This window comes from Lagenorhynchus albirostris, chromosome 3 (assembly GCF_949774975.1).
Source record: "Lagenorhynchus albirostris chromosome 3, mLagAlb1.1, whole genome shotgun sequence".
NCBI classification, from domain to species: Eukaryota; Metazoa; Chordata; class Mammalia; order Artiodactyla; family Delphinidae; genus Lagenorhynchus; species Lagenorhynchus albirostris.
Genome location: NC_083097.1, coordinates 52,733,817 through 52,977,609, shown reverse-complemented (window position 1 = coordinate 52,977,609; position 243,793 = coordinate 52,733,817). Strand labels below are relative to the sequence as shown.

At 40.8% G+C, this 243,793-nt stretch overlaps 1 protein-coding gene across 1 annotated transcript; it reads right to left on the bottom strand.

Annotated features, from left to right (window-relative positions):
• Positions 1–480: 480 nt before the first annotated feature.
• Positions 481–208,031, bottom strand: LOC132518318 (microtubule-associated serine/threonine-protein kinase 4-like). Its single transcript, XM_060146311.1, has 4 exons — positions 207,681–208,031; positions 35,552–35,705; positions 1,392–1,542; positions 481–541 (listed from the first exon to the last, which is right to left on the bottom strand). Exons 1-4 carry the CDS (start codon positions 208,029–208,031, stop codon positions 481–483), a joined length of 717 nt encoding a protein of 238 aa, XP_060002294.1.
• Between the last annotated feature and the right edge of the window lie 35,762 nt (positions 208,032–243,793).

Genomic DNA, 243,793 nt, shown 5'->3' with positions numbered 1-243,793 from the left:
AAATTTATTTAAAAAAAACAAAAAAGTAACCTGTATAGGCTTCTAGGCTCTGCCAAAGGTTAAAGCTGAAAAGTAATGGGCCCAGTGGAAAACAAAATTCTAGTAAGCATCATGGTTAAAAATAAAAGTCTACGTTACTTCTTTTAAAAAAAGGAATGTAGGAGTCCATGCTGCTAATAAATGCACAAATATTTATGCCATGTGCCAACGTGTAGATGTGGAGAGAGTGCTAGAGATGGAATAATGACCATTTTCAATGATTCTAGAAAAGAAGGACCCAGGCAATAATCACCAATGAATATGAAATCTAAAGGAGATTTTTGATGAGGAGAAACATGTTTGCATGGCTTCAAAGTATCTCCCCCACCCCCAAAGGCTTATCGATTTAAGAGAAAAGTTCTAACTACAGTGGAGAAACCGGCCAACCCCTTGACTGGGTGGAAAAAATTCGCATCATAATGAGGGGCAGATGGACATACATCATGCACCTGCCCATGGCATGACCTGAAGGGACACGACATCACCAATGTCACATTCTGGCCTGGAATGCAAAACCCGCAGCCCACCATGAGAAAACATTAGACATACCAGACACTGTAATATGAGAAATATTCCATTAAAAAATGAGGTGGCAGTGTTGCATAGTCTTCGAAAACGACGATGTCATAAAAGGCAAAGAAACGCTGTGGAGTGGTTCCAGAGTGGAGGATAATTAAATGGCGTCCATGACCCTAGACTGGATCCTCTACTGGAGGAGGAAAAATACTATAAGGGACATTACTGGGCCAAATGATAGAAATAAAATACAGATGGCAGAGTAGATAAAAGACTTCTTTCATGCATAAATTTAATGAAGTTGATAACTGTGATAACAAAAGGCCATGATATAGATAACCTACGCTCAAAGAGTTCAAAAAAATTACATGTGTGTATACGTGTGTGTGTATACATATACATATATATATACGCGCGCACACACACACACACACACACACACACACACACACACACCCCCAGAAAGCAAACAGTACAGCAAATAGGGCAGGAGGTTAATACTTGAACCCAGGCAAAGGATCAACTGGAGTTGTATGTATTTATCTTATTCTTGCAAATTCCTATAAGTTTGAAATTATTTTGAAATAAGAAGTTAAAAAAAAAAAGCTTAGAAACATTTCCATTTCTTTTGAGGGAAAAGTTGAGACAGCATTAAGTTTACAGAAATATTCCAACTTAGGTTGGGGGGACTTGGAAAAAATTACCAAGCTGAAAGCAAGGAATTTCACGTTGCCAAATCTGTGCTTAACGTTAATGGTAGCTTTAACTTCCTATCTAGAACAATAAACTCAGAACAGTCCCTAGGTTGGTGGTGAGATGGAGCAAACCCAACCCACCGCAGACGGAGTCCGAGGACACTCACCAGGCTGGCCGTGAGCAAGGGCGCCGACTGGCCCAGGACCTGGCTGCGCATGCGCACGAGGTTGGACGTCTCTGCAGAGGTTGCCCAGGCCTGCCCCGCCACCGGGTTTGGAAGGAGGTACCTCCCTGTTGGAGTTAAAGAGAAGACAGTATGAGTAGCAGGCAGAATGGCAGTGCTTCCCTAGAAATGGCATCCTTCTTCTATACCACTTCTGCCATACGTTGCAATTACACTGATATATACAAACCGGAAGCAAATTGTTTTAATTAAGTTGGGAGATCTAGTTGCAAGTTCTGACCCCTATTTTCCACATAAACCCAGGTAAACCTCTTCACCTCCAGCATCTGTAGCTTCTTGTTACTGTGCTGAGGATATATATAAGTATACAAAGCATTCTTACCATCGTAGATACAAACATGTGCATTTACAAATGTACTTTTAAAATATCTAATATGGAAAGTGATCTAGCAATCAACTAGAAAAGTGTCTACAAAGATCATGACCAACAAAAGGAAGAGCTGTAAGTCTTTCAAGTTGAAATGGGGCTGGTGCCCCTTTCTCCCAGCTTCTCTCTCTGAAGAACTGGTGTATATCCAACCATGTCCACAGGACATGTGATGGTACCCATTTGCATAAATCAGGACATTAATGTTAGTGTAGGTTCACTGAGCAATTTCCATCAACCTTGAACTCTCATATATATGTGTATATCTTTAAAAGTCAAACAGCTGAACCAACTCACACTGTATTACTTCTTTAGTACATGGATTAGACTAGTTATCCACACATAAGCCTTTAAGTTAGGAGGGACATGAATATTCACATAGTAATGAAGCTCAGTAAAAGCAGAGACCATGTTTGATTTTTATCTGTAGCACAATGACTGGTCATAGTAGGTGCTCATTAAATATTTGTTGACTGATGAAAGAACAAATGGGTACGTCTCTCCCCAAAAACACGTGAAGACAATGAAAAGACGGCAGGCCACCCGTAGAATCTCATCTACGGGCTGCACGTGTGGGGACTCCGGCTTTGTACCTCCCGGAATCGTGAGGGACTGCAGCACGTGTGGCTGGTGGCCCTGCAGCAGAAGTCACATTCGTGCCCTGGATTCTCCCCAGCAGATCCGTTCCTTGTAAAAGAACCCCCCTCTCTTTCCTCAGGCATGCACTTAACTAGCACCCACTGGTTAATAACTGCTGAAATACATTAACTAGTGTGAAAATTCATATTTTATGGCAAGAAAAGAAAAACATAAACATAAAAAATTTTCTCTGCCCTTTGGCCTCCTCTGCCCCCTCTGCTGTGCACTGTATATCTGCATTACGCATCAACCAAACCTCTCCATCAGCAGGAATACCTGCTCAACCATAAACAGCAACATTTTCCTAGCACCAACAAGACAACTCCTTAAAAGATAACATTCCTTCTGAATCTTGTAAGGGGCTGCAATGACCCATGACCCACTACTCACCTTGTCCTTGCTGATCTGGATTATGCAAACTATCTATATCATTTAATGTACAGACCTCTGTCTCTAGAAATCTACATAACTGTGCTTTGACCGCTAATGGGTAGAACAGTTCTCAGAGCTTTCTGAGAGGCTGTTCCTGGGTTATAGTCCTTAATTTGGCTTGAATAAAGTTTTCCATTTCTTTCTTAGATCAACTGATTAATTTTTTCATTGACACTAGTTTGCTATTAGTCCACAGTCTAACTGGCAGTACAGGAGCTAGGGTCAGCTCCCATCAACTGTCCACGTTAAGAGGTCTAATGCTGGGACTTCCCTGGTGGCACAGTGGTTAAGACTCCATGCTCCCAGTGCAGGGGGCCCAGGTTCCATCCCTGGTCAGGGAACTAGATCTCACATGCAACTAAGAGTTCGCATGCCACAACTAAGGAGCCTGAGTGCCACAACTAAGGAGCCCACAAGCTGCAACTAAGACCTGGCACAACCAAATAAATAAATACTTTTTTAAAAAAAAAGAGGTCTAACACTCTAAGTGCTTTCAAAAATTTGTATTTTATTTTGCCAAAATTGTTCTTTTACCCTTATTATATAGTAAAAGCACAGACTCTAGAGAAAACTAGATCTACTTTTGAGATCTTGACCTGTAGCTCAGTGCTATGGGGAACGAAGTGAGTCAACCTCTCTTGGCCTTGGTTTTTCCATCTCTAAAATGGAGACCATACGATTGACTATGTCAAGCTGTTGAGGAGATTAGCGGGTTTTTTAAGTGAAGCACTCAGTACATGTTAGCTATTTAGCCATAACAGCAGTAAAAATGACAAGTATCTTTTTTTTTTGCTTGGTTTTGGTTTCTCTTCACTCTCAAGTAGTAAATGTAAATATATATATATTTAAAGATCACCTATAATCATACCAGGGAAAACCACTATCAACATTTCAGTAATTTTTCTGCCAGACTTTCTTTCTGTAACCTGTATTTTCTTGCAAAAATGGGATCACACTTACTTTTGTCACCTGCCCACCACAACCCCACATAATAGATTGTGATATTTTCCTAGCAAATAAATACAGCAAATACCAATTAATTGAAGCATAAATGCTATCACTGAAAATTCAAATATAATGACCCTCTGTGGTTCCAGTCACCACCTTGAACCACTCATATATATTTTTATGTGCAGGATGTATTACATTTAAAGTCTAGAATTTTAAAAATTCTTTTCTTTGCCTTATTTTGAAATATTAACTAAAAGCTGGACTAACAGGTGTTTTGGTAAATCGGCCCCCTTTAGACCCCAAAGCAGGACATTAATAAAGAAGGACAGGAAAACCACAGACTGCATTTAGGAATGCCAACATCAGTAGTACATGAATAAATGATTTCTTTAACATAGAAATAACTCCCACTATTTGAAAAACATTACTTGTTAAAAATATACCAAACTCCAGTCATCAGAATCAATAGGGTTTTCCCCACCTCCACCCCGGTCCCTCCTGTGTCTTTCCCTATATTTTATATTTTATATAATTTTTGGTTCATGTTTCAGAAAAGGCCTGATAGGAGGTATAGAAGCTACATGATGTCAAGATTTACATGATGGAATGAATCTACTCTGGCCTGACCAATGCTCTGTCTGAAAAAAAAAAATTCTGTAAGTCACTTTTTTTATTCTTTTAGTAGAAAATAATTATTAGACTATAACCCTATAATCCCCCAGAGCTGAAAAAATAGGTATTTATTTCTGTATCCCTAGGACATGGCATAGTGCCTGTAACTTAGTAAGTGCTCAAAAAATGTTTGTTGACTGACATGCAGTTAAAGTACACTATTTGATTAATATCTGATCAAGTCTAAACAGGAACAATAAAACTGAACAGATGATTTTCTTAAATTTCATTTGTAGTATACTATAATAGCTAAAATACATCGAGGACTTACTATATGCCAGGCACTGCAACATCTTAACCACGCTTTTGGGTGCTAAGTAATATTACCTCCACGTTAAAGTCCAGAGAGGTTACATAATTAGACAAGGGCACACAGCTAATAAGTGGGTAAAACCAGGATTCTTACTCTGAAACCCAGATCCCACCACAGGAAAATATTCATCACATATGCTTAGGTGAAAAAACAAGTTATAAGACAGGATAATTCTATATTTTAAAGTAAATAATATGTATTTTGCATACTATTTGAAAAATAATTTTTCAAATAAAAATTATTTTCAGAAAACTGTCTGAAAAGATAGGAAATGGTAGCAGATAGGATTAAATGATATAATGCACTTAAGGCACTCAACCTGGGACATGGAAAGCAGTCAATACACTATGACTCTTCACGTTATCCTGAGAACTTTACAGTTCCATCGATGCAACCCGACCACCACCACCACCACAGTAACGATATAAAACATGGTAATGGGTTCTTAGACCAGATCACAAAAGAAAGAAAGAAAAAAATAATGACTAGGAATAAAATAAAGACTAGTATTTCTCTGTGGGAAGGAAATAGCAAATTCAGAATTGTCGTTATCTCTAGCAGGGAAAATGGGGAATAGGTCCAGGGAGGAGTATTGATGTAATATTTTATTGTTTAAAAAGTTATCTACAGGAAATAATGGGATCTATTAGTTGAACATACAAGTTTATAGTATTACGTTTTCACTTGTAGTTTTTTTTAATTTTTATTTATTTATTTTTGGCTGCGTTGGGTCTTTGTTGCTTTCTCTAGTTGCAGCGAGCGGGGGCTACTCTTCATTGCGGTGGGCGGGCTTCTCATTGCGGTGGCTTCTCTTGTTGCAGAGCACGGGCGCTAGGAGTGCGGGCTTCAGTAGTTGTGGCTCGTGGGCTCTAGAGCGCAGGCTCAGTAGATGTGGCACACAGGCTTAGTTGCTCCACAGCATGTGGGATCTTCCCGGACCAGGGATTGAACCCATGTCCCCTACATTGGCAGGTGGATTCTTAACTACTGTGCCAACAGGGAAGTCCCTTCACTTGTAGTTTTAATAAATTCAGTATTAATTTTTTAATATATCTGAAGGGTGTGGCAAATATTAAGCTTTGATAAAGCTGGCTGGCAGGTATTTGAGGTTGGGACTAAATTATTCTGCATTAATTTCTGTATGTGATATTATATAATATTGCTTTCAATGATTCCTATCAAAAAAATGTGCTGCATAATCTAACATGGCAAACTAGCCAGGAGCACGTTCCCTCCACTCCTCAAAATGGTAGCTCCTCAGGCCGCATCAGGGAGGGGTCTGGGCTGGGGAAGCACGGAACCAGGGAAGAGGTTCCACGGAGAATGGGAGCAAAAGGGAACCACGAGAATCCTCATCCTGGTCCCAAGATAAAAGTCACAACAGCTGGGACTGGTAGATGCCCCCTTTCTGAAGCCAGTGGGAGGGCAGAACAAAAGCAGGGACAGCCCTGAATAAATCCTCAGTGCAGGCGATCCCTGTGTATGCTAGCATCGTTGCTCGATAAGCCAGGGCATGCTTCAAGTAGGAAGCCAGACACTGGACAGATCCAGAACAAGCACTGGGGGAGGGGACTCAAGGAACCAGAGACACGTCCCTTCTCCTCTCTCCATAAGCGCCAAACCACACTTTGAACCTTTCAGTTTTGTTAGATCTCACAGAGGACTTTCAAGCAAGCCGAGACCATGGCCAATGGGAAAAGTATGCTGTCTTCTCTGAACTCACTCAGTCTAACTCGGCCACATACATTTCTGGTTTTTTTTAAACATCTTTACTGGAGTATAATTGCTTTACAATGTTGTGTTAGTTTCTGTTGTATAACAAAGTGAATCAGCATATATCCCCATATCCCCTCCCTCTTGCGTCTCTCTCCCACCCTCCCTATCCCACCCCTCTAGGTGGTCACAGAGCACCGAGCTGATCTCCCTGGGCTATGGGGCTGTTTCCCACTAGCTATCTATTTTACATTCGGTAGTGTATGTATGTCAATGCTACTCTCTCAAGGCCACATACGTTTTATTTGTTGCTATCTCATGTGTAAGTCTAATCTCCGTAACAAGACCATAGGTGTGCCTGGTCGAAGATAAACAAAGTCAGACACTACTTAAAGCAGTAAGGACGGATTTTAATCAGTAAGAACCACTGCAATAGGGAGAAAGAGTCCAGCATGGACTCTGTTCGTCTTCGATTGGTACAGAAGTAACTGGGTGTTTTAACAGGAGAATGAGGGAGTAGGGCAGGCAGCAAGCGAGGGCTGGGTCGAGCCAGGGAAGTGAAAAACAGGAAGGGTTAGTCAGTGTAACTGCGATCAGGCCAGCTCTGTCTGCTAGCTGGCAAGGACCGAAGTTTGGATTCTACCTTTCCACAGAGACTGGGAGACAGAGGCCCTATCTGTTGGCATGAACAAATAGTAAAATTTTTTGGTAGCCTGGAGTTTTCTGAGGCAGGCACTTTAAGGCATTAGGGTCATCCTAAGGATGTGGCCTTGAGCTGTTAGAGACTGTTAGTGTTCTTCGAGTCTCTGTAGGCCAAGGTTGGGGGGCCTAATTGAGAGAGAGGGCTCTGAGGAGCCTGGCGAGGGTTTGGTCAAGGTGAGACTTGGTCAGCCTTCCATTTTTTTGTTACTTCAATAGACCCTAACTCATGTTCATTAACAGATCAGTTTTTGAACTAAGTCTGAACTAACTGTTGAACTTAGCCCATATACTTATATGTCTTCAAACCTTCATACAAGACATAAAGCTCCTTGCCAATAATGGTAAAAGTAATTGCTCTAGTTAGGGGTGACACAGAGTCATATTGCTGAGTGCCTATTCTGACCCCCCCCAAACTGATTCCATCACTTATTCATGAACTTCAAGCCTCGTGTTCCTCAGCTGTAGAGTAGGGGTAAACTTACGGAGAGGTTCTAAGATTAAAAAAGAAAATACATCATACAATGGGCATTCAATACATATAAACTTAAACAAATAAGAAACACAAAGAGATATGCAACACATGAGAGATGACAAGGTGAGCAAGAAATAAAATTCTGTTATTTGGAACAAATAATAAAATTAGGAAGCGTTTATATACATATGTAATGAAATGTTTATCGTCCTGTCCTGGGTTAGATTTTAGATGTCGTTATTCTTGCACAAGTCTCGTCTGTAGGAATCATGAATGTTACAAATTAGAGGGTCTGTCAGCACAACACATGGGATGTTTTATTCCTGCCTGGACCCCCATTAGTGTTAACAGGGAAAAGAGGACAACAGATGGATTTAAGGCAGTCATTAGAAGGCATTAGCATTGTGCCATAGTTGGTAGTGATTACATCAAACTTTACACAAATTCACTTTCTGATGACTACCAAGAGCCTCTAAAAAGTGTGTTGCTGCTATATTCATGCATCATTTGCTGCCTACAATTTGAGAAAATTAGCATCTGTCAACTGCATTATTCAGCTGCACAGGGTGGAAATTAATGGACAATACCATTCCCTCTTTGTTGTAGGAGAGGTGAGCTTGCCTAGCAATCTGGCTGCTCTATTTTAATACCACATCGAGCTTTTTGTTACAACTGGAACTTTGATCAGCTCTGTGTTCTTCGGAAACACATTGCTAAAATTCCAATATGCCTATTAAAACATTTATTAGATACTGTCTACTGACATAACTAGAAATTTAAAGGCAATAAATAGAGGTCCATATGAAAGCTGAAATCTGTTGGCCAGAGTGAAACAAGAATTTGTCAAGCTTCAACCACAGAGCTATGGGTTATTGGAATGGGCTTTTTATAGTGGTTATTGTTTCTCCTCTGGTCACAGGGCCTCTACTTAACAGAATAAGTAGAAATATCTCCAGCCATTTATATATGACAATAAGTAGATTACTAAGACTCAGACTGTGACTAGGTCTACCTAGGGTACATATGGTCTTTTTCCTGGAATGGGTTTTCCTTTGTTTTCATCCTGAATTTCAAAATAACAAGAAGCAAGACCTCCATAAAGAGGTCTTCAAATGTGAGATACATGCTTTCAAAGCCCCCGGAAGCTTAAAGTATCCCTCTGAAGTACGAAAATATCAGGTCAGAAATAGTTTCAGCAGAAATTAAATACAGCCTCTGGAGACCTACTTTGTCATTGAAGAGTAATGGTTCCTGCCTAGATTTAAAAGCTTCTAGTAAAAAAGTTCCATATCACCTGAAATGCAATATAGATTGAGCAGTCAGTCCATGGTCTCACATTTTGGGCTACCTCACTTTTTTTTTTTTTTTTTTTTTTTTTACTGTTTTTCCACTTAACATTTTTATTTCTTTATTTATTTTATTATTTATGGCTGTGTTGGGTCTTCAGTTTCTGTGCAAGGGCTTTCTCTAGTTGTGGCAAGCGGGGGCCACTCTTCATCACGGTGCATGGGCCTTTCACTAGCGCGGCCCCTCTTGTTGTGGAGCACAGGCTCCAGACGTGCAGGCTCATTAGTTGTGGCTCAAGGCCCAGTTGCTCCACGGCATGTGGGATCCTCCCAGACCAGGGCTCGAACCCATGTCCCCTGCATTGGCAGGCAGATTCTCAACCACTGGGCCACCAGGGAAGCCCTGGGTTACCTCTCTTGACTACAAACAGGACATCAAAGACAACAGAAGACTCAGGAACTACATAACAAAGCAGTCTTGAGAAAGGGTTTCTGGTGCTCAGTTATACATAAGAACTCTGGGAAAGCTTGTTTATCCCTCTAAGGTCGCCACCAGGAAGAAAGGGTAGCTGAGGTGGTCCACGTGTTGCCCTCAAGGGTTTTGGTGAGCGAGGGGGGCCCACAGGAGGGAGGGAAATAGAAGGTGCCGGCATCACAGAGGCAAGGGGCTAGGGACAGAAAGAACAATGGGCAGCTGGTACTGTGCTGGTGCCACGAGCAAGCAGACGGGGCCGCATGCTCACGTCTCTCATCTGTTAGCTTTACCTTTGGGCTACCAGGCTGCTGCTGACCTGAGCATCTACTGAAGCTCTCACAGCAGCCCCCAGAAAGTTCACATCCACCACTAAAGTGGGAGGAGGGCCATTCCCACCACTTTACCTTCCCCACTGCCTACTAAAACCTCCCTTGCTTAATTCCACTTCGGGGTATATACACAAAAAAAGTGGAAGCAGGGACTCGAACAGGTATTTGTACACCCGTGTTCATAGCAGCATTATTCACAATAGTCCAAAGGTGAAAACAACCCTACTGTCCACTGATGAATACATAAACAAAATGCGGCGTATACAAACCAATGGAATATGATTCAGCCTTTGAAAGGAAGGAAATTGACACACAGACGAACCCTGAAGAAGTACTAAGTGAAATAAGCCAGACACAAAAGAACACATGTCATATGATTCCACTTATATGAGGTTCCTGGAATAGTCAAATTCATTGAGATAGAAAGTTTAACAGTGGTTACTGGAGGGCTGGGGAGAGGGGGGAATGAGGCGTTATTGTTTAATGGGTACAGAGCTTCAGTTTGAGATGATGAAAAAGTTCTGGAGGTGGATAATGGTGATGGTTGCACAACAATACGAACGTACTTAATGCCACTGAATTGTATACTTAAAATACAATAAAGTACAAATGGTTAAAATAGTAAATTTTGTCATGTATATTTTCATACACACACACACACACATATCCTCCCTTGCTTAGCCCAAACCACCATACCTTCTATAGGAAAAAATGAGGGAGCCCTTTTTGTTGTCCAAAGGAGGTATCCACAGTGAACTACCCAGCACCTGCTTTCACAAATTATACTCAAATCATACTCAAGCCCTCCAAATCATTCACAAGTCAGAGAAACTGAGTTTTTCAAGACCCCTCCAAACTTTCAAAATGGAGAAAGCTTAAAGACCGTGATAAGTCACTGGCAGAATCCAGGCAGAATCCATGAGTCAGCAGCCTTCACCCTACAGTGTACTCCATCATCATGAAGATATTCCTCTTTCATGCCCCATCGCTCAACTCTAAACATCGGTTCCCTCATCATAGGGACTGTCGTGCTCACAGGCAATTACAGCCTCCCTTTATTCATCTTCAACTGTGCTACTGCAACACAGAGACACGGTCCCTTTCATCTTCCCTCTCACATGGGTGACTGACTTCCAATTTCTTGTCCCCACTGCAAAAGAATAACTATACCTAGACAGCATCGACAATGCTGCTAGATCATTCTTCTTAATGGCATAAGTAAATATAATTTGAGAAACCAACAGATTTGTGACCAGGGAGAGCTGAAGTTCACTGACTCTTATATTGAGCTGCTATTCTAGCCTTAAAAGAAAACGTGGTGTGTGTTGACTCACACAAAAAAAGTCCAAAGCGTAGGCTTGACCCCATGTCCTTGAAGGCATCACTGCCTACTAGCCAGGGATCTCCAACTGACAAGGAAACTGAAAGATGAATGGAGAGAGGACACATGCCTTTAGGGAGGCTGGCTGTCAGAGCACAGTGACACCAATGGGGTATCAAGGTCTGAATCAAATTAATCGCCCAGTGCAGCAGTCTCTAAACTGTTTTGCTGCTAGACTCAACTCCACCAGAGATACCCAATTTCACTTCTTAGAATATTAGCAGCAGCATTCTATATTTAACATAGAATGGCAAGGCAATATTACTAACCACAAGGGCCTGAGGACAAAGTTAGGAAGATGCTTGAAAGGGTGGGACAAAGTTAGGGGGATGCTTCAAAAGGAAGCTTGTAGCAAGCAGAGCAAACAGCAGACGCTAACAGTTTAGGGCAATCCCAGACTGACTGGGTCCATGACAATTATTTCACGAAGTCTCTAAAGCCCAATTCCATACCGTGAGAGAGCTAGGGACTGCGGAAAAATACCAGAACAAACATGTCTACCACGCAGAAATCAAAGCCGCTGGACAGACCGCAAGGCCATGGAGTGGCATCTCAAGCTGCCGCTGCCACTGTCAACTGCAGCTTTAAATCAAAAGTAACATTCAGGGCTTCCCTGGTGGCGCAGTGGTTGAGAGTTCGCCTGCCGATGCAGGGGACGCGGGTTCGTGCCCCGGTCCGGGAAGATCCCACATGCCGTGGAGCGGCTACGCCCGTGAGCCATGGCCGCTGAGCCTGCGCGTCCAGAGCCTGTGCTCCTCAACTGGAGCGGCTGCAACAGTGAGACGACCGCGTACCGCAAAAAAAAAAAAAAAAAAAAAAAAGTAACATTCAGAGTGAAATGCGCCAAGATGATTCAACGGGATAGTGGTCTCTTTACCCTCAATTACAGAGAACCACCCTGTTGCCCTTGCCATAGAATGACAAAAGGGCAAGAAATGCCAACACGCTATTTTTAAATGGAAACAATTCAAATCTACACTTACAGAGAAATATATTTGGCCTCTCTTTTCTTTTCCCTTAACTTGTTCTTAAAGAAGAAGTATTTCTTCTCACCTACCAAGATTACCAAATTCTAATAAGGGAAGATAATAGGATCATATGAGTTAATACACGAAACAGAGCTTAGTAAGCTTCAGTGTTCCTATTATTTTCAGTACATGCTCTGCTGCCTTTTGGTATACCTACACCCAGCAACTTCTCCCATTCTGCTATGAGACCCAGCCCTCGCCAGCAAGTCCCTCTTGCACCTAGACCACCAAGGTAGTCTCCCTTCAAGGGGTGATTGTATGGATTTAAAATTCTTATCAAAACGTACAGAATGGTTTGGCTCTAAGCTCTAGCTGTACAGACCAAAGGCTAATGTGACAACTTAAAATTGATTTTTAAGGAAGTATTAAGTAGAGCTACTCTAATGAGAACATGGTAACAAGAATCTGACACCAAGCAGGATGTGTGAGTGAGGGCACCAGGGAGCTGGGTGGGGACGGTGTCTAAGCGACGCCAGGCACAGGTCAGAGCGAACATGTGCATCCTTGTATTGAAATATAATTCAGCAGAAAGAATTGCTAGACATGTCTAAAGCCCCCGGGAAATGACAGATATTGATGAATGCTGTTGGGAAGATATATGGAAGGAAATGGCAGATAAATAGAACCATTTTTTCTCAGTCATTTTGCGGATATGAGGAGCAGCTGTTAAACAACCTGTCAGTGCCCTGTGCTCTCTTCCTCTGTCTCCTTCCTCACCCCCATCTGCATTCTCTACCCGTTTCTAAACCCTCCCGGAGGACCAGTATCTTGCTCTCTTCAAAATAATCATCAAGCGAGCAGGAGTCATCTCCTCCTCCCCTGTCATAATCTGGCTGCTCAACCCAGTTAGTCCAACCCTTTCCAAAATGTCATTCTTTTTTGTTTGTTTGTTTTGGTTTTATTTATTTATTTATTTATTTATTTATTCCCAAAACGTCATTCTATCCTAACATGTTGGCTGCCCCCTGGGGATCCTGGAAACACAGCTGACCCTTGAACAACACAGGCTTGAACTGCGCAGGTCCACTTATTTGTGGATTTTTTCAACGGTCAACACGCCAGTACTACACGATGCGGAAGGGTTGAATCCACAGATATGGGACCACGGATGTGGAGGAACCATGGGTAGGGAGGGTAGGCTTTAAGTTGTTTGCAGATTTTTGACTTCACAGAGGGTTGGCCTCCCCAACCACCTTGTTCAAGGGTTGTTCAAGGGTCAACCGTACGTTCAGTTTTTAAACTCCTGAAGTGAAACTGCTGAATTCAAATCCATTACCATTTGGCCCCAGTCACGAGACTCAAATCTAAAATTCAAAGCCTGACAACTACCATGTAGTGGCTCTGTGACCTTGTTAACCTCTTAAGTCTCAGTTTCCCATAAATGCTCTGTAAAAATGGACATGATTGGGCTTCCCTGGTGGTGCAGTGGTTGAGAGTCCGCCTGCTGACGCAGGGGACACGGGTTCGTGCCCCAGTCCGGGAAGATCCCACATGCCGCGGAGCGGCTGGGCCCGTGAGCCATGGCCGCTGAGCCTGCGCGTCCAGAGACTGTGCTCCGCAACGGGAGAGGCCACAACAATAAGAGGCCCGCGTACCGCAAAAAAAAAAAAAAAAATGGACATGATTGATCAACCTCCTGGGGCGACGGTGAGGACAATTTAGGATGTACACAGAGAGCTTGTCATACCATCTGGCAAATAGAAGGCCCACAATAAACAATGACTTATTATCCCCTCTACTTTCCATTGCTGAACAACTCTTCCTGGCAACAGCACTCCTCCTCGATATCATTCTCAGGCTGGATCAAATACTCTCCAGCTCAGGGCCCTTCGGAGTAAGAGGCTCTCATTCCATTCACCAAGTGGACTCAAGAGCACAGAGTGGGAACCCAGTCAGACAGGGATTTGCACCCTGGTTTCACCATCTATTAGCTGCGAAACCCTTGATAAATTATTTTCCCTCCCTGAGCTTCTATGTCTAGACCTCCAGTGATGATGATCATAGGTAACACATACCAAGTGCCCAGCACCGCGTTGAACACAAGTGTGTGTTCCGTGGTGGCTCAGGTCCCTTCCAGGATGCTTTACCCATTTTGGCATCATTGGCATTGAATCTACAACCAGGGGCGTTACTAGCCTTACCTTCCCCCCCATTAATCACCTGCTTCTATGGGGCTGCCTGCGTCTAGGGTGCCATCTGTTTCTGTACATAACATGCTTTTCTACATTGCAAACTCAGTGTCAGCTGGGACCGTATCTCATCTGTCTTTGTAGCCCCACAACACAGCCCGCACACAGAAGCTACTGACAGTTTACAGGATCATATACTTATGCCTGTGCCTATTAACTCTCCACTCTGTCTCTCATTTATATTTCTCCCAGAGTTCGGATGTTTTCATTTTTGTTTAGTTCCCCATTGCCTAGAATGTTCAAATGTGGTTCAGTTGTTTGTTTTGTAACCATAGCAATAGTGAAAAAAGGCTCAGCGGCCTTAAACTTGATACAAGAACATCGTATCACTTCTCCTGGCTTTGATTTTCTCTTCTAAAACCCATCTCCAAAAGAGTCTGACACTGCCACAAAACACTGTGTACATCCAAGGCCAACTGTTTAACCTGAGTACATGTGAGGACAATTTGCACTTAGTACCTTACTTTTTGAAGAAATTATGAATCCTACTCAGTAACATTCTTTTGCCCACTAAGATGCTTTGATTGACACACCCAAATGTCACTGGCATCCTGAGATGCTAAACATTTCTGACAACTGCCCTACATCTAAACAGTTAGGACAGAGGCCAAGGAAGAACTGGAGATCAGGAGCTTTCCAAGAGAAACAAAAAGAACAAAGGCAGCCACAGGGGCATAAAATAGACTCCATATGACAGTCGAAGCAGAAATTTCCAGACAAGTCCAAATTTCCTAACAAGTTCTCTAGCTTTATTACAAGGAAACGTCTATGTACAATCTAATTCACTTAACGGTGTATTTCCATATATATCTCTTTGGAATAGTTCCTAGTTTCATGTAAGCTTTTGTTCCAAACAGATTCCAAATTCTTCTTCCGTAATGTCTATGTGTGCCCCCTGAAGAACATATTATTTTTGTCTTAAGAAATCTTTGTTGATACTGATTAATGAATAAACAGGAAATCTAGAACAAAACTATACAATTTTTTTCCCCAAAATACTGCATAGTAGATCTCCTCCAGCATCTCCAAATGGCAATCTATTAAAATGCCCTATTTCTGGGGTGGGAGATCTCAATCAAGGACTGTATAACCCTTACTAGGAAAGTTAATGTCCACTCTACCTGGTTTAAAAGCAAGAGGATCTAGGAACCACTGTTATCCGAACTATAACCCTGTGCCTTGAATTAAGTTCTAACAAATCACTAAGTGCCTTGCAAAACATAACATTGCCCTTGTTTTTAAGAAGAGAAAATTTTAAGCCAAGATTAGCATCATGATTGCCTCAAGCACTGCTTGGAAATTAATGACCAGTGTAGGGTTGGAATTCAACCTTGCCATTTCTGGTCTCTTATGTAGCCCCTGACTTCTGAAAGTTCAGACGACATTAGGTAGCCTTGAACTCCAGGATCAGCGCCTCATGTCTTAAAGTAACAGTATCAGTAGGCTACTTAACATTCCTTTTTAGGGCTTCAGTCATGCTTATGAGGAGATCAGTGTGCTCTGGCACTCAGCTAGGGGGCAGGTAGCTATTGGGTTGTTCCAATCATCCTCCAAACAGTCATCTCTCAAGATCGAGAGCCTGATCATTTTCTTCTAGCCATTCATTAAATGCATTTAATCTCCTACTATTTAAATCCACCGAGAGCACTATAACCGTTGAAAGAATGGCAGTGGGCATACACACACAGACTTAACACACATCAAAGAGTATCATACGTCAGATCTGCTTATGGTTGTCCACAAAGCTGGTCCTGTCTCCAAGGTGACTGCAGGTAAAGGCGCGGAGGGCGGGGAGCATGAGAAAGGATAGTGTACTAATGTCTGTGTGTAAGACCCCTAGCATCTTGCCCCTCGTGCCATGCATGTACTTATGAGACGACATGTCTGATAAAGCCTCAGTTCAGAACCCTTCCTGTAGTTACTGATAGAGTTGCCAGATTTCATAGAACTACAGGATGCCTAAATAAACTGGAATGCAAATAAACTGGATTATGTATACCACAAATACTACATTCTACACATCAATGCTACAAATATTATTACCAGTCTCTCTGGAATTAACATTGAACTTAGTGCCATGTATGTTATCTGGCGACCCAATTCACTGAGCACTTAGGATTGGCAATGCAGGAGGCTTTGCTTTGAGGGTTCAAGGAAAAGGTCCTCAAGGAATTGATAAAGTAGTAAAAGGGATTATAAGTCCACAAATAATAGGAAGTTAAAAGTGATCCATCCTGGAAGAAGAGGACAATGTAAGATGGTAGCAGGAAGGAGAGAGTGAACGTATAGCTGTGGAAGTGATGTGAAGGGGTTTGAGATGGAATGTGAATGTAGCAAAGAACCACGAGCTTCATCTCGTTGTTCTGTACACCGAACATGGGGGCCTCATTGCTCTGGGTTTGCGCATGTATCACCTACCATCATTTTTATATTATTTATATATACCAGTGCAGCCAAAAGCTAGTAAAATGGAGTAAAAACAAAACAACAACAAAAATGCTTTGCACTGAGACTCCTAGCAAACAAAGCAAAGACAGAAACACAGTGGGATACCCAGCTCTCATTACTTAATAAAAGAAAGAATTCAAATTTGTCAGACCACACAACCTCTTTTTCCTCATTTTGAGCTCAGAGAAATTTCTTTTGGAGGTTTTAATAAAAGGGCAATGACATATCTAATTCTCACTGTCGTCTAGAGTCATTTAGGGCAAAAATGCGGGCACCTCCTACATTACGGAACACTAAATAAAAACTGAGGGTGCAAGGCTGTGTGTGCACGCATACATGTGAACACATAATCAAAGTCCATGTATACACTTTACATACATACATGCCTCTCCTTTACAGAGACTTGGAAACTGGGAACTAAGGTACCTTAAGCAAAATTCTTACTCAAGTCTAACTTGGTGCAGTGTTAATAATTTACACAGTAGTCATGACTCCACCTGTATTCTTATTCAGAAAAAGGGAAACAGATGTTTAAATGGTACCATTCTCTCTTTTCAAAGGTTTTACCCACCAGGGATCAAGTCAACAAGGAGTTAAAAAGCAAGGAGTGGGGGGCTTCCCTGGTGGCGCAGTGGTTGAGGGTCCGCCTGCCAATGCAGGGGACACGGGTTCGTGCCCCGGTCCGGGAAGATCCCACATGCCACGGAGCGGCTGGGCCCGTGAGCCATGGCCACTGAGTCTGCGTGTCTGGAGCCTGTGCTCCGCAACGAAGGAAAAAAAAAAAAAAAAAAAGCAAGGAGGGGACTTACTTTCAGCTCTCCCTTCAGGCCCTGTTGGGATGCAGGGGACTGAGACAGTACTGTCAAAAAACAGAGAAATGATCTGGCTAGGCAGACACAAGAAAATAAATTTAGCCCTGACAATATGCATTGATTAAGTACTTGAATGACAATGGAACATGACAATGACAAATGCAGGCTACCACGACCAGAGTCATTAATACATCAGAAACACTAATTTTTACCAATCTTTAAACATCCCGGTTGGTGGCATTTGCATTTCTTTGCCTACTCCTTTTTCCTGCGGAGATGACAAAAAGTCAGCTTCATTTTCAGTTTCCATCCAGGAAGCTAAAAAAAAAAAAAGTCTACATTCCTGATCTTTGAAATTAGCCCCTGAAAATGAGTTTTATTTTTTTTTAATGTATGCTTTTTTTTTTAAATTTTATTTATTTTTGGCTGCGTTGGGTCCTCGTTGCTGCTTGTGGACTTTTCTCTAGTTGCTGTTGTCTTCGTTGTGATGCTCGGGCTTCTCACTGCGGTGGCCTCTCTTGTAGTGGAGCACGGGCTCCAGGCACGCGGGCCTCAGCAGTTGTGCACACGGGCTCAGCTGCTCCACGGCATGTGGGATCCTCCCAGACCAGGGCTCGAACCCATGTACCCTGCACTGGCAGATGGACTCTCAACCACCACGCCACCAGGGAAGCCCTGAAAATGAGTTTTAAACAAGAGATGGATGGCCTGGTGTGCTCAGTTTCAGAGGACAGGACGTCACTACCAGGCTCCTCCAAGGGAGAAGGTGGGCTTCCTTGCTCAACAGTGGAGAAAGGATATAAGTGTAAAGGGAGAAAAGGAAGGAAAACCAGCCTCTGCAAAGACTCCCCCATCCCTCATCTTGGTAGCTAGAAGTATTCACTATGCAAGGTCAAAGGGACCTTGAGAGTATCCGGTCCAACTCACTCATTTTACAAATGAGGAAACTGAGAACCAGAAATGAAGGCATAGCTACTTAGCGGTTGACTTGGGACAAGAATCTGGGCCTCAGATCCCCACTTCAGGCCCTTCTCATTACACCTCGAAAACTCAGTACAGGAGTTGTCGCGACGCTATGCCCACCCAGACAAGTTACTTGCTTTCCCATCTTTAAACCCCATTCAGTGTAACTCAGGTATTCCATTCGCCTTCGGATCTGCATCCCCCCCATCACTGTTTTCCGGAGGACTTATGTGTGGTCCAATGTACTGATTCCAGTACATGCGCAGTTAGCACCCACATGCACCTCTGTGCAGCTGCACTGCAGCTGGATTGTATATAAGAAAATGTCACCACGAGAGCCGGCTACCTATGTCCAACTTCCTACATGGGTTCCAGTGTGGCAGGAAATGGCAGCCACCATCTTCCTTGCCTTCCCCGATCTTACCTCCCCTTCCCCAATAACTCAAAGAGCACTATAGGTGGGATTTAATAAATAGTTGATACTGATTTCCAATTATTTAAACTCATGTTTAAACTCATGTTTCATATTCTTAACTGTAATACAATCAATTCAACTTTCGTGGCTTTCTCGTTTATGCTGAAGAGTCACAGGGATCTAAAACCACGTCTCTCTTAAAGACGATACATATACAAAACTGAGAAGACAAGCTTGGAATCAGCATGCTTTTCAGAACCTACAAGTACACAACGCATGAAGGAGAGGAAAACCACACCCTGCCATACCCAGGCCTCAGTCTATCCTATCAGCATTAAACAGATCTTCAGGGAAGTACTAGGAAAAAACTGGGGAGAAAAGAAGGAAAATGATTATGTTCCTTAAAAAAATTTAACCCCTTGATAAAATGTTTAAAAAAAAAACCTGCCATCAGTTTTCTATTCTAAATAAAATTTTAAGAACAAATTTTTGAGATATGGATTCAATAAACTCATTTTTTTTCAATCAGGAATAACAGAAGTCCATTATTTATAGAATCACCCTAGAACACAAGAAGTAAGGGGGAGAGACAGAGAAAAAGAGGAACGGAGAGAGAAAACTGGGAGAGAGAAAAACTGTTTGTTTTTTTGTCGGTACGCAGGCATCTCACTGCCGTGGCCTCTCCCGTTGCGGAGCACAGGCTCCGGACGCGCAGGCTCAGCGCCCACGGCTCACGGGCCCAGCCGCTCCGCGGCACGCGGGATCCTCCCGAACCGGGGCACGAACCCGTGTCCCCCGCACCAGCAGGCGGACCTTGAACCACTGCGCCACCAGGGAAGCCCCGAGAAAAACTGTTTTGGGGATCCTAATATTCATACATCTTTGGTTTGTTTCTATTAAGTTTCTTCTTTAGCCTAATCGGTATAGAGAACTTCCTTATATATTTGGACACATACAACCTTTAAAATAATGCCAGCAAAAACTTTAAATGACCACTAGACACTCTCTTCTTTGGGGTACTTGGAAGAATTTCAGTCACTGGGTTTGATCACATCCAACATAACCCAGCCTAAGGTCAAGAAGCCAACTTATTTTGTAGGTGATAACGGTTTAGCTGTATCTCAGTATGCAACTGATGTTCCTACCCTAGCGATCTTGATATTCTGTATCACAATGATTTAAGTCCCAAGTAACCTTTTACCTCGCAGAAGGTGCTTCAAGAAACTTAAATCAGGTCTTCCAGCAACAACATCTTCTTAATGAACGCTCAGGACTAATTTTAAATCCTTCAAATTCTATCTGGTACAGAACTGAAAAACGGATTTCTGAAGAGCCGTTCTCGCTGATGTAGCACGGCTCCCAGCACTCTCTGGAGCTCATGCACACATCAAAGCAAACAGCCCAGTCTCTCATCTGACTCACAATATAAGAGCAGCACATTCCAGTCCTCATGTTTTCATTTAGACTCTTTCCTTGATTCTCCTCTCATGCCTGACATCACCTCCTGGGATGCTTTCATGGGTGCCAAATGTCTGAAGGAGAGATTTGAGCTTCAAATAGGACTCTGCAGCCCGGCTCTGAACAAGGTGGCCACTTGACAATTCCCAAGCAGCAGGTGACCAGGGGCCTGGGAACCACCAAGTGATGCTCCCCCATCAGTGGGAGCAATGACTTATGGGTAAGCCATCTGCATGGGCCATGAGCTACAGCAGAGGGCCCCCGGACAGACAGCCACTGGGAGGCAGCATCTGCCAAAGAAGCTGGCTAGCAGCTGCATGCCCCATTAAGGCGGAGTCTCAGGACATCTTCCCACCCTGACAAGGAGCTACTACAAACGCCAACAAAATACATCTACATTGCCATCTTCTAATTAGAACACCTAGATAGCAAACAAAATATCCAGACTTAAGCTGACATAGGAACAGTGAGGACAGCAAGTGGGTTTAAAGGCTACTTAAAATCATGTACCTTCACCAGAAAGAAGATGCTCATGGATTTGCCTCTTGATCGCTTGGTGACTCAGAAAAAATAGGTAGAGACACTCTCCAGACTCATAAACCACTGTGGAGGAAGTACACGATGTTACAAGTTCTAAAACAACACTAAAGCCACGTAAAAGAATTCCTGCCCCCAGTTATATGCCCTCAGCATAGAAAATTTGTAAGTATTGAGAAACAGTAAAACAAATAGAAGCCGGATGTTTTTAAGCCAGTAAAACCCTAAGTGCGAATTATCTAGGTTCTTTTTCCTGTTGGCCAAAAGCCAAGAATCCAAACTGACAGCATCATTGTCTTTACGACAACTGTAAAGACCTTTACCTTTTAAAAGTTTTAAAACTTGCCAGATTTCAAAATATGAACATATCGGTCATCCTTCATGGGCTGGTTAAGTCGAACAGCCCACCCACTGCTCGGTCCACAGTCCCACCACACTTCCAAGCTCCCATGGGCTTTGGCTCTACCCCTGGAGAATCCCACGCTGGGCACCAAAACCCCCTGACTCTTACACAGCTCAGCTCCACCCTCCCCATGGCTCTCCTGAGTGACCCTGGACCAGGTCCCTCTGCTATATTCTGTGGAACTGATGTTCCCAGTTCACAAATTTCCCTGGTGTCTTAACATTTCCCTCAAACATGTACACTGACTTCACTTTCAATTCATGATCACAGACCTTGAATGGGCTGTCAGTGCTTCCAAGAAACCCTACTACATTTATAGTCTGCCTTCCTATTCCCTAAGAACATTTCAGACTTCCTTCTCTAGTCAATTCCCATAGAACCCTCCCGAAGCCCACACAGATATCTCATACTGCAGAGAAGTGAAGCCACTAAATCAATTAAACCACCTGCTTTTTTATGAAAAGAAAATTTATTAAAATCACTGATCTGGAAAGGGAATACTTTAAAATTAAACTTATTTTGAAGTAACTGTGGGTTCGCATGCAGTTGTAAGAAATAATGCAGAGAGATCCAGGTATCCTTTACCCAGTGTCCCTCAATGCCAACATCTTACAAAACTATGGTGTACAATCACAACCCTGATAATGACATTGCTACAGTCAAGATACAGAACATTTCCACCATTGCAGAATCCCTCATGTTGCCCGCTCATAGCCACACCTACTTCCTTCCCAGGTCCTCCTCCTGAAGTCCTGACAACCACTAATCAGTTCTCTACTTCTATAATTTTGTCATTTCAAGAATATGATATAGAAATGGAATTACACAGCATGTAACCTCTTGGGGGTTTTGTTTTGTTTTGTTTTTGCTTTCTAACTCAGCCTAATTCTTTGGAGATTCACCCAGGTTGTCACGTGCATCACCTGCCGTATCAGTAAACAAAGGATGGTGCAGCCACCAAGCCAGCAGCCACTGCAGCTGCCTCCCAACTGTGTACCCTGAGGGAATTCAGGGTGGAGAAAAGCAGGATTCTGGCCCTAGATAGTGAAGGTGCATATCAAAGGAATGATTTCAGAGTCCAGACTCTTGCATCTTCCCATACACCGAAAAGAAAAGCGCTAAATTCATTAACTTGAGATGTGTGCTTTTCTTTAACTAACAGTAATCTTTGGATGTCCCTTTTTTGTTGTTGTTGTTTCCTGTGTGCTTTTCTTTAACTAACAGTAATCTTTGGATGTCCCTTTTTTGTTGTTGTTGTTTCCGAAAACTGTTAAATATCCTGGCTTCTTCCTTACCTCCTCCCAGCAGTTCCTCAGAGCCATCTGACAGGCTGCCTCCCAGGTTTAAGTCCTCAGCAAGTCCACCGAATAAAACATAGTTCTCAACTTCTAGGTTGTGCTTTTTTTTTTTTCAGTAGACAATTGGTAGTTTGTTCCTTTTTATTGCTGAGTAGTATTTCATGGTATAGATGTACCTAAACTACCTGCTTTTGCATCCATTTTCTCCTCCTTCCTCCTGTTACAATGAAGGAAGTACCTCTCTCCCTACAAAGGCCAACCATTTGACATGTGCTCCGGATACCCTGCCAGGTGCTTCCACAGCACTTGACTTCTCTGGTTATCATCTCTTTCTTCTGAACCATCCTCAACACCTTACAAACATGCTTGCCTGGTTCCCACATTACAGTGGTCCCCTCTGACCCCTCATGCCCTTCCAGCTCACACTTGTTTTCTCGAGTCTCTTATAACTGTACAACTTCTCAGAAGAGCTATCCACACTCTCATCAACACATCAGCTACCTCAAAGTCCTTCATTACTGTTTGCTCCTAAGCCAGTTCACTCTAGCTGCCATCCACACTTCAGCACCTTCCTCCTCAAGGTTTCCAGTGACTTACACTGTTGAATCCAATGGCAACTTCTTAAGATGTCCTCATCTTATTCTCTTAGATGAAGCCAATCCTTTCCTTCTCAAAATATGCCTCTTGCTTCTGTTACTGCACAGTCCTCCCTGGACATTCTGATTTAACATGCCCCACAGGCATTTCAGACCTAACATACTGAAAACTAATCACACCCAATTTCTTTATTAAAACCTATTTCTCAGTCTTCCCTGATTTTGTAAATGCCATATTTCCCTTGCCTCTTGTGTAGCTGGACTCAGAGGCCACAGTCCAGCAGGAACCTAGCACTCCCCCAGCAGTAGCACCAGCCTTGAATTTGGCTTTGACCATGTGAGAGGATCGTGCCAAACAAATGCGAATGGAAATAAAGTGTGTCTCTTCCAGGATGGGACTTTCAGGAAGTTTTTCTTCTCTGTCCACTTCTACCAGCTGGAAGCAGAGTGTGGAGGCCGTAAATAAGAGCCAGAGCAGAAGGTGGAAGGAATGCGGGTCCCTAACTCACCAGGAGGGAGAGAGCTGCCTCATAACCCAAAACACTTACATGAGCTAGAAGTATGTGACAACTGTGTTAAGCCCCAGAAATTTTTTGGTTTGCTCGCTCTAGCACGTGGTATTATCCTAATACACACCATTTTTACATAGGCATTCTTTTGATGGTATTACAAACATGAAGAAATCCAGAGCATATACAAGAGTATTCAGGTGCAATATTTACTGAATACCAAGGCTACCTATAACATAGTTATGTTTCACGTAAATTTGCTTTAATCTAAATTCTGTCAGACTTGCCTACTAAGCTAAGGAGGCCTTTAGGATGAGAAACCCATTAAACTCTACACAGCACTTAAACAGAAGAGCCTTCAAGTTAATTTTAAAGAAAAGAATGTTTTCTGGCATTGTGTGGTTTGTTTTTCCTTTCCCTCTTGAAGTAAAATTCATTCTGGGCTCTCCTCCGCGGCTCCGAAGCTTTCCCCTTCCGCCACCCACAGTCTCCGCTCGCGAAGGGTGAAGAAGTTCACATAAGCCACCTGGCTGGTCAAGACTTCTTCCACACTGAGATATTTCAAACAGCCTGTGGATGAAAAGCTTTTGGTGCTCCAGCCAGGAAGCAGGGCTCTGCCTCTGAGGTAGGACAGCCAACTTCAGGACACTGATCAACAAGAGACCTCCCAGCTCCACATAATATCAAACGGCGAAAATCTCCCAGAGAGCTCCATCTTAACACCAGCACCCAGCTTCACTCAACGACCAGCAAGCCACAGTGCTGGAAAACCTATGCCAAACAACTAGCAAAACAGGAACACAACCCCACCCATTAGCAGAGAGGCTGCCTAAAATCATAATAAGGCCACAGACACCCCCAAACACACCACCAGACGTGAACCTGCCCACTAGAGAGACAAGATCCAGCCTCATCCACCACAACACAGGCACTAGCCCCCTCCACCAGGAAGCCTACACAACCCACTGAACCAACCTTAGCCACTGGAGACAGACATCAAAAACAGGAGGAACTACAAACCTGCAGCCTGCAAAAAGGAGACCCCAAACACAGTAAGATAAGCAAAATGAGAAGACAGAAAAACACACAGCAGATAAAGGAGCAAGATAAAAATGCACCAGACCTAACAAATGAAGAGGAAATAGGCAGTCTACCTGAAAGAGAATTCAGAATAATGATAGTAAGGTTGATCCGAAATCTTGGAGATAGAATGGACAATAGATTGGACAAAATGCAAGAATCAGTTAACAAGGACCTAGAAGAACTAAAGATGAAACAAGCAACGATGAACAACACAATAAATGAAATTAAAAGTACTCTAGATGGGATCAATAGCAGAATAACTGAGGCAGAAGAACGGATAAGTGACCTGGAAGATAAAATAGTGGAAATAACTACTGCAGAGCAGAATAAAGAAAAAAGAATGAAAAGAACTGAGGACAGTCTCAGAGACCTCTGGGACAACATTAAACGCACCAACATTCGAATTATAGGGGTTCCAGAAGAAGAAGAGAAAAAGAAAGGGACTGAGAAAATATTTGAAGAGATTATAGTTGAAAACTTCCCTAATATGGGAAAGGAAATAGTTAATCAAGTCCAGGAAGCACAGAGAGTCCCATACAAGATAAATACAAGGAGAAATACGCCAAGACACATATTAATCAAACTGTCAAAAATTAAATACAAAGAAAGCATATTAAAAGCAGCAAGGGAAAAACAACAAATAACACATAAGGGAATCCCCATAAGGTTAACAGCTGATCTCTCAGCAGAAACCCTACAAGCCAGAAGGGAGTGGCAGGACATACTGAAAGTGATGAAGGAGAAAAACATGCAGCCAAGACTACTCTACCCAGCAAGGATCTCATTCAGATTTGATGGAGAAATTAAAACCTTTACAGACAAGCAAAAGCTGAGAGAGTTCAGCACCACCAAACCAGCTTTACAACAAATGCTAAAGGATCTTCTCTAGGCAAGAAACACAAGAGAAGGAAAAGACCTATAATAACGAACCCAAAACAATTTAGAAAATGGGAATAGGAACATACATATCGATAATTACCTTAAATGTAAATGGACTAAATGCTCCCACCAAAAGACACAGATTAGCTGAATGGATACAAAAACAAGACCCTTATATATGCTGTCTACAAGAGACCCACTTCAGACCTAGAGACACATACAGACTGAAAGTAAGGGGATGGAAAAAGATATTCCATGCAAATGGAAGCCAAAAGAAAGCTGGAGTAGCAATTCTCATATCAGACAAAATAGACTTTAAAATAAGGACTATTAAAAGAGACAAAGAAGGACACTACATAATGATCAAGGGATCGATCCAAGAAGAAGATATAACAATTGTAAATATTTATGCACCCAACATAGGAGCACCTCAATACATAAGGCAAATACTAACAGCCATAAAAGGGGAAATCGACAGTAACACATTGATAGTAGGGGACTTAAACACCCCACTTTCACCCATGGACAGATCATCCAAAATGAAAATAAATAAGGAAACACAAGCTTTAAATGATACATTAAACAAGATGGACTTAATTGATATTTATAGGACACTCCATCCAAAAACAACAGAATACACATTGTTCTCAAGTGCTCATGGAACATTCTCCAGGATAGATCATATCTTAGGTCACAAATCAAGCCTTGGTAAATTTAAGAAAATTGAAATTGTATCAAGTATCTTTTCTGACCACAACGCCATGAGACTAGATATCAATTACAGGAAAAGATCTGTAAAAAATACAAACACATGGAGGCTAAACAATACACTACTTAATAATGAAGAGATCACTGAAGAAATCAAAGAGGAAATCAAAAAATACCTAGAAACAAATGACAGTGGAGACACAACGACCCAAAACCTGTGGGATGCAGCAAAAGCAGTTCTAAGGGGGAAGTTTATAGCAATACAAGCCCACCTTAAGAAGCAGGAAACATCTCGAATAAACAACCTAACCTTGCACCTCAAGCAATTAGAGAAAGAAGAACAAAAAAACCCCAAAGCTAGCAGAAGGAAAGAAATCATAAAAATCAGATCAGAAATAAATGAAAAAGAAATGAAGGAAACAATAGCAAAGATCAATAAAACTAAAAGCTGGTTCTTTGAGAAGATAAACAAAATAGATAAACCACTAGCCAGACTCATCAAGAAAAAAAGGGAGAAGACTCAAATCAATAGAATTAGAAATGAAAAAGGAGAGGTAACAACTGACACTGCAGAGATAAAAGAGATCATGAGAGATTACTACAAGCAACTCTATGCCAATAAAATGGACAATCTGGAAGAAATGGACAAATTCTTAGAAATGCACAACCTGCCAAGAATGAATCAGGAAGAAATAGAAAATATGAACAGACCAATCACAAGCACTGAAATTGAAACTGTGATTAAAAATCTTCCAACAAACAAAAGCCCAGGACCAGATGGCTTCACAGGCGAATTCTATCAAACATTTAGAGAAGAGCTAACACCTATCCTTCTCAAACTCTTCCAAAATATAGCAGAGGGAGGACCACTCCCAAACTCATTCTACGAGGCCACCATCACCTTGATACCAAAACCAGACAAGGATGTCACAAAGAAAGAAAACTACAGGCCAATATCACTGATGAACATAGATGCAAAAATCCTCAACAAAATACTAGCAAACAGAATCCAACAGCACATTAAAAGGATCATACACCATGATCAAGTGGGGTTTATTCCAGGAATGCAAGGATTCTTCAATATACGCAAATCAATCAATGTGATAAACCATATTAACAAATTGAAGGAGAAAAACCATATGATCATCTCAATAGATGCAGAGAAAGCTTTTGACAAAATTCAACACCCATTTATGATAAAAACCCTCCAGAAAGTAGGCATAGAGGGAACTTTCCTCAACATAATAAAGGCCATATATGACAAGCCCACAGCAAACATCATCCTCAATGGTGAAAAACTGAAAGCATTTCCACTAAGATCAGGAACAAGACAAGGTTGTCCACTCTCACCACTATTATTCAACATTGTTTTGGAAGTTTTAGCCACAGCAATCAGAGAAGAAAAGGAAATAAAAGGAATCCAAATTGGAAAAGAAGAAGTAAAGCTGTCACTGTTTGCAGATGACATGATCCTATACATAGAGAACCCTAAAGATGCTGCCAGAAAACTACTAGAGCTAATCAATGAATTTGGTAAAGTGGCAGGATACAAAATTAATGCACAGAAATCTCTGGCATTCCTATATACTAATGATGAAAAATCTGAAAGTGAAATCAAGAAAACACTCCCATTTACCATTGCAACAAAAAGAATAAAATATCTAGGAATAAACCTACCTAAGGAGACAAAAGACCTGTATGCAGAAAATTATAAGACACTGATGAAAGAAATTAAAGATGATATAAATAGATGGAGAGATATACCATGTTCTTGGATTGGAAGAATCAACATTGTGAAAATGACTCTACTACCCAAAGCAATCTACAGATTCAATGCAATCCCTATCAAACTACCAATGGCATTTTTCACAGAATTAGAACAAAGAATCTTAAAATTTGTTTGGAGACACAAAAGACCCCAAATAGCCAAAGCAATCTTGAGAACGAAAGAAGGAACTGGAGGAATCAGGCTCCCTGACTTCAGACTATACTACAAAGCTACAGTAATCAAGACGGTATGGTACTGTCACAAAAACAGAAAGATAGATCAATGGAACAGGATACAAAGCCCAGAGATAAACCCATGCACATATGGACACCTTATCTTTGATAAAGGTGGCAGTAATGTACAATGGAGAAAGGACAGCCTCTTCAATAAGTGGTGCTGGGAAAACTGGACAGGTACATGTAAAAGTATGAGATTAGATCACTCCCTAACACCATACACAAAAATAAGCTCAAAATGGATTAAAGACCTAAATGTAAGGCCAGAAACTATCAAACTCTTAGAGGAAAACATAGGCAGAACACTCTATGACATAAATCAAAGCAAGATCCTTTCTGACCCACCTCCTAGAGTAATGGAAATAAAAACAAAAATAAACAAATGGGACCTAATGAAACTTCAAAGCTTTTGCACAGCAAAGGAAACCATAAACAAGACCAAAAGACAACCCTCAGAATGGGAGGAAATATTTGCAAATGAAGCAACCGACAAAGGATTAACCTCCAAAATTTACAAGCAGCTCATGCAGCTCAATAACAAGAAAACAAACAACCCAATCCAAAAATGGGCAGAAGACCTAAATAGACATTTCTCCAAAGAAGATATACAGAGTGCCAACAAACACATGAAAGAATGCTCAACATCACTAATCATTAGAGAAATGCAAATCAAAACTACAATGAGATATCATCTCACACCAGTCAGAATGGCCATCATCAAAAAATCTAGAAACAATAAATGCTGGAGAGGGTGTGGAGAAAAGGGAACCCTCTTACACTGTTGGTGGGAATGTAAATTGATACAGCCACTGTGGAGAACAGTATGGAGGTTCCTTAAAAAGCTACAAATAGAACTACCATATGACCCAGCAATCCCACTACTGGGCATATACCCTGAGAAAACCATAATTCAAAAAGAGTCATGTACCAAAATGTTCATTGCAGCTCTATTTACAATAGCCCAGAGATGGAAACAACCTAAGTGTCCATCATCGGATGAATGGATAAAGAAGATGTGGCACATATATACAATGGAATATTACTCAGCCATAAAAAGAGACGAAATTGAGCTATTTGTAATGAGGTGGATAGACCTAGAGTTTGTCATACAGAGTGAAGTAAGTCAGAAAGAGAGAGACAAATACCGTATGCTAACACATATATATGGAATTTAAAAAAAAAATGTCATGAAAAACCTAGGGGTGAAACAGGAATAAAGACACAGACTTACTAGAGAATGGACTTGAGGCTATGGGGAGGGGGAAGGGTAAACGGTGACAAAGCGATAAAGAGGCATGGACATATATACACTACCAAAAGTAAGGTAGTTAGCTAGTGGGAAGCAGCCGCATAGCACAGGGAGATCAGCTCGGTGCTTTGTGACCGCCTGGAGGGGTGGGATAGGGAGGGTGGGAGGGAGGGAGACGCAAGCGGGAAGAGATATGGGAATATATGTATATATATAACTGATTCATTTTGTTGTGAAGCTGAAACTAACATACCATTGTAAAGCAATTATACTCCAATAAAGATGTTAAAAAAAAATCCTTAAAAAAAAAAAAATTCATTCTGAAATGTGTTTTTTTGAATTTTCAGATGTTATCCCCAACAAGTAGGAAAAATCTCTCAAGTTTTTCCCCCAGATAGAATACAGCGATGCTAACAGTTTTAGAAGTTCTAATTTATACTGTCTACAAAGTTGATTTCCTATTATTGTGTGCAAGTGACACACATACAAAGATTCCTCTTTGTTTTACATTCCAAACAACCCAAATATGTTTTGAAAAACACAATTCTCTGCATAAGAAAAAGAAGTCTTCCTTCATTTTCTGCATGTTAGGACTACAACACACAAACATCACAGCTGTGGAATGCAGGAGTAGGATTCAGCGCAATCATTTTTTTTTTAACATCTTTATTGGAGTATAATTGCTTTACAATGGTGTGTTAGTTTCTGCTTTATAGCAAAGTGAATCAGCTATACATATACATATATCCCCATATCTCCTAGGGCAATCATTTGCATATCAAGAAGCCAGGAGTCAAGATCCTGAGGTTCTGCCCTTCATTCTGCAGCTTCCTTGCTGTGAACTGTCAGGCACATTACCACTTAGGCCCAGATTTAAGAATCCGTATGATTTGAATAATGCTTCTGTTTCTCATCAGGGGGCTCCAAACCTCAGTCAATGTTTACACGATGCTTCTGGGAGCCTATTTAGCAAACTGCAGGCCATGAAGATATAAAACATCATCAGCTTCAAAAAAGAAAAAAAAAAAATCCAGGCAGGGATGGACATGGTGAACACTAGATCTGTTGTTTAAATGCCAGCCCTGCGTAAAAGGTACTGGTTGTTTTTTCCTCTGATCTAATCCTCTTAGTCATTCACAATTTTAGTTGAGGAAGAAAATGTCAAAAGTTCCATCAAGGGTTTCTGCATGGTAGAATTATGGGCTTACAGCTTTTTCCTTTATGGTGCTCTGTATTTTCTGAACTGTCCACATTGAACACATATTATTTTCTTTTCTTTTTTTTTTTTTTGTGGTACACGGGCCTCTCACTGTTGTGGCCTCTCTGCTGCGGAGCACAGGCTCCGGACGCGCAGGCCCAGCGGCCATGGCTCACGGGCCCAGCCGCTCCGCGGCATGTGGGATCTTCCCGGGCCGGGGCACGAACCCGTGTCCCCTGCATCGGCAGGCGGACTCTCAACCACTGCGTCACCAGGGAAGCTCCATATTACTTTCTTAATTGAAAAATTGGTAAATGTAAATATTTTCACTCTGTAAGACTGTTTGTAAAGAGAGACGAAAGCTAACTATGTCAGACTGAATTATTGGTGCCAATTCTTTGCTTCCCCCCGGGAGTGTTATAGATCTGCATCTTTGCCAAGGTATTATGGTGGGTGGAGCATGCCTCTGCCCGTTGATGCTGGGCTTGGCCATGTGACTTGCTTTGGCCAATGGAAAATTAGCAGACATGGGGCCAGCAGAGGCTTGAAACCTGCCTGTGCAGGTGGACGTGCACACGCTTGCTCCTGTCTCTTACCAGGAGAACATAATACCTTGGGTAGCTTCTGGCTCAAGAAGAGGAGAGACACATGGAGCAGATCTAGACCCAGACTGCATCCTAGAACCAATCACAGAAGAGCCCAGGCTAAATAACCCAAAACCCAGGTGACCTGCAGCCACAGGAGAAAAAAGGGAATATGTATTGTTGTCTGAAAGTGAAACTTTGTGGTTATGTAGTATTATTGTTGTCAACTGGTACACCACCTAATACCACAAAAAAACTCAGGGGCAAAAGTAACTCATGGATTGAATTGCAGGGTATAAAAAGGGCCATGTAGCAACCTTCACTTGCCCAATTATAAAGGGGACCAAGTCAACCATAATCCCAGTTTGAGAAAACTCTTTAGTAGACAGGAATTGTTTTCCTTCCTCTCATTAAATATATAATTATTTAATTACAATTATATTAAGTCCTATGAAAAGATGAGTCCATTCAACAATGAGATTTCACATTAAAAATATATTGTGAGTTTTCAATGTTAAAATGTATTTTTTCACAACATGATTTAATGTTTATAATTGTTTTCCACTTTATGTGTATAATATCTAGATTTTAGATAATATGTGATTTTAATTATTATAAGTGGTGCTGCTCTAAACATAACTAAAGTTAATTCTCTACACATATTCACGACTATTTCCTTGTGATGAAATCTGAGGAACAGAATGGCTGGATTAAGGAATATGTAAATTTTAAAGTTTTTACTATGTCTTAATTGTCTAGTTTTAATTTACTTTTGTAATTAATGGACCAGGATCCATACAGATTGAGTCAGCCCCAGATATTAACTGAGCACAAATTTTCCAATTAATTGGAAAAAAAAAATTACTCGAACTAATCCTGCTGGAATATATTGAAAACCTATTGGGTACCAGCTGTGCTAGGCACAGTGTAGTGGCCACAAGTACAGACTGTGGAGCCACAACACCTGGGTTCAAATCTTGGCTCTGCTGTTTCTGAGCATCGTGATCTTGTGCAATTTACTCAACCTGTCTGTGCCTCAGTGTTCTCATCTGTAAAATGGGTATAAGAGTGCCTCCCTCCTAAGTGCACAGAGATGTTGTAAGGATTAAATAAGTCAATAAATGTAATTCCCTAAAAGCTGTGCCTGCCACATAGTAAAGTTTTCGTGTCGGCTGTCATTAGGGATGAATAGATGAAAAGGTCACAAACCTTCCTCTCAAAGACCTAAGAGTTTAGTGAAACTTATAAAGGCTAATTGGGTGGCAAAATTTTCAAAATATAAATTAAGCCTTCACATAGTCTTTGTTTCAAAGAAAACAGTAGAAAACTGCTAAAGGAAAACAAACCTTGGAATAAAACAAAGTTAAACAATAGGAAGGCGGCTGGTCTTTAAGTTACAGAAACTATCAGGCACAAACTTATGATGTCAAAACCAGTTTGACATAAGTTTAGCAACAAGGTCTATTCCAAGGGAAGATCATATGTGATTATTTACAGTTGCCTAAAACTAGTGGAAACCATGTTTCTTAATGATCAGAAATGATGCTTTCTTCTCTCTGCTCTAATACCTGATACTAGCACAGTGCCTGACACAAAGCAGAAACTCAATTGATAAGGGTTTCAAATTGATGTTCACAAGACCAAGTTACCCATAAACTGCAAATATCCTAAATTCAATTTGTTATGCACCAATACTAATAGCCACCATTACTGGGCTAACTGCTTTGTATGTGTTACTTCATTAAATCCTCAGCTAAGCTATGTAGAAGACCAACTAAGATTGTTTTCTTCATATTCCAAAATCACTTTCAAGCTACTGTTTTTTAAAACAGGCTGATGTTCAAGAGATTTTTTTAAAAAGCTCTCCTAAGGACTATTAAACATTTTTGAAAATTATCTGACCAAAAATTAATTAACTAAAATAATTTTATATCAAGCTAAATTGCAAAAGGTTAGCTAGAATTGCTAGAGCTGTTGAGATTTTGAAATGGGAATCAAGTTCAGCTTTTTTTTTTTTTTTTAAAGGTAAAGGCCAAATTTCATGTTTCTGGTCATATATCTGCATCAAGAGCTATACCTTTGCATTATTTTAAAGTTTTAAGTAAACTGATTTAGCAAAAATTGGAGCAACCATTACTCCCCGCCACCTGTTGGTCAAAAATAGTTTAACCAAAGTAAGTAAATTCCCTAAGTGAAATTAGTAAGTAAGGGGTGAGCCTTTTAACCGTTAAGATTTAATCTCCCCTGCTAAAAAACTAAAGGTTAGGCTAAATCTTTAGGATCTCCTACTTAAAAATGCAAATATTCTGCATTTATAGAAATGAAAGCAAAGAAAAACGTCCTAACAAGCATTAAAAGAACATCAGTAAAACTCAAGTGTGAACATTTGCCCTAATTTTAATGAAGTGCAGCAATTTTTTGATGAATTTTTTCCCCTTGGCCTAAAGTCAGCTTCACCCTACACCTCAGCAGTGTGCCACAGTGGGTCACATGTTCTAGACTCTGTGCTGATCATGGTACAGAAGCAGTTCTGCTCCCAGAAATTTCATCTCCAAAAAGTCAAAATCCATAATTCTCAAAAAAATGAAGAACTCAACTTGTTTTCCAGGTCATTTATGAACTGGCAGACAAGAGAAAACTTTATTGTTAAAAAACAATAAAGTTTCTTTAAAATATTTAGAGGGAAAAGCTCTTAGAATGAAAAAATAGAAATCTAACCTTTAGTGATTTACAATTAAGTTTAATAACATGAAAATTTATATGGGAAATTATTTTTTTAAAAAACATGCTTTAAGTTATTTTAATTTGGCTATCTTTCAAGCCAATAAAAGTTATCTGTAGATTTTCTAGATTTTAATTTTTTAATTAATTAAATTTTAACAACACAATTTAAAAATGGGTGAAAAATTTAAACAAGCACTTCACAAAAGGAGAAATATGAATGTCCAATGAGCACATGAAAAGATGTTTGACATCATTGAGTCATCAAGAAAATACAAATTAAAAACAGAAAGTGATACGACTACTAACCCATTTAAATGGCTAGAATTTAAAAAAACTGGCAATACCACAGATGGCCAAGGATGCAGAGCAATTAGTTCATTCACCTGTTGCTGGTGGGAATGTAAAATGGTACCATTTTGGAAACAGTTTGGCGGTTTCTTACGAGGTTCAACATACACTACGGATACATCTAACAACATAGATGCATCTTAAAAACAAACTGAGCGAAAGAAGCCAGACACAAAAAAAGCATGCAATGTATGATTCCATTAGTATAAAATTCTTAAGATAAATCTAATCTATAGTGACGAACAGCAGCTCTGGGGTTGCCTGGGCCCAAAGAAGGGGCAAGGGAACATGTTATATCTTGACTTTGGTGGTAATTACACTGGGGTGTAAATTCGCTAAAACCCATCCACAGGTACACTTAGAATGGATACGTTTTATTTTATGTAAATTATACTTCAGTAAAGTTTACTAATATAATCCTTAATTTAATGGCTCTCTGAATTGGATTAGGTTGTACCAAATGGTCTGTGGAGGGGCAGGTACATTCTAAGGGGCTGATTTTCACACAGGGAACTCCACTGTCATTGGGGACACACTTCAGTTGTCCCCACCTATTCACGGGGATTGGTTTCAGGACTCTCACAGATGTTCAAGTCCCTTATATAAAATGGCACCGTATTTGTTTATCAACTATGCATGTACTCCCGGATACTTTAAGTCATCTTTAGATTACTCATAATACCTAATACAACGTAAATGCTGTGTAGCTAGTTGCCAGCAGAGGGCAAATTCAAGTTTTGCTTTAGGGAACTTTCGGAATTTTTTTTTTTTTTTAATATTTTCCATCTGTAGCCGGTTGAATCTGTGGATGTGGAACCCATGGATACAGAGGGCCAACTGTACTGTATAAATGTAACCCCCTCTCTTAAACAAGTCACCCATGCGACTCACCAGTCAGAGCACCCCCCAGGCTTCCCCGCCGCAGCTGTCTTCCATCCTCACTCAGCTGTCTTTTAAACTTCAGCGACTTTCCAGGGCCGGAAGCCACGTCTGGGTTGCTGCATTTCCGAAATGGCATGGGCGGAGGGGATAGTATGTGGTCAAGCTGCAGAGAGAAGGATAGCGACATCACTTCCTGGGGATGCTCTCAACCAGAATGAAAGACACCACACCCCTCCCCACCAGGCATACTTTCTTCCCTCTTTTCCTTCTCTAAATCCCTCTCTCCTAACACTGTTTTGAATTTGGCTGGTATAGAGACTTCAGGGTTCCACTGTTGGGTCTTCCATCTGAAAAAGTATCTGGCTTGCTGCAAAACCTCCACTGCTGTGTTTTTCAAGCAAATTAGTGGGTCATGGCGTATTAGTGGATCATGAAATCAAGTTTAGTAGATGGTGACCAGCAGAACAGAAATTATCAGAGTCCAATGAAGGAAGGAAAAGAATCATTTCATGAAATGGTTAAGTTACACATGTATGTGTGTGTATCCAGAGTCATTATGTAAAATATATCTTTCTGTGGGCCATGATCCTCCTAAAAAAAATGAAGAATATCGCTCTATAGATTCTACAGAGAATCCACAGATCACTTTAGTTGTTCACAAAAGAAAATTCACAAGCTTTCGGTGCTCACGAATATACGTAGGGAAGGGAACTTTCTAAGCACCACAGCCCTTCATGGAAATTAGTATGTCCTGATACCACTTCATAGCTTTTTAAAAGAAAACCTGTCACAAGAGTCATAGAAACCAAAGTCACTTCAAAAGACAGCTTTCTACAAAAGAATCCCTTGTGTCACAACACTTATTTCAAGATCTGTCCTGCTTTCAGAAGAAAACCTCTCATACCTGAATAGGGCCCTATGTTTTAAAATGTTCTCCTTCAGGTAGGTGTATATGCATGTATATGTGTCTAGATAGTTATTAAAGACAAAAATATTAATGTGCACATGCATATACCCAGATAGTTATTAAGAATAAAAATGAAGTACAAAAAATATTCATGGATATTCCAACTGCCACAGAAAAGAGCCAGCTTCATAGAAATTTAAAAACAAACAAGAGTTGGGTAACACTGCTCAAAGCCAGGCATTTTTAGGGATGCTTCACTGAGATTTGTTTTGTTTTCCTGGGTAGGAAGAAGGTCATCTGCTTATACCTGTCAGAATTTTTTCAGATTAAGACTCTCATGGGTGCATTTACAGGAAAAGAAAATTCATGGATGAAGTCATCTATGTGTCTGTCTATGCCATGCAGCATATTCAAAACCATGGCACAAAAAGAAATCTGACCTTGCCTATGAGTAACTCCTCTCAAGCCAGTTGAAATGAAATAGACTACGCTCACTCAGCTGTTACATGATGTCAACTCTCCCCCAAGCTCAGCTGTATTCATTAGTAACACAGAACAGCTGGATTTCAAGCACTTGTCAATCAGTACCATCTGAAATTCATTGCCAGTCAGTATTTTACTGTATTTCATTGCCACTTAGTAGTTTAGTGAGAGGTCCTCAACAAACTAGAGGCGCATCCACTCCAGGATCTGCCCTGATCAGCAGGGAAAAGGAATTGCAGATTGTACTTTTGGAAGTATTTGTTAGGGCTGCTGTTCATTACATCAGTGTCCTACTTAGAACGGCCTCCAAGAGCGAATTTCTGTCTAGTGTTAGACACTTTGCCCTTAAACCTTACAGACAATGAAATGTAGCAAGGGCACCTTGGACAGTAACACATCAGCTACTAGAAAACGCAGAACCCAGCCAGGGTCCAAACGCAGAGGTTAATTTTGCCTCCTTCTTAGCTCTATTTTATGCCCTTACCCCCGTTTTTTTTTTTTTCTTTTTTTTCCTGCCAATATTTTGGGGAAATTTTAAGGGAATTTGAAACACAGAAAAGTTGTAAGATTAGTATAATAAAAACCACGTTCCCTTGACCAGTGGTGAATTGTTAACTTCCGCCCATGACTTTTACTCCTTGTCTCTCTCTCTCTCTCTCTCCCTCCCTCCCTCCCTCCCTCTCTCCCCCCGCCCCGCCCCCGCTTTCTCTTTGCCCTACCACCCCTATAGTGAGAGTTAGTTGCAGACATTGTGGATTTTTACCCCTCAATACTTTGGCCTGCCTCTTCAAATAACAAGGACACTGTCTTAAATTCTCCTGCCCTGTATTAAATGTATTCTTCTAAGATGTCTCAAATCTTCTGTTATCAAGGGAAGTATAAATACTAGGGAAAAAATAAAATATGTGGACTTAATATTAAAAATTTGCTTTTACCGCGAAAGAAAAACATGCAGCCACAAGGTGGCAATGTGTCATAGACATTCAACAAAATGCCCCATAATCGCTACTGCTCGCATAAGTGCACCAAGAACCCCTCGGAATAACCAAGTGAGTTAGGGTCCATTTCAGTTAGTCATTTTCTCTTAATTACTAGTGGCAGCTGCATTAAATACAAATATTTATTGTTTAAGGTTCACCAACTTCTGCTACTTACTTTTCACCCGAAGTTAAATTTTTCAGCTTGTGGAATTATAATTAATTTCTCTGGGGAAGTTTGTTGTATTGCTAATTAACAGAGGGTGAAAAAAGTAAGCAGAGGAAAGAAGATAATTCCTAAGGAGGAATTATGTGATTTCCTTACATATTTCCAACAAAGCCATAAAAGACCTGAAACAAGTGTAGAAGAAAGAGAAGGAAGTCAAGGAGAAAGTGTAGGCAAATAAAAAAGAAAATCCATGTCATCACATATAGAGTCATGAGCTATTAGTCCATAAGCCAGAGTTTTTTTAATCAGAATCACAACCCCAAGAGAGGAGTATTATTTTAAATCTGGCAAAATCGAGGCAGTGAACTGTGAGGGCTGCAAATGTTCCCAACACGATATAAGCAGAAAAACCCATAAGCACTGCGCCATGTTCCAGGATCCCATTTTCTTCCTCACATCAAAATCACACTCTCAACAGCACTCTCTCTAAATATATCATTTTTCCAAATTTGCTGTGTTGTCAGTCGCTCTACTTTCCTTTCTACAGTTAGTCAGAGCTCCTCAAAATGGTCCACTACAGCCTTGCAATTTATTTTTCATTTTTTGTCCTGATTCAAACACTCATGATCCCTTTAAAACATTTCATCAGACCCTGGAGCTTAAGGCAGACAGTGAACATATCACTTTGGACACTGCCCTCTGAATGATTTCAGTTTAATGTTTTCCAAGCTTTCCAAACTTCCAAAGTCTCCACACTACAAGGAATTCAACTAAAGACAGAGGTTGTCTTTACAACTTTCACTCATGTTCAAGGACATCTAAGCCTGCATTTGTCCTACTTGCTCTGAATACTTCTAATTTCCCTCACCAAGCAGTCAGTGGACTCCTGGAGAGCCAGACCCTACTCCCTTGTCACATACTCACCTAGCACACCGCTAGCCACAAAGTATCCTGGACTGAAACACATTCTCTGTACTTCATTCGCTGATGGCAAGCATTGATTTGTGGTAGACTAGCTTTCCTCAAAACTACCTACCTTTAGTTTTCTTAACCGCTTTTAGTTCCAATAGCCACAAAACAGTTAAGGTGCATTTGCATATTACTGAATTTGGAAGTCAGACAGGGACCAAACTTAACTCTTACAGGTAAGCAACCTCTCTTGCTAGCAGTTTTTTTTTTTTTAATTGAAGTATAGTTGATTTACAATGTTTCAGGTATAACAAAGTGATTCAGTTAAACACACACACATACATATACACACACACACACGTATATGTATATATACACACAATCTTTATCAGATTCTGTCCCATTACATTATTACAAGATATTGAATATAGTTCCCTGTGCTATACAGTATGTCCTTGTTGTTTACCTATTTTATATATAGTAGGATGTATTTGTTAATCCCAAATTCCTAATTTATCCCTCCTACCTCCTTTCCCCTTTGGTAAGTTTGTTTTCTATGTCAGTGAGTCTGTTTCTGTTTTGTAAGTAACTTCATTTTTATCATTTTTTAGATTCCATATATAATTGATATCATATGATAACTGCCTTTATCTGACTTACTTCACTTAGTATGATAATCTCTAGGTCCATCCATGTTGCAGCAAATGGCATTATTTCATTCTTTTTTATGGCTGAGTAACACTATTCCATTGTATATATGTACCACATCTTCTTTATCCATTCATCCGTCAATGGACACTTAGGTTGCTTCCACGTCTCGGCTATTGTAAACAGTGCTGCTGTGGACACTGGGGTGCGTGTATCTTTTCAAATTAGAGTTTTTGTCTTTTCCGTATATATGCCCAGGAGTGGGACTGCTGGATCATGATAACTCTATTTCTGTTTTTTAAGGAACCTCCATACTGTTCTCTATAGTGGCTACACTGACTTACATTACCACCAACAGTGTAGGAGGGTTCCCTTTCCTCCACTCCCCCTACAGCATTTATTATTTATAGACATTTTGATGATGGCCATTCTGACTGGTATGAGATGATACCTCATTGTAGTTTTGATTTGCATTTCAGTAATAATTTTCCTAGCAGTTTATCACAGGAAACATGTAAGCGTCCTAGAGAACAAACGGTGTACACAACTACTGTAAGTCTGATCCAGACTTGGGGAAAAGCTTCCAAAATTACCAGTCCTACAGAAATGCTCATCACCAGAAATCTATATCTATCTTCTATATTGATCATCGCCAACCATTGTTTGCTGTTTTACAACTATCAGGATGAGTAAAACAGAAGAGTCCACCACAATTACACTGTGGCTTCTGCCATCAGTGAATATGAATTAAAGCCAAATCATTTACAAGACTGGGTCTTATTCTGTTTAGTGTCTCTGCCATCACCACCACAACCACTACCACTGTCTCCAAACATGGACCATGTGTTTCTTCTATGGCTATATCCCACAGTTTCATCCATCTCTTTGTAAAAAGGCATATTATACCTTTCGATGAACACTGAACTTGCAGCCTTCTTAACTGACAGCTTTCTCCAGCCTCATCTCCAGACAATTTCCTGCCCAAGCACACAAGTTCTCTCATTTACATGATCACATAACCATTGTTATTTGGAAACTAAAGAGATTTTTCCAACTTCAGTAAATGGCAACTCCTTCTGTCTAGCTTCTCAAGTCACAAACCTTACACTTATTCTAAACTTCTCTTTCTTATTCTATAGCTGATCAGCAAATCCCCTAACTCAACCTCTAAAATATATCCAGAACCCAATCACTTCACCACTTTTACTGCTACCACTCCTGTCTCTGCCTTCCAGATCTCTCTTGAAATAGCCTCCCAAGAGATCTCTTTGCTTCCATCCTACTTCTCAGCACAGCAGTCGGTGACCCTTCTAAAACATAAGCCAGAGGCTTATGATCCTCTGCTTGGAGTCCTCCCATGACTTCCTCTGCTTGGATCCTCTGCTTGGAGTCCTCCCACGACCTCCCCTTCACCCAGAACAAAATCCAAAGTCTTGACAATGCCCTACAAGGTCCTACCACCTCTACCCCCATCCCTCTGAACCCAGCTCCTACTACTCCACTCACTCCACTTCTGTCTGTTGCCAGACCTCAAAAGCCCCAGGCATCTCCCCACCACCCAGGACCTTTACACTGATTACTTCCTCTAACCTGGGATACACTCCAGGTATTAGCTACCATGTTTCCCCCATCCTAAAGGTCTCTATTAAAAGGTTACTCTTTCGAGGGGGGGGGCTTTCTCTAATGGCCCTATGTAAAAGTGTTACTGAACACAAGTTTGTGTGCCCCATGTACAGTGAAGTCAAATAAACGGAAACATTGGCATTTGGAGCAGAGAAAGGTTTATTGCACGGCCAAGCAAGGAAAATGGGTGGCTCATGCTCAAAAAACCCAAACTCCCTGCAGGGTTTCAGCAAAGCATTTTTAAAGGCAAGGTGAGGGAGGGGTATCCCAGGGTTTGTCATCAGCCCATGCACAATTCTCTGATTGGTTGATGGTAATCAATCCTTAGGTGCCAGAAGGTCTGGGGCTAGGAGCTCATGATCATCAAGCAGTTAATTCTTCCATTTGGTGGTGGTTTTAGCATCTGAAAAACTCAGGAAATATACATCGGGTACTACCATCTAGGTACTTCAGAGAGGAGCTAAAGCAGAGGATATGGGGGAGAATTCTGTCTTGGGAAGGTCCCATAGGGTCCTGCTTGGTTACAAAGGGTAGGCCCATCACTTTTTTCCCTTTTCAATTTTTCTCCTTAGCATCTATCACTACAAACATGTTAGACCTTTTATATTTGTTTATTGTCCTTCTTCTCCCACTAGAATGTAAGTTACATGAAATTACATACTACTCTGTTTTGTCCACCATTTGTCCACTGCTCTACTTAAAAGGCACCTTATAAATATTTGTTGAGAGAACAAATTGCAAATCTCTGGTATTTAGATTAAACAAAAAATTTAAAAAACATATGCAATAAAGGATTCTGATTACTGGAAAAAAACAGGATCAACTTATAATATTAAATGTTACTCAAGGTAAAAATGCTAAAGGGAGTCTAGCATTTTGACAAAGTTGAACACTTCATATATGAAAAAGGCCCTTAGGTTAGAGCAAATGGCATCTTTTCAAAGAATCTTTTCTATATACAAACTAATATGCTAATTTTCGAACACTGCTACCTCTGAAGGTGATTCCTAAATAATGAATTTTCCGACCTTTTAAATCTATCCTAAGTAGCATAATCACTGTGTCTATCAGCTCCTCCTTTCAGTAATTCCTTATTCATTCCCAAGATGTGGCACCTGCATTTTAAAGACCCATCCGGAATGCATGTGCCCTAAGGCCAAAGTTCATTAGTTCAGAGGGATCACCTCGTACATAATAGGGTCTGACAGTAAAGTCTCTTTTATGCTAAAAAAGAGAGAGAAAGAGATTGACTAGTAACTTAGGGTTATGAAGACACTGTTCACTTATTCTGTTTCTTGATTTTAAATATTCTAAGAAACCAAAGATATGAAAATAAATGAAGAATTGTAACACTGCATAGACTGTGCTTGTAATCTTAATGAACTGCTCTATTGCCTCCATCCAGAAAGGAATCAAATTGGCAACCTGAAATGAGTTTATTGCAAAATTGGATTTTATTTACATTTAAACCAAGTCCTATAAACAACATTTTGAAATTTGACAGGGTTCTATAGTTAAGACAGTCATTATTGTTTTCATACTAATTCCTCAGTGGCCAGGAATGCCAACACTTCCTATCTAATTAGGACATTTAACTCTTTCTATGCCTGTTTCCTCATCTGCAAAATGTCAGTAAGAATACTACCTATCTCTTGAGGTGGCTGTGAAGTTTAAAAGAATTCACAGATGCGCTTAAAACAATACATAGAATACAGTATGTGTGCAATAAATATTAGCTGTGGTGGCTATTAACATCCCCATGTAGAAGTTACTTCATTCGGAAACATCTCTGTATGTGTACTTCATCATAAATGGTTTGCAAGGAAATTAAACTGATTATAGTTTTACTGAGCTGTCTTTTTTTTTTTTTCTTTATGGCTCAAATGAGAACTTGGTTTGAATGAACTGCTTTAAAATTATTTCAGGCCAAGACAAGAAATAACTAAAACATAAAAATAAATAAATAAATAAAATTATTTCAGGTTGTCATTCTTGTGCTGTGCTCTAGAGCACAGACTCCTGGGTCTTGATCATGGGGTTCTCAGCATGCATGAGGTGAGGGGCCTACTCCCAATGTGAATTCTCAGGCACAGAATCCCATTGTCATGCTACTTAACTCCTCTCTCGGAAGTATGGGCCTCAGAGGTGGTGAGGACGCAGAGGGAGGATGGATGAAAAGGGCCTGACACAGGGCTTGGCACATACAAGCACTAAGTAATAATGTTGATGGTAACTGTCATCACAGCTCAAGTCTCCCCTTGCCTTAGCCTGTTGACTCAAAGAAAAGAGAGAAAATATTTAACATTCTCACCACTGCCTGAAGAATATACAACCTCCCTTCCCCCAGCATCCTAAGATCCTACTATAGATCGAATCAGACACCGAGAGAGCTACAATCTTGGACCATATTTTACTGGGGCCCATTGAACTGAATTTGCTGACATTCATATTGGACTATGCCACCCAGAATGCATGTTTCCATTTAATGATATTGTAAGAAGTAGCCCTCTATAAGTCCTGCCACTCTTCCATAAACATAAGGGCCTATATTGAACAGTATCCTCCTTGTCAAGACTCATCTCTATACAAATATTAAGCAGCTGGGAACCAGGTATTCTGGGCACAACAGTGGACAGAACAGACAAAAATCCTTGTCCACTAGGAGCTTCATTCCAGCTGGAGAGACAGAAACCTGGAGAAAATGCTGTCAGTTCTCTGCACTAGAAACAGCTCTGCTTCTGCTGGGTTATGGTCTTCTTTTATCCTGGGAAGCCCATGAACCATATAACTAATCATGTTCCTCTAGTTCAGCCACTTGAAATCATAGGACAAAGCTTGCAGTCCATCACCAGCAAGTGTGGCCTGTCCAGTCTCCATCAAGACTTCATGGATCTGGTTGTAACCTGCAGTAACCTCACTGGATTTCACCTTACCCTCTGCTAGACTGAATGTTTGTGTCCCCACCGCAAATTTATATGTTGACCCTTAACCCCCCAAAATGATGGTATTTGGAGGTCAGACCTCTGGGAGGTGATTAGGTCATGACGGCAGAGTCGTCATGAATGGGAAATCCCATAGAGCTCCTTTGCCCCTTCCACCACGTGAGAACATAGCTAGAAAAAAATCTGGCTATGAACCAGGAAACAGGCTCTCACCAGACACTGTATCTGCCAACGGCTTGATCTTGGACTTCCCAGCCTCCAGAACTATGAGAGATAAACTGTGCTTATAAGGCACCCACTCTACGGTATATTGTTACAGTGGTCTCAAGTAGTGGTAATCTTGTTGCCTGGGGGACGTTTGGCAATGTCTGGAACCATTTTTGGTTTGTCCAACATAAAGGGGGCAGGGCATGTGCTGGGATCTAGTGGCTAGAGACCAAGAGTGCTACTAAATATTCTGCAAAGCCCAGGACAGCCCCCAGCAGCAAAGAATTATCCAGCATACAACATCCATAATGTCACTGTTACGAAACTCTGCTCTATACTTGCTTTTCTTTTGTCTAACTGCACCTATTTTTAAGTTACTCATCTTGCTGAGTTATGTGTTACTGTAGGTCATCTTAAAACCTTTTGAGAACAAGAAGTGGGGGGCAAACGGAGAGCATAGATAGAATCTAAGCAAGAATTGTTCATGTCAACAAGATTTGTTAAGCAAACCATTTCCTGAGCCACATTAATTTACCCAACCTATTTAGCTGTTTATTGCATTTCACTGTCTCAATGAACATCCATGTTTTGAAAACTACATCAATAGAACATATTTAAACCAAAAGATGTACTAGATACCAATATCATTTTCCATCTTCAGTTTTGTAATTAATTCTTTGAATCACAAACTTCAATTAGCAATACACAAAGTGTTTCAGAAACATCCTAACATACATTAGTAGATCAAACTACAGTGGCATTCACCTAAACAGACCTGCACCACTAGTTTCATCTCTTAAGAGAATTGATTTTCTTTCTTCCTTCCTGAGAGAAATATGTAAATTAGCACTTTGGTACCACAATCTCGCTTTTGTCTGTCAACTCAGCTTCAAGAAAGTTAATTCCTTTGCTTATGAACATGCCCCCGCCAACACACACACCGCCAGCTGTATCATCACAGTCCCAACGACAAAGCGCCGCACAGCAGGCGTTTAATTGTGATGTGTACATTAAGCATTAAATTCAATTGTCTGCAGATGAAAAAACAGAGCTAATGTTATATTACAGTATTTCGAAACATAGCACTTCTTAATTTAGAAACAATGACACTGGGGAAGCACAGGGAATATACTGATCTGACTTTGCATACATATCACCTATTTTCCTGTCACTTTAATATTCTAGATGTGTCTCTGACCTTTAGTTAGGGATCTGATCTCTGCCTGAAGTCGTTTACTTATCCGAAGACATTAAATTCCCCCGGCACCATCATGTCCCCATCAGCAACATAACTAAAGTTTCTGACCGCGGTTAACAAAGGAGGCAGAGAATATACTCCTTACCAGTCACTGTCCCTGCACTTAAAGTCAGAGGGGAAAATCTCCACGATGCCACAAAACTTGACATTCTGCGCCAGCTTCCCCCTCTGGTGGGGAGAGTGGACCCCCAGGCAGGTAGCAGTAGTAGTCCCATTTTACCAATGGGCAAACACATTGGGAAACATTAACCCCTCCAAAGTTATCAGCTCCACAGGAGGTACAAAAGGAATCAAGCCCAAGGTTCCTAACTCCAAAGCCCATGGTCCTTCCACTGTTCCAAACCGTGAGAGGGGCTCACAGCAGCAAAGCACATGAAGCCCTGGAAAGTTGATTTTAATTCCCTCTTTCATCCTCGGTCCTAGAAGGCTCCCCAGAGAAGGCTGGGTCTTACACTCTGGTGTCAACCAATCTGAATGATCTAGTTCAATCCTAACTGGCAGTCTACAGAAGCGGTTTCTAGGACTTCTTAGCGGAAATCCTCAAGTCAGAATTACAGAATCACAAAATCCAATCACCTGTAGTCTAATTTCCTGCTTTTCAGAAGACAGAGGCCCAGCCAAGTCAATCGCCCAGGTTTGCAAAGATAACCGCCTAGGTTTCTGGTGCGAGAATCCTGACCAGAACCCAGATTTCCAGACCTACAATCTGTTACCTTGGTCCCCTTACCTACTCCTGCAGTCCTGCTGGTGTCCACCACTCTATTATAATTGACTTGTAGGATTTTCTATGGGTTTTGTTTATAAATGCTTTATCAACCAAGACTTGTTTTAACAACTAGACATCGTGCTAAGGGCTGAAGACAAAAAACAGAATGCACATAGTCATCTTCCTTAGGACACTTCTACCAGAGTGCAGGAGACAGACACAAAAGCACAACCATGAAACAACATGGCAAATGTAACAAAGGAGTTAGGTATGAGGGATTGTAGCGGCTTTGAGCAGAGTTGTGGTCCAGCACCTAGTTAATTTCCGGTCCTTACTGTATTGGCTAAGCCATGCGTTGTTACTTAATGCCTGAAACGCAGAAAGGAGTTAACTATCATTCACTCACACAGACTATGGTCTTCTCGGGGACCTTGAAGCCAGTGCCTGAAGGAACAGAGTGGTGTGTAAACACTTGGTAATTTTCCTTCTAGCTTGGGCTTTTCAAGCTTTTCTTTAATGGGGTACAGAAAAAAAATTATTTTCTAAACAAGTTGGTCTAAGTAGGACGTATGAAGAGAATCCTCTTTGTTGAGAAGCTGCTGTGCTAAGTACCGTAGAGGGGAAATACCTGAGTCCACAGGGTCTGAGGCTGAGAAGAACTATTTTGTGTTATGGCAGGAGGAACAATTTGCTGTTGCTCCAGAGAAGGAAAGAGAAGGAACATGAAAAATGCGAAATAAGCACCGAAAGACAAGTGTTTTTTTCAACTAAATGAAAACCAACCATGGAGAATAACTGGCAGCTAAACCTTCTCTGAGAGGAGGTGTAGGAGGAAGAGCAGAGTTTCTCCCACCATCGGTGCCACACAGCCTGACCCCAAACATCCGTCCTTCTTCAGGCACCAACCGCCCCACCATGGCGGGTGTCTAAGAGCAGTGGGAGCATCACATCCCATTTCCTGAGGGGACCAGAAAACAGGGGAGATGGGGAGGCAGGGCTGTGAGGCAAGCCTACAGCTGGGACAGCACTCAGCCACTTACAGGGGGCGAATGATAACTTCACCTATAAAATAAGGAAAATTACTTCCTCCTCACAGGACTCTTGTGGATTAAGTTAAGTGCTCAGTAGCAAGTTCCTAGGAAGAGAAAACGCTCAAACGTTTCTTCTCTTCCCCTTTCCATTTCCTCTCTTCGCCCGCTTCATTTTGCCAGAACCATAAAAGAAAAATAATCAAGCACTAGAACTTCTGATCAGTAACATCTATTGACCTTAAAAATAAACTCTCGGGCTTCCCTGGTGGCGCAGTGGTTGAGAGTCCGCCTGCGGATGCAGGGGACACGGGTTCGTGCCCCGGTCCGGGAAGGTCCCACATGACACGGAGCGGCTGGGCCCGTGAGCCATGGCCGCTAAGCCTGCGCATCCAGAGCCTGTGCTCCGCAATGGGAGAGGCCACAACAGGGAGAGGCCTGCGTACCACAAAAAAAAAAAAAAAAAAAAACTCTCCACAAGTGTCTGGGAGAAACTTCAAAATATGCTCTTCTTGTAAAATAATGTGTAAGCTCTTTAACTGGACAAACATATAAATTAATATTCATTTCATGATTTTACATTAAGAGGAAGAAAGGTTTGTTTGAAGAAGTCTGCCATGGGTAGCGGTAGCAAACCGAACCCTGACCCAAGAGACAAAATAAACTCTCTTCAGAAAAACATTCCTAAGAAGCATGAGTCACATGCTCTCAGCAGCTCAGGGGCCTCACCTGGTTAAAATGGAAACATTTTAGAAGGACAGGAAAAACAGTCACTGAGAAATTGGCAAACAGAGAACTCAAAGGAGGGCTCTGGGGATGGGGGGTGGTGCAGGCCCATGCAAACTATTTTTATCAGCTTCATTTCTTCTTCAAGAGGGAAAAGATAACCAGAGAGTGTGCAGAGAATGGAGAAGAAAGAGAAAGAAAGGGCTGAGGGAGAAAGGAGAGGGAGATGGGGAGAGGAGAAAGTGACCCAACAAGGCCTGTTCAAGGACGCTAATGCCCTGTCAGCTCCCATGCTCCGTGTCACCTCATGCTTCCATTCCGGATGTGTCCCGCTCTCACCACAGAGCCTAACAATCTTCTCTCTTAGCAAACATAACCCATAATAAATAAATAATTATATAACATTAAATGTATTAAATACTTAGAAATGAATATAGTCCACAATTCTAAATAAAGAAATCCCAAGACCTTCAGTCAGCAGCTCCCCTGGCTCAGCACCAAATCGCACTTACTCCTGGATCTCTACCTGAACAGGGTCCGCCCAGCTGTCTACCCTGTATCCCTGGGCTGAGTCTCTGCTTCTCAGTTACTACTCTCCCTGGCCTGGGCCCCCAGAACTCAAGGTCTGGGGGCTGCCTTGTGCCCAGGGTCTGGCACTGACTGACTCTTGCCTCTGAAACGCAGCCTGCTGGGGACCAGATCCCAACACAGTGCCTGACCTCAATGCCTCCTGCCTGTCGGCCCAGTGAACAGCCGCACGTCTGCCCCACCTCTGCTGGGAGCCACAGCCAGGCTTCAGGGCTTGCTTTAGAGCTTTAGGTCATGGTGCTAACAGCCCAGCTCTCCTCTGTCTGGTCACACCATCCCAGGGCTGAATCCCAAGTCGTCATCCACCACGTGGACTCCCAGCCCCCAAGAGTAGGCTAGGTCTAACCTACCAGGCCCCCAGGGGAACATGAACTAGAGAAACATAGGAAGGAGAAAATGACTCAGAAAGACATGTAAGAGGAGGAAGGGAGAGGGTAGGAAATGTAATGAGGGAGACAGAAGAAAAAGGAGAAAGAAGGAGCAATGAATAGCTTGACAGACTCTCAGAAAGGAATCCGTCAACTTCATAGTCTACTATTCACTTGGGTCATGAGTGCATGAGTAACTTGATCACTTTGATCTTCTGATTACTGATGTCCTTGAAAAGTCTGATTGGTTGACCAACCATTACTGGGAACTCACATATTTTTATCTATTCTCTACAAAAGGGTCTGGCTCCAAACAGGAGCTCTCTGTTCAGACCCCCCAACCCCACACTTGCTGGGAAGAAAACTCTTCTCCAGGTTCCAGGAGTGAAGGACAAATCAAGACATTCCCAACAACCAGCTGAAATCAGGCGAGGAAAAGATCTTGCCTTTGGGAACAGGTTCATAGCTCTGCTAAAAGAAGTATTCAACAGAAGCCACAGTGTAGTAAAAACAGACAGAAGATAATTCATGGTCAAGAATTCCTTGAGTTCTCAAATCAGCCCCCAAGGATTGGATAGAGTTGCGTAAATAAGACCAACACAGCAACAAGAAGAGTTGAAGAGGACTGAGAGTTCTTTCATCTTTTTTTAATCATGTCTATAAACAAGAATTCTAAAACTACTATTAAAGATATACTTACTTTAGGGCTTCCCTGGTGGCGCAGTGGTTAAGAATCCACCTGCCAATGCAGGGGGCACGGGTTCGAGCCCTGGTCCAGGAAGATCCCACATGCCATGGAGCAACTAAGCCCATGCGCCACAACTACTGAGCCTGCACTCTAGAGCCCGTGAGCCACAACTACTGAAGCCGCTCACCTACAGCCCGTGTTCCGCAACAAGAGAAGCCACTGCAATGAGACGCCTATGCACCGCAACAAAGAGTGGCCCCCGCTCACCGCAACTAGAGAAAGCCCGTGTGCAGCAACGAAGACCCAACACAGCCAAAAATAAGTAAACAAAAATCTTAAAAAATGAATAAAATCTATCTTTAAAGAAAATATATACTTACTTTAGCCAATAAGAAGAAACAATTCTGTTTCCCTGCCACTAAAGATCAAAAACAAAACCAACCCAATAAACAAGGTAGAGAGCCCATCAGTCCCTACCTTCGGAAAGCATGAACACACTGACATCTGACCATGTCTGAAACAGACTTGAGCAGGTGGACCCAGAGAGCAATTCAGCAGTCAGCATCTGACCCAGCTCTGGCTCCCATGCCCCAGGTCTTTATTTTTCCACTCTTGCCTGAGACTTGCCTGTGGATCTAAAGGCTGGAATCAAGAGACGTGCTAAATTAGGGAAAGTTTCAAGTTTGAGCTTGAAATCAACCAAGAACAGAACACAGCACTCTGTGCATATAGTCTTCCTTTTAATAAATCTAGGGTTCTCGTATATAAAACTTAAAGGTAGATAGATTACTTTCCTTCTCCTTATATGGGGATTTTAAACAATGAATTCCTCGGCCATTTAAATGTTTATTCAAAGATTAACAAACACCAGTTCACAAAATGTGAAAGCATAGCTCTCTTCTACAAGGCCATGCCCCTTGGACTGGTCTGGCTGGTGAAGTACACCATCCCCATCCATTTGTATCATCACAGCTACCAGAAGCCAGACTGCCTCACACCATCGGGGCTATGGGTTTTCTTTGTCCTCCAGTTCCTGTCATGGTCATGGTCATCCCCTACTGCTGAGAGGCCCCATTGCCACCAAGCCCAAGCCCACCACAGCCACTGAATGTTCATTCCTGACGTTCACCACTCCTTGATGTTGCAGGGATCAGCTAACTGCAGCCCACACGACAAATACAAATTTACTGGACCACAGCCATACCCATTCGTTTACATACCATCCACGCTCTGCCCACATCAGCAGGGCTGATCAGTTGTCCCAGAGACCATATGGCTCATGAAGCCCAAAATACTTACTATCTGGTCCCCTTAACTGAACCAGTTTGCCAGTGCCCGATTTCTCCTATGAGCATCTACTATGAGCATCTACTATGTGCCAAGTGCTGTCTGGGCAGTGTGGAGAGAGCAGTGAGCAAAGCCAAGCCCCTTTCTTCAGGTAGAATTAAGGGCTGTGAAGCAGCAGCAGGATATGCCACTCTATTATATGGGTGGTTAGAGATCATCTCTCTGGCAGGTAGCCATTTGAGCAGAGACCTGGAGGGAGGGGTGCAGGGGGAAGAAGCTTCCAAGCCAAGGGAAGGGCAAGTGTGAGGACCCAGAAGTGACAGTGAGTTCAGCATGTGAGAAACAGCAAGTAAGGTGGCTGGCCAACACCCACTTTCCCTGGTCTCAATCCACCAGTCCCTCTCTTCCTTGCTAGGCACAGCCCTCACTGCACACCATACTAAGTGCTTTAGGCAGGTTATCTCATTTAATCTTTAAAAGCACCCTCTGACATGGTATTATCATCATCCCATTTTACAGACAAGGAAACTGAGGTTTATTTAGGGAGTTTAAGTGACTTGCCCCAGGTATCAAAGCTGGTGACCGATAAAGACTGAACCCCACGGCTAGCAATCAGACCCATCCTCTTCCTCTATGCCATCTTTGTGCAGGCAGCACCAGCCCCGTCACCCAGCTACAGACCAACAGCTTTATGTTACTGTTGTACCTGGTGCAAGGTGTGGGCCACCTGGACTGGTGAAAGAGGCTTCCCTGAGCCTGCTTCCTTTCCCACTCTCTGTTTTCGGACCAGATGCTCCCTGAACTCCTCTCCTTCCTCCTTCCTCCTTCCCTAACGTTACATAAGCCTCCTAAGACTACTTCCAAAACAAACTCACCAGGCTACGGAAGCCTCACTGATGCAGGGAAATGACTTGCAAAAGAAGAAAGGAGGAAGGGAACTAATATTTACAGAAGGCCTTCTGTGGGCCAGGCACCGATATAAACACTGTGGACTTTATTTCTGGGAGATTATGCTTAGTGAGAAGATCGAAGTAGAAAAACACAACATCTTCCATTTAGATTTCTGCATTCCACAGTGCAGGAGCTGCTAGAGAAGGCTCCAGCACAGACATGCTGTGACTTTTGTACTTTGTACTGTATGTACTACTGTACCGTGTGCCTCAAGATCACTCATCGTCCAGTGTCCTGAGACAAGATGTGCAGCAACTCCTATTCTTTCCTACCTCAGCCCATGTTCTCCGATGCCCTCACTCTGCCCCCCTCTCTCCTTTAAGGGCTTACCTCAGCCTTTATGCTTTGCTCACAAGTGTTACAATGATGTCCTGGGCACAACTGATTGGTTCTAAAGCAACCATCTACCCATACACACACTTACCTCTTCCTAGAGGTGCAGGAGCCCACAGGCAGTTAGGACCCTTGGTGATTTACCACCACGATTTCCCAAGCCTTCCCAAGACAGGTATGTGGACCAATGCCCCAGTGTAGCCTTTAATTTAGAACAAGACTAAGAAACCTAAGAGTCATTCACAGCACAGTTCCAAAGCCACATGGACTAGGAGAGCGAGGAACACACCTCAATAAATGCTACCCATAAGAAATGGAATGGAAAAGTGTTCAGAATGGTGAAAAATAACCTGCCCTGCTCAGTGGAAAAAAAATTAGAACCACGCTTTGACAATTCCTCTATTTTAGCATAATACACAGGAAAACACAATCTTCTTGGTTAGTATGTCTGCTGCCCCCCATGAATCCTAATCGCTTATCTGTGCTTCCTACAACTTAGCAAAAGGCCTGACAGAGTCAACACTTTGCATATGCATCACATGAATAAATGTCTACTTTGGACTTGGGGGCATTATTATATGACAAATACCCCGAGGAGTTAAGAGATGCACCACTGAGAAGGAGTGAAAAGAAGACTGAAATAAGACTACAATGCCTCCATACGTGCAAAAGGAGAGGAGGAGTCACTATGTAAAAAAATTCCCTGCAGCTGGGCTGGGAATGGGCCCAGTTATTCCTTACACCTGACTACTATTCTCTTCTGATTGAGGCAAACCAGTTTTACCCATCTCTTCTTTTTTCTCCCCAGAATTCCTGCCATGGTTGGGGCGGGGGAAAAGGGCAAGGAAAATAAATAAGAATGACCTCTCCTGCAACAACTAGAGAAAGATGTGGCTGAACAGGTGGGTGTCCTCTGTCTGGGGAGGGAGTCAGTAACAGCAGGATTATCTGCAAGTGTAAAATTATTTTACTTTTTATGTTCCACAAGTAAATACTAAAACATGGGGCACTATGCACCATTTCTCTATTTCCCAAATGAACACGAATAAAGGAAAAAGCTGGAAAGTCCACTCTGAGAAATATTTTTGAAAACACCGAAATGACTTTACACAAACATAATTAAGTAAGGGCATTTTTCTTACTTAACAAATCACGCTTCATCACCGTAGCTAATTAAACCAAGAAAAAAGAAAATCTACAGGAAAAGGACGAGGAAGGTATCAATAACTCAAGACTTTAATAACTGCTCTAAAAGAGGGAATCTACCTAAAATCTTTAAAGAGTTCTTACACTTCAGAATCTTATACAGTCACAATATTTCATAACAAAAATGTATTCATCAACAATGGACATAATCAAGTTGCAGTAAAAGGTCAGAGAAGTTAGATGAAATCTATCTGTAAGCAGCCTAAGAATATGGTATGCTCACAACGCCACAGGCCTGGCAGTAGCTATAAGTTCACCACAATCGAAAAAAGGAAGAAGGCAGACCTGTCACAGCATCTTCAAACTGAAGGAGAATGTCGTGACCATCTACTCTGGCCTCCCCAAAATACCTTTAGAATCTAGAGCTGCCCCCCACACCCGCCCGGCCACGGACACACATACACTCTTCACCCTCTCCCTGTTTTATTCTCCTCCACAGCACCTATCTACACGTCCTTGTTTGCTTATTGTTGCCCATTAGAACAGAAGCTTCAGGAAGGGAGAGATTAGGATCTGTTTCCTTCCCTGGTGAAAGCCCAGAGGCTAGAAGAGTGCCTGGCGTGTAGGGGCAGTGACCATTAGTGCTGCATGGACCATCCTGAGCTCTCCACCTTCCCGGCACACAACAATATTGCACTTCCTGCCCCTTGGGGTTGGATAGAGTCACGTGACAAGATATGACCAGCGAGAGTAAGGAAAAGCGGTATGTGTCACGTGCAAGCTTAAGCGCTTAACTGGGGGTGTGAGACCCTCCAGAGCACTCGTCTAACCCTGCTTCAGCGACCACCTGCTCCAGACGAGGCTGCTCTGTCAGCCTATCCCAGACAATACAAGTAGAGCCCCAGCAAACCCCCAATGGTTGTGAAGCATGAGCGAGAAATAAACCTTCGTGCTATAAGCCACTGAGGCTTAACGGATAGGGTAGGTGGTCAGTAAAAATGTGTGGGTGAATGTGGCAGCTTCCCTCACAGAGCATAATGAGCTCTGAGAGGACCTGTGGACTCACAATGCAGCCCATTCTAAGTTGGAACAAGTCACAGGTGCTTCCTGGTACTAAGTCCAAAACTGTTCCTAAAGAAAAGGATGCTGTGATGCTCATTTTATATGTCAATTTGACTGGGCCCTGTTTCTTTGGAGAACCCTAATTCAAATGCATATGGCAGGACAGGGTAAAGGGCAGGAAAAGGTTGTTATCCACTCACTCCCTGCTTTCCACATCTGCTTCAAGCTTTCCTGAAGGGTCCTTCGACTGAACAAGGTCAAGAGAGAGTGACTCAGAAGCTATGTTGTGAGAAATGATCAGTATTAGTAAGACAAAGGTTTGTCTTACAGATGTTTCACTCAGAAGCCTCTGAAGAAATTAAGCCTCCTCCTAGCAAAGCAGACCTCCAGGATGAAACAGCCCCTCCAGGATGGATCTTAGACTTGAGAGGAGCTTAGAAGTAGAAGCAGGTCTAAGGAATCAAAGTATAGGGATGAACACTAGGCCAAGAAGGGACTCTCAGCTGCTCAGATGTGGTAGCTTTATTACATGCCCAGGAAGGAATTCTTTGGTACTCCTCCCTCTAAGAGGTAGACCTTGATAACACTCCCTGCTTCAGTGTAGGCTATACTTAATGACTTGCTTCTAAGAATCATAACAGGGCAGAAATGATGGTGTGTAACTTCTAAAACTTGGCCATAAAAGGTATTGTGAGTTTCTCCTTGTTCTCTCCTTCTCCTCTCATCTCCCCCACTGGTCCATCAATCCGTTCCTTCCCTCCCATACATTGAATACTTCGTCTGGGAGAAGCCAGCTGCCGTGTCATGAGGACATTCAAGCATCCCTATGGAGAAGCCCCTGTGGTAAGGAACTAAGGCCTCCTGACTACAGCCAGCACCAATGGGCCAGCAGGTTGAGAGAGACATCTTGGAAGTGGGTCTTCCTTTAATTATTTTTTTTGGCAGCGTTGGGTCTTAGTTGCACCACGTGGGGTCTTCAGTTGAGGCGTGCGGGATCTTTCATGTGGCATGGGCTCTTTGTTGTGGCACACAGGCTTCTCTCTAGTTGCAGCATGCGGGTTCTCTCTCTAGTTGTGGTGCACGGGCTCCAGAGCGTGTGGGCTCTGCAGTATGTGGCATGTGGGCTCTCTCATTGATATGTGCAGGGTCAGTAGTTGTGGCACACAGGCTTAGTTGCCCCATGGCATGTGGGATCTTAGTTCCCCGAGCAGGGATCGAACCCTTGTCGCCTGCATTGGAAGGCAGATTCTTTACAACTGGACCACCAGGGAAGTCCCAGAAGTGGGTCTTCCTGCCACAGTCAAGCCTTCAGATGACTGTAGCCCTGGCTGCAATGAATGTGCCCAAGCCGGAATCACCCAGCTAAGCTGCTCCTGAATTACTAACTCAAAAAACTTTGGGGGTAATAACTTACTGGGTTTGGTTTTGTGTTTTGTTTTTTAGGCAGCTAAGTTTGGGGGTTAAAAAAAATTAGGTACAATTGATTTACAATGCTGTGTTTCTGGTGTAAGGCAAAGTGATTCAGTTGTATATATATATACTTTTTCAGATGCTTTTCTATTAGAGATTTTTTTTCTTTTCTTTTTTCTTTTTTTTTTTTGCGGTATGCGGGCCTCTCACTGTTGTGGCCTCTCCCGTTGTGGAGCACAGGCTCCGGACGCGCAAGCTCAGCGGCCATGGCTCACGGGCCTAGCCACTCCATGGCATGTGGGATCTTCCCAAACCGGAGCACGAACCCGTATCCCCTGCATCGGCAGGCGGAGTCTCAACCTCTGCGCCACCAGGGAAGCCCTATTAGAGATTATTATGAGATATTGAATATAGTTCCCTGTGCTATACAGTAGGATCTTGTTGTTTATCTATTTTATATATAGTAGTGTGTATCTATTAATCCCAAGCTTCTAATTTATCCCTCCTCCCTTTTCCCATTGGGAGGAAAACCAACCATAAGTTTGTTTTCTATGTTGTGAGTCTGTTTCTGTTTTGTAAATAATTTCCTTTGTATCATTTTTTTTTAGATTCCACATACAAGTGATATCATATGATATTTGTCTTTCTCTGACTTACTTAACTTAGTATGATAATCTCTAGGTCCATCCATGTTGCCACAAATGGCATTATTTCATTCTTTTTATGGCTGAGTAATATTCCAACCACAACTTCTTTATCCAGTCATCTGTCAATGGACACTTAGGTTGCTTCCATATCTTGGCTATCATAAATAGTGCTGCTGTGAACATTGGGATGCATGCATCTTTTCGAATTAGAGTTTTCTCCGGATATGTGCCCAGGAGTGGGACTGCAGGATCATACGGCAACTTCTAATTTTAGTTTTTTGAGGAACCTCCATACTGTTTTTCCATGGTGGCTGAACAAATTTACACTCCCTTTTGTAAGGGAAGGTTCATTTTTCTCCACACCTTCTCCAGCATTTGTTATTTGTTGCCTTTTTAATGATGGCCATTCTGACCAGTGTGAGGTGGTACCTCATTGTAGTTTTGATTTGCATTTCTCTAATAATTAGCAATATGGAGCATCTTTTCATGTGCCTGTTGGCTATCTGTATGTCTTCTTTGGAGAAATGTCTATTTTCCAGGTACGTCTGGAAATGTCTATTTTCCAAGAAGAAAGATCTTCTGCCCATTTTTTGATTGGGTTGTTTATTTATGTATTTATTTGATATGGAGCTGTATGAGCTGTTTGTATATTTTGGAAATTAATCTCTTGTCTGTTGCATCATGGGCAAATATTTTCTCCCATTCTGTAGGTTGTCTTTTTGTTTTGTTTATGGTTTCCTTTGCTGTGCCTAAGATTCTAAGTTTGATTAGGTCACATTGGTTTATTTTTGCTTTTATTTCTTTTGCCTTGGGAGACTGACCTAAGAAAACATTGCTACGATTTATGTCAGACAATGTTTTGTCTATATTCTCTTCTAGGAGTTTTATGGTGTCATGTCTTATATTTAAGTCTTTAAGCCACTTTGAGTTTATTTTTGTGTATGGTGTGAGAGAGTGTTCTAACTTCATTGATTAACATGCACTGTCCAACTTTCTAAACACCACTTGCTGAAGAAACTGTCTTTTCTCCTTTATGTATTCTTGCCTCCTTTGTTGAAAATTAATTTATCGTAGGTGTGTGGGTTTATTTCTGGACTCTCTATTCTGTTCCATTGATCCATATGTCTGTTTTTGGGCCAGTACTGCACCGTTTTCATTACTGTAGCTTCATAGTATTGTCTGAAGTCTGGGAGGGTTATGCCTCCAGCTTTGTTCTTTTTCCTTAGGATTGCTTTGACAATTCTGAGTCTTTTGTGGTTCCACATAAATTTTAGGATTATTTGTTCTAGTTCTGTGAAAAGTATCACAGGTAATTTGATAGGGACTGCATTAAATCTGTAGATTGATTAGGACAGTATGGCCATTTTAACAATATTAATTCTTCCAATCCAAGAGCATAGGATATCTTTCCATTTCTTTGAATCATCTTCCATTTCTTTTATCAATGTTATATAGTTCTCAGCATATAAGTCTTTCACCTCCTTGGTCAGATTTATTCCTAAGTATTTTTTTAAGCAATTTTTAAAGGATTTTTTTTCACTTTCTCTGATATTTTCATTGTTAGTGTAAAGAAATGCAACAGATTTCTGTATGTTAATCTTGTATTCTGCTGCCTTGCTGCATTCGTTTATCAGTTCTAATTGTTTTTGTATGGAGTCTTTAGGGCTTTCCATATACAGTACTCTGCCATCTGCATATAATGACAATTTTACCTCTTTCCTTCCAATTTGGATACCTTTTATTTCTTTCTCTTGTCTCATTGCTGTGGCTAGGCCCTTCAATACTATGTTGAATAGGCTGTACAGTAGAAATTAACATAATATTGTAAATCAACTATAGGTCAATAAAAAAAATACTATATTGAATAGAAGTGGTGAGAGTGGGCATCCTTGTCTTGTTCCAGATTTTAACAGGAAGGCTTTCAGCTTTTTGCCATTGAGTACTATGTTGGCTGTGGGTTTGACATAAGTAGCTTTTATTATGCTGATATATGTTCCCTCTATACCCACTTTGGTAAGAGTTTGTTTTTTTTTATCATTAATAGACGTTGAATTTATTCAAATGCCTTTTCTGAATCTATTGGGATGGTCGTGTGGTTTTGTCTTTTCTTTTGTTGATGTGGTGTATCACATTGATTGATTTGCATATGATGAACCATCCTTGTGACCCTGGGATGAACCCAGCTTGATCATGGCGTATGAGCCTTCGTATGCTTTGTTGGATTCAGTCTGCAGGGGATAATTTCTTACACAGCAAAAGATAAGTAATATATCAAGTGTCCTCTGGCTTGGATGTGTGCCTGTGTACGTATTTTGTAACAATGACATGTTCACAGTGACTTTATGGAATGGACTACACATTGACCCTGATAGCCCAGATATAACTGAGGGGATGAAAACATGTTCAACCAAGGATAGTACTCCCTGGGGTCCCTAAGCCTAGGTTTCTTGTTTGTCATATTTAATCATAGAATAGTACTTTCCTTCATTGCTATCAAGATCTTTTGAAAATATATATATCACACCATCTATCATCATGATAGGCCTTTCCCTTCAGCATGACTCAGAAAACTATTGAAGAACACAGAGAAAAAAAAAAGGAATGGACCACTGCTGATATTACCTGAATGTAAGACTATGAAACAACTACTCATATCTTTCTTTTTTCATATTCTAACTTTTTCCTAAAAAGGCTTAAAGAATTTGGTAGAATAACTCCAGGAGGAATCCCTTCCTTTGACACTAACCCATTGCCATCTTCAGTAGCTAAATAGTTGTTATTGCCTTCCTACCTCTCCTGAGAAATTGCATTTGATTCTCCAAGTCATTTACTATCTTATTAACCAGTAATTCAGTGAGTGATGCAGAGTAATAATATGGCTCAAATCATGGGCGTTTAGGCAGGCTGGGAAGTACGCACAGACCAAGGCACACACTCACTAAAGGACAGAAAGAAACAAACCACATGTTTACCAAAGTATTCTTCATCTCCTGGCATTTTGCATCTTCTGCCTCTGTCCTACTTGCAGGTGTCAGTGATAGCAGGGACATGCTCATTAAACAGTCTAAGGTTTAACTTCTGAAAAAAAAAGTTAACTGAGTCACTAACCCTCTCTGGATGAAGACAGGAAAGAAAGGGACAATGGTATGAGGGTAAGGAAGGTTAAAACAGGATGGTGCTAAGGTTTGCAGTGGAATCAGTCAGCTTCAACAGAAAGCAAGCAGTGGAAATGGGAAAATTAACTTCTCCAGATCCTCCAAATCCCAGAACTATTTCCTCTAGGATTAAGTGTTCCACATCACCATATCAGGTAGAACAGTGGAAACCTTATACCAGAAGCATTGAAAAAATAAAAGTTATCATAGATCATTTTACTTGGATAAAAAGAAAGGCAGTGCATCAACTTCAAAAGAAATGATTTCCAATTACATCCAAAAAATATTGATTGGATGTTTGCTCTCTGTTAAGGCACTATAACAGGAATGGTAGGATAAAGGGGTAAGTCAACATAGCCCCTGCAATCAGGAATCTCTTAATCGAATAAGTGACTCTTGACCTTCGAAGTTCTCAGATTCTATAAAAATAATAGCTCTTTTTCTCAAATAAACACAGAGGCAGGATAAATACAACATTTTGCTAACAATTTCAGGCTATCTGTAAATCCTCAAAGTCTATGGATCCTGTAGTAAGTACCTCTTCATCTACTGGGAGGAAAAACAATTTAATAAATGTATGACATAATATATAACATTAGATATTAACCTAGCCTCTCTTCCAAGCAGCTGACAACACCACCTTCATTCTTTTCAAACACCAGATATTGTAGAGGACAACACACATACATTCACGTAAAAGTAACATTTACTAATATGTCTGGCATCACTTTTTACAGGTAATAGTAATTAAACTGAAATGAAATTTGTATAAAACCTAAATTTGTAACATCTGCATTTTTGAACTGCATCCTTACACTGGGTGTAGTTATTTTGTATGATTAATTCTGAATATAAAGTATTTTCTGTAGCTCCAAGATAGCAAGCTGAGCACTTCAATTGTTTCAATGGTTTAAATAATTTTTTGCTGTATTATTGGTACAAAAAAATTCACTTGAATATTTCAGTTTTTAGAAAAGCTCAGTTTCTCTACATCAGTTGTATTTACACTGTCAAAAAAAAAGAAAAAAGAATGACAGACAAGTGATTTAGGCACCAGAGATCTTTTTTTTTAAATTTTTCTCATCATTTCTGCACTGTCTTCCAAGAAACATGTTCTCAGATACAAAGCAGATGATGTTCTTTAGGATAGAGCAGGGAATGCTAACAGGTTGCACAGATGGAAGGAAAGAGGAGTAACTAGCACTGAGAGAAACAAAGAACAACTAGAAAACAGGAAAGAAACATAAATTGTTTTCAAGCTTCAGTAACCCTCAACCACATATGGCTATTTAAATTCAGTCTACATGAAAAATTCAGTTCCTCAGTTGCATTGGCCTCATTTCAAGAGCTTAAAAGCCACATGCGGCTAACGGCTACCATATTGGACACTGCAGAGTACAGAACATTTCCGTCATCTCAGAAAGGTCTATTGGACATCACCATTCTGGAAAGTGAAACCTCAGAAAACACTAAGAACCTAATTAGTCTTGAACATAAAGTACATAGATTCAGAGACGAACTATTTTCAGCTAAGTTCTATTTCTATAGAAACAAGGAAGTAGAAAACAGTTAAGAATTTTGAGAGCAATGGAAAAATGGTCCCACATTACATAGTAAGCACAGAGTACCCTGGACTCCATCTGAGATTCAAGTGGCTCTGGGGCTACCAGCCAGTGGAAGATCTGTGGATTATTCCTCCTTACCAGCCAACAACAACATTTACTGAGTTCCTCATATCTATATATGCTCTGCAGAGAAACAGAGTGCTAAAATAACATGTTTTAACTCAGGAATGTAGTGGAGAGGGACAGAAAAAATATATATATATACATAAAACTTATTTATTTCTACGTATATTTTAGAAATGAGCAGATATAACTGAACTCAACAGTAACAGACGTGAAAGCTGTTAAAGGAAGAGAAATTGATAGGATGCCATCTCACCGGAGGCTCTTGAACCAGGAATCAAGCAAACTCCCAAGAAAGGCGATGTAATTAAACTCTCATGACACATTAACTGAAACACCTTGTTCTATATGCAAATGTCTGACAGATACACTCCAGTGGCTCTGCAGTAACAGCTGTCCTGATCTTTGGATATTGCTAAGCTGCACCCAACGCTGCTTTATTATTAAGCATGTCAGGATGAAACTGAAGTGTTATTATGTACTTGTGCATCTCTCTGGGAGCTCCAAAACGCCTCTAAACAACCATTTCTCACCTGGGGCACATCCATGATGTTTCTCCATAAATGAAAACATAACCACTCCAATAATTTTCAGAGGTGGACTAATGTCTATTTTAAGGAGTATGTGTAACAGGTCACACTGCTCAAGACATACTTGATTAACATTCCAAACCTATTTAGATTAGAATCTGATGTGTTTCTACTGCCAATATCTTGAAAATCTTGAAAGTCAATATTCCATTCTAGTCCCAGCTTTCATTTTCTAAAATGTGTTCAAAAGTACTTTTTTTCCTTTTTGAGAATGTAGATGGCTACATAAAGTAAAACGGCAAGTTGTTAACCCATGTCTTCTTTCATGAGAATTTAATTAAGTTGGGGAGAAACACAGTAGATAAGCATAAGATGTACGTACATGCACCTGATAACCAGCTTCCAAAGCCTACATTTTACTTAGAGACTTTGACAGGTATTTGTAATTTAGGCTATCCTGATCGTAACTGATTAATGCAAGAAAAATGTTCTGCTTTAACTACTGCTCAGAATCCCTTTAAATTACCACTGATTGGCAATCCGTCATCAGCAAATATGCTTATGTCAAATGCCCTTATAATGAGCCATCACATTTTCAAATATTTTCCTCCATTACCTAGCCAGGAGATTAACACAATGCGTACCACCTACAAAGAGGAGAGGAAATGAAATATTGGCTCTCGGTTTAAATGCGCAAACCCCATCCTGAACAGTAGGGGGGAAAGGAATGTATAAATTGAGAAAAGAATTACCTATTCATCTTCATCAATAGTTGACACCATCATCATGTGGCCTCTAGAAAAAAAGGATGTTTTAATTTGCTGGGAAGAATACATCTCTTCAGGGAGGAGATTTGGGGATCTGACCGTGAATAATAATGAAGTGAGCAGAGTTTTCTTCCTGTGTAAAATCTAGCTCTAGTCTTTCAATCCAAATGAGATTCTAAAAGTTACAGGTGGAGGGCAAGGGATTCGATTTATTTATTCAAGTCCACGCAGGCGTTCTTCATCCACACCAACCAGATCTCTATCTCTTCTCGCTCAAATTAACATTAAGACAAAAAAAAAATAAAATAAAATATTCTCATTTGTACTGAGCAGCTTGTAGCAACAACCCGAGGTTCAAAGAACCACCGCTGTTCACGGGGCTGCTCATGGCCCTGCCTAGAATGGTCGCCTGGCAGGGAATCCAGGCACCACTGACAGTCCTCTTGTCATTACCCCACCCCTTCGGTAAATGCAAAACATCCTCTTGGCAACAGCATTTTGCAATAAATCACTCAGGCTCATGCCAAAGCTGGAAACTCAGCATTTATTAATTTTAAGTAAGTTCTGATACCCATTATCAGTTATGGACAATGACAACATTTCTCTAAGCCCATTATTTGTCCTCTGCACTTCAGAAAGCTGAGAAAAAGCAACACTACGGCTGACCTTTTGGGGCATCCTTATCATGACTGCTTCCCACAGGAAAAAAAAAAATTTAACAGGGTCCCAAAGCATTATGCAAGTCAGGTAGAGAGAATGAGAATCTGAGTAAAGCAGAACAAGAGACCCTCAATACGCAGCACTGAAGCGATGTATAAATCAATAGAGAATGATTAGAACACTGCTCTATGAAGGGTCTGCATAGTTAATGTACATTTCATTATGAAAAAGAATGCTGTCTTCAGACCAAATGCTTGGGCATGCAGTAGACAGACGAAGTGTGTACCATACTGATTAAATACACAGAATTCCAAGGAATAGAGCTAATCAACACCATCATTTCTTTAATTTCACTTAAACAAAGCCCCTTCAAATATTTCATTTGTAATTTAAATGTCCCCATTAACACACACAAACCCCAAAAGACCTGATTTCTAATGTACTCTATCATTCACCAGACACTCCCCCTTCAAAGCCCAGCATCAATGAAAACCACTCTTCTTACTCAGATTACAGCCCAAAATCCATAGCTATATATCCCTAACTGCATGATCACTGTATTTACTTACGTAAAACACACATTTACCTCATCCTTCCTATTAAATGGGTCAATTAAGTGCTGCTCCAGTATTTTTCCCTTTTCAAAAAAGCAAATCGAACAGCTAAATATATTTTTGCTTCAACTAACTTCGCTGAAAATGTAGTATCGTGTTTACAAAGCAGAGCAAAAACTATCAAAAAGCAAATGGTACTCAAAGAGAGCCAGGAACCACAGAGTCCTCAGCAGGCCTCTCTTGCTACTCCCCTCTTAGCTTACACCACCAGTACCTCCACTGGACCCAAATACTGGGGACTGACCTCTGGGTGATAAGTACATTTAGTACCTACTGGTGTAAAAATAGCCATCATGACTATTGTTAAAGAGCATCTTGCCAACCCCTTCCAAAAGAAAATGGGGCCCCGTCATCCTGTTTTCCACATTTTACTTAAAGGGAAAGTGAAAATTGGTCCCAGTAAAATTCATCTGATGGAGGTGTACTCTGTTGCCTATTTCCATAGACTTCTACCAATGACCTCCTTGAGCTAAACTTGTTCACTATACAACAGAAATCAAATCTCTTAGTCACAACTTTTCCATCATTCAAAGAAATCTCATATTCAAAAATTTAAACTTAATGCACTGGAAATGCACTGGAAACCTACCATACAAAAGACTAGAGTGAAGATATTAAAATATTCAAGATCATACACATTTATATGTAATTTAGGGGGCATAAGGCCAGTATTGTTTAAAAGCTTTGTTCACTCCAGGAATATTCAGGGTGTGCTATTCCAAAGAACCAAGGTCCTTCAGAAGCCACCTATAGAACTATCTCAACTTGGATGTATCTTTCCTTCCTGAATTTGAATGCATATTTTTCATGGAAATTTATACTCTGTTAAAAATTTCAGCATACACCAACAGAAGAATTTTGATTTTAGCTTATTCTATACATGAAACTCAGAAAGGTTCCAGATCTTTCCTAGTGCTAATTAAAATGGTCAAAGTAGTCTAAAGCAAAAAAAAAAAAAAAAAAAAATGTAGTCTAAAGCCAAAAATACTTTAGTTACATGAAGAAAATAACAGTGGTCTTTTACTTTAAGTGTTTCCTATACTTCACTGTAGTTTCTACATGTTATCTCACTTAATATTCATGAAACAAACCAGTCAGGTAGGTGGTATTATCCCCCATTTTATAGGTGAAAAACCTGAGTTATTTGGTCAAAGAAAACCAACAATGGTGTCCAACTTGGGCCCAACCCAGACTCCCACATAGAAACACAAGTGCAGCACCCAAAATTCTGCCATTCTGTATCTAATGAAGTCAGGCACGTTAGCAGCAAAGAGAATAAAAAAGAAAAGATGACATCTTTCTCCCCTTCCAGTCCCCCCATGAAATAAAAACCCACATAAAAAATGTTTCCAGCACAACTAACCACCTTCTCAGCAGAGATACATTACTTAGGTAATTGGCAGTGACATACTAGTGTGGCTCTTTAACTGTCCTACTGGGAGGACATCAGCTGCCTCAGCACCTTACTTCCTCAATGGAAATGTTGCTATAGTGCACGGCGCTTGGAAATAATACCCTTTAATGCCTTCTCCCTCTCCCATCCTGCCCTGAGCGGAAGCTGTCTGGAGACAAGCGACCACAAAGAACTCAGAGAGGGGGACGTCCTATTAGTAGATAACCTAAAGAAACCTGTGCAGGTGTTTTCCACTCTGCAAGTCATGACCCCTCAGCAGAATCCATTTAACAAGTCAAGGTCAGCATTTTAAAGAAATCAAAATCGAATGGAATAGAAAATATCAGAGTATTGCTACAGACAATAGGGTAAACTGTTCTATGTTAACTCTGCTTCAGCAACATATTCCATAATCAGTTAGCTGTGTATTTACAGCATGTGTACTGGGTTAAGATATAAAATGTATTTCTTACTGCAGGTTAGAAAGGTTACTGGACTCCTCTCACCTACACCCCTCATGTGGAACTACCAAATTCTGCTGAGATTACTTCCTAAGTATATCCTGACCTCCACACACCCCCTAAGTCCCTACTTCCTGCACACCACTTCCTAGGTTAAGTCAATATCTCTCACCAGAACCATTAGAATAGCTTCCAAAGCCATCTCTGTTATACTGTCATGTCCCCTTAAATCAACCTCCACCCCTTTTGCCAGAATGACCTGTTCCAAATGAAGACCTGACCCTGCCAGTCTCCTCCTTAAAGCCCTTCAGTGCCTACAGAATAAAACCAAGGCTCCCTAGAGAACCGCCCAAGCAGTGATCGTGTCCTGTATAACGTAGCCGTCTCTCACCCCATGCCTCTGCTTACGCTCTCCCTCTGAGACCCGCTCAAAGAGTCTTCCTGGAACCTTGGAATATGGGTAGCGGAATCTTCTCTGGGCTCCCAGCATAACCTGAATGTACATCTGTCTGATTATTACCTCATAAAAATTAGATTTCCTATGTGCCTATCTCTTCCACTAGGCAAGAAGGTTTTTTATCTACTTCCTTCAGGTCTTTACTCAAACGTCACCTTCTTAGTGAGACCTTCCCTGCCTTTCCTGACCACATTAAATAAAATTCTAACTTATGATTGCCTTCCCATCCCTATCCTAGCTCCCTTCACTGGCTTCTTTTCTCTTTATCACTTCCACTAACATGTGTGCACATGTGTGCGTTAGGTATGTGTACACATGTTACATATATGCATACACACACAATATTAGTACATGTATACATATTTTTAACTTAATAGCTTGTTTAATGTCTGTTTCCCTAATTAGGAACGCCAACTTCAATTTTATCTGTTTTATTACTGCTACATTCCAGTGCCTGACACATAATATGTTCTCAATAAATTCTTATTTAAGGAATAAATAAGCAAATACCATCAAGATCAGATATCACAACGAGGTCAATTTTGAGTCTCCAGCATGTATCATGATGCCTACTGCAGAGTCGGTACATAATAAATGCTTGCATTTTAAAAAGTGAAAATCGAAAGTCACATATGGTGCTTTCTCTTTTTTTGCTTCATACTCTTCTCCTTTTAGGAGACACAAGGACACAAAAAAACATATGGCTAGACAGGCCAGCTAGCAGACCAAAAGGGAAGAAGAAATTTTGGAATATCATCATACCTGGATAATGGGCAAGCCATCTAAGAAATGTTTAGGGATCTTGCAAGTCAACACTATAAAAAGAGACATTCCCTAATGTGGCATGAAGATATAAGAGCTTTTAAGATCCATATTTTCAGCCTTCTTATTTGTTGATATTAAAACCATTAAAGCTCTGAAGGCATTTGAAGCAAATGAATCATCAGGCATCTTATTCTTTTGGGGGAAGGAGGATCTTACTTGGCAATAAGTCACAGGCACATCCAATATTTATAATCATTTTGAAAATCAGATTAAGAATGTAAGGAGAATAAAATATGCATATGTTCTTGCAGCTCAAAACTAAATCTCACACGTACTATAACAATTTCTGTTAAAGCACAAATTCGTGAACAATACTTGAAACTAAAAAACAAATATGAAGCCATTTTTAAAACATTCCTTCAGAACAAATAAAAGATTAATACACTTTTCTTACTAGGACATCTGTATCACTTCATCCCTAAGACATAAATTAAACACAACTGGCAGAAGTTTAAAATGAAAAAAAGTGAAATCATAACAACCAGAAAAATAGTGGCATTTCTTAAAAATGACATAATATTTCATTAAGAGCAAGGCAGACGGAGGTAGAAAATAAGGAGCGAACCACTTTTGAGTGTTTTCAAAAAGAAAAAAAAAAATGGGACATTTAAAGAGAAAAAAAAAAGGATGGTTACAGCCTATAGAAGGACCATTTAAGATAATACTGCTTGAAAGGGTTCGACATTTCAACCCTTTATAATATATAAATATACTCTCCAGTTACTCAGGGCAAGAATGACCCAAAACCCAATCTCTAACTCATCACTAGCAGTCAAAATTCCACCTGGCTGAGGAGTTTATGGTATTTGAGTTTAAAACTTTCTCTGACTGTGAAATCTTGGTTAACCAGGGAGACAGATCAATACACGAAACCCTGCCACACCTTTTAAGTGTATTTTAAAATCAACAACTTACAACCAAAATCTCAAGAATAATGATATAACTCTTGTTAAAGGAAAGAAAAGGGAATGAACAAGAACTCTTTCCTCTGCCAAGAGGAAAATTAATACCTTGCTTAGTAAGGTGGGCCAATGGGCAATCATCATATTTTCTTGGAAATGAGAGTAATCCCACTAAAAGTGACAATTTCACAATTTATATCCTTGAGTCAAACTTTCAAATTATCTCCCTTGTTTCCCTTCAGCTCACAATCCCCAGAAACATCCTGGCCACCTATTGGCAAAGGGAGAGGTGGGGAGGTGTTCTAGAGACTGCTGAGGGGAAAATGTGCCTGGTGTCAATTTCACCATTACCAAATATTCTGCCTAAAGTATTTTGTATAAAACAGGAGACAAACTAAGAGAAGTCAGTTTCATAAACCATCATGTTTTAATAAAAATGTGATTTAGTTTTAAGTAATTGGTCTCTCCTCGTAAATGACCTAGTTAAATGAGAAAAATATTATCTAATAATATGATTAAAAAGGAAAAAAGAATCAATTTGAGATCATTCCTGGGAAAAGCATTCAAGTACCATTTTTTCCTAGACAGCCACAAAGAAAGCTCAATTTTTCACAAGGGAATAAACAATTTCTCTTAATGTATCAAATTATTTACACCTCTATGAGATATCAAAAATGAAAAATAATTAGCAATTTTCTTATCACTAAGGTTCTATGTGATTTTCAAGAGTTCTAGAAGGAAGTCCTCTGAAAGGACAGTCAGCAATGCCATAGTTAAAGCTCTTTTTAGGTCTTCCCTGGTGGCGCAGTGGTTGGGAGTCCGCCTGCCGATGCAGGCAGGGGACGTGGGTTCGTGCCCCGGTCCACGAAGATCCCACGTGCCGCGGAGCGGCTGGGCCCGTGAGCCATGGCCGCTGAGCCTGCGCTCCGCAATGGGAGAGGCCACAGCAGTGAGAGGCCCCCGTACCGCAAAAAAAAAAAAAAAAAAAAAGCTCTTTTTAGCAGTGCTACTCCATAGCACTGCCATTTGTATAGCAGGGAAACAAACTTGCTTCTGGGCTATTTCTCAGGCCACTTAATAAACTAGTCTTAATAGGAGAGCTAAAGTCAAGAATTCTAAAATAGATTTCATTGTGTTTAAAAAGGATCATTTCAATAACCAAAAGAAAGAACCATCTTTCAGGAACTGGAAATGGTCAGCCAATATTCTGGACAAAGGCTTCTATAAACACATCTTAAAAGAAAAGATTTCTTATTAAAAACAGTGTCCATCTAAGTTCCTGGTGCTGCCTCTCCCAACTTCTCACCAAAATGTCACTGAAGATTTAGAAAGGAGTGAATATTCATAGTACCTCCAAAAACCAAGCTTGCTGAAAAGACAAACAGAATCTGGCAAGTACCCACTGTAATGATACGACAGAAATACCCCAATGCTTCTGCTCACAGCACACCCTCATTTCACTTCATTAATAGATTTTCTTTCAAAGGTGGGAAGTTGCTTTGTAACTTTTCTACCACTTCCCTGACTCAAGCACATACCTTTCAATGAAAGATGGAGCTATAATACGCTGCTTCATTCTCCCCTTCAGACAGTGACATGGGAAGTAAGGAGGGCATTGCTTCCCACATGCCTCTCCCTTGCTACTGCAACTATGACTGCCTCCCTCCTTCAGTGGTTACCTCTCTCCATCCAGAGAAAGGCTGCAAGTCCCAGAAAACTATTGAGAAACTAAGGACAATGAGTATACTGAACATCAAAATTTATGAGCTGCAGCCAGGATTTCTCACAGCCAAATCACAGCCTTCACCCACCATTCATCTGACATAGACTCACTGAGTTCCCTCTATGTGCCCAGCACTGTTCTACGTGCTTTGGACACACTCGTGGAAAAAGAAAGGACAAAGGTCCCTGCCCTCCTAGAATTTACCTTCTAATGGGGAGGCAGATAATAAACATATACAATAAGTTATATAATTTGGTAGATAATTAAAAGCACTATGTAAACCAAAAAATTAGAACATGGTCAACGGAGTTGGGAGTGGATGTGAGGGGCTACAGTTTTTTTTGGTTTTTTTTGTGGTACGCGGGCCTCTCACTGTTGTGGCCTCTCCCGTTTCGGAGCACAGGCTCCGGACGCGCAGGCCCAGCGGCCATGGCTCACGGGCCCTGCCGCTCCGCGGTATGTGGGATCTTCCCGGACCGGGGTACGAACACGCGTCCCCTGCATCGGCAGGCGGACTCTCAACCACTGCGCCACCAGGGAAGCCCTGGGGCTACAGTTTTAAATAGAGTGGCCAGTGTGAGTCTCAAGGAGATGATGACATTTGGTAAAGACTCAAAGGGGTTGCGGGAATTCACCTCCTGGATATCTAGGGGAAGAATTTCTAGACAGAGGCTTGAAACAGCCATAGCAGAGGCCCTGAGGCAACAGCAGATCTGACACATCCAAACAACAGCAAGGAAGCCACATGGTTGGAGAGCAGCAAGGGAGGGGAAAAGTAGGAGTTGGGAAAGTCTGAGAAGTAATGGGCCAAGTCACATTGCAAGGACTTTGCCTTTTATCCTAAGTACAATGTGGAGTAAGGGCAGAGTTTTGAGCAGAAAAGTGGGTTGATCTGCCTAGCATTTTGAAAGGATCATTCTGGCTGCTCTTTTGGGCATAGACCATAGGGGGGCAGTGATGGAAACAGGGAGACCATTTAGGAGACTACAGAAGTACTTACAATGAGAGAAAGCGGTAGTAGCAAGAGAGAAGTGACCAGATCCTGGCTATGTTTGAAGGTAAAGCCAAGAGAATTGTTCTGGATATGGCATGAGAGTGAATCAAAAGTTAAGAATAATTTCAACATAGCCTGGGCAACTGGAAAGATGAAGACGTCATTTACTGAGATGGGGAAGATTTGTCGAACAGGATTGGGAAGCAGGTGAAAAAGCTCAGATTGAGACATATTAAGTTTGAGATGCCTATACATTCAAGTAGAGCTACATATCAAGTAGGAAGTTGGATATGCTCATCTGGAGTTTGGGAGAAAGATTAGGGCTACAGATATAAAGTTGGAGGCCATAAGTATATGGATGGTAGCCATCGTACCAGGTAAGATCACGAAGGACAGAGTAAAAAGAGATAAGAGAGAGACTAAGAATACACTCTGGGACAGGGGAAAAAAGAGGAACCAGCAAAGGAGAGTGAGAAGGAGCAACCAGTGACACAGAAAGATAACCAAGAGTCTGAGGTGCCCGGGAGGCCAAGTGAGAACCATATGTGACAAAAGAGGAAGGACTAACCATATGACATGAGGTCTGAGACCTGACCACTGTAGTTCAGTGACCATTGGAGGCCACCAATAACCCTGATAAGAGAAGTCTCTATGGAGTGAGGGGATGAAAGTCTAATAGACTGAGTTCAAGAGAGACTAAGGAAAGATCAATTTGAGACAGTGCATAGAAATAACTCTTTGCAGAAGTTTGTCCAGTAGAGCAATGAAACTGTGGGCACCTGGTGGGAAAGCAAGGGCAAGAGAATGTTTATGAAAGATGGAGCTATAACATGCATGATCCAGGAAAGGGAATAACTGAGGTGTAAGAGAGAAGGAAGAACTGCTGGGGTGGTTTCTTCCTTTTCTTCTTGAGATATAATTGACACGTAACTCTGTGTACATTTAAGGTATACACTGCATTGATTTAATACACTTACATATTGTAGTATGATTACCACAGTAGCATTAGCGAACGCCTCTCTCATGACACATAATTATCATCTCTTTTTTTGCAAGGACAATTAAGGTGCAGTCTGTTACCAACTTTGAAGTTTATAATACGGTACTGTTGACTATATTCAGTACGCTGTGCATTACATCTCCAGACTCATTTATCCACGAGTTAAAAGTCTGTATCCTCAAACAACATCTCCCCACCCTCCATGGGGTGGTTTCTTTTGACTAGGCAAGAGGAGATAGGATGGGGGCACTTGCGGAGAGATTGCCTTTACACAGGAGCTTGAACAGTTAATTATGACTCCTCTAGGACTTGTACGGATTGCTACCTATGCAACAAGCAGAAAGAGAACTTGGCAGTGGAGATGCTGGGTGGGGGGATGGGTAGGGAAGTCTCTGGAACCTCTCTTCGGACTGTTTCAATTTTCTCACCAATGAAGGAATCAAGTTCATCAGCCTTAAGTGAAGATGGAAGGAGAGTTGTTTAAAGTTTGAGGAGAGATGAGGTCAGAAAATAACAGCTTAAAAAAAGGCATTGTCATTATTAAACAAGAAAAAAAATTTTAATTAAATTATTCAACTCAAGCTTTTAAAAAAAATCAAATAAACCTAAGGAAACCAAAAGAATCATTAAAAAGATAAAAGCAGAAATTAAGGGATTAGAATATAAACAGTAGAACAGCTGGTTCTTTGAAAAGATTAATAAAATATACAAAACTCTTGCAAAGCTTATCTAGGAAGAGAAAAAATACAATTACACAACCTTGGAAATAAGAAAATGGATATAGCCAAAGAGACAAAGGAGATTCAATACAAGTAGAAGGGAATATATACAATTTTATGCTAAAAATTGGAAACACTAGGTGAAAAAGATGATTCCTAAGAAAATATAAATTATCAAAATTAACTCAAGAAGTACACTCCAAGCAATTCAATAACTATACAGAAATAAACAATGTTGACAATGATTTTACAGGAGAGCAATATCAAACCTTTAAGAGAATTTTTACACTATTTAAAACATTACATGGTACAGAAAAAAAATCAAGTTTCACATTTCATTTTCTAAAACCCAGCATAATCTTGACATCAAAACTTCAAAAAATTGTATAAGAAATATAAATCCATCTAATTTATAAATATGTCAAAAATTCTAAAATAATTACAAGTCACATACAGCTATAATGTGGTCATACTGTTAGATGCCAAAACTGCATTTGAAAAAAATTCCGGATAAAAAATTTCATTAAACTCATAATATCACTAACCAACATCTGAGATCCCATTTCATGATGAACTACCAAAGGCCTTTCCATTAACCTCAGAAACACATAATAAGGGCTCAGTAAATGTTAGCTGCTACAGTAGTAGCAGAGGTAGTAGATTAAAACAAGAATATCTGTTCCTACCACTGATATTTAACATCTCTATACAAGGTAACTCTTCCCAGCCCTCAGTGGAGGTAACGGTCCAATGATGATGGCCAAGGCTTAAAAACACTTGAGCATAAAATCATGTGACCAACAAGGGCTTAATTTCCAAAATATACAAAGAGCTCATACAACTCAATAACAAAAATAAATAAATAAAAAACCCAATAAAAAAATGGGCAGAAGACCTAAACAGACATTTCTCCAAAGAAGACATACAGATGGTCAACAGGTACATGAAAAGATGCTCAATATCACTAATTATTAGAGAAATGCAAATCAAAACTACAATGAGGTACCACCTGACACTGGTCAGAATGGCCATCATTAAAAAGCCAACAAATAACAAATGCTGGAGAAGGTATAGAGAAAAAGGAACCCTTCTACACTGTTGGTGGGAATGTAAATTGGTGCAGCCACTATGGAAAATAGTACAGAGGTTCCTCAAAAAACTAAACATAGAGTTGCCATATGATCCTGCAGTCCCACTCCTGGACATGTATCTAGATAAAACTCTAATTCGAAAAATACATGCACCCCAATGTTCACAGCAGCACTATTTACAACAGGCAAGACATGGAAACAACCTAAATGTCCACTGACAGATTAATGGATAAAGAATATATGTTATTCAATACATATATACAATGGAATACTACTCAGCCATAAAAAAGAATGAAAAATGCTATTTGCAGCAACATGGATGAACCTAGAGATTATCATACTAATTGAAGTAAGTCAGAAACACAAATACCATATGATATCACTTACATGTGGAATCTAAAATATGACACAAATGAACTTATCTACGAAACAGACTCACACACAGTGAGCAGACTTGTGGTTGCCAAGGGGGAGGGTGGGGGGAGAGATGGATTGGGAGTCTGGGATTAGCAGATGCAAACCAGTATATATAGAATGGATAAACAACAAGGTCCTACTGTATAGCACAGGGAGCTATATTCAGTATCCTGTGATAAACCATAATGGAAAAGAATGTGAACAAGAATGTATGTATACACAGAACTGAGTCACTCTGCTGTACAGTAGGAATTAATGCAACATTGTAAATCAACTATACTTCAATCAAATAAATTTTTAAAAAGCACTTGAGCATAAATCAGGCAGGCCGACCACAAACCTTTCTGAAATATAACACAAAACACAAATACTTTAAGAAAAAAAAGTGTTTTAATTGCATTTTTTTCTTAACAACGTAGTAGATATTGGTGTTTGCCCAAATTTCAATGAATTAAGAAAAGCAAATCTGTGAAACACTTAACAGTGAAGCAACACTATTTTATTTCATCTCACTTTATAAATAATTCAGGATAAAGCATAACCCACTAAACATCTGGTCGTAATGTTTACTCAGCTGATAGCTTACAAATAGGACATTCTCAGCTTAAGGAGGAAAAGAAAACTTTAAAAACTCTTGTTTCTCTTTTCCAGCTTTAATTCACTGTGATTTCCGGTTGGAAAGAAGGCTCATTAGGAATCAAATTAGTTTATATTTCCTCCAGAAAGGATTAGTTACATACTCACTTGCAACTCTTGAGGTTTGAGAAAACTTTTTAAATCATCATGCCAAAGGAAGTAAGCAAGGTAGTAGCTTACTTCTTGGTAGTAGCTGGCCGGGCTGCAAAGCAACTTCATGCTATCCACTGTAGCTGGATACTCAGCTTCCTAAAAGAAGATAATTTCCAAACACATGCACTTGACTTCTGTTGTCTCACTTCAACCCTTTAGTACTTGAAAGATCTACTGCTTCTCCTCCAGAGAATTCAGGAAATTTGATGTTTCTTGGAAAATGCCAGGATATAACCGCACTTGGTGTTAAAGACCAAAAGAAGAGGGACTTCAGAGCCAGACAGTTACACGCGTGAATATACAAAGGTATAACTAAGAATAACGCAAGGTTACTCTTGCAAAATGCAAAGTTTTTATTGAAGGACTCAACTGGAAGCCAAGTAAGAGGCAAAGAAGAGAAACTGAATAGTGAATAGTGTAGAAAGAAATCAAGAGGGAACAAGACCTCAAATGTAGGATACGCATGAGAAGGAAGATGAAAGGAGGAAAACGAAGCATTGTTGTAACAGGACACAATCCTGGTAAACTTGGGGAGATTGGGAATTAGTGAAAACCTCAAACACTGTATTTCTTGAAGCAATTAAACTGTATCACTTTCAAACACACATAACCCTGTAATAGAGATCTTCAAGGTTGACCAGCAAGCCCGTAGCTCCCTTCTCTGATAACAGCCAGCTGGGAGACATGGCAGCTATGTTTGTACCATGTGACCTTGCCAGAGCCTGTGGCCCTGAGGCAGGTGCCTGCGCACACTGAGACCATCAGGCTCACTATGGCCAGCCTCTGCCTGACACTTGAACCGGATCGAGACCCTCATGGTGCCCTCAGGTTCAGTAGATACCAAAAGAACCTTCACTAAGTAAAGCCCCTATAAACTAACAAAAACCAGCAGGAAGAAGAGGCCAGATGTCTGATTTCACAAACAAGAAGATGTTATATTTTAATAACCTGTACTTAAAGGCAAGCTTTAAGGGTGCTTTTTAAAAAATACCTTCCAATATGGCCCCTTTCATTTTGCTTACGCTTTACTTCCTTAGCAAAGCTAACAAAATACTGGTTTCAAATTATATATGTGTGTGTGTCTCACACCATATAAACCCCATAGATACTGAAAAGAGTCTTTGAAAAAAAGGACATTTTTTTAAAGCACACAGGATGTAAGCTGCTGTGCGATGGCCAAGAGCAACGAAACACTGTCACAGCTGAAATGAAGTCCCTCACGTCCCAGGGAGAGTCGGGGTGGAGGAAGGCTGACATCTGTGCAGAGGTGGTGGGAACCAGGCCCCGACTCAGCCCTCACATGGCCTCCTCCTTTTCTTCAGTCAGTTAATTGGGCTTTGCCTAACTGGAAATGACTAAGACAGCTAATACCTGAGGACTATCCCAATGACAACAGGTAGAGATAACCTAGAGACATTTAATACATATGAAAATAAAGGCAGTTAGATGCAGCCTCCACCACATAAAACTGAGGCCAAGGGGGAAAAAAAACACCTAAGACTGAGATGCTAGGAAGAATTTTCCAAACATGGAGATCTATTAAATGCCTAGCAACCTCCCCAGGGAAACTGTAGTGAAGTCACTCAGAGTGGAGCGAGAAATTCATTTCTGAAAGCCTCTTTTCCAACTTGGGATATTTAACTCTATGCCTTTGTAATCCCCAGAGACGGCTTGACTGAGGCCGTGCTGGGTGTAACCATATGTCAGAACTAATACATTGGATATGGCATTTACTCACGATTTGCAAGGAAACAGTCAAAACTAAAAGTGCCAATGGAATCTTTTCTTTACAGATAGGAGCATAAGCTATGACTTTGTATTATTAAAAATATTTTGTCCTTTGCCTAGATCATTATTTAAAGAGAAAATGTTTAAAAGACATTGGGGGGAGGAGGAGAAGAGCAGGAATGCTGGCCATATTTCTGTCTTAATAGCAGCATTTTTACTAGAAGTACATCCTTCCTTCCCATCCTTCCTCACCTGACTAAACAGTCTTGGTCCACTCCTGGGTCCTCATTCTCCAGGACTCAACTTAGGACGAAGACCTAGCTCTGCTAAAAAACCCTCCTCTTAACAACCAAAGTACCATGGAAACCTCTGCTTTGCTCTAGCTTAGTGCTCCTCACCTTAGATTAGATGGCCAGTCTCCCTCTACAGACCTGAGCTCCTTGAGGGAGAACTCTTGTCCTCCCCAGCTGTGAGACACACTGGAGGCATGTGACTATTGAGTGAACGCTGACTTACCAGGGATTGAATCAAAACAGAAGAAAAGGTATAATCGATAAAGGCAACATTAGTTCTGGCCATGGGACTCCACTAGAGTGATTAAATGTGATCAAGGTGATGGGCCAGAAAAAGAGAACAGGGAAGTCATGAGTCCTACTTGCCCAGGTCAAGTTCCTTGGAGAAGTGATCTGCAAATGTTTTGGTCTTCCAAGCTCATCCAGAGAAATGTGAAAAACTATATAAGTCTTAACACAATTTAAAGTTGACATCTAAGCTTGTTCAACCTAGGTTTAAATAGTGGCACAGAATCTAATTTCTAGCGTTTTGTAAATATTGACATTTTTAAATGAAGCTGCTTTTATTCAAGCTTTTCAATGTGTCCATTGTTATCTAAATACCATAGGGATTTGATACCAAAGATCTATATTAAAAATACATGAACAACCTTTTCTTTTGCTTTGTTCTATTTTTATAGTTTTTTTCCCCTTGAACTTGTACTTCCATTCCATTTCTCCCACATTACATTTTGTCCTAATGTAATACTTCTTTGCTTTAAGGTTTTTTATTGATCACATTATCATACGTCTCTGCAACAAAAATAAAAATTAAATTTTTTTATTTCCTGTGACCAAATGGTTCTAATTTTTTAAAACTTCATCTGAATTCACTTATTATTACAACTATTAACTGATGCAATTTAACAAAACAAATGTCTAATTGTAATAGTTAAAAATTAAAGCAAGCATAAGTCACTTTTTATTGGAAATGCATTTGTTAATGAAATGAATGGTGATGGTTTATTGTTTTCAAAGTAGCTCACTTGTCCATGAATAAATATTCTTTATTGCCAGAATAAAAACTATTTCAACAGCAATTCTATTCCTTTTCTTTGTATTAGAAATACAAAGTAAAAAACCTTGTTCATGTAAATAATTTTAGAGAATGAAACTTTATTATACAAGTGGTACTTACTTCTTTGATCTCCTTCTGAGATTTATGTCCCCCAAATCATGGATAATACAACATAATTTTATATGATAATTGGTATTGTTGACAAACCACTTTGGGTCATCTTCAATTTTGTTTCCCCAAAAAAATTAGAAGCCACTAGATTTGCAAAAGGATTGATTTCCAAATCATTAGATTCATTTCCCTTTCTCAACAACACACCAATACTGACTGTCTCTTTGACTGGCACCCCAAAGTAGAGGAGGTTATTTCCTGTGACAATACACCATGATGAGATTTGGGAGAGGTAAAGTCAGGCAACCCATTTGTACAGGTATGCTCCTGTACTATCCACTTTAGGAAAGAGTACATAGGGAAGGTAAAGGTCTGAAGAGTTTCCTCACAACTTTGCAGGGGCCTGGTTCCTCCTGCAGAGTCTTTATGCACCCCCAGAGGTGACACACCCAAGGTTGTTGACTTCAAGGGCCAGAGTACCAGAGGCATGTCCCTCGGTAGAGAAAACAGATCCAAATACCAGCAGACGGTGAGAATGAAGAACAGAGAAGTCAACTCTCCAGTGAAGCAGAAGACAAAACAAGCCCAGCAGAGACACAGGTAGGACACCCCCCCCAAGAAAGTACAGCAAGCAAACCCCAGTGCTTCTCCACTGGCCACACTTGAGCAGGGGCTCCCACTCAATGTGTGGCAAAGCAAGCATATGCCACCTGAAGAGTTAAATTTAAAGAAGGGAGGAGTGGGGGGAAAGAGCAGCAAAACATAAACACAGGGAGAAATGGCAAAAAGCTTAGGGCATGATATTTAGACTCTGGATCTAAGAAAACACAGAGGGAAAGGGAGACATCACCTTCAGTGGAGAAATAGGATTTGACGGCAAAAGGCAATGCCCTGAGTGCCAAGGACAAGCAAGGACCAAGACGACACAGAGGACAAGACACACGAGATAGTGACTCTAATCGCTGTGCCACAGGATTAACCCAGGCCTGAGCTAGGCTCTAACACATCAAGAGAGAGGTCCTCAGTGTTCTCTGCTTAAGTGAGAGGTCTGTTCTTCTCAGTTCCTGGGTTCTGTTTTGTTTTGTTCTGTTTTTGAAGTACAGTTGATTTACTATATTGTGTTAGTTTCAGGTGTACAGCATAGTGATTCAGTATTTTTGCAGATTAGATTCCATTAGAGGTTATTACAAGATATTGGGCATAATTCACTGTGCTATACAGTCTATCCTTGTTGCTTATTTATTTTATATAGAGTAGTGTGTATCTGTTTATCCCATAGCCCTTATTTGTCCCTCCCCACCTCCCTTTCCCCTTTTTGATAACCACAAGTTTGTTTTATCTATGAGTCTCTTTCTATTCTATAAATAAGTTCACTTGTATTATTGTTTTAGATTCCACATGTAAGTTATATCATATAGTAATTTGTCCTTCTCTGTCTGACTTAACTTCACTAAGCATAATATCCTCTAGGTTCATCCACATTGCTGAAAATGTCAGAATTTCATTCTTTTTTACGGCTGAGTAATATTCCATTGTGTGTGTGTGTGTGTGTGTGTGTGTGTGTGTGTGTGTGTGTGTGTGTGTGTGTATATACATATATATATATACACCACCAACTTCTTTATCCATTCATCTGCTGATGGGTACTTGGGTTGTTTCCATGTCTTGGCTATTGTAAATAGTGCTGTTATGAACACTGGGGTGCATGTATCTTTTCGAATTGTAGTTTTCTCCAGATATATGCCGAGGAGTGGAATGGCTGGATCATATTGTAACTATTTTTAGTTTTTTAAAGAACCTCCATACTAATCAAAAGAAAGCTGGAGTAGCTATACTCATATCGGATAAAATAGACTTTAAAAAAAAGAATGTTACAAGAGACAAGGAAGGACACGACATAATGATCAAGGGATCAATACAAGAGGAAGATATAACAAATATAAATATAGATGCACCCAACATAGGAGCACCTCAATACATAAGGCAACTGCTAACAGCTATAAAAGAGGAAATTGAGAGTAACACAATAATAGTGGAGGACTTTAACACCTCACTTACACCAATGGACATATCATCCAAAATGAAAATAAATAAAGAGACAGAAGCTTTAAATAACACAATACACCAGATAGATTTAATTGATATTTATAGGACATTCCATCCAAAAACAGCAGATTACACTTTCTTCTCAAATGCGCACAGAACATTCTCCAGGATAGATCACATCTTGGGTCACAAATCAAGCCTCAGTAAATTTAAGAAAATTGAAATAATATCAAGCATCTTTTCTGACCACAACACTATGAGATTAGAAATGAATTACAGGGAAAAAAAAGTAAAAAACACAAACACATGGAGGCTAAACAATACATTACTAAATGACCAAGAGATCACTGAAGAAATCAAAGAGGAAATCAAAAAATACCTGGAGACAAATGACAATGAAAACATGACGATCCAAAAGCTATGGGATGCAGCAAAAGCAGTTTGAAGAGGGAAGATTATAGCTATACAAGCCTACCTCAAGAAACAAGATAAATCTCAAATAAACAATCCAAATTTACACCTAAAGGAACTAGAGAAAGAAGAACAAACAAAACCCAAAGTTAGCAGAAGGAAAGAAATCATAAAGATCAGAGCAGAAATAAATGAAATAGAAACAAAGAAAACAATAGCAAAGATCAATAAAACTAAAAGCCGGTTCTTTGAGAAGATAAACAAAATTGATAAACCATTATCCAGACTCATGAAGAAAAAGAGGGAGAGGACTCAAATCAATAAAAATAGAAATGAAAAAGGAGAAGTTGCAACAGAAACCGCAGAAATACAAAGCATCCTAAGAGACTACTACAAGCAACTCTATGCCAATAAAATGGACAACCTGGAAGAAATGGACAAATTCTTAGAAAGGTATAACCTTCCAAGACTGAACCAGGAAGAAACAGAAAATATGAACAGACCAATCACAAATAATGAAATTGAAACTGTGATTTAAAATCTTCCAACAAACAAAAGTCCAGGACCACATGGCTTCACAGGTGAATTCTATCAAACATTTAGAGAAGAACTAACACCCATCCTTCTCAAGCTCTTCCAAAAAATTGCAGAGGAAGTAACACTCCCAAACTCATTCTATGAGGCCACCATCATCCTGATACCAAAACCAGACAAAGATATTACAAAAAAAGAAAATTACAGACCAATATCACTGATGAATAGAGATGCAAAAATCCTCAACAAAATACTAGCAAACAGAATTCAACAACACATTAAAAGGATCATACACCATGATCAAGTGGGATTTATCTCAGGGATGCAAGGATTCTTCAATATATGCAAATCAATCAACGTGATACACCATATTAAGAAACTGAAGAATAAAAACCATATGACTGTCTCAATAGATGCAGAAAAAGCTTCTGACAAAATTCAACACCCATTTATGAAAAAAACTCTCCAGAAAGTGGGCATAGAGGGAACTTACCTCAACATAATAAAGGCCATATATGACAAACCCACAGCAAACATCATTCTCAATGGTAAAAAGCTGAAAGCATTTCCTCTAAGATCAGGAATGAGACAAGGATGTCCACTCTCACCACTATTATTCAACATAGTTTTGGAAGTCCTAGCCATGGCAATCAGAGAAGAAAAAGAAATAAAGGGAATACAAATTAGAAAAGAAGAAGTAAAACTGTCACTGTTTGCACATGACATGGTACTATACATAGAGAATCCTAAAAATGCCACCAGAAAACTACTAGAGCTAATCAATAATTTGGTAAAGTTGCAGGATACAAAATTAATGCACAGAAATCTCTTGCATTCCTATACACTAAGGATGAAAAATCTGAAAGAGAAATTATGGAAACACTCCCATTTACTATTGCAACAAAAAGAATAAAATACCTAGGAGTAAACCTACCTAGGGAAACAAAAGACCTGTATGCAGAAAACTATAAGACACTGATGAAAGCAATTAAAGATGATACCAACAGGTAGAGAGATATACCATGTTCTTGGATTGGAAGAATCAATATTGTGAAAATGACTATACTACCCAAAGCAATCTACAGACTCAATGCAATCCCTATCAAATTACCAATGGCATTTCTTACGGAACTAGAACAAATCATCTCAGAATTTGTATGGAGACACAAAAGACCCCGAATACCCAAAGCAGTCGTGAGGGAAAAAAATGGAGCTGGAGGAATCAGACTGCCTGACTTCAGACTATACTACAAAGCTACAGTAATCAAGACAGTATGATACTGGCACAAAAACAGAAACATAAATCAATGGAACTAGATAAAAAGCCCAGAGATAAACCCATGGACCTATGGTCAACTAATCTATGACAAAGGAGGCAAAGATATACAATGGAGAAAAGACAGTCTCTTCATATGTGGTGCTGGGAGAACTGGACAGCTACATATAAAAGAATGAAATTAGAACACTCCCTAACACCATACACAAAAATAAACTCAAAATAGATTCGAGACCTAAATGTAAGACCGGACACTATAAAACTCTTAGAGGAAAACATAGGAAGAACACTCTTTAACACAAATCACAGCAAGATCTTTTTTGATCCACCTCTTAGAATAATGGAAATAAAAACAAAAATAAACAAGTAGGACCTAATGAAACTTAAAAGCTTTTGCACAGCAAGGGAAACCATAAGCAAGACAAAAAGACAACCCTCAGAATGGGAGAAAATATTCACAAACGAATCAACGGACAAAGGATTAATCTCCAAAATATATAAACAGCTTACGCAGCTCAATATTAAAGAAACAGACAACCCAATCCAAAAATGGGCAGATGACCTAAATAGACATTTCTCCAAAGAAGACATACAGATAGCCAAGAAGCACATGAAAACCTGCTCAACATAACTAATTATTAGAGAAATGGAAATCAAAACTACAATGAGGTATCACCTCACACCAGTTAGAATGGGCATCATCAGAAAATCTACAAACAACAAATGCTGGAGATGGTGTAGAGAAAAGAGAACCCTCTTGCACTGTTGGTGGGAATGTAAACTGATACAGCTGCTATGCAGAACAGTATGGAGGTCCCTTAAAAAACTAAAAACAGAATTACCATATGATCCAGCAATCCCACTGCTGGGCATATACCCTGAGAAAACCATAATTCAAAAAGACACATGCACCCCAATGTTCATTGCAGCACTATTTACAATAGCCAGGTCATGGAAGCAACCTAAATGCCCATCGACAGATGAATGGATAAAGAAGATGTGGTATATATATACAATGGAATTTTACTCAGCCATAAAAAGGAACGAAATTGAGTCATTTGTTGAGACGTGGATGGATCTAGAGACTGTCATACAGAGTGAAATAAGTCAGATAGAGAAAAACAAATATTGTATATTAACGCATGTATGTGGAATCTAGAAAAATGGTACAGATGAACTGGTTCACAGGGCAGAAGCTGAGACACAGATGTAGAGAATAAACATATGGACACCAAGGGGGGAAAACCGCGGTGGGGTGGGGATGGTGGTATGCTGAATTGGGCTTTTGGGACTGACATGTATACACTGATGTGTATAAAATTGATGACTAATAAGAACCTACAGTATAAAAAATCAAACAGGGGCTTCCCTGGTGGTGCAGTGGTTGAGAGTCCGCCTTCCGATGCAGGGGACACGGGTTCGTGCCCCAGTCCAGGAAGATCCCACATGCCGCGAAGTGGCTGGGCCCGTGAGCCATGGCCGCTGAGCCTGCGCATCCGGAGCCTGTGCTCCGCAACGGGAGAGGCCACAACAGTGAGAGGCCCGCGTACCGCAAAATCAAAAACAAAACGAACAAACAAACAAAAAAAACAACTAATACTAAACTTTCTTTGGGTTATTTGTATGGAAATATGGTAATATAAATGTTTCAGACATTACTTGAAATTTCTAAAACTCTTATATGTTCTGGTATAATGTTATAAGTCATAATTCTAGTTATCACTTTAAAATGTATATCTCGGAAATAACTAAATTTCCTTGTCAATTGCATTATTATGAACTTTCACAAATCTTTAACCGTGGTCATTTTTAAGTCCTTTGTCATTTACAGACAGTTCTGGGTGAACTTTGATGCTTTCGCAAAAATGTTCCTATAAAAGGGTTTCATCTTCAAGGAATTCATGGAAAAGACTCTGACAAGTACAGGTTTCTGGTAACTGACTATACTGCTGAACTGAATGAATAAGCATCTTCAGAACTCTAATGGAAAACTGATGAATTCATAAAAGTGCTAACAAAAGATCAAGATGAAAAAAAAAATAATTACATGGGACTGAGGGAACTGATGAGGATGATTATAATTTTTGTGACTTTCTGTTTGAATTAAATAAAAAATCCCACAAGGACTCAGAGGCAAAAAATATACCAATCAATTTTCACTGCAAAGTAAAGGAGCTGTTACAATGGAGGATTACTGGACTGAATGTCAATATTATGACATAGTACGAGTGTGTTTCGTGTTTGGTAATTGCAATCATTGTTGCTTTTGTTGTGGTCATCCATTTACAATGCTTGGTGTCAGTTTATTTAACTGTTGTAAAAATAAAATACAGTGTGTGGGAAAAAAAAAAAGAACCTCCATACTGTTTTCTATAGTGGCTTCACCTATTTGCTTTCTCACCAACAGTGTACGAGGGTTCCCTTCTCTCCACATCCTCTCCAGCATTTATTATTTGTAGACTTTTTGATGATGGCCATTCTGACTGGTGTGAGGTGATAAGTTCCTGGATTTTTAAAGTCAGAGAACTCCATTCTTGTGTTCTATAAGGAAAAAACATTAAAACCTGGCCGACAGTCCCAATCATTTTGTCCACATGGTGTACAGTCACAAACTGGCTGGTCATGGAATCACCTAGGCCACTGGGGACAAACCAGCCTGCAACAAGCCCTGGGCCCAATTTTTGAATCCACTGTTGCTGCAAGCCTCCCCCCTTGTAGATGATCTGAGTAGTTGAGAAAGACTGGAGACTACAATGAAGGACAACTTGGACTGCTTAGTTGTGCAGTCAGAGAGAGGTCATCTACCAGAGGATTAAGAACATGGACTCTGGGGCTAGACTGCCTGAGTGTGAATCCTGGCTCCTCTATTTACCAGCTTGCTGAGTAATCTTAGGGCCGTGTGCCTCAATTTTCCTATCTGTAAAATGGGAGTATCAAAAGTATCTACCCCATGGGATTATCATGAGGATCAATGAATATACATATATTTTTTTATAATATATGGCATTTATAAGAGTAACAGGCACATAGAAATAAGTTTTAGCTATCATGATTACCATCATCTCCAAGAGAGAACTAGGCCACATCAAAAAGTGACTTAAATCATTAAACTGTAACCCTGAACTTATACAGTGTTGTATGTCAATTATATCTCAATAAAACTGGGGGAAAAATGAAAAGATCTGCAAAAAAGAAAAAAATAACAAGAGGCCATGTGGTCCAGGCCCCATTTCTAAGTATTCAAATCTAAAATGATATGACCAACCTCAGATTAAAACCTCAGTTCTAATTTTCCACTGGCCTCACCAGCCTCTGTGGGGAGAGGTAACTATTCACAACTGATCCACTAATAAAAGCATCACAACATTCCCTCGAAAGAGTCATTTCTCCCATAATTGTGAAAAAGTTGCAATAAGAAATACAAAACTAAAACATAAAAAATTCTACTGAAGATCTTTATCCAAGTGAATAAGAAATGCAAAAGAAATTAAAGAGGATAAGCAATTAACGCCAAACTTAATAGCCTAAAATATTATTTAATCATTGCATTCTGTATCATGTCTAGCTTGGTACTCAGCATTTCCCAAGGCAGGAGGATGAAGTAATTATGGAGAGAATGCTCAACGTACACTGGTTATTTTCAATTCCAAACTAACTTTTACCCACTGTGAGTGGCTTCTCCTACTCACATTCCATGGCCCTTTTAGTCCCTGCCCCTCCTTCTCCACCAGACCAACACCAGCAAAACATTAATATGTAATCAAGAAAGGAAAAGGGCTGTTTGAAGCAGGAGAGCTGAGTGGCTTCTAGGTAGGCTGTGTCCCAAGAGCAGGAAGGAGTCTTATCTTTTGTGATGATACAAGTAGGATGCTCAGACGATGCAAACAAGGGAAAAAAACCTAGAGCCAGACCAGGAGAAAGAACAAACAAGAAGCAAGGAGCTCCCTCTATTGTAGACTGGTTCAGAGAAGTAAAAAAGGTAGAAGTGGGACAATGTGTGGAAAGATTCAGATGGAGAAAAAGTACACCAGGGGCAAATACTTTTGGATGAATCCCACCAATTCTGGGATTTCCAAATTCTGTTTCCAGTCAGAAATTATTTTTTATACTGGGCTCCTTGGTTCAAAATTTATCATCACAGTAATGCAAAACAATTTTCCTAAAAGTACTGTACAGGCCTCACTAAACAAAATAGAAGCAAATTCAACCCATTTTCTGATGGGTTTTACTTCTCTATAGATACACTATGTAGAAAATACTCAAAGACATAGCTAGTCTATGTTTCTAAAACATAACTGTAACAACGTCTCATTACTTTTTCAGCAAAAATCATCCTGACAATATTATCAAGATGTTAGTTCTTCTGAGCTCAATCTATAGATTCAGTTTGATCCCAATCAAAATCCCAACAAGTTATTTTGTGTAATTGATAAATTGATTCTAAAGTTTATATGGAGAAGCAAAAGACCTAGAATAGCCAACACAATTGAAAGAGAAGAAAAAAGTCAGATGACTGACATTAACCCGACTTCAAGACTTACTACAAATTAGTGTGGTATTGACAATAAAATAGACAAATAGATCAATGGAACAGAACAGAGAACCCAGAAATAGATCCACATAAATAAAGTCAATTTATCTTCAACAATGGCACAAAGGCAATATCATGGAACAAAGATAGTCTTTTCAACAAATGGCAGTGGAACAACTGGATATCAACATGCAAGAAAATGAATCTGACCCAGATCTTATACACATTACAAAAACTAACTCACACTGGACCACAGAACTAAAAGTAAAACACAAAAATCTAAAACTACAACATAGGAGAAAACCTAGATGAGCTTGAGTATGGTGATCACTTTTTAAAAACAGTACAGAAAGTACAGTCCATAAAAGAAATAATTGATAAGCTGGATTTCATTAAAATTAAAAACTTGTCTGCAAAAGACAATGTCAAGAGAATGAGAAGATAAGCAACGGACTGGGAGTAAATACTTGGAAAATGTAACAAATATTGTTCTGATGAAGAAATGTTATCCAAAACATACAAAGAATTCTTAAGACTCAACAATAACAAAATAACCCAATTAAAAAAAACTGGGGCCAAAGATGTGAACCTGGCAAGATATACAAGTGGTAAATCAGCATATGCAAAGATGCTCCACCTCATATGTCATCAGGGAAATGCAACTTAAAACAAGAATAAGATGCCACTACACACCTATTAGAATGGCCAAAATGCAAAACACTGACAATACCAAATGTTGACAAAGGATATGGAGCAACAGGAACTCTCATTCACCATGAGTAGAAATGCAAAAATGGTACAGCCACTGCAGAAGACAGTTTGGAAATTTCTTAGAAAACTAAGCACACTCTTACTATATGATCCACCAATCATGCTACTTGGTATTATAAATATAACAAAGGAGTTGAAAATTTACATCCACACAAAGACCCATACACAGGTGTTTATAGCAGCCTTATTCATAACTGCCAAACTTGGAAGCACTAAGCTGTCTTCAGTAGGTGAATGGATAAGTAAACTATGGTACATCCAGATCATGGAATATTTTTCAGTGCTAAAGGAAATGCATTACTAAGTCATGAAAACACATGGAGGAACCTGAAATGCCTATTACCAAGTAAAAGAAGTCAATCTGAAGATATTACGTACTGTACGATTCCAACTATCTGATATTTGAGAAAAGGCAAAACTATGGAGACAGTGAAAAGATCCATGGTCACCACAGGTTAGGGGAGAGGAGTGAATAGGCAGAGGACAGAGGAATTTTAGGGCAATGAAAATGCTCTGTATGATACTATAATGATGAATACATGTCATTACGGGCATACCTTAAAGATATTGCCAGTTTGGTTTCAGACCACTGCAATAAAGCAAATATTGCAATAAAATGAGCCACATTTATTTTTTGGTTTCCCAGTACATATAAAAGTTATGTCCACTCTATACTGTAGCCTATGAAGTGTGCAATAGAATTATGTCTAAAAAACAATGTACATACCTTAATTTACAAAATACTTTACCACTAAAAATGCTAACCATCATCTGAGCCTTTAGTGAGATGTAATCTTTTTGCTGGCGGAGGGTCTTGCCCCAGTGTTGATGGCTGCTGGCTGATCAGGGTGGTAGGTGATGAAAGCTGGGGTGACTGTGACCATTTCTTAAAACAGACAGCAGTGAAGTTTGCTGCATCAATGGACTCTTCGTTTTAAGAAGGATTTCTCTGCAGCATGCAACGCTGTTTGACAGCATTCTGCCCACATTAGAGGTTCTTTTGAAATTGCAGTCAATCCTTCCACTGCTTTATCAACTAAGTTTATGTAATATTCTAAAGAAATCGCCTTTTTTAGCAACAAAGTATGTTTTACTACTACAAATCTTCAATTTGTAAAAAACGCAGTACCTGTGAAGCACAAGAAAACAACGTATCCCTGTATACATTTGTCTAAACCCATAGACTATATAGCGCTAAGAGTGAACCCTGAGGTAAACTATGGATTTTGAGTGATTATGACGTATCAGTGCAGGTTCATCAGTTGTGACAAAGGCACCACTCCGGTGGGAGATGTTGACAGAGGGGAGGCTGTGCATGTGTAGGGGCAGGGGGCATATGGGAAACCTCTGTATCTTCCTCTCAATTTTTCTGTGAACCTAAAACTATCCTTAAAAAAAATAAAGTCTTTAAAAAGAAACCATCCTAAGTTTGGTTTATTCCCAAATTTTCAAAGGGTATTCCTTGGAACTCTTTTTCTTTGAGATGTCAATAGAGGGAAACTGAGTCAAAGTTAAATCCATTTGGAAGACTTAAGTCAAACAAAGGTAAAACTAAACAGGCTTAAAACATTTCACGTGTTCATCCGCAAAGTAAATCTCCTAGCAGGATTCACTATTTCACCAATTCATTTGATAAAAGAAATCTTTTCTCCTACAGGGGTATCTCTCAGGACTCTGTTCCCATAAACACACTTTGGAAAATCCTCGATTACAAATAAAGGTCTAAAATGGGGATCTAGCAATGAGTTACCTTCTGAATCAGAGCTGCCAAGTTCAAACTATGCTCTATTCTTTATGAAAGATATATGGCATTCTATTACACTTCTAGGAGGGGTCTAAGTTGGTGCAGCAACTTTGGAAAACTGTTTGGCATTAACTCTAAGGGTTGAACTTACACTTACCAAATGACTGACTCCTAGAATACACAAGGGAAATGTATTTGTGATGCGTGTGTGTGCGCACGCACGCATGCGTGTGTGCGTATGAGGCAGTGGGAGATATGATGACACAAGAGGTGATGTGAAGAGTAAGAGATATTGGAGTGATGTACTTTGAAGGTTGAAGAAGTGGCCCAAAGCCAAAGAATACAGACGGCCACTGGAGCTGGAAAGACAGGGAAATGGATTCTCCCTCAGAGCCCGCAAAAGGAAGGAGCCCTACCAACACCTTGACATAAGCCCAGAGAAAATGATTTCATGTTCTCACCAGCAGATCTGTGAAAGAACAAAGGCATGTCATTTTAAGGCACTAGCTTCGTGATACTTTGTCTCAAGAATAACAGGAAACTAATGCAATGGGATACCATACAGAAATGAGAAAGAATAAACTATGTTACATACAACAATAAACACCATTCTCACAGAAACAGCATTTGGTAAGTGAAGCAAGATACAACAGCACATACTGCATGATAACATTTACATAAAGTTCAAAAACAGTCCTAACTAATGCACAGGGTTAGAGGTCAGGACAGCAGTGATTGATGGGAAGTGGCACTGACTTGAAGGGAGCTGAGTGGGCTTCTGAAGTAAGAGTCTCAATATGGGTGCTGGTTACACAGGCATATGCACTCTAAGAAAATTCAAAGTGTGCACATATGTATACTCTTGTCTACAAATATTATACATAAACAAAAGGGTTGTTGTTGTTTTTTAATCATCAGACCCAAATGACTCATAAAATAAGCGCCTCTTGGGGAAGCACTGTCTGGGAGCAACCCCAGAGCTTGGCTGTTCTCACACAGTGAGGGAAAGGAACCAAGATAAAGAGGCCACCGACTAGACCCAAACAGTCAGTACGGAAACAGGAAGAATGAGGTCTCTGGCAAACAAAAATAAACCAGTGCTTCTAGCAGAAGGAAAATGATATGCTTCTGCAAATAGAAAGACTCCATACCTAGAATTCTTTTTTTCCAAAAACTCAATCTATTACTTTATATTAACCAAAATAAAGTAAGAATTTAGTAGAGAAGTTCCAGTGGACCCACTGGGCTCAGGAAGACGCACAAGGGACTGTAGATTCATGTCTAGGGAAGAAAAATAAAGGGAAACGAAAATGATCAGTGAGAACAGCCCTGCCCACCTAACAAGGTCAAGACGCTGCTACAGGGTCCTTCTCTTTTGTTCTTAGCAAGTGAAAGAATAAAAGTATTACTACATTGACCTTGACATGGTATATATCATAAAACATAACAACACCCTACACCACAGTAGAGTTTAAAACAAACATACAGCATTCCCGTCTGAAAAAAAAAAAACAACCGCCATTGCTTCCTCTAGAAAATCAGATGAGAATTAATCTGAATGGAAAGCCACATCGTTCCTATAATTAAAATTAACAGATCCAGAGAGAGGTAGAAGAAACTAAACTAGAAGCACTATCAGCAGGGCGAAAGCAGAGATGAATCACACCAACTCCACGAGGCCTGACTTCAGAAAAGGAGAGAGGCTGCAGAAACCAGCACTTTTCCTTTCTGTTACATTTCTGGAGCCAAGGGTACCAAGCTACATGGTGGGCAACTAGAAAAAGCCAGCTCAAAAAGGTAAGTCACTAGATTGAAATAGTCCACAGTCCACATGCCTGCATGGCACCAACTTTGGTGGAACACTTCATTTTCTAAAGCTTAAAACTGCTTTACTGCAACACCCAGAGAGTGGAAGGAGTCTCAAAGAGGTCAGGAATCACTAAGCTAGTAAGTCACCAAGTGGGGATTTTCAAACACTCTGCTGATTCTTCTTTTCCACATTCAGCCTCTGGTGAAGGAGTGCCAGCATTCATATATTGATATGAGACTGGTTTTAATATCGCACTCAAACATCAAATTCAGATGTAAGGGCTTCCCTGGTGGCGCCGTGGTTGAGAGTCCACCTGCCGTTGCAGGGGACACGGATTCGCGCCCCAGTCCGGGAAGATCCCACGTGCCGCGGAGCGGCTGGGCCCGTGAGCCATGGCCGCTGAGCCTGCGCGTCCGGAGCCTGTGCTCCGCAACGGGAGAGGCCACAACAGTGAGAGGCCCGCGTACCGCAAAAAAAAAAAAAAAAAAATTCCGATGTAAAATGAACATTGCACACCTGGATCTCACTGAACTCATTTGAACTTCACTGAGTTTTCATTGAATTCATATAACTGAATATAAGTTTAATAATTAAACCTAAAAGAGAAACAGAGAGATAAATAGCCAAAATGTCATCCTTTTTGGCTTTAAAAATGCATTTTGAAGCTTCAATATCCCTGAAAGTAACACAGTCAAGCCCAAAACATACATTCTCTGAAACTTATAAGGTGGCACAGTTAAAGATTTTTAAATTTCAGAAAACTAAGATTTTTTTTTTTTAATCTAAGAAAAATCAAGATGTCAAAAACAGCTAAATCTGGGTAGTATCTGTGACATTCTTGGTGCTTTTCTGGAAGTGTGGAATGTTTCATAATTTTAACAGAAAGAGGAAAAAAAGAATCTTACAGAAAATTTCTATTAAAACAGCCACCTGCAAAAAAATGTTTTGGGTGCCTCTGGAGAAAAGTAACAGATATAAAAGAAGGGGAACCCTAAGTTTGAAAGTCAAAGTCCTAATTAAGAAAATGATATGCTTTCCATCTGCACAACCTATAATTATCTCTCAATGTACATTCTTATCAATATCTACCCATTTTCTCATTATTTTTAAAGGTCAGCATTTTTTAATGTTGTGTTTCCCTCCTGATCATTTATATTTTTTGAAATACTACCACACCAGGAAATAAATTTGCCTGTGGTCAAAGGAAATGCATGGAAACTGAAACTCAGCTTTTGGGGGTACTATTGTTGTTTTAAATGATTAATTGCTAATAAGTGGGGTTGCAACAGACGGCCCATCTAAAACCTTAATGATGGCAAAGTGTGCAGCTCACTATCACCAGGGGAAAATGAATATTTTCCACTCATCAACAGAAGGCCAAGTTTACACAAAGCAGAAAGCCAAGAGCAAGCAGGATCCTGATAAGAAATTTGGAACACTCTACAATGGCTATCACTTGCCAGCCACTACTTTTTTTCTTTTATAGAAAAGGAACTAAAGCACAGAGTTCAAGTAGCTTGCTAGAGTCAGTTAGTTAAATGGGTTCCAATACCAGATTCTTTGTGTAATTATGCAATTCTGCCTTTACCAACAAATTTCAACATGCCTGAGAGCTTACTGAGATTGTGAGAGGCCTATTCACACTCTCATTTCATCCTTAAGCCATCTGGTGCTGGAGATATTAACCCCCATACCACTTCACCAATCAGGAAACTGAAGGTCAAACAGAGCTGTTCGACCCAAGCTGGTCAGACTTTGGTGGTTAAGCCAAGACACCAATCTTGTCTTCCATCTTCCACACTCTTTTGACAAATAATAAGAGCAAGCACGCTGCAGAGACCACACGGTGTAATAAAACTAAGACAGGCTTTGCAGAACTGGGTTTGAATCCCACTTAGTAGCTGTATGACCAGAAAAGTCATTCAATTTCTTTGCATTTCAGTCTTCTCATCTGTAAAATGGGTCTATCAGCACCATCCTCTTCTTCCCTGGGAGACCTAGAATCAATGTGTTAAGGATCTGGTACATACGGGCACTCAAGTGGTAGCTGTTGCTATTGTCAATAACCCAGGTTCTGTCCTCATAGTAACTCTTCCATAAAGCACACTACAAAAAGGAATCAACCTTAGGAAATCAACACAAAAGAGTTCCACTGACTAAAAGAGTTTGAAAGGCACTATTCTTTATCACACTGTATGCCCTTGGTCTCCATAACTCCAGGGTCTAACAGTTTTTCCACTGATAGGGACTGAATTATGTCTCCCACAAATTCATGTGTTGAAGTCCTAAACCCCAGTACCGCAATACCGGATGTGACCATATTGGGAGACAGGGTCCTTAAAGAGGAAATTAAAGGTTAAATCCAATATGACTGGTGTGCTTAAAAGCAGAGGAGATTAAGACACGGGCACAGAAGAAAGACCATGTGAAGACAAAGGAAGAAGATGGCCGTCAACAAGCCAAGGCGAGAGGCCTCAGAAGAGACCAAACCTGCTAACACCTTGATCTTGGACTTGCAGCCACCAGAAGTGTGATAAAATAAATGTCTGCTGTTTAAGCCACCCACTCCCTGATACTTTGTTAAGGCAGCCCTAGCAGGCCAGTACACCCACCCACAGCCATCCTCTTCCCACTTGCAGCTCGGCTCAGGAGGAGGAATACCCAGCTGTGCCTCCACCATCACCACATAAGGTGCCAGGAGATTCGCTGGGCTCACAAATGAGTGGCAAGATGGAACCTGTTATGTACTAGCCATTCCAACATTTACAGCCCACGAAAGGACAAACTTTTTCTAGCACTTTCAACATTAGTGGCTACTTCCAGCACTCCATGAGGAGGGACTGGTATTCAGGGACAGAAGAGCCCTGGTCTCTTACTGGTAGCTTAAGAGAGATGGGGTCTCCTTAGGTTTCCCTGGAGGGAAACAAGTTAAGGCACAAAAAATGGAGCCTCACTGTCTGAATGACCAGGAACACCACAATGCTTTCAGAGCTATGGTTGGTGTAATTACAAGGAAAATTCACAGTGGCATTGAAAGGCTAACACTGCATTTGTCGTGTCTTGACTTTTACCAGATTATGATGAAATTGTAATGTTATTACTACGATTATTAGACATTCAAATGAGGCCTTAGAGCAAAGTTCCTTGTGGCCAAAATATTCATTAAACAAGGAGTAATTCAGCTGCGGTTCTTCATAAATCTAAGTCAAACTGCTGGATCATCCCCAGAGAACGAAATCCCTTTTTCACATAATGGCAATTATTCAAGATGCCTGGTTTGAAGAATGCAACGGACTATCCGAAGATGAAAAATGCTTATGAATCATTAGTTTGAGGGTTTTATCTGATCATTTTAAAGAACAAAAAAATTACTATTTCTTTCTTCCATCATTACTCGGATAGAACACACATTTCCCTAGAAAATTCTACACTTTTGCAGAGTATCATTCAGTGAAAGAAGTTATGAACAACGTTCATTATGACAAGTCATAAACATTCCTTAAAAGAACACATAGGATAACATGTCTTATTAAGCTCAAATGCTGCCCCCCTTTTACAACGAATTTAAGTTAAATTTCGAGTTACAAATTGCACTGCCATTTCACACGGCATTATGAATAATTATGAATAAGGTTTGGGCTTGGCCCTGTCCTTCAACTCACCTTGTGATTTTGAGTTCTCTCTGCCCTGGGCATGGATTACAGTCATCATCACAGACAGAGATTAGATCATGAAGGTCTCTGTGTTCCCCTAACATCCTCTGTACTGGTGAAGATAGAAAGAACTCTGGGGAACAGTAGAGCAGTATTTCTCGGAGAAGTCCCCTAAAAGACTCCACCTAGTCTTTATGTAAAGACTACACCTAGATTTATTAATTTTAGGGCCTCACCCAGGAATTTTCACATTCATCATGCTCCCCAGTTGATTCTTATAAGGAGTACAGTTTAAGACCCAAAGCAGCATAGAGTATCTACCAAGGCCAAGGGGCCGTGGAATTGGACACAGCCATTTATAGCACGTGTGACCATGGGTAAGTTACTTCACCTTACTCAGCCTTGATCCCCCCTTCCTGTATTGTAGAGACAACAACAGTACCTACCTTGGAGAGGGGTTGGAGGATGACACAAAATAATCTATAGAAAGCTTTCCACACACTGCCCAACCCACTGCAAATATTCAAAAATGTTAGCAATTATTATGATGATATGCAAAAGGCCTTTGAATTTTATTAATTTTGATTGAGTGACCAATCAACCCTTCATTACAGCAAAGTGAATATTCTAAGGGAACCATGGAAACATGTCTTGTGATTAAAACTCTGAGAGCTCTGAGCACTCAGAGTTTAAATAATATTTAATGGTAAATGCCAGGCATATGGCTGTAAGAACACATTCTGAAAATGCAGCTCTGTAGCCAGCTAGGTTTTCATTTCACAGCATCACAAATGGGGGTGTCACAGCAGACTCGGGGGAACCTGAAACTGTTTCTGTGAAACATTATTTGTCTTTGCTGCCCAATATCACACCACAGCATTCGATGTATAATCATGTATTTGGCTCAGATATTTTTTTTATCATTTATATCTTTTGTTTCTATCTTTTAAAAAAAAATCCCTATATACTAGCAAAGCAGAGATTAGAAACCCACCTGGGACTTCTGTAGAACTGAAGCAGCACATGTATTTAATTACCGAGAGGCTTCTGGCATTATCATTCTAAACATGCTCATGCTATTCCCCACTAAGAACCGAAAAAAGGAAGCTACAGGGAAATGCAGACAGCACACTGTAAGTTTAATCTTCAGATGATCTCAAATGAATTTGTGCAAACAGAATTACAAATTACCGCACGTAAATAAAAAGCAGGAAATCTGCCCTTCCCACATCCACTCTCCAGAGTTGGCTTCAGAAGCATTTCTGAAATGGGTCCTCATCCAAAAACTAGGTCCCCAGAAGAACCACGGTGACGGTGGCAGGGCAGTTTCTATGCCATGGTGGGCACCAAACAGTCAGGGCTTGATCCTATACCAGAAAGATCCAGAACCCTCATGCTGGGCTGAGTGACCCCTCCTCCAGGGCACCCAGCACACTGAAATACATGAAATTTCCATTTCCCTGGAAGATGGGAGATTCTTACATATTGGAAGAGAAGACAAGACACAAAAGAAGAAAACAGAGGGGGAGTAGGTATACACAATCCAGGCCTGTAGGCCAAAACTGGGGCATAATACTATAGACGGGAGTGATGGTTATTAATAGCTACCTATGGGTGAAAAGTTCTTTCTTTAGTGCCATGACTAAGTGCTTTGCATACACTACTTAACAGTCTTTGTAACAACCCTTGAGGTAGTTGTTAAGAGCCCTGTTTCACAGATGAGGAAACAGAGGCTATACACCTGACACTTAGTAAGCACTCAATACACTGTCAAATGAGTTGGGCCAACAAAGTAGACTTTTAGAAGGATGACTCTGGCACTCTAAACAGACATGGCATAACAAAATGAGATATAAATGGTTATACGAAAAAAAATCAGGTATTCAAGAAGTCTGTGTCTTAATCATAAACTCTGGAACACACTAGCCCAGGAACAAACCATAACATTGATGAAAATTAGTCCATTTGAGCCTTTTGGCCTCTTCCACCATAATTAATCACTAAAAACACAACAACCAACCTCATCCACCCACAGCATTCCTGCACTTCATATAAGATATGGACAAGCTGATGGTGTTTGCATGTGTTCATGCTTCAGGTTCCTATAAAAGTTTGTGACTAAAAATATTACAGTCTTTGTGTTTCAAGAAAGCTTGTATTTGCTGATTGCCTAAGGAGTTCAAACTAGAGCATAGATAAACACAATTTTTCCCTGATTTGATCTTTTCTATACAAAATGATGGCTATTTCTGAACTTTGGACATTTCTAAGAGTAACAAAACCACTCCCTTGGATGCATGAAACAGGGAATGATTGCAAATAGGCATGAAGAATCTTTGAGAAACGATCTAAAATTAGATTATGGTGATGGCTGCACAACTCTATATTTATTAAAAACCACTGAATTGTACACTAAAAATGGGTGAATTTTATGGTATATGAATTATACCCCAATATAGCTGGTAAAACAACAACTCTCCCTTGCTACATGACTGTAGAATTCACCCTGAGAGAGCAGAATTACTGACTGGAAAAAAGAAGTTCTGATTCCCTACCCCTCTTCCCCACTCCCACCGGGGATCCAACTTATTAAACCTTCACATTACTCAAAATGTAAAGGGATTTTTTATGAGAATGACTGTACTTCTTTCAGAGACTATATAATACTTTCAAGATGAGAATGATTATACTTCCTTTAGGTACTATGTAATACCTTCAAGATTATCCTGACTTTCTTTTTAATAACTTTTTTTTAAGGTGTCATTTCTAAGGTTGCTTATGCCATAAATGCTGTGCAAAATGAGCTTAAAATTAAGAACATTTGTCATGTCAGTCTTCGTTCTGAAGATGTTTGCTGGAAATCGAGCCTTCCTCAAGACACCAAAGGAATCCTTGATGGCTAGGAACTTACCCACCTTTCCTTCACCTCACATGACCACCTATGAGAAGATACTCATGAAGGGTGGGAGAAATGAGGTGATGAGCACTATGCCAGCCACCTTGGGGAAACCACAAGGCTGTGCATCTAATCCATAGTGCTTTCTGGTAGATCTACCCTCTACATGTGTCCAGATTCTGGTCACGTGTCACATGTCTTGGTTGAAGCCATAGCTCTCTCCCTTCTCGACTCTTGAAACAGCCTCTTCACTGATCTCCCTGCTTCCATCCATCTTCCCTGTTGTCTACTCTCAACACACCAGCCAGCGAGATCCTCCAAAACTTCAAGTTGTGTCCTGGGTCACTCCTCTCTGATCAAAACCCTCCAGTTGCTTCCCATCTATTCAGTGTAAAAGTCCAGATCCCGACAACAGCCTCAAAGCTATGCCTCATTCAGTCCCTGATACCTCTGATTTCCTTTCCTAATGTTCTGTCCCTCACTCCACTTGATCCACGCTAGCCTCTTTCTTCACACACACAGTCCTACCTCAGGGCCTTTGCACTTGCAGTTCCTCTTCCTGGAGGACTCCTGCCACAGATGCCCTACAAGTTGGACTGTTCACTTCATTCTGCCCTCCCACAAGCATCACCCTACACGAAAGGCCCTCCCTGACCAACTTACCTAAAATACAACCTCCCCACCACACACACCCTCCTACCCTGCTTTATCTTAGCACTTAACACCATCTGACCATATGGAATTATTTGTGTGTTGCCCATCTCTACATTCCCGATACCTGAAGGTCAGTCCATGAGAGGAAAGGGACTTGTAGACCCATAGAAGGTTCTTTATAAATTCTTGGTTGTAGTGAGTGAATTTTTTTTTTAAAGTTAACTCTATGTCAGAAAGGTGAGAGTCCACTTGGGATTAAGATGCTCTGCTTTGTACAAGGGTAGTTACATATTCCCAGAAGCCAGATGCTCCCATCTCCTTATGGAAGAAGAGAGGAAAGGGCCAAGAAGAAAATCAACATTAGGGTCTTTTTCAATCATGAAAATTTCTAATTCTGCTCCTGGAGGTGGCACTCACTGAGGACCCACAATTATCTGGGCAAAATCCACCATCCTTCAAAAAAACTTCCACATAAGAAATATATTTCAGTGATAGAAGAAACAGATAAAATTAAATTGCATATAAAAGTGAATGAAAATAAAAATACGTCAATACAACAGTCTGGTATATTCTCAACTGTATGTGAATTTAATTTTTTAATTGTTTTCAACTTGAAAAGTCAATTTTTTGGTACAGCAGAGTCCTCTTAGAGCTGAAAACTATTATTTTAAGGCATATTTCCTTTTTTTTTTTTTCCAACAACCACCCTATGAGGTAGGTATGATCGCCATTTCCATTTGGTAAAAGAGCAAACAGAAAGTTTAGGAAAGGTTAAGTGACTTGCTCAAGGCCGTGAAATTCTAGCATCAAGACTTGTCCTTAGTCCTTCCATTTCAAATCCACTATTTTCCCCATTTATTTATATGTTGTTTTTACTGAAAACCAAGTTCTAAAAAAAAAGAAACACAGTCTTTGAAGTGAAGCCCTAACTGAAGAAATATCTAAATTCAAATAGCGGTGGCCTTAAGCCCTTGAGAAGCTCAGTGGTGCCAGATCATAAAATCAAGGTCTAATGGACCACAAGAAACTGGAGAGGCAAAGACACAGTGACTTGTCTATCATAAGATACAGGTGCAGGAAAATCATTAAATGAAACAGAAAATTAGATCTAAGAGGTACACACCACCATAAGGAGATACATAGTGAGGCACCTTGCTAATTATAAAATGGAACAGAGGCAAAACAACACAAAAGAAAACACAGCCAGTACCACAAGGTATCGGGCATCAATGCCATCATCTCTCAAAATACATTTAAGATAAATTTAGAGAAAAGCAAGTTGTATAATTAATCTCAAAGGTCATGTGAATTATTGCATACATAACAAACCTAGGCAGAAATAACCAAGTTTTAGTCACTGAAATTCAAACTTAAATTAACCATCATTTGTTGAAATACGTTTAAAATATGCACTAGTAGTGATTTCAATAGAATAATCATTAGTAGTGATAATCAATAATTCTTTTAATAATTATACTAATGATTATATCTATGATTAATAATAAATGTACATTATAGTATAAATAGTACTGTAAATAGCATTTACAATGCAACACCAAAAATTAAAAATATATTTGCTAATCAGTCTTAAATCATTCCTAAGTTCTACTTGTGAATATTTAAAGACCTAAAAGGCCATAAATTAACCAATCTGCTTTGGAAAATAAAAATATTTGAACTTATTATCCAGAAATTCTATGCAGTGTGTGTGTGTATGTATGTGTGTATATGTATATGTATGTGTGTATGCATGTATGTGTGCATGCATGTGTGTATAAATGTGTGTATGTATGTGTATGTGTGTATATGCGTATTGTGTGTATGCATGTGTATATATATGTATTGTGTGTATGTATGTGTGTAGTGTGTGTATGTGTGTATATGTGTATGCATGTGTATGTATGTGTATGTGTGTGTTTATATCTATGTGTGTACATGTGTATGGGTGTATGTGTGTATGTATATGTACGTGTGTATGTGTATATGTATGTGTGTATGTACGTATGCATGTGTATGTGTGTATGTGTATATGTGTGTATGTATGTTGTGTGTGCACGTATGTGTGTGCATACATGTGTGTATGTGTATGTCTGTGCGTGTGTATATGTGTGCATGTGTATGTGTATATGTGTGTGCATGTATATGTTATGCATGTGTGCATATGTATGTATTGTGCATGTGTGTGCTGTGTATGTGTGTATGCGTGTATGTGTGTATAGATATCTATGTGTGTGCGTATGTACATGTGTATGCGTGTGTATATGTGTGTGCATGTGTATATATACGTATGTGTGTTTGTGTGTATGTATGTATGCGTGTGTATGTGTGTATGTGTGCATGTTTGTGTGTGTGTGCACATGTGTGTGCGTGTATGTATGCATGCGTGTATGTGTGTATGTGTGTGTGTGCATGAACGTGTGTGTATCTGTAATTTTTTCCCCCCACAGCCTCATTTCCATACAGGGAAAGCACTTGCTCACAGTTTTGCTTCACATCACAACAAATGAATATACAAAGGCAAAAGGCCAATGAAGACGACTGACTTTCACGCAGGAGAATCTTTAATCCAGGACAAATCGACTAGAAACCACACTTCTCAATGCCCTAAATTGCTAAATGGTCTACATAAGAATTGCACTGAGAAGTTTAAGAAGACAAGAAATATATTAACTACTGACAAGCTTTCCAATGAGCAATTTTTTTCAGCTTCTGTGTGACTTTTTGGCTTATAAAATTCTGAAAGGCTATCCGATTTTAACAAGTTCTAGCAAGATTAACACAAGACATTGTACATCATATCACAATCTAAGGCTTAGAGGATTTTACCAAGATTACAGACAACCTGAACACTAAAGGAGAAACAGAACAAAAATTTATATGGGGTTAGGATGGAGACAGAAACTATTAGAATTTCCCATTATAAAACAACAACAGACAAATTTCTATTAAATATCTTGGTGTTAAGAAACACAAAGGTAATATAATTCAGCTTTTCAAAGTACAATTTCTATTCTCTCTGCTCCCAATAGAGCAAACACAGAAAAATCAGTTTCCATTTGAGTCCCAACACCCTAATGCTACATGGAAAGAAGGGAGGGAAATAGCTATAAGGCCAAAAAGTTCGAAAAGAAACCAGGCTACAGGTAAGACCAAAAATAACTGCAACAGCATCTATGCAGCATCTATCATATTCCAGTTTCACAATCACAGCTGCACCACTAATTGATTCTTCATACAAAAATATGTATTGAGCTCCTACCATGAAACAAGTACTGTTGATGGAGTAGTGACCAAGACAAAGTGCCTTCAGAACTTCTGCTCAAATAGAGATGGATGACCACCCGCAAAAACATCTGTATCTCAGAGGACATGGGTTCTCTGAAGACAATACAGTAGGATAATACACTTGGGAATGCCGGGGCCTGAGGGTGGGGGTGGGGGGGATGTCCTGCTTCAGCTAGAGCCGTCAGGACATTTCCATGAGGAAGTCAATATTTGACTGAGAATTAAAGGAGGAGAAGACGCAACCACAACATCTATGGCAGACAGCATTTAAGGAAGAAATAACAGCAAATTCAGAGACTGAGGTGAGAGCTTGGTATTAATGAGGGAAGAATAACGGCAAATGTGGCTGAAGAGACCTTTCTGGGTTGGGAGGGGGGAAGAGTGAAAGAAGGGGGCTGGATCACACAGGGCTGCCTGGAGGTGGCAAAAAGAAGTTAGGTTTTATCCTGACTGCACTGAGAGCCATCGTAGCAGATTTTAAGCAGAGAAGTGATGTGACTGAAGCTTGAAACAAGCATATGTTTTAAACAAGACGCAAGCTAATGAATGAATGGAAGATGGACTACAGGAAGGAAGAAGCCAAAGCAGAAACATCAGTAACGTGCAAGAACTCAAGTGAGACAGGTGGTCTCACTTGGTCACGGTCATGGTCAAGGGTTGTGACAGTGGAGATGGTGACAAGGCGGCAGCTTAAAGGTAGGGACCATAGAATGTGCAGAGCTTGCGTTGCAGATTTAAAAAGCACAGGTGAATGAAGAAACCATTCACAATTTGGGGGGCTAAATGTACACGGTGATGCTACTTTTGAGATGAGAAACCAAGAACTCTGTCTCGTGCTTATTAGTTTACCTATTAGATATCCAAGTGGAGATGCCAGGCAGATGGTTGGACCATGAATCTGGAGCTCATGGGACAGGAAACACCACCTCACAGGTATGTTCAGAGTCAAGGGACTAAATAGATCACTTCAAGCAAATGTCTATATGGAGGAGAGAGCCAGGGACAAAGTCCTGAACTATTTCAACTCTTGTTGATGGAGCAAAGGAGGAGGTCCCTGTAAAATGGAGAATAAAAAACAGGAGTACGTGGGGTTCCAGTAGCAGAAAAAAGAGGGGTGAGTGGGTAGGGATGGACAATGCAGTGGAGAATAGAAGGTCTGAGGAGAGAAGGGCAGGTGATGTGACACCACCGTCTCAGGAAATGGGAACAGCAGAGAGAGGACTAGCAGAGCTGAGATTAGCCAGTAAGCTTGGTTGTGTGGTTGTCTCCAGAATACTCAGCTGCAGGTACTGAGGGGGAAGATGCTTGGATTTTGCAAAGTCAGAGCTGTGTTAAGGCCAGTTCACTGGGGAAGGAAGAGAGATGGGCAAGGGATTAACTGAGAGTCCAGATTACGTACTCTTGAGTTAGGAGGGGAGCCAGGCCATAAGAGGGCTGATAGATTGCAAAACAGAGGCAGAGCCAGTGGACTGGAGGCTGCCAAGCAAAAGTGAGGGTGTGTGTACGTTGAAGGATAGGAAGTGGTGGTGGTCAGATGATGGAATATTGGAAGTTCAGATTTTGGAGGTGGCGCATTATTGGGGTTGACTTGGCCTAGGATGCAGTTCTTAAACACTTTTGTCTCAGGATCCTTTTGTATTCTTGAAAGCGACTGAGTGTCATATCTATTATACATTATTACGGTTATATCTGTTAACAGTTACCATATTAGAAATTAAAGCAGACATTTAAAAATACTAATTCATGGGACTTCCCTGGCAGTCCAGTGGAAGCATCCACGGCTGGGGGATCTGGCCTCAATCCCTGGTCCGGGAACTAAGATCCCGCAAGCCGCGAGAGACAGCCAAAAACTAAAGTAAAATAAAATAAAAATACTAATACATTTTAAAATAAATCCAATACATGTAAACATAAATAATATTCTTATGAGCAAATAATTGTTTTTTCAAAAAACAATGGAAGAGTACCATTCTTTTACCTATTTGCAGATCTCTTTGATAAAAGAAGAAAGCTGTATTCCCATATCTGATTCTTCATTCAATCTACTGCAGTATATTGTCTTGGTCAAAGTATATAAAGAAAATTTGGCCTTGTACAGATATATGCAGTTGAAAAAGGGAGGAGTATTATAATAGCCTTTCAGATAATTGGAGATATTATTCCTCAATATTACACTAAACCTGAACAAGTGCTAGTTTCTTAAAGGTTAGTTGCAATAGGAATATGAAACCATATCTATGAACAGTTCAGACTTTGTAATACTATATCCATTGGTTTTTCTTGCACGTCAAATGGATGGATCTTTTATCCATGAAGAACTTTGTTAAATCATGTGTCAGTCATTTGGAAAATACTGCTTCTTTACCTTATACAGATTTTCCAAAAATTTACACATCAGAAACGTCTTTAAGTTTCCAGGAAGTTTTCAGGCTCAGGGTAGTAGATGTAAGTTTTCCAAAATTCTAATTTTCACTTGAAGGCTTAAATTTATCACTGGGAACAAATACAATCAATTATTTTCCTGAAGAGGCAAGTTGACTTCTTTCAAGAAAACGTCTGCCAACTAACCAAGTCTGGTAACCACAGTTCTTCTGCTAGTCATGCTTTCAAGCAAAAATGGTGTTCCATAGAGGAAAAAAATGGCTAGTTCAGCTCCCAATTCAAACAATCACACAGGTACTTTTTCCTTGAGACAACCACCATATTTCACTCTGCAGAGATGCTTTGTGCATACTTCCCATTTTAGCACACAGAATAATAAAGTGTTCTAAAGGGTTGAGATATAATAAAATCAATACTATTTTACTGTTCCATCAGTAACATTCTTAAGTGCAACTGGCATGATTTACTGCAAGTGAGAGTGAAGAAAACAGTAACAGCTCGTACCATTTGGTGCTAAAGGTGCTAGAAGTTTCACTCACCACTGCTTCTGCCCATCAGTGCAAACACCAACACAGTAAAAATAATGTCTTAGTATTATTATGAAAACAACCGTGGCCTTGCAGACCTTTGAAAGGGTCCAGTGGATCCCAAGATGTCCACAGACCACACTTCAAGAACTATTAGCCCAAGTCATGTCCATGAACGTGCGTGTGTGTGGCCGAACTCAGAGGGAGAAGAGTTTGTTGGATTGAGGAAGCCTAAGACCTGAGAGGCCCAAATGTTGACATGACCATCACGTGGGTGCTAATGTTACTGAGAATGACAGGACTATGAAGGGAAAGGGAAAAAAAATAAATGAGGAGATGACATTAATGAATGACTGGTTGAGACTAGGAAGACTCTAAAACCTGTAAGGGGTACTAAAGCCTGATGCCGTGCTTCAAAGAACTGCAGATTTTCTAAGGAGAAAGAAGGAACAATAGCTTGGAAGTGGCAATAACAGCAGTGAGAATACCTTCCCCGCTTCCAAGCTCTGACAAATGTGAGGTAAGGGAGAGGGACCACTGGCTGGCAGAAACCAGTGAGGGGTGGGCTTCTGGCACAGCTTCACTGGCTTCTCTTACCTACGGCATTATGGTACTCAGATCCACACCTTACAGTCACCTGGGGAGCTCTTTAAAAACAACCAAGCTTGAGGCTCCACACCAAGAAATTCAAATTCAAAGAAGTCTGGGGTGGGCCCTGGGCAACTTATTCTTTCCATAGATCTCCCTGATGATTCTGATGCTTAGTCCATGCTGAAAACCACTGGCAGGTGGTAGAAATGCCATTTGAAACTTATTTCCACCTCTAAAAAGCCTCCACTCCAGCCAACTTAAAGAGTGTGAGCTTTCCCCCCAAGTATGCGCACATACCATCTACCTCACCTAAAATATTCTATCCCTACCTATGTAAGCCTTATCCATGCCTTCAAGGTTGGAGCAAATCCTTCCCTTGTTTAAAGCCTTTTTGTAATCATCACAACCTTGGTGAAGGCCTCCTGACCTCCACTGTACTTGCCAGCTTCTCTTTCCACAGTTACACATCCTTGTGTTATTGTGCTATCTCTAAATGTACTATGGCCCTACCTGGATTGAAAGCTCCTGGTGAGTCAGGGCTGTATCTTAGGGGATTTCATAGCATCTAGCACTGTGTTTTCAACAGTGGGCATTTAAAATATGTGATCTAAAAATCACATTTTGCTCATATTGTTAGTGACATTTCTTTCATATTCTTGTGATGGAGTGAAAATAAAACACACATTTGGTAGTTCAGATATTTCACTCCCAAATCAGGGTCTTCCTCAAAGGGCTTCACTTATTAAAAGAATATGAAAATGAATAATAAAGTATTTTATAGCTTTCATTTCCCTGTAAAACACATTTACACATTTTAAAATATTTTAATCTTGTATTGTTTTAAAATGTATTACAATTGTAAAATTATATTACAGGCATCAACATTTGTAAAACTTTTATACTTCATATGATTGCAGTACTGATCTTTAAAGACTGTTGAGAGCGAGGCAAAGCACAGGACACGAAATATTAGTAAGGAAGTCCCAAGGGAGGCTAGCTGCTAACTCCACAGCAGAGGACCTTCAAACTTTCAGTCCCAAGAACATGTTCAACAGAGCAAGAGACCCACTAGTCCCTAGAAAAAATATCTTGTGAAATCTTGTAACCTTTGCACTATTGTGGCTAGTTCATTTGGGAGCTTCTTAATTCAGTGAAAAACAATACAGACTGTACAGTCAAAAATATACATTTCTGCATTCATGCGAGCTATTTTCATTATTCAGTTTTTAAACAAGACTCTCTAACCCCATCCCTTTCCCTTTTCTTCTTACCTGCCTGACAGCTACCATTGGCCTATTTCAAAGCGCATTGGGAAACTTACTGCAGAATAGTTGGGGAATCAAAAAATAAGGAATGAAATGCAAACGAGTTGACTATCAGAATCTCTAGCAAAATGGTTTAATGAGTCCACTGCGTAGAAGCAGTCAGTAAAAGACCCGCTTGAGTGTTCTGGTGGTGGACAGCTTTGCCTCTAATATATTTTTAAAAACACCTACCAGGGATGGAAGATGAACATGAATTGTTCTACAAGCTGGGTCTAGCCTATGTGATTCAGGACAGCCCTAAAGTAAGGCCAAGCAAGACCCATCCAAAGAGAAGTGGGCTTGAATAAAGAATGAATATAAGATAAGCATAAGTACAGAAGTGTTTATACAGGGAAAAAGAGGATGTGGAAAAGTAATGAGAGGAAGAAGTGTGCCCGAATCTCTGATCCAATCAGATTTAAGTTAGAACTAAGGTTGAATTTTCTTTCAACTCCTTGCAAAGCTTTTCTTAGGTGGAAGTGAGTTCTCAAAATGAGAGAGGGAAAATCACCTTTTATATAACTTAGCTGAGGGAGTAGTCTAACATTCAGTATCTTTCAAGGCTACACAGAAGAAGACTCTTGTTAGGGATATCCTATGTATGTCCTTGGACTCCTACAATTATTTACACACACACACACACACACACACACACACACACACAATTCCTCCCTTGATGTAAGTCAAAATAAAATTAGGTACCACTAATTGTACATTACTAATGAAGCCTCAATCTTGGACATGAACAACCATTACCATAAACAACTAAGAGATGGCTGTTATCAAGATCATTTTCTATGTAGCCTTTTGTTATTGTAACCCACCGACTCTGAAAAATGTTTTACTCAATTTGATCTTTGCACATTAAAAATGGACTTAATATTATATGAGATATTTCTTTGGCTTTGGCAAGAAGCCTACGAGAATTAAGACACTTGGAAAAAGCAGTAATTAATTTAGAATTAAACCATCATAACCAATAGTACAAAAAGGTAATGATTTCTCAAAAGAGAATTCTCCAGCAAAGGGATCCGAAATTCCCTACTTTTGTGCCAAGAAAATTTCTTACATATTCAAAATTTCCTAGTATATACAATTTGTGGGAAAGGAAATCAATCCAATTTTAATGCTTGACAACAATAACAATTGCAGTTCCACCATTTACCAGGTTTTGGAAACTGAGTAATTTAGGTTAGCAACTTGCCTAAGTTACTGTCACTCTAAATGAGTTATTTGGAGAATGAGTAAAATCCAACGAGGCAATATTATATAAGTCACTTAGTAAAGTACATTCAATAACAGTCACACAATAAGTATGTTGAAATGAAAATGTCCGATTCTTATTTACCAACCTAAATTGAAAGCAGCTATCAATATTCTACTTCAAGATGCCCTACAGGCTTCATAATGCTGAAGAGAGTAGCCATCCTACAATAAGGCATCATCAGCAGGATGGACACATTCACACTTCCAGAACTACAGGAATAAGGTTATTAAAGTAGAGACAACAACTTCACCAGAAGTTCCATGGTTCTGGTGCTCTTAAAATTCACCTCTTCAAATTGTCAACAGTACTAGATAAAAAGTTCTTTGTTTTCTTCTCTCAGAACTCACACAAGTACACAAAGAAGGCTCATAAAGGGTCAACTGCTTGAATGAAGTGATCATAATCGAGGTAAGAAAAGGGAATAACCAGGTATCTTTCAGAACATTCTAGTATTTCAAGAAAAGGGAGTTTGAAAATTTTCTGACAATTGACAGCTAATGACCCATGAAGTTTTAACTCAAGGCTAGGAAGCAATAACTAGAAGAAAACTATAGCAAATATTTTCAACCATAGACAATGAAAACAAACACACAATTCCTCAATAAAGGTTATGTGGCTACCACAATACAAAAAACATAAAAACTAATCTCCTTCCCAGATTTCAGTCCTATACATTCTTATGAAATAGCAGCCCTAAATATATTACACTGACAGAATATTCCAAAGGTTTTCAAATGCTCCTTTATTCATTACTTAACCCTCAGATTAGCAATCCTGGGAGGCAGACAAGGAGGGTATCATGGTTCTCATTTTTAAAATGAAGAAATTGAGACATTAAAAGTTAAATGATTTGTCCAAGGTCACAAGCCCAGTAAGTAGGGGAACAGGAACACAGTTTCCCTAAATCAGAGCTATTCCATCACCCCAGGCAGATTAATTATTCCTTAGGATGATTAAGGTGACTGCAAGGACTAAAAAGTTTCACGTCACGCGCCTGCAATACACTTAAAGCTTTCCAACAGAGGAGGCCAGTACCAGGTGTACCCAAGTCACATGAAAAAACTAAAAGCCAAATGATTTATGTTAATACTCAGTAGGATGTACAGAATATAACTTGAGATTCTATTACCCTCTTGTAATACTTATGCCTTCCAGGCAGACAGTGCTCTACAATGTACTACACTACCAGGTACTGTCCATTTTAATGAGTGTTCGGATAAAAAGTAAACTATTTAATCAGAAACACAGAGCTCAGGTTACCTAGTCGCTGGAGGTGTTATCCATCAACTTCAAGGACACACAAACCCCCAAAGGTAACCAGCACACATTGGACAAGGCTTAGAATTCCCAATGATTTGGAAGCCATTAGATTTTAAGATCAAGGTAGGTCAAATACATAATAAGGTACTGGGCTAAACCTTCTCAGGGAAGATGGGACAGTGGTAGATTTAGGAAGAAAAGCAAAGAGAAAGAGAAGCCTCTGACAAGGGAAGTCAACTAAAAAGGAGAAGAGTCAGTATCCAGAAAGTGGAAGAGTAGACAGTCTAAAAGCCCAGAGTCATCACTGGGGGTTCACAGTAGACGTGAGTACTCCAAGGAGACCCATCTCCCCATCTCCCCCTCTCCTTGGTATTGAAGAAACCCTGATTAGGGTACAGTACAGATCAAATCTGACCCTGGTCTCTCTTCTAAGAGCTCACAAGATGTTTCAGGGGAGACCTAAGGTAAAATGATAAAACAACATGGGATCAGATAGCCTGAAGAAAAGAATACTAAGTAGCAATGAATGGTCTCTATGAACATGAAGAATTTTTATAAAGATCAAAGTAACCAACTGTTTTCATTTTCGCTAAAGCTTAAATTGCAAAAAGAGAAACTGTTTAAGCAGAGCAGTTACTGACTCTTAAAACACTGTTACTAGGAGACCCTCAGATCCTCCTTTAACTTTTTTTTCCCCAAGGATAGAATAAAATGCCTGAAATAAAGTGCCTGAAATGCCTGGGAGAAGTCTTTTGTGGTTCTGCTGTGATGAGCAGAGCATCATTTTAGGGGCATAAATTTACACGTAAGCCTTTTAAACCAAATTTTTACCAAACGCTCCTCTTCAGTTAAGTATATCCCTGGTCCCCACTCACTAGAAGGGCTGCCTGGCCTTAGTGGCCAGTCTTGGTCCAAGAAAGGTCCTTCCCCATCTCTTCCCACCACTCCCCTAGCCTAGCCAAGAGTTCAGAACATCACCCTAGTTCTCAGTCCCTGAAATCACAGAACACTGAATGGGAATCATTTTCCTATAAGTTAATCTTGTATAATACAGCAATCATGCTTTCCTCTTTGTCTCATTCCAGAAGTACTAGAAAAGATACCACTCTACTCAATACCCATCTAAGAGAGTCTGTGGAAAGATTGGTTCTTTTCTTGCCCAAGGAAATACAGTAAGGTGTTAAGAGCCAGTCCCTTTTTGTCTTACCCTCACCAGAGCACAGCGCCCCGGTCACCCCTGTAGGTTCGACCTCTGCAGAATTCAGCTTTACAAAAGGGCAATCGTAGGAATTAGCCTGCCTAGGAAGGCTTGGCACATCCAAATCTGCTCTGAAACCATGAACAGAACTGGTTCCAGATAGTGCTTCAGGAGTTATGATTGCCAGAACATTCCTAGGGTTACTTCATGCCTATTTGAGTGGGCATGTCAAAGCTGCAGGCACCCTTACCAATGTGCCCAGGGACACCGGTGTTGTAGGATGGTCTTGGCATGGATGTGCTCTGAGGCAGAAGCACCTGAGCCTAGTGGGAACTGTGCTAAAAAAAAAACAATCTGAAGGTACCATGACCTTACACGGATAGTGAATCATACTGTATGATGTCCAAACCAAGCCAAAGGTTTACCCGACAGTGGAAAAGTTTGACAATTCTCATGGGTATAAGATTTGGACATAAGACCAGTTCAGCTACTTATGCAGCGTCATCACAAGTGAATGTTTTGCGCCACATGCATGCACCTGGAGAACTGCAGTATGATCTTCAGATGTGACAGAAAACACCCATTGAATTTAGGATCACTGTCTTTTTTAAAATCAACTTTGTCCTTTAAAAAAAAAAAAAAAGCTGCTGGAAAACAAAAAATGAAACCGAACAATTGTAGGTAGGCAATTGAAGTTAGGATTTCCACCCATCCGCTAATAAAAAAAAAAATTTTTTTAAAGGAAAAAGCACACTGACTTTCAGTCTTCCAAATGACAACCAATTCAAAATCCCTTGAAATAAAAGGAAAAGTTTACCTAAATAAGGCTTAAATATGATGGCTATGCTTATACATTGTAAATTTTGTATAAATACTTTCCATGTATAAGGAACCAAATTAGGTATTTGACAATACCAAATATATACATGCTGTAATCCCTGCCCAGAGCTCACACACTCTTACAGGGGGGAAGGGGGAAGGGGGAGAGGGGGGTGGAGGGGAAGGGGGAGGGTTTGAAAAAGAGTGAGGAAAAACTGGAACCTAGAAAGCAAATTTTTTTTTTCAAGAGCATAAAATGTAAGGGTTAAAGTAGGGAAGAAGCACAGGGAAAGAGCTGATTATGGGCTAATGAGGAAGCAATCCAACTTGAAGCATACAATGGGAATTTTGATACCGTGAAATGTGCTGCTTTTAGGTTCCATTCGGGCAGTGGAGCTAATGGAGGGAAAGCTTGTCCTAGTGGGGGACAGCTGAGAAAGACAAACAGGAGCCCTTACTTTAAATCTTATGAAAATAAGTTTACTCCCATGACAGATTTTTATCTAATTTTTAAATCTCCAAATTAGGAAATTCAAATCTTCGGTTTGCTTACTCAGAAAAAGACATTTCTATAAAACTGTCATATACTTTGGAAAGTGTATACAGCTATAATAAAAACATAATAATAACAATAAGAAGAGTAGCAATAATTCCTAATGGCAATCATTTGTTGAATGCAGATTATTGTGCCAGGTCCTGTTTAAATACTTAAAGATATTAACTCAGTTAATCCTATAACCACCCTCTGAGGTTAAGGAATCTTATTATTCCCATTTTACTGGTAAAGAAACTAAGGCACAGAGAGGTTACTACTACCCTCAAGTCACAAAACTATTGGCAGGGCCTAAAGACTTTAACCGAGGTGGTCTGACTCTAGTGCCCACATTTTTAACCCCCATGCTCTTTCCTGTAAAGCAAACTTCAATAGGAAATACATCCTCTTTCTGCAGTAATGGACACAGTGAGAAGATCTCTCTCCTACACATGGCTCCTGAAACAAAGGACAAAATTATGGTGAATCTACTTATTTCTATGAAACACATAATTAACTCAACCACTACCATCCTGGAGGAACGTTTTCTTCCATACCTACTCTCTTATTTTATCAATGATTTCTTTTAGAAAAAAAAATTCTCTAGAGAGTAAGAAAAGCAAAATGGCTTAACTATGTTTGCCTCTATTGAAACAACTATGCAAATACTTTACTTCCTGATTTCTAATTCCTAGGAAATATTTTGCTTCCTAATTTCCTAATACCTAAAATAATTATTTCCTAATTCCTAATAACGTTCCTAATTTCTATTTCTCTGATCCTTTAGGATTTACCAGGTTACCTTTGTAGAGCTCATTTGTGTAGCTCTTATTTTGCTAAGTATACAAGCCCTTTGCCCATCTGTTCCTGTTCTTACACTCTGAGAACCACTAGAATCCTAGAGGCCAACAGCAGGCCCTCCTTCTCCCACGAGAGCACAGAGGTGCTGACTTAGCACCAGCAAATGCTGGTTCCCTGCAGCATTTCCAATCTGTCAAGGTGACCCCTCTTCATAACCCTTCCTCTTGCCTACTATAGGCCCTCAAAACTGACTAATCCTTACTCTTTCCAGGAATGGTGGGATGAAAATGAAAACCTCTCTGCTTGTAACTGACAAAGCAATTGTTACACTGTCTAGGCCTGACTAATTAGACATGTGACTGGCAACTAGCCCTTCAGGCAATTTTTCATCCCTGACTTTTAGCCAAGTATACGTATAAGACAGGCACATGTACCTACACCCATGTTCATAGATATACATATGAATATATATGAATGAATATATTTATGTATTTATGTATATTTATGTGCATACACACACACACACACACACACACACACACATATATACACACACACATATAAAACAAATTCCTTCCAGAGCAATTTATGCACCTGGTTTCCAAACACATTTAACTGAACCTACTGTTGCTTCAAATGAAGTTTCTACTTAATTGTTAACTGTGTGTGAGTTATTAACTAGTGCTCTTGCATAACAGAACATAAAAAAGAAAAGAGAAAAAGAGCTCCTAGTATAGCTAGAAGATTCAAGAAACGACTACACATTCCCTCAATGGTTATACGATAGACTTCTTCCCTTTCCTTGGGGTTTGCAGTCAGCTTTCAAGTGCTGGAGGCAGGCTGGCCTGAATGGCCATACAGGAAGAGGGCCATTCGTATCTATGCCCTATTTGGAAGAAAAGATGTTGAAACAGGCTCTGCAGAGCAAGCACTATCTCAGCTTTCATCTTAAGTGTGGAACTGAACACACTGATCTCCCTTAAACATCCACTCACCCTGCTGTGCCTTTTAAAATAAGCTGCCATATTAGTGCTTAAAGCAGTGAAGCCTCTCTCCAAAATCTAAGAGATTAGGGTGAAAAACGCAGAATGTTTGTGTGCTGATACTGTCATTCCTAAGGTATACTACTATCTTCCCAGCACAAGCCCCTGCGCTCCACTCTCTCATCATGAACAGCATGCTTGGATTCCAGGCCCACGTGAATACCAGTTTCTACATCATATATCAGCCCGCCTCACATTGCCAAGGGGAACACTGATGTTTAACCTTGATCCACTTGTTATCTAAAAGCTAAAAAAAGGGAGCTGGATGATGTGCCCAGGGGTCTAGCTTACCCGGGGCAAACCAAATCCCACTCTTAGGTCATCTTCTGGGGACACACAACATTTATTGACCCCAAGGCATGCCTTGGAACGTGGTTGTTAGGTATGCACAGCTGACCAGGGAAATCTGCTCCAGAGGTGTTGGGGTGCCAGCTAAGCTTTGGGACATTCCTCTTTCATTACTTTAGGTGGCCCATCAGCCCTGATCCTAGCTGTAAGACTTGAAGGCTGGTCAACTAAGAGAACAGGATAGTACAGGTAAGAACAGCAGTTTGGGGCTTCCCTGGTGGCGCAGTGGTTGAGAGTCCGCCTGCCGATGCAGGGGACGCGGGTTCGTGCCCCGGTCCGGGAAGATCCCACGTGCCGCGGAGCGGCTGGGCCCGTGAGCCATGGCCGCTGAGCCTGCGCGTCCGGAGCCTGTGCTCCGCAGTGGGAGAGGCCGCAACAGTGAGAAGCCCGCGTACCGCAAAAAAAAAAAAAAAAAAAAAAAGGAACAGCAGTTTGAAGACAGATGTCTACTCCATCAGGTCAGGCACTAGCTCTGGGTTACTTTGGAAAACACTACTACATGTACCTTTTAAATACAGGTGGTCAACAGCCAGCAGAAAGCATCTGATGGTCCAAAGTATCAGAATAACTGCAGTAAAAGGGCATCCCGATGTTAGTTCGTAATGGTACTCTTGCTTCAATCTACATGATGCCAAAGGCTTAATGTCCAAAACTAGAGCTGGGGGCGAATTAAGGTATTTAATCTTTTAAATGGCAGCCAAAATAATGCTGACAGGCCCTGGAAAAAAATGAGCTTGTGCTGTAGGGCAGTGAGGTAGCTGCTCATCAATCAGAAGGAAGTGAATACCCATTTCTAAAACGCAGGGTCTTATTTTCTAGCCAAGGTGAGTCCTGGGGGCTGGGTCTCCTCTGTCCGGTCCTTTCCTCCAAAGGCCCCACCATTCCTTCCCCAACTTTCATTCCATCCACAGCTCCCTATTACCACCAGCCAAGGGAACAGCCAAAGAACAATGTAGAATACAACTAACAACCTCTTCAAAGGTCAGCCTTTGTGGAAGAAAAAAACCAGATGCTTTTCTAGCTTACTTATACAATTATTTGTCCCCCACCCCCTTCACCTCTTCAGATAAGTAGGTTATTACCAATGGCACTCTCCCTCTCCCGCAGTAGGAACAATACATAACATTTCTTCCCTCCTTACACTGCGCCAGGCACTATACTAAATGCTTTTATGTATTATCTAATTTAACAATTCCAGAAGATAGGCCCCACTACTGTCCTCTTTTCCCAGTTATAATGTTGTCAAACAGTAGGTCTAGAATTCAAACCAGGCACAACTCTAGAGCCCTAACTAAACTGAACCCACCTTTACTTTTAGCTTCTCTCTTGACAATTCACTGCTCTCAGCATCAGTACTGACAGCATCTTTCATGTGTGAAAACTTTTAGTGTCTAGGTGATTCCTCAAGTGGTCCTTTCGGTACTCACAAGCTTATGAAGGCAGTTAAGGAACTATAACTTAGATTAATGACAATGCTAATGAGATTAACCTCAATGGCCCCATATTTTAGGCACCAAGCATGTACGGCCAGGTGTGCCTGACACACCCTCATCCATTTCTGGGGTGTGAGTCCATCATGACTGTTCTTGGTTCTGATTTAAGGGGCAGCCTTGTAACTTCGGTCCACATAGACATTTCACCACAGGAAGTGGCAGCAGACCTATCCAACCCAGATGCTTTCCCATAGGTCAGGAAGCAAGTATGTTTATGATCTGAAATAAAGCGTGGATACCTGTTTACACATTAAAGCAGTTAAAAATACACACAAACAGACATACACACTAGACTGTCCAGCGTCCCATCCTCCTGCCTACTCCTGAGTTACCCGTCACCTTAACTGATGCTCCAGCTGTCTTTACCCAGCCCCCCAAATGATCCTATACTGAGGAGTTAATGATGGTAGAGCTATTTGGGGGTACGAGGGCTGGAGGAGAATGTCAGTGAGAGAAGAGGTGTGCAAGAAAGCAGTGACAACTGAAGGCAAGTTTGCTGTTGTGGCTTCATGAAGAGGCGGTTTGGGAGAAAACAGAAAGTGACATACGTACAGGGTGGGTCAGGGTTCAGCAGCTGCACTGTCACCACCACACGCCATTCCTGAAACACCCAGACCTTCCCTGCAATTTCCTCTTGTCAGCCAGGCTGTGCCCTTTATCATGAGAAGCACAAATATAAAGCAATTAGGGCTCAGGAAGCATGTTCAGAATTAAGTTTGCGGTTGAACAGAGAAGGGCAGAGCCAAAGTTAAATCCAGAGGATCTCTGCCACCTGTTTTCACGTATCTGTGTGGTGAGTCACCCAGGAAGTCTGTTCCAAATGCAGGTTGCTGAGACCTATCCCTCCTGGATGCTGAGTCAGTCCTTCTGGAGTGGGGCCCTGGAATCTGCCTTCTCGACGGGCCCCAGGTGATGTGATGCAGGTGCTTCCGGCCACAACGGACCAAATGCTGACTCAGCCGTCCCCGCCCGGCAGCTGGGCAAGAACTTCTGGATGAGGAGCTGGAGGCCTGGGCTCAAGTCCTGACTCTTGCTGCTCAGAAGTGTCAGGACCTGCGCCAAGTCATCCGATGTCTCTGGATGTCCTTTTTCTGTTAAATGAGGAGACTGGAAATGATCTCTCAGGGTCCCTTCTAGCTCTGAAATACTGTGACTGTGAAAAGTGCTTATGATAGTAAGCCTGGTAGCCCAATACATTTCTGCTTCATGAACTCTCGAAGTTAGCACCTTTGGTATGCACATGGATGTGCCCGGGCATGAGGGGTGACGTCAGACTGGATTTGGGAGCATCACGTTGTTAAAACCTCATGGAACTGGACACATCCTCTGCCGCGGTCCCCCTTGTGGCCAAAGGCACATGCCCCGTGACAGGGAGGTCAGAGGTGCAGGTGACACAGAAGGGGCTCAACAACCGACACAGATGCCAGGAAGGCCCGTCCTTGCCCTTGGGCTGCTCAGACTGAGCACCTTGCTCCTCCCATGTGCACATGTGCTCCAAGTCAAGGGCACTCCTGCTCTAAAGAAAGCTCCTCCAATAACTGCCCAGGGAAAGACCATCAACACAGTCTTGAGTCTTTTCTAACTCAGATTTGCCTTTTGAGAGGATTGGGGGGGAGAGTGGCACCCCAAGGAATGGAGGGAGACCTCCCTTCCACTTTAGCACGAGCATAACTGCACCAAGAGCTTCCCCCCTGCCCAGAAGTATAGCACTTGTTCACTCTTTTCTGTGAAATCACAGCTTGTTTGTTCAGTAAGTAAAGCATCTGAACTAACAGGGGATTTAAAGAAGGTGGAGGGAAAAGGCCTTGCCCTAAAATAAGATCTGTGGGCACCACGGACGCTGAGCTGCAAGAAGCTGAGCTGACATTCTCATTCCCTCTTTAATTACTAAGGAAGGGGATGCCAGCAGCACACGCAGAGGGGACTGTCAATGAGGTCAGGAGGTAACCTGAAGGGCGATGAATGACAGCACAGATCCAGGCTTAGCAACTGCTGCCTGGCTCTTCCCTTATTTCCTTCTAAGACAACCAAATAAATTAGATTACCAACCAGTGAATCCTATAAGGGAAAAAAGTCCACAGGACTCTGCCTCAATCTAATGTCGCTTTCCAGAATGAAAGGAGCCAGAAACTAGTAAGTTGAAAGGGACCCCAGGTTCACAAAGCATATTCCCAGCCTTTCCCCGGCTCAACCTTCCATCTGGGTGCAGCATTTCAGATGGAGGCCATAGGCCTGTTCCAAACAATGAAACTGGGCTCTCTGATATGGATGTAAGGTTCTCCTTCCTTCCTCAAGGTGTGCAAGGTCAGCCTTTACCCACAGGGGAAGGGAGGACCTAATTGATACTCAAGGAGTTGGTAAATTTATGCATAAAAGAACAATAATATTTGAGTAATAGCAACTGTAACAGGAAGAAAAAAGTCTACACTGAGCTTAGTGATTCAGAATATGGGCTTTGCAGGATGACAATTCCACCATCAGCCCAAGGGCATTGGTCAAGGGGAGAGCCACGTGAGAGTCCTGCACAGAGCACAGCAGAGAGCGTACATGCTCGAAAGTACGGAGTTTATGCCTCCCCGACACTAGAAAAAGCCCGCAACCCTACCGAGAAGCCCACAGCTTCCATCTCGTTAGGACTGCTGTAAGGGTGTAGCTCTGTGTGCTTTTCACACAGCATGTTTGCTCTAGGACTGCCACGTTTATCAAGTTTAAACTGTGGGCAAGGAAGACGGCTAAGAGGTTATGGCAACTGGGAAGAAAACACCTCACCAGGCTCCCTCTTCCGTGAGGTCTACACACAGGGTTTCTAACTGGCCTCTCTCCTCTGTTAGGAAACCAGAGACGGCAAACATCACACACGGAGGCCGCTCGGGGGCCGACGTCTGCCACCAGCGCGGGTGCCACCCTGGTGCTGCTGAAGCAGCTTTCTGAACATAAAGCACCCTTGAGTTCTGCCAGAAATGGAGGACTTGGCCGTATCCAATCATCACTACATCTGTTCAATTCTATCTCCTAATACAATTTGGATTGGCCCCCTCCTCGCTGACCACCACTGCAGCTTTAATCCCCGCCCTCATCTCTCCCTCCCCCGAACTATCACCCATTGTCCTCTGGCTCCACTGCCAAGAGAAATCCTTCTAAAATCTAATATGATAAAGCACTCACTAGCTCTCTATTTTTCAAATGCCCCCAATCCTCACAAAAGAAGGTTCTCAAACTTGTCAGACGCCACAGTCGCGTAAACCTGACCCCATCCCCAGACAGTCCTACCTGACGGCGGGGCAGAAGGGTCGGGCCCAGAACCCGCATTCAACACGTTAATCAGGTGATGGAGCGCTGGCGGTGTTTACCTTCGGAGGGTCTTTCATTATCCCAGAACAAGACACTAAGAGAGAGGTTAGAGAGTGGGAAGGAGAAATGCCCAAGGAGTAAAATGAGTCCAGGGATCAGCATGGACTTTCACAACGCAGTTTCTGGCGATTGCACATCTCCAACTTGGGGATCCTTTACAAGGCTGTAACTTTCAAATCGTGCCTCGAGCTAACTGCTTTTATGCTAATCTCTCTCCATAAATACCATTGCTGGAGAAGACGCATGCACTGGTTGGCATCGTAAAGGCCCAAAACCTGGAAAACACCGCTTTTTCAACTTTTAACTTCCATGCTGGGTCCAGGCCCCAGAACTTTCCTCACTTGCGATAACGGATGCAAGAGGCACTCAATAAATGTCCACCGAGGAGCGTGGCCAATGCAGCCTACAAAGTATACGAAGCCCGAAAAGCTGCTCCTCCACTAAATGACCTTCCGAAAGACAATATTCTATGAACGAACTCTTTAGCCCAATTCCCAATACTGGATGATGAATCAATATGTAATTTTCTTGACAGAACCATTATTTTGCAACTTGTTTATGTTTTTTTTAAAGTATGAAAGAGACTGCTCGATGTCTCTGGCAAGTTAAACTCCCATAACAATTACCTTTAGAATTTACCTCGTCAGCCAGGCAATTCTAACATACTGACATCTGAAGGATGAAAATCAGTTTAAAGGAAAACACCTTTAATGTGAAAACCATGAGCCTCCAAAACAGTGGCCACTTGGGTAATGGCAGCCTGGTGCCAATTAAGAAAAACCTCCTTCTCAGCAAGTGCGCTGCTGATTGGTTTATGAGCCCGTCTTTTCACATCAAATATTGATTGTCTCATGTAGCTCCTTTTTATAAGACCTTCCCTTCCAGCTTTATGATAAATTAATATTCCCAGGCCTGAAAGCTATTCTGAGTCTTTCACTAGCCTTGTACAGATTATTTAAAAATTTCAATAGCCTTGTGAGGGGAGCTCTGGGTGAACTTCAACCTTCAGGTAACCTTAAGGCCTATGAGAACAGTGTGGGCAAATAGGCTGGTGAAATGTTTGAAACTGCCCCATGGCCTAGCTGGTCACAATTAGTGGTCACAAGCAATGTGTGACTTACTAGGCTTCCCTTCCAGGTGGGCTCAGCTTTTGGGGTTAGAAACCCCGATCTTCACAACTGACATCACTGGCTTCAGCTCTGCCTCTGTGGTCACACCACCCACCCTTGCTTCCAGACACCTGCCTAGATTTGTGGACAGAAGCCACCTCTCTCAGGTCTCCAGGGGAACAACTCACCCCTTTAACTGCCCCTCACATGCCATGATTTTATAGCCCCTTGCCTTTTGGTCACTCTCTGCCCCCCAAAAAAGCATTCTTGAGTGTAGCCAGAATCGATGACTACTTCATATGTCATGTGACCCCAGAAAAATAGAGGGGAAATCCCTCCCTTGTGATGGACACTTTATTTCCAGCAACACACTATAAGATCACCTTAGGAGTTTTGTATTTTTAAAAAAAGACGTCAAACTACTGACTCATATACTGCTTCCATTCAACTGAAATTGAAATGTTCAAGGAATTTCCACTTGTGATGCTGTAAAGTGGTAACTTCTTTATTCATCACACATATGCAGCTGGTTTTCTGAACATCAGAACAAGACGTAGTATTTATTCCCTATGAAATTTCATCCTGTTAGATTCAGCTCTTTGTTCCAGTGCACTCACTGTATCCCTTCCCTCTTAACTTCAAAAGCAGATTTGATGAGCATCCCCTGATGTTCTCGGACAAATCATTAAGGAGCGCAGGCTCTCCCCCCTTGAGATACCTCAAGGCATCACTCGCATTACCCAACAGTCTTTGAGATCAGATGTTCCATCAGTTATGACTTGTACATGAGACTTTGGGCTGGTGGGGGAGTTTAGCAAAGGTTCTTCTAAAATTCAGAATAACCATCTTTGTGCCACTGTAACCAAAGAATCCCAACAAAAAGGATGAGTTTCATCTGTTATGAACGGCCCACAGTTAACTACACTGGTTCTCAATGGCAATCTCTTTCCTATGACTACTTTAGTGAGCATTCACCGTGCCTGATGGCTCTCCAATTTCTGGACACTTTTCTTATGTTTGAGGGTTCAGCCAGTGACGGAGACGTGGTGGGGATGAGGGAGCCTCACTTTCTTCTAAAGAAGGTAAAAAGGAAGCTAAATATATGCATAGTCCCCCAGAACACAGGCAGCTCGAGTATGGACAACTTACCTAAGCTCAGCAAACACCCGTGCCTACCTAGGACTCTGAGTTTGCACTGAATAGCGCAGAAAAGCCAGGGCAATTCACAATGCATACTGGTGTCAAAGTCTAGAGCCCAGCAGGCAGCAGTGAATGTCTAAGAGCAGGGGCCCCAGTGGCAGCTTTCTAACAATTCCTTTACCGCAGCATAGGCTGGCTGTGTTAATTCTCTGGCCTCGCCTGGTGTCTGCCATTCCCTGAGACTGGCTCTCTCGTGTTCCCATCAAGATATCCAATATCTTTCTAATAAGACCCATTTCTATCAAGTTAATCAGAGTTGGATTCTCTTGTTCACACCCAAGGACTGATAACAGCCTCACAATCAATTAACCAGTCTAGAATTCTGCCCAGAGTCCGTATCAACACGGACCCACCTCTTATCCCTTTTAAAAAGTAGACAACACTATCTCCACTTCTGGCTCCATTCTCACTCCCCAAGAGTTCTGAAAGATGGATTAGCTATAAGTTCAGCAATTCCATCTACACATTTTCTCAATACACTGGGATGCAATTCATCCAAAACAGAGAATCTGAGCTCATTTAAACCAAAAGGTGCTTTGTTCAATCTTTTCATTCATCTTAGGTTTCCAATCCCTCTTACCAAGGTTTGTCCTTACCCTTTCCGACCAGCTTATCATCTTCTTTAATAAGGAAGCAAAATAGAAATGTAGTATTTTTTTTTGAAACTCAGTATTTTTTAATTCTCTGTCATCTATCCAGAACTCCAAGAAATAGTCTCATTTCTCATTTTCTCTGTGTTTTTTTCTTTGAATAGCTAAGTGGGCTTTGCCCACAAGGTCCAGAAACTCTCTCACAGCAAAGCAAGCAGGGGGTTGGGCTCTGGATGTAGTATTCAAAAGGAAACCATTTACTCTCCCAAGACCTATTACCTTTCCCCTCCCCTCAAAAAATTAGTCATTACACTTTGTCCCAGAACAAGTTAATAAAACATTTTATTCCCAAGTCACACTTCCCAGGTTTAGACTCTAAAAATTCCCATGTAACATATTCATTCTTATTTTTAAGGGAACATCAGATGCTATGAATCAATGACTAGGCACATTCTTGTGAAGCTTTGACTTTCACATTATGTATCTAAAGTTCTTCTCTGGGAAAACAAAGCTGAAATAAATAGATTTTCCATAACATGACTTTCCAGATTTTGTGTAATCTAGAAAGCCTTATACTACATAATGCTGATTTTTACCTAAACATAAAAATGCAAGGTACAATCTCACGTGGATGACCAGTTTGCTATGTTAATGAAAGATGATGGCTCAAAAGCCATGACAGAAGCTAAACCTTTCAACTTCTATTTCAATTAAGTTGAAACTGGTCTGTCTACAGAGTAGTTTAAAAATCTAGACTATTAAGAGTTCCAATAGATAAAAATATAACAGTTTATAATATGTCTCAGAAAGGTACAGTGATTTCATAAGATGCTAAGTAAAAATGATGTTTCCTCAAAATTAAGATATAATAACTACTTTTAGAAAAATATAACACCAAAAAAAGAAATGAGGTTAGTGGCCTAGGAATCTATAAAAACAAACAACAAAACACTGACTATGATATCATCAAAATTTAGAGTATCTGTCTAAAGGACACATGAACAAAGTCAATAAATAGCTGAGAAAATGTAGGCAGATACTATTTTAAATGTATACAACTATAGAAATAATTCATTTCATGGGCTTCCCTGGTGGCGCAGTGGTTGAGAGTCCACCTGCCGATGCAGGGGACAGGGGTTCGTGCCCTGGTCCGGGAAGATCCCACATGCCGCGGAGCGGCTGGGCCCGTGAGCCATGGCCGCTGAGCCTGCGCGTCCGGAGCCTGTGCTCCCCAACGGGAGAGGCCACAACAGTGAGAGGCCCGCGTACCGCAAAAAAATAATAATAATAATAATAATTCATTTCTACAATGGGGTATACAAAAAACTCTACAAATCAACAAAAGAAAGATAAATTCAGTAGAAAAACAAGGATGTGAGCAAGCAATTTGCTGAGAAGAAAACCACACATTAAAAAATATGTAGTTGGGGCTTCCCTGGTGGCGCAGTGGTTGAGAGTCCGCCTGCCAATGCAGGCGACACGGGTTCATGCCCCGGTCCGGGAAGATCCCACATGCCGCGGAGCGGCTGGGCCCGTGAGCCATGGCCGCTGAGCCTGCGCGTCCGGAGCCTGTGCTCCCCAACGGGAGAGGCCACAACAGTGAGAGGCCCGCGTACCGCAAAAAAAAAAAAATAATAATAATAATTCATTTCTACAATGGGGTATACAAAAAACTCTACAAATCAACAAAAGAAAGATAAATTCAGTAGAAAAACAAGGATGTGAGCAAGCAATTTGCTGAGAAGAAAACCACACATTAAAAAATATGTAGTTGGGGCTTCCCTGGTGGCGCAGTGGTTGAGAGTCCGCCTGCCAATGCAGGCGACACGGGTTCATGCCCCGGTCCGGGAAGATCCCACATGCCGCGGAGCGGCTGGGCCCATGAGCCATGGCCGCTGAGACTGCGCGTCCGGAACCTGCGCTCCGCAATGGGAGAGGCCACAACAGTGAGAGGCCCACGTACCACATACACACACTATATATATATATATATATATATATATATATATATATATACGTAGTTGATGGCATGCTCAAACACACTGGTAATCAGAGAAAAGCTATGAGAACAAGGAGTTACTACTTTACGCCACTCAGATTGGCAAATATCAGCAGGGTGGAGGATACCAAGTGCAGGCAGGTATATGGGAAAGGGAAAACCTCATGGAACTGTACATGGTGTGACCACTAGACAGAGGGCTCAGGCATTGTTGAAGTAAAACAATGTATCTGAGTATCCCATGACCCAACAGTTCTGCTCCTGCATGTATGTCCACTGAAGTGCTCTCACAAATCCAGAAGGCAACATCAACAGGAATGCTCACTGGAGTGTTGTTTGTGTCATCCCTCGCCTGGAGTCTGGGAGAGGCTGCACTCTGATAAAAGTGGCCCCTGACAGGGCTCGCCTTGCTAACCAATGCACCTCTCCCAAGGTGAGATGAGCAAGAACGTTACTAGGTGTGGAGGTATGTCTGTGGCCCATGAAGTGAGACCTGGGAAAAGACTGCCACGCCACTGTGGGGTTACAAGGGCTGGACGGTCAGGAGGCAACCTAAGTGCCAATCAATGACAAAGAGGAGAAGTAAATGTGGGAGATGTAGCCCAGGCGACAGTTGGATACATGGACTCCATGTCCGCATAGCAACATGGAACTGATCTGAGAAACACTGCGTGAAGCACAATAAAGCAGAAATACTTTATAATACTACTTGCATTTAAGATATTAGGTATCCTTTCTCTTTCTTCCATCATCCTTGGGAGTATACCATATTTTAAGATGCAAATAATATAAAGAGAAGCAACATAAAATATAGTATAATAAAACAAAATATAAATGCATCCAAATAATACTTACTTTGCAATAGCTCAAATAAAAAGATGCATTTTAATTGACTGCTTATAAGGGATGGAAAAAATGAGAATTGACTATGGGATAAAAGGAGGAAGAAAAAAAGGAAGGACATGAAACTTTCAACTGCAACTTTCAACTTTTAAACTTTCTTTTGTAAAAAAGAAGATAATATTTCCAGGTGTCAATGGTTAGGGGCAATTTTTCTTTGGGACGGGGAAAAGGAGCTACGGAAGGCTAGGTAGGTATGCATACCTGGGTAAGCCGAGCTAAAGCCCAGGTATAAATGTGTAATTCAGTTACATTTTGTTACCTGTAACCAACATTGACATAACATGGTTTGTATTCATAGCAGCACCAGATATCATAAAATACACTGTATATTTAAATTAAACAAAATTAAGGCACTTGCAAGGATCTGAAAGAATTAGAATATTCATGCACATCTTTGGTGAGTTTCTAGCTCAGCTAAAAATGGGAAAAATCAAAGTTGGTTTGCCAATGTAATATATTTGACATTACAAGATGCTTTTAAAAATTAAACAGCATTTTTTTCCAAAGTTTTAATGACATTAAGTACCTTGTAGAGTTGGTCATGCTTAACACAATCTACGCTAATGAAACACACTCTTGACACAGCTGGTGAATCTGTTAGATTTTTCAGAATTAAATGAGGAAAAAAATTAAGTTGGACCTTGTGTAAGATCCACTGCACCTCACTTGAAGGAGCTCAATTTAACCTCTCATAATTCTTGCTCAGGCATGGACGTTACAGGGGTTTGTAGTGGTGCGTGGCTAACACTTAAAAGGAATTATTCCAAAAATCATGCCTTCTGCATCTAACAAAAGAACATTTTACAGCTGTGGCAGATGCTGTGGACTGGTGACCATTCACAGACGGTTCTTCCTAGTCATCCTCTAACACAGAACTTGAAATTTCCCAGAAACACTTGCAGCTAAGGGTAAAGGGTCGGGACCCACTTCCGACCAACATGACATTCACAGAAGTTGCTAGGTCAGTCAGGGAAAATTTCTACCAAGGGACAGATCTAGCTGGCAGGGCCTCTTTTGCTCTTAGCCCTTCCCTCCACCCTCACCCCCACTGAATAGAGAAACAATGCCTAAAGTGAGGCAGGGGTTAAAAGCCATACCCTCAAGATGACAGAATGCAAAGCCTGGGTCTCCATTCTTGATTACATCCTTGAACAGCCCTAGACCATCTATTTCCAGATTGCTTGTTAAGTTAAATAAACGAAATCCATATCAGGAAGCCACTATTAGTCGAGTTTCAGCTAAATGCATTCCTAACTGATACAGCAGCAAAGAAAAAACACAGAAACTGTGCAGCAATGCAGTACATGAGTAATGTTCTTAGTTTGTTCAAAAATATTCAAATAACATCTTTATCTCATCCTTTCAATTACAAAAGAGCAAAAAATTCATGCTATCTAACTGACCTCCCAACCACAGCCCTTTATCTCCTTCAGAATGGATTCTGTGCTTGTCCTTATAAAGATGTCAGTGCAAAATAGTTGTGACACACTGCCCGCAATCCTCAGTGAAAAGAAAATCGCTTGCTTAATATTTTTCTATATACCTTCAATTAAAAGTCATTTTTCTGAGAATCTCTCCAGCCAAAACTTCCTTGTAAATTAATATACTTTATACAAAATATAACTCATGTTCATCAGGTAACATAATTAAGTAGCTTCCAGAATCCTGATTTATAACAAATCTGGAAGAATTGATCAACCTAGAAGAAAAGTAAATCAAAGATGAGGGGTTGGTAAATTATTTCAAATGAGTATGACTTTTTTGAAAGTTAAAATATTTTAGTTATATGTTTCTTACTACTGAGACCCACACACAACCAAGCAGACACACTGGAGCAGAAGCTACAGAGCTATGACTAATTCAAAGTAACAGTAACTCCAAGAGGCCTTTATATTTGACCTTGGAACGTTTGTTCTTATACTTCCTTCTGAATAAGATCAGGACACACAGTACTGTCAACTCCTGTAAGAGCCTCACAAAAATTATAACCACCTAGTGCGGAAGGTTAATTGCCACACCTTCACTGGGAATCACCCCAATTCTGCAGTAACCTGGCTTAAATCACCAAATCCTAGCAAGGCGTTACAAAGCCCTGCACGTCCCAGCAGTAACCTGGCTTCTCAGGCTCATCTCCTGTCACTTTCCCCTACTCACTGGGCAGATGTTCAACTTCATGCTTAGGAGATAAGCTTTGTCCTCCGGCTCTGCCTTTGTCCCCTTTTCTGCTGGCAAACGTCTATTCATTCAAGATGCAACACAAATGTCACCCTCTTTCAAATGCTGAGGCCAAGAGACCCAGGCCAAAAGTATAATTCCTTCCTCCACGCTCCCCACTGAACTAGCTCAGTCATTCCAGAAACAATTCTCCTAGGTGCTGGCAGAGCTCTCCAGGCCCTCAACAATCTGCTTTTCTCCAGTCTGGGTGCTGTGGAGAATCACTTCAAACACCCTCTGCAACCAGTACGGTCAAGTCCCCACTCCCCTCGCCTATCTCCTAGGCCCAGTGCACTGCCAGCCCTGGCTCTGTCCTGCTTTCCTGGTCTTTGCTCCCACCCCCCAGCCTCACTGCTGCTGAGTCCAGGGAAGAAAATCTCCAAAGGGTGGCAACACTCCACAATCCTTTGTTTGAGTCTTCAACAATTCCTTCCCACAGCCATCATTCCCAACTCCGATCTCACCCCAGAAAGCCCCAGATGGCTTTAGCCCTGCAAGTCTCACAAAGAAACAAAGAGTTATCTGAAAATGGAGACTCATCACTATACCAATCCATCTCTGCTCATTTTAACTAAAAAAGAACTGGTACCCCCGCCTCTCCCCCGCCCCAGCAGAACCTTTTCTATAGAGACGTAGCACATTTCTAGATTGTCAGGATGCAGGCAGTATCCCAGCCCCAGAGTACCCTGAGCTAGAGATTATTTGAGAAGACCACGCTTGTATCTCTTTACAGCTAGCCTCTCTGAGACCTAAGCCTGGGATGTAATAGATGCTGGAAGAGAGGAAAATTCTCTCATGCTGGTTCTACAGTTTTCCTTGAATTGAACTCTTACACAGGCACTAGACTGAGATTTAAGGAAAGGAACTTGTAACCATGGATGGCTCGTTCTCGTTACAGCCACTAAGCTCTTATTCTTAGAGCTTTGGACACTTCCCGACTTTTTTTTTACCCTTCAGCAAGAACAGGGTAGCTTTCAGATTTCTCGCCCACTGGATTCCTCCTCTCCCTGCAACAACAGCTCTGCTAACTTCCACTGTGTCTGGTCTCCGAGCAACCAGCAGCTAGAGACCAAATTCAGCCAAGGCCATGTTTCCTCCTACCCCCTAGCTTCTCTCTTCTACTACCTCCGATCATTAAGCAAATCATATCTTACAAGCATGGACAGTTTTCTTGAGACTTTAAGTCTGATGTCCCAAAGATTCTCTGAAACAAAATTATACTAAACCAGTAACAGTGAACATTCCTACACTTCCTATGTGCCAGGCACTCTTCTAACCACTTTACATGAATTCACATTTAGACCTCACAATCACCAGTGAGTACTATTACTGTCCCATTTTATAGAGGAGACTGGTCCTCTTGGGGGACCTCACTAGGACAGGTAGTAAAGCTGCATAGCTCCCCTTAAGATTACCCCTCACCCTCAGCATCTCCCACAACTGGCTCTAGTCCTTTCTTAAATAGGTACAAATTACCAACCTAAGCAGAAAAGCCATCTTTCAAACCCTTTCTATAAAGGTGGGAACAAAGCTTGGAGACTGGATTTCAAACATCTCACGCATTTGCTACAAGCAAAAAAACTAAGATGTCAAAGCAAGTAATTAAGTAGAGGTGATGCTAATACCCAAAAGGGCTATAAAGGAGACTTTGTGAGGATAAAAACTACATATAAAATTGACTTAAAAATCAGAGTTAACTACTTAAGCTTCCTGACCATGGGTATTGATATCTAATTACAGAATACAAAAAAAAAAAAGATATAAATTATAACTCTAGTTCTTCCTTTGCATCTCAAATTGTGATTATTACAAAATCAAATTGTTCCAAATTAGCCCAACTTTGATTGCACTCTTAGTGGTCTAGCATTTGGTGCAAAGCCATGGGCCAACTCACTAATCCCATAGAATTACTTCCTCCTTACTGGAATTCAAGTGGAAGATTTTCCTTAATATAGAGTGAATAGGAAGTGATTCAGTAAATTAGTCAATCTAAAGTTCAATGCATGAGGAAAAAGTTAAGTCATCAACTGTTAAAGCAAACTCTAAAATGCAATCCTTTTAAAAGCCAGTCTCACCGTTGATAGATAGTGAAGCTGGTCCTTAACATTTTTTTCTTTCCTTCTTTTTTTTTTTTTTTAAGATTTTTTTGATGAGGACCATTTTTAAAGTCTTCGTTGAATTTGTTACAATATTGCTTCTGTTTTATGTTTTGGTTTTTTGGCCACAAGGCATATGGGATCTTAGCTCCCCAACCAGGGATCAAACCCACACCCCCTGCATTGGAGGGTGAAGTCTTAACCACTGGACCGCCAGGGAAGTCCCCCTTAACATTTTCAAATTGCAATGAATAGGTGAAAACGAATTGCTATTTGACAATGTGAATACCAAATTCAATCACCATTTACTGGAGAACAAAAACTCAATCATTTCTTGGAGATGCCATTAGCAGCAGCAGACCCATTCCACAGACCAAAAGTATCAAGCAAACAGGTAGTGTTTCCAAGATTTCTGTCTGTGGGCAGTAAAACGAGGAACAGGACAAAATTCATTTACAATGATGAGTGGCGGAGTGGGAACTCAGCATCAACAAGGACTGAGAATAACTAGGTGACATTCTGAGATAAACCATGAATTGGAGGCTGCTAACTGGGGTGGGGGTGGGGGTGCGTGGTCATTGGATAATGCTGTCAGCAGCATTTGGGGGTCTAGTCCAGGCCACAGATGATAAAAGAAAATAAGTACAAGGGCCAACAAAAACATGGTAAGATTATTATATATCCTAAAATGGGACTGGATTTCATGAACAAGAACAAAAGGAAAACAAAATAAAACAAGAAATGTCCCCGCCTACCCCAAGGAACAAGACATTGGTAGTAATTTTACAGTAGTATATTTAGAACAATCCACTATTTCTACAAGGACTAATTATCTAGGTGTGAATGATAAGCCATTGGAAAGGAGAGCATCTAATGAGTTAAACTCCTCTACCTTTACTTGTATCATTCCTTTGTGTAAATCTTAACCATGGGTAGGGGAACTATATATGTAACTTGTTGTCCAAATCAGTTCTTTTTTGTGAGTACAAGGGATGCTATTAATTATTATACACCATAGGCATAAATAACCCAGGAGCCACACCATTTCATAACCCACCCCCCTTCTCATCTGGCCTCCTACTCATCCTGCAGCTCTCAGCGTAGGCTCTGCCCTTTTCCCTGGGTTGCTGCCCTCCACCCCAAAAGACGCTGGTGAATTGCCCAGCTAAGTGCCTGCTTGCACCCCAGCATCTATTCTTACCCCAGCATTTGCTGCACTGCACTATAAATATCTGTTTACTCATCTGACCCCTCTACTAGCTATGCCCAAACTTATTCCTAAGTTTCATGTGCATGCTGTGATTTTAAAATGGCCTCGCATTTCTCAATCCTACTAAGTTATGGGGAAATAAAATTTAAAATTATAAAGTTACAGCCACAAGAGTTGTAGGGGCTTTAGTATCAATCTGCGGGCTTGTAAATTTTATGGAAAAACAGCAGTCCTTGAAAAGAAGAGACACTAAAGTGGTTTCATGTTTATCTCTATTAGAGAAGACACTCCAGCCAATTTCTCCACTAAATTAGCTTTCCTTGCCATAATGGAGTCGATGTGATAACAACTGTCCCAAAGGCTGTACATTCTAAGGCACATAAAAAGCAAATGTGCAGGAATGAATATTCCATTTTATTTTTGGCATGCCACACAATCCATTTGGTGTGATCTGTGCAATGTCTCCCAGACTACAAAGTTCCAAACAAGGGAAGCATACAGCAGAATACAGATTACCAGACACGACATGGGGAACAAGAAGGATACATGCTTTTTCTAGCTGGTTAGGGGTCTATAGAGGCAAATATCACGACCCTCAGAGACATTTCCAAGTCATCCAGAATAAAAATAGGAGTCAGCTTTTGAAGGCTCAACCCAAAGCACATTTGTAAACATGGTCTTGGCAAAGTTAAGCCTAGTACAAAGCTTCTTGAGTGCAGGGGATGCTGGATGACTGAATCAATCACATAGGGCAAGTGCAACCCTGGCTACAAATTAGAAGAATTGAAGTGTTTTTGTTTTTATCAAAGTACTAATGGTCTACAAAGAACTAATGGTCTAGGGACCTGACACTAGATCAATTAAATTAGAACTTCAAGGGATAAAACCCAGGCATTGGTTTTTTTTTTTTTTTTTGAGTCCCCATAAGCCTCTTATAGCCAATGAGAACCATTCTTCCACTTCCAGTAAGTTTTCCCAGAGCCAGAGATAGTAGCAGGCAACGTCTACTATTTCCTATGTGCTAGGCACTGTTCTAGGAAGGTGTATGTACTAACTCATTCGAAACTCATAATAACCATCCCACTACATTTTACCAACAAGGAAACTGAGGCTCCAACAGGTTAAATAACTTGCCCAATTCTCCCCATCTAATAAGTGAAGAAAATAGAACTCAGACCTGTCGTCTGCCACCCAAGTCAGCTCTCTTAAAGACTCTGTAGTTCAAATATTACTACTAAAGAACACTCCCAGAGGTCCCAAGTAGATGCCTCCATATCTAATAGGATCTGGGGAGTGGGAGTTTAGGTGAACTGCAGAGTGAGACATGAGAAGGATTTTGCTTAAAGATGCTATTAACACCAAACAAGCCAATGACAGTGAGAATTATACAATGTAAAATACTTCTCTGCTTTCTAAAAAATAATATTCTTATAGCAGATCTACTTTCCTATCTATATCATTTAAAGCCAAAGAGAGACTTGGGGGCAGTTATGCAGAAATGTTGGTAATACCCTTGGCCACTGGATCCTAGTCAATGTTACCTACTGAAGGACACAGTACAAGCAGTGGTCCCCACTCTCCTGCACCCACAGTCTCTCTCCTGCACCCACAGTCTCTCTCCTGGATCATTCCTAGCAGCATATAAACATATTCCAAAATCTAAAATGAAACAGAAAACCTTGCTTGTCCCCATGCCCCATTAGCTATCACCTCATTTCTCTGTTCCCCTTGACACAAAACTCTTCAAAAGAATTCATCAAATGCTTATTTATTCCATCAAATAATGGAATTATTTATTCCATCAAATGTTTCTCCCATTTTGCTTTTATCAGTTTTGAAAAATTCTCAGCCACAATCTCTTCAAATATTGCTGTGTTCTATTTTCCCATTTCTTTTTTTGGAATCCAGTGACATGTATGTTAAACCTTTCTACCATATCTCGTGTAGCTCTTCAGGTCTTTTCTCTCCTTCAGTCTGAAGATTTTCACATGATTTACCTTCCAGTTAACTTCTTAAAAATTCTGCATAGGGCTGGCCCTACCTTTGCTTTTTAGAGCAGTTTTAGGTTCACAGGAAAATTGAGAGGAAGGTACAGGGATTTCCCATGTACCCCTGCCCCTGCATTATCAACATCCACAACTGGAATGGTACATTTGTTACAATCAATGAACCTACACTGATGCGTCATAATCACCCAAAGTCCATAGTTTACACTACGGTTAGGTCTTGGTGTTATGCCTTCTATGGGTTTAGACAAATGTATATTTAATGACATGTATCCATTGTATCATACAGAGTATTTTCACTGCCCTAAAAATCCTGTGCTTTGCCTATTCATCCCTCTCTCCACTGATCTTTTTACTGTCTCCAAAGTTTTCTCTTTTCCAGAATGTCATATAGTTGGAATCATACAGTATGTAACATTTTAAGACTGGCTTCTTTCAGTTAGTAATATGCATTTAAGTCTCCTTCATGTCATTTCATGGATTGATAGCTCATTTCTTTTTAGCACTGAATAATATTCCACAGTCTGAATGTACTATAGCTTATTTATCCATCATGCACTAAAGTACATTTTGGTTGCTTCCAAGTTTGGGAAATTATGAATAAGGCTGCTATAAACATCTATATACAGGTTTTTGTGTGGATGTAAGTTTTCAGCTCCTTTCTATAAATACCAAGGGGTGTAACTGCTTGATCGTATGAGAATAAAACATAAGAATATGTTTTAAAAGTTAATTAACCAATGGAGTTTAATCTCCCATTAAACCCTTAACATCCATTAAGTTCTTTATTTTGATTATTTTCTGGTTACACCCTTTCCACTTGTTTTTCTAATTTCTAGTTCTGACAAGATTCTCAATCTCATCTTTTAATTCCTTGGACATACTGACAGTTACTTTAAAGTTTGTATTCATTTTCTCAATTTCCCATGCATCAGTTTCTTTTTTTTTTTCTTGGTTTTTGGACAAGTCTTATCTTTTCCTTCTTCTTCTTCTCTCCCCTATGTACACTGACTGTCTTTATGACCTCACCAGCCCCCTGTGTTTAAATGCTTCCTATATGGTGATTACTCGAAATTGGTATTTTTAGCCCTGTCTCTCCTGGTAAGTTCAAATTCTTATCTCCTACTGCCTGCTGGATATCTATACTTGACTGTCTCATAAGCGTATCATCGAAGTTAATATGTCCAAAACCAAACTCTTAATTTTTATCACCTCCTCTAGCAATCCTCCACCTCTTGGTAAATGGCAATTTTATTTTCACTCCCTGGACCAGAAACTTTGGAGGTATCATTACCTCCGTTCTTCCTTACACCCCACATACAAGTCCATCAGCCAATCTTTGGATCTACCTGCAAAACGTACCCAGGATACAACCACCTCTCACCACCTTTGCTTCTGCCACCAGCCTGGCCTGAGCACCAGCCCCTCTCACCTGCGTTACTGCCTTAACTTCCCAGCTGGATGCTTCCTGCTCTTACCTTGGTTTCCCACAGTCTATCAACATAGTAGCCAGCGTGATCTTGGCTTGAAGACTTAGGAGGTATCATTCACTCCTTTGTTCAAAACCTTCGATTGGCCTTTCTTCTCAATTAGGATAAAAAGCAGAGCTCTCCAAATGGTGCTTAAGGCCCTCTGTGGTATTCCCCGTTAATTCTCTGAGCACCTCTGCTTCCTGTCATCTGCTCACTCCTCTCCGGCCACAGTGGCTTCCTTACTGCGCCTTGAACAGGTCAGAAGGCAGACATCCTCTCCTTCAGGACTTGGTGCTTTCTGTTCCCTCCATCTTCAACATCCTAGCCCCCAACAGCCATGGGACCATTCCCTCTCTTCTCTTAGGTCTTTATTCAAATAAATAAGTCACCTTCTCAAGGAGACTTCACACAACTGACCAATAGAAAAAAATATGTAACAACCCCTCCCATCACTTCTTATTCCCCCTTACCCTAATTTTATTTTTCTCCATAGAAGTTTTCACCATTTGGCATTAACTGTGTGTTTTATTCATTTTAACCATCTCCCTCTTCTAGATTTCGAGCTCTGTGAAAGAGGGAATTTCATCTGTTTTGTTCACTGCTGTGAAATCAGGGCCTGACATGTGGTAGGTACTCAAATCACCAGTGAAAAGAGGAATGAATGATGAAAAACCAAGTTAACGGATCACTTTGTACCTGCCTGACTTACATGAACAGATGAAGACCATTCCTAAAAAGGTGTATCTTTCTAAGGATTTATGACTTACTACGTTCAGTACTAAAAAATGCCTAACAGCCAAAAAGGCATGCAACAGAAGTACACGATACCAAGGTCAGCAACGAAATATCCAAATTATCAAAGAATCCGTAACTGCATAAATATCTTGAAGAGACCAAATATTTCCTTCTAAAAAGCACATTCTACAGCTAACGATCTAGAGTCTCCTAGAAGAATTTTTTCCAGTTTCTTCTTTTCATCATCTTTAAACAGATGGAAGCAAGAAAAGGCACCCAGCATGCTCAGCGTGCTAACTACGTGACGATAGCTCTTTTAAAATGCCACTGTCCCTTTAATTTTAAAATAAATTGTTTACACGCCCAAAGTTCGGAATAGTAAGTGTTCTTGAACACACTAAGAAGTGCCTAAACAACTAAAAATCCTTGACTGTATTACAATATTTAATTAGGAAAAGGAAAGAATTCTGTAATTAAGGTACTTTACATGATGGAAATGTGAAATGAAGAGCTTAAAATGAAATGATTTGACAGACTCCAAAGAAGTCTTTCTGCTCACAGCTTCTGACTGCCTGTGTTTTGTCTCTCTGAAATTGAAAACTGTAACTTAATTAATCAACCATTACATCTCAGTCAACAAAAGTTTCAAAGATAGAAAAGCAAACTGGAAGGGCAATAATAGTCCAAAGAGTGTTTTTTTAATAACCCCCATTATTAAATTATAAGAGCTCACTCAACACACTAGACTGTAAGTTCTATGAGGGTCGAGATTTTTTTCTCTGTTCTTCACGGCTATATCCCAGGAGCCTAGACTAGGTCTTGATACATGTCAGACACTCATTAAAAAGATTTGAAGGGTTAAGTAGTACCCTGAATACTGGACGCAGTATAGGGCAAAGCTACTTGTTTTGATCACTGCCACCAGTGACAAAACATCACCTAGGACGCATGGCTCCCTTTTGGTTTGGTTAGCATCTGGAAAGTGTATTTTAGAGGGGAAAAAAAGCAAGCTTATAACAGATTACTATTACATCCTGCTGCTTCTTTCAAAATAAAGACTTAGGTGGACCTAAATTGACTACAGCTCTTGGAACTCCATCTTGTATTTGAGAATACACCGTTCAGTTAAAAATATTAAGAAATTCTTTGTGTAGCCTATGTTATTTCTCAATTTATTAGGGGCCAATACAGGTGTCTACTTTGGGTTTTTTTGAATTTTCTTTTTCAGTCCACCCTCTAGTTGGAGTGAATATTAATTCCATCTCCAAGGTGATGGGGCAAATGCATGAAAAATCCAGGCTCTAACCAGGCATATCTGAAGATATCCTTTTCTCCTTTCTCACTAGCAGAGTCCAGATTTGTTTCCAAACAGCAATATGCCCATCCTAAGGAAAAAAAAAAAAAAAAACACCTACGTTCTCTGGACTCCTTTGTGACTAGAAATGGCCACACAACAATTCTGGCCAGTGACATGAATTAAAAAAGTGGTTAGGTGGGATACTAGTCAGGCAGACAGCAGGAGCACGTGTTTTACCTATTCCCTTCATCCTGCTGGAATGTAGATGCAATACTAGAAGCACAGCAGCCATCTTAAGACCATAAGGGGACACGCACACATCAAGGACAGCTGACAATAAGGAGAGAAAGGTCTAGATCCCTGAAGGAACACAGAGGCCACCACACCAGCTATGTACCGCCTACCTTGTTTTTTTCCTTCAGTGAGAACAGAACCTCTCACTAGGTCAAAGCCACAGTTTTCAGGTTGTTATTTCGTGATACAGATTTGAATCCTAACTGATCCAGATATTAGTGGGGACTAGAAAATCAGAGGATATGATAGCTTTTGGTACTGCTTTCCTAAACTTAACTTGGCACATTTATAAAAGTGAAAACAAACTACATGCTAATATCCGATTTTTCACATTTTAGGCAAGGCAACAATTGAGACACTAATTGTTGTCTGTTGCTAAGAGAAATTAACTTTAAGAAGGCACATTCTTTTATTAAATAAAATTAACTTAAATTCATACGGAGGTTGGGAAATTCAAGCACCACTAATTAACGTCTGAATTACAGAATTTAATTTTATCCCTTTTATCATGGTAATTAAGATAATTATTTGTATATAAATAATGTTTCCAAAATATTTGCTACCATCAAAAAACAGCTGAATCTCAAAAATTAAAATCCCTCCCAAAGCATACCAAAAACCATTGACTTGCAACATAAAGACAGTGTTTCCTACACCATGGTCAGCAAGTCAGACCAGCCTTACTGAATTTATCACAAATTGAGTTACTGCAGACAACACAATGCAGTTTTGCTAAACACTCACAGATATTCCTTAAATAAGTCCTGGTCATTGTCAGGCTGGAGATGATGTGAGGCTTGACTTCTACAATCCCATAGCCTCTGGTTTTGGAGAAAAGAGAGGCTACTGCTCACATACATCACATTCCACAGGGACTCCCAAACCCCGGGCAATGCACAGTGGTGAACTGCATCCCTCTCCTCACCAGCACTCTGCCATATGCCAAGAACTCCTTCCACCGCCTTCCCACCCAGCAAACTCCTACTGACCCTCGAAGACCCAGAACCAACGCCTCATTCTCTCTGTAATGGTTATACCCTCAGCACCTTACATTCACACCTTTACTACAGCATGCTCTACACAGCACTATAACAGTCTCTCTGTGTAACTGGTACTTCTTATTTGGCTATAAACTCCTCACCAAGACTATGCTTTCTTCATCTTTGCATCCCTAGAGTCCACAAAATTCATGTAAAAATAATCAAAGTTTGCTGAATGACTGAATGAATGATTCAATGAATACATGATGGCATTTGTTATTCCCGGTATCATTGGAAAATGCATCAAAATTTAAGTTATGACTTTAGATGGAATCTTTAAAGGAGAACAAAGGGTTGTTTTGTTCACCACTTGGCCTAGAAATCTTCTAAACCTGGATATCAAAGACCACCTTACATTTGAAGAGCACTTGAGTATTTGTTCGTACAGACACTGTCTGACGAAGCTACAGCAGCCAGATGAGGTAGAGACTGTGTGGCAATGGGGCATATCAGAGATAACACTGGAAATCGGACGACTCGAGCTCAAGTCCCAGCCTGGCTACTTCCAGCTACCAGACGGTAATTGCTTTCCCTCCTACCTTGCAGGCTGCTGTGAGGATAACATTTTTTATTTGCTGCTGCCCCCCTGCCCTAAGCCAGAGCACACTGTCTGGCACCTAAGGGGCATGCACATGTCACTGAAGCAATGACCCGGAGAAGACACAGTGTCTGGCCTCAAAGACCAGGCTTTTGCCCACCATGCCCTGCAGACTCACAATGCTTCTTTACAAAATCCCACTTCACTTTTTCTACAAGTTCAAAATATCGGTTACTGGTCCTCAGTGTTTTCCTGAAAGACTATATGCCAGTTGTTGCCTTGACAATTCTGTTTGCCTAGGTTTAATTTGATATTGATTTAAAAGGAAAGAGGGGAAAAAAACCATAACCGTTCTACAATTAACGGTTAAGCTTACATAAAACTTGGTGGGAAACTGGTTGGTCTCTGCGACACTTTGTTTTCTCTAGAATGAAACTGCATTCCTTTTCAGGCTAAACAGGCCAAACTAAATGTTCAGCTGGAGAATCAAGGGCATGTTCACAATTATGCCTGAAAACCAACTACTTAATCTGTGTATTTTTATGATGCAAATTTAAAAAGTGGAATAATGTAGCCTGTGTTCATCTATTCCTAGGCTCTCTTTCCACAGTGTGCACATTCCATTTAAGGCTTCTCTTCAGAGGTGGTCAGCTGGCTCTGAGGCAGAAGCAGCTTGCAGTGGAAAAGGCAAACTGATAACACAAAGCTTACTAGTATCCATAAAATAAATGTTTACACACAGACACTAAATTTGTATACAGTCGTTCTTTGGTCGGTTCAACACACACATATTTCCCCATATAGGAACACTAGAGAGAATTTTAAGAAAGCATGTGTCACTTTTTACCTTCCTCCTTTATTTTCAGTTGTGCCATCTCCTGCATGGGTGGGTTCCATTTTTAACTGTTTCCATGGTTTATCACACTGGCCTACAGCTAAATACTCCCACATACCCATCAGTAACCAAAGCACACTTTCAGTCATCTTCATGGTTAACAAGGAAGATGACAGGCAGCAAAGGAGGAAGAGAGGGCTTCCCTGGTGGCGCAGTGGTTGAGAGTCCGCCTGCCGATGCAGGGGACATGGGTTCGTGCCCCGGTCCGGGAAGATCCCACACGCCGTGGAGCGGCTGGGCCCGTGAGCCATGGCCGCTGAGCCTGCGCATCCAGAGCCTGTGCTCCGCAGCAGAGAGGCCACAACAGTGAGAGGCCCGCATACCACAAAAAAAAAAAAGTAGGAAGAAACAGCATATAGAAATAAGCAGAACTCAAACTGAATGGAAATTAAACTTCCCTTGCTGATGGTACTCACACACGCATCTTTCATTCAGGATGGTACATTTACAAAAGCAAAATTCTATTAACTGGAAATGTATATGGGGAATTATATTACAGATACCGATTTCACTTTTACAAAATGCTGAAGAAAACTATTGCTACAGAATCGGAGGGATGGAATATCAGCACATTAATACAGAATATGCAATTTCTTCTCCATGCAATATTAGGGTAGCATTATTTCATGAGGATACAATTGGAATTTTAAAGAGTCTCTGGGTGTTGCCCAATTGTCATGAGATTGCAGATTGCTCATCTATTAGAAACTCTGAAGATATTCTCCTTGGTGATAAGACAGTGTCCTCTGTTAAAACAATGATAATTTTTATCTGTGCTTGTCACCCAGTAAATTAGATAGGCTATTGATTTAGACTGGACACCCAAATACCCAAACAACAATGAACGGTGAATAAATTCAGTCATTAATAGAAGACAAAGACAGATATGTTTCATGTAGCTGGTCAGCAGTCAGTTTATAAAGCAGAAATAATTTATAAAACCTCTGGAATGAACATTTTTCTTTTAAGTTTCTTACCTCTACGGAATCTTCCCAGAAATATGGTGAACAACATTTACTCTACAATTGCAAAAATAAATAAGTATATGAAAGAAAGAGATATTGGATACTACTGGGCAAAGTAAGATACATGGGCTCTCGAAACTCAATTTTGCTTGGGAAAAATGAAATCGATATACCCACGATTTGAACTTACCTGCATTACATACCCAAGAATTATGCCTCACAGGTATAAAAAGGCATTTTGCCTTTCCAAGGCACTAGAGAAGGAGAACATTTCATTTAGCGATTTATAAAACATATGGGAGCCTAACACTTCAGAGTACTTTAAAACTGGGGGGTATTCTTTTTTCATAAAGTCAAGTTACATAAGCAAAAAGATACGCTTGCAATGCAAAAAGCATTCTTTTAGCCCATAAAGCAAGCTATCTTAGACTTGTCTCTCCATTACATGGAAAACCCAGTGAACCTAATCAACTGAGGTTATCAGAGTTTCTTTAATCAATCGAGAGTCCCACCCACACTGTCTTCTCATCAATATTCCTCACCGCTTCCTCTTCCCCAATTACAAAAGACCAGATAACTCTGTGACTGATGGGAGATACGCACAAGCTTATTTTCCACTGTTAAACAGAGTTAACATACCCAGGGAAGCTATTTCAATTACTGAATAAGTGGAAAAGGGTTAAATTGGAATTTAATGGAACAGGATTTAACAATGTTCCCAACCTCATCAAGCAGGCCAACAGGCAATTTCTGAGGAAAATACGCTAGAGAAGATAAATCTCATGAAAGGTCATGTAGAGACAGCATTCACGTTTCAAGGTTATTTCAAAACAACAACAAAAACCTGAGCAGTATTTGATATGCAGTGGCCCATTAAGACAAACCAGAAAGTTCTCTGCCCTCATAGAGCCCCACTGCAGAGTTCCCACCTCCGTGCGTCTGTCCCACATGTGGCCACCTCCACCAAGCCTGCCTTTCCTGCCTCCTCTGCTATGTCACATGTGCCACTTTCCTCATTACCAGGTTCTTGGTTCACCTCCTTCAAGAAGCCATGCCCAACTTTCATACACCTCTCTTGAGCTTGTAAAGCCATCAAATTTCTAAGCGCTTTAATTTTCAACAAATATTCTCCAGGTTCAAAAAAGGACTGACGGCTAATGGTTTGTGGTTCTTTTTTAAAAATACACAGTGCAAGTTTTGAATCATGCCACTCATTTGCACTCAGAACAGGTACTACCACGCTTCATCTGGGTTGGTCTGTTTGTTAATGAGCCCATTTCCACCTTGCGAACGACAAAAAAAAAAAAAAAAAGGCACTTGACACTGCATTTTGACACATGAATAAGTGTAGCATCATCGCGAAGTGATGCATCATGTTTCCCAAACTGGGGTGTAAACTCCTTGAGAGAGAAACTTCTCAGGGTGCGTTCTTTACATTCTCTCAGAGCTCCTAGGTTTGAGCATTTGCTGCAGAACAGGCTGGACCCACCTAGACTTCTGTCCTGAAGAAGAAACGTGGGACAAAATGCTGCCCCACACCATTGAGATTACTAGTCTTCGGCCAATTCAGCCTTAGAACTGAAATCTCTTAACATCCAGATTCCTGTTCTTTCCATTAAAGTCCAGTTTCTAAAGTGGGCTCTTTGCCTTCTTTTATTACTGACTGGGAGCCAAATACTTGGGTTGTAGCTCCAGCTCTGCTGCTACACTTCTACTTCTCTCCCTCAGCTACAAAATGCTGAAGCCCATTCCTCCATGGAAGTTCCATGATTCTAAATTTAAAACAGTTCTTTAAAGTGTAGCAACCTTCTCACAAAAGCAGTAATACCCTGACACTCAAGTCAGTCTGGAAGCATTTAACACCAAAATTCTAGGCTCCAACCCCTGCGCCACATGTCTGAGCTGATTCAACGGGCTAAGAGCAGTGTTGGCCTCCCAGTGCTGCTGTCTGGGGTGAAAGTTCAACCAAGTAATGAATGCAAGGCATTCAGCTCAATGCCTGGCATTCCGTAAAACACTCAGTAATTATCAGCTGTTACTAATATTAAAACAAATACAATTGGAACTAGTTCTACAGATTTCATCAAAACTCAATTTCAATGTAAGTGGACAGAACTGAGTCTGTTTAGAAACTTCTTTAAAAAAAAAAAGGAATAATGATGTATTCACTTGAACGCTACACATCATATAATCAAGAGAAAGCACATCCCAGTAATGCAGAATTTCCGTATTGAATTTTGTGTTTCTTTCTCTCAGCTGAATCTTGTTTCCTGCTAAAACATAACCTGAACATAATTCTAAATAAAGCCATCTATCAATAAAGTGAAATTTTCTTTACTTGTTCTATTAAAAAGGTACACCGATTCCTTTTTAATATATCCAGAAAAGACAAAAACTCTAATTAGAAAAGATACATGCACCCCAATGTTCATAGCAACACTAGTCACAATAGCCAGGACAGGGAAGCAACCTAAGTGTCCACTGACAGATGAATGGATAAAGAAGATGTGGCATACACACACACACACACACACACACACACACACACACACACACACACACACACACACACACACACACACACACATACACACAATGGAATACTACTCAGGCATAAAAAAGAATGAAATAATGCCATTTGCAGCAACATGGACGGACCTAGAAATTATTATACTGACTGAAGTCAGACAGAGGAAGACAAATATCATGATATCACTTATATGTGCAATCTAAAAAATGATACAAACGAACTTATTTGCAAAACAGAAACAGATTCACAGACATAGAAAGCAAACAAAGGGGAAGGGGAAAGGAGGGATAAATTAGGAGTTTGGGATTAACAGATACACATACTACTATCTATAAAACAGATAAGAAACAAGGACCTACTGTATAGCACAGGAAACTATATTCAATACACTGTAATAACCTATAATGGAAAAGAATCTGAAGAATGTATATATATATATATATATATGTATGTATAACTGAATCACTCTGCTGTACACCTGAAACTAACATAACGCAACATAGCAAATCAACCACATTTCAATGAAAAGAAAAAAAAAGGTATATTGACAGTGATTATTGTTCCCTCTAAACCTCCTTTCCACCTTTGTTAATTTCCAAAAAGAAAGGCTTCAACAACAGTTAAATGTTCCATTTTTTCCTATCTACCCTGTTCATCTGAACTCTTCCCTCACCACTTCATCTCTTCTCCGAATCAGTAATTGCAAGGCCCCAACTGCTGCAGCACTGTCATTGTCCTCAAGCTCCCTCTAGCCTCTTCTCTGACCACTCATCAGCATCTCTGGGTCCCCAGTTCTTTCATGAAGCTCCTGGAGAGCTTTATCTACTCCACAGCAACCACAGTCTTTCAGAACCTAACCACCTCTGCTTGCCTTATGAAAAGATCAAGAGTGTAGGACGCTTGGTGGACACCACTCTCCTTCTGGTTGCTCAGTGGAGATTATCCTGTACTTCCTTCTATCTGTGAGACACAAAGCTTCAACATCAGTACTTTATCAAACATTATCTCCCAGTGAGGTTTCCGTGACTGACCCACCTGAAGCCCCTTATTCCTCTTTATCACAGCACAGTTTCCCTCACAACAGCTAGCACAGCATTACGAGTTGATGTCTGCCTCCTTCACCAGTCTGCAAGCCTATGAGGATGGGACTTTATTTATTCATCAGTGGATGCCAGATGTCTAGTACAGTGTCTCATAAAACAAAGTATTTAATGTATGTGTTGAATAAATCAATGAAATTGGGGATACTTATGTGGTTCAGCACTGTGTCAGGCGCTATGGGGAAAAAGGGTAATAGAGGTGGTCTTCCATCACGGAACTGACAATTTAACAGCAACAAATTTTATTCGAGAAACTTAGAATTTTACGGGACTTACCATTTATTTGGGAAACAAGACACACCAACTAAAGAGAAATATACAGAAGGCATGGTACAGGTTACAAGTACCCAACAGTAAAGAAGTCAGTGTTGAAAGAGATAAATGAATGACCATAGTCATCAGAGAAAGTTACGTGGATGAAGTAGGACTCATGTTGGTCCTTTAGCAGATGGAGTAAATTAGGGCTGGAGAAGAGTCCAGATGGCACTCCTCAATGAGAGGACGCTGGCAGAGCACATGCCAAGGAAGGAGATGTGTATAAGCCTGACCCACACGGAAATGAAACATTTAAGACTCACACTGAAGAGAGAGCCAGCTGGGCAGCCTGGAAACAGATTAGGAAGAGCCAGATTAGGAAGAAGCTTGAAGAAGCAAGAAGAAGCCTGAAGAAGAAGCCTTTGCAGAGGAGGCAAGAAAACCTCCCCAAGTTCAGTGGGGAACATCACGCTGGCACTGGGAGAGGATTGGCCTGGTGGTTACAATCAACCAGCTAACATAAGACTGGAGGCAAGGAGACCAACAAAGATGTGGTGGTCACTAGGGTAACGACAGTGAGAACAGAGAAGTAACAAACACCCAAGATTATTCAAGTTCCTACAACTGCTACCTCTATGTTAGAAAAGGAGAAGAAAAGCAAAAAGGGAGAAATGATGTGGTTTCAGTGGGAATAAGAATTAACATGCATACTTTGCCTCAGATGAATGTACACTACATGCCTGGGAGATGAGAACAATATAGTTACTATCAGTGACAAAGGCTAAGTCCTATGCCCCCTGGTTACACAGAAGATGAGCTAAGTGAGGTTGATCCCAAGAATGAACCGTTGAAAATCTATCAGAGACCCAGCACACCTATGCACCTGTGAACCACGGAAGACCACTGTATGAACTGCTCCCTGAAGATGTGCAAAACGACACCGCCACGTGGCCGGCATTTCATGGCACCAGCATCCACATGAACAAGGCAAAGCTCAAAGTCACACTAATTCAAATGTTCAAGGCTGTTACTTAGAGAAGTGAGCAATGCAGTACGTGCCTCAAATAAAACAGATAATTTGTTTTCCTTAAGTAAAAACAAAGAAGTTAAAGGTAATGTGATTTTATGCCCAAATCCCCAAAGCCACATACGTTTCTAAGGCTCTTAAGACCTACCATGACCAAAGAACTGTTAAAAAAATATATAGGAAAACTCTATTATTACCCCTCAGCTTGCATTCAAGATTGAATTCTATTTCTTAGGCAACATGGGTATTTGGGTAGATAAACGGCTATTGGTAGACAGTTATATTGCTCTTTATACCTCATTCTGAAATAAAGGTAAAATTATAATGGTAACTGCTGTGCTGATAAATTAGTTACATTATTTTAGTGGAGAGCAATGATTTTTAAACAGGTTGGAGCAATATGAATAGTCCGAGCTGAAGGATTCTTTTTTTCAAGCTTGAAAAGTATTTAAAGTTTGTTATATGGTACTATATCTTTGTAGTTAAGGAAATAAACACAAAGAAAACCAGAGCAACAGGAACAGCTAAGAAAGTCACACTATCATGATCATTTCATCATTCACCCGTACGAGTGTTTATGGAATCCTGACTACATTTCCGGCACATCAAGGGCAATACCGTACAGAGAACACCTCCTTCACGAAGTTCACGTCCTAGCATTTGCTTTGACTTCAATGTTCCAAATGGTCTTCTGGGTTGGAGAAGATTCCAATCTGAAGAACCAGTTACACTGTGCGCCAGCATCTGAGCCTTGAAACAAATAATTTAACCTCTCCAACCCCTCATTTCCTAATCTGAAAGATAGGAACTTGAGAGAGCACCGGATACAACAATGTAACGGTGGCAGGCAACCACTAGAATAGCCCCAACAATTGCCGCCTCCTCAAACTCATGCCCTTGTGTAATCCCTCCCCTTAAACGCGGGCTGAACCTAGTGACTTGCTTCTAATGCACAGAACATGGCAAAAGTTATAGGTATCACTTCCAGTATCAGGTGATACTGTCACTTTGTCTTGCTCACCCTATGGAGAAGTCCCATGTAGCAAGGAGTTCTCTGGCCAATAGCCAGCACAGAACTGAGGCCCTCAGTCCAACAGCCGCCAGGAAATGAATCCTGCCAAGTCCATGGGTGAGCTAGGAAGTGGCTCCTCTCCTAGCTGAGGACTCAGATGAGACTGCAGGCCTGGCGGACACTTTGATTGTAGTTTATGACAAACCTTGAGGCCAAGGCACCTAGCTAAGCCACACCCAGATTCCTGACCACCAGAAGCTGGGGGACAATAAATATTTGTGGTTTTAAACGGCTAATTTTGGAGGAATTTGTTACATAGCAATAGATAATATAAATGCAATTTATAAACTAAAGTACATTATATAAGGTTTTAAAAAGTTACATCTGGGATAACAGTAAAGAGGGTTTTTAAAAGTCCTCTTACGGCCTTCCTTGTCTTGAATAGAAGTAATCTATTTCTTAACCATTATCATCTAATACACGTGAAATCTAATTAATTCATCAATGGTACTATCCCAAATTAGAGGTGAATCAACTATCAAAAGAAGAATTTTGACAAATTTTATGAAGATACCAGTGCTACTTGGGGACACACAGGGCCAAAACATAAACGGAGAGTAAGAATGAACATTACTATCAGACAAAAGTCTTTAGAGGGGAAAAAAATCAGCATCAAAGAATATACTGAATGGGCTTCCCTGGTGGCGCAGTGGTTGAGAGTCTGCCTGCCGATGCAGGGGACACGGGTTCGTGCCCCGGTCCGGGAAGATCCCACATGCCGCGGAGCGGCTGGGCCCGTGAGCCATGGCCGCTGAGCCTGCGCGTCCAGAGCCTGTGCTCTGCAACGGGAGAGGCCACAGCAGTGAGAGGCCCGTGTACCGCAAAAACAAAAAAGAATATACTGAATGATATGAAAGGAGCGACCTGCTAGGAAATAACCCCGCATCTGGGGTTGCCTGACACTGCCTCACAACATACACAGCAGAAATTCAGACTTCATTTTTTTACCCCTAAATCTTCGCTGAATAACAGCTATTACACTGTATGAGACATACTTTAAAAAAGAAAAGGATTACTACTTTAACCAAATCTGCTAACAGAATTTATATCCAAGGCTATTTCCATAAGAAATACGATTTAAGCATTTCAAAGACAGGATTAAATGAAATTAACATAATACAGATATATTGTTTCAGTGATCACGGGCATGTAATTTGTTTCAATGGCATGGATAGTAGACATCACGGGTGAGACAGTGAATCACTGGCCCCAATCCTTCACCCTCCACTTAGCCACCCCCTTTGCCATCTGACCCCGCAACTCCTCCCACTAGAGGCAAAGTGTACTTCCCCATCCATTTACTTCAAACTCTGCCTCAAGACTTGCTGTGACCAATAGGATATGAACAGAAGTGACAGCATGGTGGTTCTGAGTCTAGGCATTCCTGCACTTCATGTATTTGGGTTCGCCCAGTGAAGCACTGCAGCCGGCTTGTACCAGCTCAGGAAAACCAGCTGTTACATTTTCAGCAATTTACAGGCCAGTAAATACAACATACCCATTAGTAAAAATTAAATTACATACATTTAAAAATATTTTTAAAGGTACTCAAAATTCACAACTGCCTAATTATTTTACTACATTTTACTATCGCATGTGCTTTTGAGGTTGTCTACTGCATCCGTACGATGAAAAATACTGTATAATCATGTTACCGTGCAGTTCTTTCCAGTGATGTCACATTGGTGGCTTGAAATCAGCCATTATAAGAGTATATACACCACAGAAATGGGCAAATGCTACAAATCAGGGCTCGTCTTTTCCAGAGAGCTGGTTAGGCTTTTATCACCATGAAAAATGCTTCCTGGTTGTGTCTACCCTTTCAGCCTGTTCCAGAAGGAACACATATGCAGCAGACCTGAGCCCAACCGGACCACAGCTGGAAGCAGAGCCACTGGCCAAGCCCAGCCTAGGTCAGCCACTCCACAGTCAACCAGGAGGACCCTGAGTCTGCGAACAAACGCTGACTGAATAAGATGATTTAGGAGAGAGTTAGTTACTGAACATTATTGTGGGAATGGCCAAACAAAACACATGGTAAAGTGCAGTTTGGTCCATTAATCTAACTGAAGAGGTAAGACTGGCATTAAAGAAAAAAAGTGAACAGGTATAGGCCCGGAAAGTGAGAAGTTGAAGGGCAACCACTGAGAGATGGACAAAAATGCCATGCTCCAAAGAGCAAAGTGGGAACAGCTGTGCTGAGGACTCATGGTATGTTAAAGGAGGATGGCCTGAAGAGGGAATTTAGCAAGAATTTACTTAGCCCTCCCACACACCAGGCACAATACCAGACACCATGGACTCAACAATGAAAATGAGAGGCAGCCAACCTGCTTCCAGACTAGTGGGAGAAACAGGTAAGCACAGAGGCCATTATAATCTGAGTGCTGAGGGGCAGGTGACAGGACCAGGGTGGGGTGTTCTGGGAGCACAGAGGAGAGGCACCTGGGCCAGTTCATGGCATCCCGGAAGGTTTCCCAGGGGAAGTGACCTGGGAGCTGAGAATACTCCAACAGTTCAATTAGAGATAACTAAAGCTAAGTAATGAAGAAGCCTGCTGGAATGAAAAGGGAAAGATTCTGCAGGGAAAATGGGCTGGATTTGACAAGTGATTAGATCAAATATGCATCATAGCTGGCCCTGGAACACCTCCGAACACTGCTCAGAGGAAGAGGCCCTATTCATCTACACAACCCCAGGGATAAGCACAGCACCTAGCCCAACCCTTGTGCTCAGACACTGATTACTGCAACTGCTCTCACTTCTCAGTTGATGCTTTATCCATTCACCTGCCAGACAATCCTAAACATGTCCAGAAACAAAACTCAACAGCACAAATTCGGTCAGCATTTCATAGGAGCATATATGCACAAGTACTCTATAAAAATGGTACAACACCCAAGTGGATCAATTCAGTGTTTGGGCCAGGGCTTCCAGGAAACATGGCATCACAAAAGCAGGAATGCCCTGTGCTCCCAACAATGGGGAGAACACACACATGTAGAAACCACCACATTCTTGATACACTTATTCTAAACCCAAATTATACACACCTATTACTTACCCTTATGAATATATTTCCAAACTACCCAGCTAAAACAGGCCATTTTCAGTAGAAAAGTAAAATGTAAAGGTATCCTGAAACTTAATCTTTATTTTTAACATCTTTATTGGAGCATAATTACTTTACAATGGTGTGTTAGCTTCTGCTTTATTTGAACAGTCCCAATTCATACTCGATGGTCATGATGACAAACCATCAAGTCTTACTTTAAGATTTTTGCTTTAAGAATTAATTCTGCAAGTATGACTACCCTGCAAATAACGTAAAAACCAACTTCATTTTAGCCAGGCTGGTAAATCAAGCGTACTAAAGCCATTCCACTAGATGACAATTCAAATATTGAAAGGAAAATAAAATATTTGACAAGGCTTTCATTTAGAAATATCTCAGGGTACAGTTCAATCGACCTTCAATCTCTTCTTCTGAGATAGTTAGCCTGCAATCAAGTATTAAAATTAATAATGCCATTTTCCTCAGAGAGTTGGATAAAAAAACTCAGTAGGAATGCCACAGAAAGGATAGAATCATTTAATTTAAGAAAAAAATAAGTTAAATCATCAATCCATTACTGTCTTTCTCTGCTACCATTTAAATATACACCCAAGGCATTTCCAGTATAAAAACCAAAATATAAACTGTGGAAGAGACAGTCACCCTGTTTTATTTTCCTGCTTCTGCTGGACTTTACTCTTAAGCATCCTGTACATTCTTTTTTCACCAAGTATTTTTTCTGCTCAGCTTGAATCTCTGCCACGCCAAGTTAAACTTTCCCAAATCTTCTTGTTCTAATCATAGCACAGCAAACTCTGGTAAAAATAACTAAGTAAAGCTTCCTTAAAACAACTAGGATCTATAACAAAAAGCAGCTTCAGAATTAAGATTTTTTAAATATGTTATGGCCAAAGTCACCATGTTACCACAAAGTCTGAAACGTCATGTAACTACTAAGTGCAATTCACACACACACACACACACACACACACACACACACGGGCTACATTAACTACTCAAACTTAATTTCCTCATACTGTATTTCCCTCAGACTGTATATGCACTGTATGTAAGTGACTTATCAGATATAAAGTACAGGTTATTAGAATTAGGTCTCATTCCTGTCTTGACCCCTATTATTTCTAAAGTTCAACTCAAAAACTCAGTATTTTCCCCCTTATATTTAAGGCAGCAGAGATCAAGGCATGAAAACTGAATGGTCCAGTCAGTTCAAGAAGCAATGATGGTCCATCAGTGGCAAAAGACACTGGAGTTCACCCTGTGTGAGTATATAATGGGCTTTACTTCTTGTACCACATTGCGGGAGCCCAAAACCCATCACCCCCATGCCATAGGAATTTTGTTTGGTTATGCAGACACTAAGTCTTCAATCAAACTACAAACCACCTAAACCAGAGTTAGATTAGACTTAGGACACTGTAACTTCTCAATGTGTCCCCTTAATGAAACACTGCACATAATTCTAGGTAATGTTTTTAAGAACTGGTTGATCTATGCAAAACATTAGATAACTTCCCACCTTGAGGATATAGTAAACACGTAGCTTTTGCTCCTATTTATTTTTTTACTCAGTATCTAAGTCATTTGGTGGAAAAAGAAGTCTATTAGATATTTGGAAGCTAATTATTTAGCTGTTGGACTCAAGGGTAACAGGGCAGCCACTTGGGAGTGGGAGGAGAGAGCATAGAGGTCTGAAAAACTAGTTTTGAAGAGGGATCTTCCAACTCACCCTTTCTTTAAAGATGAAAAAATTGGTTATGGAGACACGAAATACTTAAATGATGTCCCAGTCAGTGATTCCGGAGAAAAAGTTTTGAAAACTCAAGTTTTTCAGTAGGGAATGAGGAAACAGGTTATAAGCCACAGCTTACTTGGCCACGGATTCAGTATATGAAGGCCATTTAGAAGTTTGTTTACGAAGCACTGACATTCATAATCCCAAATCTTAGTACTACAACAGCAGTGACGTGCCCTGGAAAAAAAAAAAATCGATGTTCTATTACATTTGGCGGCAGAAGGCAAATCTCCAAGTTTGAAATTAACAGGAATGACTTAGACAAATAGCAAAGTAGGACTACCTTATTTAAAGGCTGTAGGGAGGTTCCTTAAAAAACTACAAATAGAACTACCATCTGACCCAGCAATCCCACTACTGGGCATATACCCTGAGAAAACCATAATTCAGAGAGTCAGGTACCAAAATGTTCATTGCAGCTCTATTTAGAATAGCCCGGAGATGGAAACAACCTAAGTGTCCATCATCGGATGAATGGATAAAGAAGATGTGGCACATATATACAATGGAATATTACTCAGCCATAAAAAGAAACGAAATTGAACTATTTGTAATGAGGTGGATAGACCTCATATGTATGTCTGTCATACAGAGTGAAGTAAGTCAGAAAGAGAGAGACAAATACCGTATGCTAACACATATATATGGAATTTAAGAAAAAAAAATATGTCATGAGGAGCCTAGGGGTAAGACAGGAATAAAGACACAGACCTACTAGAGAATGGACTTGAGGATATGGGGAGGGGGAAGGGTAAGCTGTGACAAAGCGAGAGAGAGGCATGGAAATATATACACTACCAAACATAAGGTAGATAGCTAGTGGGAAGCAGCCGCATGGCACAGGGAGATCAGCTCGGTGCTTTGTGACCACCTAGAGCGGTGGGATAGGGAGGGTGGGAGGGAGGGAGACGCAAGAGGGAAGAGATATGGGAACATATGTATATATATAACTGATTCATTTTGTTGTAAAGCAGAAACTAACACACCATTGTAAAGCAATTATACTCCAATAAAGATGTTTAAAAAAAGTTATTTAAATGTTCAATCACATTGATAACGATAAGCTTTTAGAAGTTACAGCTTTAAGCCTAGGCATTGCAAAGAGACATGAGTCAGTCTCGAGTCTGACACTGGCTTCTGTCAGCTAGGGTAGCTGCTTGGGGCTAGAGCATTCTTGAGTTATTTGGCCTGTTGTTTGGTTGTGATAAATGGTTTCATAAAGCCCTCATGGCACATCTGACATCATCTACTGAAGCTTAGGAATAAGTGAAACCTGTCTTGGAATTAAATGGAAAATAAAAGGTACATGATTTTCTAATACTTGGTGTTAAAACAGATTAATAAAGAAATGAATAATATCTCTATGAACGTGGATAATGAACGTTGTATTCTTCCCAAAAATAATACTAGCTTTCTGGAAAAATTGTGTTATCACCATATTTTTGTTATTCCTACATAAGCTAAAGTGACAAGTTAAGCATCAAGAGAATGTTACTTTTTTAAAGGTAGCAACTGAAGAGAATTTTTAGCACTTAGAGAAGATCAAGTTTTCAGCAAGAAGGATTAAAATAAGAGTCTATAATTGAGATTTAAAATATATGTTGCTGTCACAGTTCAATTTCTGATGTCTGCCTATAACTAGTGGCATACTTTATAAATCTGGGGCTCTAAAAACAGTCAAGATGATTTATCAGAAAACATTTTCTATAAGTATACCCTTTATCAATGATTAATGACTAAAAGTTCTCTCATCCAGATATCTGATTGAATGGCAAAAGGGCGGGTTTATAGCATTTACCCACTGCATGTTGTCCAGGGCATAAATATGAAGCAATGGTGGGCGGGGGAGTGAAATGTACAAGGCACATTGTCTCAGTCCTTAGCAAATGCCTTATAATTTCTCACGCTATCAGTCTCAATTCCAGGACATTTTAATCTGTTACCGTAAAATCAGAGCATTAGCATTATATGCAACAAAAGATACAACTATCTTACACCTCACTGAATAAAGAAAATATTTCTCTGCAAAATGTTTTAAAACTAAAAGGTGGGGGAAAAATTCAAATCTGGGAAGAATGTACCACTAGGAGAAGGAGGAAAGGGGAGGAAAGATGGAATGCACTGCAATTTGAAGGACAAAATAAGAAGGTTAACATAGGAAAAATTAAAATTCAAAGTAAAATGGCAAACACCGCCAGAGAATTCCAAGCAGTTCAAAATGGTTTATTATGGGCTTCCCTGGTGGCGCAGTGGTTGAGAGTCCGCCTGCTGGTGCAGGGGACGTGAGTTCGTGCCCCGGACCAGGAGGATCTCGCGTGCCGCGAAGCGGCTGAGCCCGTGAGCCATGGCCGCTGAGCCTGCGCGTCCGGAGCCAGTGCTCCGCGGCAGGAGAGGCCACAGCAGTGAGAGGCCCGCGTACCGCAAAAAAAAAAAAAAAAAAAGGTTTCTTATTATAAAAGCACGTAACTTTAGACCCAATTTACCTTTTTTTTTTTTTTTAAATAATAAACGGGCAGCTAAGTAAATATTCTAAGAGTGCTTTGAAGACATTTAACTACTTGGGAGAAAAAAACTTTGTCCAAGTCTCTCTTTACACGTAGACAGTAAGTTAGTTAAGGCATAAAATCACCTTCCCTAACCGTGTTCCACTGGCTGGGAATGATGTACATATGCAGTTGAAAATCATAAAGCTGAGATAAATATTCTTTAACTCCAGACCGCCCAACACCACTACCAGCTCCCGGAAGCCCCAGCTCAGTTGTTACATTATTAAAATAGCATTGACCTGGACATGGTCTTTGCCTGTCATTTTGAGAAACTAACTGGAATAATTTTTTCGCTTCCACTTCATAGTCTGAAAGACTTAAATTTAGGATGTCACACTTTAGGCAATGGTCTATGAAGTCAGTGCACCTATAAAAGCAATAGATAACGAGTAACAGAAACTTAGGTGTTAATCCAGATTTTTCTGACTCAGAAGAGTGATTTAAAGTACAGCTCTTCATCTCTCTGGGCCTTAGTTTCCTCATCAGTAACATGAAAGACCTGGGTTTATAGTGGTTCTAAGCTTTCCTGGTCACAGGGCCTCCTGTGATATTTGTAGTAAAATCCCCAGGATATCCCCCTGCAAAAACATGGACACATGCTCACTACTTGATATGTGACTATGGGGAGGTAGACCACCACCACCTCCCTGAAGCCCACCCATCAACCCCACCTCTAATCACTATACTGCAGGACTTCTCAGGCCCCACCTAGCTCTCACACTGACCCTGTTATCAGGGTATACAACCCCTTGATAAATTACCTCCCCAAATGAAAATATTGGGCCGTGCCCACCTAATGATAAAAGGTTAGAGCCTGGCTATGACACGGTCATGTACATTTCAGAGAGCTAAGAAAAGTCCTGTATGTGAAAGCTTCTTCAATTTCAATTAAAAAGAAAAACAACTACTTCAAATGTAGCTCTCCAAAACAAAGAATCCTAACTCATTAGAACTGTGTCTTTGTGGTCATCTCTTCTAGATCCCTACTTGGGAAATTATGTAGTGTCAGTTTGGATCCCAGCTTCTGTAGGCTTGACCATCCCCACCTGTAGCCCTTGGAAGCCAACCCTACCAGATGGAATGCTCCCATTCTGGAATAGTAATAATTCCAAAGCCATGCATACCTCTTTCAGGGAGATTCAATCCATAAACTGAGCTGAGCCTATGAGCTCTCTCTCTCAATAATGTGAATTAAGAAACAAAGCATCTAGAGTAAGATGGTAGGAAACTATGAACAAAGATTACCCAGAATACAGATTTTGATTGACACAATAAATGTGTTAATAACCATTTTCATGCTTTCCTCTGCCTAAATGAAAACTGGCAGAAATGCCAATAATCTCCTTAATCCCTGGAGAAATGAAGGTCTGATCAGTAGATCCTTATTACATAAAGAATTTAAGAGCTATTGATATTGTTCACACATATATCTAATGGAATCTTAATATTTCCTTTTTTAAAATATTTCCTTTTAAATCTGAAAAAAAAGGAAAAACTAAGTCAAACTGAAGTTTTCCCCAACATTTTATTAACTACCAAAATCAAAGGATATAGTTAAAAAAAAAAGGCTTGTAAATGAACCCATTTATATAAAGGACTCTATAATACAGAGCACAGTAACTCATATTGGAAATACTATTACAACTCTTCATCAAAATCCATTTTCTACTTCTGAAAGCTATTTGGATTACTTGAATATGATAAAAAAAAAAAATCAAGCCATGCTCTTCTTTCCCTCCCAACAAATCCTTTAGAAACATCAGCAACAATTTAGGAATGTAAATGGATTTTCCATTTGCAATTATACTTAATGATGACTTAAACAGAAGGAATACAGCTTACTTTTTTGGAAGGAGATTGAACCCAGAGGAATATATTGTTTGGGGGGAAAAAAAAAAAAGGAAAAACTCATCTGGACCAGCAAAATAAAAAGAAAAAGCCTGGTATTAAAAAAGCAGCTGAAGCCAATGAGAAATTTTAAAATACAGCACTCTGATGCCTAGTCTAACGGTGATGGAATAGGGGATGCCCATCCTCTTCACAACAGTAAATACTAAAGAACACCTCACATTAAAAGCCTACAAATACCCATTTGAATTCATTTCAGTTTTATATTCTCACTTCTTTTCATTCCTTTTGCTACCTTGGACTTCACATGCAACTGTAACTAATGTTGAAAAACAAACTTTGATTTTAGAAGATATGTGTGGCTATCATAATATGAGACACCATCCCATTCAGGGTACATCAATAGCTTCAAAAGATATTACCTCAATAAGGGAATTTCCATGCAGATTTCCTTAAGTCAGCACTCCTGGGAAGTCCCTTCCAAATGGTTCCTTCTTCTGAAAAAATATGCTTCCCATGACACTTCACAGGAAGCAGAAACTTAAAGTGGATTTTGCTGAAGTCTACCCTGCAAGTACTTTTCATATTTAATTCTATAACGTCAGACAAATGACCCAACCAAAACCCATTTCTCTCCTAAAATACACATCTGAGCATAAGCCTATGTCAACTTATTAATATATATATTAACAGTCATTCAGGGACTTCCCTGGCAGTCCATTGGTTAAGACTCCGCACTTCCACTGCAAGGGGCACGGGTTCAATCCCTGGTCGGGAACTAAGATGCCACATGCCACACCGCACACCCAAAAATATTACAAAAATTAAATTAAAAATTTTTTTAAAAGCCTCACAGCAATGATCCGCTGCCCGTTAACTCAAAAAAAAATTTTTTAATTCAGTCCATTGACAGAGAATACATTCAGAAATTCATATTTACAGGATGGTTTATGTCCAAAAGCTACAGGTTCAATTTTAGATTAGAACATGAGCAATAACATAAAAACTATAGCAAATCATAATCCATGGCATTATTAATGTCATGTCCACCCCAGAAAAAACAACACTAGACAGCGTAAGAGACAGTGCAATACAGTTCAGAACCAGTATTTGACAAAGTGCTCGGCTACTGACTTTGAGTACTCTCAGAACTGAGTAGTCTCAGCATGTATAATTATGGGTAATAACACCGTAATTATACCTAGTGATTCTTGATGGGGATAAGATTAAGAGTCATTTTAAAAAGAAAAATTTCAAACGTAGACAAAAGGAGAGTATAATGATCCAGCTCCTACTATCAAGTCATGGTCATTCTTGTTTCCTCTGTCCCTGCCCACTTCCCCACCCTCCTAGGCATCATTTCATTGCATCCGTAAAAACTTCTGTCTATATCTTTAAAGATAACTCATTTTAAACGTAACCATGAAATCACACCTAAAAAACTGAACAGTTAATTCCTTACTACCAAATATCTAGTCATTGCTCAATTTCCCCAGTTGTCTCAAAATGTTTTTGGTTTGTTTGAACTGAGGTGCGAATAGCATTCATACATTGTGATTGATTGATACCTTTTTAAAGTATTTTTTAATCTTTAGGTTCCTACTCCATGTTCTTACCCATTTCAATTTATTTGTTGGCAAAACCATATGGTTTGTCCTATATAGTGTTTTCCATGGTTCAGATTTTGCTGATTGCAACCCCATTTAACAGGTCTCTCTTTTCCCAGTATTTCTTGTAAACTGGCAGATCCAGAGACTTGAACAAAATCAGTTGGGGTTTTTTTTGGTTTTGATTTTTTTGCTAGAATACATCCTAGGTGGTGTTGCCTACTTCTATGTTAGTTCCTGCTAATGATCATTACCTGAATCCATTACAGTTGACCCTCGAACAACACAGGGGTTCAAGTGCCAACCACCATGCAGTTGAAAATCTGCAGATAACTTTGCAGTCGGCCCTCCATATCCGCAGTTCCATATCCACAGATTCAATCAACCATGGATTTTTATAGTACCATAGTATTTATTGAAAACTATCCACATATAAGTAGACCTGCACAGTTCAACCCTGGCTTGTTCAAGGGTTAACTGTATTTTATTAGTGTTTGCAAAATGGTAACATTCTACATCAATTCTTCTTCGTATATTAGCAAGAAAAAAGAAAACACTTCTGTAAAGAGAAAGATCAATTATTTCATTATCCTGAGGAACAATTCCAACTGGAGAAGCAGGATAAATGATTTTTTTTCTCTTTTGATTTTTAAGGATTTTAGCTGTAGTTTATGGTGGTAAGGACATTAAAGATGAGATTTACTCTCCTAACAAAGCTTTAAGTGCACAATACATAATTATTAACTATAGGCACAATTTTTTAATTTTAATTTTTAATTATGTAAAACCACTGCCATAAGATAGAGACCGTTTAGTCAGAAGAAGCACTACAGATTTCTGATGCTAATCCCAGACAGGAATTCTTCCTAGGGGTAACAGATTCTCTCCTCACTTATGGTAGACACAATGATTAATTTCATAGGCATGTTTATTACAACACTCTAGGATGATGGAATTCCACGGATGCTCAGTAGAAACAAGTCTACTGAGTTAGACTTGTTAACTTGATACTTGTTAAGCATCATGTATATGCTAATGATGACAAATTTATATCCCTAGCCTGAAGCTCTCCTCTGAGCTGCAGATTCAGGTACCCAACTACCTATAAGACTTTGATATTCGGTTGTCTAATAAGCACCTCAAGCACATACAAAGCAGAACCCTAAACCACTACTGTTCCCACACACGTGCCCCCATCTCAGTAAATGGCAGCTGATTACTCAAACTGAAAACCCAAACATCATCCTTGATTTCTGCCTCTGCCTCATACTTCTTAGCCAATCCTTTGTAAGTTTTGTTTTTTTCTACTTCCTGTCCCCTCTTCTCCATCTCCTGTGCCACCGCCTTCCTCCCCTCAGGAACCTCTACGTCCTCCTCTCAGTCCTCCAAGCTTCAGGCCTTTCTCCGCACGAGGCATCACCCAACATCCAGAGTGGTCCTTTTCAAGACTAATTTGAACATACCACCCTGAAGTGTAAAATGGACCAATGCCTTTCTTTTTTTTTTTTTTTTTTTTTTGCAGTACGCGGGCCTCTCACTGTTGTGGCCTCTCCCGTTGCGGAAGCACAGCCTCCGGACGCGCAGGCTCAGCGGCCATGGCTCACGGGCCCAGCCACTCCGCGGCATGTGGGATCTTCCCGGACCGGGGCACGAACCCGCATCCCCTACATCGGGAGGCGGACTCTCAACCACTGCGCCACCAGGGAAGCCCGCCTTTCTTTCATACTTTAATTCTATAGTCCCTCTCAAGGCCTACAAGGTTTTGCATGATCAGCCCTGCCTTCCTCTCCAACCCTCTTTGGTTAAATTCTCCTGCTCTCTTGCCCCCATACTGAACCACAGTGGCTCCTCTCAATCCTCAAATGTGCCAAACTCTTCCCTCTGCCTCGCAACCTCAGCACGGGTGGTTCCTTTGGCCTGCGAGCTCTGCACTGCACTCTTCTTCCATTTTTACATGGCTGGCTCCTCCTCAACCTTTTAGCTGCTTAAATGTCTCCTCTTCTAAGAAGCCCTCCCTGACAATCCCTACACCCATCACTTCAACTTACATATAATTATGTATCACCCAGCATATTAACTTCTCATGGAGGGAGGGTCTGCACCCTGCCCCCTGCACTGGCTCACAGAATGCACTATATATACATTGTGCACTGCTGACTGGGTATTGGCAGATTTCATCCCAGCCTCCCCAAGTATTCCTTGTCTATTTCTGACTCACTTGGTAACTGAGTCCTTCTACTTCTCTACTCAAGAACTTCAGAACATCTAGCCCATCTCTTAGTTTTATCTCACGGGGCTATGCAGTAGATTCACAGACCTTAAAATGAAGGCTACAGTGACCATTCCACCTAGAAAAGAGTACTTGGTACACAGATCCCCAAGCAATCCAAAAAGATAGAATTCAGAGGGCCATGAACTTGGATGAGAAAACAATTCCATGTTTTGTTCAAACTCTTAAATTCAGCATTTCTACTCATTATGAAGGTTGGCTACAAACTACAGTACGAGTTGCAACACCTGTGACTTTGTCACCAATGGAAATCTTCAGATGTTTTCATATCTCATAAATTAGACATCTTGAAATAACATTTATCCTCGTTACTACTTTGAAATCACAATTATTAAACCTACTACTAGATCTTGTCAGTCAATGCTTTAATAAAGGAGCAAATATTTTTCTGTATTATACATTTTGATAACTATATTTCAATAAAATGGGTTTCCTTTGTAACACTTCTGTTTTATTTTATATATTTAAAGTTTTGCCTGGGTCCACATACTAGTGATATAATGAAGGGGTAAGAGGTAAAAGAAATCCATCCTAGTGGGGACAAGCATTCACTTATCAACTTGCCCAGAATTGCCAGCACATGGTGACAATGAAAAGGAGACTGGCTTTTTGTCAGTTTTAGTATTGTTTTTAAGTTCTCTCCAGGCCATGTATCCCCATTTTGCGTGCACCCAGAGTGTATCACTCCCATCATCCTTTCCTTGGAACACCGCTGCCTGGACCACCACAGACCTCCCCAGTCTTCCAACAGGGCTCATGACACACAGATGATTAAAGAATTCCTGAGCGGGAACTTCCATATACTGTAAGAATAAGGAAACCTTGAAGATTCATAAAAGTGACTAGGTAGCTAATTTTAAAATCCTTGATACAGAAATGAAAATCAACAAAAATTTAATCAAGAAAACAGAAAACATGTCAACTGATACAGAAGAAAGCTTTAAAATAAGAGAAATTGGAAAACTTTTAAGCTACAATAAAATGGATAATTTCACCCATTCATATACCACTAAAATTGATAGGAAGCAATCAGTACTCTAAGAACATACAGAACTCTTACAAATCAGAAAGAAAAAGACCCAATAAAAAATGTTAAAGGACACAAATTAGCGGAAAAAAATAAAACTGTCCACAAACATATGACAATTTTCTACTTCACTAGTGATCAAAGAACTGCAAATTGAAATAGGATAATGTTTCATCTATGATAGATGAAAATATTATCTAGATGATAATATTTTCATCTATCAGATTAACAAATTTTAACAATAAATAATACCACTTAATACAAACAAAAGGATAAGAGAAATACTCATATACATTACATTGTTTTTCTAAAGGACAACATGGCATACACATTCAACATCTTAAAAACTTATCGACTCTCTGTCCCAGCAATTCAACTTCCAGGAATTTATCCTAAGAGGAAGATCACACAACTGTGTAAAGATTCATGTGAAAGTGTGTGATCAAAGCACGATTTACAACTACAATTTTTTTTTAAACAAATGAGAATAGTACACATATCCAAAAAGAAATGAAATTATGGTAAATCCATATAATGTGCAATCATTTAAAACAAAAGTCTAGTTTTTCTGATATGGAAAAATACTTAAGCTATATTAAGTGGAAAAGCTAGATTGCGAATTTATATGTCTCTTATGAGCCACATCTTGGTTTTATTTTTCAGTACATACATGTACATAAAACCCTGAAGGCTATCAATATTTCCAGAGTAGTGCCACCTATAGGTCATATACAAATGACTTTTTATAATTTAATTTTCTGATATTTTTAACAAAATAACATATTACTTTTGTGATTAAAAAGTATTTACCTTTTAAAAATGAAATTACCATGTTTAAAATATTCTGGGTCATAGAGTAAGATGAAGAGTAAGCACCCTCTTAAACAAGATGACTTCTAAAGACAATCTTGGTACGTCTCCCAAACATACTTTCAGGTATCTTCAAGTCAAGGTGGCATGCCCTTCTCTTTAGTATATATCCTGGCCACATATGCCATACTAAATACTCAACACAGGAAAGCTATACTCCAGGTACTATTAGTAATTACCATCTCAATGTCAGTACCACCAAATACTTAACAAAAGCTGGGTGAAGGGACACAAGGTTGAAGGATCATGACTTGAAGGATATGGAACCCACCTTTCTTCTCTACTCTACATCTAGAGCAAGCCAGAATCAGCCGAGAAGCAGTTCTGGCCTCATGATTTGTTCCAAACACCACCTCTGAGTATTAAACCTACCACTCCCCATCCCTTACAGACTTGTTTCTACTGAGTTAGCATCCATGGAATTCCATCAGCCTGTGTTGTGAAGTGTCGTCATAAACATGCCTATGAAATTCATCATCGTGTCTACCTTAAGTGAGGGGAAAATCTGGTACCCCTGGGAAGAATTCCTGTCTGGGATTCACCTCAGAAATCTGTAGTGCTTCTTCTGACTAAACGGTCTCTATCTTATGGCAGTCAGGTGGGGATATGGTCACACATGCCCCTGAGAATCTGATGAAAGTTGTGACTCCTCTCTCCATATGCACACACCATACTTTGCAAACAATTTCAGGGAGTGCAGAGACATCGCCCCCGTCTCCAGGTTAAGAATCCATATCTTACGGACCAAGCTTCCTTCTCACAAGTTCTTTTCTCACATGGACTGCTAGAAAGCCTCATTTCCAATTTAATTCCCACCTTCAGCAAATACACAGTTCATCTTGGAATACATTTGCAATAGTTGCATACCAGTCCACATCCCTGTACTAACCAACCTTTAACATTGTTTTGCTGAAGTTCACATATCCTAGCAAACTGATTTTGGGGGAACAAAGGTAGCAAGAGGAGTATCAACAGCAAAACATCACGCTAATTCCAAAACCTAGTCTGAGTCATCGGTGTGATCAAACTTGTATTTCGAGTCCTCTCCTTTTCCAGGCACATAACAGCACTGCCCTTCCTGGTTGCAGACCACGTAACAAGTTCCAGCAAATGAGCTGCAAGCAGAAGTAACACGTGTTATTTCCAGACCAGCACACTTAACTGCTGATGGAAAACCCTCAGAGCTCATTTCCTCTGGCACCATTCCCAGCAAGCTTAGAAACAGAGGCTGCTCAGGGAGTCTGAGTCCCCAGGTGACCACATGCCCCTGTGGACCTGTGATGGGCTTGATGCTGCTCTAGGCTAGAGAGATTTGGTGGTGTTTTTATCTGCTTAAGTGGACTGATGGGACTGATGTGCAAAAACAAGAAGCCATACACTCTCTCTCAGGAACCTAGACCCTAAGATTTTCAAAGGAAACACAGGATGGCAGGGGTCACATCCTGGAGGCAGGCTCAGGTTTTCAGCAGGGCTGGTCACATTTGGAGCACTGATGTCACCAGGTTCCTGCTGACAGGGAGCGCTGAAGAGGACTATCCTAGGACAGGAAGCGGAGGGGTCCGTGTTGGGTTTCAGCAGAGTGGGCCGGTCTGGCTTGATTGGGGTAACTAGGCAGAGGCTTGTTCCAGCACTCAGGCCACCCCCTGGACCCATGCCAGGGCACTCACACCCAGGATGCGAGAGCTACAACAAAGGGGCAACACCTTCCATCGAGCTCTGCTGACCTTTGCTGAGAAGATTTTAGTGAATGTGCTTCCACAGTCACTGAGGGCCTCTTAGGGTTATTTTGTCCCAGGTTGTGTCCCAAAAAGCACTTAAAGTGGTTCACCAAGTGTGTGCATTTTTCTACAAGGGAAGAAATAAGAGCTCAACGGAAAAAGATAAGAATTTCTTTTATTTTAAAAAGATGAGTTTAATTTTTTAAAAAATCAAATCAAAGCAGAAAAGACACGTGATTTGCAGCTCTGAGCACTATAAATAGCTAGGCCACAAATTAGAATTATCATGGTCGTAAGCAGCATGAGAAAAAACCAGAATCAGTTACATGAAAAACAAGGTCCCTAAGAACAAACAAACTGGTTGCTCTAGAGCAGCCCAACTCTCAGGACCGAGGCCAGGGAGGAACTTGTCCCCTGTGGCTTCATAATGAGGTAACTGTGTAACAGGATCCTTAAGGGAAATGAGGGTTTCAAGGGATTCTTCTCAGGAGCTGTCTCAGCATAAGCTGACAGCCTCCAACCAAGAGCCATTCAGAAGAACCAATTCCGAGGGTCTAACGCTAGGCTTTCAGGAACTCAGCTGTCTGGTGAGCTGAACTGATCCAGCAACAAATTTTAGAATATCTAGAAGAATTAGATGATATGCATGTATTAAAAAATTAATTGAAGAACAAAGGCAGAAACCGTGGTTAGAAAAAAAATACAAACCAATGAACACTTTTCAACACTTTTGAATTCTCTGAAACTATAAAGATCCTAATTACTAAAATAATAACCTTTTCAGCTTCAGAATCCAATAGGATGCCAGAGTGATCTTTGGAAATATCTGAGACCGAGATGCAACTGGTTATATAATAAACTGGACCAGATGAAGGGCAAATAAGGCATGGTGATAATAAAATATTTTAATTAAAAGAATACTGGATTCACAGCATATCCTTCAGGCAATTCTCCATAACTATTATGCTCCCAATCTAGCATTAGATAACTGAATGGCAATGGGTTCTTGCTTGTACTCCCCACAAACTACCTGGCGGAGAACGGACACTTCAGCTGCCTCCAGTGCAAATCTAAATATGTTACACGTTAACGAAGCTGGAGATGGTAGCTCGGAGGAGCCTATCCCTGAACAGAAGGCATTCTCACATTTCTTTGCAGAGAAGTCAGTTGAGGAAATAGCAACAGGCATGGCCAGATTTCCCTCAAAAAATAACTTTGGGGCCTTTTTCCACACAAGGACAAATGGGTAAGCCAGGCTCCAGAACCAGGCTTCTCAGACTGAGGTACCTGTACCCCAAAGAGTACGTGATAGGTGAGGTGTACACGTAAGCCACAAAATGGACACGGAACATCTGTCTAATGCATCCCTTTTACAGTGGTAAGTAGTCACTTTAAAGAACTTAACATGTTATATATATGGTAGAATGCAAAATGTACATGATTCTTAAAGTAAAAATAGAAGACTTAAAAAGTCTGCTGCTATGAGGTATGTTGCCAAACACCCAGGAACTAGCACTTATTACTAATTCAGGAAGTCTGAAGAGACACAAAGAAAATTAAGTCAATAGAAAGAAAAAAAATTCAAACTCATTTATACTAAGACATATATTTAGTTATTTATAAAAAATGTTTTTATATAGAAAATATATAACATTCATGTACATATATTTAATACAATTGATTTTTCCACTTACCAACAATACCTGAATTGTGTAAGATACTTTTCTACATCTCAAGGCCAGAATAATTTTTAGCCGGGAAAATATTTTATACTGAGTATGATCAAGTACCTATCTCAGCCATCAATACACACACCCCACTTCACCAAGGTAAGTTAGGCAATACAACTTTTTAACCAACTCCCTGGAAAAACTGTTTGGAAAAGAGTGCTAGGTTGCAGACACTGTGCACAGGGATGCTAGGTAGACATGAGACAAATGCAGGGGAGGGTAATGGCTAATAACCTCTGTCTACCAAACACACACCATGCAAGACAGACATTCCCATCCCTGCCTCACAGTTAGGGATTTCAGCCCAGGTCTGCTGCTCCCAAGCCCCTGCTCAGCCACCATGCTGCCCCCTAATAATATTACCATGATTGTATTCACAATATTAACAGCATCATTAGGATTGGTACTTAAAAATACTCCTCAGATCTCTATCACCCCAGCAGAGCTCCTTTACAGAAGAATAAATTTAAAACACTAAGGAAATAAATCTACAATCCTTCTAACAGCCTTCTTCAGAAGGCGATCGACAGCAGCAGAATTATCAACGGCAGCGTAGCTGTGCCTCAAACCTGCCCGCAGCTTACCATGAGTCCAGGAAGCCCAAGTGTTTTAAGCCCGGCTTTAAATATGGCAACTGTCACACTTTCCAGTGGTAAAGTAAGAAAACTCTAAACCATGAGAGAACAGGGCAGTAAATCTCCCCAAGGCAGAGGGCGGCAACCGACTGCTGTCACATTTAGATCTGTCTATGTGGGTTCTGTGTGAGGAATGCAGGATAAAAATCAAAAATCAAACTAAGAAACATATCCAATCAAAGCATGACACCTTTCTACAAGGCATTTAACTGTTTCAGAAATCACATCCACCCCCAGAGTCAGATTTTAAAGACTAAGGGTAGGGATGTTTATTTTGAAGGTGCTCTCCAGGTGTGTTCCACCTCTGCAAAAACAGTATGTCCACTGGAGATTCAAAACCAGCCAGTTGCTCCCAAGGCCAAGTTTCGGGGGACAGTCCCAAGCCAGCACTGCTTTCCTACTCCTTTCCTGATTTGCATAATGCCACCGGCCTGGTAGACTCCCAGCCCTACGATGATGGGAATAGAGACCACAGGTCCTTAAATATGCAATTCCTCATATAAAACAACCAGAAGTTATGTGTGCCCTCTGGATAGAAATTATAATTATTGCCTTGGGAGAAGGAATTCTGTTGATCTTCCAAGTCAAATCCACAATTTTGCAAGATAACGACAAAGCTATTAAAATATAAATGGTTACTAGGCTGCCAAGAAAGTTGATGTAAATTACTGGTTAGCAAATACAAAGAAAAAAAATCAAATCGTACTAAACATAAATATTATACTGAAAAAAATCACTTCATTTTACACTTAAGATTACCAACAATTTTTTAAAATTACATTACTCATTGCTGGTAAGTCACAGTAAAATAGTTACGCTCAAAGCTTGTAGGATGGATTGATACATCCCTTTTAGAAAATCAGTTTGGCAATACCCGTCAGAGCCCTAAGAATGCTGAGGGCATCACAACTAAAGACAAGTCTGTCAATATAATTCTAAGAGGACCAGTACGGTGGGTCCAGACACAAAGCTCTCCAGAGACTAGGTTCAATTGACGGATAGGTTTTGGAGGTTACAAAGGGACATATATACCATATATATTCCAGCAGCCTTCTACACACCACTCCCCTATTTCAGTCAGGGTTCATCTGGTTATTAGAATTGAAACTCACAAGGAACTTAATAAAAGTGAATAGAGGTAACTCCCCAAGTCCAACTGCAATAAAAACAATGGGGCATCAAGACAATCGACCCCCAAATTGTACAACATTAAGAATCAAGACATCAGCTCTAAACTTCTCTTGTACTCTGGAGCCATTGGTCTCTGTATTTGTCCCACTTCTGCATCCTTCTCCTCTGTTGCCGAGTCCAGCTTCTCTGTCCATACACCTGCTTACAACCCTTCCAAGGCTTCCCCCAAATGTTCTCATGACCTTTATTTATTTATTTTATTGAAGTACAGGTGATTTACAATGTTGTGTTAGTTGCTGTACAGCAAAGTGACTCAGTTATACATATATATACCCCCATGACCTTTAAACTCAGCTCCCTACCAACTCTCTGTATCTCAATTCCAGGTAATCTGAAGAGCCAATCTGATTGTTCTTCCTGGGGGTCAGGTGCCCAGCTTGGGCCAATCAGCAGTGGAGCAAGATCACAGTGACGAAAGCAACACTTGGCAGATGGATAGGGACAGTTATCTAGAAAAGACAGAGGCCAGGAAGAAACGATAGGCATGTTTGCTATGTTTTTTCAGAGTTTCTGAGAGTTACTGAATAGTAGTGAGTTTAAGATTACCCTTTGACCTAGGAGAATTTTTTTCCAGGAACCTATGTTAGTTTCCTACGGCTGATGTAACAAAGTACCACAAAATAGCCGCTCAAACAATAGACATTTATCATCTCACAGCTCTGGAGGCTAGAAGTCTGAGGTTAAGGTGTCAGCAGAGGCAGGCTCCCTCTGAAGAAGGCACCAGGGAAGGATCTGTTCCAGGCCCCTCTCCTAGCTTCTAATAGTAATTCCTTCCCTTGTGGCAGCATAACTCCTATCTCCACATGCCATACTCTGTGCGTGCATGTCTGCGTCCAAATTTCCCCTTTTAAGAAGGATGCCAGTCATACTGGATTAGGGGCCCACCCTACCTCAGTATGACCTCATCTTAACTAGTTGCATCAGCAGTGACTATTTCCAAATAAGGTCACATTCTGAGGCATGGGGGTTGAGGGAGTAGGACTTCAACATATGAATTTTTTTTAACACCTTTATTGGAGTATAATTGCTTTACAATGGTGTGTTAGTTTCTGCTGTATATCAAAGTGAATCAGTTCTACATGTTCATATATCCCCATATCTTCTCCCTCTCACGTCTCCCTCCCAACCTCCCTATCCCACCCCTCTAGGTGGTCACAAAGCACTGAGCTGATCTCCCTGTGCTATGCGGCTGCTTCCCACTAGCTATCTATTTTACATGTGGTAGGGTATATATGTCCATGCCACTCTCTCACTTCATCCCAGCTTACCCTTCCCCCTCCCCGTGTCCTGAAGTCCATTCTCTACGTCTGTGTCTTTATTCCTGTCCTGACCCTAAATTCTTCAGAACCATTTTTTTTTAATATTTTTAGATTCCATATATATGTGTTAGCATACGGTATTTGTTTTTCTCTTTCTGACTTACTTCACTCCATATGACAGTCCCTAGGCCCATCCACCTCACTACAAATAACTCAATTTCATTTCTTTTTATGACTGAGAAATATTCCATTGCATATATGTGCCACATCTTCTTTATTCATTCATCTGTCGATGGACACTTAGGTTGCTTCCATGTCCTGGCTATTGTAAATACAGCTGCAGTGAACATTGTGGTACATGACTCGTTTTGAACTATGGTTTTCTCAGGGTATATGCCCAGTCGTGGGATTGCCGGATCGTACTGTAGTTCTATTTCAGTTTTTTAAGGAACCTCCAAACTGTTCTCCATAGTGGCTGTATCAACTTACATTCCCACCAACAGTGCAAGAGGGTTCCCTTTTCTCCCCACCCTCTCCAGCATTTATTGTTTGTAGACTTCTTGATGATGGCCATTCTGACCAGTGTGAGGTGATACCTCATTGTAGTTTTGATGTGCATTTCTCTAACAACATATGGATTTTCAGCAGATATAATTCAACCCATAACACCCAGGATTCTGCTTATAGGATTTTTCTCCCAGGCAACTAATTCAAAGAAGAGAATTTTATGTATGGAAATGTTCAGTACTAGTTGTTTGTACTGAAAAAATCAGAACTGAGTTCCTAATAGATAGGACACACTCAAGCATCTCTCAAGGCGGTAGAGCACAGCTTGTGAGGACATGGGGTCACGAGTCAGACTGCCAAGGTTCAGCTCAAATCCAGACTCCAGCTTCAGCTCAAATCCAGGCAGTTATTAGCTGAGCAACTCTGGGAGAGTTACTTAAAATTCTCTTTTGCTTCAGTTTCCCCATCTATAAAATGGAGATGGTGGTTATACCTCACAGAAGAATTACTACAACAAAACCTCAACACCATTAGAAGGATCCAAAATATTAAATCATGCAAAATACAAAATCTTGCTATTGCAAAGTTATGCATAAGGCAGGCTTTTGTCATCAGCCTGACTCCATAAATGTCCAACAGTCACCAATAGCTTTATATCCAAAGTTATATTATTTTAGAGCACATTATTGAGGGGTTTGTTACACATGTAACTCACTTACAGCACTGCCTACCACACAAAAGGCATTAAATAAATCCTCATATACACTCTCCTAATCTGGTCTCCCACGGCTCACTGTGACGTGCGGTCCTATTGTGGCTTCTCTCCTTCATGTGTACATGTGTGTCTCATCTCCTCAACAAGATCACATACTGAAATACTGGATTCAGATTTAGAGGTGAATGTGTACATGAAACATAGGATTCCAGAATGTTTTACATTTAAGGCCCCACTTCACTGCTTCTTTTCATATAGTAACTCCTTATCCCCCATTTAGAAACTACCCATTAAGCTCACCTTTCTAGAGCATACCTAAAGGACCAGAAGTAAACCAAAAACAAGTTTATTCACTGCAATTTACAGATTTTGTTCTTTAAAAAGGTCCTTAGGTCTTTACTGACAGCTTATTTATTCTTTATTTGACCCACAATTCTAACTAATTTGATCATGTGGTTTCCAGGTCTATGGCAGAGTAGAAGCAACAAATTAAAAGGGAAAAAATGGGAACTACTACAGAAAAACTATAGAAATAAGATGGAATACAAAGTACAGCAGTCTGAGGTCATTTAATAAAAGGACAAATAGCCTTACATACCACCTTCCTGTTTGCTCCTGAATGCAGCACCTCTATGACCCAGCATGGTTACTATGTGTGTAAGGCTAGATCTGAGTCAGTATGAAATAGTTTAATTATCCTTAGAAATCTGTAAGGCAGCAGAGATTCAGAGAGACTACTCTCTGGAATTACTTTTTCCTTTTTTTTTTTTTTTTTTTTTAAGTTTTGATGCTCTCTACTAGAGTAAACTCTGAACTATATGAGAAAACTGAGATACTAGAATAATCTTAAACAGTTCCAGTCATCCAAGTTTAACTATACATACACTGTGATTAAAAAAACAGTGATTAGGTTTGTCAGGTACAGTCTTAAAGAACCTTTAGAGAAATGACATATAATTAATATACAAATAGTTTCAATTTCAGTATGTGCTCTGAAGTACTCATTAATTTGCTTTATCAACTAAATTAAACTTCCTTAAAACCAAGTTTATTCTGTTTATAACAAAGTCTTTTTCAAAGTAGAACAGAGATAAACTTCAGTCCAGATACCACCCAAACCAACTCTCAAAATAAAACCTGAATTATTACTATTACCCTCAACACTTGTAGAGTTGTTTTACTTTCCTTAAGTACACTCATGCAAACAGCACGCAGATTTAGCATAATAATGCTGGACCAAAAAAAGCATCATTTCGGAGGCTCTACCAACTCTGTACAGTTGTGGTTTAGTATCACTGCAACCTGATGGCCAAAGTTTGCAATCTCTTTGAACTGAAGTTCTCAGCCCTGACTGCACCTCAGAATCATCTAGGAACTTAAGTAATAGCGAGGCTTCATCCCAGAGAGTCACACTTAATTGGTCTGGGGTGGGAGTCAGGGATTGTTTTTCCCCCAAAACTCAAGTGACAACCAGGATGAGAACCACTGCCCTAGAATGGTCCTTTCTCATCAATAAAGATCAAAACTTATGAGCTAAAAATGGTGTTCAACCCTGCACTCCGTTCTGAAAAAAACACCTCATTCCATCTTTATTTACAAGTCAATAGTTTTAACTCAAATATTTCAAAGTTTCAAAACAAAAATTCCTACCCAAATGTGCATATTAACAACTCACAGGCACTCTTTACCACTGATTAAAGTTAGTAAGCACTAGCTTTTTAATAAGTTGTTTTAATGTTAGTCCACACATTTTCAGTCATTCCTGCACCAGCATCCAAGGGCAAGTGAGCAATCAGTGGGTCTGACAATATCTCAGAGTGTTCCACTAAATACTGAGCTACAACAAAGAAAACCAACTAGAGACAGGGAAACAGCAGCTGCTATATATGCTGTAAAACACTCTGAAGCTTTACTTGAAATTCTTTCACTGAGACAAATGGAGACATATATGGGCCCAGGTGGAAATTGTTCATAATGTTTAATATGAAATGCTCTAAAGTAATTTGCTAAAACTTGAACAGAGTAAGACAGCTGGGATTGTAAAGAAAAAGACTTCCAAAGGGAAAGGCCAGTCCACAAGTGGATCAGAGCTTGGCCAGGCTCATCATACAGCTGAGCTCGTGGGTATGAGATGCAGGACCTCCCTGGAAATGTGCTTCTTCCAAACCTCCTCACCTTTTCTAGCTTTCACTAAAGCCATCGGCATCAAAACCAGAATTTATACTGGGCCTTCTAAAGGAGTCTGAGGACAGGAAGAATGTTTTTAACCGCCAAGTATGTTTTTCTTGACCTAAAGAGACTTCAGTAAGACAGAACCACAGCCCTCTCTTGCCTCCCCCTCCCCAGGGCTGGTCATCCATGCAGTCACACAGCCCCATGAGGCTTAATATCCAAAGTCAGTCCGCAGCTTGCAGTCCACTCTCTCAACTGTTAAAAAACATAGAGATGACTTAAACTGACAGCATCAATTATCAGTAGAGCAAGTTTTCCCTAAGAAACGACAGCATTCTGTAAAAAATGCCGTTGGTAATTTGATAGGGATTGCATTGAATCTGTAGATTGCCTTGGGTAGTATAGTCATTTTGACAATACTGATTCTTCCAATCTAAGAACATGATATATCTTTCCATCTGTTTGTGTCATCTTCGATTTCTTTCATCAGCAACTTATAGTTTTCAGAGTACAGGTCTTTTGCCTCCTTAGAATAAAATACCTAGGGATAGACCTACTTTTTTGATGCAATGGTAAATGGGATTGTTTCTTTAATTTCTGTTTCTGATCTTCTGTTGTTAGTGTATAGAAATGCAAGAGATTTCTGTGTATTAATTCTGTATCCTGCAACTTTATCGAATGCATTGATGGAGACACAAAAGGCACCGAATAGCCAAAGTAATCTTGAGAACGAAAAACAGAGCTGGAGGAATCAGGCTCCCTCACTTCAGACTATAATACAAACCTACAGTAATCAAAACAGTACTGGTACAAAAACAGACACAGAGATCAACAGAACAGAAGAGAAAGCCCAGAAATAAACCCACACTCCTATGGTAAATTAATCTACAACAAAGGAGGCAAGACTATACAATGGAGAAAAGACAGTCTCTTCAACAAATGGTGCTGGGAAAACTGGACAGCTACATGTAAAAAAATGAAATTAGAAAATTCCCTAACAACATACACAAAAATAAAGTCACAATGCATTAAAGACCTAAATGTAAGACCAGATACTATAAAACTCTTAGAGGAAAACATAGGCAGAACACTCTTTGACATAAATCACAGCAATATCTTTTTCAATCCATCTCCTAGAGTAATGGAAATCAAAACAAAAATAAACAAATGGGATCTAATTAAACTCAAAAGCTTTTGCACAGCAAAGGAAACCATAAACAAAACGAAAAGACAAGCCACAGAATGGGAGAAAATATTTGCAAATGATGCAACTGACAAGGAATTAACCTCCAAAATTTTCAAACAGCTTATGCAGCTCAATATCAACAAAACAAACAACCCAATCAAAAAATGGGCAGAAGACCTAAAGAGACATTTCTCCAAAGAAGACGTACAGATGGCCAACAGGCACATGAAAAGATGCTCAACATCGCTAATTATTAGAGAAATACAAATCAAAACTACAATGAGATATCACCTCACAGCAGTCAGAATGGCCATCATCAAAAATTCTGCAAACGATAAATGCTGGAGAGGGTGTGGAGAAAAGGAAATCCTTCTACACTGTTAGTGGGAATGTAAATTGATACAACTACTATGGAAAACAGTATGGAGGTTCCTTAAAAAACTAAAAATAGAGCTACCATATGATCTAGCAATCCCACTCCTGGGCATATATCCAGAGAAAAATATGGTTCAAAAGGATACATGCACCCCAATGTTCACTGCAGCACTGTTTACAATAGCCAAGACATGGAAGCAACCTAAATGTCCATTGACAGATGAATGGATAAAGAAGATGTGGTATATATATATACGATGGAATATTACTCAGCCATTAAAAAGAATGAAAAATGCCATTTGCAGCAACATGGACAGACCTGGAGATTATCATACTAGGTGAAGACAGAGAAAGACAAATATCATATGATATCACTTATATGGGGAATCTTTAAAAAAATGATACAAATGAGCTTATTTACAAAACAGAAACATACTCACAGACTTAGAGAATGAATTTATGATTACCAAAGGGGAAAGGTGGGGAGATGGATAAATTGGGAGTTTGGGATTGACATGTACACACTACTATCTTTAAAATAGATAACCAACAAGGACCTACTGTATAGCACAGGGAACTCTGATCAAAATTCTGTAACAACCTAAATGGGAAAACAATTTGAAAAAGAATAGATATATGTATATATATAACTGAATCACTTTGCTGTACACCTGAAACTAACACAACACTGTAAATCAACTGTAATCCAATATAAAATAAAGATTTAAAAAAATAGCATTGTTTGGATCCTTAATATAATCATGCTTCTAGCATTATCCCTCAATGTAACATGCAATTCTAGGTAACTCTGGAATATCTATTGTGGGGATGTTGTTGAGGACATTGTACACTCATCGTTCACCACTCCCCGTGTTGTGGGAAAATTTCTCAGACCTCAAGACCAAGAAAAGCTCTCCTTCGCCTGAGTAACCAGTTTGTTTTTGCCTTCCTAACACTGCATCATGTAACAACCATGTTTCTTTTTTGGTCTAGACTGCTATAATTCTATCAAATTCAGACTCAAGTTTTGGCCCTTTCCCAGCAACTATATAGGATCTGCTCTCATACATTCTTGTACACTACCCTCTTTTTTTCCCCTCTACCTTTAATTTTCCCTTTGCTCCAATTTTCTGATTAATTTTATCCTCTAAGCACAAGAAAAAAAATTTCCTCTAAGATCTACAGGAAGAAATTCAACCTGACCATGTTAGATGAAGTAATTATACATAGTCAACATGTGATTTTGGCTAAATAGACAGGCTATAATTTTCCTTATACCTTTGATCTGACAAGAACCCTCTTTGTCCCTTGTTTCACAGTTCTGCGATCTAAAAAAAAAAAGGAAGCACTGATAGCACTGTGCCCAAGAGGAGTTAAAGGGTATTTAATAAATCTGTACATATTTTTAGCAAATCTGAAAGAACACGATGTGAAACTGTAGTGACAACAAGCAAGACCCCAAAATCACGTAGCTTAACTGAGAAAGACCAGTGAGTGTTTTGTAAAAGAATTTTACTATAGAGTTGTTTTTTCTTTACCTAGTACTATTTTTTTTAACATCTTTATTGGGGTATAATTGCTTTACAATGGTGTGTTAGTTTCTGCTCTATAACAAAGTGAATCAGTTATACATAAACATACGTTCCCATATCTCTTCCCTCTTGCGTCTCCCTCCCTCCCACCCTCCCTACCTAGTACTATTAAAATATTAATGATGATGAATGTTAAATGGTTAGAAGAAAAATGGCAATGATTAATACAGGCCGCAGCTGCCCAAATTGTACACTGCGCTTAATTATTTGCAGCCACGGATCTAAAAAGTTCCCTCATAAACACACCACTCTATCCACACTGCTCTAAGGTCACCGATGTCTTGTACCCTGGTAGACTCACTTCTCAGTCCAGCCCTCCTTGTTCTTTCAACAGCATTCGACATGGTTAATCACATTCTCCTCAAAACATCATCTTTACTCGGCTTCCAGGACACCACTGGTCTTCCTCTCACATCTCCCCTTTGGCCATTCCTCCTAGTCTCCTTGCTTACTGCCACTCATCTCCCTGACCTCTAAGCTCCAAGTACCCTAGGATTTGGTTCTCTTCTATCTATGCCAACTCCCCCAGTTATCCCACGGGTCCCACAGCTTTATCTACTACCAATGACTCCCCAGATCTCTCTCTCTAGCCTGGATGTCTTTCCTCACCCCCAGATTCATTTATACTACCTTCTTCACATCTCCACTTGGATGTCCAATAGAAATCTCAACCCCTGCCACTTCAAAGGATTTAATACCTTCTTTGCATTGCATCTTAAGCACTGACATACAACTCCCTAATAAGATCAAGGTAAGACAAAAGCATCTGTCTTCTTAGAAACAAGAACCACCACTTGGAGTCTTCAAATCATTATTGAACTTTAACTGTCATAAATTTGGCAGTGCATTTGAGAAAGAGTCTAGAGATGTTTTAGCAGACAAATTACAGAACCCTCTAAACAGACATGACTGTCCTGAATTGCTTTTCGGCACTGAATTATACGTGTTATTTATATGCACATTAACAATGGAGCAGGAGAGTACTGCACCTTCTCCAAGAGGCACAGAGAACCATCAATAGTATGTAGAATTGATGATTCATTTAAGACCCTGGCTCTTGTAGCCACCAGATATCAGCCTACATATCTCCCTGTGTTTGAGGGCCTATGTGGTGATCTACTGGGTAATGGGATTTCTTTCAATAACTTCATGAATTAAAATGGATTCACTCAAAGAATGTGTGTGTGGAACCTCCACCTGCCCCTTAAGAGTTCAGCAATCTCAGGAACCTGTACTAGCACAAGACATGAACCACAGCAAGAGGCTGAAGTCTGTGACAAACCCCAGCCAGCATGGACACAACAGACCTCAGCCTGGATACTCACGGCCACCAAGGCACACACGAATCCAAGAGGTGGCAGATTTGCCTTGAACCTCAGGCTGTAGGCTCTATCAGCCCAGGGGCTCTGGGTAGTTGAGACCTGCTGGCTGTCCTCCTACTATCTTCCCCACTCAGTAAATGGCACTGCACTCTCCCGGTTTACTTTTAAGTCATCTTTGACTCCTCCCGTCCTCGTACTCCACTTCTATGGTGAACAATTCCTGTCGAGTCTATGGCCAATGCACATCCTGAACGCGGTTGCTTCTCACCACCTCCACCACGGTGAGTCTGTCCAAGCACCACCATCTCTGACCCGATTACCTCAATCACCTCTTAGTTGGTTCTCTGGGTTTCCACCCCAGCTCCCCTACAGTCTACAATCCATACAGAAGCCAGGGATCCTGTCAAAAGTTAGATCCTCTCACTCTTCTACTCAAACTCCTCCAGTGACTATCCAACTGACTTGCAAATTAAAAAAAAAAAAAAAAAAAAAGCCTTACAAGGTGACACGATGTGACCTCATCCTTCATCCCCAGCCTTTGCCTCTGATCTCAACTTCTACCAATCTCCCCGTCACTCACTCTGCACAAAACACCCTGATCTTCATCCCATTCCTTGAATTGTCCACCTATGTCCAGCCTCAGGACCTTTGCACGTCCTGTTCCCTCTGTATGGATCATTCTTTCCCCCACATATACCCAGGGCTGAACCCATTTTATTCAAATTTTTACATAAGTCACCTTCTCAGTGAGGTCTTCCCTGACCACCCGTCAAAAATTACGGCATCCCTTGCCCCTACAGCTCAATACTCCACATTTCCTTTCATTCTATTTTCTCCTTCGGACATACTGCCACCTAACATAGGGGTCTGCAAACTACGGGCTGCAGGCCAAATCAAGCCCACCACCTGATTCTGTAAGTAACATTTTGTTGAAACGAAGCCATACCCACTTTGTTGAAATGAAGCCATACCCACTCATGTACATACTGTCCATGGCTGCTTTCACACGCCAAGGGCAGAGTTGAGTAGGTGGGACAGAAGCTCCCTGGCCCACAAAGCCTAAAATGTTTACTATCTGGCCCCTTACAGAAAAAGGTTGCTCACACCCCACTCTAACACATTGCTTAACGTATTGTCTGTCCCTCTCTAAATAATGAGATCAGGCACTTCTACTTGTTTTGTTCATTACTGTATTCCCAGAGCCACTAACAGGCCCTGGTGCACAGTAGGGGCTCAATAAATGTGTGTTAAGTAGAGAGAGGAATGAATAATGCAGTCATATGGTTGAGCTGGAAAATACAGAAGATACACTGATGACTTTTTCATAAACTATTTTTAAATGTACAGAAGAATACCTAAAAGTACAGTGTAATAAATTATAAACACTCATGTAACCACCATCCAAGGAGGGAAATATGGCTAATGCCTTTTCCGTGAAAACATTGTGTTTCCCTAAAATCCACAGTTCACAAAAATGCAAAGTAGAATTATACCTGACATGAAAATGTTCATGGCACAGAAGAGCCCTGGTTCACTCCACACCCCCTGGCTCTTAGACACTTCTGAAGTTTTTTCTCACTCCTTCTTAGACAATAGCACACTTCAAGGCAAGTAAAGTTCTGGACCCTCACTATGAAACCACCCTGTTATGGCTCATGTTAAGTTTCCTCCCAGTAGGGCTTAGGGCATTTTAATACAACCATCCCCTCGTACCTGGGGTCCCCAAATCCAATTCTACCCTCAAATGAGCATGTACCACTGAGGGTCCCACATATGCATGTGATCCTCCAACTTCATTTTCCTTAAGCATTTGTGATCCCTCAGAGCAAAAAATTGAGACAGTCACCCTCAACTTCTCTTCCTCTATATTTCTCTGCCATTTATTAACAAGACACTGTTGCTGGTGCCCAGAGAATTCAGGAAAAAAAAATAAAAACTATCTAGAAACAATTCCGGCTTAACCACTGTGTCAATTCCTATCCACATCTCCCTTCCTCTGAATTAGGGGGGACATTTGCATTAAAACAGTATCTCTCTTACTTAGGATGCACCTGCTCAGGCTGATGAAGCCCCAACTGGAGTCATAATCCTCCACTTTTGAGATCAATACCATTCTAACAAAATGAATTAACACTTCTGGTGAGACATAAGGAAAAAAAAAATCGGGACCTACAAAACCAGAATTGTCCTCATGTGAAGTGGGAGAAAAGGATGGAGAGAGAGAGAGGTCAAAAATTAAATATTAGCAAATATTCTATTATAAAACTCAAAAATGTTCAGTCACAATTATAATTAACATTCCATAAATGAGACTACTGCTCACAGAGCTCAATGCTTCTCTACTACCAGAAATGCTACATATTGTTTTGTTTTACAAAAGGCCACGTTTTATTATTTCTAAAGTCCATCAAGGTTGACTGCTGTAACAATATCACAGATGATCTGCCCATTCTAATTTCACACGGTAACTTCTTTATTTATAATAAACAGTAAGTCCCACATAACTTTATACAAAATTCAAAATTGTATTGAGCATTTAAAACATAGTTACAGGCATAATTCCATATGGTTTTTTGTTTGTTTGTGGTACGTGGGCCTCTCACTGTTGTGGCCTCTCCCGTTGCGGAGCACAGGCTCCAGACGCACAGGCTCAGTGGCCATGGCTCACGGGCCTAGCCGCTCCGCGGCACGTGGGATCTTCCCGGACCGGGACACGAACCCGTGTCCCCTGCATCGGCAGGCGGACTCTCAACCACTGCGCCACCAGGGAAGCCCCCCCGCATATGGTTTTAAGGTGGAAAAGGGCAGTCCTGTAGTTCCATGTACCTTCCCACTCAGATACACATACACACCATACAGTATCATCACTTGCTAATGAAAGTGCTGGAGAAAAGGACAAGCTATCCCTTTTATCCTGTATCAAGGTTTCATCTTACATAGTCAAGCGTAATGAAATATGATTTTCCCTAGAGAATATTTTGGAAACGATGCACTATCATTACTGGGTAACAGTTATTTTTAAATATTGCCCCTTTCCTCACCTTATCAAAAGGAAAAGTGACCTCAAACTCAATTTAAAGACCTATATTTAAAATATCGTAATTCTGGTATAATGTATTAGGCTAACATTATACTTTCTTTTTAAGGGCACGAGAATATACACAGTGTCGGTAAGGATTTACAAATCTGTTGTTTCCAACACAAAAGGTGACCTCGCTAAAAACATTTATCGTAAAAAACAATTAAATCCACTAATTCTCTTTCCAGGTACACAAGAAAGCAAAGCATCATCATGCTAATAAAATAAATAGATATGCTGAAAACGTATCTGGTAAAATATATGCAAGGTTAATGAAATTTAAAATAGTCGTCAGAATGGAGTCTTTTAAGAATATGCATAAAAATATCTTAGTCACATTGAACCAGTGTGGGAAAAATTAGTTTATTTCCCTCAGCAAACCTACTTTGGCATATACACGGGCCTCCTATACAGATTCAGAAGCACACATCTGTATCTGTGTGTATGAGGAGAATGATGTATCTATTAGGAGGAAGGGGCACAAGCAGCTCAACAAAATTGTACAGGATCTTGCAGGCATTGATATTGCAACGTGAATTTTTATGAGTTTTCAGGGAGAAAAAAATATTCTTACGAAAGGTTGATAAGAACTGACAGCTCTGAGTGAGTGAAATACATACACCCTCAGGCTCTCGCTCGCCAAGTTGCTGGTTTGCAGGTGTCGCGGCCATAACTCGGCATCCAGCAAGCCCTCACTGTGTTCAGGGATCCAAGGTTCAGGACAGAAACCCCACCAAGTCCCAAGTGTAAACCATCTTCTCTAGCTACTCCAGTAGAAGTAATTCTCGCATAATGGCCACACTTCTATTTGAGGATCAAAAGCCTAACAAATGATGACCAAAATCTATGAGACAAGGGTTAGTCTCCTCTCTGCCACTGTTTTCACCATCCACATCATACTCCACATGGGTTATAGGCCTGACCTGGGGTGAAAGGCTGGCACGTACAATGTTGCCATGAAAAGAATACTGTATTCATAAATGGTACTTCGGGTGGACAACCTCCTTTTGCTGGCTTAACGACTACAGACAGACACTGGCACCCTAGAAAGGGAGAGAGGTAGGCTTCCTTCTGCATTTCCTCTCTCCTCACATCCCCAAATATCCATTAGTTCAGCAAAATGAAGTCAGAAAAAAAAAACTTTCTCTTTTTGTAAAAATGTGTACTAGCAATCCTCAGACTACTAAAGGAAATGAAAAGCACGATACTCGTAACAGGAACGACACTTTTTAATAGCTGCCTTGCTATTTGAGGATCCACTCAAAGATGATCAGGAAAAACATCCAAAGTTGCATCCAGTTAACATGAGGCCTTTTAAACTAGCGTGTTTGTTGTTCCTCAATATAGAAAAAAGTGTTTAGTTATGTAATGAGACATTAACTTTGTCCAAAAGTTAGGTTGTGGTGAGGATATAAATTTGCAAGGAGTTATGCCTTCAAACACACACACACACACACACACAAAAACCTTCAAGTCCTCTGCAGGTTACAAAATACTCATCAACAATGCAGGAAGTACAGCCAAGTATGCAAAATCCTTTGCTACTCTGAGGACACAGGTCCATGTCCTTCACATAAAGCCCTCAGGTCAACACTGAAGGTCAGGAAAAATCTGAGTGTAAAAACTTAGACAGTTGAAAGGTAAAGAGATGAGCTCCAATCCTATCCCTGTCACTAACTAGAAGACCAGGTACCAATGACTTGAGTTCTCTGACACACCTGTTTCCTCACCTGTAAAATGGGGATTCTCCCCTCTACCTAGTGGGCCTGCAGTGAGGACTGAAAGGATGTGTGGAGAGTAACCAGTACGGCTCCTGTTCATAAAGGGGCTGGGTGAATGGCACCCACAGTAAACATGAACTTTCTCCACAAGCCAGCGGGAGCCAGGCCGATGCTTCTACACCCCTGGCCACTCACAGAACCCACCTGGCAGCCTTTACTAGACGGGCAGGCAGAGTCACGATCTCCCAGTTGGAACCTGGCATGTCAAAGCTCCAAAGGGACTTTGAATACAATCAAAGCTGAAACCAAAAACACTGCTGTACCACCCTGTTCAACCCTGGCTGCCGGAAAGACAGGCTAAATATTGCTCTTATTGTGCTCCTAGCTTTCTCAGGCATTGTCCCCTTTTATTAGTTTGCTTTGGTGCTTTATTTTCTTAATCGTCATCGGCCCTTCCATATTTGTGCTTCTACAATAAGCTCTCCTCAAGGTGGTACTGTGGGGGGAGAGGGCCTATTATGGGAAGAGTAGACAGCTTCAGCAAGAGAAACAAAGAATCCGGCCATGGGCACCGGTTATCTATCATGTGTTACATTCTACCCCAAAACTTAGTGGCTTAAAACAATCACTGCTTCATCTTCCTTCACAAATGTGTGAGCCAGGAATTCAGACCAGGTTCAGTAATTCTGCTCCACATACTTTTTACTATGTTTTTTATTTTAAAGCAACTGTTACAAAAAATTGATCAATCTGTTCATGAACAACTTTAAAAAATCAGCTCCTCTCTGCTTCTACTGACCCACTCTGGGAAAAGCACTGGTTTTTACACCAAATCCGTGAGCAAGTTATTTAAGTTCTGTGAGCTTCACTTTCCTTAACTGAGAAATGGAGATATTCCCACCTTCCCTGTAAGATCACAAGTAGGATTAAAAAATATAACGTATGTAAGCACGAGTAAAGTGCCTAGCACACAGTAGGCCTTCAATAAGGCCTATGCAGAAATGCTTTGTGTTAACACTTTCAAAAGCTAGGGAGCCACAGTCAATTCTAATAAGCAGCGTCAGAAAACCCAAATATATTAATGAGATACCGCTTCTGCTTGTACTTGAAGGTAACTTAAGTGCCTCATGCTCAACTTTAGTGTTTTCTTTTACATTTTACAAAGAAATTCAGTCCATTAAATCATTAATGACAGATCCAATGGTCTCCTTTCAATCCAGATGTGAATGCACAGCTGTCTGTTTTCAAGGTTCAGCCACTTTGGTTGCAATCATTTTTTCCCTGGCTTTATATGTTTTTATAGCATGTTATTACACAGAAAACTGAGCTTTGCAATTCAGCAACCAATTCTGGCGAAGAGCCGCCAGCAAGGCTGTCAGGGAAATTAATTAGTAAAAGGAAAGAAAGGAGCAGGACTTACCAACGATTTACACGGGGAAGTCTTGGACTTCTTTCTAGAATCTGCTTTTCCAAACACTTCTAAATGTTTGCCCTTTCAGAGGATGGAGCCCCCACGCCCACTCACACAGAGGACCTGCCAGCTGCTCATCCTGGGAGCTTGGGAAAGCAGAACCCTGGCTTCCCCGGGGCTTCACGGAACTTGTCAATCCAGAGCAGAAGCCCCTCACCTCCAAGGAGGCCGGCCCAGCACTCTCAGCAGTTACCGGAAGAGGACCAGGAACCCTGAGCTATCCACTCGGATGTCCAGCCAGGCTGAACTGGTCTCATTCCAGGTCTAGTTCTGCCTAACTGGTGACACCTGGCCAGCCAGCAGTGCCAACCTTCTAGAAACTGATTCGTACTTATAACTTGAACATATACTACTAAAAATGCTTTTAAAACTTAAAATCTTCTTTGAACCCCACTCTGAATTGCTCCCTTAGACGGGGGGACAAGGAACAAATGTGAAAAATGGATGCCCCGCACCCGCCCACAATCCTGGAGGTGAAGCGAGGGGACTCTATCCTGGAGTTCTCGGATCGGTCTTTCAGGGCCAGCGCTTGTTTCAGTCAGGGCTTCCCTTAAGCTGCAGAGCCAAGTTTCCTCCGTGCGTTTATTTACTCAAAGATTTATTGAACACGGGGAGGCAGCCACTGCGGCTACAAGGATGAGTAAGACGGCGTCTCTGCTCTCGTGGAGCTTGCAGTGTGGCGAGGGGAGAAGACATCCAAACGCGACGAGGACGGTGCAGGCCCATGGCTGACACCCAGTGCCAGAAGCCACTCGTGCTGGGCGGGCAGAGGGGAGGGATGAAGGGAGCTCTCGGTGCCTTCTTCGGATCTGTCCAGATCACCACACTTTTTTTTTTAGTAAAAATCACACCGAACGGCAGGACCAAGCTTTTAAGTATATGGGGTTGTAGCATTTCATCCAAGCATTTTCAGGAACCCATGTTTGGATCGTGGGTACAGCAGGTGTGAAACCTCAATTCACAAAGTTAGATGTACCAAACAAAAAAACCCACCCTTCTCGTGAAGTCCAATTAATTCTGATTCCAAGGCCCATGGTAAGAAACTGATCCCTCAGAGTTATTCCTGTGAGTGACACCAAGGGAAGCCTACCATGCTTGCTGCCCATGGTCAGCCAGCACCCAAGGGCCCCAGAAATCCAGCACGTCTGTGTTACCATGCCCACCTGTGCCCCAGAAACTTTGCCAAGGCAGGAGGCTCAGATGTCTAAGTTCTAGCCTTCCCAGGCCCACCCAGGGGCCAGTGGCCCCCTCCCTTACTTCATGCTGCCACGAGAGGACCATGAATCCCAACCCCTGTATCCCAGGGCCAACGAACCCTGACCCCCTCCCCAGTCCAGGCAATGTGCTTTCTCTCTCCCTGCCCTCACAGGGACACCACACCTCCAGCCCGAAACACACAGTGTTCTCTATTTCTTAGCTGTAGACTGAGAAGAACCTGTTCTTCAAACTGCTTCCATTTTCTGCCAGGCAAGTATCCCCAAGGCAATGAATTACACCGTTCCAGCTTCTACTTAAAATGTCAGAGAAGAGAAAAAGCAAAGAGCAAGACACAGATTTAAAAGCTTAAAAAAAAAAGATTTCTCTGCCATGTGTGTTCCCCTCAAACAGAGCATCACAAAGGATACCGTGTCTTTAGCTGCAGATATGCACATCCCCAGTAGAAGCACCACCACCACCTCCCACCAGGACGGGTCCCCGGTGCTCTCCCTATCTGTGGACCATGAGGTTCCTCTCTCCCCAAACCACTGTCCCAGCAGCCCCTTCATGTTGGGAGATGCACAAGGTACCATGTCTTTTCAGCACAAAAGACAGCTCAAAGAACAGGAGGAACTCACTCTCCAAAGAATGGGAAAGTTGGGGTCCCTTGAATGGTCTTCCATTCTGCAACATGGAAAACCTCCATGAGATGTTTTGTTATGGGATGTTTGAAACATGAGATGTTTCAAAGCTTAATTTAAGATTGGGATCTCACTGCCCTCCTCAAGAGGGAAAGAAATCTAGAGACCCCAAATGCCTTTCAATAAGGGTAAACCAACTCCCTGACTTCACAGGCCAGACGACTCAAGGCTTACAGGAATAGCTGCTACCCTCTCAATCATTTCATGCATTAACCAGTTCTGCAAGCTCTGGGTGAAGAGTGAATATTTAGTTTTCAGGGTTAAGATTAATAGCACAGTTGTAAGTGTAAATTTCAAAAAAAAAATCCAGAGTACAAACTGTGGTTAGAATAAAAATAACTGGGACAGAGAATCTTTGAACAAGTCATAGAACTAGCCGGGCACACACATGGGGCTCACAGACGGCTTTCTTCGTTATTTTTCCCAAGGGAAGAGTGAAGGTAAGATGTGTTGGGCCAGGGAAGGGGGGTAGGGCTAAAAGTCAGTTCACTTAGGAGCTTAATGTTAATTCTAAGGGAACTGCCCTAACTGCCCACCTTGGCTTGGTCACTGTAAGTAACACCATCTCCTCTGAGTTTTCCCCATTCCCGCTATAAACTCATTCTCTCCAGACCCCCAGCTGCCTTGCTTTGTAGTTTTGTGCCGCTTTTGCCAGCAGTCCCATATCACACATGCCCCTCACCAGGAGCCCATGACTGGTAATCACTAACTCTTAGGTGAAGGAACTCTCCCCAGGCCTGCAGATCCTGAAGGAGACAGACACAGTCCCAAGGGTTTTTCAGAAAGTCGGTTTTATCCTCAGTAGGCTCACTTCCTTCCCCACCTGCAAGCACTGGGAACCAGCTACCCTGACAGGTTTGAGGCCTGGAGAGAGTACCTTTCATAAAAATCACAGGCGCTGCCTCGTAAGACCAGTTGGTCTGCGGACACTGAGGATATCAAGCAAGTCCACATGGCTCAGAGGTCTCGGAAAGCTGCCGGGACAGGTGATGCCATGGCCACAGGGCAAGTCCTCCGCTGTGTAGGCAGCTCTGCTCTGAGAGAGCCATGGTTCCTGCCAAAGACCCAGAGGGTGAGAGCTTCTCCTTCGATTTTTTCAAGCACACTTGAGGAGAAGGGGAAGAAAGAAAGAAGATTGAAAGAGTGTTTGAAATTCCAGCTTGGCCAAAAAAATCATTGCTCAAACCTTGACAGATTTCATCTAACGAGTAACCAAAAGATATCCCAAAGCAAGAAAAGCAAGTGCTATCTTCAAGAGATAGCACCAATAACGGCTTACCTGGTAAATTCTCACCAAACATGCTTTCTCCCTCAACTCTGCCCACACAACAAACAAGTTTGTTAAAACAGTTATTTAAAAAAGTATTAGGTGAAAATATTGCTTAGTTATGTAGGGAAATATTAAGCTTAAAAAAAGTACTCTTGATTACAAAGTTATGAAGCCGTAAATAAGCTGGTATTAGAGAAAAATACTACAATCCAAGTCACATATTTTTACTAGTAATTTTAAATTACACAGAGTAAACCATAAACAAATGAAAAAAAGTTAACTGCCAATTACTAGTCCTTCTAAATATTACTACTTTTAAAGAGAAAAAAAGACTTTCCTACAACTACAACTGTATCTAATGAACATACCTGATGGGGCAAAACATTTAATCTAGTACCAGCGCTTTTGCTTTCCAATGCTTACATCTTCAAGGAACTAGGAAAACCCGCTCCCAGATAAATCCCATCAGGTTGAGGATTCTGTAGTGCGTTCCCTCCTCACTCCCACCTTCAGCCTGAATCACATTTTCACTTGTTGAAATGTGCACTGTGCATATTCAAGTCAACTCACTCTGTGTGCACTGCGTCTCCTAACCCGACTGTCTTGTTGCTTTAGGCTCTGACCAGATTTCTTAGTGCATCTCCCATCCCTCCTACCGCCAACTCCTACAGATCTTCATGAGCAGCAAGGCTCAATAAATACCTCTTGATTCAACCAAGGAAAACGTGCACTTTCACACCAGCTCTACCCCACAGCAGGAAGGGTTAGTGGCAGCCTGTGTACCAGGGAGGGGTCTCGCGCCTCACTTCCAACAAGGGCATCTTCACCAGCACCTACTGTTGCAACAGCATGCTAACGTAACATCCTTACTTTCTAGGACCTACGTCCACCCATCCAGCCCTCTAACATGTCCTCCTTCTCTGCCCTTCACAAGTGCAGGCCAACAGGCAAGGGGAAGAAAGAGAGACACTGAAAAAAAAAAGGAGAGAGACCCAAGAAGAAGTGGACTTGGCTCAGCTCCCTTGCCACCCTAGACTTTAATAATACCAGATATATAGCTCCACTGCAAGTTTAGATTTAAAGGAGCCCCCCACACACAAAACCCACTGTATTCAAAACCTAGTTTTCTAGAATATCCCAAGTGAGCAGCAGTTTTAACCACACCAAACTGAAAGCTACCCGCCTCCAAAAGTCAAATAAGTGTGATTGCCCAAGACTTTTTGATAATGTTGTAAAAGTCATCCATCCATACTGCAAGTTTAGAAACAAAATGTTGAACAACCATGAAACTTAACTTTAAAAAAAACTCTACCTTAATGGCAATTTCGTTACATAATCTGCCACCTTTCATTCAAGCCCACAGAGACGGCAGCAGCAGTAATTAAATTTACATCCTTAGATGTCCTTAAGTGTCAAAATAAATTTCTAAAATCTGCAGGTAATGGGATCTGAACAATTTCACAACAGTGCCCATCTGATTACAGGTTTCTCAGGAGTACAGGGTACCCGTGAGGCTTCTCAGCAGGGCTTCCATCTAGCATCATGAAATCACTCGGTAAACCTATATTTATCATTTTTCAACAATCTGTGTTTTTACTTTCCTTTTAATTACCACAAATGATCTCTAAAAGGACATTTAGAGAGGCTCTGAGGAAATCATCCTTGTTGCTGGAACACAGCTATAAACTCTTTGGATGGGACCTTCACCATCTCTTTTAAAAAGAAAATGCACTAATTCCACAACTCAGCCTTAACCCTCCCATGAGGGGAGGGGAGAGAGAGAGGGGATAGAGAACAAAGAAAAACAGCAGCTCACAGCACAGTGAAGAAAAACCATCCTCCAGTTGCAGTGATGCAGCCGCCCTTCCTCAACTCTGGATTCAGGTTCAGGGAAAAAAGGCCTTAAAAATACACATTTAAGTGTAAAGCCCCAATGGAACAAGGATATGTGGCAATATTTACAGCCTCATCTACAGGATCTATCACTCCTCTCGTCTGAGTTAAACTAAAAGAACAACATGGGAGAATTTAACGTCTGCTAGTGGGAAACAGACAGACTATGCAAATTAAAACAGCATTTGTTCTGCAAAGACATGTTATTATACAAAGAAACACTGTTTTGGAGAATTAACCCCTAGTTACTTCTCTTAATAGTACTTGGTTTATTTAAAAGGCACTCTGATGGGTTTTCAAAGGTAACCACCTTCCACCATATTTTTAAATTGAGATATAATTAATAAAATTATATTAGTCTCAGTTGTACATGATTAATATTTGTACATATTAGAAAATGATCACCACAGTTAAGTCTAGTTAACTAGTTATCCGTCATCATAGTCACTAATTATTTTCTTGTGATGAAAACTTGAGACCTACTCTTAGCAACTTTCAAATATGCAATAGAGTATTATTAACTATAGTCACCAGGCTGTACATTACATCCCCAGAACTTATTTTATAACTGGAAGTTTGTACCTTTTAACCCCCTTTACCCATTTTGCCCATAGCCCCGCACCCCTGCCGCCACTGGCAACCACCAATCTATTCTGTCTACGAGTTTGGTTTTTTTTTAAGATTACACATATAAGTGAGATCATAAAGTATTTGTCCTTCTCTGACTTATTTAACCTAGCATAATGCCTTAGGGATCCATCCATGTTGTCACAAGTGGCAGTATTTCACTTCTTATGGCTGAGTAACATTCCATTATGTATATACAGAACACACACACTCCACATCTTCATCCATTCATCCACCGATGGACATTTGTTTCCATATCTTGGCTATAAAATGCTGCAATGAACATGGGTGTGCATATATGAGTTAGTGTTTTCGTTTTCTTTGGATAAATACCCAGAAGTGGAATTGCTGGATCATATAGTAGTTCTATTTTTTGAAGACCCTCCATACTGTTCTCCATAGTGGCTGCACCAATTTACATTCCCATCAACAGCGCACAAGGGTTCATTTTTCTCCACACCTTTGCCCATACTTGTTGTGTTTCTGATAACAGCCGTTCTAACAGGTGTAAGGTGGTATCTCCTACCTTCTACCTTAAATTCTGAGTCTTTGCAGGTTTCCTCCATTAGAACTGAACTGAAAAGTGGCAGGAGACAATGTTTTGGGTTAAAATAATTTGCCCCAATATGTGAAGGCGTCTTGGGCACCCATGTAGGTGCCCTAAAGACAAAGAAAGGTCATTGCCACACCTCCAGGAGGATACCCAGAGCTACCATGTGGATGGAGTGGAGGCTACCCAAGCTCACCTGTTCACTAACTCAGAACACCTGGGAGGGCAGGGCCCTGCTCATTCAGGTGTTCAGATGTTGAGAACAGCCAAGGTTTACTTGTGCCACAGTCATCCACCTCAAGAAGATGTTATACTAACCCTCAGTACCCCAAAAAGAACTTCATGTTAGAGACAGAAAGCTAGAGGTGACACTTTCCAGCTGGCAGGAACAGATACAGCTCAGAAGGTCTGGGCTCGGGTACCTGCTCTGGCCAAGGTATACTTATCTCTCTAGATAAAACAGGATGCTAAGCAGCCTTTGACCTTTCAAATCCAAAATTCTACTTCCTTCACCATTTCTAGCATTATTATCCCATTTCTCGGACTTTACATTCCAATCTAGGGGTCAATCAGTCTTTTGTAGGCTGATCTGGAAACCAAATCACCATTCAAAACGTCTCTATGGGACTTCACACTCTGCAAGCAACTGACTTTCAAACGAACTTATAAAAAATCCCAAAAGCTTAGGCTAACAGCTTAGGCTGGAGCTGCCAGCCTCTGGTTTAAAAAAAAAAAAAAAAAAAAATCACCACACTGGTAAAAAGTAATTTCTCCCTATAGATTCTGATTTAACTTTGCAAACAAACTTTAGTCCACTACAAGGGCTGGGTGGCTAAGACCCAGACAGTACAAGAGGGCCCTGGCTGCCCAGCGTAGCAGAGCTCATACACATCTTTTAAAGGAAAGGATGATTTTTAAAAATCAAAAGGTTTCTGGTCTAGAACATGGGATTGACAGACTTGTGACAGGACATGTGCCCCAGAGTAATTCCAGGCAGCAAGCAAATTCCAAACCCAAGTTGCTCTTTGGAGGCTATTGTGAATAAGCAAATTCTGCTACTCATCTAAGGATCTGCAGATGCTCTCAGGGAAAACGATCCCACTCTGCAGTCAGTCTCTGAGAGCTAGCACCAAAAAACCACCTTTTATCATTTCACCTACAACAGTCATGTCTGGTACACACAACAGTGTGCTACTGCATCAAGAAAGATGCAAAAGTGACCTTGTTATCCAGAGTTTGCAGGTTTGGGAGGTAAGAGCACACTCAGCATGTATTCATGATGACTGACAGAAACATACCAAATAATTTTAAAAGATGAACAAAAGCAGAACATATACGTAAACTCTATTTCTTCTGTACGTTTAAGCATGTGCCTATTCACAAATTCAAATTCATCAAAAGACAAATGTGAATGACAGTTCTGTAACAAATTATATACTGATGACAACTTTAAATCTTTAAATCAATGTTTCTATAGTAAGACGAAACAAAAAACTGGAGCTGGAAAGGACCGCCTTTCATCACACAAGGAAGACCGTGGAGGCTAATTCCTTGCCCAGCAAGGAGCCAAGGCACAGTTCAACTCCCAACTCCTACATCACCACTTATCCAGCCCTGACAAAGTTGCCAGAATTCCTGACATTTCCACTGACAGCAGTTTATCCTGAGCACTAATGAATACAGCCCAGGATCACTGTTAAAATTTTAAGGATAGTTGTCAATATTTCATCAGCAATTAAAATAATTCCTTTAAACATGTGGCCAAAAATGGCTTAGAGCTACAAGTGTGATGGTAGTGAACAACTTAACAGAATACGGCTTCCCAACGCTCACAGAAAAATAAGAATTGGTTTACAGTCAAAACTTCATTTGTAGAAACCCACTCAGACCATTAAACCTATGATCCTGGGTTTTAGGCCACCAGTTAAATCTTCCCCCTGACCTTAAAAGTTCTGCAGATACTTAACTCAAAACTCTTAATGCCAAATGGACAGGACATATAGTGGATAATAATAAGTATTGCCCCAAATTGCCATCGAGGCATATTTGTGTCAAGACACCATTCTGAGTGCTTTACGTGCATTTACTCAACTTTTACAAAAGTCTTTTTAAGCTTAATTGGTAATTCAATTGGCCCACACTACCATACTGTGGCTAAGTGACCCTCTCAACGTTATACAGTCTAGTGGGGTGGAGGAGAGAGAAACTATTAACTATACTACAAAAAGAAGTGTGTACAAAACGAGGAGAGAACAGTTGAAATAGTATCAGGAAATCCTGTGCAAACTGGTTAAGTACTGTACAAATTTTAACAATATATACGAGATCTGGCATAACCCAGGAACAAAGATAAGGCAGCACAACCCTCAGAAAAAAAGTACTTTGCTAACTTCAACTTTAAAGTTAAAGAAATAAAGACTATTTGTTAATAGCACATGCAATTTTATACTTCTTATGCACTTTTCCATCTTCCATAGTTTTCAAAGGTGGCTGATACCCAAAGTGAGAGCCCTAAAGCATTACAATATGTCCAGTAATTTAAAAAAAAAAAAGCTAACTTGTTCAGCACAAAATAAGGCAGGAAAACCACACCTCGAAATTATAAGAAAAAAAGTTAAACAACAGAGTGAGAACAAAAGAGCTTTCAAGTTAATTTTCAGTGAATCATAAAACTGAGTAACCAAAAAAAAGTCTCTCCCCCAAACATTCTGTTTAACAAAGGTTTTACTACACTCTTCCAAAGTGATTTGTGATGTTCTTTTTAAAATTCTGATGACCAAGCTATATATAAAAAAGGGGATGAAAGAAACAGGAATGATTCAGAACACAGAATGACAGGCAACCTAACACACAGAAAGTGATGACTCAGAAATAATTTTTAAAAAATTTAAAACAGTATGATTGTAGCAGGTTACACAACTGTCACATTGCTACTCTGTCAGTCTAACTCTTCCCAACAGGTCTTATTCTATAATTTTAAAACCGTTGCCCTCAGCTTTTTCCAAGTAGAAATGTTTTAATTTCAAAAGCAGAAGTCTTGAAAAGTCAGTGATATTGACATTACAATAAAGAAAACCAAGAGACTTCACAGAGAGAGAATGCCCATGTTATCTCTTGTCCTCCTGAGAGACTCCGCATCAGGGCTAGGACCCGCCATCACCACAGATTAAAGCGAGTCCTGAAAGGTCTCAGAGGCACATTTTGGACCATCCTCCTCTCTTCCCAAACAACAGTGAACTGCGGTAGCTTATCAGGGAAACAGTGTCTGTAGAACAAAAAACACAAGAAATCCCAAAGAAATAAAGTGGTACATGAAGTAAAATTTACAAAGGTAAGATTTCAACAACACATACATAAAGTACCAAAACGTAGGGGAAAGAGAAGATAGTCTTTCCTTACTTGACAAGCAGTTTTCTTCTCGTTCTCCTTCGCTCTCTCATGCTCACACATGCTCACTCAGTGTTTAAACTGAGGCTGCACTGGCTTAACCTGGCGATTCAACTTAACTAGTCTCATAAGAGCCACAAGAACAGGAAGGTCAGCATTTTGTTGGGTCTTTCTGATTTGTACTCTACTCATTTGAGATGAGTCTGAAGTTCTCCTTAAGTAAAACTTTCTGAGGGTCCTTTCTCTCCAAACAAACATTTGGGACTGCCCTTTTCTCCGGAGCAACTCTCCCCATCTCTTCCTGGCTGCATCTAAGTGAGTAGCCTCAGAGCTGCCCTGGGCTGATGATGATTTCAATTAAGCCTCAGGTGCTTTCAATTAAGCACTCCAGCTAAAACTAAGGGAGTGACAAAGCAAATTCTGTGAGTTTGAGTGTAGAGGAGCTAGACACACTCCTATGGAATCAATTTATTCATAAAGAACCTCTTTGTGAAAATAATCACTTAACCTTTATACACAAAATGGATTTCATCACAACTGCATTCTATATCAATACCTTAATGCAGTTTACCTAGCAATGATTGCCCTAAGAAGCAATTTTAAATGTGTAATTTCTGAGAATATAAGTCTCAAGGACAGTGTACAGGGACATAACATTTTAACCACCAATTTTAACCCAATTTTACTTTATTTCCCTACCACTGGTGAGGCACTGGGACCCTTCCTGCATTGCAGAAGGTACATGCATCTCTGTATAAAGAAATGCCAGTTATGACACACATTAACACCAGAACCCCAAGATATGATGATATTATTTTTAAAACAAACTTGGAAAGGCACAAAATCATCAACCAGGAGGGAACTACATACCTAACTTCTCAGCTTCTTAAAAAAGTAGCTGACCAAGTACTAAGGCAGAGGCCAAAAGACACACACCTGATGTGAGTTTGTGAATGTATATTCTGCTACCCGCACTAAACTGGGTGCACCTGTGATCTTGTTGGCCACTGAACACACCTCAAAAATACAAAGTCAAGAAAGTTAAAATTAAATTTTCGTTTTCCACACCATAGCCTATGAAATTAGTTAAGAAAAGGAAGCCAATCTGTCAGTATTTCCATCCTCCCCTCCACCTCCCCCTGCCCCCAATATCAATACAGAGCATTTGGGCTGAAAGGTTCAGTGGAAGTAAGCACCCTAATCAAAAATATATGGACTGTGTCTAAGAGGAGAATTGATGGGCTAGCAAAAGAGTACAGGCCTAGGGTACAAATTAATAAGCTGTCTCACAGACACATGTGCCTAGTTATAAATTCAAATTACTAAATAAGCAGTGAATGCTTTTCATTAAGAGAAGTTGGAGAAGCAACCAGAAATTTCACACAAGTTCTATACATTTAAATGTGACTTGAATGTTTGTGTACCGCTGACCACGGTCCTGAACTGACATTTCACATTTAAGGGTTTTCTCTCCTGAGCCTGGAAACACACATGACTACTGTCCAATCCTTTCCAGGAATTCTGAACCAGGTGAGAGAGAAGGACAAAGACAGGGAAAGAAACAAGTGCACACAAGCTGCTGGAGAAAGAGACTTCTGCTTAATCATATTTGATGTTATGCTCTACCCCCAAAATAAGAGGACCAGATAAGAAACCGGACTAAATATCAGAGACATAAAAGGACACAATCATCCTTGAACTAAATGACGCAAAGCTGTGTAAATGTCAACCTAAACAGGTACACAGGGCAGAGCACCAGGCTGCTGGAAGGGAAAACGACCTGCGGTCACTGCACCAGCATTTATCTGAGTTATATCAAAAGCACTCCTAGGTTTTTGCAATTTTGCCTTAAAAAATTTAAATGTTTACATTGCCCCAAAGGGACATAACAGACTTTTGGTCAGACAATTCACATACATGAGTTCTTGCATTTTTAATAGTTCTATCACATGTCTAATGGATTTCCCCTCTGTGAAGTTAGGGTGGCCCCTGGACCACCTGCCTCCCCACCTGATGCTTACAGGAACCAAAGTTGGCTTCCAGAAAATCATCTGATTTCCTTGTTACTCCCTTCTCAGCCCCCAGATCATCATGAATTACCTGGTCATGTCACCAGCCTCACCACAGGGGTGACATGCTGTCTTCTTACTAAATCCCTGGGCATAGCTAGTAATTTGCACGTTCACAGTCTTTTAGGATATCATTTAATACATGATCACTAACAGCAGGTTCCATGAGCAAAAGAGAGATCGTGTCTACAGAAGAGCTAATGAACCATGAGGCTTTGCTATTAGTACATCGTAAGGAATGCTGTGTCCATGAATTTAAAAGTGATCGCTATGTTACATATCTACCTACTTATGAATGAAAGGGCCTCCCAGAACCACCAGCAAACCATGCCGGTAGCATAATCCGTCAGGGAAGGGACGTCTAGGCTCCCGATTATTCCTGGCTATGGAGCTGATAGTCTGCATCAACCAGCTTTTCCATACTCAGTCATATTAGCAAACACCATCATGGAACGCATACTACACGCCAGGAATCATGCTGGGTCCTCAATACAAAACACCTCATTAATTCTCATAATGACCCTCTGCAATAAATACTGCCATGTCCATTTTACGATAAGGAAACAGTCTCAGTATTAATAACCTTTCCAAAGGCACACGGCCTATAAGTGGCTGAACTGGGATCACTGGTCTGTACCCTTAGGCAATACAGACACTGACCCCAGAGTAGGGAACACTGGCTGCTGGTCTGAAGGGATGGAGGAGGGGGGCACAAGTCCTTTCCAGGCAACACCACAGAATGTGCGACCATGCTTTAACATGGCCTGGGGTGTCTTCCATCTAAAAAGGACAATTATCTCTTCTTAGATATACAGGCGCATGCGTACCTGTACACACACACACACACACACACACACACACACACACACACACACACACACACACACACACACACACACACACACACCCCGCGCTCAGTTTTCTCTAACATCAGGTTACGGACCCTTCTCATCGTGAGAACTTTTCTATCAGGATTCTTCCTGCAGTTTACCATCTTCACAGCCCGCACCCTAACGTGCTTCCACACCCTTCCTTGCAGGGGCAAAATGAAAAACAGCTGGACTCATACACTGTATCCACTAAGTCTGAGGCAACAGAGAGTCAGCTTTTGTCACTGGCTCCGAAACACTGGTGAAATATAAACATTTGACATTTCCTAGAATACCTCAGACCCAGGGTGGAAAGGGTAAAAGCCTCCGCCCTTCCCTGACTCTGACCCTACGTTCTTTAGGAAAACGCGTGTTAGCTCACAAACACCACACTTCCCACCACCAGAGGATGTCACACCGCCTCCAGGCAATCTCTCCTCCTTTCACCCCAGGTCAACATCCCCTGCAACTGACTGTGGGCGTGAGCATTCGCAAGGCCCTCTTCTCTGTCTCCATTCATCGTTAAAGGTTTTCCTTCAAGAAAATACTAGGCTTAAGGCAACACAGCAGTGAAGAGCAGCATTAATAGCCACACGAAGGTGTTCTCTCGACCCTGTTCCATTTCCTGGACGCCTGAGCCGCCAAGAATGAGCCCCCAGTTCTGCGGACACACCGCTTATTAAGATGGCTTCTTCTCAGGTCATCAGCTCCCTGATAACCTGGAACATTTCAACGAGCTACACCTGCGGCTCCCGACAGGTGGGCTCCAGGCTGCCTGGCTTCCCGAAACGCCAATCCGATGGAGTCACTTCCTTGCTTCAAACCTTCGGTGGCTCCTGGTGGCTTAGAATAAAGTCCAAAAGGTGTGCATGACCCAGACGCTGCTTCTCTCTCCAGCGTCCCCCGAGGCCATGCCCTCCTCGGCTCCACACACGTGACCCAGAGTCCTCAGCCCCCAGACCCGCACCGCTCTCTCTGCTACCTGTATTACTCTTGTCCCTCCCCTTCCCCCATAACTCCTCAGTGAGGCAGTCCCCACCTCCCAGGGGAGATGAGGTGCACACTCCCTCAGAAGCTGTTCCCCATCTACCATGTTGGAAGCCAATTAATGAAAACTCATGTGGCTAGCCACTATGACTAAGGACTATCTCCCCCACTACACTAGAAGCTTTGTGAGGTCAAAACTATCCCTGTCTTGTCCACCCTTGTGTTTTCAGTGCCAAAGGTGATGCTTCAGGAGAGTCAATATACATTGGCTGACTGACGTTCTAAACCTGTGGCTCTCATTGAAGCAGGGAGTCAAAGGCAGACTCAATAATAAACACGCCAAGATTTACACACTACTCTTCTTTGCAAATTATGTAGCTGCTATGATTCATAAAATACCAATTCAGTGAAAAGTTTTACTGAATTCATGGTTGCTCTTTGCTATTTATTCTCTTCACCAGTAAAGACTAGACATTCATCTACACATCTATGCATAACATTAAGAGCAGTCTTCAAACTCACATCATTAATAGAACAGTTAAAAAACATCCCCACAAAAAAGAACTACAATCCTGCAGCATGTGCAATGAAAACCACATTCACAGAAACAAACACAAGATAAAAAGGGAGAGGGTTATGCACCAGATGAAGCAACAAGATAACCCCCCCAAAAAAAACTAACTGAAGTGGAGATAGGCAACCTTCCAGAAAAAGAATTCAGAATAATGATAGTGAAGATGATCCAGGACCCTGGAAAAAGAATGGAGGCAAAGATCGAGAAGATGCAAGAAATGTTTAACAAAGACCTAGAAGAATTAAAGAACAAACAAACAGAGATGAACAATACAATAACTGAAATGAAAACTACACTAGAAGAAATCAATATCAGAATAACTGAGGCAGAAGAACGGATAAGTGACCTGGAAGACAGAATGGTGGAATTCACTGGTGCAGAACAAAATAAAGAAAAAAGAATGAAAACAAATGACGACAGCCTAAGAGACCTCTGGGATAACGTGAAACACAACAACGTTCGCATTATAGGAGTCCCAGAAGGAAAAGAGAGAGAGAAAGGACCCGAGAAAATATTTGAAGAGATTATAGTCGAAAACTTCCCTAACATGGGAAAGGAAATAGCCACCCAAGTCCAGGAAGCGCAGAGAGCCCGATACAGGATAAACCCAAGGAGAAACACACCGAGACACATAGTAATCAAAATGGCAAAAATTAAAGACCAAGAAAAATTACTGAAAGCAGCAAGGGAAAAATGAAAAATAACACACAAGGGAACTCCCATAAGGTTAACAGCTAATTTCTCAGAAGAAACTCTACAAGCCAGAAGGGAGTGGCATGATATACTTAAACTGATGAAAGGGAAGAACCTACAACCAAGATTACTCTACCCAGCAAGGATCTCATTCAGATTCGATGGAGAAATCAAAAGCTTTACAGACAAACAAAAGTTAAGAGAATTCAGCACCACCAAACCAGCTCTACAACAAATGCTAAAGAAACTTCTCTAAGTGGGAAACACAAGAGAAGAAAAGAACCTACAAAAACAAAGCCAAAACAATTAAGAAAGTGGTCATAGGAACACACATATCAATAATTACCTTAAACGTGAATGGATTAAATGCTCCAACCAAAAGACACAAGCTTGCTGAATGGATACAAAAGCAAGACCCATATACATGCTGTCTACAAGAGACCCACTTCAGACCTAGAGACACATACAGACTGAAAGTGAGGGGGTGGAAAAAAGATATTCCATGCAAATGGAAATCAAAAGAAAGCTGGAGTAGCAATACTCATATCAGATAAAATAGACTTTAAAATAAAGAATATTACAGGAGACAAGGAAGGATACTACATAATGATCAAGGGATCAATCCAAGAAGAAGATATAACAATTATAAATATATATGCACCCAACACAGAAGCACCTCAATACATAAGGCAACTGCTAACAGCCATAAAAGAGGAAATCAACAGTAACACAATAATAGTGGGGGGGGGAAGATCTGTAAAGAATACAAACACATGGAGGCAAAGCAATACACTACTTAATAACAAAGTGATCACTGAAGAAATCAAAGAGGAAATCAAAAAATACCTAGAAACAAATGACAATGGAGACATGACGACCCAAAACCTATGGGATGCAGCAAAAGCAGTTCTAAGAGGGAAGTTTATAGCAATACAATCCTACCTTAAGAAACAGGAGAAATCTCGAATAAACAACCTAACCTTGCACCTAAAGCAATTAGAGAAAGAAGAACAAAAAAACCCAAAGTTAGCACAAGGAAAGAAATCATAAAGATCAGATCAGAAATAAATGAAAAAGAAATGAAGGAAACAATAGCAAAGATCAATAAAACTAAAAGCTGGTTCTCTGAGAAGATAAACAAAATTGATAAACCACTAGCAGACTCATCAAGATAAAAAGAGAGAAGACTCAGATCAATAGAATTAGAAATGAATAAGAAGAAGTAACAACTGACACTGCAGAAATACAAAAGATCATGAGAGATTACTACAAGCAACTCTATGCCAATAAAATGGACAACCTGGAAGAAATGGACAAATTCTTAAAAATGCACAACCTGCCAAGACTAAATCAGGAAGAAATAGAAAATATGAACAGACCAATCACAAGCACTGAAATTGAAATTGTGATTAAACCTCTTCCAACAAACAAAAGTCCAGGACCAGATGGCTTCACAGGCGAATTCTATCAAACATTTAGAGAAGAGCTAACACCTATCTTTCTCAAACTCTTCCAAAATATAACAGAGGGGGCTTCCCTGGTGGCACAATGGTTGAGAGAACGCCCGTTGATGCAGGGGACGTGGGTTCGTGCCTCGGTCCAGGAAGATCCCACATGCCGCGGAGCGGCTGGGCCCGTGAGCCATGGCCGCTGGGCCTGTGCGTCCGGAGCCTGTGCTCTGCAGCGGGAGAGGCCACAACAGTGAGAGGCCCGCGTACAGCAAAAAAATAAAATAAAAAAAATATATAGCAGAGGGAAAAACACTCCCAAACTCATTCTACAAGGCCACCATCACACTGACACCAAAACCAGACAAGGATGTCACAAAGAAAGAAAACTACAGGCCAATATCACTGATAAACATAGATGCAAAAATCCTCAACAAAATGCTAGCAAACAGAATCCAACAGCACATTACAAGGATCATACACCATGATCAAGTGGCGTTTATTCCAGGAATGCAAGAATTCTTCAAAATACACAAATCAATCAACATGATACACCATATTAACAAATTGAAGGAGAAAAACCATATGATCATCTCAATAGATGCAGAGAAAGCTTTCAACAAAATTCAACACCCATTTTTGATTAAAAACCCTGCAGAAAGTAGGCACAGAGGGAATTTTCCTCAACATAATAAAGGCCATATATGACAAACCTACAGCCAACATCGTCCTCAATGGTGAAAAACTGAAAGCATTTCCACTAAGATCAGGAAAAAGACAAGGTTGTCCACACTCACAACTCTTATACAACATAGTTTTGGAAGTTTTAGCCACAGCAATCAGAAAACAAAAGGAAATAAAAGGAATCCAAATCGGAAAAGAAGAAGTATAGCTGTCACTGTTTGCAGATGACATGATACTATACATAGAGAATCCTAAAGATGCTACTAGAAAACTACTAGAGCTAATCAATGAATTTGGTAAAGTAGCAGGATACAAAATTAATGCACAGAAATCTCTGGCATTCCTATACACTAATGATGAAAAATCTGAAAGTGAAATCAAGAACACACTCCCATTTACCATTGCAACAAAAAGAATAAAATATCTAGGAATAAATCTACCTAAGGAGGCAAAAGACCTGTATGCAGAAAATTATAAGACACTGATGAAAGATATTAAAAATGATACAAATAGATGAAGAGATACACCATGTTCTTGGATTGGAAGAATCAACATTGTGAAAATGACTCTACTACCCAAAGTAATCTACAGATTCAATGCAATCCCTATCAAACTACCACTGGCATTTTTCACAGAACTACAACAAAAATTTCACAATTTGTATGGAAACACAAAAGACCCCGAATAGCCAAAGCAATCTTGAGAATGAAAAACGGAGCTGGAGGAATCAGGCTCCCTGACTTCATACTATACTACAAAGCTACAGTAATCAAGACAGTATGGTACTGGCACAAAAACAGAAAGATAGATCAATGGAACAGGATAGAAAGCCCAGAGATAAACCCACACACATATGGTCACCATATCTTTGATAAAGGAGGCAGGAATGTACAGTGGAGAAAGGACAGCCTCTTGAATAAATGGTGCTGGGAAAACTGGACAGGTACATGTAAAAGTATGAGATTAGATCACTCCCTAACATCATACACAAAAGTAAGCTCAAAATGGATTAAAGACCTATATGTAAGGCCAGAAACTATCAAACTCTTAGAGGAAAACAGGCAGAACACTCTATGACATAAATCACAGCAAGATCCTTTTTGACCCACCTCCTAGAGAAATGGAAATTAAAACAAAAAACAAAAGGGACCTAATGAAACTTAAAAGCTTTTGCACAGCAAAGGAAACCATAAACAAGACCAAAAGACAACCCTCAGAATGGGACAAAATATTTGCAAATGAAGCAACTGACAAAGGATTAATCTCCAAAATTTACAAGCAGCTCATGCAGCTCAATAACAAAAAAACAAACAACCCAATCCAAAAATGCGCAGAAGACCTAAATAGGCATTTCTCCAAAGAAGATATACAGATTGCTAACAAACACATGAAAGGAAGCTCAACATCACTAATCATTAGAGAAATGCAAATCTAAACTACAATGAGGTATCACCTCACCCCAGTCAGAATGGCCATCATCAAAAAGTCTACAAACGATAAATGCTGGAGCGGGTGTGGAGAAAAGGCAACCCTCTTGCACTGTTGGTGGGAATGTAAATTGATACAGCCACTCTGGAGAACAGTACGGAGGTTCCTTTAAAAACTAACGACGGAACTACCATATGACGCAGCAATCCCACTACTGGGCATATACCCTGAGAAAACCATAATTCAAAAAGAGTCATGTACCAAAATGTTCATTGCAGCTCTATTTACAATAGCCAGGAGATGGAAACAACCTAAGTGTCCATCATTGGCTGAATGGATAAAGAAGAGGTGGCACATATATACAATGGAATATTACTCAGCCATAAAAAGAAATGAAATTGAACTATTTGTAATGAGGTGGATGGACCTAGAGTCTGTCATACAGAGTGAAGTAAGTCAGAAAGAGAAAGACAAATACCGTATGCTAATACATACATATGGAATTTAAGGGGAAAAAAATGTCATGAAGAACCTAGGGGTAAGACAGGAATAAAGAAACAGACCTACTAGAGAATGGACTTGAGGATATGGGGAAGGGGAAGCTGTGACAAAGTGAGAGAGTGGCATGGACATACATACACTACCAAATGTAAAATAGATAGCTAGTGGGAAGCAGCCACATAGCACAGGGAAATCAGCTCGGTGCTTTGTGACCACCTAGAGGGGTGGGATAGGGAGAGTGAGAGGGAGGGAGATGCAAGAGGGAAGAGATATGGGAACACATGTATACGTATAACTGCTTCACTTTGTTATAAAGCAGAAAATAACACACCATTGTAAAGCAATTATACTCCAGTAAAGGTGTAAAAAAATAAATAAATAAAAATAAAATGATTAGATTAATAGACAAAAAATAATAATAATAATAGTGGGGACTTACACCTCACTTACACCAATGGACAGATCATCCAAACGGAAAATTAATAAGGAAACACAAGCTTTAAATGATACAAGAGACCAGATAGATTTAATTGATATTTATAGGACATTCCATCGAAAAACAGCAGATTACACGTTCTTCTCAAGTGCGCACAGAACATTCTCCAGGACAGATCACATCTTGGGTCACAAATCAAGCCTCAGAAAATTTAAGAAAACTGAAATAATATCAAGCATCTTTTCTGACCACAATGCTATGAGATTAGAAATGAATTACAGGGAAAAAAAAGTAAAAAACACAAACACATGGAGGCTAAACAATACACTACTAAATAACCAAGAGATCACTGAAGAAATCAATGAGAAAATCAAAAAAAACCTAGAGACAAATGACAATAAAAACACGATGATCCAAAACCTATGGGATGCAGCAAAAGCAGTTCTAAGAGGGAAGTTTATAGCTATACAAGCCTACCTCAAGAGACAAGAAAAGTCTCAAATAAACAATCTAACTGTACACCTAAAGGAACTAGAGGAAGAAGGACAAACAAAACGCAAAGTCAGCATAAGGAAAGAAATCATAAAGATCAGAGCAGAAATAAATACAAAAGAAACAAAGAAAACAATAGCAAAGATCAATAAAACTAGAAGCTGGTTCTTTGAGAAGATAAACAAAATAGATAAACCATTAGCCAGACTCATCAAGAAAAAGAGGGAGAGGACTCAAATCAATAAAATCAGAAATGAAAAAGGAGAAGTTACAACAGACACTGCAGAAATACAATGCATCCTTAGAGACTACTACAAGCAACTCTATGCCAATAAAATGGACAACCTGGAAGAAATGGACAAATTCTTAGAAAGGTATAACCATCCAAGACTGAACCAGGAAGAAAAAGAAAATATGAACAGACCAATCACAAGTAATGAAATTGAAACTGTGATGAAAAATCTTCCAACAAATAAAGTCTAGGACCAGATGGCTTCAGAGGTGAATTCTATCAAACATTTAGAGAAGAGCTAACACCCATCCTTCTCAAACTCTTCCAAAAAATTGTGGAGGAAGGAACACTCCCAAACTCATTCTATGAGGCCACCACCACCCTGATACCAAAACCAGACAAAGATACTACAAAAAAAGAAAATTACAGACCAATATCACTGATGAATATAGATGCAAAAATCCTCAACAAAATATTAGCAAACAGAATCCAACAACACCTTAAGAGGATCACACAACATGATCAAGTGGGATTTATCCCAGGGATGCAAGGATTCTTCAATATACACAAATCAATCAATGTGATACACCATATTAACAAATTAGAAAAATAAAAACCATATGATCATCTCAATAGATGCAGAAAAAGCTTTTGACAAAATTCAACACCCATTTATGATAAAAACTCTCCAGAAGGTGGGCATAGAGGGAACCTACCTCAACATAATAAAGGCCATATATGACAAACCCACAGGAAACATCATTCTCAATGGTGAAAAACTGAAAGTATTTCCTCTGAGATCAGGAAAAAGACAAGGATGTCCATTCTCACCACTATTATTCAACATAGTTTTGGAAGTCCTAGCCACGGCAATCAGAGAAGAAAAAGAAATAAAAGGAATACAAATTGGAAAAGAAGAAGTAAAACTGTCACTGTTTGCACATGACATGATACTATACATAGAGAATCCTAAAGACGTCACCAGAAAACTACTAGAGCTAATCAATGAATTTGGTAAAGTTGCAGGATACAAAATTAATGCACAGAAATCCCTTGCATTCCTATGTACTAATGATGAAAAATCTGGAAGAGAAATTAAGGAAACACTCCCATTTATCATTGCAACAAAAAGACTAAAATACCTAGGAATAAACCTACCTAGGGAGACAAAAGACCTGTATGCATAAAACTATAAGACACTGATGAAAGCAATTAAAGATGATACCAACAGATGGAGAGATATACCATGTTCTTGAATTGGAAGAACGATATTGTGAAAATGACTATACTATTCAAAGCAATCTACAGATTCAATGCAATCCCTATCGAATTACCAATGGCATTTTTTACAGAACTAGAACAAAAAATCTTAAAATTTGTATGGAGACACAAAAGACCCGAATAGCCAAAGCAGTCTTGAGGGAAAAAAGCGGAGCTGGAGGAATCAGGCTCCCTGACTTCAGGCTATACTACAAAGCTACAGTAATCAAGACAATATGGCACTGGCACAAAAACAAAAACATTGATCAATGGAACAAGATAGAAAGCCCAGAGATAAACCCACACACCTATGGTCAACTAATCTATGACAAAGGAGGCAAAGATATACAATGGAGAAAAGACAGTCTCTTCAATAAGTGTGCTGGGAAAACTGGACGGCTACATGTAAATGAATGAAATTAGAACACTCCCTAACACCATACACAAAAATAAACTCAAAATGGATTAGAGTCCTAAATGTAAGACCAGACAGTATAAAACTCCTAGAGGAAAACATAGGAAGAACACTCTTTGACATAAATCACAGCAAGATCTTTTTTGATCCAGCCCCTAGAGTAACGGAAATAAAAACAAAAATAAACAAATGGGACCTAATGAAACTTAAAAGCTTTTGTACAGCAAAGGAAACCATAAACAAGATTAAAAGACAACCCTCAGAATGGCAGAAAATATTTACAAACGAATCAACAAAGGATTAATCTCCAAAATATATAAACAGCTCATGCAGCTCAATATTAAAAAAACAAACAACCCAATCCAAAAATGGGCAGAAGACCTAAATAGACATTTCTCCAAAGAAGACATACAGATGGCCAAGAAGCACATGAAAAGCTGCTCAACAGCACTAATTATTAGAGAAATGCAAATCAAAACTACAATGAGGTATCACCTCACAGCAGTTAGAATAGGCATCATCAGAAAATCTACAAACAACAAATGCTGGCGAGGGTGTGGAGATAAGGGAACCCTCTTGCACTGTTAGTGGGAATGTAAATTGATACAGCCACTATGGAGAACAGTAGGGAGGCTCCTTAGAAAACTAAACATAGAATTACCATATGATCCAGCAATCCCACTACTGGGCATATACCCAGAGAAAACCATAATTCAAAAAGACACATGCACCCCAATGTTCATTGCAGCACTATTTACAATAGCCAGGTCATGGAAGCAACCTAAATGCCCATCAATAGACGAATGAATAAAGAAGATGTGGTATATATATACAATGGAATTTTACTCAGCCATAAAAAGGAACGAAATTGGGTCATTTGTTGAGACGTGGATGGATCTAGAGACTGTCATACAGAGTGAAGTAAGTCAGAAAGAGAAAAACAAATATCGTATATTAACACATATATGTGGAACCTAGAAAAATGGTACAGATGAACCGGTTTGCAGGACAGAAATTGAGACACAGATGTAGAGAACAAACGTATGGTCACCAAGGGGGAAACCCGCGGTGGGGTGGTGGTGGTGGTGTGATGAATTGGGCGATTGCTATTGACATGTATACACTTATGTAGATAAAATGGATGACTAGGGCTTCCCTGGTGGCTCAGTGGTTGAGAGTCCGCCTGCCGATGCAGGGGACACGGGTTCGTGCCCCGGTCTCTGAAGATCCCACATGCCGCAGAGTGGCTAGACCCGTGAACCATGGCCGCTGAGCCTGCATGTCCGGAGCCTGTGCTCCGCAACGGGAGAGGCCACAATAGTGAGAGGCCCGCGCACCACAAAAAAAAAAAAAAAAAATTAGACGCTTTATATTGAGTTGAAAATCCTTTTAGCTAATAAGTCTTTTTTCTGCCGTTCTAAGAATCCCTGAAAGTTTCAAGTTCTAACACACACAGTAAAAAGCAGAGTAAATACGCAAGTCTTCCACAGGCATTGTGAGTGGATCCTCACTGATTTGACTTTCTTCAAAATTTACCTGGAAAAATTGCTCATAATATTTTCACTGTGATTTAGGAGGCTTTTTGATAAGAGATCTAGAGGTTTAAGCATAATTCACAACAGACAAAACAATACACACATGGTCACCCTTCAGTCAAATGTGCAACCGTTTTCAAAGATGTATTTTTCCTCTTTCATTCAACATATATGTACTGAGCCCCTACTAATATATTAGAAGCACTGTGCTAAACACACAAAGACAAAATTCCTGCCCTTATGAGTTCATCGACACACAGCAAACGGCACTGAGTACTTTATGAGTTATCAGAAGGTGCTTTGAGAAGGGACAGGGCAGAGCGCCTAAGAGCAAATCTCAGAAATGTTAGAGGGACACTCCTCCAATCCAGATCATTATGACTATCCGAAACACAGTCCATTACCCTCAACTTGCAGAGACCCCCAAATCCACAGGCTTGAGTTATCAGGGGTTAAGTGAGATGCACTTTATTTAAACAAAAACCATGCACTATCTCTCTCGTGTGTTTGATTATTAAGTACATAAAAACTACAATCACTGCCATGGTAAAGTATTGTTTTTAAGACACCAAAAGCTTAAAGGGCTGATTTAAGTCTATGAGACTTTGTAAGTTTACACAAATATTGACAGTAAGATAAAATATGAAATAGGTCAAACACTGTTGACATTAAGAGTATATGCAAGCAGCTTCAACAAGGGGGCCCAAAAAATTAGCACTGCAATAATACACTAGGAAATTGAATTTTGCTGCTTTTTAAAAATTGATGCAGTAACTTACTGAAAAAAAAACTGGAAGACAATGAGTCTCCCAAGCCAGACCTAACAATTTTTAAATCTAAATGAACCTCCTTCCATTTTATGGGTTTCCCTCAAGGCTTTCTACTCGGTGCCTTGCTACCGTATAACTAACACTATGCTAACAGTGCCTTCCCATAATGCAACCTGATCCAGATAAAAACTGTTTCCCAGCTAATACTAAAAAAGTGGTAATAAACAGTATAGACAAGGCCTCAGGTTCTCTGAAAGTAGGGAGCAGATTAATTATGCATAAATAAAATAAGCCAGCCCAAACTTGTACCTCCTTTCACAACATTTTTAATCACAAATGAACTTGAAAAATTAATATTTACTTAGCACTCCATGCTAAATGTTAGATACTATACTAGGATTAAACTAGGTGGCATGTATAAAATGCCTAATGACCCTATTGCTATTATTCCCATTTAAGAGGGGAAAAATCAGGCCTTACATCAGCTGAGTGGTCCACATCTCACATCTAGTTAAGGTGGCAGAGGCGGGAATCAAACCCAGGTCTTTCCACCAAACTGAGAGTGTGTAACCCAGTGTTCCTCACTGAACCTGCTAGAATGGTATTTATAGTGGTGCCCGTTTTCTGAGGAGAGGAGGGAGAGGGTTCATTAGGTTCTCAAAGAGACCCAAAACACTCTCTCAAAGGCTAAGAACCCCTGCACCATACTGGCACCAGTGTAAGAGCCAGAAAATGTGCACTGGACTTCAACCCCTCTCACCAAGGCTATAACTTCTCTACTCCACAGTTTTAGTTTCTCTTTAAAATTCTCAGAGAAGGTCAAGATTTCCACTCCTGGACAATTTCCAGCATCCCCTGCCACAGGTTAAGTTACACAATAAATTGCAATACTGTATCATTTTACATCCAATTCTGAGATTTCACAAATACTGACCAATGTTATTTAGTCATTCCACTTTCCAATATGTGTTTCAATCAACCATTCCTCACTGCAGTGCCTGTGTAATAAGCTATCTTTACATCCACTTCCAAGAAAATAAAACACTGTCACCCTGAGGCCAGGCAATAAATCAGCTACAGGATTGGGATCAAAAGTGAGAAGTTCCTGACTTCCCCCACCTGGGATCTGCAAGACCATGTTATGTATCATGAAGTACCCTCCTAGCTACGCAGAAAACATAGGGCAACTAACTCTACCATCTTCTCTACCGATGGCAACACTATATTAGAATCTAGTGGTAAATCATTACGTTGGGTCATATCCCCTACTGCCCAGTGACCAGTGTGCTCATCTCGGTAAGTACGCCAGCACATGCATGGCATCTTTCAAAGGGAGATGCAACCACTGAGAACACTGGTTTAGTCTGGGGGTTTGGTCAGGTAACTCTGTGGTGGGTGTGATGCTCAGCTTAACTCCTGGCACCCTGTCCCTAGGATCAACCTGCACTTTGGATCCATCCTAAATTCCTGATCAGGGGAGGGTTCGTGTGGAAATAAACTTTACCTTGAAGTTCACTGGTCATACCCCTCATTTTACAGATTATTAAACTGACCTCAGAGGAATCAGCTCATCCAAGATCTCACAATTCAGAAGCAGAGACAGTTCTAGAAAGCAAATCTCCAGGCACCTGTCCAGGATCCTCGCGTTCCTCCGGGCACTGGGGAATGGGTTCTGGTTACTGCCAGAGGCTTGGGCCACCACTAGGGCTTGCTCCATCTCTGCCAGGCTAGGACTTGACTCCCCTCACTTTGCGCCAGATCCAGTCTATGCCTCCAGGCTGGGGTCCCAGGGGGCTACTGTCAGAGCACTGGCCTCAGCTTGCATCTTCTGACGGACAGAGACAATTACTAAAACTAACCCCATCAGAGAGGAAGAAAACACCACACTGGCACTGAGGAATTAACTTCACAAGGAGGCTCTGTTAGGGTGATGTTTTATTTATGGCCTTTCCCTGATCAAGATGACTTCCCCTCAAGAAACGTCCAAAGCAACCAATCAAAGACACCAAGAACCTTATGCTTCCTTAACTGTCCTCCAAAAGCAGAAAAAAGCCAGAGAAAACAGACGAGAGGACACCAAGTCATAGTTTCAATGTGTCAGGACGCGACCCACAAGTTTTGCACGAATATTCTTCCAAGAAACCAGGATGGACGCAGTCCCCCGAAGAAGGGGGCACGTTCCCCATTCAGTCTGGCGACCAGCACGCATCTGGACACCCCGGAACAAGTCCAAATCGGAGATGTAGAAGCGCAAGTCAGCGCCGCCGGCCGAGGGCCGGAGGACCGACGCCGCGGGACCAGCCAAAACCACCCGCGGGGGACGCCGGGGCCAATGCAACCGAAACTCCGCCGCGCAACTTCGCGGGTACCGCTGCCAGCCGTCCCCCACCTCCAACACACCCACTCTCCTCTCACAACCGTCCCTTCACCACACTCCCCCCTCTGCCCAAGCGCTACGGTTGGAAGCAACGCCCACTTCGGAAAACGAGGTCTCAGTTGTGGGGACAAGCCAGGCGTCCAGCTCACGTCCATTCACAGACCCAAAGGAGCAGATCCTGATCGACGGAGTTTGCTGCTTTGACACTGGAGAAGCACACTGTCAGGCAGCACATGTACACGCACGCACACGCGCGCACACACACGCGCGCACACACACACACACACACACACACACACAGGTAACAGCCATGGGGAAACCGGTGACCCACAGGGAAGCTCCTGTCATTACCCAGGGCTCGGGGCACAGCATCTGGGGTCCCTCTCCCTCTCCAGGCCCCAGCACGCGCTGCCCACCACCCGCGTGCGGGATGGAGAGCTGCGGTCGCCTGGCAGCCTGGACCAGAGGGGCGGTGGCGGGGGGAGGGAAGGCGGGCCCACCTCCTCATCCTGCTCTTCCTGGGACGCGCTGCTGCCCCGGGGCGCGGGGGGCGCGGTTCCTCCGGGCAGCGGCGGCTGAGGCGGCGGCGCGGGGACTCCACGCTCTGGCACCAAGCGCGCGGGAGCCCACGCGGCGGGCGGCCGAGCGCCGCCCGGCGGCGGCGGCGGCGGGTGCTCGCGAGAGAAGCTGGGCTCCCCTTCCTCCGACAGAGTTTCTGAGCCCGATGAGGACTCGGCAGAGGAAGCTCCCGGCGAGGACGCGGCAGCCGCCGCAGGGGCGAGAGTCCGGGCACTGTGGCCGCTGCAGCCGCGGAGCACTGGCTCCAGCACCTCCGAAACTTTCTCCCCCATTTCCCTCTCGGGCCCAAAGTGCGGCCCAAGGGCCGGCGAGGGCGCGGCACGCACTCAGCGCCTCCGGGGAAAGCCTCGAACTGCTGGGCTCCTGCTCGCTCTCGCTGCCGCTCCCGGGCTGCAGAGAGCTCCGCCGGCAACTACATGGCCGCGGCCGGGCCGCCGGAGCCTGCAGCCAAGTTAGCAGCCGCCCGCACCCGGCGGTCGACTGGGGCTCCCGCGCGCGGGGACATGCCAGCGCGGGTCCACACTCTGCGCAGCGCCCGAGCCGCCGGGACTGCGGCTTCTCCAGTAAAACCTACCCCTCCGGGACCGAGCGGGGCCAGCGAAAGAGACGGGCAGCCGGGAGAACCAATGGCAGAGCAGGCACGCCGGTGGGCGGAGGCTACGGCGCCCCAGGCGCACCTGCGTCAGGTAGGGGAGGCGGGGCCGAGGCTCCGGCTGCAGAGTCGGGGTCCTGGGGGCCGGGACGAGGCACCTGCCCTGGGAGGGTGGGAATGGAGCCCGGAATCGGAGCCTAAGCCTGGTACTCTGAATTTAGCCAAGGAGCGGCTGGCGGTCCTGGGAACGCCAGGGGAAGATGGCCGAGAGGGCAGTGAGACCTTGGACAAGAGCTGGACTTCGTTTCCAAAAAGTGGAATCCAGGAAACTGACCAGAAGGAGAAGCAGCTGGGCTTTAAGGGTAAAAGGAAACACACACACACAGTCACACACATGCACGCACCCACCAGCGTGCTGGAGGAGAAAGGGGAAAACTTCATGGTACAGTGAGTGCATCCAAACCGAGCTGATCTCCGATCCCGGATTCTCCACTTAAGCTCCCTGGGCGTCAGTGTTCTCAACTGGAAATGGAGACAGTCATATCTGTCTTGTCTCCCTATGAGCAGAATTAGAACAAATATATTTAAAGCTTCAGCAGACTGCCTGGCTTAGACACATGGAGAGTTTTCAAAAGACGATTTTCTGTCTTTATTTCTGTTTGTAAATTAAAGAGTTAAGTCAAAGACGTGTACCTTTTGAAAGGAAGGAAAATGACAAATTATGCCCCTGTATTTAATTAGGACCAAGAATATGCCCAGCACTGTGCCAGATACTAGACAAAACTGAATTTGACCAAACCATTGCCTGTCTTCCCACATCAGCTAAGCATAGGATGAAAAGAGATCACATTTCCACTTTACTTTCTCCTAGCCCTGGCTTGTAAACCAACAAGATGCAGGACTGGTTGCTTCATTTTCCTTACCTCTAAGGACTAGGAGAAAGAACTTTCACTAAGGGCACCAATAGAATCACCTTAAGGCCCTCTCTGGGTGGCCTTCAGCCAGCAGAAGCCAGCAGTCAACTCAGCAGTGGGAAATAAATGATTCCTTGCCTTCAGCTCCAGTCCTACTGTGAGCTCTGGCACTGCGACCTGGGATCTAAATTCAACCAGATTCAATTCCACAGACGTTGACTGAGATGTGTGCCTGGTGCTTGCAGGGGATACAAAGATGAATAAGTCAGGTCCCCTGCCCTGGAGGAGCCTATGGTCAAGCAAGAGATTGATGCTGCATAATATAGTTCCATTATTAATTTTCAAAAGCTATGGTAGTGCTACACTAACAATGTGCCACAGGAGAAGAGGAAAGAGTCATAGGAAAACAATTAGGTCCTCAAGCTCAGGAGTCCTCAAGAATCTTAGATTTCTCCTTGTCAGAACAGCCTTGCCGAACATCCTTAAGAAGTGGAGGACTCGAGTTGAAAGCCCCTTCAGCTAATGAGTCCTTTTATGCTATCACCATATCTACATATAAGTGATACATCATACAAAGTGCTTCATCATATTGGACAGAAAGCTTTGTCCTGATCAGTTTCCCTCCCCAAGATGAGGGGGAAGGAAATATAATGTGACCCCATTGCCATAGACAGCCATACTGCAAAACAGCTCTGACTGTCAGGCTTCCATTGTGACACTGCAGAATTATCTGAGGGGCTGTGAAGACCTGCTGAGGCAAAAGAACAGTTCTAGTAAACTGACTAGTTATGAGAGCAAGGCTATAGAGAGAGCACAGTGGGGCAGTCTGAATCCGATCTTGGGCTGCACAATTGCTTTGCTAGTCAGGAGTATTGGTCTTTATCTGAGCCCCTATGTGGTTGATTCACCACAGCTGAAGTAAAATGATGACTTAAGCAAGCCATTCACATTAAAGAGGAGGAGTGGTACTTTTCAGTACATCAGAAAAGAAGCAAGACATGATCTGAATTGCTAACAGGAAGAATGATAATAGCTATTGTTGCTTCCTCCGTAAACATCTATGGGTATTTTCATTTAATCCTGGCAACAGCCTTATGAGATAGAGTCTATTAGCCCCACTTTATAGATTAAGAAACTGAGGATCTGCAAGGTCAAATAACTTGCCAAAGGTCACACAGCAAATGAGTGGTAGAACTGTGATTTGAACACAGCAGTCTGGTCCGAGGCACTTTCTTAAACATTCCAATATATTGCCACTCAGAACAGACAACTTTTTCAAGTACATATATATATTAGACTACAAATATCCATAGGGCAGGGACTTCGTTGTCTTGATTAATATGTAAAAGGATATAAAAGGATACTTGCAGAACTGATATTTTTCCCCACAAACATTTATCAGGCACTTAGTGTATGCCAGGCAAGGTTTTAAACACTTGACAAATATTAATTTTCTTAATCCCATATCAACCCTATAAGGTAGCCACCATTATTATTCTCATATTACATATGTAAAATGTGTGAAATGGCACAGAGAAGTCAGGTAATTTTCCTAAAGTCACACAGCTAGCAAGTGATAGTTGAGCAATTTGGCCATTCATGCTCTTAACCCCTACAGATCAAAGTCAAGTAACAGATCAGTATTTCCTGAACTTTTTAAACCTCAACCTCAAATAAGAGATATATTTTAGGGGCTTCCCTGGTGGGGCAGTGGTTGAGAGTCTGCCTGCCGATGCAAGGGACACGGGTTCGTGCCCCGGTCCGGGAAGATCCCACATGCCGCGGAGCGGCTAGGCCTGTGAGCCATGGCCGCTGAGCCTGTGCGTCCGGAGCCTGTGCTCCGCAACGGGAGAGGCCACAACAGTGAGAGGCCCACGTACTGCAAAAAAAGAAAGATATATTTTACATTGCAACTCATGACACGTGTATATACATACAAATATAAATAAAATTCCATGAAATAGTACTTACCCTTCTATAAGACTGGAATTTTTTATGATATTTTATTGAAAATAAAAATACTAGTTGTGATCAGCTAAATGAATTTCACACTCCACTTGGACACATGCAGTTGAAAGCAATGTACTTAATCATCTCCTTAGCTGACCCATGAGGAAAATATGACTATGTTTCAGGCTGAGAGCTTCCAGACCAGAACTGTGCAAACTCAAAGGATGACTCTATAAATAGAAGATGATCAGAAGGTCAGGATAGTTCCCCAAAGGTATCCCAATTAGACCTATGGACAAATGTTGGGGTATGGCCAAACCACTAGACCAGTTTTGATTGAAACCCTACAGTGCACGTTTCTTATCTTATTAATTAAATTATAAATACCATCGTCAGTGGCCAGAAAAGCACCCCTCCAAGGGAACTTCTCATAAATATCCCTAATGTTGGAGACTTTGGGACCAGAGATAGGCATAAAAGCATGGCTTTTTTCCTGCTGTGTCACTGTAGGCAAGAGCCAGAAAAATAAAAACAACTTAGTCATTACTCCTGGGAAGCCAATACTGTAGCTTCACATGAGAGAACCAGATCAGCCTATAGACTAGGAAGGATAAGGTCAGCCTATTCCAGGGTAATCAGGGTCCACACGTTCTACTAGATGTGCTCTCAAGCGTTTGGCTCAGGGACAAGCACCCCAGGCACTGCATGTTCATTTTGTCTTGTGATTGGACACTGGCGTCAGTTCTCTGTGCTCTCCCAAGTGATGGGAGACATTGCCTCTGGGAGTGCCTGTTGTCTCTGCCAGTCTCTGCTGTGTGGGTGAGGCCAAGTGTGAATGTCAGTGTCAAGCCCTGTCTCTACGAGATGGAGGATTTTCGAGGACACATCATCACACATTTAGTCTATTCCCAGTGTCATGACCTTTCTCCCAAGTTAGCACTTGAAAAACTTGAAGTCAATTGTCCTTCTTTCTTACATATGTAAAATTAGAACATTATAAATTCAGAATGAAGATTTTTGTAAAATTACAAGTGAATATGTTCATATTCAACATCCCCCAAAATCCTAACTATCATATGTTCTTTGGATTATAAAGATATTATTCACCTTTGGTAGGTTTTAAAATTTTCATTATTAATAATAGGTTTGCCTGATGCCCCGTGACCAATAAAGTACAATTTTGTGACAAAGTAAACATCAATAAAAATGTGGCCATTGAGGTGGCCTCAACTGGGGTTTTTTATTTATACCAGAGGGTGTAGCATGGTATAGACCATGAGAGTTCCTGACTATCTAGCTGGAAGGAAAAGCTCTCGTAGCATCTCAACCTCCTGTTTGTGTTTGAGGGTCTAGGAAAGGAAAGGTTACAGTACAAGGTTTCAGAAGGAAGTAGAAGAATTTCTTCAGTGATAGTTGAAAAGGACAGGGGAGGAAGAATAATATCCTGATTTGCTTCTGTTGGAGTCTCTAACCTACATGTTGAGAAGGATGGGAAACTAAGTTATATTAACAAGTTAAAATAAGCCTGTAATGGACCAAACAAGAGGATGCTGCTGATCTGATCTCTCAGGTGAATATTTCTCCACATGCCGTATGTGGAGCCCTTGCTTCATATGGCCAGGATACAGGCAGGGGAACAAGGTGTTTGTTCCCTGGCCTCAGCCAAAGGTTTGGGGACCTGCATTTTTAAGGAATACCCCAATCGTGTATCAAGTGTATGAAAGCTTGAGGATTACTGAAGATGATCCTAATTTGAAGATCAGAGAGCTGTTTTGTGGGGCAAATGTGCGTGCGTGGCTCTGTAGAAAGTGACTAGAAAGAGCTTCATGGATTGTAGTCTGTGTCTCTCTGGACCTCTTTGTTCTTAAACAACCACCTTGGGGAGACCAAAGCAGCTTAGCAGATGGACAGGAATATGCATGTTCTGAAAACAGCTGGAAAAACTGAGCTAATACACAGAAAGAACTCAGGATAACGTTCCCTGGAGGATTCTGTTTAAACAACATTCAAAATGGTGACCCATTTCCCACAGAAGACTCCAATCTTTTGCATTTGCCTTTCCAAGATGGATAAGATGGATATTCACATCTGAGATTTTTTTGTTATGCTTTCAGCATGAAATGTTCTTTTATTATCATTCTTCATTTTTCAAAAAGATTTATTCAGGTCTCTTCGCCTATTTAGGAAATAGAAGACATGCAAACCCATTTACTCATTTTTATTCATTATAGTGGTTTACTTTCAGAATCAATCGGTTCCACTTTCCATTTTCAATTCACAGAGCAACCTCCTTGACTCTGTCTACACTGCATGGCAAGTAGTTCCTTCTACCGCTCACTCCAACTAATTAGAAAATAAAATGATGCGGAATCGTAACCTAGCAAGTAGCAACTCTTTCCACAACATAAGCCAGCTTGCAGCCCCAGAGGTAATGTTTAAGGATTTTTGTACTTGAGGAGATAGTCTTCCAGTCCCTTTCCCCTCAAAGTGTGTTTTGCCACTAAGCTGACCTAGGAACCTGTTAGAAATGCAGAGTCTCAGTCCCCGCCCCAGACCCTCTCTATCAGAATTTTAACAAGATTCCCGGGGACTTCATATCCACATTACAGTTAGAAAAGCACTGCTTTAGTTTGGTTCTCACACGTGGCTGTATATTAGAATCACCTGTGGAACTTTAAAAATTATTGACCCTTTGGTCCCACCCTCAAGATTTTCTGATTTAACTGGTTTGGGTTGGGGTTCTGAACACCAGGATTTAACAAGTTCTCTAGGTGGGAAGTGGTCGATCTTTGGGCCAAGGTGGGGAAATACAAGATAAGGCTGGAACAATTCATGGTGCCACAAACTAAGGAATTGCTCAAAAAAAGATAGGACCTTGTCGGCAGAACACAGGTTCCAGGCTAAAGCAACAAAATAAATCATGATAATGTTGGTCTTAAACCATAGAATAAAATCAATAATCGTGAATCCAAACTTATATAAATATTGAAATAAGAAAGTAAATGGAGGAGCAGAGATAACTCTTCTTCACAATAGAATTCTAGTTAACAGATGTAGAAAGAAAAAGGGAAATAAGAATCACCACTAGGCAAACACCACAAAAATAAATGTAGCAGACAAGATCCAAAACTGTGTGCTCACATTAGCCAGCAGAGTTTGAGGAAAAGGATTTTCGTAGACTCGAAGTACTTCTACCACGATACTTAGCAATACGAAACCAACCAGTATAAAGTGAAAGTCACTTTACCGTACAGAAACCCAACAGACACCAACCTAACCATATAAATAACACTGGTAATAAGACGTATCAACATCCTGAGCCCCATGCTATGAAGTACATCATTATTTTTATGACATTCTTTTTTTTTTTTTTTTTTTTTTTGCGGTACGCGGGCCTCTCACTGTTGTGGCCTCTCCCGTTGCGGAGCACAGCCTCCGGAAGCGCAGGCTCAGCGGCCATGGCTCACGGGCCCTGCCGCTCCGCGGCATGCGGGATCTTCCTGGACCCGGGCAGAAACCCACGTCCCCTGCATCGGCAGGCGGACTCTCAACCACTGTGCCACCAGGGAAGCCCATGACATTCTTTTTTAAAAAATTTTATTGGCGTATAGTTGATTTACAATGTTGTGTTTTGTGATGTTCTTGACCCCCCCAAAAATGCATAACCTAACACCAATCACAAGAAAACATGACAAATCCAAATTGAGGGATATTGTTCAGAATTACTGATCAGGACTCTTCAAACGTATCAAGGTGATGAAAGATAAGGAAAGTGTGATGAACCGTTACAGAAACTAAGAAGTGACAACTAAATAAAATGTGGGATCTTGGGTAGGATCCTGGAACAACAAAAAGGACATTAGTGGGGGGAAAATGGTGAGATTTGAATCAAGTCTGCAGTTTGGTTAATAATATTGGACCAATGTTAATACCTACACTTGACAACTATACTACGGTTATATAAAATCTTATCATTAGAGGAAGCAGGGTAAGGGATAGTAAGGAAATCTTTGTACTACTGTTGCAACTTTTCCATAAATTTAAAATTAGTTCAAAATAAAATGTTAAAAAGCAAAAGTCCCTAGCTGAATGGTAGCCAAAGTTGAGAAAAATAATTGGGCCACCCTCAATGGCCCAATTCCTCCCTGCCTCCTTTCTCCTTACTCAAGGAAAATAATTTTTTCCTGTCTTGCCCTCATCAAGTGGACTAGTTTGGGGTGGTTGGGACAGGGTACAACACTAAGTAACAACATCGATGCTACAACCAGAGAAATGTCCACAGTGCATGCCATGGGACCATATACTTGGAGCATAAACATAGTGGTAGACACATATGGTACTTGGCTGCCCTGATTCCATTCTGCCTCCTTTTGATACGAGCATCCCAATTTATTTTTAAGGAATTGCCTATCTCCTTTTGATAGTCTTGTCATTCCAGGAGTGGGCTATCCTTGGATTTTGAATCTTGAGAAGAGTAATACAAGGACAGCAATGTCTGGACAAAGCTATCAATTAGCTCCCGTTAACTAGACCTAGAGTTGCTGTGGTTCCAGTACTTTTCCAAGTCTTAATCTCTGGCTTTTACTTTGATTCTCTGAGTTACCAATAACACTTCCTTCTTATTGAATTAGCTAAAATCAGCGATTCCTTGACACCAAGAAACTCTAAGAAATACAGGTGTGCTGACCTAAATCCACTGATCATCCAATCCGGGTGGGAAGCAGACATCTGAATGCCATCCAAAAGCTATTAGTGATACTAAAAGATGTATTCCTGACCTCAATAAGGGTCAAACTTAAGGAAATTGTTAATGTTTCAGGCAGAAGAAGGGGTCTCCCTTACTGGAGGGTCAAATACTTGAGAAAAAAGAGTACACTTACAGAAAAAAAGACATTTCAAGTTATGGCAGAAAGAAATCTCAGCACAGACTATGTTGGAATTGTCTGTCTTCCTACTAGGTTACGAGAGGCTTGAGGGCAAAAGCAAACCAAACATTTATCTAGCGCCTTGTTTGTGCTAACACCTAGCACAGTGTCTGACACAGAGTAGCTCATGATAAATAATTATTGAATGAATGGATAAAACAATTGCCACAATGACTTTAAACCAGCTTTATTAAAACTCTATGTTAATCTAAAGTTTGCTCAGTCCAAGACTTGTGTAGGTTGATGAACCCAAAAAAAGTCTAGGAGGAAAACAATCTGTTTATGTAATAATGTGGCCTCATTCCTGAAGAGACCTTCATTTTAATAAAAATAATAATTGCATAAAAATCTTTAGCTCAAACTACCACTATTACTGTCCTGCTCACCGAAGTTCCTTACCAACTATTTGGCTTCCTAAAACAGCCAAACTAATAAGAACGGCCTGCATGTGATGTGAATAAGGTAGAAGGAACACTTGAGGAACATTTATGACTACTTGCTGGTCCAGGCTGCTGGAAGGCAGGAAAGGCTACAAGAACCTCCCTGCTGGCAACCCAAGGACACCACTCAGGACCCTACACAGGGTGGGAAGAGTCTGTACCCTTATTTATAGAAAGCCTCATTCTTACAGAAACTGCATTCTTATATAAGAATGTTAGGACCCTTTATTACACTTAACCATGTTGCATAATTAATGCAAGGGAATCGTGGTGTCAGGGAGGAAGATGACGTGAGATAATGGGATGTTTCAGCATCGTACAACTCAGGGCTTTTGTTTTTGTTTTTGTTTTTGTTTTGCGGTACGCGGGCTTCTCACTGTAGTGGCCTCTCGCTTTGCGGAGCACAGGCTCCGGACGCGCAGGCTCAGCGGCCATAGCTCACGGGCCCAGCCGCTCTGTGGCATGTGGGATCTTCCTGGACCGGGGCACAAACCCGTGTCCCCTGCATCGGCAGGCGGACTCTCAACCACTGCGCCACCAGGGAAGCCCCCAACTCAGGGTTCTTCATTGCCAACCACAGAATCAATTCTATGTGGTTAAAGTAGGAAATGATTTATTAAAAGATATTAGAATCCTCACAGAGTCTTTGGAAGAACTAAAGAAACAGGCTGTGGAGTGAGCTTCCAGAAACAATCCCCAGAACCCCAATGTAGAACTGGCTGGGGAGGGAATTGCTGCTCCTGGTGATTCCAGAACTACAGCGCCACTCCCACCATCTGTGCATGCAAAATAGATGCCCTGCACCCCACCTGCTTCCTCACAGAAATCACTCCTGTATCCATATCTCTGTATGTGCATCTGATTAGCAGAACCTAAGTCACATGCTCCCTGGAGGCAAAGGAAACTGAGAAACGTTGGGGCTTTGCATTCTATCCTGGGAAGATGGGATTCACACCATGGGGAACCAACATAATGTAGAAGGAGTGTCAAAAGATTTGGCTAACAGGGTAAACTAGAATGATTTAGACTTTGCAAGGCTCCAACCCTTGATTAATTATGCTAACCTGCCCCCTGGCGTAATGTTCTCAGCCATCAGGTTGAAGTGGGCCTGAGTATCAGCTTCAGGATGCTTGCTCCCAACATCAGTCATTTCCCTGCTAAATATCTCATAAGGGGAAAGAATTATCACATACTGAACACACTCTATGTGCCAGACACTGTGCCAAATGCTTTATATGCATTATGTATTTAATTTCCTCCATAACCCAATTCAATGGTACTGTCTCCATTTATAGATAAAAATTTGGTGTTGAGAAATTAAATAGTTTTTCTCAAAGTCACTCAGTAAGGTGGGGCTAGGATTTAATCCAAAGTCTCTCTCTTGAGTTATGACAGATGGTCCTCAACTTATGATGGTTCGACTTACAATTTTTCAGCTTCACGATGGTGCAAAAGCGATACGCTTTCAGTAGAAACCATATGTCAAATTTTGAATTTTGATCTTTTCCCAGGCTATACTCTCTGGTGATCCTGGGCACCTCCCTCCCAATCAGCCATGCAATCACAAGGGGAAACAACCGATGCACTCACGGCCATTCTGTACCCATATAAACTTTCTGTTTTTCACTTTCTGTACAATATTCAAGAAATTACATGAGATATTCAATACTTTATTATAAGATAGGGTTAGTGTTAGATGATTTTGCCCAACTGTAGGCTAACGTAAGTGCTCTGAGCATGTTTAAAGGAGGCTAGGCTAAGCTCTGATGTTTGTAGCTTAGGTGTATTAAATGCATTTCCAACTTAGAATATTTTCAATTTATGATGGGTTTATCAGGACATAACCCCATCGTAGGTAAAGGAAGATCTTTATATTGGATTCTTATGTAGACCATTCATGAACCCACTGAAGAAGGTACTGGTTTCAGGAGACCTTGTAATTGTGGCTGTGCATCTTTCTCGGGGGTCATCTATAGCTTTTATCAGATTTCCAAAGGGGCATGTGATCCTCAAACAGTAATGAACTACTATACTACCCAAACATATAGTCCATTTGTTTATGATCATAAAGCTATTGTTGGGAAGGGGGGGTACCCTCCAACTAATTCTTTTTTTGATCTTAGCACTTATTGACTATGATATCATTTTGTAGTATGAGATTCAAATTTAAAATCTGAGTCAAGAGCCCTATCTTTTGGGGGCGAGGGGAATACATGTCTGTGTAGGAATGAGGAAGGGTTAAAACTGACAAGAAAGGTTCTCTCTGCAAGATGAGAAAGGACTGAGCAAAACAGAAACATATTTTTCATTTAACTACTTAAGTCCTAGCTGTACATCAGAAAGCCTAGCGTCTATTTGTGACTTTGTCACCAACTCCATTTATCAGGGCTTCCATCACCTGTATGATGGGGGTAATATAAAACCTGCCATCGTTTCCTCCATCGCAATGTTATGAGATTGTTTTGAAAGTACTTTCATTTCCCCAACAGACAGGCATTATAGATCTATATATATATATATACCTGTTATGACTTCTTTGGGGGAAAGAAAAGCACCTCGGAGAAGACTTGGCTTACAGCTTCTAGGACTGAACGATTTCCGAGCTTCACAGGCATACGTTGTGGGAAGTTCTTTGTGAAGAACAACTTGTTTACTACTTAGTTTTTCATTTCTAGTAGGTTGCCTCTTCTCCTCTTTCCATTTGTTGTGTTTAAAAAAAAAATCCAATATAAATAATCCTCTCAAATTGTGTTAGCTAGATGGAATGTCGCTTTAGATGGTTCATTATTTATGTCTTGCTGTCAACATGCATATTATTTTCGCAGAACACAAAAGCTTTACTCTAGAAACAAGATAACAATTGTTTTAAATCAGAAAGGTGCAAAGGAGCCCAGGAGAGTTAGCCCGGCCCACTTGTAGACGTAGCAGTAAACCCATAAATACAGGAGCCTGTCTAAATGTAGCATTTTATGAACAGGGTCAACCATCTGAGTGTGAAATGTCCCCTTCTTTGCCATCTAGTCCCCAAGCAATCAGTTTTTTAAATGGCATTTTAGAAAGGTAATGAATATCTACTAACACCAGATGTAAACTTAATTTCAAAGCTGTGGAATAGGCCATAAATAAAAACACTGAGTGATTTCCATAGCTCAGCCTGTTCATGCCCATGGAAATATGGGTGATCAACAAGGGAAGTTAAGAGGTCTTCTCAAATAGAATAAAATGGCAGATAGTATGAAGCACAATTGGTGTTTCTGGCTGTTCTTGCTATTATTGTTGTACTGTTTTTTTCCTTGAGTGGTTTTCATAAAGAAAAAAACATAAATAGATTAACAATTATGGTGGTATCTAATATAAGGATTCAGCATATGATGTTCATGAAGCAGGTGGCAGAGAAGAGAGACAAAGGAGAAATTTTTAAAACAGTGTCCCCTTGATGTTTTCTTCCAACTATTGTAGTTCATAATTTCAAAGCACAATATTACATATTATATCACTTGGATGAAGATTAATTGTACTTATTCCATTAGATGCCTAATGCAGGAGCAGGCGATACGGAATTCTTCAGATCACCACTGGCAAAGGAAGCCTGAGCCATGTTGTTTTGTGTACATAGGAAGCAGACAATGCTCCAGCTCTCAGAATTCCCTCCATAGCCAGTCAGTCATCGTCTTGTTGATTTTTCCTTCGTGTAACTTTCCCATTCACTGCTTCTTTTCCATGTTAATTTCTGCTCCCCTGCCTCTGGTCCCCATCACCAATAAGATTATGGCAATAGCTCACTAAATGATTTCCTAGCTTAAAGTCCAGCCCTTCCAATTTATCCTGTATCCCCATACCAGATTAATCTTGCAGAAATACTGCTTTGATCATGCTACTCTCTAACAAATCAGTAAGATAAAGGCCAACATTCTTAGCCTGGCATGCAAGGCTCCATATCTTTCCAGGTTCACCTTCCAAGTCTCACTCCACAGATCTTACACTCATGCCAAACTGGATTATTCATCGTTTGTGACTCAGACGCTAGGTCAGTCTTCTCCGCCGTAAGTTTCAATGCACCTAGGAGCCTATTTAGCCCTTCTTGCCACCCATTCAAGTTTTACAACTACTCAAATTCTATGTATTTGCCGAAACTCAACTAAAATCCAGACCCCTTGGTGGCAATTGTAAAACATGTCCTCCAATTCTTTGATACTTCTCCCACTGAGAGGTGGGGTCTAGGTCCCCTTCTTTAAATGTAGGTTGACCTTTAGGGATCTCTTTTAACCAATGGAATGCAGCAGAGGGAATGCTGCATAATTTCCAAGACTCTGCCAGAAATGGTCATGTACCTTCCACCTGCTTGTCTTGGAATGCTTGCTCTGGGGGCAACCAGGAACCAAGTAAAAAGTTCACATACTCTGAGACTACCACAATGGAGAGACCACATCTAGATACTCCGGTCTACAGCCCAGCTGAGCTCTAGCATAACTGCCCATCAAGGAAGGAGACATCTTGGATATCCAGCCCATAGAACCTTCAGATGACTGCCTCAGTCAACGCCCTAGGAAAGAATTGTTCCACCAAAGCCTGCTCGAACTCCCAACCCCAAATCAGGAGCAAAATAAACAATTATTTTAAGCTACTAATTTTGGGGGGTAATTTGTTAAGCAACAGTAGTAATTAGAACATTCCCACAAATTCCCCCCCTGACCTCCCTAGAATCAACTCTCTTTTAAATTCCAAAGCAATTATTCTCTATTCTCATCATTCCAGCAGTATTAATTGAAGCATCTGCTAAGTCATATAGACCCTGTGTTGGATGCTGGGGAAGCAGCAGATTTTGAGGAAGACACGAATTTCTGCTCATAGATATTTATAGTCTGATGGAGAAAGATGAAAAAACAGGCAATTATATTGTGTCTACAATAAATATCTGAGCATCTATTTTGTGCAGGGCAGTGTGACACAGAGAGATGAATTTGAAAATGCTGAGTTTTATAGGCTGTGGGATATCGATGCAGAATTATCCTGGAGATAACTGAGTATGTAAATCTGAGGTTCTGTAAAGAGAAGTGGGCTGCAGAGTTAGATCTGGGAGTCATCAGCACTTGCTGATAGTGAAAGCCATGAGCAGGGATGAGATTCCCCAGAAACTGGGGTGGGAGGGGCAGGGAGCCTAGGCAAGAAGCCTAAGGCAAAGGAAGAGTGTCCTTCAAAAGAAAAGAAGGATCAGAGAAAAGGCAAGGGAACTGCCTTGGTCAGTTCAAGGTCAGTGGCTGTTTCAAGGATCAGGGGGGAATCAACTGTGCCTAATGATGTGGGGGCCAGATACATCAGGCCCAAAAAGCATAATGTTGATGTAGACAATCAGAATATCTCTGACATCCATTTAATTGTGGTCTAGGGCAATTATTTGAAAACGAAGGTCTCTCTAAAGCTTGCAGTTCTTTGCAGATAGTGATTGCTTATGTTGCAAATTTCACATAGTTACAAGACTCAGATATGTAAAATGAAAACTATTTTTTGTTAACTGAAAGGAACTATCTGGTTCCCATTCCTGCTGATGGCAGATTTAATCTTGCCATCGTTCATGTAATGTAGTTCTTTCTATTTTAAAACACATTCCTTTTTTTTTTTTTTTTTTTAAGTACATGCTCAAATCCAATATTACATGGCTTCCCAGGGGTGCTGTTGTATGGTTCTGGCGGGGAATGTGTTTCCCATTAGCGTCCACTGCATGTGCTGAATTCTGCTTGGGTGGAGCTCATTCCTCCAGATCTTGAGCATCAACCTGTGTCTTCATTGTATCCACTGCTAACACCTGAGGCCCCATCGTGGCCTGCAGTTGTTGATCTACACAACCTGAATCATCTCTGTTCTCTCTCAGGTCTGCTAGTCACTCCCTCCTTGCTACTTACCTTATCCTCCACTATGGTGGCCAGAATCCTGGGAACCCTAGACATCTCCCTCAGTCATTCCTCCTCTACCACCCAAGGACCACAGTGGACATGGAGCTTCCCAAGAGTTCATGGTAGAAATTCTCTAATTTTACACTAAAAAGAAAAAACACTGTTATATATTTCTTATTATGTCTTGTTATATATTTCTTATTATACCAGAAAGAAAAAATACTGTTGTATATTTCTTACTCAATACCAATTCAGATCAAAGAATTTCATACATGAAGCCAAGTTTTCAAAATCTCTCCCCAAACCTATTCTCTCTTAAGAGCCTTAAGATCTCTTGAAAATCAAAAATGTTTTAGGCTTTCAGACTACTGTCTCTGCTCTGTACTTTAATAACCTTCTTGAAAGTGAACATTGCTTTATTCTAGACTGTATCATTCACCATTTCTTGACCAATAAATGCCATTGATACAATAGGGAGAAAACAGGACAACTAAGATTTTTCCAGGAAAAAAAATTACATCAGATAATTTATTTATTTATTTTGCGGTACGCGGGCCTCCCACTGCTGCGGCCCCTCCCGCCCCTCCCGCCGCGGAGTACAGGCTCCGGACGCGCAGGCCCAGCGGCCACGGCTCACGGGCCCAGCCGCTCCGTGGCATGCGGGATTCTCCTGGACCGGGGCACGAACCTGCGACCCCCGCATCTGCAGGCAGACTCCCAACCACTGCGCCACCAGGGATGCCCCATCAGATAATATTTTTAAAGTATTATCCAATTCTATTGGTTATGTACATAGCAAATAATCAAGTTATATAATTTAAAATATTTGCTGATGGTTATGTGTTATGAGAAAGGCAACTGAGGTGGCCTAACGTTTGCTATCTTTTTGTAAATTTGGGTTTCCAAGGTCAATCTTTAAAGGACCCTATTCCATTACTAGGACTTAAACTATAAACATTTAAACTATAAATAGTATCAACCATCATAGTGTTGTTGGTGGTTATGGCTTTGCTGTCACCAAAAATGATGTCCCATAGGCATTATTAAATGAGAAATGACGATTAGTGTGTTTTCCCCTGTAACTATCATTCTTTACATGAAAGTAAAATTCTTTATTAAATCAGAAAAGCACACTTATTAATATTACTACATAATTGCTGTTTAAATGGGACACATAATTAGGATGTAATTTAAAGAAGTATAAGATTAAATAAATATAAAACTACATCCTCCTTTCTCATAATCTTTATTGTTAATCATTGCTTAATTTAACCCTGGGTTTATTCTGAGTTTAAATTGCATTAACACACCCTTTACCTTCCCAAAATTCAAACCTCAAATTTCTGGACCACTTTCCCCAACTGACACACCTTGACTATTTCTGATTAAGGAATATTCCTGTATCTGCTGATTTTTCCAGGGTACTGTTAAAGCAATTTCCAACAAATTCTAACTCTCTTCTTCTTAGAGCATATCCTTGTTCTTTTTCTCTTCTTTTTCCAGAAATCTTAGCAGAAATTGAGAGAGAAATAGAGAGAGACGTGTAGTATATCAGCAATTACGGCATAAATGCCCTAAAAAACCTCTTCTCTAGACTAAGAGAAAGTTCTCCATATTACCACCTTGCCAACCCTCTCTACTGAGGAAACATCTTTCATCTAGTAATCAATCCTGAATCATGACTTCATATGTAAAACTGCTTTCAAAATGGGCTAGGTTTACAAAGCAAAGCTTATCAAAGTTACCTTTTCTAGTTAGAGCCTTGGATTTTTAAAAAAGAGATATAAAATAATGTCACCCTAGTTGGGCTAACTTTCCTCTAGCAGAAAAGCAAGGCAATAATTTTAAGGGTGAATACATGCCCTTGACAGTGTTTTTGTTTTGTTTTTTCACAAGGAAGAGAAGATAGAGAGGAGGTAAGAGCCAATCAAATCTTAGGTAGCGAACTACAAATATGGCAAAGTTGGGCAAATAAAGTTATTGAAAATAAAAGAATGGTGGGAGAAAATAATAAGAAAACAAAATGCTACTAAAGAAAACAAGGGAAGAAAAAAGCTGAATCAGACTGCTTCAGAGAGAGATCGAAGTGTTTAAAGTCAGTGAGGGAAAAGGAGGAAGCATATAGATGACTTCAAAACCGGAACTAAGGAAATGTTGGTCCTACGGTTGGAAAAAATATTTTTGTTGTAATATTTATGGTGAGTGAAGCAATTTACAAGCAGTGCCTACTACCTCCCCTGTGAATTATTAATACGTATTTGTTGACTATCAAAAGCTAAGGATGGGGCCTCTTGGAGGACACTGGAGTGTGTGCATGAGGAAGTGGCTGACAATGTTCTGTGCAGGGAAGATTCAGCTGGCTTACCAAAAGGGGGAACGTCTGCAGCTGACACCTGATCTATGACATACTTAAATATTTTAGGGATGTGTTTATCGCCGTGGTATCCCTCCCATGGCTCACAGTGGGTGGGTACGTGGCACACCACACTCTAAAAGGCCTCTTTACTGACTTTAGAGGATCACCCTGAAAAATCCGTCTCCTCCTATGAACCATTCCTTCACTCTTTTCCTTTCTAGCTTCAGTGCTAAAAGCACAAAATGAAGTTACAGAAAATGGTATATCATTTATAAAGTAAATACGTCTTCTAGTTACTTTCAACATTTTCTGTCTTTACAATTTGTGGAGATTAGAGGTGACGTTTGTTTATCTAGGAAGCACACTTACTTCCTCTATTTCAGACAGTCTTTGGCTGGAAAGTACCAGTGATGACTCCTTGTCCTCAGACAATCAGGCATAACCTAAATTTTACTTAATTTTAATTAATTTACTTAAAATTAAGAACGGTGTGTTTATTTGAGAACCACATTTTCAACAATGTTCTTTTCTACTTCTGGTGAGTCTTCTAACACTTTCTCTAGTAAATTACTGAATTAAAAATGTCAGATATGTTCAACAAAAAGACCATGAAATGTTATCTGCCTCATACGATCATTTTCCTATTGTGCCTTATAAGACAAAAATGTTCTGGGCTATTTGCTTTAAAATAATCCTCTGGGGAATGGGGATTTGGAGGTTATAAGCAAAACAAGATTGGCATCTGTTGATAGTTGTTGAAGCTGGATAATAGGATGAGAACGTTCATTATTCTATTCTGTTTTTGTAATTAAATAAAATGTATATACAAAGATGTTCACAGTAACAATATTTATAACACGACAAAAGTAGAAATAACTGGATTATTTAATAATAGAGAATGGCTAAAAAGTGATAAATGATGATACATTTTTTAAAAATTAAATTATCATAAAACAAAATTATCATATGGCCACTAAAGAAAAATCATGTTTTCAATGAATATTTAATGATATGGAATAATGCTCACAATCTGCTAAGTGAAAAATCTGGGTGGAAATCAATATGTACAGTGTGATATCCATTTTAAAATATAAATGTTTGGGATAAAATTCCCCAGGCTGGCCCAATTCTAATTTTCACCCTAAGAAGATAATAAGAAATGCATAAAAAAGAGTTATGTGTACAGGTGTTCATTATAGAGTTAATTAGTTTTTAAAATAGTAGATAATTTAGAAATTGGTCAATTTAATGTGATATGTCTATTTAGTGGAAAACTATACAATCATTAAAAGACATAGTTTTGAAGATACTTAATGAAATTGGAAAATGATGTCAAGTTAAATAGCACAATACCAAACTCTATATAGATAGTGTTGTTCCTATTTATTGAAAAAGGAATCAAATCAATTTACAGCTTGGTAATAAGGAATTTTAAAATTTCAAGTATAGGGCCAACAATTGAAGCAGAAGGTGATTTTCTGGGTTAGAGTTATTCTTAGGTTAGGGCTAAGTCACAGATAAAAACTTAACAGCACTCCTACAGACTTCTAGTTCTTTTCTAAAACTCACAAGGCCAATCAAATTAGGCTCTCTGATCCAGGCTTTAAAACAAAATCTCTCTTGGACAATATGGTAGATGAAGAATTCCCCATATATGTTCCTTGGTCCCTAGGCTGAAGCTTCTAGGCTTGTGATATTTTGATGACTGACGAAACATCCACTTCTTTCTTAAGCCCCACAATGGCTTCTCCCAGGTGAGATACTTTCCCAAACTTCATCTCCAGGATTGATAAGAGAGGCCTACAGACTTGGCCCTGGGGCTTAACACCCACGACCTGTCCTCCACTGGAGATGGGTGCTACTCTCAGGTGGGCACTTTCTTTTCCTGACTTTGTGTAGTTAGGAAATGGACCTAAGTGAATCAGTAAATAAAGGGTCACTTCATCTTAAATCCCTACCTGCCTTCATATTTGTCCAGCATGAGACTTCTGACATTCTTTTCAGAGGGCTTCCCACGCTGATTCATTTGGAACAGGAGAATCTAAAGCAAGATTATGGCCTGACTGCTTACCCTTTTACCAACATTGCTCAGCACCCATGCTCGTTCAATAACCTTCCATTCTTGTTCGTAGCGGGGCATGATGACAGGAAACCATCCTCCAAATGATCCAAGTAACGTGATACTTTTGGAGGGCAAATCATTCCTAAAACCACACAGACACACACACACAACATACACACACGCATCAAATAATCCCTAATATAAAAATAGCTCTCAAAAATCAACCCACAAAAAAAAACTCCTTAACCTCCAATAGAAAATTAGGTAAAAGGCATAAAGAGATAATTACACTAAAGAAGAACCCAAAAGACCAATACATGTGAAAAAGTATATTTAGTCTCTCTGATAATTAAAGAAAGATCAATTAAACCACAGTTAAATATATTGTTTGCCTATAGATTTGGTGTTTTTTATTATATGATAATATTCAGTAGCAGCAAGAGAATAGCTTCATGGGTACCATCCTGTCTTCAGGTGTGGGTGTAGAGAAGTGTAACCTTTCTTGAAAGCAATTCAGCAGTATGTATTAAGACATATCAAGAGGTTTGTTTTCTTTCACCTAGTAGTTTAATTTCTAGGAATCTGATACAAGTATCAGCAATGTTAACAAAGATTTAAATATAAGCTTTTTCATTACAGTAGTACTTATAATGGCAAGGAATCAGATACACCCTACCTGCCAAATAATAAGAGACTAGTTAAATTGGGGCATGTTTATACTGTGAAATATTATGAAGCCATTAAAGCAATCATATTTATAGGCTAGCCACTACTAATCCTTTAGCTATCTGCTCACTTCTAGGAAGTCTTACCAGATAGATGCTACTCTCATATTTTCTATTCCATGTTATGCTACTACCTCATTCCATTATAGTTGCTTTTTAATTGCATGTCTTCTCATTCGACTACAAACTCCAAGAGGGCAAGGGCCATGTCTATTTTTTAATTAGATATATCCCAAGTGCCTGGAAAAATACCTGACACATTGTAAGCACTTAAAAAATAGTTGCTAAGTAAATATTAAATAATTTGAGGAAATTGTCATGATAAAATTTTCCATAAAGAAAACAAGATTCAAAAATATGTATAAAATCTGATCCAAACTCAGAAGATAAAGAGGAGATATTATGTGTGTATATAGTCATATATATATGTATATATACTGAAGAAAAAACAAAACTGCTTGTATTTGAGTGGTATCTAGATGATAGGAATGTAAGTTATTGTTATTCTCCTTTTCAAACTTTTATACATACATTTTCTGCAATAGGCATACATGTATTACTTTTGTAAACAAAGAAAAAAAGTTTATGAATTCCCAATGCAAAACTGAGTGAAAAATCTCCAGAACTAAATTTCAGTACATTTCTAACTTCTCCATCATTTGGAGTTTTTTTCCTACCCTTGAAGTCTTTTTCTTTATGTAAGAAAAGAAAACAAATTCTACTATTAACATCATTTTAAAAAACAAATGGCATATGAAAATTGTACTTTTTTCTAGTCTCATGGGAGATTGTGTGTGTGTGTGTGTGTGTGTGTGTGTGTGTGTGTGTGTGTGTGTGTGTTTGCCACTAGGATTTTCTAGGTCTGAAACTAAACTCAGTTATCACTGATAATGACTGCTCATGCCACCTACTCAGACTGGGTGTGTTTGGAAACTCGCCCTGCGAATTGGATGAGCTAACAGTCTCCCATCATGCCTTCTGGCTCACTGTGCATTCCAATGTGCAGAGGTAGTTGTCCTAGTTGCTCTGGTTACCAATTTTTAAAATGCAACAACACAACAAAAATTATAGGAAGAATGAAACCTTTGAAGCTGGAATCATTATATTCATGCTATTACTTGAAAATTAAACAAAGACAACTCTTCCCCCTAAAATGTGTAGGTATAGATTACTCATCACGTTCACTGAGGAGAGGCACTCTGCCTTGCCCCTCATCTGGGGAACTGCAGCCTCGTCCTCCTCCAGACTTCACCAGCCCTCTATTTCCCAGCCTCCCAAACTCTGCAGGCCTGCAGGTAACCGCAGAGATGAATAAGCACAATGCAACTGAGGGCCTGCATAATCGGTCCACACGAGCCCAGCATGTACTAGGAAGTACAGGAAAGAATGCTTGGGGCTTCCCTGGTGGCGCAGTGGTTGGGAGTCCGCCTGCCGATGCAGGGGACACGGGTGCGTGCCCCGGTCCGGGAAGATCCCACATGCCGCGGAGCGGCTGGGCCCGTGAGCCATGGCCGCTGAGCCTGCGCGTCCGGAGCCTGTGCCCCACAACGGGAGAGGCCACAGCAGTGAGAGGCCCGTGTACTGCAAAAAAAAAAAAAAAAAAGCTTGGTCCCTCCCAAGAGCTCAGCAGTGTCGGGACAGCTGGAGCCATGGAGCATTTGGTCTGTAGAATAAAGCAACCCCCTGTGATCATATCTGCCTCCACTCCATAGGCCCCAAGTGCCTACTTCTAAATTGGATGCTGCAGTTTTGAATTATAATGGTCTCTACAATCAAGATACATAATATTATCAGTTTGGAAAAGAGACTGTGTGAGTGGGTGGGTACGGAGTACATCAGGCTCTTCACTCAGAGCAGTGATCCTAACAATTTATTGTGCTTTCCATGTCACTCTCTTTAAGATTTATGAAGTATATTGTTAACACCTTTTGGAAGACATTATCAAAACTCTTAAAATGAAAATAAAAATTTATAAATTTGTCCCAGCAAATATTCTTCTAAAAAATTACTCTAAGGAAATAATCAGTAAACAAATCCTTATGCACAAGGTTATTTATCAAGGTGTTGCTGTAATACCAAACTATGAGAAACAATCTATGAAGTACGATGAAATAAATGATGGTACATACACACCATAAAATATTATTGACCCATTAGATACTAAAATGCAGTCATCTTTATTGTTAACTTAGAAAGAGGTCTAGACTTCATCAAATGAAAAATTTAGGCTAAGAATAGTATGCATGGTATGATCCCATTAAACTTAAACATATACATAGAAAAGAGTCTAGAAGCTTCTCAACCAAATTATTAGCAATATTTATCTCTGGAAATATTGTGGGTAAATATCACTCTCTTCTTTATATATTTCTATGCTGACTGAACAAAGCATTAAATAAAGCAAGTGAAAAAGAATCCAACCCTGCCTTCTGGGACACAGAAAGTTTATTATTAGAATGATCATTTGAATAGCCTAATACCCCGTTTTTCTGTGTAACATGCTGTTTGTGTCTGCACTGGGAAGCATTATGATCCTGGCTTGAGTTTGAACCAAGCAGTAGGCATACAGATATGACATATTTTATTCTCCAACTTACTAGCTCTGGAGTGTCAGGAAATCATACTGACTACAAGTTGAATAAAATCAGTCCAAATAGCATTAGCATCTTATCTCCATGCTGTCAGAATATGCCCGTAATCTTCCAACTGCAATCTGGCAACCTCATGGATGAATAGTTCTATTCATCAGAAGATTCTTATTCAGGGATTAAAAATACATGACATGGCTACCACCACCACCTCCTCTCACAACCTTGGCAGACATCATTAATCACACTTTGTCCTGTGAACCCAGATGTGGCCTCAAAATCTTTTCCAACACAGCTGTGCTCCAGGCAGCCCCTATCAATCATTTATTTCGACTCAAGTTGAAACCTATTAGCCATATCTGCTCTGATTACTCTGGCTGCAACATTATTATTCCTTTGACTGGTTCCCAGACTACAGAGTTGAGAAGCATGACCACTTTCCTTCTCTAATGATCTCTCTTCCCTTAAAATGTCTAGAACTTATGAAGCTGTTACTGACATAAGGTTAATTCTCCAAGCAGCTTGTTTTAGAAAGCCCTCTACCTCCAGCCCTGAACCACATAAAAGAACTATCTCCTTCCAAGAATTACAGGACAAAAATTTGAACGCTATTTTCCCTATGATGGCTGCATTTATATTCCACATAGAATAATAGAATATTAAGAAACGTCACAGGGCTTCCCTGGTGGCATAGTGGTTGAGAGTTCGCCTGCCGATGCAGGGGACACGGGTTCGTGCCCCGGTCCGGGAAGATCCCACGTGCTGCGGAGTGGCTGGGCCCGTGGGCCATGGCCACTGGGCCTGCGCGTCCGGAGCCTGTGCTCCACAACGGGAGAGGCCACAACAGTGAGAGGCCCGCGTACCACACACACAAAAAATCAATATGACATCAGACTTCTCAGCAGAAACACTGGTTGCTAACTGACACTAAGAAACCTCCTCAAATTTTTAAGGGAAAGGTATTTTGAACAGAGTATTTTGTTCCTAGAAAAACTAACACTCAAGCTAAAGAGCAACAAAAAAAGACAACTTTAAGAGTGAGGAACTTCTTGCATTAAAGAATTTATAAGGGGATTAAAGTTCTAAAATGATAAGACAGTTGGGAAATTGTATTTTAGTTTGAGAGGAAGCAGCATTTTGATAGCTTTTAAAATAGTTCTCAAGAATATTCAGCAAATTTGCTAAAGATGTACATTAAAAAAAGAAAAAGAATGGAGCAAAGATAGTCTTCTCAGCAAATGGTGCTAGAACAACTGGACATCCACATGCAAGAAAATGAATCTTAAAGAAAAAGAAAATGAGTCTAGACACAGACCTTATACCCTTCACAAAAATTAACTCAAGTTAACTCTTAATGGCATTAACTTAATTAACGCCATTAAGAATGGATCACAGACCTAAATGTAAAATTTAAAACTATAAAACTAGAACATAGGAGAAAATCTATATGACCTTGGGTATGGTGATGACTTTTTAGATATGACATCGAAGACATAATCCATGAAAGAAAATTGATAGGCTAGACTTCATTAAAATTAAATTTTTCTGCTCTGCAAAACACAGTATCAAGAAAATTAGAACACAAGCCACAGACTGGGGGAAAAAGACACTTCTAATAAGGGACTATTATCCAAAACATACACATAACTCTTAACACTCAACAATACGAAAACAACCAGATAAAAAACTGGACCAAAAACTTGAACAGACACTTCACTAGAGAAGATGTGCAGATGACAAATAAGCATTTGAAAAGATGCTCCATCTCATATGTCATCAGGAAAGTACACATTAAAACGAGATACGGGGCTTCCCTGGTGGCGCAGTGGTTGAGAGTCCGCCTGCCGATGTAGGGGACACGGGTTCGTGCCCTGGTCTGGGAAGATCCCACATGCCGCGGAGCGGCTGGGCCCGTGAGCCATGGCCGCTGAGCCTGCGCGTCCGGAGCCTGTGCTTCGCAACGGGAGAGACCACAGCAGTGAGAGGCCCGCGTACCGCAAAAAAAAACAAAACGAGATACCACTAGGCACCTATTAGAAGGGCCCAAATCTGGAGCACTGACAACACTGGAGCACTGGTGGGGATGTGAAGTTATGGGAACTCTCATTCATTGCTGGTGGGAGTGCACCTTGGAAGACAGTTTGGAAGTTTCTTACAGAACTAAACATACTCCTACCAGATGATCCAGTTATCATGCTCCTTGATATTTATCCAAAGGAGCTGAAAACGTATGTCCAGATAAAGACCTACACATGGATGTTTAGAACAGCTTTATTCATAGTTGCCAAAACCTGGAAACAACCAACATGTCCTTCCGTATCCAAGTGAATGGATAAGTAAACTTTGGTACACTCAGGCAATGGAATATTATTCAGTGCTAAAAAGAAATGAGCTATCAACCCATGGAGAGAGATGGAAGAAACTTAAATACACACGACTAAGTGAAAGAAGCCAATCTAAAAAGGCTACATATATTATGGTTCCAACTATACGACATTCTGGAAAAGGCAAAACTATGGAGACAGTAAAAAGATCAGAGGGAATGAATACGCAGAGCACAGAAGATTTTTAGGGAATTGAAAATGCTGTGTATGATAACATAAAAATGATACACGTCAGTATACATTTGTCCAAACCTATAGAATGTGCAACACCAAGAGTAATGTCAGCTGTGGACTTTGGGTAATAATGGTGTGCCAACATAGGTTCATAAATTGTCCAAAATACCACTCTGCGGGAGGTGGTGTTGATAATGGGGGAGGCTATGCATGAGTGGGGACAGGGGGTATATGGGAACTCTCTGAACCTTCCTTTTAACCTTGCTGTGAACCTAAAACTGCTCTTAAAAAATTAAGCCTTAAAAAAAAGATTATTGCAAATGAAAGGAAGAAAGGGGGAGAGGGGAGAAAGAAAGAAAGAGGAAGGAAGGGAGGGAGGGAGGGAGGGGGAAAACAACTTCCTTCAGAAGCTTAGTTAAGGAGCAGTGAAGTCATTACCTTCCAACAACCATTTAGTGACTTACATGAAACGAGCCTGTTCTGAAGTCCAGTTTCCTATATTTGGAATTTTGAGTTTTATATTCTCAGCAGATACGGCAAGTGCTCTGTCCATGTCCCCTTTTCCATGGCAAGGGCAAAGGGCACACAAAAAGATCTACTTCCCTACAGATTCCTCATTGTCACCAAAAGAATAGCTGGTTTCCTATGAAGCTGTATGAGACCCTCTTTCACCTATGGAATTAGGTGACAGGAAAGGGCATTGTTTGTCCTACACAGCAGTAGAGCATTGGCTTCCTCAAATAACCACATAGATAAAATGGTTGTTTGTATGCTGTCTCCCTTACCATGGTGTATATAAAGTGTCATTCATTTACAGTATTTTCCTGATCCCACAATATGTAAACAGGAAGATGGTCCGAGGGAATCATGAGGTAACCTTCTTGTAAAATAGTAACAGCTAGCTTTGTGTCCAAAGTGCTTTCACATAATTCTGATTCAACCCTCACAAACAGCCCCGTGAGTTGGGAAGGACAGATATAATTACTATCTATTACTTTACAGAAGGATAATTTTCATCCCAGAGCATTTAATAAACGTCAAAGAACATTCAGCAAGTCAGTCAGGCTGGCTTCATAAGCACCTCCTGTGTGTCAGTAATTACTGTTCTGAACACGGTCCAAAAGCTGGGAAGTCCCTCAACAGGGGGAGTAGCAGGGAGAGACAGGTGACAAACACACGTCTTAGTCCTTTTGGGCTTCTGTAACAAAATACCACAGACTGGGTGGCTTAAAAACAACAGAAATGTGTTTCTCACAGTTCTGGAGGCGGGAAGTCTGAGATCAGGGTGCCAGCAAGGATGGGTGAGGGAACCTATTCCAGGCTGCTGAGTTCTCTCTGCGTCCTCATGTGGCGGAAGGGGTGAGAGATCTCTCTGGAACCTCTTTTGTAAAGGCACTAATACCACCCACCTCCCAAAGTCACCACTTCTTAATACCATCAGCTTTGGGGTTAAGATTTTAATATATAAATTTGGAATGGGGGCACACATTCAGACCATAGCAGCACATACAGATAATTTCAGGCACTGGTAATTGCCACGGGGAGAATAAATAAGTCGCAGATGACGACCTGAACTGTGGTAGGTGGGGGGGTCTCTGCTTTGGCTCTGGTGCAGTTGGGGAAGTTCTTTGAATTGAGTCCCGGATGTTGAGAAGGAGGCAGGTGTGTGAAGATCTGAGAGAACAGCATCCCTAGCAGAGGAACAAATAGCTTAACTTGGCACGTTAGACAGGTAGAATCAGGACCCATGGAGCTGGGATACAGTGAGCAGAGCAGGTCAGGAAGAACTGAGGTCTGAGAGTTAGGTAGGGGTGTAAAGCTTTGCGAACGATGGTAAGGAGTTTGGGTCTTATTCTAACTGTAATGGGCAGTTATTTTTAAAAACATTGTTATTAAGGTATATTTTACATATCTAAGAATTCACCTATTTCAGGTGTGCAATTCAATGATTTTTTTAAATAACTCAACTAAGGGGTGCAACCATCACCATAAATCAGTTTTAGGACACTTTTATCCTCCCAATAAGATCCCTCATGCCCACTTACAGTTATTCCCTGTTCCCACCTATCCCCCTGCAACTGCTAATCTAACTTCTGCCTTTTAGAATTTGCCTTTTGTAGCATTTCACGTAGATGAAATCATAGCGTATATGGTCTCTTGTGTCTGGCTTCTTTCACTTGGCATAACGTTTTTAAGTTTCCATAGCATGTGTCAATCGTTTGTGCCGTTTTATTGCTGAACATGTTCCACTATATGGATATACCAGGATTTGTTTATCCATTTACCTGTTGAGGAACATGCAGGTTGTTCCAGTTTACAGCTGCAATGAATGATGTTGCTATGAACAGTTGCATGCAAGTCTTTGTGTGGACAGATGTTTTCATTCCTCTTGGGTAGCTACCTAGAAGTGGAATTGCTGGTTGGTATGGTGGTTTTATGTTTAACATTTTGAGAAACTGTCAAACTGTTTTCCAAAGTGGCTGCACTATTTTACATTCCCACCAGCAATGTATGAGGTTCCCATTTCTCAGCACACACACCAACATTTGCTGCTGTATGTCTTATTTATGATAGTCCTTTCTAAGTGAGTATGAAATGGTATCTCATTGTGGACTTAATTTACATTTCCTTAATGACTAATGAAGCTGATAATTTTTTCTGTCCTTATTACCAGTGGACAAGTTGCAAGCAAGAGAGAGATATATTTTATGCTTTAAAGCTCAAGCTTGTTGCTAAATGGCGGCTCGACTATAGACAGGAGACTAGTTAGGAGACAGCTGCAGTAATCCAGAGGGAGGTGATGGTGTCTTGGACTCAGGTTATAATAGTAGAAGTGGAGAGGAATTGGAATACAGATACATTATGGGGGCAGAGCCAACAGAGTTGGCTGATGAATTGGATGTGGGGTGTGAGTGTGTGGGAAAGAGAAGTATTTAGCTGAACCACTGTGTAGGTAGTGGTACCATTTATAGCCTTGAGAAAGGTTTATAGGGCGTAAATATGGTGATTATACTGGGGGCTGGTAATCAGTACTTATTTTAGTCACATTACATTTTTGGTTTTTATTACACATTCAAGAGGAAATGTTGAGTATGTAGTTGAATATGAGGGCCTGGAGCTCAGAGGAGAGGTATGGGCTGGAGAGATAAATTTGAGAGGCATCAGCGTATGGCTAGTCTTTAAAGCCTCAGGACCTAAGGAGAAAATGTAGAGAAAAGGAGAATAGGGTGGAAAATGAAACCTCAGGGGCATTTCAAAAGAGTTGCTTATAGAGATAAGAGGGTAAGCTACAATTTGAAAGCTGGGATTGGGGTGAGGGCAGGCTAAGGGAAGCATCTAGAAATATGTTCAGTGGATTAGTGAGTCTATACCTGTCCTGTCCTGTAGTCACTAGCCACCTGTGGCTGGTTGAGCACTTGAAATATGGCTCATCGAATTGAGATGTGGGTAAATATAAAATGCACAGTGGATTTCAAAGATTTAATACAAGGAAGAATGTAAATTCCCCTTCATAATTTTTTGTTTTTATTTTTACTTTTTGGCCGTGCTGCACGGCACGTGGGATCTTTGTTCCCCGACCAGGGATGGGAACCTGCGCCTCCTGCAGTGGAAGGGCGGGGTCTTCACCATGGGACCACCAGGGAAGTCCTCTTTCATAATTTTTACATTGATGACATGTTGAAATAATACTTGGATATACTGGGTTAAATAAAACTATCATTAAAATTAATTTCCTCTGTTTGTGTGTTTTTTAATGTGGCTTCTAGAAATTTTTAAATTGTATATGTGGCTCACATTCCATTCCAATTTCTATTGGGCTGGTCTATAATGTTCTGCACACAGTCTCATCCTGGTTTTCCTGAAATGTCATTGCAGCATATTTGTGTACCTTTGAGTTTGTATGAGAATTCCATAGGTATTTGCTACAAGTCTTTCTAAAGACATAGACCACGTCCACAACTTAAAAGTGCCAGTGCCTTGGGTATTTTGGATATGTGCTTACATTGTACAGGTAGACCTATATTTTAGTAAGGACAATGCCACATGGGTCATTTGATCCTTGCTGAACTGAGAAAGTGTTAAAATTCAGGTATCATATCCTTGATAATTGTAAGACTTAAGATGTTCCTGCTGACTATGAAAAAAGTTCAATTAAATAAATCCCTTCTTCCATCTGGTGAAATGCAACTTGATTAAATGAAGAGAAACTTAATTATTTAATAAGGTCACAATATGAGTTAGAAATTACTTGAGTTTTTTCTTTACCATCTCTGAGATTCTTAACCTACCACAAAAATCAGTTATATCAAATTCTGTTCCCATTGGTATTATGATAAGAGTTTGCCTTTAGAAATAGGAAAAGTTCCCTTTGATTTGAGATCATAGAGATAAACTGTGTGGATGCAATGTGGTAAAACTCCCCCACTCTTTTCCCTGCCCCCCAGTGAGGAACGTCATTTGAACAAGGTAATACCCCCAAAGGAGTAGAGCTACATAGTTTTTTATGTTTTATAAGACAGATAACTGGGCAGATTTTATAGAGACCTCTGTGAGAACTTTTGTGATCTCAATATAGAGTTTTCCCTAATGCTTACGATTAAAATAACCAATCCAGAGGTATAGTAATAGCTTATTCCTCTAGGTCATTGAAGGGTTGGCTGGCTGTTCCACAGAGATGAATTTTATTTGTACATGTTACTAAGTGGCTAAGCCTTGTACGTGTTACTTCTTACAACACTAAATTTTCCTTTCTAAGTACACTACCCATTGCTGGCATGGCTGCCCTGGCAGAAAGTGCTAAACACTTTCATCCCCACTGAATACCTCAGAGAAGCTACTTGTTGTATAAAGACAGTTGAAATTGTCTAGAGACTAGGGAGTCTGATCCTGCTCTGCCATTAGCTTCTCATGATTTAGGGAATGAAACCCAACCTCTCTGGGCTTCAGCATCCTCACCTGCAGAAAAAAGACATCACCCTAGATCAGTAGCTCTGAAATAAACTTCAGCATGCATCAGAAGGCTTGTTAAAACACAAATTGCCCAGCCCTACCCAAGTTTCGGATTGAATAGGGTCCAAGATGGGCCCTAAGAATCTGCATTTCTGATCATTTCCAAAGGGATGTTGATACTGTTGTTTTGAGGACCACTCTAAGAACCGCTGATCATCTCTGCTGTGTCCCTTGTAGCTCAGCCTTCTATGATTTTGTACATGTTAACTGGAAGTTGGTTGGTTGGTTCTTACTTAATGCAGAAATTCCCTAAAGATCTCAGACAGTCTGATAATTCTAAAATAGGATTTCATAAAGCAAACCAGTCATCAGAAATTTCGACATCTCTAATTTTGATAAATGGAAACTAGATTATTAGCATCCTAAGATTGTATATAAAAACACACTTTGCAGATTGGAGAAAAGATAATTCAGTATTAATTTCTTGTCTCAATGTACCAATTACTGCTTCTCCACCAAAGCATTACATTTTAGCTGAAATATAAATCTGGGAAAACATGCAGCACAGACTGCCTAATCACTCCCTACACAACATCCTCTGGTGTAAGGGCTTTTCTCCTTGGGTCATTTCCATTAGACAATCGTGTTTTATTTTTCATTTCTATTACAGTAAAGCTGAGAATCAAAAAGTTTATTTAAAATAGTGTGTCATAAAACTATCTTTATTAATTCAAATCTTTGCAATGGGAATTAACCAGTGTTTTAGCACTGAATCAAACATCATTCCTTTCCTATGTCTGATGCAGAATCTAGTTTTTGGTGCAGTAACTACAATACTTTGAAATGTCTTAAATCATGAGAACTTTAGGAAAGTAAATGCTAACTGTGACTCTGCTAGAGACTTGCCAGCTATAGTTGAAGTCATTTGCTCTCATTTTATTTCTGCCTCTTTATTTGTGAAACAAGAATGGCGGTTTCCCTTGTACACAGTGTTTACTGAGGACATATTTCATTTTAAGCAATATATTCCCCCAAGTTACTGACTGAGAAATGCTGGATTCCCTATCAGAGCAGGTTGTCCCCTTTCCCATGAGTGCAGCTTCTGAAGGTACAAACTCCACGGAGGGAAGGGAAGAAGGTGCCTCTAACCCAATCAGCCAGCTGGACGTGAGTGGTGCAGCCCACTAACCTCACATCCAAATCTCAAGCAATAATGATCATCAGAATCAGAAAAGGCCAAGAAATGCCTCATTGAAAGGACTGAAAATATAGTATTCAATGTGGGCCAGGGCTCAGTGTCAGTAGGAATGAAAGCGGATACATCACTTCTGGAAAGCAGTTTGTCAGGAATCATCACGATCTGTAGAAATCTACTTCCTTTAACTCACTAATCCTCTTGCTAGGAATCCATTCCCAAGAAACGTCAGAGATACTGACAAAGATTTATATGCACAGAGAGTGACTGCAGTGCCATTTGTAATACAGAGAAACAGAAAGCATTCTAAGTTACCAGTAATAGAGGGGTGGTGAAATAAATAATGGTTTATCAGAATTTCTTCCAAATTAGTTTAGAGGAATATTCAAAAATATAGGAAAATGCTCTTGCTATGTTACGTGGGGGGACAGGGGAGGGGGGAAGCCAGATGAAAACCTATAAAACTGTACGATCATGTGTTGGAATAGGCTGTGTAGACTTAGTGAAATTGGGAATCATGGGTCCCAGAACTCTGAATTCAGTTCCCTACATGGGTTAGAGCTGGCCCAAAGAGAAACTTGTGTGAGATTTAGAAGGCCAAAGTGACAAAGCCACCATGGCTTTCTGAAGGCATCTGTGGCCAGATATAGTGAAGGACAGGTCGAGAGGTGACTAAGAGGCTTCCAGCTCTTCTCTGCTCTGTGTCCAGCATTTCTTGCTTCTGGCCTTGCTGATCACCCAACAGCGGTCCTCAGGCCCAGCACCAGATGCATCTGCAGGTCCATAGAGGACACAGCTACACAGAGGCGATAGCTTTCAATAGCTTTCTTCAGACACATTCCCTTAGTGATCTGACCTTCTCACTGAATGTGTGCAGTTGTTTCCTCTTGCTCCTGTAATGAACTCCAAACTTAGTGGCTTAAGATGACACAAATTTACTCTTTCCCAATTCTGGAGGCCAGATGTCCAAAATCCGTTTCGGTAAGCCAAAGGCAATGTGTCAGCAGGGCTGGTTCCTTCTGGAAGCTCTAGGAGAGAATCTGTTTCCTTGCCTTTTTTAGCTTCTGGAGGCCACCTGCATTCCTTGGCTCAGGACCCATTCCTCCCATGGCTCCAGCTGTCATCACATTTCCTACTGCTACGGTCAAATCTCCTGCTTCCTTTTTATAAGGACACATTATACTGGGCCCACCGGCATAGTCACTATAACGTGCTTGGCTTCTTAGTTTTCTGGTTAACGACTCCTCTGCTCCACCAACATCCTCATCGCGCACCTTTACTTTCCTCCTTACAACTGTGGAAGGTCCAATTCATATAATAAATCCCATAGCATGGTGACTCTGCTCCCCTTGTTTGAACCCTAACAGATAGAAATCCCAATGATGTATAAAATGTATGCTTATGTATGTATAAAAAAGACTAAAAGGAAATATAGCAATATGTTAACAGTGCAGTCTCTGGGTGGTAGGAATATAACTGCAGAGAGGAAGAGGTTGAGAGGAGGTGGGAGAAGCACTGCGGAACGAGATCCAGAGCGTCTGAGAAGACACTGGCTTAGCAAGGAGGAGAGACAACGTAACAGAAGGAAATGGGCATGAAAACAGGTGCATTTGTAGGTTTCTTGTGGCTCCTATTTTATCTGTGAAGTGGAAAGTGAGTTCACGTGTTAAGATGTGGGGGAAGAGGCTGGGTCTGAAGTTTGAGGAGAACATCTGGGATGGTCCTTGCACAGAATGAGAGAGTGAGCTGGCTGGAAGGGCACCGTGGTATCTGTCGTGTTGAGAGCTTGGTTGAGTACCATCAGTCAGCCTGCGTCTGTGATGTTCTCTAGTCACCCTCAGTAGCCAGCGTACAGGGAAGAGAAGGCAGACAGTAGGGCCATCCAGAGCTGGGGTTTTCCAGGCAGCTGAGAAGGAAAGACAATGGGGCAGGAGTTTAAGCTCTCTAGTGCAATTTCTCTCTGTTCTCATGTGCTTTAGGGGAGGAAAGAGAAGCACAGGGTGTTAGATTGACTTATCTGAAGCCCTGGACTTCTAGAAGGTGGAGCTGAAACTAACACTGCCTCCCCTTCCTCCTTCCCCCAACCCCCACAAACAGCACAGGGTTGTTCAGAATGTTGTCTCCTCACCAAGTCAGAATCACCCGCGATGGGAGATGGGGCCTGCTGGTCAAAACGCAGATTCCCAGGCCCAGATTGCCTGAGTCAGAAACACAGGACAAGTGGCCCAGGAATTTAACAAGCACCTCCAGGGATTCTGAAGCACAGCAGGGTTTAAGAACTGTTGGGAAAGGGAAGAGTCCCTGTCTTGCAGAATTATGGCGGGGAGAGCAAGGGAGGGAGGAAGCAGACACAGTTCAATGTTGAGAAGCAAGTTACATATCTTGTGAACATCTGGGGCAGGCAGTTTGGGCATAACGGAGGTCGATGGATACCAGATGCCAGGTGGGTCTGCAGGGGTGGGTGCGGCTATGTTACAAATGCAGGAAAACCCAGGACACCGCACCCTGTTACCACACTGTTCTCTTTTTTTCTCCTGCTGAAGGCTCAAGGGTATCCATAGTCCAAGCAGTATCTCTGCTTCTAAGTAAGACTTAGAGAAATTTAATCTCCTCTCAACTCTCCTACTGACTAAATCTCAAATGCAAATGGAACTACCACAGACTCAGCAGGCTTTCCCTGCAGACCTGCAGCTAGGATAGGCAGGGCTCCCTGACTCCAAGAGTGCCAGAAAGGAAATACCGTGTGCCCCAGCTGGCAGGGGCGCTGTAAGCGTTCCACAAGATGTCAACGTCCAACACCCATGCCAATGGATAGAAAGAATAGATGTACTTCCATGGGTAGTAAGGCTCCTGGGATTTGCATTGTCGGTTCTAAACTAGAAATAGGTTTCATGCAGCAGAGATTTAAAGGGAGAAGCTGTCTTGTTTCTACTTCAAATTTATCTAAAATGTGTAATCGGGCACATTTATCTTAAACTTATTTTACCTATAAAACATCCCAGGTTCAGGAAGAACTTTTGTTAGTTTGATTCCGTTTTGATCAATACCTGGTTTTAACAATACTAGCATAGGCAGTCTTGAGATATTGAACATGTAATAAATGTATCTCCTCTTGCCTGCCCATGACCTGCTAGCATCAGGGACCTGTCATCTCTTAGAAAGATGAGTGTTTTAAGAAATAGGAGGAGAAAAATCATAAAATGATTACTTAAGTTTCCTGTTTATTGTTACTAAAATTTGGAATCTCAGTGGCTCCAAGCCCTGTCTTTGTGGTGCTCTGGATAGCCTAAGTTACCTTCCCAGGTATCACAAAAATATCAACTTAATATAGCACACATGTCATTTTAAGGGTTAACAAAATTGAAAATAATAAGATGCTACCATGCCAAACTAGTTCATATATATATATATAAAAATACAAAGTATCTAGAAGAAACTTTCCTCAGTAAATTAGAGTGATCAACTTTAAAAACATACTGCTATATCTCAAATTTATAAATGCTTTTCCCTTTGACATGTCAAATCCATTTTGACAGATACACATGCCCATATACAAAATGATGAAGATAAAAGATGTCTATCCGAAGCATTTTTTTATAATAGCAACAGACTGGAAACAATCTAAGTGTCCACAGTGAGGAACTGGTTTAACAAACTCTGATACATCCACACCATGGAATACTATGCAGCTGTAAACAGAAAAGAAGGAAGCCAATCTCTGTATTGATGTGGAAAGTTAGGAGGATATACTATTAGGTTTAAAATAAACAAATCAAAATAAAGCAAAGCAAAACAAATGATCAAGGTAAAGGTCACAGTATAAAGTAGGCTGCTGCCTTTTGTGGAAGAAAGGGGTAATAGGTATTTGTATTTGCTGGTATCTGCACAAAGACCCTGGAAAGACACACAAGAAACAAGTAGATGAGAGGGAGGGAGACTGCTTAGTGTTTACCTTGCTACGGTCTTTCGAATTTTGAACCATATGAATGTATCACTTGTTCAAAACAAATAATAAAATTTTAAAAGACAGAGAATGATGTAAAAATATTTGAAATGTCGTATTGATGTTAAAGGAAGGGAACATATCTGTTTATTTGGTTTTTTATAGTTTCTTTCCTTCCATTGAGCACTTACGATTGGCCGAGACAGATTCAGTACCCACCGGCTGATGCCAAGGCTGAGTAGGATTTTGCCCCTCCCTTATCCCTTCCTTGGCCGGTCACCAAATCTAATCCAAGTAATTACCTGTGTAGTCCATCATTTCTTTTTATCCTCCACTCTCGTTGCCTAAGTTCAGGCCACCAGCTTCCCTTCCCTAGTTTATTGCCTCCGCCTTCCCTGGGTCTTCCGGTCTCCAGTCTCATCCCTCCAGTTCATCCTCCAGGTATAGCCAGAGTGCTCTATTTAAAATAAAATCTGATCTTGTCCCATTCCTGTTCAAAGGCTTTGGTTATCTCCCCTTCGTCTACTGCCTTCAAGATAAACTCTAACTCGTTATTCAGCACAGAAGGTTCTCCATGATCACACCCCTGCTGACCTTTCCAGCCTCATTCCTTCCTGGTCCTACGCTCCCCTCCCCACTGCCATATGGAAGGCATAGACGCAGCTTTCCCAACCCACCACCTCTTGTCTCCAGACCTTTCTGAGTGCTATTTCCTCTGCAAGGAACACTCCTTCTCCCCTTCTTGGTTTTCTCTGGCATACTGTCATTTTTTCTTAAACCCTAGCTTTGGTAGGATCTTTGTGGGAAATCTCCCCTGACCACATCAATATATCTCACATTTTAAGAGTTAATGAAATTGAATGATAACAGGATGCTACCTGGATAAACATAGTACAGGATTTACCAGTTTATATTTTCATATAGAACTACAGAATCTTGGAGAAA

Bases quoted from the DNA above. Each gene is read 5' to 3' on its own strand.
- LOC132518318 (XM_060146311.1), bottom strand. From the start codon at position 208,031: ATGGGGGAGAAAGTTTCGGAGGTGCTGGAGCCAGTGCTCCGCGGCTGC. The intron at 1,543-35,551 runs GTGAGTCGCATG...TAACTCCAACAG, and splicing joins CCTGGGGGGTGCTCTGACTG to GGAGGTACCTCCTTCCAAAC. The intron at 542-1,391 runs GTGGGTTGGGTT...TTTGCATTCCAG, and splicing joins GTCCTCGGACTCCGTCTGCG to GCCAGAATGTGACATTGGTG.